The 284,730-nt window shown below is 42.2% G+C and overlaps 19 protein-coding genes, 2 long non-coding RNA genes, 5 other non-coding genes and 2 pseudogenes across 33 annotated transcripts; 16 read left to right on the plus strand and 12 right to left on the minus strand.

Annotated features, from left to right (window-relative positions):
• Window positions 1-13,561: 13,561 nt before the first annotated feature.
• Window positions 13,562-14,349, plus strand: LOC133740372 (monothiol glutaredoxin-S6-like). The gene has a single exon (XM_062168320.1). The coding sequence runs from the start codon at window positions 13,655-13,657 to the stop codon at window positions 13,970-13,972; it is 318 nt and encodes a 105-aa protein (XP_062024304.1). The 5' UTR covers window positions 13,562-13,654; the 3' UTR covers window positions 13,973-14,349.
• Window positions 14,350-85,151: 70,802 nt separating this feature from the next.
• On the plus strand, window positions 85,152-86,446 carry LOC133735913 (uncharacterized). Its single transcript, XR_009859344.1, has 2 exons — window positions 85,152-85,405; window positions 86,169-86,446. It is a non-coding gene; the product is annotated as an uncharacterized LOC133735913 (long non-coding RNA).
• Window positions 86,447-86,696: 250 nt separating this feature from the next.
• Window positions 86,697-90,292, minus strand: LOC133737821 (protein FAR1-RELATED SEQUENCE 5-like). The gene is made up of 7 exons (XM_062165309.1): window positions 90,222-90,292; window positions 89,089-90,178; window positions 88,143-88,975; window positions 87,970-88,044; window positions 87,163-87,312; window positions 86,965-87,067; window positions 86,697-86,858 (listed from the first exon to the last, which is right to left on the minus strand). Exons 1-7 carry the CDS (start codon window positions 90,290-90,292, stop codon window positions 86,697-86,699), a joined length of 2,484 nt encoding a protein of 827 aa, XP_062021293.1.
• A 7,677-nt stretch (window positions 90,293-97,969) lies between these two features.
• Window positions 97,970-98,416, plus strand: LOC133735343 (monothiol glutaredoxin-S6-like). Its single transcript, XM_062162761.1, has one exon. The coding sequence runs from the start codon at window positions 98,032-98,034 to the stop codon at window positions 98,347-98,349; it is 318 nt and encodes a 105-aa protein (XP_062018745.1). The 5' UTR covers window positions 97,970-98,031; the 3' UTR covers window positions 98,350-98,416.
• A 1,152-nt stretch (window positions 98,417-99,568) lies between these two features.
• Window positions 99,569-100,321, plus strand: LOC133741108 (monothiol glutaredoxin-S6-like). Its single transcript, XM_062169049.1, has one exon. It carries the CDS (start codon window positions 99,666-99,668, stop codon window positions 99,987-99,989), a length of 324 nt encoding a protein of 107 aa, XP_062025033.1. The 5' UTR covers window positions 99,569-99,665; the 3' UTR covers window positions 99,990-100,321.
• A 13,640-nt stretch (window positions 100,322-113,961) lies between these two features.
• Window positions 113,962-114,477, plus strand: LOC133741244 (monothiol glutaredoxin-S6-like). Its single transcript, XM_062169176.1, has one exon. The coding sequence runs from the start codon at window positions 114,034-114,036 to the stop codon at window positions 114,349-114,351; it is 318 nt and encodes a 105-aa protein (XP_062025160.1). The 5' UTR covers window positions 113,962-114,033; the 3' UTR covers window positions 114,352-114,477.
• Window positions 114,478-115,355: 878 nt separating this feature from the next.
• On the minus strand, window positions 115,356-116,727 carry LOC133739515 (uncharacterized). 2 transcript variants are annotated; one of them, XM_062167300.1, is made up of 2 exons: window positions 116,567-116,727; window positions 115,356-115,704 (listed from the first exon to the last, which is right to left on the minus strand). In XM_062167300.1, the coding sequence occupies exons 1-2, from the start codon at window positions 116,617-116,619 to the stop codon at window positions 115,512-115,514; spliced, it is 246 nt and encodes an 81-aa protein (XP_062023284.1). In that variant the 5' UTR covers window positions 116,620-116,727; the 3' UTR covers window positions 115,356-115,511. The 2 variants fall into 2 exon arrangements, with proteins under 2 accessions (XP_062023284.1, XP_062023283.1); XM_062167299.1 differs by having other exon boundaries at window positions 115,356-115,745; window positions 116,567-116,702.
• A 47-nt stretch (window positions 116,728-116,774) lies between these two features.
• Window positions 116,775-116,847, minus strand: TRNAR-ACG (transfer RNA arginine (anticodon ACG)). Its single transcript has one exon. It is a non-coding gene; the product is annotated as a tRNA-Arg (tRNA).
• A 613-nt stretch (window positions 116,848-117,460) lies between these two features.
• LOC133738119 (BTB/POZ domain-containing protein At1g03010) lies at window positions 117,461-121,537 on the minus strand. 3 transcript variants are annotated; one of them, XM_062165568.1, is made up of 4 exons: window positions 120,776-121,537; window positions 119,630-119,696; window positions 118,300-119,496; window positions 117,461-118,207 (listed from the first exon to the last, which is right to left on the minus strand). In XM_062165568.1, the coding sequence occupies exons 1-4, from the start codon at window positions 120,865-120,867 to the stop codon at window positions 117,665-117,667; spliced, it is 1,899 nt and encodes a 632-aa protein (XP_062021552.1). In that variant the 5' UTR covers window positions 120,868-121,537; the 3' UTR covers window positions 117,461-117,664. The 3 variants fall into 3 exon arrangements, with proteins under 3 accessions (XP_062021552.1, XP_062021554.1, XP_062021553.1); XM_062165570.1 differs by lacking the exon at window positions 120,776-121,537 and adding an exon at window positions 119,959-120,335; XM_062165569.1 differs by lacking the exon at window positions 120,776-121,537 and adding an exon at window positions 119,786-119,944.
• Window positions 121,538-126,092: 4,555 nt separating this feature from the next.
• TRNAL-AAG (transfer RNA leucine (anticodon AAG)) lies at window positions 126,093-126,173 on the minus strand. Its single transcript has one exon. It is a non-coding gene; the product is annotated as a tRNA-Leu (tRNA).
• Window positions 126,174-126,961: 788 nt separating this feature from the next.
• LOC133738419 (zinc finger CCCH domain-containing protein 32) lies at window positions 126,962-131,285 on the minus strand. The gene is made up of 7 exons (XM_062165956.1): window positions 130,736-131,285; window positions 130,471-130,613; window positions 129,781-129,843; window positions 129,551-129,670; window positions 129,164-129,454; window positions 128,771-129,088; window positions 126,962-127,655 (listed from the first exon to the last, which is right to left on the minus strand). The coding sequence occupies exons 1-7, from the start codon at window positions 130,818-130,820 to the stop codon at window positions 127,281-127,283; spliced, it is 1,395 nt and encodes a 464-aa protein (XP_062021940.1). The 5' UTR covers window positions 130,821-131,285; the 3' UTR covers window positions 126,962-127,280.
• A 6,288-nt stretch (window positions 131,286-137,573) lies between these two features.
• LOC133741402 (uncharacterized) lies at window positions 137,574-140,047 on the plus strand. Of its 2 annotated transcripts, none has more exons than XR_009861881.1 (6): window positions 137,574-138,072; window positions 138,174-138,228; window positions 138,328-138,409; window positions 138,553-138,587; window positions 138,799-138,902; window positions 139,574-140,047. It is a non-coding gene; the product is annotated as an uncharacterized LOC133741402 (long non-coding RNA). The 2 variants fall into 2 exon arrangements; XR_009861882.1 differs by having other exon boundaries at window positions 137,574-138,055.
• A 13,101-nt stretch (window positions 140,048-153,148) lies between these two features.
• On the plus strand, window positions 153,149-157,825 carry LOC133735710 (peptide chain release factor APG3, chloroplastic). 2 transcript variants are annotated; one of them, XM_062163135.1, is made up of 15 exons: window positions 153,149-153,396; window positions 153,528-153,584; window positions 153,710-153,790; window positions 153,882-153,939; window positions 154,016-154,131; window positions 154,285-154,336; window positions 154,593-154,642; window positions 155,063-155,128; window positions 155,206-155,370; window positions 156,067-156,139; window positions 156,256-156,388; window positions 156,549-156,606; window positions 156,858-156,905; window positions 157,240-157,323; window positions 157,461-157,825. In XM_062163135.1, the coding sequence occupies exons 1-15, from the start codon at window positions 153,259-153,261 to the stop codon at window positions 157,530-157,532; spliced, it is 1,251 nt and encodes a 416-aa protein (XP_062019119.1). In that variant the 5' UTR covers window positions 153,149-153,258; the 3' UTR covers window positions 157,533-157,825. The 2 variants fall into 2 exon arrangements, with proteins under 2 accessions (XP_062019119.1, XP_062019120.1); XM_062163136.1 differs by having other exon boundaries at window positions 153,150-153,396; window positions 154,028-154,131.
• Window positions 157,638-159,922, minus strand: LOC133735709 (wall-associated receptor kinase 3-like; annotated as a pseudogene).
• Window positions 159,923-164,116: 4,194 nt separating this feature from the next.
• On the plus strand, window positions 164,117-169,641 carry LOC133735708 (uncharacterized). The gene is made up of 15 exons (XM_062163134.1): window positions 164,117-164,485; window positions 164,590-164,662; window positions 164,761-164,782; window positions 164,886-164,964; window positions 165,082-165,114; window positions 165,616-165,764; window positions 165,931-166,087; window positions 166,470-166,710; window positions 166,877-167,118; window positions 167,507-167,767; window positions 167,875-167,985; window positions 168,309-168,533; window positions 168,624-168,827; window positions 168,922-169,095; window positions 169,198-169,641. The coding sequence occupies exons 1-15, from the start codon at window positions 164,156-164,158 to the stop codon at window positions 169,399-169,401; spliced, it is 2,505 nt and encodes an 834-aa protein (XP_062019118.1). The 5' UTR covers window positions 164,117-164,155; the 3' UTR covers window positions 169,402-169,641.
• Window positions 169,642-169,724: 83 nt separating this feature from the next.
• Window positions 169,725-173,108, plus strand: LOC133737823 (uncharacterized; annotated as a pseudogene).
• A 911-nt stretch (window positions 173,109-174,019) lies between these two features.
• LOC133737824 (uncharacterized) lies at window positions 174,020-176,899 on the plus strand. Its single transcript, XM_062165310.1, has 4 exons — window positions 174,020-175,257; window positions 175,965-176,021; window positions 176,148-176,190; window positions 176,333-176,899. Exons 1-4 carry the CDS (start codon window positions 174,085-174,087, stop codon window positions 176,683-176,685), a joined length of 1,626 nt encoding a protein of 541 aa, XP_062021294.1. The 5' UTR covers window positions 174,020-174,084; the 3' UTR covers window positions 176,686-176,899.
• Window positions 176,900-185,949: 9,050 nt separating this feature from the next.
• On the plus strand, window positions 185,950-188,493 carry LOC133738298 (uncharacterized). The gene is made up of 2 exons (XM_062165809.1): window positions 185,950-187,426; window positions 187,681-188,493. Exon 1 carries the CDS (start codon window positions 186,158-186,160, stop codon window positions 187,319-187,321), a length of 1,164 nt encoding a protein of 387 aa, XP_062021793.1. The 5' UTR covers window positions 185,950-186,157; the 3' UTR covers window positions 187,322-187,426; window positions 187,681-188,493.
• An 811-nt stretch (window positions 188,494-189,304) lies between these two features.
• Window positions 189,305-191,543, plus strand: LOC133736920 (transcription termination factor MTERF15, mitochondrial-like). The gene is made up of 2 exons (XM_062164535.1): window positions 189,305-190,842; window positions 190,966-191,543. Exon 1 carries the CDS (start codon window positions 189,477-189,479, stop codon window positions 190,623-190,625), a length of 1,149 nt encoding a protein of 382 aa, XP_062020519.1. The 5' UTR covers window positions 189,305-189,476; the 3' UTR covers window positions 190,626-190,842; window positions 190,966-191,543.
• A 1,815-nt stretch (window positions 191,544-193,358) lies between these two features.
• On the plus strand, window positions 193,359-193,431 carry TRNAA-AGC (transfer RNA alanine (anticodon AGC)). Its single transcript has one exon. It is a non-coding gene; the product is annotated as a tRNA-Ala (tRNA).
• A 60-nt stretch (window positions 193,432-193,491) lies between these two features.
• On the plus strand, window positions 193,492-200,007 carry LOC133738151 (peroxisomal ATPase PEX6). Of its 3 annotated transcripts, XM_062165600.1 has the most exons (16): window positions 193,493-193,964; window positions 194,200-194,820; window positions 194,904-195,147; window positions 195,395-195,536; window positions 195,865-196,042; window positions 196,252-196,434; window positions 197,055-197,339; window positions 197,531-197,602; window positions 197,714-197,800; window positions 197,900-198,022; window positions 198,143-198,253; window positions 198,338-198,376; window positions 198,499-198,620; window positions 198,730-198,874; window positions 199,284-199,364; window positions 199,503-200,007. In XM_062165600.1, exons 1-16 carry the CDS (start codon window positions 193,689-193,691, stop codon window positions 199,590-199,592), a joined length of 2,799 nt encoding a protein of 932 aa, XP_062021584.1. In that variant the 5' UTR covers window positions 193,493-193,688; the 3' UTR covers window positions 199,593-200,007. The 3 variants fall into 3 exon arrangements, 1 of the variants encoding a protein (XP_062021584.1); XR_009859971.1 differs by lacking the exon at window positions 198,730-198,874 and having other exon boundaries at window positions 193,492-193,964; window positions 199,503-199,651; XR_009859972.1 differs by lacking the exons at window positions 198,730-198,874; window positions 199,284-199,364; window positions 199,503-200,007 and having other exon boundaries at window positions 193,492-193,964; window positions 198,124-198,253; window positions 198,499-198,599.
• A 15,515-nt stretch (window positions 200,008-215,522) lies between these two features.
• On the plus strand, window positions 215,523-225,995 carry LOC133738108 (cysteine-tryptophan domain-containing zinc finger protein 3-like). Its single transcript, XM_062165553.1, has 14 exons — window positions 215,523-216,080; window positions 216,911-216,986; window positions 217,090-217,220; window positions 217,325-217,720; window positions 217,814-219,102; window positions 219,273-219,733; window positions 219,825-221,323; window positions 221,403-221,551; window positions 222,208-222,368; window positions 222,479-222,639; window positions 222,998-223,739; window positions 223,877-224,022; window positions 224,111-224,194; window positions 225,769-225,995. Exons 1-11 carry the CDS (start codon window positions 215,913-215,915, stop codon window positions 223,235-223,237), a joined length of 4,731 nt encoding a protein of 1,576 aa, XP_062021537.1. The 5' UTR covers window positions 215,523-215,912; the 3' UTR covers window positions 223,238-223,739; window positions 223,877-224,022; window positions 224,111-224,194; window positions 225,769-225,995.
• A 6,261-nt stretch (window positions 225,996-232,256) lies between these two features.
• On the minus strand, window positions 232,257-238,457 carry LOC133736473 (cullin-1). The gene is made up of 20 exons (XM_062163975.1): window positions 238,301-238,457; window positions 237,563-237,722; window positions 237,315-237,414; window positions 237,029-237,214; window positions 236,837-236,884; window positions 236,542-236,749; window positions 236,385-236,458; window positions 235,732-235,821; window positions 235,565-235,645; window positions 235,417-235,476; window positions 234,980-235,009; window positions 234,814-234,900; window positions 234,584-234,733; window positions 234,412-234,467; window positions 233,972-234,092; window positions 233,722-233,883; window positions 233,492-233,635; window positions 233,159-233,377; window positions 232,889-233,056; window positions 232,257-232,682 (listed from the first exon to the last, which is right to left on the minus strand). The coding sequence occupies exons 2-20, from the start codon at window positions 237,691-237,693 to the stop codon at window positions 232,581-232,583; spliced, it is 2,217 nt and encodes a 738-aa protein (XP_062019959.1). The 5' UTR covers window positions 237,694-237,722; window positions 238,301-238,457; the 3' UTR covers window positions 232,257-232,580.
• A 7,914-nt stretch (window positions 238,458-246,371) lies between these two features.
• LOC133736312 (homeobox protein LUMINIDEPENDENS) lies at window positions 246,372-254,123 on the minus strand. The gene is made up of 13 exons (XM_062163761.1): window positions 253,783-254,123; window positions 253,615-253,642; window positions 253,329-253,459; window positions 252,642-252,991; window positions 252,464-252,557; window positions 252,290-252,383; window positions 251,866-251,995; window positions 251,737-251,788; window positions 251,610-251,653; window positions 251,427-251,515; window positions 250,628-251,086; window positions 248,291-248,862; window positions 246,372-247,777 (listed from the first exon to the last, which is right to left on the minus strand). Exons 1-13 carry the CDS (start codon window positions 253,942-253,944, stop codon window positions 246,914-246,916), a joined length of 3,069 nt encoding a protein of 1,022 aa, XP_062019745.1. The 5' UTR covers window positions 253,945-254,123; the 3' UTR covers window positions 246,372-246,913.
• A 610-nt stretch (window positions 254,124-254,733) lies between these two features.
• On the plus strand, window positions 254,734-259,031 carry LOC133741033 (metal tolerance protein 2). Its single transcript, XM_062168967.1, has 12 exons — window positions 254,734-255,265; window positions 255,461-255,530; window positions 255,655-255,752; window positions 255,901-256,046; window positions 256,358-256,473; window positions 256,745-256,841; window positions 257,415-257,499; window positions 257,724-257,786; window positions 257,924-258,029; window positions 258,231-258,370; window positions 258,458-258,549; window positions 258,631-259,031. Exons 1-12 carry the CDS (start codon window positions 254,777-254,779, stop codon window positions 258,749-258,751), a joined length of 1,623 nt encoding a protein of 540 aa, XP_062024951.1. The 5' UTR covers window positions 254,734-254,776; the 3' UTR covers window positions 258,752-259,031.
• Window positions 259,032-259,311: 280 nt separating this feature from the next.
• On the minus strand, window positions 259,312-259,387 carry LOC133741563 (small nucleolar RNA Z155). Its single transcript, XR_009862008.1, has one exon. It is a non-coding gene; the product is annotated as a small nucleolar RNA Z155 (small nucleolar RNA).
• Window positions 259,388-259,474: 87 nt separating this feature from the next.
• LOC133741552 (small nucleolar RNA R41) lies at window positions 259,475-259,568 on the minus strand. The gene has a single exon (XR_009861998.1). It is a non-coding gene; the product is annotated as a small nucleolar RNA R41 (small nucleolar RNA).
• Window positions 259,569-260,276: 708 nt separating this feature from the next.
• LOC133740891 (zinc finger protein GAI-ASSOCIATED FACTOR 1-like) lies at window positions 260,277-264,003 on the minus strand. Its single transcript, XM_062168835.1, has 3 exons — window positions 263,478-264,003; window positions 262,500-262,896; window positions 260,277-261,655 (listed from the first exon to the last, which is right to left on the minus strand). The coding sequence occupies exons 1-3, from the start codon at window positions 263,695-263,697 to the stop codon at window positions 260,557-260,559; spliced, it is 1,716 nt and encodes a 571-aa protein (XP_062024819.1). The 5' UTR covers window positions 263,698-264,003; the 3' UTR covers window positions 260,277-260,556.
• Between the last annotated feature and the right edge of the window lie 20,727 nt (window positions 264,004-284,730).

Here is a 284,730-nt window from a genome sequence, read left to right on the forward strand (position 1 = left end):
CCACCCACAATATTCGATCACTTTCATATAGACTGATAGACGTTTTCGATCTCTCTCAAAGTGCTAAGAATACTATTCTAATTTGGTTTACAAGGTAGATATGATTGAACTAGCTCCATCAGGAATAAGGTTCATGAAATCAATCATCATGATCTATTCTAATTTGGTTTACAAGGTAGATATGATTGAACTAGCTCCATCAGGAATAAGGTTCATGAAATCAATCATCATGATCAATTATGTGATTAATCGTATCTGCAGACAAATCAAACTTTGTAGAAATATCTTTTATTTGCATGCATGCTGAGCTTCCTAATTTCAAAACTAGTTACAGATATGCATATTATATATGCTCTTGACATGGATCATGACTAGAAAAATATATTAGAATGTGGAGGACGTACGTTAACGAAGAATTCTTAACCTGTACCATTACCTAAAGAAATATCTCTTAAATCCTTACAAGGATATTTTTTCCTTCAAATTCTTGATTTTTGTTAATTGGCCAATGATGCAATGGTTGGAAGAAAATTTTCTTTTTTCTTTTCCTTACGTACTATATATGAGGGAGTTGAGAGCAAAATATATACAACGGTACGATTGAAAAGAAGACACTAAATGAAAAAAGAAGAAAAAAAAAATCAATAAATTAAGGAAAAGTTTATGTTGCATTAGCGTATTAATACATGAATTCCTTAATAGTGATAGATTAACTTCAAACAAAGGCAGATTAATCAGTTTCGTTCCGTAATGATATGAATTGTTGTCTACCAGGCTATAGAAAGTTAGTCTACTACTGGTCAGACTAATGTATGAATACCAGCTGAATGTAGCTAAGGAAAATTCGTAATTATATGATAAATTTAAGTGTTTAATGATTTAAGTTTGACTATACTACTTAGCTAGCCACTTTAATAATTAAAGAACCACATATTCTAGTTGTATATATTAGCTAGCTAGCTAGTGGCATTTCTTCCCCATTGTTGATAAGGTGTAAGTGGGCTCCTTGGGGTATATCTTCGATTTCCTTTCTTGCACGGGAAATCGCGTGGATTAATTAGGAGAAGGGCATGGGCCTTTACTTATAGACAAATGAAAGCATATTTGATCCTCCAAAATCTCTTCCCTTTCGGTTTGCTTCGACTGAATTAGAGAATCTTTCCCCTTTTGGTCAATTAGACCCATCTTACTTCTCCACTTCAGCAAATTAGAATCTATATTTGATAGAACCCCTAGCTGGCTTAATTGCGTATACGCGTGTCAAGGATTGATTGGCTTCATGCATTTCTACTATTTGAAAAATTCTTGCGTAGGGTCAGCCATACAACGTGGCGGTGCGGCTTATCAATCAAAAATCAGAAAATTTTCTTTCTTTTCTGAAACTATTCCTGCTTTTTAAAAGTGAAATATCTAAAATATCCCCCTGTTAGGGCTCTAATTGGTCAGCCACACTGCCACATGATATGATTGACGTACACAAGAATCTTTCCTACTATTTTTCTCCCCGGTGAATATGCCAATGCATGTCCTTAAAATATTTCTTAATCAGCAATTGTCCCCTCTCGATAACGAATTGGTCTGTGTAAATGTTTTACGTAGGTACATTGACATTTGATAAATGACATTAGATCTAACAGATGACGACTTTTATCTAGGTTCCGATTTATATTCTATTCTCTTCTATATGCAAACGTGTAATTATATTTGGTCATTTTCATGTTACCAGCTACCCCTAACAATTTCAGACCAGTTGAAATGCGAGCCAAGTGTGCCGGCTATTTTCATAGGCCAACAGTTCATTGGTGGAGCTATTTTGGTCGTGACGCTCCAACTCAGAAACCAGCTCAAACCTATGCTCATATAGGCCTGTGTCATTTTTGGCAGTTCTAGAACCAACAGTAGTATACTACTCTAGCTATATATATAGTTAGTAATCATGACCTATATATATATATATATATATATATATATATATATATATATATATATATATATATATATATATATAGGCCTCATCAAAAAGCCCGCGGATCAAGTAGGCCGATGGAGGCCCGCCGGCCTTGAGGGCTAAAAGCCCGGCCCGGCCCGTTAAAAAGCCCGCCTCGGGTGGGTAGTGGGTCGGCCCGGCCCGTAAAATATTATATATATATATATATATATATATATATATATATATATATGTAGATATGTGTGTGTGTTTATAAATATATGTATACACACACACACACACACACACATATATATATATATATATATATATATTATATATATATATATATATATATATATATATCATCCAACGGTCGGTTTTTCCATTTTCTTTGAATTGATAAGGGTTGCTCTTAGGAGTGTATGATATATAAATATAGGTTTATAAGAGTAACTACGTTTGACATAGTTGATCGAATTCGAAACGATAACCAAATTTGCTAGATTTTTTACAATCACCATAAAATATTACAATCTCTCAATCGAGCGGTTGGTTTCTCCAAATTCATCTTCCACTTCATGGTTGTTTTAGAATGGACCTCAACAATTTAAATGCAATGTATAAGTCATACAACTTTAGGAGACAAATTAGTATAGGCCAACGTATTTGTAATTAAAAATTGAAATTTTTATCTTATGTCCACACACATCCATCGATGAATTATTTACAAGCGTGATGTAAAAAAATAAACAAGTTTTGCGTTCATCACGCCATCGGTCAACCAAGAAAACATGCAAGTGACTACAGTTGACCAATCCGATCGAGTTCGAAACTATGGTGAAATTTACTAAAGTTTTAACCACACTCATAATTTATTGTAATAATCACATCCAACGGTCGGTTTTCCCATTTTCTTTGAATTGATAGGGGTTGCTCTTTGGAGCGTGTGATATATAAATATAGGTTTAGAAGAGTAACTAGGTTTGACCTAGTTGATCGAATTCGAAACGAAAACCAAATTGGCTGTATTTTTTACAACCACCATAAAATATTACAATCTCTCAATCGAGCGGTTGATTTCTCCAAATTCATCTTCCACTTCATGGTTGTTTTAGAATGGACCTCAACAATTTAAATGCAATGTACAAGTCATACAACTTTAGGAAGAAAATTGGTATAGGCCAATGTGTTTGTAATTAAAATTAATTTTTTTTATCTTATGTCCATGCACATCCATCGATGAAATATATACAAACGTGATGTGAAAAAATAAGCACGTTTCACGGTTGTCACGCCATCGGTCAACCAAGAAAACATATAAGTGACTACGGTTAACCAATCCGATCGAATTCGAAAATATGGTGAAATTGGCTAAATTTTTTATCACACTCATAATTTATTGTAATAAACTCATCCAACGGTCGGTTTTTTCATTTTCTTTTAATTGATAGGGGTTGCTCTTTGGAGTGTATGATATATAAATATAGGTTTATAAGAGTAACTACGTTTGACCTAGTTGATCGAATTCGAAACGATAACCAAATTTGCTAGATTTTTTACTACCAACATAAAATATTACAATCTCTCAATCGAGCGGTTGGTTTCTCCAAATTCATCTTCCACTTCACGGTTGTTTTAGAATGGACTTCAACAATTTAAATGTAATGTACAAGTCATACAACTTTAGGAGACAAATTAGTATAGGCCAACGTATTTGTAATTAAAAATTGAAATTTTTATCTTATGTCCACACACATCCATCGATGAAATATTTACAAACGTGATGTAAAAAAATAAGCAAGTTTTGCGTTCATCACGCCATCGGTCAACCAAGAAAACATGCAAGTGACTACAGTTGACCAATCCGATCGGGTTTGAAACTATGGTGAAATTGACTAAATTTTTAACCACACTCTTATTTTATTGTAATAATCACATCCAACGGTCAGTTTTCTCATTTTCTTTGAATTGCTATATGTTGCTCTTTGGAGTGTATGATGTATAAATATAGATTTATAAAAAATTAGTGCCTTTAAAAATTTATTTATCAATAAATTAGTATCTATATATAAATAAAGTTTTTTTTTTTGGTACAATATAGAATTATAGATATGTTATCTTTGATTGTATTTGATCATTATCCAATGAATTTCCAAAGCTTGATTAAAAAAAAAAATATTTGTGTCTTTAAATATTTATTTATACATAAAGCCCGCAAGGCCCGGCCCAAAAAAGCCCGCAAGGCCAAGCCCAAGCCCGCTATGAATGGGCCCGGCCCGTTGACGACCCCTATATACATATATCCTATGCAGAGCTTTGAAATTACCGTGTGAAGTTCGAGTTTTGGGTCACTTTTCGGTCGCATATCCACATCTCGACCGTTCAGTTTGTAGGTACTAGTGTATAGATCATCCCTGCAAATTTTCAGCCAAATTGATAATCGTTAAGGTATCTAACTCTCTTAAACCAATGGACGGACTGAATCTGTCAACCTGAACCGTACTAGCTTTAAGGCAGTTAGCAATGCCTTAACGATCATCAATTTGGCTGAAAATTTGCAGGGATGATCTATACAATAGTATCTAAAAACTGAACGGTCGAGATGTGGATATGCGACCGAAAAGTGGCCCAAAACTCGAACTTCACATGGTAATTTCAAAGCGGAGCTCCGCTCTGGATAGGATCTGTATATATATATATATATATATATATATATATATATATATATATATATATATATATATAGAGGGCCCTTCCACTAAGGGATCTTTTTATTTGTTCTTTCTAGGGATAGGGCATTAGACCAACTTTTCGATCACATTTCGTCATCTCAACCGTTCAGTTTTTATATCATAATGTGTAGATCATTTCTTCAAATTTTAAGCCAAATCGGTGATCGTTAAGGTATCAAACTAGATTAAATCAATGGACGAACCAAATCTGTCAAACTTGAACCGTTCATACTTATAATCTTAAATCGCCATTTTGAATGCCTTAACTATAATCAATTTGGCTGAAAATTTGCAGAAATGATCTACAAATTAGGACCTAAAAACTGAACGGTTGAGATGCGAAAATATGATCGAAAAGTTGGTCAAATGCCCTATCCCTAGAAAATATCATAAAAGATATCCCTCACTAGAAGGGCCATGTATATATATATATAAGATTTTTCTTAGGTAAGGATATCCTTACCTAAGCTTATGGAACAGATTTCCAGTTTTTGGTCACTTTTCAATCACATATTCATATCTTAACCGTTCAGTTTTTAGGTCCTAATGTATAGATCATCTCTGCAAAATTTCAGCCAAATTGATGATAGTTAAGGCATCCAAAAACTGCAATTTACACGAACGAACCGAATCTGTCGAACTGGAACCGTTCGTGTATATTGTTGTAAATTGCCGTTTTGAATGCCTTAATGATCATCAATTTGGTTGAAATTTTGCAGAGATGATCTATACATTAGGACCTAAAAACTAAACGGTTAAGATGTGAATATGTAATCGAAAAATGGCCAAAAACTGGAAATCCGTACCTAAGCTTAGGTAAGGATGTCCTTAGCCAAGAAGGATTGTATATATATATACGGAGGCGATCTAGAGCGGACGTCTGCACTGTTGCTAAAGTGCGGAAGGCGACGCTGCAGCAGCGTTCAGGCCACGTCGGCACCACAGGACTTGCTGGACGGAGGCCAGGGGTCGATCTCGTTGCTGGTGGAGTTGCCGGCTATCAGTTTGCAATTGCTGCCAAGAACCTTGAAGTTGCAGATGTGGTCGCTGCCCAGAACCTTCAACCTCGATATCCTTTTACCTCGATCGTTGCCCAAAAGCGGTCTGGGATGCCTCTGGCCTCCGTTAGGCAAGATTCGAGCCGCCGTCGGCGCCTGAATGCGGCTGCAGCGTCGCCGTCCGCACTTTAACTACAGTGCGGATGTCCGCTCTATATATATCATGAAGGGAGTGAATATTTTGTACTCTATAGAGCTATAGCTAGCTTTTCTAATGATCTCGTACAACTAGATCTATACTTAGAAAGGCCGAGTTAGTTGAAATTATTCCCTCTAGGTTGGACGGGATCTTCGTTATGTTTTATGTGATCTCCCTCATACACTATGTTAAACAAATTTAAGCACATAGGATACTTATCTATACCTAGTTCTTCTTCTTCTTCTTCGATCTCCTTCTTTTTCTTGCTTTCAACCAACATTGTTTGACTTATTAGTCATCACATAAACAAAAGTAAAGTGTGAATCCATGACTGTAATGCAATTACCACAAATCCATCTTCTACTATATTTTGTTCTGGTTCTGAAAATTATATACCGATCCGATATTGTTAATTAACATTCCTCTTTGTAATCTTTCCCTCTAGCTGTTGTAAATTAAGCTCTAGACACTTTTATACAGGCCCGGCCCTGAGAAATTCAAGGCCCGGGGCGAAAAATAAAATTGGGCCCTTTATATAAAAAAAAAATTAAAAATATTTTATATTGATAAAAAAAATATGATACAATGGGGGGACATAAAACCAATACCTCAAAAAATAAACATTACATCACTTTATATCAATCAAATCTCATCTAAAATGATTTCGTCAACTTTTATATATTGTAAACAATTGCCCATCAATGCATACTTTGGGGCCCAAAAATCGCACTATTGCTGTTCATTTTCTCATATTCCTAACAGGAATACTTTTTTTTTTTTACCCATCTACTGCTTCAATTTGGGCCCTAGGCCGTCACCCTTCAAAACTTGGGCCCTGGGCTATTGCCCTGCCTGCCCTGGGCCAGGGCCGGGCCTGCTTTTATACTGTCCGTCAACTACATCGGTGAACCCTTTGGGTCCTGATGCTAGGGTTTGTTCCAAGTACTGTTATTGGCCAAAACCCAATTTTAATTTTAGTTAGGTATATGTATAAAAAAGAGACAACAAGTAGAGCCTTTCTTGAAGACTCGAAATTATGAAGTGGATGCCTTGCCAAAAAAAAAAAAAAAAAACATGGTTGGATTGTCCAATTACCTATAAAAGAAGGATTGAGAAGATCTCTTATCACTTCTGAATATAATCTCTTAAGATGCGACTTGTCTTCTCTAGGATCGCCGGCCAGTACTTTTGCACTGCCGTTTCAACTGTAGCATCTGCCATGCATATTTCCTCAAGTCCTCAGCAGAAACTTCTGTTCTACGATTCCCAAAGGACCAGGTTGCAGCTCCACAGCTTATACCTCATGCTCCAGCTGCCTATGCAATAAGAAGCAGAAGCAGAATATATACACAGTCCCAAATCAAATATAAGATGCTTTTAGTAAGAGAGTTCCTGCAGAATTAACGTAGAAAGAAAGATATCAAGTGCACTACTGAACATAATTCTCTGTGCTGCTTAGTTTAACATAGCTAGGCATGTGCTGCTTAGTTTAACAAACTTTAGGTCGAAAATCATGTTAGTCCCTGATCTTTTTTTTTTAATCAAGTGTACCCCTGCACTTCCCAAATTCATCTTTCGTGTCCAATTCCCAGAGCTCCGTCTAAATGTGCCGTTAAATGGTGACGTGACACTGACAACCTGATATTTTTTCGCGTCAAGGCCCACCTAAAAGGCAAAATTCCCAAAATAACCTTTGAGACGGAAAAAAAAAAATTCACAATCTTCTTCTTCCTCTTCTACCAACAATCACAGACAATGATTCTCCAAAAAAAAAAAAAAAACAATCACAGACAATGGAATTGATTCATGAGTCCATCTCCCATCTTGAAAGAACTCCATGAGTTCTTCCCCAGCTGCCAGCAAACCAACCAAAACAACAGGTGACAACATCAGATCACCCATACTCAGGTTCCAAGAACATGGATCTGCGTACCACCGTGCCAAACTCCTCCGTTGTCTAAAACCCAGATTTTGGCGAGCCTCACCAACACGCCTCTATCTGCCCAACACGCCTCGATTTGCAATAACCTAGATCGACAACCAAGTCCCTCGCCGGCAACAAACCACAAAACGCCTGCAACATCACACCAAGAACTGAGGGCCGCCTTGTATCCACCAGAATCCTTTACGCTGTTATGCTCGATTCCAAGGTTTGAAGAATCCACAGCAGAAAAATACAAAAATCAAAACCAAATTCAGATATGCTCGCAGAGTTTGGTGCACACATAACTCTTTGGGTTGTACGTCGACTAGTTTGAAATTATCGGACACCCGTCGCTGTTCTTCTCCTCTAACATTCCAAATAGTTGGGTCCAACAACAGCCCCCGATCACTGAGCTCCAACTCCCTAAATAGATCCGATAAGAAATGCCACCGATCAGATATATGGGCTTTGGGATTGGGAGAATTTGAACCGTTTGATCACCACCGCGACGACCTTGCTGCGTTATCACCGCCGTGACGACCTCACTACATCATCACCTCCGCGACGACCTCGCTGCGTCATCTCCGCCACCTTCCTTGACCTCAAGTTTCGTCTCTTCCACTTCAAAATTCTGTTCAAGCTAGCGCGGCGGAGTTCTTGGGGCGGAGCGCTTATTAATTTTTTTTTTTTTTGAGAATGGAGCGCTTACTATTTCAACACAAGAGTGATGGTGATCGATCTGTGGAAGTGGAGAGAAGGTACAGATAGCTGGAGCACTAGATGAGCGTGCAGAAACGGCGTCGTATTTACGAGTTGGTGAATCAGAGAGGAAAAATGTCCATTTTGCCCTTCTTGTGGGTTGAAATGCTGAAAAGTGGGCCATATTGTCTGTGCCGCGTCAACATTTGACGGCACAATTGGATGGAGTTCGAAGATTTGGACACGGAAGATGAATTTGAGAAGTGCAGGGGTACACTTGATTAAAAAAAAAAGATCAGGGACTAAAATGATTTTTGACCTAAAGTTAGAGGGGGCAAAGTGAAATTAGTCATTTTTTTATATATTTTTTTTCTCACAATGGTATAAGCTTCTTAAACTCAAGCCCTAAGTTTTTGAAAGAAGGTAAAACTTAGGGCTTGAGTTTAAGAAGCTTATACCTTAAACTATGGCACATGTGATAAATCTACAATTAGATGAAAATGTTCCTTGTGAACGTTTATGGGAATTTTAGTTGCAATGAATTAGGTAACTGCAGATTACAAGAACTACCCAATATACAACAGAAAGAAGAAACTTTATCAGAAACTATTCTACTGGATCATCCCCTAGGGATTTGCAGAAACTAATTAAACTCCATCAGAAAGTTCAAAATCAATTAGCTCCATAGCCTTATTTTTCAATTTGAACTAAACAAAAATAACAAAAAACTTTGTCTAAATTGTGCAGAATCTGAACAAATTTGAGCCATGAAAATGAGGTAAATACCGCAGAAATTTGAGTGAAGCTGATTCGACCGGTGACTACATATATGAGTAAACACGTGTGTTGCATGCATGCATTGCAAAGTCCCAATTAAACGATCTTGTGGTATATATTATCACGTGGAACGACAACAAAATATGGATAGGGAGCCACGTGAAGGTGATCAATCTTTTTTGAGATAAAGAGTACATATCAAGGTATGTCCTTGTTTCATAGATAAGAATAGTACAAAATCAACTACTATGTTTGTCACGCGTGAAGATGATCTATTGAGGTGTGCTTAACTGGTAAAGTCGAAAACAACATCTTGATTAAAGCTTGAACTTGATATATACACCTAGCTCAGAGAATTTTCTTTTGCTTTACTCCACTTTGTGATAGATTTGCTGTATTTCACTTTATATAAATGACGTGGATTCTCAATCTGATTGAAATAAAATATTAAGAAGTATAGAAAAAGTTTTATAAAACTTCGGATTATTAGAATTTTTTGGAGACGTGAGAACTGTTAAATAAATTAATTTTTTTTATAGTTTGTTGCAAAGATTTAAATATCGGTTTTTACATATCTATTGGAACTTAAAAAAAAAAAAATCGAAATATCGGTGATATTCTGATTTTTTTTTTTTTTTGAAAGAGTCAATTTATTGGATTTACATATAAATAGATATGAATGTCAACTTCATCTACATCCAAAAAGAGACTCTAGATGGTTCCACCAAGTTTTTGAACTACAATGAGTTACTTTTTGAAACATGGCTCCATCAAGTTTGTTTTCTTTTGTTGAAATTGCTCCATCATGAATTCTCCTCACCCAGATTCGTCTGGAGGGAATTTTTCCTCACCTAGATTCCTCTCCTCACTCAGAAATCCCTCGAAGGGAATACTCCTCACACAGATTCGCTTTGAGGAGATTTCTCCTCATTGATATTCGCCTTGAGGAGATCTCTTCTCACATAGATTTGCATTTAAAAAATTACTTCTCACCTAGATTCGCCTTGAGAGGATTTCTTCTCATTCAGATTCTTTTTTAGCGAAATTCTCTTCAACCAAATCTGCATTCAGAGGTTTCACTTCGAGGTATTTTTCCCAAACAGGTTAATTTGCCTCTTTATTAGGTCATATTCTGACTAGAAACCGTTGTTAAAATTTTACACCCCCACATAACCTCCATAATTCATAATGTATCCATAATTCATAATGTATGAATAACTTAGTTTTATGTTTCTATTTTTTTTAACATCAGATTTTATAGATATTTCTTAATTTCGGGATATACTCCTAAATATCTTATATATCAAGGATATTTGATGATATCGGAGAAATTTCGCAGAAACGGTGGAAGATGAAATTCCCCTTATGGTATATCAGTTCCACCAAAAAATAAGATATCAGAGAAAATATCATAAATATCACAGATATTTTAATCATTGAGTTTACCTTTTTTAAGTATAAACTGATAAACATACTCATGAGGAACTACTACGGCAAACAATATAAGGCTCGTTTATTTTTTATTTTTATTTTTATTTTTTATGCTAGGAACCGTTCGTGCATTGCATGTGTACATATTCTTCTTCTAGAAATTGTTATCCACCATGGCTAAAAGAAACAAATACATTGTTGTCCACAAAACTAAACAGTCCCCACTTAGCTTAGGGCATTTTCTTTCGCTCAACTTCACTTTGTGATAGATTGCTGTATTGCACTTTATATAACATGGATTTTCAATCTGATTTAATCAATATACAAAATAAAAAAAGTTTTGTAATGCTTTGGATTATTAGAACTTCGGAGACGGGAGAACTAGATTAGTTAATTTACTACAGATTATCCATAAATAAAAACTTTTTGAATCAGGAACTACGTCAAAGAACGCAAGGGACGTTTGTGATGCAAGAACCGTTCTTGCATTACATGTGTTTATTATGTATATATTCTTGTTCTAGATGCTAAACGAAACAAACATTGTTGTCCACAAAACTAAACAGTCCCCACTTATCTAGAAAATTAAAGTAAGTTTCAAATTGACATTCTCCACCCCCAGTATTCTCTCTCAAAATCAAAAGAATACTCTTTGGATTTGATTTACATATATAATCGAGCTAGCTAGGTAGATGATGTAAGCCAGCTCGATCAGGAATCAGGATCATGAAATCGATCATTATGATTATGTGGTTAATCGTACCTGCAGAAAAATCAAACTTTTTAGAAACATATATTATCGAAAGGACTTGCACGCGGAGCTTCTAATTTCAAAAGCAAATTGGAAGTTGCGCAACTTTCAGAAAACTGATTTCATATACTGTAAGCACATTGTGCTCTTGAAATCAATCCTAATCAAGCAAAATCAATTCTACATTCGAATACTTATTGATCCTTGTTAATTAAAGAACAAACACCAACAGCAACCACCGCCGCCATCACCATTTTACCACCACAGGATACCAACTTTCAAACCCCTCCAAGTTATCGGCAAGCCAAGGACCTTAATTAGGAACTAATATCAAGGTTGACATCGTCATTGGTTGGTGGTTACTTACCTAGCACTTTGACGAAGAACCACATGTTACTAATTATGGCAAATAACATGTTTTAGATACGGCAGAGAATATTTTAGCTAGCGGCATTTCTTTCCCATTGTTAATAAGGTGGTAGCTAGGTCCTTTTGGGTACCTTCGATTTCCTTTCCTGTACGGAAATCTCATTGGGGAGGGCATGAGGTTAGCCTTTACTTATAGACAAAGCATCGATCCTTCAAAATCTCTTTTACTTGTTTTTCTAAGCACTAGGTTATCGCTTTCCGTTTGCTTCGACTGAATTGGAAACTTTTGATGGGTTTATCTTCCTTCTTCACGTCAGCATATTATTCTATGACAGATGCTCCAATTAAATATTTGCTAGAACCCTAGATAGCTTAATTGGATATATGTCAAAGATTGATTGGCATCATTTCTTCCCCTTGTAAATATGCCGATGAATGCTTTTTAAAATTTTAATTAGCAATTGTCCACTTCGTCATTTTAATTAGCAATTGTCCACCTCAATGACGAACTGATCCATCTAATAATTAGACTCTAATTGCGTTACATACGTATGTAAAGGGACATATACTAGATTATCTAGGTCAAAAGTGCCTCTGTCACATTTTGATTTTGATTTTGATTTATATTATATTCTTCTTTTTTCTGTAAGCAAACGTGTCTTTACACTCGAGTGTTTTTATGTGTAAGCTTTACTCTTTATAAGTTTGGACTCAAAGGATAGAAAAAACGTATATGAATTATTATAAATAGTAGTGTGGATTCATATCACACACACACACACACACACACACACACATATATATTGTCCTTCTCTGCTAAGGAGGTCCTTAGATATTAATATCTAAGGATTTCCTTGATATACCCACTTTTCAATCACATATCCACATCTCGATTGTTTAGTTTTTAGATCTTAATGTATAGATCACTTTTGTAAATTTTCAGCCAAATTGACGGTCGTTATGGTATCGAACTACATTAAATCAATGAACGAAACGAATCTGTCCAACTTGAACCGTTCGTGTTCATAATTGTAAATTGCAGTTTTGAATGCCTTAACGATCATCAATTTGGCTGAAATATTGCAGAGATGATCTATACATTAGGACCTAAAAACTAACGGTTAAGATGTGAATATGTGATCAAAAAGTGGCCAAAAACTGGAAATCCGTACCTAAGCTTAGGTAAGGATGTCCTTAGCCAAGAAGGTATTTAAACCGACCACAAGTTTTTTAGAACGTTATTAGCACACAGACTGATTTTTCTTCTTAATAAGGGTACAGACTAAGACTAAGAAGTGTATTTTCAGTTATTGCATAATCGCAGCAGGTTTGTCTACGCACTTAACCTGGCACATATGAAGTGGAATTCTTTCATGACTCATGAGACACTCCGGTTCCGTGTTGACAGCATCAGTTTGTGATGACCTTTCTTTTCTAGCTAGAAAGATCTTCAAATCTGACCATTGACAGAACTAATTATGTAGATGGATTGACCAAAACAGACCAGAAAAGGAACGCAGATGGATGGATGGATCTAGCTGTGTTAAACCTAGAGTTACCTAGTGAATGGATATGCAAAGAGCTAAGGAGTCCTTATCGACTAATCACGCATAAAAATCTTAAAAGCATAAAATGAGAATCAAATGACTATTTGGTTATCTATCATGTTATTCCTTTGTACGGCCAATCAGTAATAAGAGAAACAATATTGCAATGATCACCACACTAGCTATAAATAGACCCAAGTGAGAGCTCAAAGTTCATCACCTCCACAAAGTCACTTCCATCATATATAGCACCCGCATTTCAAAGTTTCAAACTACTGAAAAAGTTTAGCTTTTGTAATGGATACGATAACAAGCATGGTGACTGGAAAGCCAGTGGTAATCTTCAGCAGGAGCACATGTTGCATGAGCCACTCCATCAGGTCACTGATAACAGGGTACGGGGCGAATCCAACAGTGTATGAGCTTGATCAAATCCCAAATGGGCAAGTAATAGAGAGGGTACTAGTTGAGCAGCTGAAATGCGAGCCAAGTGTGCCAGCTGTTTTCATAGGCCAACAGTTCGTTGGTGGAGCTAATCAGGTCATGACCCTCCAACTCAGAAACCAGCTTGCGCCCAGGCTCCTAGCGGCCAATGCCATTTGGGTTTGGAACTAGTATACTACTCTAGTTATATCTATATTATAGTCATGACCCCAAATAACAGTACGTTTTCGTGTTCCCTCCCTCCCGATCCATTGGGTTTATTGTTATGGAGTGAATATGTTGTACTCTATATAGCTATGGCTGGCAAACTTTTATGATCTTGTACTACTAGTTCTTTATTTAGAAGAGCAGAGCTGGGTGAAGTTTTTCCCTCTTGGTTGGAGTGGGGAGCTTAATTTTCTAGTTCATGTAATCTCCCTATATTACTACGTTAAATAAAGTACATATATATAGTACCTGATCCTTTACCGGATTAGTTTGCCCGTGCAATTCTTCTCATTTGTTGTTGTTCTTGATCTTCTTCCGAAATAAATGGTTCGACTCATTAATCGTCACCTAAACAAATCTATTACTGTAATCAGTTGTAGTTACTCATGCAGTAAGGACGTCGTAGAACGGGACTCATCTATATATATAGGAAGGATCAAAAGAGAATGTCGTTATGAACTTCAAGAGTGAGGATGTTTTTATTTTTAGCATGTATTTTAATAATTTAAACCACTCATTCTATAGTTATCTACACACATATGAATCTTACAAAAAACTAGCCAAATCGGAAAACGTTTAATCATTTGATTAGCACAATGTTCATTTTTATTTTATCTAACGGACTACATTTATTTACACAAATTTGAATGACCAAATGATTATGGATTTGGTTGATTTTTTGTAGATACAATTCTTGCATATGAATCTAAAGGATTAACGGTTGAAATTATTGAATTATGTCATATACTAGTATAAAATAGTAAAAATCCTTCAATTATTAAAGTAAGGAGGTCTTCTCTAGAACGGGTCTTATATATATATATATACAGATCCTATCCAGAGCGGAGCTCCGCTTTGAAAATTTACGTGTGAAGTTCAAGTTTTGGGTCACTTTTCGGTCGCATATCCACATCTCGACCATTCAGTTTTTAGGTACTAGTGTATAGATCGTCTCTGCAAATTTTCAGCCAAAATGATGATCGTTAAGGCATTGATAATTGCCTTAAAGCTAGTACGGTTCAGGTTGACAGATTCAGTCCGTCCATTGGTTTAAGCGAGTTAGATACCTTAACGATCATCAATTTGGCTGAAAATTTGCAGAGAGGATCTATACACTAGTACCTAAAAACTGAACGGTCGAGATGTGGATATGCAACCGAAAAGTGACCCAAAACTCGAACTTCACACGTTAATGTCAAAGCGGAGCTCCGCTCTGGATAGAATCTATATATATATATATATATATATAAAGTGGGTCTAATAAGCAATCCCTTAAAATGACAAATAAAAAGAATCCATAACTAAAAAGGCCTTATGTATATGACCACTTTTCGATCATGTATCCATATTTCAATCGTTTGGTTTTTAGGTTTATGTGAGTAGACCGCCGTTGTAAATTTTCAGCTAAGTTGATAATTATTAAGTCATTTATAACTGTGATTTACAATTATCAACATAAACGGTGTAGATTAGACAGATTCGGTTCGCCATTGATTTAATCTAGTTCGATATCTTAACGATCATCAATTTGGCTGAAAATTTGCAAAAGTGATCTATACATTAGGACTTAAAAACTGAATGGTCAAAATGTAGAATTGGGATCGAAAAGTGGATCCCACAAGGCATTTCTTAAAATGATAAAAATGTTGGTATGCACATACCTCCTAGGCACAAGTATCGGGAGCACAAGACTCGTATCGCCAATATAAGAAGTAAAGCCCCCAGCTGGCGATCCCGATACCCCACGGGGCGATATCGGGATCTCGAGCGTCCCACACCGAAAGAAACGGAGCCAGACTCCCACAAATCTGCTACAATAAGGGCATCTCCAATAACCCAAAGAGGTAACTGTTTACTATCGCTTTCCATTATCACTATCTTATAACGATACTGACTTAGGCATCAGAGCGTTGAAGGCTGGCACACCCGGTCTTCCCTCTGACCTTCGTCTGTTTTGCAGATAAGCGAGACCGATAGCAATAGTAGCAGACCACGACATCCCGTGTTTAGCTGGATCAGACCCCTCTCGAGACAGCTGAAACATTTGGTGCTAGAAGGACTCCCCTCGCTCCTTGCTGGCAGAACAACACGCCGCCAATGGCTACCAGCACTCTCGATACTAGCGGCGGGGACCCACCCCACGAGAAATAGCGATGTGCGACCTCATGGAGACACGTGCACAGGCCGAGGCCGAGCGTGCGGCAGCCATGGCGGCTCGCCAAGAGGTCGAAAATATGACAAACCAGAATCGCATCCTCCGAGAGGCACTCCAGCGGCGAGTTGCCAACAACGAGGCATTGGACAGGGCTCGTCAGCAGGAAACCCCGATACCGACAATAGGTGGTGTCCCGACACCAGGAGCAGTCCTCACCACCGACCCAGGCATGGGCCTCGCTAGCACTTTTGTGCCACCAACCGTAACCTCTGGAAGCCCCACAGGCCCCACGCCAAGCAGCACCAGCACTGGACCACAAGTCATCTACTTGAATTCCCCCCTCCTCCCCAATCAACTCGGCACACCGCCACCACTTCAGCTTGTCCCCGATATAGCGGGAACCTCGGGTGCAAACACCGCCACAGCAGCCAACGTACCTCCACCCGACCCCAATACTCGGTTGTTGCTCCAAATGAGCGAAGCAATCGCCTCCTTACAAGCACGGATTGAGAGCGCCGAAAGTAGGACCGGCTGGCAACCAATCACGGCGAGCTTCCAGGCAAGATGGGACCATTAACTGCCCGAATACAGGCTGAGAAGCGCCCACCGGAGGCCAAGCCCTTCAAGATTGAGAAATATAATGGCACCCGAGACCCGTACCATCACTTGGAAGTTTTTCAATCCCTCTTACATGGAACCCGATACATGGATGCGATGGCATGCCACGCGTTCGAGGAAACCCTGACGGACGAGGCCCTGCGATGGTTTCTTAATCTTCCCCCTAACTCCATCGATAGCTTCCAAGAGCTCGAGGACAAATTTCTCCGCAGATTCATTCTATGCGGCAGCGGCTATCCACGACGCCTGACTTATTCTGGCTCAAGCAGTGGCCAAATGAGCGATTACGAGCTATACAGTGCCGTTCCCTTGACCCAGCCCTAGCGGCATCGGCATTCAAGCAGGCCCTCCAGCCAGGATACTTTCTACTGCAAATCAACACCAATTCCCCTGTGACATATGATGACCTCCTTGATGCCGCTACCGCTTTCGCGCAGGCCGAGTACGACACCTTTGGTCGCGACACTAATACCAACACACACCTAGTCAGCGTCCCTCAAGTCAACAACCCCATCGGGACCACAGATAGTAGGAGCAAAGATTCCACCAGGGACAAACCTATCCAGCATGACAGATCCCAACGAGAGCGCCAAGGCTACAATGACAAAAGGGACAAACAATACGGGAAAAGCCATGAGAAGCCAAAGTATAGTTCCTCCAACAGTCGGTATCGCGATGCGCCATACAACAGTACCCGATAGGCCTGGGCTCGGGTCGGGCCAGGCCCAAAATTTGGTGAGACCGAGACCGAGCCCGAAACAATCGGTCCGGGCCGGTTCGGGCTTTTTCAAAAATGGAAACCGACCCCAAACGGGCCGGTTCGGTCTTCGGGCTTTTCGGGCCCAAATCCAGTTTCCCAGCTTTATGCAAAATACACACAAAATTGGGTGAGAGGCGGGGTTTGAACCCCCGACCTCCTACACGAAAGCCTTGCTCCCAACCACTGGAGCACGAGACGCTCTCAGCATAATTTGTCCAAAGTTTATATTTATTTGATCCTAAGCTGGAGAAATGAAACAAAACAAAACCTAGAAGTGCAGAACCCTCTTTCACTTTCTTCTCTCTCTATTTTTTAGCCGTATTCTTCTTCTTCTTCTTCGTTTTTTTTTTGTCCCCCTTTTTTTCTTCCTCCCTGTACCTACATGTACATTTGCAAGCATAATTAGCTATAATGAGCTACGCTCATTGTACCGCCAGAAGTACCAACTCCCACCAAAGTAAGGTCCTACGGATAGACAGCCAGGCGGGCTACGGCCTGGGCACAGGATCGTCCCCAGATCACTGCCGACGCGCCGCCACGCGCTGCGCCAAGACAGCGTCAGAAGCTACTGAAACTGAGAACTGAAGCATATCAGTCCCACATCGAAAACAAAGAGAAGATCAGAGCTCTCCTCACCTATAAATAGGTCCTCTCTTCTCTCTTCATTATTACGCATTCACTACTCATTTATTGTTGTGCTGCCTGTATGTGTTAACTGACTTAGGCATCGGAGAAGTGAAGACCGCCCAACGCGGTCTCCCTCTGACGCCCTGTCTTTCATTTGGTAGCCAACGAAGATCATCGAGTATACAGAGTAGCGGTCCGCCCACCGGACCTGCGTTAAACGGAGGTTTGGCTACCGCCAGACTTTGAGCATTAACATTGGTGCCGTCTGTGGGAACCCTTGAACAAAAGGTCACCCCATCACAACTACCATGACTAAAGGTAGCGGGGGAAACGCTGAGGAGCAGGCAGACCAATCCGCCATCCCCCAACCCTCCAATCCAGCGGTAGGTGTTAACCGCGCACTATTCAACACCCCGGCCAACCCCGGCGGTGAGGCAAATCCAGGCAGCAGCCGCCCACCAGGCCAGGACCTCGCCGCCATGTACGAGCTGGCACTGGCAGACCTTCACAAGGCAAACAGAGAGCGTGAAGAGGAGCGCAGAGAGAAGACTGAGGCCCAAAAACAGGTGGCTACGCTGATGTCACGTTTTGATGACCTGAAAAGGACGTTGGAAAGAACCGCCAATCCAGCTTAGAGCGAGCATTCACACAGCACCAGGCGTAGTCAGCCCAACACTGGCACATTAGCACCAGGACCAGTCATACAGATGCAGGTTCCGCTGGACCCACCTGAACTATTGGGGATGGGACCACCGCCCATCCCCCAGCTTATGTTAGAGCAGGAGGCGGAGTCAGTGCCGCACACCAACCGCTCGGAAGCTAGGGCAAGAACTGAGGGCAATCCGCCTGCGCCAAGGCGTAGGCAGGCCCAACGGAGTACATATGCCGGATCCGCCGGCGACGCAACAGCCCAAATTCTGGAGAGGATGCAACAGTTGGAATAGAGGTTGGTACGGGCGGAGTCGGGCGCCCCGGCGCCAACTCAAAGTCCACTTTTCACGTCCAGACCAGGACCCTTCACCGCTGCAATTCTGCAAGCTATCAGACCGGCGTACGCAAAAACTCCAAAGATGTCACACTACAGCGGCACGTCCGACCCCTTCGTCCACATGGACACCTTCAAGAAGGTCACCAACAACAAGGGATTTGACGACCCCACCCTGTGCCACTTGTTCAGCGAAACACTGGACGGAGAGGCAATGAATTGGTTCTTCGAGTGTTCGCCGGGATCCATTGACTCATTCCATGCACTATCACATACCTTCCTCTCCCGGTTCATCTTATTGTCCGCCTGACATCATAACACAAGTCAGCTGTTCAGCGTCAAGCAGGGGGAAGACGAATCACTAAAGGCATTCGTCACAAGGTGGCGAGCGGCAGCATCTCAGTGCCGCGATCTAGACAAATCGATGGCATCGGCGACCTTCAAGCAGGGACTCCTCAAGGGACCGTTCCTCTATCACCTCAACTACAACCATCCAAACACGGCCTATGACCATATCATGAGTGAGGCGGTCATTCACGCCCAGGCGGAATTCATTACATATGGAGAAGCCCCACCGCCACCGGCAACGCCAGCAAAGACAACACAACCCACCTCCAGTCAGCATGAGACCGTTAATAAAGCACCCACCGCACCGCCAACTGACAAGAAAAGGGAATGGCAACAGGGCCACTACCAGAACAAGCGGCAGAAGGACCAATGCCACAAGGGCAACCGCCCAACCCAGGAGGATAACCGCAACAAGCAAACGGAGTCTTCTCAGCGGTATGCAGTGTTCACGGTCCTCACGACCTCGTACGAGGAAATATACAATCAGTGCAAGGATCAAATTCCGCCACCACCCCCAGTAAAATACCCAAAGACGGGCAAACCTAGAAACACCGGCAGGTGGTGCAAGTACCATGAAGACAGCGACCACAATACCAACAGCTGCAACGCACTGAAAACGGCCATTGAGACCTTATACCGTGAAGGCAAGATGAAGCAGTTCAAGGTGCGCCAACCGCCACCTGTGATCGCCAACGTAGAGACCTTGGGCCGCATTAACACCATCAACGACGGTGCTCCAATCACGGGCATGTCTCATAGAGCAAGGAAGCGTTATGCACGCGCTAACCACCCAAAGGAAGTCTGCCATATCCGCTACGAGAGATCCGCCAAAATCCCAAAGGCGGGTTGGGAACCTATTACATTCTCAGAGGAGAAGGAGCGCGGGGTGCATCTACCCCATGATGACCCCTTCTTGGTCGACGCCATTCTTGGCAGATTCTCAGTGGGGAGAATATTGGTAGATAGCGGGTCCGCTGTCAACGTCATCTTCAGCGGTTGCTACAGCCACCTCAAGCGGAATAACAAGTTGCTCCAGGACCATGAGCCACTGCTCAGCTTCTCCGGTGACGTCACGCAACCGCTCGGTTCTGACTACATGCGGTTGACTATTGGCGCTAGTCCATGTATGGCGGAGGTACATACAGAATTCATAATCGTTGATTGTCTCAGCTCGTATAATGCCATCCTCGGACGACCGGCGCTCAACAAGCTTAAGTGCATCATCGCCAGATACATGCTTCTCATGAAGTTCCCCACACCTAATGGCACGGGCAGTGTGAGGGGAAGCCAGCAGTTGGCACGCGAATGTTATTCAACGACTATAGCGCGGTCAACACGCCGCCATGATATCCTGACAGTGGGAAACCAGGCACCGCCACCAAATATCTTCGAGGACCCTAGGGATGAGGAGGAGAAGTATGTAAGGAAGGAGCCGGTCAACCCGGACACATCTTTGAAAGTTGTCTGCATCTCAGACGAGCACCCTGAGCGGACAGTCCGCATAGGCGCCCAACTAGACCCAGAAGTGGAGGCAGAACTCACTCAATTCCTACGTCATAACGCCGCCGTCTTTGCATGGTCCTACGCGGACATGCCAGGTATCTCCCCTGAAATTATCACTCATAAACTGACCATCAAACCCTCCTTTTATCCCATCAAGCAGAAGCGGAAGGCCTTCGATGAGGAAAAATACCGGGCAATCGGAGAGGAGGTCGCCAAATTCCAGGACATTGGATTCATCCGCCAAGTCATCTATCCCCAGTGGATCTCAAATTTGGTAATGGTCAAAAAGCCCAGCGGCAAGTGGCGGATGTGTGTCGACTTCAAAAATCTCAACAAGGCATGCCCAAAGGATAGTTTCCCGCTACCTCGTATGGATCAGTTGGTCGATTCAACCGCCGGACATGAGCTCCTCAGCATGATGGACGCTTTCTCCGGATACAATCAGATCAAAATGCACCCCAGCGACCAGGAATGCACCACCTTCACCACCGACAAAGGCCTCTACTGCTACAATGTCATGCCTTTCGGTCTGAAGAACGCCGGTGCAACTTACCAGCGGTTGATGAACGCCATGTTCGCTGAGCATCTGGGAAAAATCATCGAGGTCTACGTGGACGACATGCTAGTTAAGAGCATAAAGGCCAGCTGTTACACCCCATATCTGATATACCCTTGTTATTCAGTTGCATGGAATTCCTTATGGGTACCGTTTGCGGTTATAATTTTAACGTTTAGGGGGTGGCGAAAAATTGACTTTTTATGAGTAACAAATTTGAGAAAATTTCCTTCATGAAAGTTGTAGAGGACGTTAAACCGAGCGCGTGCATATGTGGTACGTAAAAATTGGAGTTCGTATGCAAAAGTTATGAGTGATTTACGAAAATTACTGTTCATGGTAAAATTTTAATATATTTGGAAAGTTACCCGGGTAGGTTTCCAAAACCGGAAACCCACCCCTTTCTCTCTCTCCTCTCCCCCGACTCTTCTCCCTTCCCTTCGGTTTTCTCTTCCTCCCTTCGATTCCACCCTTTCCGGCCACCAACCGGCGTGCAGCCGGCCACCACAGGAGCGCCTCTTTCCTCTCTAGACCCTAGTGACCTGGGATTTTGGAGATTTGGCCGAGAAATTCCAAAATCGAAGCAAGTTCGCTCCGGCTGCAGTTTGGGGTTTCGACGATTTCCGGCCATTCCGGCCACCTCCGGCCACCAAGTTAACGTCGAAGGTTCGGTTTTTGACGAAGATGATTTCCCCTAAAGTATTTCATTCCAATTTACATTGTAGAGGTAGAATTAACGATTTCCATTTTTAGGGTTCTTGAGTTTTCAGAGGGCTTTCCTTCACCAGCTCGATTCGGTCACTTAGAGGTAAAATTGATCAATGTTGTAGTTGAGAAGTTGTTTGGGTCTGTTGAGATGATGTTGTTGCAGGAATTTGGTGGTCATCGGAGAAGGTCGCCGCCGGCGCGTGGTCCCCACGCGCCGCCACTGTAGGTAGCGCGTGGAGGCGCGTATAGCAGGGTTTTAGATGTCGTTTTAATCCCCTATACCAGTTAATGATTGTAGAATGTAATGTGTGAAGTTTGGTTGACATTGGAGGAATTTCGGATTGAGTTTAAATTGTATAATTAACGGTTTACGTGAATTCGAATGCCGGAATTATTTCGAATTCACTCGAGAATTAATTTATCGATGATTGAATATTGACGGAGTATTAAGGATGGATGTTGTAGAGTGTTGAGAAGTCGGTTTTAGGAAGGGGGATTATTTTTGAATTTTCAATTATAAGTATCGTAAAGTTAAAGTTCAGTCCTGTGAATCATACATATTTATGATTGTTATTCGTACAGGACGAGAGGAGTCTCCATACGAGGAGAACCACGAGCGACGTCAGGATTGACCGCATATTGTGAGTGGACCTTTGATTTAATTGATGCATGCAAATTATATTCCGCAAATCTTGAGTTTATCGATTTATCAATTTATTTAACGAGCATTTTATTTTGGTTTGGATTATTGAATGATTTATTGGTTTGAACTTTTGAATTAAGATTCTTTATGCTCGATTTGAGGATTTTGATTTATGCGGATTTGGAAATTTATACTATTTGTTTTATATTTATATTCAGCGATTTGAGATAAAATGGAGATTTCGATGAGGCAAGACTTTATACTTATTTATACCATATTTATATTTGAACCTGGGATGAGCTTGGCGTGCGGGGTCACGTCTTTATTTATTGGATTCCGATTTTGCGAGATAAGTTGGGAAATTATACAGATTTACTGGCTTTGGACGATCTCCTTCCTCACCATACGCGGGTCATGTGAATAGGTCTCCTCCTCACTTACTTTGTGTTTGTGAGTGGCAGTGAGGTAGCTTTCTCCTCCTCACGTGGGTGGTAGTCGAGGTGATATTCTCCTCCTCGTACAATTTATGTGCGAGTGGTAGTTGAGGTTATTAGTTCTCCTCCTCACACAATCTATGTGTGGGTGGCAGTCGAGGGTAGGAAGAGCCTAAGGGGCTCCTTTACCCGTATGGTGATATCTCTTCCCCATATCCTATTATTACTTGACTAGCGGGGCCTAGTCCGATATCTCTTAACCAGCGGGGCTGGTATGTTTTCACGAGATTTTGAGTTTAAAGAAATGTGTTTTATAAACGTGGCATGCATCGAAGTTTTATAAATTTAAATAAGTGGGAAAGTATTTAAGTTTGCTTCATTTAAATCATCTTAATTATTTATTTTTGTCCACTCACACTAACGTGTTTTTTTCAATACTTTCCCCTGGGCCCTTCGGTTTCAAATGCCCAGATTGCAGTACTGTTTCTCGGTGTACGAGGGTGAGCCATAGTGACCGTACCTGCTTCCGCCATCACATTCTGTAGGTTACCTGGTAACCTACTGTATTCCTTGTCTAATTATATTCCTAGAATGCTCTGATTACTAAGGGATATGTGACCCAACTTATATGTATTATATTTGAGGTCTATGGCCTAACTTTGGTGATTGTAGTAACTTGTACCTTTCGGAGATTATGTATGATGTTTTTAACTTTGAGACGGATTTGGAGGAAATTTGGGAGCAGGGTGGCTCCAGGAGTTATGGTTGGATGATTAGAAGTGAATTTTGGTTTTCCGCAGGATTTTGGGTTATCCATTTTTAAGGGAGGTTATGCCGAAATTTTTGGTAAATCTCCTTTAAAGGTGGGTCCCGCAGGGCCACTTCGGATTCCAGGGTGGAATTCGGGGTGGGTCTTGTCACCAGCAGACATGTGACAAACCTCAGGATCATAGTAACCATTCTCTTGGCCTATGGTATGCGCCTCAACCCAGAAAAATGTTTCTTTGCAGTCACCGCTAGCAAATTCCTGGGATACATCGTCAGCGAGCGAGGCATCGAGGCTAACCCAGACAAGGTACAGGCCATCCTTAACCTGGCGGACCCCGAGTATAAGAAGGACGTCCAGTGCCTCCAGGGCAAGTTAACCGCCCTTTCTCGATTCATCTCTCTACTCACTGATAAGTGTGCCCCATTCTTCAAACTCCTCAAAACAACGCACAAGAAGGTCATCGACTGGAATCCAGAATGTCAGGCGGCGTTCCAGGGCCTGAAGGAATACCTGGCGGCAGTCCCTCTCCTTTCTGTCCTTGTGCAAGGAGAAACCCTATTCATATACCTAGCGGTATCCGCATCGGCGGTAAGTTGCGCAATTGTCCGAAGGGAAGGCCAAGATGAGCTCCCAGTATTCTACGCCGGCAGAGGCATGAACGGAGCAGAAACAAGATATCCTCCCTTGGAGCAACTGGCCCTCGCACTTATCGTTGCCGCCAGAAGCCTCCGCCAATACTTCCAGGCTCACACGATCCATGTGTTAACCAATCAGCCGCTGAGGCAAGTGATGCAGAACCCCGAACATTCGGGGCGCCTCAGCAAGTGGGCCATTGAACTCAGCGAGTTCGACATAGAATATAAGCCAAGAACCGCCATGAAGGGCCAGGCAGTGGCGGATTTCATCGCTGAACTCACCAAGCGTCAGCCAGAACACGGTACTGAGCCAGAACCCGGACCAGAAATGGTAACCGTTGAGGAGGCAACTCCCCTACAGTCAGAATGGAACCTGCATGTGGACGGCTCCGCCAGCGCCAAGGCCAGCGACACCGGAGTCATCTTGACAGGACCCGGGGGACTGAACGCGGAGTACGCGTTGAAATTCAACTTCAAAGCTTGAAACAACATGGCGGAGTACGAGGCACTTATCGCCGGTCTGCTCCTCGCCATTGACTCAGGGGCTGACAGCGTCAACATATTCAGCGACTCTCAATTAGTCGTTAACCAGGTCAACGACAGCTTCCAAGCCAAGGACCAGCAGTTAGCGGCATAGTTGGGGTACGTCAAAACGTTGCTAAAAAGTTCAAATTTCACACCATCACACAAATCCCCAGGGAAAAGAACGCCAAGGCTGATTCACTGGCGAGACTGGCAACCGCCCAGCCGCATCAGAGTCCAGCGGACACAAGGGTGGAGTGCCTTGACAAGCCAAGCATCACAAAGACCCTAGCGGAGATCTTCAACATTGAAGTCAACCCCAGCTGGATGGACGAGATCACTGCATACAAGCGCAGCGGCACATTACCAGAGGATAAGGTCAAGGCACGCCAACTTCAGCGGAGAGCAACCCGCTACAATATCCAGAATGGCAAGCTTTACCGCCAGGGGTTCACTCACCCCAACCTCCGCTGTTTAACCCCAGAGGAGGGAAAGGTCGTGCTGGCAGGATTCCACGGTGGGGAGTGCGGAAACCACTCGGGCGCCAGATCCCTGGCCAATCGTGCAATGCGACAGGGCTACTTTTGGCCTACGCTTGGTGATGACGCCCGACAGGTATCAAGATCTTGCCACAAATGCCAGCAGTTTGCTGATCTCCCACATGCACCGGCGGAACCACTTTCAATCATCATCGGTCCATGGGTTCACTCTACATGGGGCCTCGACCTGATGGGGAAATTCCAAACCGCCAAGGGACAGTTCAAGTACATCATCGTTGCCATCGACTACAATAGCAAGTGGATAGAGGCAGAGCCACTGACGGCAATAACTACCACCAAGGTTATTCACTTCCTTTGGAAGAACATTTACTGCCGCTATGGTGTCCCACATACAATCATTACGGACAACGGCACACAATTCAACAACGAGGAACTCATCTCTTTCACCGCCAATCTTGGCACCAAGATGAGTTTTGCATCTGTCGCACACCCCCAAACCAACGGCCAGGTCGAAGCAGCAAACAAGATAATCAAAAAGCTGCTAAAAAAGAAACTCGGCACCGCCAAGGGTTTATGGGCGGAGAAGCTTCCAGAAGTACTATGGGCCATCAGAACAACCCCGGCTTCCGCCACTGGTGAAACTCCTTTTTGTATCATGTTCGGCACTGAGGCTGTCCTGCCTATTGAGGTAACTCAACCTACCACTAGGATCGAAGGCTACCAACCAGCAACCAACAGTGACGGCATCAACCTGGACAAGGACCTCCTAGAGGAAAAACGACACAAGGCCCATTTGCACAACCTGCAAAGCAAGCAGCGGGTATCACATTTCTATAACGCCAGGGTCAAGGCCCGGAACCTCCAACTGGGGGACTGGGTAATGAAGGAAGTCATTCTACCGCCAACAAAACTTCGACCAACTTGGGAAGGTCCATACAAAATAGTAGAAGTCGTTAGCCCTGGCACCTTCTACTTAATGGATGTACATACCTCCAATAATATGGAGTGTTTACTACGTCACCAAGCATAAGTGACACCCACTTTGGGACATCCACAAGACATGGCAAGGCCCAACCGAGACATGCATCGTGTAGCCCTATGTTCAGGCTACGCGGCGGTATCCGGAAGTCACAAATCCGCCACCGGGAAGCCACCTTCCCGCCCTTGCCAAGATGCCTCCACAACATGGCTTTCGACATGTTAAATAGACTAGAATAGTAACTTAACTTGTCCCACATCGAAGATCAAGTAAATGAGAAGCATTCCTTCATCTATAAAAGGAATGCCTCCTCCCACAACTCAAGACATTTTTCATTACATCTCTTGTAATCTTGTTAGGCCGCAAGGCTCGACACACTAGTATAGCTTTCAAGTGGACGTAGTCTCCCGCTCAGGCGGAGGCGAACCACTATACATCTTGTGTCAATCTCTCTCTCTCTTTACTTATCGTTAATTAGATCCCCAACGGATCAAAGCATTAACATTGGCGCCGTCTGTGGGAAGCCAACACAAAGGCTTCGTCACTTACCATGGAGTTAAGTCATCTTAACAAAGCTCAAAAGAGTTCTTTCTTCTCTTCTTTGAGTTATCAAAATTGCTCACTGCCATTCTCTTGTTTCCTTTGAATTATTATATAAACCGCTAGCAAGCATTGCACCCAGCCCCATCCTTGGCGGTAACAAAATTTTTTCAACATAAATTTGTTCCCTGTGCTTGCGAAGATCCAGGTCAACTCCAGTCAACGCCTGCAGGGCTGATCAAGTTCGGTCAACGCCGAACAAGCGTGGGCAACGAATAGTCAACGCCAACAACAAAAGTCACCGCCCAACAAAAAAACCAAAACTTGTGGGCGGCAAAAATTCTCTGGGCACCCAGCCATCTTCTTTGGCCACCCATGGGTTTCTTTGCTGCTCTACTGGTCCTCTCTGATCCGCCGGCCAGGAACTCCGCCACCCATGAGCTCCGCTCCGCCGAGCTCGGAGCCTCCGCTCCGCTGCACACTCGCTGCACTGCTCCGCTGCAGCTTCGAAGCTCCGCCCTACTTCCTCCGCCGGCGAACACCGCCGCTCGCCAAGGCTCCAGAGCCGCCATCTGCCACGCCGGGCACCGCCAAGCTTCCTCCGCTCAGCGATCAACTCCATCAGCGGCAGCATTCTTCCGCCAGAAACACCGCCAGGAGATACCAGCGGCAAAACTTCCGCTATATAGCAGCCCCAGTCGACCGGAGCTCCGCTCCGCTGCCCATAACCAGCGACTGGTCCTCCGCCGGACTCCTCCGCTAAACTCCTCCGCTCCGCCAGTCACATCCAGCGGCCCACTTTCGCTACTCAAGCCAACTTAGCTATCCCCACTGCTGCGCACGTCTCCGCTGCACACCCCGCAACGCATCTCCGCTAAGACAACAATGCCCCCGCCGAACTGTGCACCGCCAAACTAAGGCCACCGGCAAAGCAAGGCTAAACATCAGCACCACCGCCGATCTCAGTAACACCAGCCTCTGCCTGCACAAACCCAGCGGTAACCCACCGCCAACAGCCTACCGCCGATAGGAACCAGCGGAACTAGCCACCTCCGCCGAGCTTCGGACCTCCGTCGAACTCTACGTCCCTGCTGACCTCCAAGTCTGGCCACCCACAGATCCACTGTGGACACCCAATCTCCGCCTAACTGTTCACCGCTGAACAAACTCCTCCGCCAAGCTTCCGTTAGCGGCACCACGGAGCTTCCGTCAAGCGGCACCGCCCAACTACAATCCCAGCCACCGATTCAGCTCCGCTGACCGCTAGCCATGCATCATCCGCTGACCTGCAATTCCTCAACTGCAGTCACCATCAGGGATATGCGCCGAGCCCCAGCGGTAACCAAAGGTTGATGTCCACCCATTCCAAATCTGATTTGGACACCCAGGGAATGAGCGTTTCAGGCTCCTATCTGTGGCCCGCCTGATAGGACACCAGTTCACGACAAAAACCATAATAGACCGCTCCTATCTACGACAAGTATGGCTTCGGGCTTCCTGTGCTGATTTAGTCAAGTATGGTTTAGAGCAGTCTTCAACTATGGCTTCAGGCTCCTACAGCAGTCTAATACGCGAATTCACGAGCTAAGTCTTCTTACTCTTTATTTAAGATATCACGTGGCCATGGCAGGAAAATCAATTTCTATGGAGCATTCAAACCGCAACTACGGGTTGACGGACATTATCAGAGTACTTTCTCCGCCACAATGCAATGGAGCGTCACGCTCGGCCGACTCCAATTCGCTCCAAATCGGCATAAGATAAGTAACAATATCTTATCTCTTACGCTCTTGCAAATTGAGCTACCGCCGATGCCATGACTATACATGTCTCCATGACCCTTAAGCATGCCTACGACATGTTCTTGGCCACTTTACTACTTGTACATGCTTGCTCTGTGTGTTTGTCATTTTTTCATGCAAATACATACTGTACACATCCACGGTCTACGACCAAAACCGCCATGCGGTCAGGCAACGCCTCATAATAGCCATTGATCCGGCAGCAAGGGACTAGTTAACGCAGCCTACGGCAGCCATTGATCAGGCAGTTAACCCCGACGCTTGGGTACCAAAGATTGGGATCGCTTCCCAACACCCTCTGCTCCGTGCAGCTCCCCCTCAACAAACATGGCTGGGGAGTCGGGGACTCTCTAGCGGGGCCTACCAGGGGCCCGCCCCATTGAGCTTCCGCTCACGAGCTTCCCGCTCATGCCTTCCCGGCACCCCATTGAGCTTCCGCTCACGAGCTTCCCGCTCATGCCTTCCCGGCGCCCCATTGAGCTTCCGCTCACGAGCTTCCCGCTCATGCCTTCCCGGCGCCCCATTGAGCTTCCGCTCACGAGCTTCCCGCTCATGCCTTCCCGGCACCCCGTTGAGCTTCCGCTCACGAGCTTCCCGCTCATGCCTTCCCGGCAACCCATTGAGCTTCCGCTCATCCCCCTCGAGCTTCCCGCTCATGCCTTCCCGGCAATCCTCGAGCTTCCCGCTCACGCCTTCCCGGCATTCCCAATCTTCACATTCATGTCTACTCGACACACCACACATTAATGGAACATGGAATTCTTCTACCATTTGTCGCTCCCGACAAATTGAATTCTTTTCGCGTTCCATTAATACAAGCGACAACCAAACAAACGCTTACCTTCGCAGCGCTCATACAACGTGCATTTATCATATGCAATCCATATGCTCGCACGACCATACGCGCTCTCGAGCTTGTACGTCATAATCGATCGTCCTCGACGCCATTCGCATGTATACATCAACATGTATCACACACCTCATACGTTTATATATGCCAACGCATATCCATACAATTCACATTTGTTGCTCCATGCAACGCGCATTCTACGTATGCCTGCTTTTTGTTTTTGTTGTGCAGGTTAACGAGTCCCTTCTTGCTTACGGAGTTCGGGGACTTGTAGGGGCTCCGTACCGCCCGGTTACTTATGCTTGATGACTTCGTGGTTATAACTCCCCAACCAAGAAGCTACTCTTACTTGGGGACTTCGGGGACTTGTACATACCTCCAATAATATGGAGTGTTTACTACGTCACCAAGCATAAGTAACACCCACTTTGGGACATCCACAAGACATGGCAAGGCCCAACCGAGACATGCATCGTGTAGCCCTATGTTCAGGCTACGCGGCGGTATCCGAAAGTCACAAATCCGCCACCGGGAAGCCACCTTCCCGCCCTTGCCAAGATGCCTCCACAACATGGCTTTCTACATGTTAAATAGACTAGAATAGTAACTTAACTTGTCCCACATCGAAGATCAAGTAAATGAGAAGCATTCCTTCATCTATAAAAGGAATGCCTCCTCCCACAACTCAAGACATTTTTCATTACATCTCTTGTAATCTTGTTAGGCCGCAAGGCTCGACACACTAGTATAGCTTTCAAGTGGACGTAGTCTCCCGCTCAGGCGGAGGCGAACCACTATACATCTTGTGTCAATCTCTCTCTCTCTTTACTTATCGTTAATTAGATCCCCAACGGATCAAAGCATTAACAATGGGCAAGGGTGGCGTCACAACCACCCACCCTTGGAATACCGAACACCTTCGGTATTACTATAAATAGTCATGTCACTACCCAGGAGCATCTTGACTTAGCTAAACTTTTGTTCAATATTTAGTTAAGGGAAGCTACCCAACGGGTACATCCCCACTTTAGTCAACACTGATCCGTCAGTTATTAATGAAACGAGGAATTATTCAAACCATTGTTACCAAGTCTGGCACTGAGGGCAACTGGCAACGCCAGTAATCGTCAGCGGACTACGTCCGCTACGTTGTGCACTTGGACCAATCTTAATTCCTTTAATGTTTCATTAATTGCAAAAGAAAATTCTAAGTCAAACCTCTAGCGGTACAAGCATATCATCACCAGCCAAAATTCCAAATTTCATTTCATATATTGAGGGCTGGGACTCCCCACCCAAAAATATTCTTTACATCCACTCAATATTCAGCCTCACCGACTATATATATAAAAAAAAAAAGGGGGAAAGTTCAGCATCTCAAGGGTTGGCTTCTGCATCCTCTGCGGCGGCATGCGGCGGCGGCTGCGCCCGGCTTGTTTGTTCAGACTCTCGGGCAGTAGGACTTGGGGTCTCTATAGTCCCATCCACCCGAGTATGCGCCGCCATAAAGCCGGCACGGGACACATCCGACTGGGTAGGAGGAGTCCGCTGGGCACCATCCACCGGCCGAGCTGTATTTTCTCCGCTGCCTGAGCCAGCGTCAACGACATTCTGCACTGGCGGGGCATTCTTCACCGGCGGAACATTCTGCGCTTGCGGCACGGCGGGCTGGAACGCCTTTGCCCAGTCAATGGCACCCTTTTGGCGCAGCATCTCCACATTGGCTAGGGCGCCCGCCTTCGCCGCGTCATTCATCGCCTTTTTGTATTCCGCCGACTGTTTAAATTTCCCCACAGCGGCGGCCGCGGCACGGCTCCCTTCGTCCCTCAGGCGGGCCACCTCACCCTCTAGTTTCTTCACCTCCCCTTGCCTGGCGGCAGACTCCCGCTGCAGGATATCAATCTTCTTCTCCTTAGCAGCCACCCGTTCCTGCAGCAGGGCCCTGTCTTGCTCCAGCTTGGAGATGTGATCATTTCGCTCCACATCCCGCTGGATGGCGACTTCCAGCTTGCCGCGCGCGTCCGCAGCATCGCAGTCAGCCTTCATCAGGCGCCGCTCCACATCCGCCAGCCTGTCCTTGGCATCCGCAAGTTCCCCCTCGAGTCTCTTGAGCTCCTCCCTGAGCTGCACCTCGATCCGGGGCTGCTTCGACGCCGCCAGGAACATTTCATTCAGCCCAACCGCCAGGTGACCAAAGGCCGAGCTGAAGGACGACTTGTCAATCGCCGTTGGGCGCGAAATCCCCGCTAGGCCGCCAAAGCCCAACCTCTGCAGAGATGGAAGAGAAACTCCCGCTCACTGTCGGTCATGAACTCGGCATATTCGGCGAAGGAGTCCAGATCGCTCACAACCGCCTCTTTCTCAACAACCGCCGGGGCCTTTGGCGGAGCTTGTCGAACCTTCTTTTGCTGGCGGATCCCGATGACCTCCGTCTCATCCTCATCCTCCTCAGCGGAGTCGTTCTGCCGGCGCTTCCGCAGGAGCACCCGTGTGTTTCCAGCGGGCGCCGTGGCCGTCCCCACTGGATGTCCCGCCCTCTGTGAGCCACGCCTGAGGGCAACCACCCTCTCTTTCTGTGGAGCAGGAGCAGCGGACCCCTTCTTCCAGCCCTCCACAGTGGCACCAGCCTGAACAACTGGCAGGCCGTCGGCGCCAAGGTGGGAGTGGTGCGGCATGGGAAACACCACCGGAACCTCGGATGGGCTCAGTGCCAATGTCTCCGGGTTTACGGCCGTCTCTTGGGCCGCCTGCCCTGAGGCGTACATGGCCTCCAAGAAATTGTTAATCTCAGCACGGTCCATGGCCTTCTCGAAAGCGTCGCGGCTAGCTTTGTTCCCTGGCGGAGTCTCTACAACAAAAACAAAATGCGAACGTCAGCCTCGAACAACCTAGCAAAAGGTACTGTCTGGCGGAGGTGTCTTACCAACGGCGCGAGTCAGTTGTTGATCGACCAACAACTCCCAACCGGTCAGCAGGCGGAAGTCCAGCAAATTGCGATTCCGCCAACAGCCTCTGATACGCGCCACGCGACACTCTTTCTCACGAGTCAGGGTATACCGCAAGCCCGCTACAAAACAAGAATAATGGTTAGCATACGGTACAAGGGCTATACGAAATGTAAAACCAGACGTGTTCAGCGGAGACCGCCAGACAACCTCGGATAGGTTGAAACTCCGACTTAATCCTAAACGTCGGCTCCCCCTCGTTGGACTCCGCTTGGTACTCCCAACCAGCCGTGGTAACGCAGAAGGTCCCCCGCCAGTAGGACATCGAATCCCTCAAGTTCTCAATCAGCTTGGGCGCTCCCTGGCGGCGGCTCAAATTCACCTGCCCTCTGCAACCTTGGCGCCTCACGTACACCAGTTCGTAGAAGTGAAGTACCTCCGCCACAGTTGGCCCCTCGCAGCCGGACAGCCGCCACAGTGAGTTCACCGCCAACATCAACCGCCACATGTTGGGGCAGATCTGCCCAAAAGCAAGGCCGAACTCGCACACCAAGATCTGTAGATTGGGCACGAGCAGGAATGTCACCCCTTGACGAAATATTGCCTCGTGCACAGCGGCAAACCCCGCTGGCAGAATGGAAGCCTTCTCATCCACCGTCGGCGGACGCAGTTTCACCACGCCAGGCAACCGGTACACCCGCTTCAACCGATTGACGGCGACGGCATTCATCCTCCTTCCCGCCTCATCAACGGGGGTCCCATCCGGGAGAACCCATGCCGACTCGGTATCCTCACCCGTCACATCTCCCCCTTCAGCGGAACCACTGGCGGCACTGCTACTTGCCAGCCGCTCCTCACGCCTATTCTGCGCAGCGGCAGCCTCCCCCGCCCTGGAACTCTCCGGACGCGAACCACGACCCATGACTACTTCCCAAGGAATGGTTTGTAGCGGCTGAACCTCTAGCGGTTCTGGCAGTGAGGTTCCTGCACGGGCAGACGGATGCAACGAGTCAATAAAAATTCTATCCGCCGCGCTGAACGACACGTCAGACCCGGAGTCCTCACTGCTCGAAATCTGTACGACGTTAGCCATCCCAAACCCTAAAACCCAAATCAGTTAGCTCAAAAATGGATCTAACCTATCCCCACACCAGTTATAGCCAAGAACACCAAGAACAGCTACCCAGAAAAATACCAAAACACGAACACACACTCAACCCAGATTCGACCATCTAGTAAAACCCTATATACCAACTCTCTGTCAAACACCATAACCCACCCCCAAATCACACTCTACACCTTCCCAGAACAGCAAAGAAGACACCAATCCCAGACATAGCAAATAACCCAGAAATCGACAAAACAAATGAAACAGGACAGTGAACCAGAATGCTAACCTCAGCGCTGAACTTTGTGAGGTCGTGGTGCGCGTTGGTCTCCGACGACGGAAGCTTTCGTCTTTCCGAGCACGAGAACTCCACAAAAACACTGCAGCCTCTTTCTTGAATCTCAGACGCGAAGAGCTTGAAGAAGAGTAGGGTTTGAAGTTTTGCCAAACTGACAAAATTTCGCTACGTTCCCCCCCTTTTATGTCCCCTTCAGGGGATTCTGGGCCGTCAAGTAAAAAACGACATCACCTACCGACCGTACACGTGTCCCACGTCTGCAGTAAACTCTCCGGATTAACCGAAGCGACGCCTCGGTTCCGCAATCCATCATTACTCGCATTAATGGCGAGAAGACGGCCGGACTAAAGAGACCAAGCCTCCGGACGCTAACCCTCTCGCAGTTTGCCACGTGTCAGCCACCATCAGACGAAGCGTCTAATGGAAGCAACCACTCGGGGGAACTTCAAACAAGTAACGAAGTCTCCGCTGAGCGAAACTCCGCCAGCGGAACTTCTCACTTTTCAGTGACGAAGTCTCCGTGTACATACTTCCAATAATATGGAGTATTTACTACATCACCAAGCATAAGTAACACCTACTTTGGGACATCCACAAGACATGGCAAGGCCCAACCGAGACATGCATCGTGTAGCCCTATGTTCAGGCTACGCGGCGGTATCCGGAAGTCGTAAATCCGCCACCGGGAAGCCACCTTCCCGCCCTTGCCAAGATGCCTCCATAACATAGCTTTCTGCATGTTAAATAGACTAGAAATATGTGGAAACTTGTCCCACATCGAAGAATAAGTAGAGGAAGGGCATTCCTTCATCTATAAAAGGAATGCCTCCTCCCACAACTCAACACATTCATTACATCTTTTGTAATCTTGGTAGGCCGCAAGGCTCGACACACTAGTATAGCTTTCAAGTGGACGTAGTCTCCCGCTCATGCGGAGGCGAACCACTATACATCTTGTGTCAATCTCTCTCTCTCTCTCTTTATTTATAGCTAATTAGAGATCCCACGGATCACTACCGTTAACATTGGCGCCGTCTGTGGGAAGCCAACACAATGGCTTCGTCACCTACCGTGAGCTAAGTCTGCTTAGCGGAGCTTGAAGAAATTCCTTCCTTCTTTGAGTTTATGTTTGAATTAATGTTTCTTGGCGGCAACTAGAGCAGTGTGCAGAAATTTGCACCTTGCGGGCTGGTCAACACGTGGTCAACGCCCATGGAGTGGTCAAACTTGCAGAAACTGCTCAAAACACCAGCATGTGGGGCGGTCAATGCTTGGTCAACGCCCGACGGGGTTGGTCAACGCCCAACCCATGAAAGTCAACGCTGGCACCACCAAAAAAAAAAAAAAATCTGGGCGGCCAAATTTTCTCTGGACACCCAGAAATCTTCTCTGGGCACCCATCCAGTTTTCAAATTTCCCGCCAGCTTTGATCCGCCAGCTGCAACTTCGCCGCCCGACCCCCAGTCGCTCCGATCAGCTGCAACTTCCATCTCCGCCGGACTTCTCAGCTGGACGAGTCCGCTCCGCCACACTTCACTGCCCAGTCTATTGTTGTGTTTTGGAATTAGGGGAAGCAAAGCTTCAACAAGTAGAAGCTTCCCCTGAAGAGAGGTGCTGTTGGGGGAGAAATAACTCGAGCAGACTCGAGGTGCCAGGTCTCCCTCGAACTCCTCCGCCCGGTGCTCCACCGCTCCGCCGGGGATTCTTCGCTGCACTTCTTCCGCCAAACTGCGGTCGCCCACGCCGGGGACTTCCGCTCACCAGACCCGAGCTCTGCAGCTCCGGTGCTCCGCCGGGAATAGCTCCGCCCAACCTCATCCGCCGAGCTCCAGTTCCCCGCTGAGCTCCGTGGTCTCCGCCAGACAACAACCACCGTTGCGAATCCGCCAGCGTTGGTCGCCGGCACGAGCTCCGCCCCACTGTCGGACCGCTAACGTCACTGCGGCCTCCGCCCACTGCTGCAGTTTCCCAAACCTCCGCCGCCCAACCTTTGCTCCGGACCGCACGCAACCACCGCCAGGCTCCGTCCGCTGAGGAATCACCGCCCACCTTCTCCGCCCACTGCAGGTCGGGGACTGCACTGCTGTTACCTACCTCCGCCGAACTTAGCCAGCGGCTCCTCTCCGCTAGCCATCTCGGACGGCAATGCTCCGCTGCACACCCACTGCCTTTGAGCCGCACAGACCGCCAGGCACCACCGCTGGCCATCTCTGCTAGCCGGCCTCCGCTCCGCTAATATCCATCAGCGGTGGTTTTTCCGCTAAGCTCCATCGGCGGCCATCCACCCACTTTCACATTAACTCTGGTGCCGGCCCTTTCAATCCGAGCAAAGGCCTCCAGCTAATTAATGGCTCTCTTCGATCGCTGGAATCTTCGTCGAAACACCTGCGTGATCAACTTCAATCATCGTTCATCGATCACTCACTTTGCTCGAGCCACAGACCAGCCAAGATAAGTCCACTGATTTACAGCTCATACTTATCTGATATTCTGATCGACTGATCCTTACTCACAAACAGACCACGTGCTTATTTGTGAGAAAGCATGGCTATTTTACTGCCACATATCAGCAGCATGATACACTATTTTCTAGCGATGCACATGTAGCTTGGAAAACCACATATATGCCTCTGTTCTGCACAAACAAACTATTTGTCATGAGTGCAGCGTGATACATAGCACAATACATTTATGTCCCTACACTTGCCATGCAATTACACATGCATTTAATTGTGACCTTGCTCTCATTTATCTCTAAATGAAGTCAACACACTCTTATCTGTGCTGCATGCTTCTTCTGCTCTGCACATAACAATTTATGAGCACATGCTGCACGGTACATAGCATACTTGACGTACACTTAGTCTATGCACTTGGTCTATTCAAACATATGAAATTACAATCATACACATGATATAATTATTCGAGCATCTTTGCATCACTTTTGACCAAATTGGTCCCTCTACCTTAAGATATCTCATAATCACAGTAGCATCACACTTCATTTTTTGGCGTCACCCAAATTCAAATGAAATTCAAGTGTGCGTCTACACATATTTACAAGGTATACACATGTATATATCAACAAATTTCATGGCCAAATAGCAACTCATCTTAGATTGCTTATACACTTTGCTTACAATTTTGTCAAAGTACATATGCAAAATACTAGTATTGATTCTACATACTCATGAACTAATCACCTATTCTGTTCTAAGGAAATTCAAGTTATTTCTATGGAGCATGCAATCTCCACTACGAGTTGACATCCATTATCGGAATACTTTATCCGCCACAAGCAGTGGACCGCCATGCTCGGCCAACTTCGCTGGCCTCCAAATGGGCATAAGATAAGTAACTACATCTTATCTCTTACGCTCCTGCACTTTGAGCTACCGCCGATGCCATGTCTATACATGTTTCCATGACCCTTACGCATGCCTACGGCGTGTTATTAACACCTTTACTACATCGTACATGCTTGCTCTATGTGTTTTGTCATTTTTTCGTGCACATACAAACTTTACGAGTCCACGGTCTACGACCAAAACCGCCAAGCGGTCAGGCAACGCCTCATAATAGCCATTGATCCGGCAGCAAGGGACTAGTTAACACAGCCTACGGCAGCCATTGATCCGGCAGTTAACCCCGACGCTTGGGTACCAAAGATTGTGATCGCTTCCCAACACCCTCTGCTCCGTGCAGCTCCCCCTCAACAAACATGGCTGGGGAGTCGGGGACTCTCTAGCGGGCCTAGCAGGGGCCCACCCATTGAGCTTCCGCTCATCTCCATTGAGCTTCCGCTCATGCCTTCCCGGCACCCCATTGAGCTTCCCGCTCACGCCTTCCCGGCACCCCATTGAGCTTCCCGCTCATGCCTTCCCGGCACCCCATTGAGCTTCCGCTCATCCCCATTGAGCTTCCCGCTCACGCCTTCCCGGCACCCCATTGAGCTTCCCGTTCATGCCTTCCCGGCATCCCATTGAGCTTCCGCTCATCCCCCTTGAGCTTCCCGCTCATGCCTTCCCGGCAATCCTCGAGCTTCCCGCTCACGCCTTCCCGGCATTCCCAATGTTCACATTCATGTCTACTCGACACAACACACGTTAATGGAACATGGAATTCTTCTACCATTTGTCGCTCCCGACAAATTGAATTCTTTTTGCGTTCCATTAATACGAGCGACAACCAAACAAACGCTTACCTTCGCAGCGCTCATACAACTTCCATTTATCATATGCAATCCATATGCTCACACGGCCATACACACTCTCGAGTTTTGTCCGTCATTCTCGATCGTACTCGGCGCCATTCGCGTGTATACATCTACATATATCACGCACCCCATACGTTTATATATGCCAACGCATATCCATACAATTCACATTTGTTGCTCCATGCAACGAGCATTCTACGTATGCCTGCTTTTTGTTTTTGTTGTGCAGGTTAACGAGTCCCTTCTTGCTTACGGAGTTTGGGGACTTGTAGGGGCTCCGTACCGCCCGGTTACTTATGCTAGATGACTTCATGATTTGAACTCCCCAACCAAGAAGCTCCTCTTACTTGGGGACTTCGGGGACTTGTACATACCTCCAATAATATGGAGTATTTACTACATCACCAAGCATAAGTAACACCTACTTTGGGACATCCACAAGACATGGCAAGGCCCAACCGAGACATGCATCGTGTAGCCCTATGTTCAGGCTACACGGCGGTATCCGGAAGTCGCAAATCCGCCACCGGGAAGCCACCTTCCCGCCCTTGCCAAGATGCCTCCATAACATAGCTTTCTGCATGTTAAATAGACTAGAAATATGTGGAAACTTGTCCCACATCGAAGAATAAGTAGAGGAAGGGCATTCCTTCATCTATAAAAGGAATGCCTCCTCCCACAACTCAACACATTCATTACATCTTTTGTAATCTTGGTAGGCCGCAAGGCTCGACACACTAGTATAGCTTTCAAGTGGACGTAGTCTCCCGCTCATGCGGAGGCGAACCACTATACATCTTGTGTCAATCTCTCTCTCTCTCTCTTTATTTATAGCTAACTAGAGATCCCACGGATCACTAACGTTAACACTCCGCTGAGCGAAACTCCGCCAGTGGACCTTCTCATTTTTCAGTGACGAAGTCTCCGCTGAGCGAAACTCCGCCAGCGGAACTTCTCACTTTTCCGTGACGAAGTCTCCGATGAGCGAAACTCCGCCAGCGGAACTTCTCACTTTTCATCTCGTGACGAAGTCTCCGCTGAGCGAAACTCCGCCAGCGGAACTTCTCATTTTTCATCCCTTGACGAAGTCTCCGCTGGGCGGAGCCCCGCCCGTCTCGTCACCATCAGTCTCCAACAGTGGAGCTTCTCCCTTGTCAGCCTGCAAACGGGGCATCTTCCGCTACACCACACACCGCTAGCAGAACCCTCTTTCATCTGGCATGTCGCGTACTTTATTCAGCGCGGTACCGCTCAATTAAATACCTCCAAGCACGTCTCCTGGACGCTGTTTTCCTGCTTCAACCAGCGGGGGGATATCCGCCAGTGGCGGATCCCGAGGCCACGCCTCATTCTGCCAGAACGTCCGCCACGCGGCGTTACGGTCAGATCGTCCCTACGGGACACGGGGACTAGTCAACAGTCTACGACGACCCTGATCAGGTACGTTGACCCCCGTCACTTGGGTACTAAGATTGGGCTCGCTACCCAAACACCCTCTGCTCCGTGCAGCCCCCCCCTCAACAAACAATTTACCGACCTTCCGGAGGTCCATCTTAGCCGGAGAGTGGGGGACTCCCTGGGGGGCCTTGCAGGGGCCCACCCGAAAGGGTATAAAGCGTTTGCTTAATAAATCCATGGTTGACAACGCACTGACTCTAATTATGCTTTTGCAAAGTCTAGTGGAAGAAACGCTTCAAACCGCCGATCAACTCCCCAACCAAGATTGCCCTCCTTGACTGGGGACTTGGGGGACTTGTACCTACATGTACATTTGCAAACATAATTAGCTATAATGAGCTACGCTCATTGTACCGCCAGAAGTACCAACTCCCACCAAAGTAAGGTCCTACAGATAGACAGCCAGGCGGGCTACGGCCTGGGCACAGGATCGTCCCCAGATGACCGCCGACGCGCCGCCACGCGCTGCGTCAAGACAGCGTCAGAAGCTACTGAAACTGAGAACTGAAGCATATCAGTCCCACATCGAAAACAAAGAGAAGATCAGAGCTCTCCTCACCTATAAATAGGTCCTCTCTTCTCTCTTCATTATTACGCATTCACTACTCATTTATTGTTGTGCTGCCTGTATGTGTTAACTGACTTAGGCATCGGAGAAGTGAAGACCGCCCAACGCGGTCTCCCTCTGACGCCCTGTCTTTCATTTGGTAGCCAGCGAAGATCATCGAGTATACAGAGTAGCGGTCCGCCCACCGGACCTGCGTTAAACGGAGGTTTGGCTACCGCCAGACTTTGAGCATTAACACTCCCCAATCCCCATTAATCCATTATGCAGTTCTATCTTACCATATCTTCTTCTTCTTCTTCTTTTTCTTCTTTTTTTTTTTTTTTCCTCTTTTCTTCCTCCCCAATCCCCATTATGCAGTTCTCTATTTACCATATCTTCTTCTTCTTCTTCTTCGGCGACTTCGATCTACTCCGCTCCGAGCTTCAAGCTCAGGAGGCCATCAAGAAAAGAGTTTTTGCAGGTGAAGGAGTTTCTCGGCTTCACTGGTTCCCAAGGTAAGATTACTCAAAGCAACAACTTTCTCTGTGTTCCCATGTCCTATGCTCAAATTTTAATAGTTTGTTTCATATAGGTTCTGGGTTCTTCTGAAATTCTATACATTTGAGTATGGAGAAGGAGGAGGAGGAGCTGGCTTGGGAGGAGAATCTCGAGAGGCTGAGATGGAGGAGAAATCGGTTCGGGTCGGTCTTTCGGTCCCGGAAAATATCAAGCCCGACACCGACCCGATAAATTGTAAATCGGGTCGGGCTTTGCACCAAACCGACATTTTCAAACACAAAACCGAACCGAATCGGGCTTTTTTGCTCGGTTCTGGTCGGGTTCTCAGGTCCAGACGCCCAGCCCTAGTACCCGATATAAGGAAAACCAAAGATTCGAGGCACCCCAATATGAGGTTTACACTACCATCACCACCTCATATGAAGAAATTTGGAACAACCACAAAGACATCATCCCACGCCCACCGTGGTGCAAACCTGGCCAGGCCAAACCGCGAGACAATAGAAAATACTGTACATACCATGAGGAACCCGGCCACCCTACCAACATTTGTTGCGCATTGAAAAACGCCATTGAGCACCTCATTCAGAGCGGCCAGCTCTCGCAGTATCGTACTCCCGCAACAGGAGCTAACGCCATTGAAGTCTACGGACAGATCCTAACGATACATGGCGGCGCCCCAAGGGCACCCGAGACTCATCATGCACAGAAGCGCCAATGTCCTCGGGGCCAGGAGATATTGGGACTCAGCCATGGCTGCCACACCCCACAAGTAGAATGGAACTCGATAGCCTTTAATCGCAGCGAGGACAGGACGCCATAAAGAAGCACCATAATGTCCCCTTCTTGATCACCATGGTCATCGACCACTATTGATGCCATTGGGTCTTGGTCGATAGCGGCGCGGCGGTCAGTGTCATGTTCGGCAGCTGCTACGAAGGCCTCAACCGAGACAAGAAGAAACTGAGTCAAGACCACGAGCCCCTGATCAGCTTTGCAGGAGAAATGACACAACCCTTGGGATCCAACAACCTGTGGATCACACTCGGATGAGGCAACACTATCGCCACTATAACAACACATTTTATAGTTGTCGACTGCCCCTCCTCCTACAACGTCATCCTAGGACGAGACGCCATCTAGGGACTCCAAAGCTTTGTGGCAGGACACATGTATAATGATGAAGATACCCACCCGGGCGGCATCCTCACCATCAGAGGTGATCAGGAGCTAGCGAGACAGTGCAACTCCCTGACTATCGCAAGGGGACATGGCAGGCGAGAGGTTCTTCTAACCATAGACATGCATTCTCCCTCTGACAAGCCCGACGATCCAAGGGAAGATCCTGAGACCCCAGCAGCCCGCGACACACGCAACAAAAGGAAGGAGGATAAACGCAAGCTCCAGCACCCGAGACCAGACGCTTTGGAAGATCTGATATCAGTCTCCATATCCGATACACACCCAGAAAGAAATGTCAAGATCTGGTCCAAAACATATCCACAGTTCCAAGCAAAGTTAATCGCCTTCCTCAAGACCCGACAAGAGGTGTTTGCATGGTCGTATGCCGACATGCCTGGGATATCGCCTGAACTGCTGACCCACAAACTCACCATTTCACCGGATGTTCCCCCAATCAGACATGAAAGAAGGGCCTTCACGAAAGAAAAGTACAAAGCCATCCAGGCCGAAGTCAAGAAACTCCAAGATATCGGGTTTGTCAGGGAAGTCTCCTACCCGACATGGCTCTCCAATGTTGTGATGGTAAAGAAGCCTAACGGCAAATGGCACATGTGTGTCGATTACACCAACTTGAACAAGGCTTGCCCAAAGGACAGTTTTCCCCTGCCACGAATCGATCAGCTAGTTGACTCCACTGCAGGCCATAAGCTCCTTAGCTTCTTTGATGCATTCTTGGGTTACAACTAGATCGCCATGGAACCTTCCAATCAAGAGCATACTTCTTTCACCACCGACAAGGGTCTATACTGTTACAAGGTAATGCCATTTGGTCTAAAGAACGCTGGGACCACATACCAGAGACTGGTCAACACCATGTTCGCAGATCATATCGGGAAAATAATGGAGGTCTACGTTGAAGACATGCTCGTCAAGAGCGTCACCATCGAGGACCAAATCAAGAACCTGGGCATTGTCTTCGACATCATATATATATAAATATGGCATGCGACTTAACCCAGACAAGTGCGTGTTTGGTGTACTTGGTGTACTTGGTGGCAAGTTCCTGGGCTTTGTAATCAGCGAGAGAGGCATCGAAGCAAATCCTGAGAAGGTTCAGGCCATCCTCGACATGGCACTGCCAAAGACGAGGAATGAGGTACAATCCCTTACTGGGAAAGTTGTCGCCCTTGCTCGGTTCATATCGCGCTTAACCGACAAGTGCGCTCCCTTCTTTAAACTCCTTAAAACTCACCACACCGAGAAAATCAATTGGGGACCCGAGCACGACAAAGCTTTTCAAGGCCTCCGAGACTGCCTGGCATCAGTGCCCACTCTTTCCAAACCCATTCCCGGGGAAGTCCTGTATATCTACCTCGCAGTATCGGTTACAGCGATCAGTGCTGCCCTGGTCAGACGCGAGAACACTGATGAGCTATCAGTCTATTACACTGGCAAGAGATTCAATGACGCCGAGTCCAGCTACTCCGATATCGAGAAATTTGCCCTCGCACTCCTCACAGCTGCTCGGCGATTGCAACAATATTTCCAAGCACACACACCATACATGTCTTGACCAACCAGCCTTTGAAGCAAGTCCTCCAGAAACCAGAATCCTTGGGCAGGTTGGTAAAATGGTCCATCGAACTCGGCGAGTTCGACATTCACTATACGCCGCGTACGTCTATCAAAAGGCAGGCTGCTGCAGACTTCATCGCAAAGTTCATACCCCGAGAGGATACCGAGCCCTCAGACTAGACTGTATCGGAACCCAACACCACCCCGGAGTAGTCTTAATTGACCCACAGCCCACAGGGGCACACATACGAATACGCATTACAGTTCAAGTTCAAAGCATCAAATAACGCCGCCGAGTACGAGGCACTCATAGCAGGCATCCAGCTGGCAAAAGAACTTGGAGTCACGAGCCTGGCAATCTTTAGCTGTTAATGTCTAAAAGTTCGGTGGTAGCTGAACCTTTGTTAACGCTGATCCAGTGGGCGGATCGATACTAGTGGTACTCTCAAAGCTTCCGCTACCTGTCAAGTAAAATACACAGCGGCGTCAGAGGGAGACCGCGCTGGGCGGTCTTCAACTCTCTGATGTCTAAGTTAGTCAATGTACTTATGTTGACAAAGTAACAGTAGGTAAGTATTGAATGCGTAATTAATGAGGAGAGATGAGAGAACCTTTTATAGGTGAGGAGGAGGCTGACCTCCTCCTTGTTTTCGATGTGGGACTGATGTGCTTCAGTTCCCAGCTCTGGGAGCTACTGATGCCATTTTGGCACGGCGCGTGGCGGCGCGTCGGCGGTGACCTGGGGGTGATCCGACGCTGAGGTTGTAGCCCGCCTGGCGGTGTATCTGTATGTCACTCCTTTAGTTGGAATTAATACCTTTGGCGGTACAATGAGCGTGGCCCATTATAGCTAATTATGCTTGCCAATGTACATGTATGTACATTAGCGATTCCCAACTTGTCGTCAACCAGGTCGGTGGCGATTTCCAAGCCAATTAGCCACATTTATCTCACTACCAATCCCTCGCCAAGGCTCTACTCCAGCGATGTCTCACCAGCCATACAATCACTTTGATCCCCCGGGCACAGAACAGCAAAGCAGACGCTGTCGCCAGGTTGGCAACATCGCCCCCAAACACCGATATGGGAGACCTCAAGCTGGAAATCCTGGATAAGTCGAGTATCGACAAGGCGTTCTCTGAAATATTCTTCACGGAGAGCGAGCGCCCACCTTCGTGGATGGACCCATTCATTGACTACCTCTTCAAGGGTATCGAGCCACAGGACAAGACTATCGCCACCAGGCTCCGTAGAAGGGCAACACTATACACGGTCCGAGAAGGCAAACTGTACAGGAAAGGAAGGTCCTTCCTCCTGTTGAAGTGTATCTCTCTTGAGGACGGGCAGCGAGTTCTGCTATCGCTGCATAGTGGAGTTTGTGGCAATCACGCGGTCGCGAGAAATCTGGCATTCAAGGCATTGCGTACAAGGTACTATTGGCCCACAATCGAGCAAGACGCAAAGCGTATCACTAGCGCATGCCTCAAGTGCCATAAGTTCGCCAACTCCCCCATCGCACCTTCTGTACCGCTCTCGATCATTATAGCTCCTTGGGCATACTGCCAGTGAGGGCTAGACTTCATTGGCATATTCCCCAGGACAGCTAAAATTCGCCATTGTCGCAGTGGACTACAATACCAAATGGGTCGAGGCCGAGGCCCTGGCCAGGATCACTGTGGCAAAGGTGATCAACTTTCTGTGGAAGAACATCTACTGTCGATTCGGAATCCCTGAAACAATCATCATCGATAACGGTGCCCAGTTCGACAACGACACACTCAGGGACTTCGTTGGCCAGTATGGTACCACGATTGGATACGCCTCCCCCGCGCACCCACAGACAAATGGCCAGGTCGAGGTCGTTAACAAGATAATCAAGCAAAACTTGAAGAAAAGGCTGGACGATGCCAATGGCTTATTGGCAGAGAAATTACCCGAGGTCCTGTGGGCAATCAGAACGACCCCAATAGAGGCTAATGGCGAGTCCCCCTTCTGCATGTCCTTTGGCACTGAGGCAGTGATCCCAGTCGAGCAAGAGGTCCAGAGCGACATAGTTGCATGTTTCGATGCCCTCACAAACTCGGAAGGGTTGAACCTCGACTCTGACCTCTTGGAGGAGCGCCGAGAGCGAGCCCACCTTCTCAACATCAACAACAAGCAACGTATCGCCAGATACTACAATGCAAGGGTCATGCCTCGCCTCTTCTCTGTCGGGGATTGGGTGATGAAGGAGAAAATGTCACCTTCAACGGGGCTGAAAGCCACCTGGGAAGGGCCGTACGAGATCGTTGAGGCCGTCGGACCCGCCACCTTCTATCTGAGAGGTCCTGATGGTATCACTCTCCCACATCCATGGAACGCCCAGCACCTTCGCTACTACCCCAGGTAGAGCGTGTACATACATGTACATTTGCAAGCATAATTAGCTCTAACGGGCTACGCTCATTGTACCGCCGAAGGTACTGATTCCAACCAAAGGAATGACATGGAGACACACCGCCAGGCGGGCTACAGCCCCAACGTCGGACCACCTCCAGATCGCCGCCAACGCGCCGCCACGCGCCGCGCCAAGATGGCATCAGAAGCTTCTGAAACTGGGAACTGAAGCATATCAGTCCCACATCGAAAACAAAGAGAAGATCAACCTCTTCCTCACCTATAAAAGGTCCTCTCCTCTCTCCTCATTAATTACGCATTCAATACTTTACCTACTGTTACTTTGTCAACATAAATACATTGACTAACTTAGGCATCGGAGAGTTGAAGACCGCCCAACGCGGTCTCCCTCTGACGCCCTTTGTATTTTACTTGACAGGTAGCGGAGGCTTTGAGAACACCATAAGTATCGATCCGCCCACCGGATCAGCGTTAACAAAGGTTCAGCTACCGCCGAACTTTTAGACATTAACAGAGCGAGATACCCAGACTTCACAACCCCCACCTCGCTATCGCCACCTCTCCATGCCTGTAAGCACCAACACCATCCCTTCTCTTTAATTCAATGTGTTTTGCAACTGCCTTGGTGCAGTAATGAATGAGATGCTATTAGCAACAATTGCAACACTCAATTTATCATGCTTTATTTATCAATCGCACTGCATAAGCAATGACGATCATCGCCATTGGACTTGAATGGTCACGTTATACCTCCATACTACTCTCGCCATAGGCCATACGCCGGCCGCCACAATAATTACATGCAACAGGCATGGGCACGTTGTATAACAATCCCAACTTATTGCCTACGCGTTCACTAATGTAAATGCTATATCGCTCACGGCCGGTTCTGCTGATACAGCATGATGTTGTCCCTTGCAAACCCTTGTGCTGCCAGTCGCGATCAAATGAATGAATGTGTGAGCCACGGAAAAATTTATCGAGCTTAAGTGAAATAGTTCGATAATTTACTTATCGATTTCGAAAAAAGTTAAAGTACTCGAGAAAATTTTCAGAAAATTTCGTGAAGTGAAATCCTCAATTTAGAAGTTGGATAATGAAGTACACGTCACGACGAGTTCGTGGAAATTTTCAGAGAATTTTCCGGTGACCCGAACTATTTTTAGCGAATTTTCGAAGTTGTGGAATTTTAGAACTTAAAACAAGAAATAGAAAAGAGGTGGAGAAATCCCGGCCATTGATTCCCCACCGCTTGATCCTAGCCGTCCATCCTTAATTGGATCAGTTTATATATCTAAGTGTTGCTCTGTTGGGAGATCCAAAAGGATCGAGAAAGAGAACCAGAGCTCTCTCTCTGACCCGACGAAACCCAGAAACCCACAACAGGATCCGACCGGCGCTACTTCGTCCGGCCACCAATCGACGACGGCCGACCACCATCTTCTTCACCTCTTCGTCGTCTACATCCTCGTGCTCTTGGCTAGTCCATGCACTGAACGGAGAAGAAAACCCGACGACGAGAAGCCCGAACCTTCACCGGCAACCTCTGCAATTTTCGGCGATTCCGGTCATCGTTTGGGCCGTCTGTGGTATGAAAATTCCTCTCCTCGTCATCCTCTACACCCCAGTATACTTAGTTTTTCAATTCGATCAAGTTTTGACAATTTCGTTTCTGGGTTCATCTCGGCTTCGACGCCGGCGACTTCTCTAGCTTTTCTTGGTTCATTCTGGATTCGCTGCTCCTGTTGACGAAGGCTGACCACGATTTGGAACTGGGTTCGGGAACTCGCTGGGTTGTGGGCATCGAATCAGCAGTTTATCATCGACTTTGTCCCGGAGAACCGAGTTTTAGCACCGAGGCAACAGTTTTCAAATCAAAGCTTTCAAAGGTATAATGCAGAACCTCGAATCAAAGTTCTGTTCTCTGAAAATTGTGGGAATTTGAGTGTATGTGAAATTGAAAGCTTTTCGATTATGTGTTGTTGAATCCGCTAGTTACTGGTATCGAAATTTTGGATTTGGATTGTTTGCTATGTTATTTGCATATGCAGAGTGGGTTATTAATGACTTGATTTGAGATGATGTGTGGTTTGGTGATTTGAGATTATCTCTGGTTTTACAAGCTTGTGTTGCCAAGGCTGGTTATTCGAAATGTTGTGGAATAATTGAAAATGGTCAAGTTTGGGTGTCCATAGTAGTTTTCGGTACACCTTATATGGAAATTGGAAAGTATTGGGTGTCCATAGTAAATTCCGTGTAATTACTATGCGACAAGATACGAAATGGAAGTAAAAGACCAAGTGTGGCGTGATTGAGATAAATTGTTGATGAAATTGGAAACATGTTCTATGCTTGTGCTTATGTTAAATGGATAGAAAGTGAAAGAAATTAATATATAAGTGTGTGTATATATATATATATATATATATATATATATATATATATATATATATATATATATATAGATATATATATATATTGGGTGGCCTTAGTAGTCGGGTGCACTCAATATATGTTTGGTTGATACCGTAATTTCAAGTGAATGTTCGATAATTTAAGTTAATTATCGAACCAATATCGAGTGGTCAAACAATGGTCAGAGTTTGTCAATCCTGGTCAAACCAGGAAAGGTCGGTCGAACCTTGGTCAATTCCTGGTCAAACTAGGAAAAGTTGGTTTGGACGATTTATTAATCGTCGAGATTTCATATAATTGTTTAATAGATAATTAACTGTCAAAATGTCGGAACTTAGGACTCCAGTTACCCGAGGAACGGAAGGTTCGCGACTCTCGAAGTACGTGAGAGAAAGCATCGGAATCCAGGTAGGGATTCAGGACTCTCCTCGGTTAGTGATTTTCTTATATATTGTTATCAAATGATGCATGTTAGGTGGTACAGTTTGGTTAAGTTCAAATGTAACGCATACTAACCAAATCGTGAGAAAATGTGTGATGGCTTGAGAGCGAAGGGTGGCTCTGACTTCCTTGGGTTCGATCCCCAAAACCTCCGGAGGGTTAGTTACGCCGGTCGTCCGGGTATTCCGATCGAAATGACGGGCTCGGTACGTGTGCGTAGCTAGGTAGCGGACGCTCTCGCTACGCTTACCTGGTGATGAAGTAAATTGAGGTAAGGTCGTGTAGTGGGTCTATGGGACCGGCCACTGGTAAGATTCAGCGCGCGTATTCAATTTTGTATCATGCATCGATTTTCGAGTTAAAAAGCATTCTTATAAAGTTTGTCGTTCTTTTAAATATTTGGTTTAAATATGTTTCATACTGGAGCACTCCCAATACTGGTCTATTGATTTTCAAACCTAGTCGAGTTAGAGTTCTTGTTGAGCAGCGAGGACGAAAGCTCACCCCTACAACAGTATGGATGCAGGTACTGTGCACTGGTGATGGGACAGTAGCGGATGGAGTTGGGTGTGCGGAACAAGTTCGGTAAATCTTTGTATGGTTTCCAATCTGAATTCTACTTCACGATCTTCGTGTTCAGGACTTGTTGAAATCTAGTCTCGTGTCAAAATGAGTTAAATTCTTTTCATAGGGGTTCGTACCTCATGCTAGCTTTTATCCAAGTTTTGGACGGATGAGATAGGTTTTAACAAATTCAAGTTTTTCACCTCAAAAGTATTTGTAGCTTCCGCTGTGTTTCTACAAAAAGATTTTCAAATAAAATGCCTAGCGATCTTTAGAATGTAAATCGAGCGTTCGGTTTATGTTTTAGAGATTCGCGGCACTGTGACGTGCTTAAGCCGGTGAGGTGCAGTTTGGGGCATTACAGAAAGCCTCCAAATGAATGAATGATACGCAATACTCCGCCATGAATGAATGCATGAATGATACGCGATAAACCGCCATGAATGAATGAATGAATGATACGCGATACTCCGCCATGAACGAATGAATGAATGCATGATACGCGATACTCCGCCATGAATAAATGCATGAATGATACGCGATAAACCACCATGAATTAATGAATGAATGAATGATACGCTATACTCCGCCATGAACGAATGAATGAATGCATGATACGCGATACTCCGCCATGAATAAATGCATGAATGATACGCGATAAACCACCATGAATGAATGAATGAATGAATGATACGCGATACTCCGCCATGAACAAATGAATGTTAACAATACGCGATACACCGACACGAATGTTTTTGAATGCGATACATCTCCACGAACGAATATTCAACGAATAAATGCTAATAGGCTATAAATCGCGCCAAACAAATGTCGATCAATGCATGAATGCTAACGATATGCGATACTTCGCCATGAAGTAAATGAATGAATGATATGTGATACATCGCCACGAATGAATGAATATCAACGCTACGCGACACATCGCGATTCATGAATGCTCATATCAACTACGTACTACCACGATATGCGATACAATGCAACAAAAAGAAAATGCCGACAAGATGCCACGCCAAACGAAAGTGCTCAATGTCAAAGGTTTGCCACTCGCTCTCGCCCCAAGTCCCGATATCATACTACACGGTGCCTTGCCCTAAATGCGGTGCCCACACTCGCACTCCGCCGCCATGAAAGACGATACACAATGAAAAGCAAGTAGAAAAATGAAACGCAATAGAATTATGAAAGGCGATACATTCCCCAGAAAGGACGTTTATTACAAAGGGTTTGCGGCCAATAGCGATACACCAATTGTTACTCCATACAAATACGATACACAACGACAACATGTTACATCTTAATACAAATACGATCTACGCCTTAGCATCTGAATGCGATACACATACACCTATTCTCGTCACCCCTCAGACCAAGTCCGATTCTTTGGAATATGAGGAGCTCCAGAAGATCACTGAATTGGAGGATTGATAGGCTGGCCGAGCTCTGGTGGGAAAGACTGGGGGCAGTTCCACGACACCACTTTCCGCCATATAGCCACTGATCTCCATCATTGTAGCCCGCCGCACCTCCAGCGATCGTAGTCCTTGGGTTTCTGACTTGGACGCAGCCTCAGTTCCCCACGAGTGCAGATTGCTCAGTCCTCCAAAGGGTGATGAAGCTGAGCCCTTGTGAGATTAGGCTATAAATCCCATAACCCAAGATGAGATTAAGCTATAAAGCCCAGAATTCTGGGGAAGCACACTGCCTATAGGAAGAAAAGATTTCAGAAGCAGGAGCACAATGATAAACAAGAAAACGCCATGTTGAAAATATGATCAACCCACCTCCTTCCCTCTGCCTATTTATAGTGGAATGCCACCGCCATTAACCGCTCCCGGATAACCAATCGCCACGCTGTCTTAATGACCTGCATTAATGACAAGGCAACCAATCGACAAAGCAATAAATACGTTCAACGCACGGGGTACTATCGCCCAACAATGTATATTCCCCATAAACTTTTCATGTCCCAATGCAAAACGGCATACCAAAAATCAGACCAATCGGTCAATGTCTCGACAAAATCTAAAGCATTTACAAGTGAAGCCAAACTATCGCTAGGACAAAAAAAGAGCAAAACGAAAATCAGATACTAAGTCTTGCCCTCGGCACTGCGCGCCTACTCCCCTACTCGGTCTCGCTCCCCCGTCTCAATTTGCTCCCCCACATTCTCGCCCTGTAACTCGCCCTTGGCATCCACACGCGCTTCTCCTTGCTAGCTTAGAACACCCTCCATGTCGCGATCGCCATCCTGGTTCGAGACAGGCTCCGTTATAGTAGTTGGCTCATGGATCACAATCCCAACACTTCGCCCGCCACTAGCAGCGCTGGCTTGCGATTGCGCCGCTTTCTTCGCCTGCATATTGCGGATCATTTTCACCTGATCAATCCAGCTAGCGGCGATACCGTCACGAATCGAGTACAGGCCCCATCTCATAAGGCTTTATTCATCTTCGCTTGAAAGGGTGCCTGTTAACGTTTAAAGTTCAGCGGTAGCTAAACCTTTGTTAACGCTGGTCCGATGGGCGGACCGATACTTGTGATGTTCTCAAAGCTTCTGCTACCTGTCAAGTAAAATACAGAGGGTGTCAGAGGGAGACCGCGCTGGGCGGTCTTCAACTCTCCGATGCCTAAGTTAGCCAATGTATTTATGTTGACAAAGTAACAGTAGGTAAGTATTAAATGCGTAATTAATGAGGAGAGAAAAGAGAACCTTTTATAGGTGAAGAAGGAGCTGATCTTCTTCATATTTTCGATGTGGGACTGACATGCTTCAGTCCAGCTTCTGGAGCTTCTGATGCTGTTTTGGCGCGGCGCGTCCGCGGTGATCTGGGGGTAAGCCGGGGCTCAGGCGGTACCCCGCATGGCTGTGTACCCGTAGGTCACTCCTTTGGCGGGAGTTAGTATCGCTGGCGGTAACATGAGCGTGGCTCATTATAGCTAATTATGCTTGCAAATGTCTATGTAAGTATAAGTCCCCCAAGTCCCCAGTCAAGGAGGGCAATCTTGGTTGGGGAGTTGCCTAGCGGTTCGAAGCGTTGCTTCCGCCAGTCTTGGCAAAGCATAATTAGCGTCAGTGCGTTGTCAACCATGGACTTACTGAACGAACGCTTTGTACCCTTTCGGGTGGGCCCCTGCTAGGCCCCCCAGGGAGTCCCCCACTCCCCGGCTAAGATAGGCCTCTGTTTGGCCGGTGTATTGTTTGTTGCAGGGAGCTGTGCTGAGCAGAGGGTGTTGGGTAGCGAACCCCATCTTTGATACCCAAGTGGCGGGGGTCAACATGCCTTATCAGGGCCGTCGAAGACTGATGATGCATCCCCCTACCTGTCCCGGAGGACCATGCTTTGACTGCAACGCCGCGTTGCGGTCGTTGTCACAGTGAGGCGTTGCCTCGGGAATTGCCGTTGGCGGAAGTCCCTCCGCTGATGATGACTGACCTGCAATGTTGCGAGGGCCCACCGTTGGCGGTAGCATGGTGAATGGCGTGGCGATCAGAGGTGACGATCTTGTCTCCAAGGTGCCAAGGGAGAAATACTGCTAGCGGAGTTGCGCTTAGCGGAGGCTATCTCGCTTGCAAGATGAAGGGGGAGAAGTTCCGCTAGCGGAGTTGCGCTTAGTGGAGACTATCTCGCTTGCCAGATGAAGGGGGAGAAGTTCCGCTAGCGGAGTTGCGCTTAGCGGAGACTATCTCGCTTGCCAGAGAAGGGGGAGAAGTCCCGCTAGCGGAGTTGCGCTTAGCGGAGACTATCTCTCTTGCCAGATGAAGGGGGAGAAGTTCCGCTAGCGGAGTTATACTTAGCGGAGACTATCTCGCTTTCCAGATGAAGGGGGAGAAGTTCCGCTAGTGGAGTTGTGCTTAGCGGAGACTATCTCGCTTGCCAGATGAAGGGGGAGAAGTTCCTCTAGCGGAGTTGCGCTTAGCGGAGACTATCTCGCTTGCAAGATGGGGGAGAAGTTCCGCTAGCAGAGTTGCGCTTAGCGAAAACTATCTCACTTGCAAGATAGGGGAGAAGTTCCGCTAGCGGAGTTGCGCTTAGCGGAGACTATCTCGCTTGCACGATGAAGGGGGAGAAGTTCCGTTAGCGGAGTTGCGCTTAGCGAAGACTATCTCGCTTGCAAGATAGGGGAGAAGTTCCGCTAGCGGAGACTATCTCGCTTGCAAGATGAAGGGGGAGAAGTTCCGTTAGCGGAGTTGCGCTTAGCGAAGACTATCTCGCTTGTAAGATAGGGGAGAAGTTCCGCTAGCGGAGACTATCTCGCTTGCAAGATGAAGGGGGAGAAGTTCCGTTAGCGGAGACTCCGTCGATTGGAGTCTTCCTCTTCTTTGGTTACTTTGGGTAGACGCTTCTTGTGACTGCCCGACATGTGGTCAGCATCGATTGGGTTAGCGTGCGTGACAACGTCTCTTCAACACGCCCGTCGCCTCGCCATTAATGCGAGTGTACATACTAGGGAAGTCTCAACTAAGTTTGGCACTATCGGCCGGGCCCCATCGGTACTCCCATGTACTATGCCATGGGCCGGGTTCACGACCCACCATGGCGGGGCTCATTTGGGATGCCACCCCGGGCACCCAGGGCCCTGGGCAAGGCCAGCACAGCCCAACTATTTACACACAGGAGGACTGATGTGGCATCAGAAGAACAACTAGTGTCCCACATCGAAGATGGGGGAGACTTCCTTCACATGCTCGAGTATAAAGGCATTAGCACAACCACCTTTTACGGGTAATAACTCCTTTGTCTACTATTTACTTACTATACACCTATATTAGCTTCTCACTCAGGCATCGGAGAGGTGTAAACCGTCCGGTACGGTTTACCCCTCTAAGCGTGTGTTCTTGGTACAGGATTTAGGAGGTGCATCGGTACCCCAGACGGTATAGCATTTTGTGTGAGGTACCCGGAGAAAGCCACCAGAAACAGCGAGTAATTATTGATTTTGTATAAGTGCGTTTGTGGGACACGTGTACGGTTGTGGTGCGATGTCGTTTTTCAGCGGACGGCCTAGATTAGTTTGATGTTGACATAAAAGGGAGGGAAATCTGGAGGGTTTGACACTTTGTACTTTTTACCAGTATCGTCGTCTTCAAGCTTCTCGCGTTCACAGAAGAAGATTGCGACGATTCCGTGAAGTTATCGGTGTTCGAAGCACGAAGATCTCCGACCGTGAAGATAACGCCCTCGCTCGTATCAAAGCTTTCACCTTTGAGGTTGGTACTATGAATCTCATCCCTGTTTTATTGGATTCCTGCGTTGTTTGCCTCTGTTGGTTTCTGGGATTTTGATTTGGGGTGCTCTGTTCTTCTCTGGCGTGTTCTGGGGATGTAAATCGAGTTTTGGGGGTGGGTTTTGGTGTTTGATAACGAGTTGGGGTTTAGGGATTTGATAGATGGCTGAATCTGGGTTGAGTGTATGGGTGCGTTTTGTTCTTGTTTTGGCATTTTCTAGGAAATTGTTCTTGATGTTCTTGGATGCTACTGACATAGGGATAGTTTAGATCCTGTGTGAACTGACTGGTTGGGTTTTAGGGTTTGGGATGGCTAGCGTCCTAGAGATCTCGAGCAGTGAGGATTCCGGGTCTGACGTGTCGCTCAACATGGCGGATAGGGTGTTTATTGACTCGTTACGTCCGTCTGCCCCTGCAGGAACCTCACTGTCCAAACCGCTAGACATCGTGCCGCTACAGACCATATCTTGGGAAGTTGCCATGGGTCGTGCTGGTCGTCCTGAGAGTTCTAGGGCCAGAGAGGATGCCGCTGCTCGCAAAAGGCGGGAGGAGAGGCTGGCGAGTAATAGCGCCGCTAGCGGCTCCGCTGATGGGGTGGGAGAGGCTGGCGGGGAAGAGGTTTAGTCGGCATGGTTTCTTAGCGATGGTACAACAGTTGACGAGGCGGGGGGATGACCGATGGCGGTGGCTGCCGTCAACCGAGTGAAGCGGGTGTTCCGCCTGCCAGATGTAGTGAAGCTGCGACCGCCGCTTAAGGATGAGAGAGCGTCGTTCCTGCCAGCGGGGCATGCCGCCGTGCATGAGGCGATCTTCGCCCAGGGAGTAACATTCCCGCTGCTGCCAAACCTTCATATCTTGGTTTGCGAGTTTGGTCTCGCCTTTGGGCAAATTTGCCCTAACATGTGGCGGTTGCTACTGGCGCTCAACTCGCTATGGCGTCTGTCCGGTTGCGAGGGTCCAACCGTGACGGAGGTGCTGCACTTCTACGAGTTGGTGTATGTGAAGCGCCAAGGATGCAGTGGTCAGGTGAATCTGAGTCGCCACCAGGGAGCGCCCAAGCTAATCGAGAACCTGAAGGACTCCATGTCACCCTGGCGGGGTACCTTCTGTGTTGCCACCGCCGGATGGGAGTATCAAGCGGGGTTGAATGAGGGGGAGCCGACGTTTAGGATTAAGTCGGAGTTCCAACCTATCCGAGGTTGCCGCTGGCCCCCGCTACTCATGGTTTTTTGTTGTACAATAATTCCTTCCGCTGTAATTGACTTTCGTTTTTTTTTTTTTTGTAGCGGGTCTGCGCTACAACCTAACGCGTGAAGAGGAGTGTCGCGTAGCAAGGATTCGAGGCTATTGCCAGAACCGCAACTTGTTGGATCTTCGCCTACTGACCGGGTGGGAGCTGTTGGTCGATCAACAGTTGACACGAGCCCTCGGTAAGTATCTTCCGCTGAAGTGTGCTTTACTTTACTTTTTTTTTTTTTTTAGGCTAACTCGTGTTTTTTTTTTTTTTTATAGAATCTCCGCCGGGAAACAGCGCGAGGCTTTTGAAAAAGCTATGGACCGCGCCGAGATCAATAACTTCCTGGAGAGCATGTACGCTTCCGAGCTGGCGGCCCAGAAAACCGTCGTGGATCCCGAGATTCCCGTGGTGCTGCCGATGCCGCACCACTCCCACCTTGGTGCCGATGGGTCGCCCATCGTCCAGGCGGGAGCTACCGTGGGTCGTGGGGCTGCCGGCGGGAGTAAGGCGCCTGTTGCAACTGTGCAGCAAAAAGAGAGACAGCCCGCCAACCGTCGTGGGCCGCAGAAGGAGAAGGCGGAGAAAGTCACCGTTGCGGTGCTGGAGCCGCAGCGGGGAGTGAGGCCTGCTACTGCTGGATCCACACGGGTGGTGCTCCAGAGGAAGCGTCGCCAAAATGACTCCGATGAAGAGGAGAGGGACGACGTGGAGACCATCGGGGCCCGCCAGCAGAAGAGGGTAAAACAGGCTCCGCCCAAGAAGTCAGTGGTTGTCGACGGGGAGGTGCAAGCGAGCGACCTGGACTCGTTTGCCGCGTATGCAGAGTTCCTGATCGATCCTGAGCGGGAATTTCTTTACCACCTCTGCGAGCGGCTAGGGTTTGGCGGCCTAGAGGGGATTGTGACCTCAACTGCCGTAGACCAATCGCCTTTCAGCTCAGCCTTTGGACATCTCTCGGTTGGGCTGCACGAGATGTTCCTGGCGGCATCGAAACAGTCCTGGGTTAAGCGGCAGCTCAGGTTAGAGATCATGGGTCTTCAGAGGGAGCTGGGGGAGGCCAAGGACAAGTTGGCGGATGAGGAGCTGCTCCTGACCAAGGCAGATTGTGATGCTGCTGATGCCCGCGGCAAGCTGGCAGTTGCTGTTAAGCGGGACCTGGAGCGGAATGACCGCGTCTCCAAGTTGGAGCAACATATAGCCCTGCTGCGGGATCGAGTGGCGGCCAAGGACAAAAAGGTTGAGATCCTCCAGCGGGAATATGCCGCTAGATCCACTGAGGTGAAGAGGCTGGAGGACGAAGTTGCTCGCCTGGGTTCGAAGGGGGATCGTGCGGCCGCCGCTGCCGTTGAGGAGTTCAAGCAGTCAGCGGAGTACAAGAAAGCGCTGACAGAGGCGGCGAAGGCCGGTGCCATCGCCAACGTGGAACTGCTGAACCAAAAGGGCGCCATCGAATGGGTGAAGGCGTCCCAGCCCGCTGGGCCGTCAGGCCAGAACGCACCGCCTGCGAAGGGTGTGGTTCCCACTCAGGCCGAGGGTGCTCGCTCAGGTAGCGGAGAGAGCGGTGTGCGTCCGACGGATGACTCTCAGCAGACCCCACCTCCCACTTAGTCTGAGGTCTCTCGGGCTGATTTCCTTGCCGGCCACACTCGAGCAGATGACACGATTTTAACGCCATGCCCTACCGCTCGTGGGTCCGATCAGACGAGCCGCTTGGCTGAGCAACAACCACCGGAGGGCGGGGATGTCGCCGTTGCACAGAATCCCTGAAGATCTGTAAGGCCTTATGTAGTGCCGCTAAGGCTTTTTGTACTGTGACGATCCTTGGGCGGGGAGTCTAAACCCCCAATATAATATGATTGGTATTTTGTTTCTGAAATTTTGCCAAGTGTGGATTTGTTTGCTGATTGCATTGTTTGAATATTTTATGAACCGCTAGAGTTTTGACTGCTATTTTGTGGCTCAATGAAACATTAAAGGGATTAAAATTGTTCCAAGTGCACGATGTAGTGGACGTAGTCCGCCGAATATTATTGGCGTTGCCAGTGGATTCTTGTGCTTGGACTTGGTGACAATGGTTTGAATAATTCCTCGTTTCATTGATAGCTGATATGTCAGCGTTTACAAAAAGCGGGGTTGTACCCGTTGGGTAGCTTCCCTTAGCTAAATATTGAGTCAAAAATTTAGCTAAGCCAAGATGCTCTAGGATAGCGGTGTGGCTACTTGTAGTAATACCGAAGGTGCTCAGTATTCCAAGGGTGGGTAGTTGTGACGCCATCCTTGTCCATTAGGTAAAAGGTGCCGGGGCTAACGACTTCTACAATTTTGTATGGACCTTCCCAAGTTAGGCGGAGTGCCGTTGGCGGTGGAATGACCTCCTTCATTACCCAGTCCCCCAGTTGGAGGTTCCGGGCCTTGACCTTGGCGTTGTAGAAACGCGATACCCGCTGTTTGTTTTGCAAATTGTGCAGGTGGGCCTTGTGTCGTTTCTCCTCTAGGAGGTCCCTGTCGAGGTTGATGTCTTCGCCGTTGGTCTCAGGGCAGTAGCCTTCGACTCTAGCGGTAGGTTGAGTTACCTTAATAGGTAGGACGGCTTCATTTTTGAACATCATGCAAAACGGTGTTTCACTAGTGGCGGAGGTTGGGGTAGTCCTGATGGCCCACATAACTTCCTGCAGCTTGTCCGCCCATAAACCCTTGGCGTCGTCGAGCTTCTTTTTTAGCAGCTTCTTGATTATCTTGTTTGCTGCTTCGACTTGGCCGTTGGTTTGGGGGTGAGCGACAGATGCAAATTTCATCTTGGTGCCCAGGTTAGCGGTGAAAGATATGAGTTCCTTATTGTTGAACTGTGTGCCGTTGTCCGTGATGATTGTGTTGGGGACACCATAGCGGCAGTAGATATTCTTCCAGAGGAAATGAGTTACCTTGGCGGTAGTTATTGCCGTTAATGGCTCTGCCTCTACCCACTTGCTGTTGTAGTCGATGGCAACAATGATGTACTTGAACTGGCCTTTGGCGGTTTGAAATTTTCCCATCAAGTCCAGGCCCCAAGTTGAGTGAATCCATGGACCAATGATGATTGACAGTGGTTCCGCCGGAGCATGAGGGAGATCAGCATATTGTTGACATTTGTGGCAAGATCTGAATATCCTCCTGGCATCGTCACCAAGCGTAGGCCAGAAGTAGCCTTGCCGCATTATGCGATTGGCCAAGGATCTGGCGCCCGAGTGGTTTCCACATTCCCCGCCGTGTATCATTGCCAGAACGATCTTTCCCTCCTCTGGGGTTAGACACCGAAGGTTGGGGTGGGTGAACCCCTGGCGGTAAAGCTTGCCATTCTGGATGTTGTAACGGGTTGCTCTCCACTTGAGCTGTCGCGCTTCAACTTTGTCCTCTGGCAGTGTCCCATTGCGCTTGTATTCGATGATTTTGTCCATCCAACTAGGGTTGACCTCAATGTTGAAGATCTCCGCTAGGGTTTTTGTGATGCTTGGCCTGTCGAGACATTCCACCCTTGTGTCCGCTGGACTTTGGTGTGGCTGGGCGGTTGCTAGTCTTGCCAATGAATCAGCTTTGGCGTTCTTTTCCCTGGGGATCTGAGTGATGGTGTGAAATTTGAATTTTTTTAGGAGCGTCTTGACGTACCCCAAGTATGCCGCTAACTGCTAGTCCTTGGCCTGGAAACTGTCATTGACCTAGTTAACGACAAGTTGGGAGTCGCTGAATATGTTGACACTATCAGCCCCTGAGTCGATGGCGAGGAGTAAGCCGGCAATGAGCGCTTCATACTCCGCCATATTGTTTAAGGCTTTGAAATTGAACTTTAACGCGTATTCCACGTTCAGTCCCCCTGGTCCCGTCAAGATAACGTCGGCGCCTCAGGCCTTGGCACAAGCGGAGCCGTCCACGTGTAGGTTCCAGTCCGACTGCTGGGGGACTGGTTCTTCAGCGGTTATCATTTCCGTGCTGGGTTCTGCCCTTATGTTGGGTTCAACCTGACGCTCGGTGAGCTCAGCGATGAAGTCCGCCACCGCTTGGCCCTTCATGGCGGTTCTTGGTTTGTAGTCGATGTCGAACTCGCTGAGCTCGATGGCCCACTTGCTTAAGCGCCCAGAGTGCTCAGGGTTCTGCATTACCTGCCTCAGCGGTTGGTTTGTTAAGACATGAATTGTGTGGGCCTGAAAGTACTGGCGGAGGCGTCTAGCGGCGACGATGAGTGCGAGAGCGAGCCGCTCCAGGGGGGATATCTTGTTTCAGCCCCGTTCATGCCTCTGCTGGCGTAGAATAAGGGGAGCTCATCTTGGTCATCCCGCCGGACAATGGCGCAGCTCACCGCTGACTGTGATACCGCTAGATATATATAGTGTCTCCCCCTGCACAGGAATGGAGAGGAGTGGGACTACTGCCAAGTACTCTTTCAGGCTCTGGAACGCCGCCTCACATTCTGGGTTCCAGTCTATGACCTTCTTGTGGGTTGTCCTCAGGACTTTGAAAAATGGGAGACCAGTGAGTCTGGAAATGAACCGTGAGAGAGCAGTTAACTTGCCCTGGAGGCTCTGAACGTGCTTCTTCCACTCTGGGGCCTTCATGTTGAGAATGGCATGTACCTTGTCAGGGTTGGCCTCTATGCCTCGCTCACTGACTATGTAACCTAGAAATTTGCTGGCGGTGACGCCAAAGAAGCATTTTTCGGGGTTAAGGCACATGCCGTAAGCCAAGAGAATGGCGAATATGATTCTGAGGTTTGCCACGTGTCCGCTGGCCTTTATGCTCTTTACCAGCATGTCGTCCACGTAGACCTCGATGATTTTGCCCAGATGTTCAACGAACATAGCATTCATGAGCTGTTGGTAAGTTGCACCGGCGTTCTTCAAACCGAAAGGCATGACATTGTAGCAGTATAGGCCCTTGTCGGTGGTGAAGGAAGTACACTCCTGGTCGCCAGGGTGCATCTTGATCTGATTGTAGCCGGAGAAGGCGTCCATCATGCTGAGTAGCTCGTGCCCAGCAGTTGCATCGACCAGTTGGTCTATGCGAGGTAGCGGGAAGCTGTCCTTGGGGCATGCCTTGTTAAGGCCCTTGAAGTCGACACACATTCGCCACTTTCCGCTGGGCTTTTTTACCATGACCAAGTTGGAAATCCACTGTGGGTAATTGACTTGGCGGATGAATCCAATGCTCTGGAGCTTGGTCACCTCTTCCCATATTGCACGATACTTCTCTTCGTCAAAGGCCCTTTGCCGCTGCTTGACAGGTTTGATACTTAATTTGTGTGTGATGATCTCAGGGGAGATGCCTGGCATGTCGGCGTAGGACCATGCAAAGACTGCAGCGTTATCACGTATACATTGGGTGAGTTCAGCTGCTACCTCAGGGTCTAGTTGAGCGCCGATGCGGACTGTCCGCTCAGGATGCTCGTTGGAGACATTGATGACCCTTAAGGATGCTTCTAGGTTGACAAGCTCCTTTTTTACATATTTCTTCTCGTCATCCCCGGGGTCCTCAAAGATGTTTGGTGCATGGTCTCCCACTGTTAGGATTTCATGGCGGCGCGCGGATCGTGCCACGGTTATGGAATAGCATTCTCGTGCCAGTTGTTGACTTCCCCTCAGACAGCCTGTTCCGTTGGGCGTAGGGAACTTCATGAGGAGCATGTATCCGGCGATGATGCACTTGAGCTTGTTAAGTGCCGGTCGACCAATGATGGCATTATACGAACTGAAGCAGTCTACAATGATGAACTCTGTATGGATTTCCACCTTACATGGACTAGTGCCGATAACTAGTCGCATGTAATCAGAACCCAATGGCTGTGTGACGTCACCGAAGAAGCTAAGCAATGGCTCATGATCCTATAGTAGTTTTCTATTCCGCTGAAGTTTGTCGTAGCAACCGTTGAAGATGACATTTACGGCGGACCCGCTATCGACAAGGATTCTTCCCACTGACCATTTGTCGAGTATGGCGTCGATCAAGAATGGATTTTCGTGGGGCAGATGTACTCCGCGCTCCTCCTCCTCTGAGAAGGTAATGGGCTCCCAACCAGATTTTGGGAGTTTAGCGGATATTGCACACCTCCTTGGGGTGGTTAGCACGTGCATAGCACTTTTTGGCCCTGTGAGACATGCTGGTGATTGGGGCACCACCGTCGATGGTGTTGATGCGGCCCATGGGCTCAATGTTGGCGATCACGAGTGGTGGCTGGTGCACCTTGAATTGCTCCATCTTACCATCTCGATACAGGGTCTCAATGGCTGTTTTGAGGGCGTTGCAGTTGTTGGTATTGTGTTCGCTGTCCTCATGGTACTTGCACCACTTGCCGGTGTTTCTGGGCATTCCCGTTCTTGGGGGTGGTGGTGGGATCTGATCCTTGCACTGGCCGTATATTTCCTCGTATGAGGCCGTAAGGACTGTAAACATTGCGTACCGCTGTGAGGATTCCGCCTGTTTATTACGGTTATCCCCATGAGATGAGCGGTTACCCCTATTGTAATGTTGGTCTTTCTGGCGCTTGCTTTGGTAGTTGCCCTGTTGCCACTCTCTCTTCTTATTAGTCGGCGGCGCAGTAGGGGTTTTGTTAGCGGTTTCCTGATGGCTGGCGGGGGGTTGAGTGGACTTCACAGGTGTTGGTGGTGGTGGGGGGGGGGTCTCTCCATATGTGATGAATTCTGCCTGTGCATGGATGACAGCCTCGCTCATGACATGGTCGTAAGCGGCATTTGGATGGTTGTAATTGAGGTGATAGAGAAATTGCCCCTTGAGGAGTCCCTGCTTGAAAGCTGCCAGCGCCATTGTCTTATCAAGATCGCGGCATTGGGATGTTGCCGCTCGCCACCTAGTGACAAACGCCTTCAATGTTTCCTCCTCTCCCTGCTTGAGGCTGAACAGCTGAGTTGTACTGTGGTGTCCGGCGGCCAATAGTATGAACCGAGAGAGGAAAGCATTTGATAGGGCATGGAATGAGTCAATGGATCTCGGCGGGCATTCAAAGAACCAACTCATTGCCTCACTATCCAGCGTTTCGCTGAACAAGTGGCAAAGGGTGGCGTCATCGAATCCCTTGTTATTAGTGACTTTTTTGAAGGTGTCCATATGGACGAAGGGGTCAGTCTTGCCGCTGTAATGTGACATCTTTGGTGTCTTCGCATGCGCCGGGGGATGGCATGTAGGATCCTGGCGGTGAATGGTTCTAGCCTGGATGCAAAGAGTGGATTTGGTATTGGTGATGGGGCGCTTGCCTCCGCCCGGATTAGCCTTTGCTCTAGTTGTTGCATCCGCTCCAGTATTAGGGCGGTTGTGTCTCCATCGGGTCCTGCCTGGATGTTCCGCTGAACCAGCTCTTGCCTGGGGGCAAGTACATTACCCTCGGTTCTAGCCCTGAGTGCCGAGCGGTTGGTGTATGGTTCTGACTCCGCCTCCTGCTCCAACATTAGCCGGGGTGGTGGAGGTGGTCCCATTCCTCGCAGCTCTGGTGGGTTCAGCGGTACATGCATCTGAATGATTGGTCTGGGTACCAATCCGCCAGTGTTAGGTTGACTGCGTCTGGTGCTCCGCGATTGCTCGCTTTAAGTTGGGTTGGCGTTTGCCTCCAGCGCCTTCTTCAATTCGTCAAATCTTGACATCAGCGTGGCCACTTGCTTTTGGGCCTCGGCCTTTTCTATGCGCTCCTGCTCGCGCTCTCTATTTTCCTTGTGAAGGTCCGCCAGTGCCAGCTCATACATGGTGGCGAGGTCCTGTACAGGTGGGCGGTTGCCGCTCGGTTGAGCCTCCGCTGTAGTTTGGGTTGGAGGGATTTGGGGAGTAACCTGGGGTTCCGCGCCGGGGTTGACCGGTGTGTTGAATAGTGCACGGTTAACGTTGTCCACGGGATTGGTGGGATAGGGGTTGGCGGACTGATCCGCTTGCTCCTCAGCGTTTCCCCCGCTACATTTAGTCATGGTGGTTGTGGTGGGATGACCTTTTGTTCAAGGGTTCCCACAGACAGCGCCAATGTTAACGTTTAAAGTTCAGCGATAGCTAAACCTTTGTTAACGCTGGTCCGATGGGCGGACCGATACTTGTGATGATCTCAAAGCTTCCGCTACCTGTCAAGTAAAATACAGAGGGCGTCAGAGGGAGACCGCGCTGGGCGGTCTTTAACTCTCCGATGCCTAAGTTAGCCAATGTATTTATGTTGACAAAGTAACAGTAGGTAAGTATTAAATGCGTAATTAATGAGGAGAGAAGAGAGAACCTTTTATAGGTGAAGAAGGAGCTGATCTTCTTCATGTTTTTGATGTGGGACTGACATGCTTCAGTCCAGCTTCTGGAGCTTCTGATGCTGTTTTGGCGCGGCGCTTGGCGGTGCGTCAGCGGTGATCTGGGGGTAAGCCGGGGCTCAGGCGGTAGCCCGCATGGCTGTGTACCCGTAGGTCACTCCTTTGGCGGGAGTTGGTACCGCTGGCGATAGCATGAGCGTGGCTCATTATAGCTAATTATGCTTGCAAATGCCTATGTAAGTATAGTGCCGATCAGAGATAGAGTTCGACTGCTTTGTCTACACCATCTCGCTTAGCCTTCTTAAGCTTATCAAATTGGGTCTCAGTGGCGGCACGCAGTCGAAGGCAGTCCTCAGCAAAGTTACTAGCCCGAGTCTGTTGCTCAACTAACTCCTTCCTCAGTCGCTCCATCTCTACCTCCCTCTCGCCTACCTGGAGTTCAACGACTCGCAAGCGGTCAACCTCTCATTGTAGAGTACTAACCTGTCCCTCCAACTCCAATACACGATCAGGGTAGGGAGCCAAACTCGCCAAGGCCGCATCGCGAAGCTCCAACTTGGCATCGCGCTCCCGGACCTGTCTCTCCAGCTCTCGCAAACGCTCCTCAGCAACGCCAACTCGAGCCCTGACCTCCTCCAAGGCCTTCAAACCAGCCTCAGCCCGCTGCAACTTGCCAGTCAGATCCAGGTTCACCTCCTTCAGCGGAGCAACAACATTCGCGGCTTCCTGACGACGAGACTCCTCCATGGCCAATGCTCGCTCTGACTCCATCCTCCTCGCGATCCCATCATCAATCACCCACCTCACCTCCTCCTGCTCCACCCGGCCACGATCTAATGCACTCTAAAGCTCGGGCACTCTTTCCCTCTCGGCATTCAGCTCATCCTGTAGCCAAGCGATATCCCGATCAAAATGCTCAAGCAACTCGGCGGATGCTTGATAATTCACTTTCACGGCCTACATTGCACACTATCCAATCAAAACGTTCACAAATGACAAAGGGCAATGAAAGCATATAAGTTGGTCGCGATACATACCCTCATCAATCTCTCTTGAGTCTCCCGATACCCCAGGCGAGGATCCTCAACATTCACACGACTGCGATCACGATGACAATTCCGCAAGTCAGTAACCATATGAAGGATGGCACCATCAGTGACTCCAATTTCGCCAAGAGTGCGCGCGAGACCCCCAGCAATCTCATCGCGAGAACCCCGTGAGCCCCCACTTGTCAACCTCGAGCGTGACACACCATCAACTCAAGACCTCTTGCCTCCACAAGTATCAATACTGACACCGACTGAGGGACTCTCGAGACGAAGCAGCGAAGCTGTCCTCTTCCTCGACCCAGCTCCATCAGTACGAGCACAGGTCTCCAACACTCGGGTCCCGACCACCTCGCCGGCCTGGACTTGGGTCTCAGTCTCAGCAACCTAGGTACCCCCAACATCAACCTCCTCAATCCCCTCAACCTCAGGTTGTGCTTCAGTAACATCAACAATTGGAACGGCGTCACCAACAGCTTGGCTAGTCACCTCAGCTTCGCCACTATCAACAGTAATAACATCCCGCGATGCCGGAGCCCCGATATCGCCACAAAAAACAGCGTCCAGCTATTCTAACACGGCATCTTGAACCAGGCGAGCCTGAGCACTGGTATCGCTTTGGCGCCGCTCAGCTTCCTCAAACAACTCCTCGACAGAGATTTCCACTTCAACCACCGGCTCTAATGGCCGGTCCACAACGCCATGCCCCACCCCTCCCGTAGAGACTCGGGGGGACTGCCTTGCACCTTCCTGAACCTCGGGGAGCTGGCGCTCCTCAATGAGTACTTGGGAGAACTAACCAGCCTCGCCCGCCCGCTCCCCAGACTGAGTAGCTTCCTCAACAATTGGCTCTGGGTGGCCCTGGCCCACGTGCCCCTCAACACTCGCCTGCTCCTCGGCTTGTTGGTTGAGATATTCCAACACGGTATAGGGAAACCTCAGGTACATCTCGTCGGGCAGCAACATGTTCACTCGATAATCGATCACACGTACTTTATCAGGAAGATCGACGTCAACTCGTCTTGCCGTCTCCGATTCTCGCAGCAACTCCTTGTTGATAACGTCGGCATCCACCTCCGCATATGGGGCATCACTCTTGCTAGCAGCCTCGCTAGGCATATCCGCTGCAACACAATAACATAATGTTAACAGAACCGTAAACAGAACGAATGGTTAGACATCATAAAAATAAACAGCCCCTCACCCAGACTCCTCCCCAGCTCCCACCTCTCGTATATCGGGAGCCTACACAAGCGATAGAACCCCCTCGCTCCCCGGGGGAACTCACCCAGCACCCTCGTCACACGCTTCTGCTCTAGCGTAGTCAGGGTGGTCTCCTGCCTCACTACCATACAAAGACCTGCTGTTAGCACACCAATGGCAAAATGAAATTCACCAAACACGCAATCACGATACTCATAGATAGGCTGGAAGCGAGTAGGAACCCGATGCATCATGTTCAGGTTCTGCCAGCGGCCCCCAACCAGGCAAGGTCTGCCCCTCCAGCGAGCATAAATATTTGATGGCAGATCCCCAATAATCGCGTGGCCGCGTGCCCTAAAATTAACACACCCGCTATTGCCAACCTTCGTCGAGTATTGCATCTTCAACAAAGAATTAAACTCGCCAATGCTGGGACATAGCAGTCTGCTAAGCTTCGACAGCAGCAATACTCCCATCAATTGCCTCAACACATTTGGTGATAGCTGCCCCAATGATATATTCAGACACGACAGCAGGTACTGCAGCTCTTCCGATATCAGGAACATCAACCCATACTTGAGCTGGTACTCGTAAAAGCATGCCCACCCCACCTCAGGGTGGCTAAAACATTCACCATCCCTCAAAGGACGCAGTAATACATTGCCCGGAATCCCCCAGGTTGTCCTCATTTCGGCGATCTGCTCCTCCGTCATACTCGGATCAAGCTGATCAATGGGCATCTAACCAAGGAGTAACCGCCCCAGTGGCGAGTGAGGAATCTCTAATACCTCGACATTCTCCACCTCAGGTTAATACGAGCGAAAACCAAACAAACACAAGCATTCGCGTAGTCATCGTTCATGAGTTACAAATGCTTGCCTTCACGGCACTCATGCAACTTACACCAAGCATAACCTCGTCAACTCGACCTCGTTTTTCTTGCACTCATCACGCATTTATCATATGCAATTCATATGTTCACACAACCATATGTGTGCTCGAGTTTATACGTCATACTTGATCATACTCGGCGCCATTCACATGTATACATCAACATGTATCATGCACCTCGTACATTCGTATATGCCAACGCATATCAATGCAACTCACATTCGTTGCCCAATACAACAAGCGTTCTACATATGCGAGCTTTTGTCTTTGTTGTGCAGGTTAACAAGTCCCTTCTTGCTTACGGAGTTCGGGGACTTGTAGGGGGCTAGGCGCCTCTCAGAAGTTACTTATGCTTGATGAGATCATGTGTATAACTCCCCAACCAAGAAGCTCCTCTTACTTGGGGACTTCGGGGACTTGTAGATACCTCTACTAGCAAGCTAGTTTGCTATCTCACCAAGCATAAGTAACACCCTCTTAGGGGGACCCACAAGCCATGGTGCGACCCAACCGCGACATGCATCCCATAGCTTGATGTTCAAGCTACGCCACGGCAGTCAGAAGCGGCCAATACCTCGCCGGAAAGCCACCTTCCCGGCCTTGCCAAGTTGCCTCCATAATAGGCCTTTCTACACTAGAATGGTGGGTTTAGCATCCCACATGGAAGAAAATGTAAAATGGAGGGGTTCCCTTACCTATAAAAGGGACCCCTCCTCCCACTTAAACATCCATCCCAGGACATCTCATGTAATCCTCTTGGGCCGCAAGGCCCAACACACATAGTTAAGCTTGCAAGTGGACGTAGTCTCCCGCTAAGGCGGGAGACGAACCACTATACTTTTTGTGTCTTCTCTCTCTCACTCTCACTCTCTCTCTCTCTCTCTAACGTTAATTAGACCCCTCGGTCACTAACATTAACAGTTTCTGTGTGAGAATACGGAACGGGAACTAAGTATGAGGCAAGGTAGAGTGGGAGAGAGAAATGACACAAGCATGTATAGTGGTTCACCTTACCCTTGAGGCAAGGCTACGTCCACTTAGATATTTTACTATGAGTGAGGCCAAGTAGACTTTGTAGTGATACAAGTATGGGGATCATGGATCCATCCTTTTCCAAGAAGGGGAGGACTTTCTCTTATAGCTAAAGGAAGTCTCCATCTAGTTTACATTTCCGATGTGGGACATAATACACCTATTTACTTCTCTTGAAGGCTTTTGTAGAGCATGGGAGGGTGGCCTCCTGGCAAGATACCGGCCGACCTCCACCATGGCGAGGTAGCTCGAGTGTCGGTCTACAGAATGCATATCGTAGGCGGGACCTACCATGTCTTGGGGACCACGTACGAGGTCGTTGCTTATGCTTGGCGGTATGTGATATAGGCGGTATGTACATCAGGCATATCGGAACCCACAGTTTGCTCAACCCTACTCGGAACTCCACGAGACAAACCCTCACCACCTCTTCGGGAACTGCCCACGACACCCCCGCGAGGAACACCCTCACCACGACTGCGAGAAACACCCTTGCCACCTCCATGAGAAGCGTCGACACCACCACGAGAAACTCCTTCACCTCCACGAGAGGAACCCTTTCGCAGATCGCGACTACGATGCTCCCGCGCCATACTGCGAGTGATACAAACAACTAGTCAATCGCCTCCTATCTATTACCTTCCTCGACCCGCCCCGTAAAATTTCAAATCCTAATAACCTAACCCAGAGCCGCAACAGCAAGCCCAGCTCAACCCAAAATTCACCCTCTCCAAAACTTCACCGGACCTAACGAGACCCAGAGCCCACCGGTAAATCTCACTCCCGGAAATTGACCCCCTTAACAAAACCCACGCACACAAATGCCCTCAGACAAACCAAGAAAGGCCAAGAGACAGCGTAACTCTTCACTCCTCCAACCGGAAAACAAAGACAACGACGCTAACAAAAACGAAATTATGACCACCACCCTAAAGTTTCAAGCTTTCTACACGCTAAAGGCTGTAACTTTAATCCGTTCTTATCCCAATCTCCAACAAGAACACAGGAACAGTAACCACCCCCATATCCCTCCTCTGTCCTTATATAGGGACCTCGAGAATACAAGGACCGTTGGACGTGCAAGGACGACGATACCAGATCTCATCACGTGTCCGACATCCCTGAACGTTACAGAAGTCATGCGCCGTCGCCTCGACTCCTTACCACTACGCCATTATTACATGTTCAGGACTCCAGTACACCGGGCTTCACGTACACGAAAAACGAATTACATCACTACACGTGTCACCAGGGCATAGCGTATACGCCAAAAGATGCATGAAACCCTACCACCGATTTGCGATAGCGACACAACGCCAAGTGCGACTACGATCTCCTCACCCCACCCAAGACTCCTCTTAAGTGAGGACTTGGGGGACTGAGGGTAATGGCTGTACGGAAGCCACGTGGCATGAACTCACCTTGAACTTCCAATACTTTTACCAAAGACAAACTCCCCACCCAAGAGAACTCTTGACCGGGGACTTGGGGGACTTGTTGGTATGCACATACCTCCTAGGCACAAGTATCAGAAGCACAAGACTTGTATCGCCAATATAAGAAGTAAAGCCCCCAGCTGGCGATCTCGATACCCCACAGGGCGATATCGGGATCCCGAGCATCCCACACCGAAAGAAACGGAGCCAGACTCCCATAAATCTGCTACAATAAGGGCATCTCCAACAACCCAAAGAGGTAACTGTTTACTATCGCTTTCCATTATCACTATCTTATAAAGATACTGACTTAGGCATCGGAGCGTTGAAGGTCGGCACACCCGGTCTTCCCTCTGACCTTCGTCTGTTTTGCAGATAAGCGAGACCGATAGCAATAGTAGCAGACCACGACATCCCATGTTTAGCTGGATCAGATCCCTCTCGAGACAGCTGGAAAAAAAAAAAAAAAAAAAAAAGGGTGGAAGGGCCCTCTCTCTATATATATCATGAAGGGAGTGAATATTTTGTACTCTAGAGCTATAGCTAGCATTTCTAATGATCTTGTACAACTAGATCTATACTTAGAAAATTCTCAAAAAAAAAAAAATTCTATACTTAGAAAGGCCGAGCTAGGTGAAGTTATTCCATCTAGGTTGGACGGGATCTTTATTATGTTTTAATTTCATGTGATCTCCCTCATATAATATGTTAAACAAATGTGAGCACATAGGGTTCTTATCTATACCTGGTTTTTCTTCTTCTTCAATCTCATTTTTCTTCTTCTTTCAACCTACATTGTTTCACTTATTAGTCATCACATAAACACAAGATAAATCCATGACTGTAATACAATTACCACAAATCCATCTTCATTCTGCTATATTTTGTTCGGGTTCTAAAAATTATATACAGATCCGGAATTTTTAATTAATATTCCTAGATCTTTGTAATCCGTCTCTCTAACTGCTGTAAATTAAGCTCTAGGCACCTTATACTGTCCGTCAACAACATCAATGAACCCTTTGGGTCCTGATGCTAGGGTTTGTTCCAAGTACTGTTATTGGGCCAAAACCCAATTTTAATTTTAGTTAGGTTTATGTATAAAAAAAACAAGGGTTCTTGACCAAAAGCCCCAAAATGAACAAAAATTATCCCACTTACCCCAGCAACAGATTTTTGTTCCCACTTACACATTTTAACAGAAATTGACCATTTTACCCTCAACCCAACTAAAAAATTACAAGCACGCCACAGTGTCCTCTCTCTCTCTCCCCAGCGCGCCCCATCGCAATTCTCTCTCTCTCTCCGATCACTCTCTCACACATCCTCTGCGAGTCTGATGTACTCGCGCCAGTGGAGCGGAGGTTCGAGCAGCCCGGGCTCATCTCCGGCGATGTCGCCAGTGCATCCTACGTCGTGGCTCAATCCTTCCGCGACTGGATTCTCCACCGTCAAGCGGAACCAGAACCTCACCGCCAAAGCCGCCGCGCAGGTCATGGCGTCGCAGACGACGGTTGATGACGACGATCTCTGATTCCGATTCCCTAGCCAGCCGCCTCATGCGCCGTCTTCTCCTCGATTCCTCTTCTCCGCTCGATTCCGTTGTCGACGCCGACTTCAATGCCAACGAAAGCTTCTCCTCGCTCGATTCGATGTTGCAGTGAGCGTTGGGACTTTGATCTGAACAAGCAATGGCTCGAGATAAAGCAGCTCCGGTGAATTGCTCTGGCGATGTGCTCGAGTATGTTGACTTCACTGATCTGTCCAATAACTCATTGGATGGGTTCAGTATTTGATCGGAGTTGCCATTGTGATTTGAAGGTTTTGTTGAATGGGTTTAATTTTACAATGACAAAGAAGTTAGGTTTCCGGTCTGGTCTGCAACTGTGGAAGAAGAGAGAAGAAGAAGATTGGGTGAGCAGCAAATAGAAAGAAGAAGAAGTCGACTCCGACTGCAACAGGAATGGAGAAGAGGACATGGGTGCCCAGAGCTTTTCATTGGGTGACTCAATCAATTTCTCTGTTTTTTTTTTTTGGGTAAAATGGTGCAGAATGCCCGGATAGAAAGAAAAAATGAAGAAGAAAAAAGTTCTATTGGGGCAATAGACATCTGTAAAAGCGTCTATTGGGGGGTAATAGACATCTATTGGGGGGCAATAGACGTTTTGAATTGATGTAATCTCCTCGTTTTTTTTCTTTAATCAAAGTTTTATTTGTGTAGTTTTAGGAAGATTAATTACCATTTCGGTAATCTAAACGTCTATTGGGGGGTAATAGACGTCTACTGGGGGGCAATACATGGCTGATAGTCGTCTATTGGGGGCAATACATGGCTGATAGTCGTCTATTGGGGGCCAATAGACGTCTATTGGGGGGCAATAGACGTCTATTGCCCCTCTATTAGGGGGCAATAGATGTCTATTGGGGGCAAAAAAAACTTTCTGGTGAGATTTTCAGCAAATTCCGGTGGGCGGCAGCCGGTGACCGGAATCCGGCGACCGGTGACCGGATTCCGGCGAAAGTTGACCGGATTCCGGTGGCCGGTGACGGGCTCCGGCGATGTCTCCTATGGTTTCTCTCTCTTCCATTTTCTCTATTTCTCTCTCTAAGTAACAAAGGGGTGAGGGGTAAAATGGTATTAAAAAAAAATTAAAAACAAAAAAAAAATCTTAATGGGGTATTAGGGAAGACTCCCTTAGAGTGTATTGGGTAAGAGAGAATTAAAAAAACTTAATGGAGTAAGTGGGAAAAAAATCCCTAGAAATGGGGTAAATGGACAAAACCCCTTTTGACAACAAGTGGAGCCTTTCTTGAAGACTCAAAATTATGAAATGGATGCCATGACAACATAGTTTGATTGTCCAATTAACTATAAAAGAAGGATATCACTTCTGAATATAATCTCTTAAGATGCAAGTGGTCTTCTCTAGGATCGCCGGCCAGTACTTCTGCACTGCCCTTTCAACTGTAGCATCTGCCATGCATATCTCCTCAAGTCCTCAGCAGAAACTTCTGTTCTACGATTCCCAAAGGACCAGGTCGCAACACCACAGCTTATACCTCATGCTCCAGCTGCCTATGCAATAAGAAGCAGAAGCAGAATATATACACAGTCCCAAATCAAATATAAGATGCTTTTAGTAAGAGAAGTGAATTTACGTAGAAAGAAAGACATCACGTGCACAACTGAACAAAATTCTCTGTGCTGCTTAGTTTTTAGGGACAAGAATTTCATTGGTACAAAAATTTTTAAAAAGCTAGGCATGTGAGAAAGAAGTTTTTGATAGTACTGAGCTCGATCTCATAGATCCTAATCTTCCCCCACAGTATTGAGCCATCAATCCCATCATACTATTTCTCCGATTCATCATGTTCATCTGATCATGATCCAATTATTCCCCAGTTTTGCAGATTTGTAAGCTAGGATTGATCCCAAAATGCCGGTAGAATATATATATATATATATATATATATACAGAAGGGATCGAAAGAGGACGTCCGTGAAATTATAAAACTGCGGACGGACGGCTCTCAGCCGTTGATTGGCTTAAATGAAAAGGAATGGCCCAGATGAGTCTTCTTCCAATAACAATCGCGTCAAATAGCTCTGTGCCTTCAAACCCGACTCACTCTCTGTTAATGTCTAAAAGTTCGGCGGTAGCTGAACCTTTGTTAACGCTGATCCGGTGGGCGGATCGATACTTATGGTGTTCTCAAAGCCTCCGCTACCTGTCAAGTAAAATACAAAGGGCGTCAGAGGGAGACCGCGTTGGGCGGTCTTCAACTCTCCGATGCCTAAGTTAGTCAATGTATTTATGTTGACAAAGTAACAGTAGGTAAAGTATTGAATGCGTAATTAATGAGGAGAGAGGAGAGGACCTTTTATAGGTGAGGAAGAGGTTGATCTTCTCTTTGTTTTCGATGTGGGACTGATATGCTTCAGTTCCCAGTTTCAGAAGCTTCTGATGCCATCTTGGCGCGGCGCGTGGCGGCGCGTTGGCGGCAATCTGGAGGTGGTCCGACGTTGGGGCTGTAGCCCGCCTGGCGGTGTGTCTGCATGTCATTCCTTTGGTTGGAATCAGTACCTTCGGCGGTACAATGAGCGTAGCCCGTTAGAGCTAATTATGCTTGCAAATGTACATGTATGTACAAGTCCCCCAAGTCCCCAGTCAAGGAGGGCAATCTTGGTTGGGGAGTTGTTCGGCGGTTTGAAGCGTTTTCTTCCGCTAGACTTGCAAGACCATAATTAGCGTCAGTGCGTTGTCAACCGTTGGTTTTATCGAGCAAACGCTTTATACCCTTTCGGGTGGGCCCCTGCTAGGCCCCCCAGGGAGTCCCCCACTCCCCAGCTAAGATAGACCTCCGGATGGTCGGAAAATTATTTGTTGAGGGGGAGCTGCACGGAGCAGAGGGTGTTGGGTAGCGAGCCCAAGCTTTAGGACCCAAATGACGGCGGTCAACGTGCCTGATCAGGGCCGTCGTAGACTGTTGACAAGTCCCCGTGTCCCGTAGGGACGGTCTGACGGTAACGCCGCGTGGCGGTCGTTGTCAGAGTGAGGCGTGGCCTCGGGATTCGCCGTTTGGCGGATATCCCCCCGCTAAATGCAGTAAGAAGCGGCGTCCGGTAGGCGTGCCTAGCGGTATTTTGTAGAGCGATAGTGCTGAACAACATACGCAGCTAGCAAGCTGAAAAGGAGGTTCCGCTAGATGTTCATAGCGGAAGATGCCCAGCTTGCAGGATGGCAAGGGAGAAGTTCCGCTGGCGGGGTTTCGCTCAGTGGAGACTCCGTCACTTGGTGGATGACAAGCGAGAAGTTCCGCTGGCGGGGTTTCGCTCAGCGGAGACTTCGTCACTTGGCAGATGACAAGCGAGAAGTTCCGCTGGCGGGGTTTCGCTCAGCGGAGACTTCGTCACTTGGCAGAGGATAAGTGAGAAGTTCCGCTGGCTGGGTTTCGCTCAGCGGAAACTTCGGACGATTGGGGAATTCTGCCCAAATGGTTGCTCCCACCGGACGCTTCGTCTAGTGGTGGTTGACACGTGTTGAACCCGTAGAGGGTTAGCGTGTGCAGGCCTGTCCCCTAAGCGTAGCCGTCTTCTCGCCATTAATGATAGTAATGATGGATTTCGTAACCGAGGCGACGCCTCGGTTAATCCGGAGAGTAAGTGAAAAGTGGTGACACGTGTACGGCTGGTGTGTGATGTCGTATTTTAGCGGACGGCCTAGAACGCGTTGATGTTGACATAAAACGGGGGGAACCTTAGCGAGATTTGACACTTTGTGAAAACTTCAAACCCGAGTCGTCGTCTTCAAGCTCTCTGCGATTTGCGAATAGAGTTCTGCAGGGCGAAAGCTGTGGAGTCACCGGGTCTTGGGAACGAGGTTTCTATTGGTGAGGACAAGCGCTTGCAATCACAGCAAGGGTTTCATCAGTAAGGTTGGTTCTCTGAATCTTATCCCTGTTCCATTGAATTTCTATGTATTTGTTGTTGTCAGTGTTCTGGGTTTTGTGAATTTGGGGTGTTCTGAGTATGTAAAGTGGGTTTTGGGGGATGGGTTTTGGTGTTTTTGACAGTCGGGATTTCTGGGTTTGCTAGATGGTCGAATCTGGGTTCAGTGTTTGTTGGTTATTTGTTCTTGTTTTTGTGATTTCTGGGTAAACTGTGACTCATGTTCTTGTCGATACTGACGTAAGAATAGGCTAGATCTGTGTTTGTGCTAACTGGTGTGGGTTTTAGGGTTTGGGATGGTTAACGTCATAGAGATATCGAGCAGTGAGGATTCCGGGTCTGACGTGTCGTTCAGCGCGGCGGATAGGATATTTATTGACTCGTTGCGTCCGTCTGCCCATACAGGAACCTCACTGCCGGAACCGCTAGAGGTTGAGCCGCTACAGACCATAACTTGGGTAATAGCCATGGGTCGTACGTCACGTCCGGAGAGCTCTAAGGCGGGTGAGGTGGCGGCGGCCAAAGCTAGGCGCGACGAGCGCTTGGCGAGCAACAGTGCCGCCAGCGGATCCGCTGGGGATGAGGAAACAGCGGGGGAAGACGCTGAGTCCGCGTGGTTCCTCCGGGATGGCACCCCCGTCGACGAGGCGGGAGGGCGGATGACTCTCGCCGCTGTTGGTAAGATGAAGCGGACGTTCGGGCTGCCGGGCTCTGTGAAGCTGCGCCCGCCGACTGCGGATGAGAAAGCGTCAATTCTCCCGGTGGGATTTGCGGCCGTTCACGAAGCGATACTCCGCCAAGGAGTGACATTACCGCTGGTGCCGAATCTGCAAATCCTGGTGTGTGAATTCGGCCTTGCGTTCGGTCAGGTTTGTCCCAACATGTGGCGCCTGCTGCTGGCGATGAACTCCTTGTGGCGGTTGTCCGGGTGCGAGGGGCCTACCGTGGCGGAAGTGCTTCACTTCTACGAACTGGTGTACGTGAAGCGCCAGGGTTGCAGAGGGCAAGTGAACCTGAGCCGCCGTCAGGGAGCACCGAAGTTGATAGAAAACCTAAGGGATTCAATGTCCTATTGGCGGGGGACCTTCTGTGTCGCCACGGAGGGATGGGAGTACCAGGCTGGAGCGAACGAAGAAGGGCCGACGTTTAGGATTAAGTCGGAATTCCAACCTATCCGAGGTTGGTGACCAATTTCCGCTGGCGGTAGCCGGCGGGGTTTTTATCTTGAAGGCTTTGTATTCTTACTAATCTAATTGTGTTTGTGCAGCGGGACTGCGGTACAGCCAAACGCGGGAGGAGGAGTGTCGCATTGCTCGTATCAGAGGCTGTTGGCGGAACCGTAACCTGCTGGACTTCAGACTTCTGACTGGCTGGGAGTTGCTAGTCGACCAGAAACTTACTTGCTCCGTTGGTAAGAAATTTCCGTCAGACCGATGTTTCGTTTGTAATAAGTAGTCGAGACTGACTGGCTTATGTTTATTTTCCCAGAAACTCCGCCAGGAAATAAGTCGAGTCGCGACGCTTTCGAAAAAGCAATGGACCGCGCCGAGGTGGACAATTATCTGGAGACCATGTACGCCGAAGGGCTGGCAGCCCAACAGACGCTGGTGAACCCCGAGACACTGGCGCTGAGCCAGTCAGAGGTTCCGGTAGTGCTGCCAATGCCACACCACTCCCATCTTGGTGAGGATGGCCTGCCGGTAGTGCAGGCGGGGGTCCCAGCGGCTGGCGGGAAGAAGGGAGGCGCTGCGGCTGGGCAGCAGAAAGATCGATGCCCGCCAACAGGCGTGGCCCCCAAAAGGAAAAGGCGGTGCCGCCGGCGGATACCGTCATTGCAGCAAGGGAGGAACCGCCGGTGAGGGTGACAAAGACTGCCGCCGGGAACCAGAGGGCGCCAGAGAGAAAACGTCGGCAGGCTGACTCCCCTGACGAGGAAGAGGGGGAGGACGTGGAGGTGATCGGCTCGCGCCAACAGAAGAGGGCCCGAGGAGCTCCGTCGAAGACTGCTGTGGTGGAGGGAGAAGAGCCCGCCGCCAACGAGCTAGACTCGTTTGCCGAGTACGCACCGTTCATGACAGATGGGGAGCGGGAGTTTCTCTTCCACCTATGCGAACGGCTAGGGTTCGGCGGCCTAGCGGGTATCTCACGCCCGACAGCAATTGACCAATCGCCCTTCAACTTGGCGTTTGGGCAAATATCGGCGGGACTGTACGACCTGTTTGCGGCGGCGTCGAAGCAGCCCATGGTCGAGGACGAGTTGCGGGAGGAAATTCAAAGTCTCCAGAGGGAGTTAGCGGAGGATAAGGAGAAGCTGGCAGAGGCGGAGCGGCGTCTGACTAAGGCAGAGAGTGACCTTGCCGATGCCCGCGGTAAGCTCCGCGTGGCCATCGAGCGTGACTTGGAGAGGAATGACCGCGTCTCCAAGTTGGAGCGGGACGTTGCGTTGCTGGAGGAGCGGATTGCCGCCAAGGACAAAAAACTTATTATCGTACAGCGGGAGTCCGCCGCCAGGGTGACGGAGTTGAAGCGGTTAGAAGGTGAGGTTGCTCGTCTGAGAGCTGAAGGGAATACCGCTGTGGCGGCCGCTGTCGAGGCATTCAAGCGGTCTGCGGAGTTTAAGAAGGCGATGACTGAGTCGACGAAGGCCGGGGCCCTGGCAAACATAGATATGCTGAAGCGGAAGGGTGCCATCGACTTCGCCAAAGCGTCGCAGCCTGATGCGCCGCCAACCAGGAGTATGCCGCCGGAGAAAACTGTCGTGGCAGCTCCAGTGGGAGGCGCTCGGTCAGGGAGCGGGGAAAGTGGTGCACATCCGGCGGAAGACTCCCAGCAGACTCCCAACCCCACCCCATCGGAGGTGTCGCGCGCTGGTTTCTTGGCGGCGCACACCCGTGCGGATGGTACCATAGAGACCCCAAGTCCGACAGCGCGAGGGTCCGATCAGACGAGTCGAGCGGTCGTACCGCCGCCCGCCGGAGCAGAAGATGCCGAAGAGCACCCCTGAGGCCAGTTGGACCTCTCTAGATTTTGCAACTTCCCTATTTCCTTTGTAGCCGTTGAGGCATATCATTTTGTAATGTTTTGCTGAATAATATGAAATTCTGAGTTTATGTTTGCCCCATGTGTTTGTACCGTTAGTACTTTGAGTTACATTTTGCTTTTGTCAATCAATGACACATTAAAGGAATTAAAATTGGTCCAAGTGCACCTCGTAGCGGACGAGGTCCGCTGACGATCGCTGGCGTTGCCAGTTGCCCTCAGTGCTAGACTTGGTAACAATGGTTTGAATAATTCCTCGTTTCATTGATAGCTGATTGATCAGCGTACAAAAGTGGGGTAGTACCCGTCGGGTAGCTTTCCTTAGCTAAATATTAAACAAAAATTTAGCTAAGTCAAGATGCTCTTAGGTAGCGGTCTGACTATTTGTAATAATACCGAAGGTGTTCAGTATTCCAAGGGTGGGCCGATTTGACGTCATCCTTGTCCATTAAGTAGAAGGTGCCTGGGCTCACGACTTCCACAATGTTGTATGGGCCTTCCCAAGTTGGGCGGAGCTTTGTCGGAGGTGGAATGACTTCTTTCATTACCCAGTCCCCCAGTTGGAGGTTCCGGGCTTTGACTCTTGCGTTATAGAAACGCGATACCAGCCTTTTGTTTTGCAAGTTGCGCAAATGGGCCATGAGTCTTTTCTCTTCTAGGAGGTCCCTGTCCAGATTGATGTCGTCGCCGTTGGTGTCGGGGCAGTAGCCCTCGACCCTAGCGGTAGGCTGAGTTACTTCAATAGGGAGGACCGCCTCTGCGCCGAACATCATGCAGAAAGGAGTTTCGCCGGTGGCGGTAGTTGGAGTTGTCCGGATGGCCCATAGGACTTCTGGAAGCTTCTCCGCCTATAAACCCTTGGCGCTGTCGAGCTTCTTTTTTAGCAGCTTCTTGATTATCTTGTTTGCTGCTTCGACCTGGCCGTTGGTTTGGGGATGGGCGACAGATGCAAAACTTAGCTTGGTGCCCAAGTTGGCGGTGAACGATATGAGTTCCTTGTTGTTGAACTGTGTACCGTTGTCTGTAATGATTGTGTGCGGGACACCATAGCGGCAGTAGATGTTCTTCCAGAGGAAGCGAATGACCTTGGCGGTAGTAATTGCCGTTAGTGGCTCCGCCTCTATCCATTTACTGTTGTAGTCGATGGCTACAATGATGTACTTGAACTGGCCCTTGGCGGTTTGGAATTTTCCCATCAAATCAAGGCCCCACGTGGAGTGAACCCAAGGGCCGATGATTACTGACAGAGGTTCCGCCGGTGCATGTGGGAGATCTGCGAACTGTTGGCATTTGTGGCAAGACCTCGAAATTTTCCAGGCGTCATCACCCAGTGTGGGCTAGAAGTAGCCTTGTCGCAATGTGCGGTTGGCCAATGATCTGGCACCTGAGTGGTTTCCACACTCTCCGCCGTGGATTTCCACCAGGACGATCTTTCCCTCCTCTGGGGTTAGGCAGCGGAGGTTGGGGTAGGTGAACCCCTGGCGGTACAGCTTGCCATTCTGAATGTTGTAGCGGGTTGCTCTCCGCTTGAGCTGCCTTGCCTGGATCTTATCCTCTAGCAATGTGACGTTGCACTTATATGCAATGATCTCGTCCATCCAGCTGGAGTTGACTTCAATGTTGAAGATCTCCGCCAGGGTCTTTGTGATGCTTGGCCTGTCAAGGTATTCTACCCTTGTGTCCGCTGGACTCTGATGTGGCTGGGCGGTTGCCAGTCTCGCCAGTGAATCAGCCTTGGCGTTCTTTTCCCTGGGGATTTGTGTGATGTTGTGGAATTTGAACTTTTTTAGCAACGTTTTGACGTACCCCAAATATGCCGCTAACTGCTGGTCCTTGGCTTGGAAGCTGTCGTTGACCTGGTTAACGACTAGCTGGGAGTCGCTGAATATGTTGACGCTGTCAGCCCCTGAGTCAATGGCGAGGAGTAGACCGGCGATGAGTGCCTCGTACTCCGCCATGTTGTTCGAAGCTTTGAAGTTGAATTTTAACGCATACTCCGCGTTCAGTCCCCCGGGTCCTGTTAAGATGATTCCGGCGCCGCTGGCCTTGGCGCTGGCGGAGCCGTCCACATGCAAGTTCCAGTCTGACTGTGGGGGAGCTACCTCCTCAACGGTTACCATTTCTGTTCCGGGACTTGTCTCAACACCGGGCTCCGGCCGTCGCTCGGTTAGCTCAGCGATGAAGTCCGCCACTGCCTGGCCCTTCATGGCGGTTCTTGGCCTGTAATCTATGTCGAATTCGCTGAGCTCGATGGCCCACTTGCTGAGGCGCCCCGAGTGCTCAGGGTTCTGCATCACCTGCCGCAGCGGCTGATTGGTTAACACATGGATCGTGTGAGCCTGGAAGTATTGCCGGAGGCGTCTGGCAGCAACGATAAGTGCGAGGGCCAGCTGCTCCAAGGGAGGATATCTTGTTTCTGCTCCGTTCATGCCTCTGCCGGCGTAAAACACTGGAAGCTCATCTTGGCCTTCCCGCCGGACAATGGCGCAACTTACCGCCGACGCCGAAACCGCCAGGTAGATGAATAGTGTTTCTCCTTGCACAGGAACATAAAGGAGAGGGACTGCCGCCAGGTATTCCTTTAAGCCCTGGAACGCCGCCTGGCACTCCGGGTTCCAGTCGATGACCTTCTTGTGCGTTGTTTTGAGGAGTTTGAAGAATGGGGCGCACTTATCAGTGAGTCGAGAGATGAACCGAGAAAGGGCGGTTAACTTGCCCTGGAGGCACTGGACGTGTACCTTATACTCAGGGTCCGCCAGGTCAAGGATGGCCTGGACCTTGTCTGGGTTAGCCTCGATGCCTCGCTCGCTGACGATGTATCCCAGGAATTTGCTAGCGGTGACCGCAAAGAAACACTTCTCTGGGTTGAGGCGCATGCCGTAGGCCAAGAGAATGGTTACTATGACCTTGAGGTTTGCCACATGTCCGCTGGCCTTTACGCTTTTGACTAACATGTCGTCCACGTAGACCTCGATGATTTTTCCCAGATGCTCAGCGAACATAGCGTTCATCAACCGCTGGTAAGTTGCACCGGCGTTCTTCAGATCGAAAGGCATGACATTGTAGCAGTAGAGGCCTTTGTCGGTGGTGAAGGTGGTGCATTCCTGGTCGCTGGGGTGCATCTTGATCTGATTGTATCCGGAGAAAGCGTCCATCATGCTGAGGAGCTCATGTCCGGCAGTTGCATCGACTAGCTGATCGATACGAGGTAGCGGGAAGCTATCCTTTGGGCATGCCTTGTTGAGATTTTTGAAGTCGACACACATCCGCCACTTGCCGCTGGCCTTCTTGACCATTACCAGGTTTGAGATCCACTGGGGATAGATAACTTGGCGGATGAACCCAATGTCCTGGAGTTTTGCGACCTCCTCTCTGATTGCCCGGTATTTTTCCTCATCAAAGGCCCTTCGCTTCTGCTTGATGGGATAAAATGAGGGTTTGATGGTCAGTTTATGAGTGATAATGTCAGGAGAGATACCTGGCATGTCCGCGTATGACCATGCAAAGACGGCGGCGTTATCACGTAGGAACTGAGTGAGCTCTGCCTCCACCTCTGGGTTTAGATGGGCGCCTATGCGGACTGTCCGCTCAGGGTGTTCGTCCGAGAGGCAGACAACCTTTAGTGACGTGTCAGGGTCGACCGGCTCCTTCCTTACATACTTCTCCTCTTCATCCCTAGGATCCTCAAAGATGTTTGGTGGCGGTGCCTCATTACCCACTGTCAGAATTTCATGGCGGCGCGTCGACCGCGCTATAGTTGTTTAGTAACATTCTCGTGCCAGCTGTTGGCTTCCCCTGACACAGCCCGTGCCGTTGGGCGTGGGGAACTTCATAAGGAGCATGTACCCGGCAATGATGCACTTGAGCTTGTTAAGTGCTGGTCGACCGATGATGGCGTTGTACGAACTAAAGCAGTCGACAATAATGAATTCTGTATGTACCTCCGCCATGCAAGGGCTAGTACCAATAACCAGCCGCATGTAATCTGACCCCAGCGGTTGTGTGACGTCACCGGAGAAGCTGAGCAGTTGCTCGTGATCCTAGAGCAGTTTTTTGTTCCGCTTGAGATGGTCGTAGCAACCATTGAAGATGACGTTGACAGCGGATCCGCTATCCACCAAAATTCTCCCCACCGAGAATTTGCCCAGAATGGCATCGACCAAGAATGGGTCGTCATGGGGTAAATGCACTCCGCGCTCTTCCTCCTCCGAAAAGGTAATAGGTTCCCAACCTGATTTCGGGAGTTTGGCGGATCTTTCGTAGCGGATATTGCAGACTTCCTTTGGGTGATTAGCGCGTGCATAGCGCTTCCTTGCCCTGTGAGACATGCTGGTGATTGGGGCACCGCCATCGATGGTGTTGATGCGGCCCAAGGTCTCAACGTTGGCAATTACTGGTGGTGGCTGACGCACCTTGAACTGGTCCATCTTGCCATCACGGTACAAGGTCTCAATGGCCGTTTTGAGAGCATTGCAACTGTTGGTATTGTGGCCGCTGTCCTCGTGGTATTTGCACCACTTGCCGGTGTTCCTGGGCTTGCCTGTTTTTGGGTATTTTGGAGGGGGTGGCGGTGGGATCTGATCCTTGCACTGATTGTAGATGTCTTCATATGAGGCAGTCAGGACCGTGAAAACTGCATACCGCTGCGAGGACTCCGCCTGCTTGTTGCGGTTATCCCCATGGGTTGGGCGGTTTCCCTTATGGTAATGCTGGTCCTTCTGCCGCTTGCTCTGGTGGTGGCCCTGTTGCCACTCCCTTTTCTTGTCAGTTGATGGTGCTGAGGGGGTCTTGCTAGCGGTTTCCTGATGACTGGAAGATGGCTGTGTTGATTTTGGTGTTAGTGGTGGCGGTGGGGTTTCTCCGTATGTGATGAATTCCGCCTGGGCGTGAATGACCGCCTCACTCATGACGTGGTCATACGTCGCATTGGGATGATTGTAGTTGAGGTGATAGAGGAACGGTCCCTTGAGCAGTCCCTTCCTGAAGGCCGCCGACGCCATCGTTTTGTCTAGGTCACGGCACTGAGATGCTGCCGCCCGCCACCTTGTGACGAAGGCCTTCAGTGACTCGTCCTCCCCCTGCTTGACGCTGAACAGCTGACTTGTGTTGTGATGACCAGCGGATAATAAGATGAACCGGGAGAGGAAAGCATGGGATAGTGCATTGAATGAACTGACAGACCCCGGCGGACACTCAAAGAACCAGTTCATTGCCTCGCCATCCAACGTTTCGCTAAACAAGTGGCACAAGGTGGCGTCGTCGAACCCCTTGTTGTTGGTGACCTTCTTGAAGGTGTCCATGTGGACGAAGGGATCAGACATTCCACCGTAATGCGCCATCTTTGGGGTTTTTGCATATGCCGGTCTGACAGCCTGCAGAATGGCAGCGGTGAAGGGCCCGGGTCTGGAAGCGAAGAGCGGATTCTGAGTTGGCGCTGGGACGCTCGACTCCGCCCGGATCAACCTCTGCTCCAGCTGGTGCATCCTTTCCAATATCTGGGCGGTTGCATCGTTGGTGGAATCAGCCTGAACAACCCGCTGGGACAGCCCGCACCTTGGCACAGGCGGAATATTCTCGGTCCTTGCCCTAGCCTCCGAGCGGTTGGTGTGCGGGAGTGATTCCGCTTCTTGTTCTAACATGGGTTGGGGTATGGGCGGTGGTCCCATTCCCAATAACTCGGGTGGGTTCAGCGGCACCTGCATCTGTATGACCGGCCCCGGCCCCAACGTTCCGGTGCCGGGTCGGCTATGCCTGGTGCTATGTGATTGCTCGCTCTGTGTTGGGCGGGTGGTGGCCTCCAGCGTCTTCTTTAATTCCTCGAAACGTGTCATGAGCGTAGCCACCTGCCGCTGGGCTTCAGCCTTTTCCTTGCGTTCCGCCTCACGCACCTTGTTTGCCTTGTGAAGATCCGCCAGTGCTAGCTCGTACATAGTGACGAGATCTTGGACCGGCGGGCGGCTGCTGCTCGGATTTGCCTCACCGCCGGGGTTGGCCGGGGTTGTGAATAGTGCGCGGTTAACGCCTACTGCTGGGTCGGGAGGTTGGGGGACGGCGGGATGGTCTGCCTGCTCTTCAGCGTTTCCCCCGCTACCGTTAGTCATGGTGATTGTGGTGGGATGGCCTTTTGTTCAAGGATTCCCACAGACGGCGCCAATGTTAATGTCTAAAAGTTCGGCGGTAGCTGAACCTTTGTTAACGCTGATCCGGTGGGCGGATCGATACTTATGGTGTTCTCAAAGCCTCCGCTACCTGTCAAGTAAAATACAAAGGGCGTCAGAGGGAGACCGCGTTGGGCGGTCTTCAACTCTCCGATGCCTAAGTTAGTCAATGTATTTATGTTGACAAAGTAACAGTAGGTAAAGTATTGAATGCGTAATTAATGAGGAGAGAGGAGAGGACCTTTTATAGGTGAGGAAGAGGTTGATCTTCTCTTTGTTTTCGATGTGGGACTGATATGCTTCAGTTCCCAGTTTCAGAAGCTTCTGATGCCATCTTGGCGCGGCGCGTGGCGGCGCGTTGGCGGCAATCTGGAGGTGGTCCGACGTTGGGGCTGTAGCCCGCCTGGCGGTGTGTCTGCATGTCATTCCTTTGGTTGGAATCAGTACCTTCGGCGGTACAATGAGCGTAGCCCGTTAGAGCTAATTATGCTTGTAAATGTACATGTATGTACACTCTCTCAACGACAAAACCAAAGTTCTCGTCTCGACTTCTCCGACCAAAATCCAGTTCTCCAACCCAACTTCTAGTCTCCACCATTGACGCTTGAAACTGGCCTCAGATTGCATGATTATCACAACACAAACTTTCTTCTTTTCCTTTCTCGATGCCCGATATCAGTCCCCGCTGAACCTCGTCATCTCCTTCGTCCTCCTCACTGCTGTCGTTTGGGTTCAACGATGACGTGGTCACCGGAGTTCATCACAAGTGAAGACCCCGATCAAGGTCCCCAAGTCGCCGTATAAGGTAAAACTTTGAGTTTTCTGAGTTTGAAAATTTGGGATTTTTCGGATTTTGCATCTGATTTGGTCCTTTTTAGGGTTATGGATTTTGTGGTGTGTTTGATTTTTCAGGTTGGGTATTAGCTTTATTGATTAGCTTATTTTTTCAGGTTTTGGATTTGCAAGATGATTTCAGGTTGGGTATTAGCTTTATTGATTAGCTTGATTGGTTTTGACATTGTTGAGAAATTGTTGCTGTGATTGGTGATTTAGCTTATGAATTTTGTGGTGTAATACCGGTGCCTGAGTGATCAAGTCACATTCTCACAAGACAATTTTCTTCTCTTGCATTTGTTTAGAAATAGAGCTCAACATGGATCGAGGATTGACAGGCTTATGATAATTACCGGTGCCTGACTCAGATACAGTTTTCAGTTTATAGTAGTCGGTCTAGAATTTATATCTGAGAAAGTAAACACTGTATCTTAGATAAGAGTAGAATGATATCAAGGGGTTATGAATGGTGATGTACATAGATTAATGAATGTAAGTTTATGCAATCAATCATCATTCGTTTTAACCCTTCTTTGACTATCGAGTCTTGAAAAGGCAAAGGTAAGGACAGAGGAAAAATTATTCTTTCTTTTTTGTAGATAAGTATTCCTTGATGCTTGGGACAAGAAATTATTTACTAATTACTAGTGGTTACAAACTTACAATTGCTTACTTCTAAATCCTTTTCTCACTTGCGTTCCTCTTTTTTTAATTTTTCTGTTTCCTTTGTTTAGGTTTTGGATGCACCGGCCTTGCAAGACAATTTCTGCTAATGCTGGTGGATTGGTTGCTGCATAATGTATTGGCTTTGGGGTAGGAAAACTGTGTTTATTTGTGGAATCAATGTATAGAAAGTGTGACCTCTTAGCTTTATGAAATCAATGTATAGAAAGTGTGAATGTAATGTGCATTTTCTCATAACACAGAGCTTTGCTCTTGCTATTCTGGAGAAGGTTCATTTTGTTGTACTTTATAGTATTATAGAAGGAATGAAGTCCATGTATGTTGTGTATTGTATCAGCTTCAGAAAGGTTTAGCTTTGCTTTGAGAGCATTTTGTTTATTGGTTGTGGTTGTTGTCTACTTTGGCAACAGACATTTATTGGAAACAAAGTTGTTTACTTTGGCAACAGATTTATTAATTGGAACCATTTTGAATCTAAATTTGCATATAGCTTCAGAATTGAACTTTTGATCCCATAGTTCCTCATTCATTTTCTAGAATCATTACATATCAAGTCATGACAGAAAACAACTAAAACACTAAAACACTCGTGTAACATTTCGAGGATGGGCGCAAAGTCTAGATTGGGTGATCAATGCAATGCAACTTATAGCAGAAGCAGCAGCACGTATTTCTCTATATGATTCAACTTCATCAGGAAATGCCTGGTCAAGTTCTTCCAGTTGATGCTCTCGTAAACTCTGAACAAAACATTACAGCAAGTTGAATCAGGTAACTTGACAAACTGAAGTGGGATATAAAAATGATTAAATGGGTTCAAAACTAAAATGTAAACTCGGCATTTGCCTTGAAGGTATCAGTTTTGCCTTTAGTGATCAGATTTTTGGCATTGCAGCTGTTTATGAGATCCCTTGTAAGTAAATCAGGATTCTTTCCATTGTCGATCAACCTATGCAAACTCGGCATATCTTTTGTGGTCAAAATGGGCCATAAACAAAAAATTTTAGTCGCAGGAAAAATGTAAAATTATAGAAGAAGACTCACTTAATAACCTCCATAGGAATCTGGAAATTGCATTTGTCTGACAAGTTAGCCATATTGTCCAGCTCCATGGCAAGAGCATTTCTGAGAGGTAAATTCCAATGTGAGAAAATCTCCGATAAACAATCATATATACTGGGAAAGATTGGGAATTAGTCTTTGGCTCTCCTCATAAGTACATGATGACATTCTTTGCCTCTGACAAAAAGGTATCATTCTGAGCAACCTCATGATAATCGTTTGTCCCAGATTTGGGACCAGCCAAACTCAAAATAGCCCCCATTCAATATCTGCAAAGTATCAGTAAGCCTATGAAACTCATGCCTTTTTGTCAACCCCTAACTTGGACCAAACAAACAAACAAACAAAAAAACAAGAAAAGAGAAAAAAGAGAAAAAAAAAATATTGGATATCTTTTGACCTCATGATATTTTACTGCAAAAAGATACAAACTTCTTAACAGATGCAAGAAGAAACAGTTGAGAATATGGCTTCCAAAGCTACTTAGAGGCAACACTCCTGTTTTTGACCAACTTGAGCTAAATTATGCTACTTTTTTCATAGTAGTATGCTAATATGCAGATATATAAGTTCCAGAATCTTGAAGACTATGAACAAGACTCTGCCATATAATCTTCAAATGAATTCTATGTCTTCCAAAACATTGATCAACCTATAATCCATATAGAAGCTAAATCAGTAAAGCATTAGCGGTAGTTGACTGATGCAAAATAAGAAAAATCCCAAATCAAATGCAAAATCTGAAAAATCCCAAATCTTCAAACTCAGAAAACTCAAAGCTTACCTTACAGTTCACCTGTTGATGAACAACCATCCTCATCCATACTAGTGGAACTTGACTCCCCATCTTTGTTAATAGCAGGTCTACATAAAGTAAGCAAAAATAAAGTTGGGTATATATCAATCTATAAAATTGTTGACATAAACAATAATCTCAAACATAGTGAACTATAAATTCTTACTTTCCATGAAGTGTTGGACAATTTCTTTTGTCATGTGACTGACCAAATAGTCCACATCCATGACATTGCCTACCTTGACTCTCCTTTACCTTAACTTTCCTCTTCTCTTTTCCTTTTTTCAACCTTCTCCCACACCCTTTGGCCCTCACTTGATTTGGTTCATTAAAAATATGCTGAATAGCATCAATCTTGGTCTCCAAAACTACTGCACTTTGTCCACTTTCATTACCAATCAATGTTTTAAGATTCTCCAAGAAAGCATCCAAGCATTCCATAAAGAGCTGACTAGCTTCATCACTCACCATTGCCTTATCAATTGCATCTGTAGCATGCTGGAATAGTTTAGTCCTCCTTGCAAGTAAAGCTTTGTTATCTTTTACCTCCATTCCATCAGAATCTAACACAAGACTCTGTCTTGCAGCTTTAGTCCATCTCTTCAATATGTACTGAATAGGCAATTTATCAATATCTTGGATTTTAATCAAATATGACAAAACATGCCGACATGGAAGCCCTTCACTCTCAAACTTTCTACAGCTGCATGATGCAAAATCAGAAACTTTTTCGTAAGTCAGTTCACGAGATTTACAAGTATCAATGTTCTTTCGCATAACCTTAAACACGCAATGAGTGACATTTTCTCTTAGAAGTTCTAGTTTATATTTGAAGCACTCTTTCAATTGTTCTTGAACTTCATAAAATAGCTTACGTGTATAAACCTTAGCCATATGATCTTCTATGTCAAGGGACATGACAGTTTTTGGCTTCTCATCAATATTAATATGATCCTCCTCTAACTCATAATGGCGTTGGTGAAGAAGTCCCCTCTTAAACTGAACCATAAATTCCACCAACGAATTCTGATCAGAAACATAATTCTTGAAGAAAGAATGTTTCTCTCCGCTCTTTGACTACTTGACATTCCTGCTGAGAAAACATGATTTACATGTGCTGGTATCCATGACGAACGAATTTCATATATTGACTCCAACCACTTGTTATCACTCAACCCACTCTTCTCAGTAATTTCAATCCATCTTGAGTCAAACTCCTCTCTACTACTTGAATTCCATATGCAGCTATGAAAGTCTTGGTAGTAATCCCGATATTTAATCGCATCTAGCTTCTCAGAAAATTTATTTAGAATGTGCCAACTGCAATATCTATGAAATGTTTGTGGGAGTGCTTCTGAAATGGCTTTAGTCATAGCAGGATCTTGGTCAGTAATAATCATTTTGGGGGCATTTTCTGGTGCATTTCCTGGCATAGCATTTAGAAGTTCCTTGAATAACCAAACAAAAGAATCGGCTGTCTCATCATTTAAGAATGCACAAGCAAAGATGATTGTCTGCCCATGATTATTAACACCAGTGAATGGTGCAAAAATCATTCCATACCGATTTGTGTTGTATGTAGTATCAAAGATAACTACATCTCCATAAAAGCTGTAAGCTCGTCTTGAAATTGAGTCAGCCCAAAAGCACCTTGTTACTCTGTTTTCCTCATCTGACTCTATTGTATAGACAAAAGAAGAATCTTTTTCTTTCTCATTCTGAAAATGCATGTACAATAGATCTCCATCATGCCCTTTCTTCGCTTCACGACAAGTTCTTCCATAATTATACAGATCACGCTGTGTACAACCAATATTCTCAATGCCACCTGCCTGAACACCAAAGAATTCAAACTGTGTATGTTTCTGAACATTTACCAAGCTTAGTTGCTGTGATAGAACTGTGTTAACTTTTAAAACACGACGGTGAGATCTCAACAAATGTACTCTAGGTGGGCTTGTTAATGGGTGGTTATAACCCTCGACAAATACAGAGATTGCATATCTCCCATACTCCTTCTTTCTCACAACTGCAATTCTTGCTTTACAACCCACTTTTGGTAATCCTCTCTTACGTTTTTCTCCTTCAACTTTGGAAGTTCCTTGCTTATAACAGACATACTCCTTCCTCATAAGTTGGGTATTATCTTTGTTGGTTGCACTAGAATGACTTCTGATACTAAACCCTGCTTTTTTTGCATATCTATTGTAGAAAGCAGCAATTCACATCATCTATTGTTTCAAACTCTTGGTGCAATTTAGGCATCAACTCTGCCTTTACTTGAGGAATATAAACATGATCATCCTCTGACTCCATTTAATTGAAACTGAAAAGCACACATACACCCAACTTACTTTTGTCAGTAAGCAATGCCGATGAAAAGAAAAGATAGAAATTCAACCAATGTCAATATGAAAATTACCCATGAATGCTTTTCATTGCTGCCTAAAACTAAAAAAGATACATCAACAATCAATGAAAACACCATAACATCAACAAAAGAAAGAAAGAAGAAACCCAGAAACAGAAAGAAGAAAAGCCCCAAATATGGTAAAACCCTAATTTTGGTAATTGGAAATCAAACAAATCAAAGAAAAGAGACAGCCCATACTCCAGATGTGTTCCTCTGCTTCCAAGTCTTCAACTTTTGGCGCGAAAACTCCAAGGGAGGTCGGGACCATAAGAGAACTACAATTTTCATGAGAAAGAGGAAAAAAAAAAAAAGCTTCAGTTGCAATAATCTGCAACCTGAGAAGAGTTTCAAGCATCAATTGTGAGAAGACATGGATTGGAAGACATGGATTTTGGCTGGAGAACCAAAGAAAACTTTGGTTTTGTTGTTGAGAGAGTGAGTCGGGTTTGAAGGCACAGAGCTATTTGACGAGATTGTTATTGGAAGAAGACTCATCTGGGCCATTCCTTTTCATTTAAGCCAATCAACGGCTGAGAGCCGTCCGTCCGCAGTTTTATAATTTCACGGACGTCCTCTTTCGATCCCTTCTGATATATATATATATATATATATATATATATATATATATATAGAGGCCTGTTCTAGGGCGAACGTCGATGCTTCTGTGCTAGGATTGATCCCAAAATGCCGGTAGAATATATATATATATATATATATATATATATATATATATATATATATATATATATATATATATATATATATATATATATAGGCCTGTTCTAGGGCGGACGTCGATGCTTCTGTAGCAATCAGGCGCCGATGGTGGCGCGAATCTTGCCGGATGGAGGCCAGAGGCATCCCAGACCGGTTCTGGGCAGCAATCGAGGTCGAAGGTTATGGGCAGCGACCTCACCTGAAACTTCAAGATTTTTGGCAGGGACTGCAAACTAGTAGCCGACGAGTCCACCAGCAAGAAGAAAGTCAAGATCGACCCCTGGCCTTCGTCCAGCAAGTCCCGCAGCACCGTCGCCGCCTGAATGGAGCAGAAGCATCGACTTCCGCACTTTTAGGGCTGTGCGGATGTCCGCCTCTGATCTCCTCTCTCTCTCTCTCTCTCTATATATATATATATATATTTTTTTTTTTTTTTATTTTTTTTTTTTTTTCTCACAAAGGTATAAGCTTCATAAACTCAAGCCCTAAATTTTACCTTCTTTCAAACCACGGCACATGTGATAAATCTACAATTAGATGAAAATGTTCCCTGTGAACTTTTGTGCGAAATTTAGCTGCAATGAATTAGGTAACTGCAGATTACAAGAACTACCCAATATACAACAGAAAGAAGAAACTTTATCCAAAACTATTCTACTAGATCACCCCCCAGAGATTTGCATAAACTAATTAAACCCCATCAGAAAGTTCAAAATCAATTAGCTCCATAGCCTTAATTTTCAATTTGAACTAAACAAAAATAACAAAAAACTTTGTCTAAATTGTACAGAATCTGAACAAATATAACCCATGAAAATGAGGTAAATGTCGTAGAAATTTGAGTGAAGCTGATTCGACCAGTGACGGCATATATGAGTAAACACGTGTGTTGCATGCATGCATTTCAAAGTCCCAATTAAACTATGTTGTGGTATATAATATCACTTGGAACGACAACAAAATATGATAGGGAGCCACGTGAAAATGATCTATCGAGGTGTGCTTATTTGGTAAAGTCAAACACAACATCTTGATTATTAAAGCTTGAACTTGATATATACGCCTCGATCAAGGAATTTTCTTTTGCTCTACTCCACTTTGTGATTAACATGAATTATCAATCTGATTGAAACAAAATACAGGAAGTATAGAAAAAGTTTTATAAAACTTCGGATTGATAGAAATTTTTGGAGACGTGAGAACTGTTAAGTAAATTAATTTTTTATAGTTTATCTATAAGTATAAACATATTCATGAGCAAGGTTCGAAAAATCGCTAGGCGCTAGTTGGGCGGTGGCCAAGAAACTAGCACCCAGGCGCCTAGGCGGTTTTCATTTTTTTAATTTATAATTTAATTTTAATGCATATACAAATATATATGTATATATATATATATATATATATATATATATATATATATATATATAAAGACTTAAATGAATATTTAAAGATTTATTATAATTTATAAATAAGAGTAATAAGAATATTATATGAAAAGTATTTTTAATTCTCATTGCCCATGTGCTCATGTCAGAGACGAGCTCCCATTCTCATTTCTTCTTTTCACTTCCGACTTTCATTGTTTACCTCTACAGCTCTGCTTTACCTTTCAATTTGTTCAAGAATCAAAATCCTGACAAATCCAATAGTCTCATTGAGATTAAAAGGTGAAGTATGTTATGGGTTTAAGATTTGCTCTCCTTTTCAATTCGTTCAGTGCATGCCCAGCACCGCCGACAGCCTCGCTCTGCATCTTTCCCAGATCGTCTTCGCCGGCGTTTCACTCGCGGTCATGGCCTTCACCAATGATTTTTCTTTTGTTACTGTCTTTTGGTAATGCTTGTTGCTTTTGGGCATTCGTGATTTTTCAATTTTTGGTTTGGATTTCAAGTCTTTGATTGTGGTTGTGGTGTTGTAATTATGTCAGCAACCTTGTTGCTATTGTTTCAAAGGGATTCATCGATGTGTTTTGTGATCCAAAGCTGTGAAACGACGATGTCTCGACCCAAGATCTGATTTGGAAGGAAGAGATTCTGATGCCGACGCCCAGCAAAACCCAGCAACAGTCCCGCCTAGCCCAAGCGCCTAGTCGCCCGCCTGGGCCGTCTAGGTGGCCGCCCATTCCTTGCCCGCCCAAAAGCTCCGATTTTGCATTAGTCGAGGCGGAGAGCTGCCGTCCAGCGCCAAGGCGGCCGATTTTTAGAACACTGTTCATGAGGAACTACTACGTCAAACAATATAAGGCTCGTTTTTTTATTTTTTATTTTTACTTTTTTATTTTTATGCCAGGAACCGTTCGTGCATTGCATGTGTCTTCTTCCAGAAAGTGTTATCCACCATGGTCAAAAGAAACAAAGACATTGTTGTCCACAAAACTATACAGTCCCCACTTACGTTAGGGCATTTTCTTTCGCTCAACTTCACTTTGAGATAGATTGCTGTATTGTACTTTATATTTTCAATCTGATGAATCAATATACAAAATATAAAAGTTCTGTAATACTTTGGATTATTAGAACTTCGAAGACGGGAGAACTAGATTAGTTAATTTACTATAGATTATCCGTAAATATAAAAATACTGAATCAGGAACTACGTACGTCAAAGAATCTAAGGGACGTATGTGATGCCAGGAACCGTTCTTGCATTTCATGTGTTTATTATGTATATATTCTTGTTCTAGAAGCCAAAACAAACAAACATTATTGTTGTCTACAAAACTAAACAATCCCCACTTATCGAGAAAATTAAAGTAAATTTCAAATTGACATCCCTCCACCCCCAGTATTCTCTCTCAAAATCGTAAGAATACTCTTTGGATTGATTTACATATATAATCAAGCTAGGTAGATGATGTGTGTGTTAAGAATATATATATCCCACATGGAAAAAATGGGACCATGCCTATGGATTTATAAGGGTTTGGGCCACTCCATCCATTGTCAATTGGTTTTGGATGTGAACCCCAAATTATTTTATCATGGTATCAGAGTGGGTTATCCCACGTGTGCTTGTCTCACGGTGACTGGCCACACAGGCTCCACGTCACCCAAAGTTGTCTACGTGTATGGCTTGAATATTTGTCACGTGTGCTTGCCTCACGGTGACTGGCCACACAGGCTCCACGTCACCCAAAGTTGTCTACGTGTATGACTTGAATATTTGTCACACGTGCGGGGCATGTTGAGAATATATATATCCCACATGGAAAAATGAGACATTGCCTATGGATTTATAAGGGTTTGGGTCACTCCATCCATTACCAATTGATTTTGGATGTGAACCCCAAATTACTTTATCAGTGTGCTAGCTCGTACAGAGAAGTTTTAAATACACACCTCTAATTACTTAATACACACTCACTCAATACACCTACCATTTAATTTCTCATTCTAATATTTTACTAAATACACAACCCAAATTACCTAAAATTTCCTTAACCTAACAAACCATGAAATACACTATTATTTAATTAACAACATTAAGGCTACTATTTAATTTGATTAGTATAACCGATCATATTAATTACTTGTCTTAGTTATTGGGAAATCCATAAGGATTCATTATTGTTCACTTTAAATAGATGCTTAGAAAATTTGAGTTCTCATCCACCAAATAGCATATTGATCAAGTATAAAATTTTGAGTCAAACATTCAACCAAAACTGTATCAGTAGTTTCTCCACAATGGTGGAACTACGAAATTGTCATTGGATGGTCAAACAAATTAACAATTACAAAGTTTTATACCTGTGATGTTTTATATTAGATAATAAACTGACTAATCATAACTTTTAGAAAAAAATAAACTAAAAGTGGGAGTAAAGCAATTTGTTTTAAAAACTTTTTTTTTTTTGAAAGGATTTGTTTTAAAAACATTTAATGCCATTGATTTTGAAATTCTAAATTATATGGTTTCTCACCCCATTTAATTACAATTTATTTAAGAAAAATTTAAATTAGATGGTTTCTAACTTTATTCTTGTTTTAAATGAGGATGCATGTATAGAAATTTATTGTGTTTATAATTATAGAATCATATAAGGAATATATATTAAAAAAAAAACCTATTTTGTTAAGGGTTGTTTCTCTCGTCTCTCCCGAAGAACAGCCGTCACTTCTCTTTTCTTCTCTCCGTCCGACGGCGCGTCGCCTTGATGTCGTCGTCGGACGGGTCTCCTTGGTCTTCTGTTGTTCTGCTCCCCCTTCGGGTTGGGTAGTGAGAGTGGGGGCAAATAAGTGCCCTAGATCGGGTCCGATCTGGAGCATCTAGCGGCTTGTGAGACGATGGGTGAGGTCATGCACGCTGGGTTCGAGCGATGGAGGAGGTGGAGGTCGGCCTCGTCTGGTTTCGCAGTGGTCTTCTCCTGGTCGTGAGGTCGCTGCTCCTTCCGATTTGGCTGGAACTTGAAGGACGATGGCTTCTTCTTTCTTTTCTGGACTGGATCGACGTGGTGGATGCAGGTGGCGTTGGTGGTCGACGGCGAGTACTCCGGCGGGCATCCAGGCGGGTTTGGCCGGGTTCATGGTTTGCGGGTGATGTGTTGGGCCTCATCTTGGGTCTCTGTTGTTGGGCTAGGGCAGGGTCTGCTTTGTTGGGCTCTGTTTTTCTTTAGGGTTTTTAATCTAGGTTTTTTTAGATTTAAGCTAGCATTTTTTCTTTTTTCTTTGAGCCTCTGCTTTAAGAATAATATTGGGGAAGGGTCTTGGCTGCGTTCGGATCCTCCCTAGTAGTGTCAAGGTTACTTGAATCATTGGAGCTTAATCCTATGGTTACATTATGTTTTGAGTAGTCTAGGGCTTGCTTTAGGTTATTCATTCATGGCTCTCTTCTGTCGTTGCCCGGAGTCCGGATGAGTCATTTGTAATGTTTCCTACTTTACTATTAATGGACTGACACCCCACGCGTTCAAAAAAAAAATATATAAGGAATATATGATTATTTTTATTTTTATTTTAATATATAGATGTCTATTTTGGTCATTTCATCTATCTATAAAATCTGATTTGAAATATAAAATAATATAGATATGTATTAAGTAGTTTGGGGTGTGTATTTAAAATTTCCCGATCAAAAATGAGGTTCATGAAATCAATCATTATAATTATGTGGTTAATCGTACCCTGCAGACAAATCAAACTTTTTAGAAACATTTATTAACGAAAGGACTTGCACGCGGAGCTTCTAATTTCAAAAGCAAAGTGGAAGTTGCACAACTTTGAGAAAACTGATTTCATATACTGTAAGCACATTGTGCTCTTGAAATCGATCCTAATCAAACAAAATCAATTCTACATTCGAATACTTCTTGATCCTTGTTAATTAGAGAACAAACACCAACAGCAACCGCCATCACCATGTTACCACCACAGAATACCAACTTTCAAACCCCTCCAAGTTATCGGCAAGCCAAGGACCTTAATTAGGAACTAATATCAAAGTAGACATCTTCATTGGCTGGTGGTTACTTACCTAGCGCTTTGATGAAGATGTTGTTACGAATTATGGCAAATCACGTTTTAGATACGGCAGAGAATATTTTAGCTAGTGGCATTTCTTCCCCATTGTTAATAAGGTGGTAGGTCCTTTGGGGTATCTTAGATTTCCTTTCCTGTACGGGAATTATTTTATTTTATTTTTTAATAAATTAAGTAGAAAATTAGACGAGATTAGTCCTTCGGCAATTCCTTAACAGAAAATTACATTAGGGAGGGCATGAGGATTAGCCTTTACTTATAGACAAAGCATCCTTCAAAATCACTTTTACCTGTTTTTCTAAGCGTTAGGTTATCGCTATCGGTTTGCTTCGACCGAATTGGAAGAGAATCTTTTCCCTTTTTGGATAAACCCATCTTCCTTCTCCACATCAGCATATTATTCTATGTCAAATGCTCCAATTAAATATTTGATAGAACCCTAGCTAGCTTAATTGCATATAGTCAAAGATTGATTGGCATCATTTCTACTATTTCTCCCCCTTGTAAATATGCCAATGAATGCTTTTTAAAATTTTAATTAGCAATTGTCCCCCTTAATGACGAATTGATCCGTCTAATAGTTAGACTCTAATTGCGTTACGTACGTATGTAAGTATATTAACAAGGGACATATACTAGATTATCTAGGTCAAGAGTGTTCCGGTCACATTTTGAATTTGATTTATATTATATTCTCTTCTCTCTGTATGCAAACGTTTTATTATATCCGAGTATTTTCATGTGTAAGTTTTACCCCCTATAATTTCGGACTCGAAGGATAGAAAAAAAGTACACGAATATAAATAGCACTGTTTTGGGAAGTTATTAGCAGTGACTGATTTTTCTTCTTCATATGAGTGCAGAGTGCAGACCAAGACTACGAAGCATTTTCTCAATTATTGCATAATCGCAGCAGGCTTCCCTACGCACATATTTCATGACACATGAGACATGAGACACTCCGACGGGGTTCCGTGTTGACAGCATCCATTTGTGATGACCTTTCTTTTTTAGCTAGAAAGATCTTCAAATCTGCCTTCCTCTGAAATCTGCTCGTATGTCATGGAATGAGTTGACATTTGTCTATTCCAAGCTAATGCATACATAATTATGCAGATGGATGGATGGATCTAGCTGTGTTAAACCCAGAGTTACCTAGTGAATGGATATGCAAAGAGCTAAAGAAGTCGGTAAGGACTAATCAAGCATAAAAATCCTAAAAGGATAAAATGAGAATCAAATGACTTTTGGTTATCTATCATGTTATTCCTTGGTACGGCCAGTCAGTAATTATTCTATCTGGTTGAGAAACAATATTGCCATGATCACCACTCTTTAAATAGACCTAAGTGACAGCTCAAAGTTCATCACCTCCACACAGTCACTTCCATCATATATAGCACCCGCATTTCAAAGTTTCAAACTACTGAAAAAGTTTAGCTTTTGTAATGGATACGATAACAAGCATGGTGACTGGAAAGCCAGTGGTGATCTTCAGCAGGAGCACATGTTGCATGAGCCACTCCATCAGGTCACTGATAGCAGGGTACGGGGCGAATCCAACAGTGTATGAGCTTGATCAAATCCCAAATGGGCAAGTAATAGAGAGGGTACTAGTTGAGCAGCTGAAATGCGAGCCAAGTGTGCCAGTTGTTTTCATAGGCCAACAGTTCGTTGGTGGAGCTAATCAGGTCATGACCCTCCAACTCAGAAACCAGCTTGCGCCCAGGCTCCTAGCGGCCAATGCCATTTGGGTTTGGAACTAGTATACTACTCTAGTTATATCTATATTATATATAGTCATGACCCCAAATAACAGTACGTTTTCGTGTTCCCTCCCTCCCGATCCATTGGGTTTATTGTTATGGAGTATTTTAGCTAGTCATGACCCCAAATAACAGTACGGCAGAGAATATTTTAGCTAGTGGCATTTCTTCCCCATTGTTATTAATAAGGTGGTAGGTCCTTTTAGGTATCTTAGATCCTGTAAGGGAATTATTTTATTTTATTTTTTTATAAATTAAATAGAAAATTAGACGAGATTAATTCTTCGGAGATTCCATTAGAGAGGGCATGAGGATTAGCCTTTACTTATAGACAAAGCATCCTTCAAAATCACTTTTACTTGTTTTTCTAAGCATTTAGGTTATCGCTATCGGTTTGCTTCGACCGAATTGGAAGACAATCTTTTCCCTTTTTGGATAAACCCATCTTCCTTCTCCACATCAGCATATTATTCCATGACAAATGCTCCAATTAAATATTTGATAGAACCCTAGCTAGCTTAATTGCATATAGTCAAAGATTGACTGGCATCATTTCTACTATTTCTCCCCCTTGTAAATATGCCAATGAATGCTTTTTAAAATTTTAATTAGCAATTGTTCCCCTTAATGACAAATTGATCTGTCTAATAGTTAGACTCTAATTGCGTTAAGTACGTATGTAAGTATATTAACAAGGGACATATACTAGATTATCTAGGTCAAGAGTGTTCCGGTCACATTTTGAATTTGATTTATATTTATTCTCTTCTCTTCTGTAAGCAAACGTGTTATTATATCCGAGTGTTTTCATGTGTAAGCTTTAACCCCTATAATTTCGGACTCAAAGGATAGGAAAAAAATATACGAATATAAATAGCACTGTTTTTGGGAAGTTATTAGCAGTGACTGATTTTTCTTCTTCAAATGGGTGCAGACCAAGACTAAGAAGCATATTCTCAATAATTGCATAATCCAGATTTATGCAGATGGATGGATAGATCTAGCTGTGTTAAACCCAGAGTTACCTAGTGAATGGATATGCAAAGAGCTAAAGAGTCCTTATCGACTAATCATGCATAAAAATCCTAAAAGGATAAAATGAGAATCAAATGACTTTTGGTTATCTATCATGTTATTCCTTGGTACGGCCAATCAGTAATTATTCTATCTGGTTGAGAAACAATATTGCCATGATCACCACTCTTTAAATAGACCTAAGTGAGAGCTCAAAGTTCGTCACCTCCACAAAGTCACTTCCATCATATATAGCACCCGCATTTCAAAGTTCAAACTACTGAAAAAGTTTAGCTTTTGCAATGGATACGATAACAAGCATGGTGACCGGAAAGCCAGTGGTGATCTTCAGCAAGAGCACATGTTGCATGAGCCACTCCATCATGTCACTGATAGCAGGGTACGGAGCGAATCCAACAGTGTATGAGCTTGATCAAATCCCAAATGGGCAAGTAATAGAGAGAGTACTAGTTGAGCAGCTGAAATGCGAACCAAGTGTGCCAGCTGTTTTCATAGGCCAACAGTTCGTTGGTGGAGCTAATCAGGTCATGACCCTCCAACTCAGAAACCAGCTTGCGCCTAGGCTCCTAGCGGCCAATGCCATTTGGGTCTGGAACCAACAGTAGTATACTACTCTAGTTATATCTATATTATAGTCATGACCCCAAATAACAGTACGTTTTCGTGTTCCCTCCCTCCCGATCCTTTGGGTTTATTATCATCGAGTGAATATGTTGTACTCTATATAGCTATGGCTGGCAAACTTTTATGATCTTGTACTACTAGTTCCTGTACTACTAGTTCTTTATTTAGAAGAACAGAGCTGGGTGAAGTTTTTCCCACTTGGTTGGAGTGGGGAGCTTAATTTTTAAGTTCATCATGTAATTAATCTCCCTATATTACAGTTATTACTACGTTAAATAAAGTACGTAGAGTACTTGATCCTCTACCAGATTAGTTTGCCCAATTCTTCTCATTTGTTCTTCTTCTTCTTCTTCTTCCGAATTAAATGGTTCGACTCATTAATCATCACCTAAACACAAGGGTAAATCTATTACTTTAATCAGTCGTATTTACTCCTTACACATAGGAGAACAAGAGACCTTCATAACTGAAAACTCATGGTAATATACCACAAATCAATTTTGTTGTTCTGGGAACTATGTCCTGATCATGTATACTTGACATTCTCCCAACAACCATGCCCTGTGTGTCATATACATAGAGAGAGAACCTCCTTCTTTTAAGAATTTGAGAATTTTTGTTATTTTACACAAGTATGAGTCACTTAATTCAATGATCTCAACTATTGATCCTTTAGATTCATATGCAAGAATGATGTTTACAAAAAATCAACCAAATCCATAATCATTTGGTTATTCAGAAGTGTGTAAACAAATGTAATCCATCAGATAAAATCAAAACGAACATTGTGTCAATCAAATGGTTAAACCTTTTCCGATTTGGCTAGTTTTTTGTAGGATTCATATGTGTGTAGGTAACTAGAGAATGGGTGGTTGTGATTGTTAAAATACATTCTAAAAATAAAAACATCCTCACTTTTTTTTTTGACATGGGGCTGGTGCAGCTGCCCTCAAGCCTTGATTAATGAAATTGCTGAATACATGGGGGGGACGTAGAGCCTGAACCCCAAATTACAATAAGCATAAATAGTTCCTGAAATAATATCAGGATTCTCCACAAAATCTATGTATTCTAACAAGCACCAATTAGCAAAGAGTGCACGAATGACTACTCCATTTGCTTTGACATAGCGGTGACATACCGAAAAGATAACTCTATCATGAAGAAGCATCATTACAAATAGCGCAGCTTTCCCACTATGTTGCCGCACAGAAATAAATCCGGCGACACTCAATTTCATCCTGCCACTAGGAGGTTGCGTCCATTTGATGATCAAGCAAATAGCTCGCCACCTCGCTAGGCCAGTCAAGGCACAAGTCGAGAATGGAGTCTGCTGAAGGCACCATGCCACCGACCCGCAAGCAATACCCCCGTCGTCCCTCCACCAGTGACAAAGCCGCCGCACCAAGCAAGCATAGGCCGCTCCTCCATCCTCCCATCCTTCCCAAAACGCCAACAAACATTGCCGCCAAGACCATCAGATCCCAAACCCAAACCAAACCCGATCGAAACGCTACAATCCGATCTGGGCCCAACGGATCCCGTCTTCGCCACCACCTCCTGCCGCCTTGGGGAGAACGACACCAGTCCCATCTGCCAAACGCCGCACCCACGCTGCTCATCCCGAGCCAGATCTCCTTGTGAGTTGGATAGCGATTCCACCCTGCAACCTGCACTCCGACTAGGTTCACTCCAGTACCATCGACTACCGGACACACGGTCCACTATGGCCCGTCCGACGACGCCACCACGAGGGCGTGCCGTCGGACCGGGCATATACTTTTGACGAAGGACCAGATGTGCCTCCTAGGGTTTTCTGAGGGAAAAGTCGAGAGATCTATTTGGTTTTCTAACATCCTCACTTTTAAAATTTAAGGAGGTCCTCTCTTGATCCTCCATATATATATATTTATATGAAGATAGAGTGAGTTTAATAAGCAATCCCTAAAAATGGTTAAAAAAAAAAAAAAAAAAAAAAAAAAAAAAAAGAATCTCTCACTAAAAGGGCTTTGTGTATATGACCTACTTTTCGATCACATATCCACATCTCAACCTTTCGGTTTTTAGGACTATATGAGTATATTACCACTGCAAATATTCAGCGAAATTGATAATTATTAAGTCATTTATAACTGTGATTTACAATTATAAACATGAACGGTTGAGGTTGGGCAGATTCGGTTCGTCCATTGATTTAATCTAGTTCGATACCTTAACAATCATCAATTTGGTTGAAAATTTGCAAAAGTGATCTATATATTAGGACCTAAAAATTGAACGGTCGAGATGTAGAATTGCGATCGAAAAGTGGGTCTCACAAGGTATTTCGTAAAATGACCAATAAAATGGGGGTGGAAGGGCCCTCTCTCTCTATATATATATATCATGAAGGGAGTGAATATTTTGTACTCGATCTAGAGCTATAAATAACTTTTCTAATTATTTTTTAGAACTAGAACTATACTTAGAAAGGCCGAGCTAGGTGAAGTTATTCCCTCTAGGTTGGACGGGATCTTTATTATGTTTTAAGTCCATGTGATCTCCCTCATATAGTATGTTAAACAAATGTAAGCACTAAGCACATAGGGTACTTATCTATACCCGAATCTTCTTCGACCTCATTTTTCTTGCTTACAACCTACATTGTTTGACTTATTAGTCATCACATGAACACAAGTGTTAATGTCTAAGATTTAGCGGTGGCCAAATCTTGGTTAATGCTGATTCGATGGGCGGACCGCTACTTGTGGTGTAATCAATACTTCCGCTACCTGTCAAGTAAAATACAAAGGGCATCAAAATGAGACCGCGCTGGGCGGTCTTCTCTTCTCCGATGCCTAAGTTAGTCAATGTATTTATGTTGACAGAATAACGATAGGTAAGTAGTAAATGCGTAATTAATGAGGAGAGAGGAGTGAACCTTTTATAGGTGGGGAAGAGGCTGACCTCTTCCTTGTTTTTGATGTGGGACTGATATGCTTCAGTTCCCAACTTCTGGAGCTTCTGATGCTATCTTGGCGCGGTGCGTGGCGGTGCGTCAGCGGTGATCTGGGGGTGAGCCGGGGCTCAGGCGGTAGCCTGCTTGGCTGTGCTTCTGTAGGTCACACCGTTGGTGGTAGTTGGTACCGTTGGCGGTAGCATGAGCGTGGTTCATTCTAGCTAATTATGCTTGGTAAATGCTCATGTAAGTACAAGTCCCCCAAGTCCCCAGTCAAGGAGGGCAATCTTGGTTGGGGAGTTGCCTAGCGGTTTGAAGCGTTACTTCTGCTAGACTTGCAAAAGCATAATTAGCGTCAGTGCGTTGTCAACCATGAACTTACGGAGCAAACGCTTTATACCCTTTCGGGTGGGCCCCTGCTAGGCCCCCCAGGGAGTCCCCCACTCCCCGGCTAAGATAGACCTCCGTTTGGTAGGTGTATTGTTTATAGAGGGGAGCTGCGCGAAGCAGGGGGTGTTGGGTAGCGAGCCCAATCTTTGGTACCCGAGTGTCGGGGGTCAACGTGCTTGATCAGGGCGGTCGAAGACTGTTGACGGGTCCCCTTGTCCCGGAAGAGCATATCTTGACTGCAACGCCACGTGGCGGTCATTGCCAGAGTGAGGCGTTTTACCTCGGGAATTGCCTCAGGCGGAGTTTCTTCCGCTGATAACATTTCGTAATAAGTACCGTGGGAAACTTCTGAGATAGAAAAGTGCCGCGAATGGCATTATTCTTAGCGGAGATTGTCTCGCTTGCAAGATGAAAGGGAGAAGTACGTTCTGCTAGCGGAGTTGCGCGTATCGGAGACTATCTCACTTGCAAGGTGAAAAGGGATAAGTTCCGCTAGCGGCGTTGCGCTCAGCATAGACTCTCGCTTGCAAGATGAAAAGGGAGAAGTTCCGTTAGCGGTGTTGCGCTTAGCGGAGACTCTCGCTTGCAAGATGAAAATGGAGAAGTTCTGCCAGCAATGTTGCGCTCAGCGGAGACTCTCGCTTGCAAGATGAAAATGAGAAGTTCCACTAGCGGAGTTGCGCTTAGCGGAAACTATCTCACTTGCAAGGTGAAAAAGGAGAAGTTCTGCTAGCGGTGTTGTGCTCAGCGGAGACTCTCGCTTGCAAGATGAAAAGGAGAAGTTTCGCTAGCGGAGTTGCGCTTAGCGGAAACTATCTCACTTGCAAGGTGAAAAGGAGAAGTTCCGCTAGCGATGTTGCGCTCAGCGGAGACTCTCGCTTGCAAGATGAAAAGGTGAAGTTCCGCTAACGGAGTTGCGCTTAGCGGAAACTATCTCACTTCCAAGTGCACGATGTAGCGGACGTGGTCCGCCGAATGTTAATGGCGTTGCCAGTTAACTTATGTGCTGGACTTGGTGACAATGGTTTGAATAATTCCTCGTTTCATTGATAGATGACAGATCAGCGTTTACAAAAAGCGAGGTTGTACCCGTTGGGTAGCTTCCCTTAGCTAAATACTGAACAAAAATTTAGCTAAGTCAAGATGCTCTTGGGTAGCGACATGACCATTTGTAATAGTACCGAAGGTGTTAGGTATTCCAAGGGTGGGTCATTGTGACGCCATCCTTGTCCACTAAGTAGAAGGTTCCGGGGCTAGCGACTTCCACTATTTTGTATGGTCCTTCCCAAGTTGGGCGGAGTGCCGTTGGTGGTGGAATAACTTCCTTCATTACCCAGTCCCCCAGTTGGAAGGTCCGGGCTTTGACTCTAGCGTTGTAGAAACGCGATACCCGTTGCTTGTTTTGCAAGTTGTGCAAATGGTCCTTGTGGCATTTCTCCTCGAGGAGGTCTTTGTCGGGGCTAACGCCCTCGCCGTTGGTCTCGGAGCAGTAGCCCTCAACCCTAGCGGTAGGTTGGATGACCTCAATGGCTAGGACGGCCTCAGTGCCGAACATCATACAGAATGGTGTTTCACCAGTGGCGGAAGTTGGGGTAGTCCTGATGGCCCACAGAACTTCCGGGAGTTTCTCCGCCCATAAACCCTTGGCGTCATCGAGTTTATTTTTTAGCAGTTTCTTGATTATCTTATTTGCTGCTTCGACTTGGCCGTTGGTTTGGGGGTGAGCGACATATGCAAAACTCATCTTGGTGCCCAGGTTAGCGATTAAAGATATGAGTTCCTTGTTGTTAAACTGTGTGCCATTGTCTGTGATGATGGTATGCGGGACGCCGTAGCGGCAGTAGATATTCTTCAAGAGGAAGTGAGTGACATTGGTGGTAGTTATTGTTGTCAGCGGTTCTGCTTCGATCCACTTGCTATTGTAGTCTATGGCGACAATGATGTACTTAAACTGACCCTTGGCGGTTGGGAATTTGTCGAGCAAGTCTAGGCCCCGCATTGTTCGATTGGTCAGAGATCTGGCGCCGGAGTGATTACCGCATTCTCCAGCGTGTATCATTGCAAGAACGACTTTTCCCTCCTCTGGGGTCAGACATCGGAGGTTGGGGTGAGTGAACCCTTGGCGGTAGAGCTTGCCGTTTTGGATGTTATAGCGGGTTGCCCTCCGCTTAAGTTGTCGTGCCTCGACCTTGTCTGTTGGCAGTGTTCCATTGCGCTTGTACTCGATGATTTCATCCATCCAGCTGAGATTGACCTCAATGTTGAAAATCTCCGCTAGGGTTTTTGTGATGCTTGGCTTGTCAAGACATTCCACCCTTGTGTCTGCTAGACTTTGGTTAGGTTGGGCGGTTGCTAGTCTTTCCAGTGAATCAGCCTTGGCGTTCTTTTCCCTGGGGATCTGTGTGATGGTGTGAAATTTGAATTTTTTTAGAAGCGTCTTGACGTACCCCAAGTACGCCGCTAACTGCTGGTCTTTGGCCTGGAAGCTGTCGTTGACCTGGTTAACGACTAGCTGGGAGTCGCTGAAAATGTTGACGCTGTCAGCCCCTGAGTCGATGGCAAGGAGTAAGCCTGCAATGAGCGCTTCATACTCCGCCATGTTGTTGGAGGCAGTGAAATTGAACTTTAACGCGTATTCCACGTTTAGTCCCCCTGGTCCAGTCAAAATGACTCCGGCGCCACAAGCCTTGGCGCAGGCGGAGCCGTCCACATGTAGGTTTTAGTTTGATTGTTGCTGGGGGGCTGGCTCCTCAGCGGTTACCATTTCTATGTTGGCCTCTTCTGCCCTTGGGTTGGGTTCATCTTGTCGCTCGGTGAGCTCAGCGATGAAATCTGCCACCGCTTGGCCTTTCATGGCTGTTCTTGGCTTGTCGTCAATGTCGAACTAGCTGAGCTCGATGGCCCACTTGATGAGGCGGCCGGAGTGTTCATGGTTCTGCATTACCTACCTCAGCGGTTGATTTGTTAGGACATGAATTGTGTGAGCTTGAAAGTACTGGCGGAGGCGTCTAGCTGCGACGATCAGTGCAAGGGCGAGCTGTTCCAGGGGGGTATATCTTGTTTCCGCTCTGTTCATGCCTCTGCCGGCATAGAACACTGGGAGCTCGTCCTGTCCTTCCTGCCGAACAATGACGCAGCTTACCGCGGATGTGGATACTACCAAGTAGATGTAGAGTATCACCCCCTGCACAGGAATGGAGAGAAGGGGGACCGCTGCTAGGTATTCTTTCAAGCTCTGGAATGCCGCCTCGCAATCTGGGGTCCAGTCAATTCCTTTCTTGTGGGTTTTCTTCATGACTTTGAAGAATGGGAGACACCTGTCGGTGAGTCTAGAGATGAATCGAGAGAGAGCGGTTAGTTTGCCTTAGAGGCTCTGGACGTGCACCTTCCACTCCGGTGACTTCATGTTCAGGATAGTTTGCACCTTGTCAGGGTTAGCCTCTATGCCCCGCTCACTGACGATGTAGCCCAAGAATTTGCTAGCGGTGACGCCGAAGAAGCATTTCTCGGGGTTGAGGCGCATACCATAGGCTAAGAGAATGGCGAATATGATGCGGAGGTTCGGCACGTGGCCGCTGGCCTTGATGCTCTTGACCAACATGTCATCAACGTACACCTCTATTATTTTGCCAAGGTGTTCCGCGAACATGGCGTTCATCAGCTGCTGGTATGTTGCCCCAGCATTCTTCAAACCGAAAGGCATGACATTGTAACAGTATAGGCCCTTGTCGGTTGTGAAGGTGGTGTATTCTTGGTCGCCAGAGTGCATCTTGATTTGATTGTATCCTGAGAAGGCGTCCATCATGCTAAGCAACTCATGTCCCGCTGTAGCGTCCACTAGTTGATCGATGCGGGGTAGCGGGAAGCTATCTTTGGGGCATGCCTTGTTGAGAGCTTTGAAGTCTACACACATCCGCCACTTTCCGCTAGGTTTCTTAACCATGACCAGGTTGGAAATCCACTGAGGATAATTGACCTGGCGGATGAACCCAATGCTCTGGAGCTTGGCGACCTCCTCTCCTATTGCACGATACCTCTCCTCATCAAAAGCCCTTCATCGTTGCTTAACCGGATAGAATGATGGTTTAATGCTCAACTTATGTGTTGATTTCAGGGGAGATGCTCGGCATATCAGCGTAGGACCATGCGAAAACGGCGGCGTTGTCTCGTAGAAACTGAGTGAGTTCTGCTGCTATCTCTGGGGCTAGCTGAGCGCCTATGCAGACCTTCCCCTCAGGGTGCTCGTCGGAGATGCCGATAACCCTTAAGGATGTTTCTGGGTTGACAGGCTCCTTTTTCACATATTTGTCCTCGTCATCCCTATGATCTTCAAAAATATTTGTCGACGGTGCATGATTTCCTACCGTTAGGATCTCATGGCGGCGCGTCGACCGGGCCACAGTTGTTGAATAGCACTCTCGTGCCAGTTGTTGACTTCCTTTCACGCGGCCCGTCCCATTGGGTATAAGGAACTTCATTAGGAGCATGTATCCGGCTATGATGCATTTTAATTTGTTGAGCGCCAGTCGACCGATGATGGCATTATATGAACTGAAGCAGTCGACGATGATGAACTCCGTATGTATCTCTGCTGTGCATGGACTAGCGCCGATAACTAGTCGCATGTAGTCAGAACCGAGTGGTTGCGTGACGTCACCGGAGAAGCTGAGCAGTGGCTCGTGATCTTGGAGTAATTTTCTATTCCGCTGGAGCTGATTGTAGCAGCCATTGAAGATGACATTGACAGCGGATCCGCTGTCCACAAGGACCCTTCCCACAGACCATTTATCGAGCATGGCGTCGATCAAGAATGGATCGTCGTATGGTAGATGCACTCCGCACTCCTCCTCCTCCGAGAAGGTGATGGGTTCCCAACCAGACTTTGGGAGTTTAGCGGATCTCTCATAGCGGATGTTGCAAATTTCTTTGGGGTGGTTGGCGCGTGCATAGCGCTTTCTTGCCCTGTGAGACATGTTGGTGATCGGAGCACTGTCGTCGATGGTGTTGATGCGACGCATGGGTTCGATGTTGGCGACCACCAGTGGTAGTTGACGTACCTTGAACTATTCCAATTTACCGTCACGATACAATGTCTCAACTGCCGTTTTGAGAGCGTTGCAGTTGTTGGTGTTGTGACCGTTGTCCTCATGGTATTTACACCACTTGCCAGTGTTTCTTAGTTTTCCCACCCTTGGGTACTTTCTAGGGGTGGCGGTGGGATCTAGTCTTTGCACTGGTCGTATATCTCTTCATACGAGGCTGTGAGGACAGTAAACACTGCGTACCGCTGGGAGGACTCCGTCTGTTTGCTACGATTGTCTCTTTGGGATGAGTGGTTGCCCTTATTGTAATGTTGGTCCTTTTTGCCGCTTACTCAGGTAGTTGCCCTGTTGCCACTCTCTCTTCTTATCAGTTGGTGGTGCAGCAGAGGTTTTGTTAGCGGTCTCCTGATGGCTGGAGGAAGGCTGAGTGGACTTTGCCGGCGTTGGCGGTGATGGTGGTGTTTCTCCATATGTGATGAATTCTGCCTGTGCATGGATGACGGCTTCATTCATGATATGGTCATATGCGGCATTTGGATGATTATAATTGAGATGATAGAGAAAGGTCCCTTTAGGAGTCCTTGCTTGAAGGCTGCCAGCGCCATTGTTTTGTCAAGATCTCGGCACTGAGATGCCGCCGGTAGCCACCTGGTGACAAATGCCTTCAATGTTTCCTCTGCACCCTGTTTGACGTTGAACAGCTGACTTGTATTGTGGTGTCCGGCGGCCAACAGGATGAACCGAGAAAGGAAAGCATTTGATAGTGCGTGGAATGAGTCGATGGACCCTGGCGGGCACTCAAAGAACCAACTCATTGCCTCACTATCCAACGTTTCGCTGAACAAGTGGCAGAGGGTGGCGTCATCAAATCCCTTGTTGTTAGTGACTTTCTTGAAGGTGTCCATATGGACGAAGGGATCAGTCATGCCGCTGTATTGTGGCATTTTTGGTGTTTTTGCGTGTGGTGGCCGGACGGCATGCAGGATCCTGGCGGTGATCGGTCCTGGCCGGGACTCAAAGAGTGGATTAGGATTTGGCGCTGGGGCGCCTGCCTTCGCCCGGATTAACCTTTGCTCTAACTGGTGCATCCTTTCCAAGACTAGGGCGGTTACGTCACCAGCGGGCGCCGCCTGGAGGTTCTGCTGTGCCAGTTCCCGCCTGGGGGCAGGTGGATTACCTTCGGTTCTAGCCCTAGTTGCAGAGCGGTTGGTGTGCGGTTGTGACTCTGCTTCCTGTTCCAACATCAGTCGGGGCAGAGGAGGTGGGCCTATTCCCAATAGTTCTGGTGCGTTCAACGGTACCTGCATCTGTATGACTGGTGTGGGTACCAATCTGCCGGCATTGGGTCGACTACGTCTGGTACTCTACGATTGCTCGCTCTGCGCTGGGTTAGCGTTTGCCTCTAACGCCTTCTTCAGTTCATCGAATTTTGACATAAGAGTGACCACTTGCTTTTGGGCCTCGGCCTTCTCTTTGTGCTCCTACTCGCGCTCTCTGTTTACCTTGTGGAGGTCTGCCAATGCCAGCTTATACATAGCGGCGAGGTCCTGGCCGGGTGGGCGATTGCTGCCTGGTTGAGCCTCCGTTGCGATTTGGGTCAGCGGGACCTGGGGAGTGACCTGGGGTTCCATGCTAGGGTTGACAGGCGTGTTGAATAGTGCACAGTTAATATTAACCGATGGGTTAACGTTAATCGCTGGGTTGGTGGGATGGGGGTTGGCGGATTGGTCGGCCTACTCTTCAGCATTTCCCCTCAATCGCTAGTCATGGTAATTGTTGTGGTGGGATGACCTTTTGTTCAAGGATTCCCACAGACGGCGCCAATGTTAATGTCTAAGATTTAGCGGTGACTAAACCTTGGTTAACGCTGGTCCAATGGGCGGATCGCTACTTGTGATGTAATCAATACTTCCGCTACTTGTCAAGTAAAATACAAAGGGCGTCAAAGGGAGACCGCGCTGGGCAGTCTTCTCTTTTTTTTACTTTGTCAATGGGAACCCAAAGGCTTCCTAGGCCCAAGATAAACTCCTTCGGCGCATGTGAAATGCTCCAACTGTGCATTGCAGCACAGTGTCTGACCACTTTGACAGCTTCGGGGTTCGAATCTAGGTTGGGGAGCATACCCAACTAGGCAATAACCATTAGGCCACTTACAGTGGTTGGGCAGTCTTCTCTTCTCCGATGCCTAAGTTAGTCAATGTATTTATGTTGACAGAATAACAGTAGGTAAGTAGTAAATGCGTAATTAATGAGGAGAGAGGAGAGAGGAGTGAACCTTTTAGAGGCTGACCTCTTCCTTGTTTTCGATGTGGGACTGATATGCTTCAGTTCCCAGCTTCTGGAGCTTCTGATGCTATCTTGGCGCGGTGCTTGGCGGCGTGTCAGCGGTGATCTGGGGGTGAGCCGGGGCTCAGGCGGTAGCCTGCTTGGCTGTGCTTCTGTAGGTCACACCGTTGGTGATAGTTGTTACCGCTGGCGATAGCATGAGCGTGGCTCATTCTAGCTAATTATGCTTGGCAAATGCTCATGTAAGTACAAAAATCAATTAGCTCCATAGCCTTAATTTTCAATTTGAACTAAACAAAAAAACTTTGTCCAAATTGTAGAAAATCCGAACAAATTTGAGCCATGAAAATGAGGTAGATGCCCTAGAAATTTAAGTGAAACTGATTCGACCGGTGACGGCATATATGACCAAACACGTGTGTTGCATGCATGCATTGCAAAGTCCCAATTAAACGATGTTGTGGTATATATTATCACTTGGAACGACAACAAAATATGGATAGAGAGCCACGTGAAGACCACTGAAGATGATCCATCGAGGTGTGCTTATATGGTAAAGTCGAAAACAACATCTTGATTATTAAAGCTTGAACTTGATATATACACCTAGCTCAGGGAATTTTCGTTTGCTCTACTCCACTTTGTGATAGATTTTGTTGTATTTCACTTAATATAATTAACATGGATTTTCAATCTGATTGAAACAAAATACTAAGAAGTATAGAAAAGTTTTATTAAACTTCGGATTATTAGAAATTTTTGGAGACATGAGAACCGTTAAATAAATCAATTTTCTATTGTTTATTTATAAGTATAAACATACTCATGAGGAACTACTACGTCAAACAATATAAGGCTCGTTTTTATTTTTTATTTTTTATTTTACTTCTTTATTTTTATGCCAGGAAACGTTCATGCATTGCATGTGTATATATTCTTCTTCTAGAAAGTGTTATCCACCTTGGCCAAAAGAAACAAAGACACTGTTGTTCACAAAACTTAACAGTCCCCACTTAGCTTAGGGCATTTTCTTTGCTCCACTTCATGATTGATTGCTAGCTTTGAGATTGATTGCTGTATTGCACTTTATATAAGATGGATTTTCAATCTGATTGAATCAATATACAAAATAAAAAAGTTTTGTAATGCTTTGGGTTAATAACTTTGGAGACGGGAGAACTAGATTAGTTAATTTACCATAGATTATCCGTAAATATAAAAATACTGAATCAGGAACTACGTCAAAGAATCTAAGGGACGTTTGTGATGCCAGGAACCGTTCTTGCATTTCATGTGTTTATTATGTTTATATTCTTGTTTTAGAAGCCAAACGAAACAAACATTGTTCTCCACAAAACTAAACAGTCCCCACTTATCTGGAAAATTAAAGTAGATTTCAAATTGACATCCCTCCACCCCCAGTATTCTCTCTCAAAATCTTAAGAATACTCTTTGGATTTGATGTACATGTATAATCGAGCTAGGCAGATGATTTGAGCTAGCTCGATCATGAATCAGGTTCATGAAATCAATCATTATGATTATGTGGTTAATCGTACCTGCAGACAAATCAAACTTTTTAGAAACATATATTATCGAAAGGACTCGCACGCGGAGCTTCTAATTTCAAAAGCAAATTGGAAGTTGCACAACTTTGAAAAAACTGATTTCATATACTATAAGCACATTGTGCTCTTGAAATCGATCCTAATCAAACAAAATCAATTCTACATTCGAATACTTCTTGATCCTTGTTAACTAGAGAACAAACACCAACAGCACCATGTTGCCACCACAAAATACCAACTTTCAAACCCCTCCAAGTTATGACATCGTCATTGGTTGGTGGTTACTTAGCAATTTGATGAAGAACCACTGGCAAATAACGTTTTAGATACGGCAGAGAATATTTTAGCTAGTGGCATTTCTTCCCCATTGTTAATAAGGTGGTAGGTTCTTTGGGGTATCTTCAATTTCCTTTCCTGTACGGAATTTTTTTGTTTTATAAATTAAATAGAGGATTAGTGAGATTAGTTCCTCTGCAATTCCTGTACAGGAAATCACATTAGGGAGGGCAAGAGGATTAGCCTTTACTTATAGACAAAGCATCCTTCAAAATCACTTTTACTTGTTTTTCTAAGCACTAGGTTATCGCTTTCGGTTTGCTTCGACTGAATTGGAAGAGAATCTTTTCCCTTTTTGGATAAACCCATCTTCCTTCTTCACATCAGCATATTATTATTCTATGACAAATGCTCCATGCCAATTAAATATTTGATAGAACCCTAGCTAGCTTTATTGCATATAGTCAAAGATTGATTGGCATCATTTCTACTATTTCTCCCCTTGTAAATATGCCAATGAATGCTGTTTTAAAATTTTAATTAGCAATTGTCCCCCTCAATGACAAATTGATCCATCTAATAATTAGACTCTAATTGCGTTACTTAAGTATGTGTGTATATTAACAAGGGACATATACTAGATTATCTAGGTCAAGAGTGCCTCTGTCGTATTTTAATTTTGATTTATATTATATTCTCTTCTCTTCTCTTCTCTTCTCTTCTGTAAGCAAACGTGTCATTACATCCGAGTGTTTTCATGTATAAGGTTTATGCCTTATAATTTCGGACTCGAAGGATAGAAAAAAAGTATGCTAATATAAATAGCACTGTTTTTGGAACGTTACTAGCAGTGACTGATTTTTCTTCTTCATAAGGGTGCAGACCAAGACTAAGAAAAGTGTATTCTCAGTTATTGCATAATCGCAGCAGGCTTCTCTACGCACTTAACCTTGCTAATATTTCATGACTCATGAGACACTACGACGGGGTTCCGTGTTGACAGCATCCGTTTGTGATGACCTTTCTTTTTCAGCTAGAAAGATCTTCAAATATGCCCTCCTCTGAAATCTGCTCGTGTGTCATGGAATGAGTTAACATGAGTCTATTCCAAGCTAATGCATACATAATACATTGACAGAACTAATTAGGTAGATGGATTGACCAAAACAGACCAGAAAAGAAAAGTTATGCAGATGGATGGATGGATCTAGCTGTGTTAAACCCAGAGTTACCTAGTGAATGGATATGCAAAGAGCTAAAGAGTCCTTATCGACTAATCACGCATAGAAATCCTAAAAGGATAAATTGAGAATCAAATGACGTTTTGGTTATCGATCGATCATGTCCTTGGTACGGCCAATCAGTAATTATTCTATCTGGTTGAGAAACAATATTGCCATGATTACCACACTATAAATAGACCTAAGTGAGAGCTCAAAGTTCTTCACCTCCACAAAGTCACTTCCATCAAATATAGCACCCGCATTTCAGAGCTTCAAACTACTGAAAAAGTTTAGCTTTTGCAATGGATACGATAACAAGCATGGTGACCGGAAAGCCAGTGGTGATATTCAGCAAGAGCACATGTTGCATGAGCCACTCCATCAACTCACTGATAACGGGGTACGGGGCGAATCCAACAGTGTATGAGCTTGATCAAATCCCAAATGGGCAAGTAATAGAGAGGGTGCTAGTTGAGCAGCTGAAATGCGAGCCAAGTGTGCCAGCTGTTTTCATAGGCCAACAGTTCGTTGGTGGAGCTAATCAGGTCATGACCCTCCAACTCAGAAACCAGCTTGCGCCTAGGCTCCTAGAGGCCAATGCCATTTGGGTTTGGAACTAACAGTGGTATACTCTGATTACATCTAATTTACAGTCATGACTCCAAATAACAGTACGTTTTCATGTTCTCTCCCTCCCGATCCTTTGGGTTTATTATTATGAAGGAATGAACGTGTTGTACTCTATATAGCTATGGCTGGCAAAATTTTATGATCTTGTACTACTAGTTCTTTATTTAGAAGAGCAGAGCTGGGTGAAGTTTTTCCCTCTTGGCTGGAGTGGGGAGCTTAATTTTTAAGTTCATGTAATCTCCCTATATTACTACGTTAAACAAAGTAGTACTTGATCCTATACCGGATTTGTTTGCCTAGTTCTTCTCATTTGTTATTCTTCTTCTTCCGAATTAAACGGTTCGATTCATTAATCATCACCTAAGCACAAGTGTAAATTTATTACTGTAATCAGTCACAGTTACTCCTTATACATAGAAGATCACTGTAAACTCATGGAAATATACCACAAATCAATTTTGTTGTTCTGGATTGGGAACTATGTCCTGATCCTGTATACTTAACATTCTCCCGACAATTACCATCTCGTCTAAGATTGTTATCCTAATTACAATCAACAAATTATATACACCATTTTGATACTTTATCACTGCCTAACAAAATATGTCCAAAACATATCATCTTCAGTAAAGTTATCAAAACAAAACTAAATGAAGCATTTGTTTCCTCATATCGTATAATGTAAGAGCAACTCCAACAGATTCCCTATATTTTGATTTTTCTCTACTTTAGGGAAAAATAAGCCACTTTTGCTCCAACAGATTCCCTATAACTATCTCTATTTTAGGGAAAGTGAGGAAAGAGAAAACCAAATTCCCTATATTTACAGCAAACTCTAAAATTTTAAGAAAGAATATGGAGATTTTACAGATTGTTGTAAAATAGGGAATCTGTTGGAGTTGGAGAAGAAAAAGAGGTTAAAGCTTTGACTTTTGCTTCCCTATAATACAGAAATTATAGAGAAACTGTTGGAGTTGCTCTAACAAACGAAATCTGAAGAGAAAATACAAATCCTGCCTATTTATAATAAGTTATAACAGAAAGAGTGGAAAAGAGAATACAAGTAGGAGCCCTTCTTGAAATTTTATGAAATGTATGCTCTGGCAACATTGTTTGATCGTCCAATTACCTACAAAAGGATTAAGATCTTTCACTTCTGTATATACTCTTCTAAGATGCGACTTCTCTTCTCTAGGATTGCATTCTGTTGCCATTTCTGCACTGCCCTTTGAACAGTAGCATTTGCCTTACGTATCTCCTCAGCAGAAAACTTGTGTTCTACAATTCCCAACGGACCAGGTTGCAGCACTGTCACCACAGTTTCCATCTCATGCTCCAGCTGCCTTTGAAGCAGAATATAATCCCAATTCAAATGTAAAATAAACTATAAGATGTTTTAGTAAGAGAATAAATGCAGAAATACACAGGGAGAGCAAGTGCACAACTGAACATCATACTTCATGCTGCTAAATTTTTAGGGACATGAAAATCATTGGTACGAAAACTTAAACATAGGCATCTGAGGCAAGAAGTTTCCGATATCAAAACTGGGGAAAGATCTGCTTATGAGTTCCTAGCCTTCTGTCCCACAGCACTGAGCTCTCATAGTACTTCTTCTCCGGTTGAACACTTTCATCCAAATAATCCCCATTTGCAGGTTTCTAAGCTAGGATTAATCTCTAAAAGCCTCTAAAATTCTATTATTCTTACAAAGTTACTAGCTTTATGAACTGGGGGAGCCTTACAATTACTTGCACTATCTTTCATGACCACAACACACATGTAATAAATCTACAATTAGATGAAAATGTTAACTTTCAAAGGGAGAAGATAAAAGGGGTAAACAGACTAAACAGTTATTACACCACAGGGCAGCAAGAGTTTCAATTCTGATCCAGATCAATATATCTAATGTAACCAACACAATATTGGCATTGGCAAACAAAGAATCTTTTTTTTTTGTTTCCCATTCACATAAAGATCCAAGCTTGCAATGAATTTGCCCACTATATCACAGAAAGAAGAAATTTTAGTACACTAAATAACCCCGATAGCCTGGGATTTACAGGGTTTCAATCAGATGGGTTCATATTCAATTTAGCTTCACAGCCTTTGCAATTTGAACAAAACAAAAGGAAAAGAACTTTGTGTAACAATGGTGCAGAATCTGAATAAAGAAAAACTTGGGTCATTAAAATGAGGTACCTGAAGAGTCTGGAGAAGGGCAACGACCGCAGCCATGGAGAAGATATTGTCATCTCTCTCTCTCTCTCTCTAGAGATACCCGCCGTTTCTGTTAATCGACGGTGGCACGCAGGCAAAATAATACTAACAATACAGCAGCGACGTCGTTTTATTCTTTCCTTCAGGAAAAAGATGAAGAAAAAAAAAAAAAATATATATATATATATAGCGACTCTGCTGGGGATCGAACCCAGAATCTCTGGTTTCGTAGACCAGCGCCTTATCCATTGGGCCACAGAGTCTTGTTGTTAAATACCCTGATAAAAATTAATTTCATACATAACGGTATATTCAGATTTCAGAGACACGTCTATTTCACCGAGTCTCTCTCTCTCTCTCTCTCTCAGAGACTGAGACAGTGCCCTGATCGTTACGCCTTTCATGTGGGTCGGAACTTACCCTACAATTTATTTAGTATTTTATCAAACTAATTAATCATGCTAGAATGAGATGCAAAACCTCATCCTAATGCTACTTCTGCAATTGAGTTCATGAACTAGTGCCTATAGCATCAAACATGATTTGCAAGGGGTATTCTTTTTTTCTTTTTCTTTTTTTGATGTGATGAGTGATAGCAGAGGAGCAACCTCTCTAACACTCATTTTTATTAAGCCAAAAAAAATGTGAATGACAATGGAGGGGGACCTAACCAAAACCTCCAGAATAAACAAGCAAATTAAAACAAACAAGTCAACGAAATCGAAACTGTGGAATACCTAAAACATCACTCTCATAGATTGACAAGAGAAATACTTGCTCTGACAAAGATGTTCCATGATTAGCTAGAGCATCTGCTACCTTATTTCTTTCTCTAAATATGTGTGAAGATTTGAAGTTCATATGTGAGATCCTATATAAGCAATAAAAGAGACTTCAATAAAAGATGGGGGATTTATCACATAAATGCATGTTATACAGCACTAGAATCAAGTACACACTCAAAAAGCTGTGAAAACTGAGATTAGAAGCCATCACACTAGCTTATATTTATACTTATACTACATAGTATACACTCTTGTTGTAGTTGTACATATACTACATATTCACACTCCTAGATAGTCATGAAACTGAATGGCGCCTTCGCTTCTGAAACGGGAATCTGCTCTCCGAATGCGCCTTACCCCCCAAGGTCTTGATACTATTAATCCGGAACAATGCATTGATCTTCCCCAATTTTTTGGTGAAGGATTTGAACAACTTATTTGCAGGGTGTGTCTTAACAAGCTCTTGCTTCATAGAGACATGATCTTTTTCCAAGTCTGTCAGCCTCATTCTCATTCTAGCGACTTCAAGCTTCAGCTCTCGATTCTCTCTCCGAACTGATGCGTAGTTGTCTCTAGGGGAAATAGCTCCACTGCCAGCACCACTGCCTGATCTTTGAGGGAATTGAGTGCCATTAATTGCGCCAAAGAAGAACTGATTGTGGCCACCATTCATTGCATTCCTCAGCCTGATTTGCTCAAAGTATAGGACCTGAACTGCCATCTGTACCGGTAGCCTTTCATTCTGTGCTGCATGACTGCAGGCTTCTTGGGATAGTTTCTGGCAGTCTATGGTTTTGCAAAGCCGGTACCTTTCAGAGTCCTTCATGTTTGGGTGAACCTATAAACAGAAATACAAGCATATATGTTTGAATCATAAAACTATAAAATAAAAATGCATAGACAAATTGAAAATGTTTTTGAGATGCTCACTTTGAGGAAGATATCCACAGCTCTGTACAGTCCATCACTTACTATTCGTGCATGGTCTGGAAGTAGTTCTGCTAGAGCTGTGAACTTTGATGGTGACAAGTTTGAGTCCAATGCAACTTCGGCAAGATAATTGTCCAGTAACTTAGAGACCTTCAAGATTGAACTTTGTTTAGGAGATCCAGGGCTGTCGAAATCATAAACCATTTGACTTTCATCTCTTAACAGATTAGTATCATCTTCATCATCCTCATCCAAGTTCAAAAATATGGAGAAGATTCTCACTATAGTGTCGGCATCATAAATTGTGCTGTGGTTGTTTCCATGTGAGTTTGTAGGAATGAGGATGTCTTCAAGAATTGCCTGATCCAGCTGCAAACCAATCCGCCTCTCCAAATCAGATCTGCATGAAGTGGATGCTGATGCTGCAATTGCAGTTTTCAACAAACTCGAAAGAAATGCCATTGGAACTGGACTCTTCCTTGATTGTGTTGGTAGTAAACTAACAATAGCTTCAACAATGACCCTTTGTTTCTTTTGCAGTTCTAAATCGAAGAGACTTCCTTTGACCAATTGCGCATCCCTTACAACAAGACCTTGAAGAGAGTTATGGGCGTAATTTATCAAAATTTTGCTGATCATATCCTGTTTAAGACCCTTGGTTTTCACTGCAGATAAAACCCTCTGGAAGAAGTCAAGACTAAGCACCGAAAGCGCTTTTCCCCACCAATCCGAGGGCGTTTCAGGTTCCATAGTAGCTACTTTTGAAGGAAAGTTGTGGTCAAGTTTCAGTAAGCCAGAAGTGAGCTGCTCTTTGCACGCATTGTTTGCGATTGCATTGATGAGCCTGCTAACCAGGTTAGTTTCTTCTGCTGCAGGCAAGAGTGCTTCGCAACGATGAAGAACTGCTATTGATTTTGATATGTTTGGGAACACCATATCCTTTAGATAAGCTTCAGTTCTTGTTTCCAGGTTCTTCTCAGCATACTCTTCCGTCATTTCAAGAAAGTGAGCTGTGCAACGGAGCAAGGCAACATTTGCTTGTGTGATCTCAATATTATGGCCATAACAGAACTTTGCAGCTAGCTCAAATGCCTCTGCTCCGCCCGGAACAGATGGAAGAATCACACGCGAAACTTTTGAATCTTTTGCTTCAAGTAACAGTTTCCGAATCTTTCCACTCCGAGAAACTAGAGGGAACTGCAATAAAGTCCACATTACTTTTTTTTTCATTTAATAGACAACGGTGATGATTATTTTGCTACCGTAAACATAAATCTATAGAACTTGTTTGAACAATAAAGTCACTAGTACTGAATTTAATTTTCCTCACCTTGTGAAGGGCAAAGCTTGATGCTGCTATCTCCACAGTAAGATCACTAGAAACATCAGAGATTGGCCTGCAAAAGATGATTTTGTTAAATGGGAGTTGAAGAGAAGGAAAAAAAAAATTAAACACTTCAGACATCATTTAGAATTGCATGCATACATGTTGTTGATGTTTGCAAACATATCAAAAACCTTGCATGAGCTTCTTCTATAATCTTTCATTGAACTATACGTACACAATTAATTGGGTTCAATTTATGTACAGTTAGCACATTAATTAAAACTTATAAATAATGTAATCCTCCTCAATAATTGCAAAAACGAGTGGATTACATTTTGCACAGGCAGTAATGTTAGATATGCCAAGGATAAAATGATAATTTGAGGTTTTTCCGGAACTTGTTCTTCTCCGGAAATGGACCGAATTGATCGATTCACCTGCCTCGAGAGATTTCCGGGTCACTGCTACATGGGTCCACTGGGATGGTTTAGCTAGCTGGGTTTGGCTAAATGCCTTAATTTGTTGCTACTCCCATATATATAAAGCCAGAAGATCTGTCATACTTAGAGAACAATTCTGCAACTTGTCTGTATGTATTTCAGGGCCTACAGATGTTGAAGGCACAAAAATAATTCATCACCAGGAAATTCAACTCATGCGTTTGGCAGTTGGCATTTCACAATGTTGATAGTGAAGTATTGAAAATGGACACGTTTCCACCCGGACCTCCTCGTGCCGTTGTCGTTTTGATTTGAGACTGTCTCCAAGATCCAAGTTCACAGGATTTATATGCCATAATGATGTACCATGAAGTTTTGTTGTCTTCCATAAATTTAAGGGGCCTAAAGATTAGGTCGGTTTGAAATCATGGCCACGAGAGTGTTTCAAAAAACCCAGATTGTCTTTTGAGTTTTGACTACTCAAAACCCAAACAAATTAAAGATGCAAGAATTGATAACACAGAGTTAATGCATAAACCTAAACTCTTCGACAAATGTAGAGGCACCAAGCTAAGGCCTAAATGACTACTCTGCTACGAATGGTGGAGAATAAGTTGAAGTCACCCACCATTCAATGGTGAATTTTGTGACTTGCAAGTAGAAAATTGCAGGTAAAATATGAAGGGCTAGAAGAGAAGGAAGACGTTACCATTCTGTGGCATGCCTTATACTTGAGCTTGGACGAAAAGACCTCTTCCCTGAAATGCTAGGCTTCAATTCACCAACGGTGACAACACCCATTTCCTCAAACACCTGTGTGCAAAATTCAAACTCAAACTTCTGCAATACAAATCCTACTACCAAGTCCCAAAACTTCAATCTTTCAAACTGTCACTAAAAACCCTTCTGTAACCCAAATCCCAAAGTTTCAATCTTTCAATGAAACAAGTACTCCCAACTAAAACCCATCTCAGCTTTCATCAGTTTGACACAAATCATTCTTTTTCTGACGGATTGGTTTTAAGGGCCTGAAGGAAGAGAGTGCTGGAGTGAAGAGAAAGTCACATGAATCCATGCAGCAACAAAGGGGGGTAGTGATGACTTTGTAACCAATGCTTTTAATGAGTGTTTGGTTTTTATAATAATGTGGTAAATCTAAAAGTCAAGAAATTTGTAGCTGCTCTTACACTTTTCGGTGAAAGGTCTTCTTTTTACATGGTTTTTGTTTTGGAGGAATTGCTGGATTTCTGAGGCGTTGCTGTGGCTTTTGGGGGATGTAATCATGGTGAGTGAAAGCTACCCACATAGAGCTTTTGCTTAAATTAAGTCTCCATTATGTGTAAAGCCAAGTAAAGTGGAGGTTTATAGGACGAGTGGGATTACATGTTATAATGAGAACCACAATGCACCCACTTAAACTATATGTTTACCCAGGATAGTTGTACTCTAATGCCAGTCTTTTACATTTCTTAGCATCTTTGGCCATGCTTATGTAGGAAGTGCATTTGCTTGATACCATTTTTATTAGAAACACTACAAAGTACTTCTACATTTCATAAAACTTATCGAACTATATGTGTTCAAGTGTGACATTTCTATTAGGTTAACATATCCAAACGATACAAATTTGGAACGAGTCTCGATCATTTTCTCTGCTTATATATGAAGTGAATATAGATACACTCATTCCACAACTTTTTTGAGCTCACCGGCTTGTCCTGGATAAGTAGGATAGCAACACGCACTAACAGCTAGTAAATTAAGTTTACTGTTTAGGTATACATGGTAAGCATCTTGATATATACCAGATTGTTTCAAATTAGATGCCCATATTTTTGAGTTTATAAGTTGAAATCATGTGCATTTAGAACTAGAATAGTAATATGAGTCTTTCAAACAATTATCAATTGATTTTGAGTTAGATGAACAAACTCATGTTACATTATTTCAGTATTAGATCAAAATACTAGCTATAGTTTTCGAGTGCTCTCAGTGTGACAACTGTTGGATCCATTATGGCCTAAGATTGTGTCGATCAGGTGGTAATGATGATCCCATCAATTCAATTCTCTCTTTTGTGCTGCTGGTAGATCATTAACAGAATTTAAACAAGAAGCAAATCAATGCCACAAAAAAATCACCGGCCAGTTTAATCTGTACTCAGATCAATTCATTCATTCCGTCATATGGCATATGCGCCATTTACATTTTATAAACGTGAACATATTACAGGCTTTGGCGCTTTGCAGCCCTAAAAGAAAATGAATTGGATTCTTTCTTCATAGTTGGCTAGTGGTCCTCCCTGTTCAACATTGCTACAGATCCAGATGTACTGAAAATACTGATTAAAGAGTGACAAAGTGCGAAAATTTTAGTCTATGGAGTCATGGAACTCGAAGCTGGGAGCAGTTAGATTAGTCACCGTACGTAGGTATTGGGTGCACTTATTGATTTCCAGCCAGTTCTGTGCTTTAGTTGGTTTATGATTTTTTAGCCAAATGAATTAAAGCAAGACCCAGAGGATTAATCTTGTTTGCTACATATATGGTAATCTTTACTCTTTGGTGCAGTCTGTGACAGACAACAAGAACATATAGTAAAATCAGGTTTGGACTGATATGGACTGTCTGTTTGTCTATTCAGTCAGAAGATCATGTGCAGCAAAATCTTGATAGAATCTTGCACTTATAAAATAAAACAAAGCCGAGTCCTTGCCTGTTTCATGAAAAGGTTATGAGAGGAAAATTAAATTTTCATAATAAGTAGCATCAGGAAGGCAAAAGCTGTTTGTTCCTCTCTATCTTCATTCTATCATAAACTTTGTTGTTGATCTGTTATGGCCAATCAAAGTGCCATGATATAATATACTTAAGGTTGAGGGTGATAATGAAAGGGCCTCTAGCTTGAAGCATCAATTATACATGGAACTTGCCACCATTTAAAATGGCAAAGTTTAGGGAATGTTAAAGCTGCTTCATCAAATTAATCTTCACCTTTTGGTTTAACGTACAAGTGGACCTAGGCGGTAGGTTATAGTTTGGGAATCTCATTCATCAGATTAATTTCTACAAATTAGAACTTTTCGTTAAGAATAACATTTTATAAAAACTTCAGTCTCTTTATTCATTATCAATTAGTTTTGAATTGGATGCTCTTATACCTTCACATTATCATAGCAAATTATCCATGTGTTAGGCTCAACTAGGCCTGGCAATTCAGCCCATGACCCGTTAACCGCCCGCTAAAAACCCATTTATTTCCGTCCATTAACTTAACGTGTTAATGGGCTACCAACCCGTTAACAACCCGTTAGTTAACGGGCGGAAACGGGCTGCACGACGGAACCCATCAAGCCCAATTAGAAGAAAAAAAAAGGTCTAACCCTCGCAGCCTTGCTTCTCTCGCAGTCGCAGCTCACTCTCCCCTTCTCCACTTTAGCCGCTTGAACCCTCTACCCGTCTCTACGCCGCCACTCTTAGCCGGCGCTGCCAAAGAGTTCGCCGACGAGCTCGGCTTCTTTCACTTCTCGCAACTCTTTCACTGTTGTCTTCCATACTCGAACATGTATGTAGTGCTTAGTGTGTCAGTGGAGCTCTGCCTTTTGTTAATTTGTTTTTGGTGTGATTTGTTCATCTGGGATTTGGTTATACTTTTCTGGGTGCCCATTTGTTTTGGTTTTGGTTCTGGGTCGTGACCTTGTTGTGGGTTTTTCTTGATTCTGGGTTCTATACTCTTAATGGTAGTAAAGCCTTGATTGCTACAAGTTCAAAAATCATCTGTGATAGCTTGTTAGATATTTGATCACTGCAATAGATATTTGAGCATGTGGGATTGTGGTGGTAGTGTTTGATTTGAATTGTTTGGGGCAAATTTGAGGGCTTTTGGTGGATTGGGGTTGTTCAGTTTCCTGCTTTCATACATGCATTTATCAAGTTTTGAAATTCTGTGATTTATTGCTCGAACTGAATATCGTTTTCTGAAATTTATTTACCTTAACCTTATATATATAAGGGTAAAACTATGGTATGTTAACATTTCTCATACCTCAACTATTTTTACCCCTCTAAGGACTCATGTTATCACTTTGAGGACTAATATTACTATTTTCAGGACTCATATGGTAAACTAAGAAAATTTACCACTTTAAGGACTCATGTTACCACTTTGAGGACTAATATTACTATTTTGAGGACTCATGTGGTAACTAAGAAAATTTACCACTTTAAGGACTCATGTTACTACTTTGAGGACTAATATTACTATTTTGAGGACTCATTTTACCACTTTTAAGGCAATTGTATGCATGTCATACGTTAACACATTGTAGAATTTTCCTATATATAAAAAGTTTTAATCTTTTGGGTGTTCAAAGTTTCAATCTTCTCCACTTTAGCCGCCTGAACCCTCTACCCGTCTCCACTTTATTCAGCTTGATTGATTTGATTTTTCAATACTGGTATGTATTGAGCAGGGTTGTTGATATGTATGTAGTACTGCATGGTTATTGACTTATTAAAAAACCATACATTTACTTCACATTTGAGCCTTTCATGATAAATACAAGTTTCATTGCAGCTGAAGTGAATAAATGAACGAATTTTGCTGCACAGTTATTTGCTATATGAAGAGTTGGAGTGTCTAATAGAGTATAGGCATATTGATTCCATAGGGAAAATTGTGCTCAGGTTTCAGAAAAACATGAGAATACAAAGACAATGTGTAAAACAATATCTGCATTTTTATTTCAATTGAGCTTGTGGTTTTTGTTAGGATTACTAGGAGAACTTTTGTATTATCTAGTAATATGTAATTTGTCTATATCTTTTCAGATGTATATTTTGGGCTTATTCATGATTGACAGAGAGAGAGCAAATGTGAAGTAAATGTCTATATCACGATGATTTTATTAAATAATCTCATTTTATTAAATTCATTTTTATGTTAGCGGGTCTTAACGGGTTTCAATGACCAATTTATTGTTAACGGGTTTTAGTGGGTAATTGATTAGAAAAGAATTTTAAAATTTAAAAAAAAAAAAAAAATCTTAACGGTCTTAACGGGTTCCAACGGATAACCCGCGAACCCATCGGGCTCAACCCGTTATAACCCGTTAAGATAACGGGTTATAACGGGTTCCGCCCGCAACCCGCCCGTGACCGCCCAGTTGCCAGGCCTAGGCTCAACGGCGCCGCACGTGCTCTCTCACCAATCAATATAAGTTGTTCATCTATATTTTTAGCTCAAATTAACCGATTTAAGTTCTCCATTGACGTGCTCGGCATAAAAACAATATCAGATTTGAGAGCTAGAATATTTCTGTGAGCCACATCAGATGGGAAGGACAGCAATAGTCAAAAGGGTGTCTTTCTTTTTGATACACATGAGGGTGAAAAAGGACATCGAATGATTAGTGCAGGTGAGGAAAAGAGTGTGCTACTAATTATGCAGAGAGGCAAAAAAATGTGAACCCACTAATTTAAAACTTGAGGAGAATGATGGTAAGTGCAGCAAGCATGGCATTGTGTTCATCCAACGTGTGGGTCGGTGGGGATCATATATCATAATGCTTCTTGGATTATTATAGAACCCATTTGTAATCAAACTTAGAGAGAGATGTAGATTTGCCCTTGAATGATTTGGTATCAAACCCATGTCCTTCAAATTATAGACCAACATTATATAAAGCCATGTGAATCTGATAATCTGGTTAAACCACTAACAATAGTGAACCATTGGCTAATGGAAGGGTATGTTTGAGAGTTCATAATAACTTGATTACTTAGGATTCATGCCGGTCAATGCTTTTCTTCAATTGTCTTTTAGAACAATTTCTTCTTTCAAACGTGCGATAACGACTCTCAGTAACAAATTACTAGAAGAAACAAAGTCTCGAAAGGAGCATTATTTTTTTAACCGGACCAATAATCTCGTTGTTTACCAAAAAGAAAATACTTGACTAATGTCGCCAAAAAGGAAAAGAAAATACTTGACTAATGTCGCCAAAAAGGATAAAAAAAAAAAAGAGATGTTGACAGTGGGATTTGAACCCACGCCCTTTCGGACCAGAACCTTAATCTGGCGCCTTAGACCAACTCGGCCATATCAACGATGATATACCCTTATGGAGAGCAAATAAACTAATAACCTGGGAATGGAAGTGCACTGGGCTCTGTAATCTGGAGTGGGTTTAATTCTCATTATCCATTTTGTCGTTAGCTTCTACTTCATCCACAGCCTTGCCCGGCAAGTAGCTAAAGCTGCAAAACATACATGTTTCTTATTAGCAACTGACCGAGCAAGGAGAAAGCGGATGGCGTAGTGAGAACCAAGCTGAGACACAGGTAGTAATGAACAATTCGTCCAGATTAGGGTTTTGGTGTATGAAAAAACACCAACTGTCTGATATGAGGATTGGGGTAAGGCAATCTTATTCGAAGACAACTCCATTTATATTGTTTTGCAGAACGTTGCCGTCGAGCAAGACTGGCCTTACACCATTCCGAACAACCAGACGTGGAGATGGCTGGCTCGCCTGGATTAGGGCTGGCGGCCGAGGTTTATATAGGCAACAGAGGTGGCAATAAGCTAAGAAACCGGAACCTTTTTTTTATAAATAAAAACGATGGATTTGGTACGCCAACTTTGCAGTTTCAAGGCAGTGACTGAGGATTGAGGATTGACCATGAACCACGCTTTCAGACATGCAGATCCAATGAAGCCCTCATGTTCAACATGTGATTCTTAGCTAACATTTTTTTTTTCTCACGGACATGTCAGATGGAATTTAAAGTTATGAATGGTACTAAACAAGAAAAGCACGAAATATTTCTGTGCAACACCTGAAGATGGTGACACTTTTAATTGCAGAAAACAAAATGATAAGAACACTTGTAAATGTTTCAAAGTCGAAGGAAACATGGCAGGCTTATTTGAATTGCTTGCTCTCTACTATAATTACTTGAAAGAGATAGAAAGTACATATGGGATTTGATATTTGCAGCTTATTTGGAATCATATTGATTGCTGTATATAGATGACACTAGCATCAACAATATCCATCCTAGTGTGGGCTAAACACAATTTGTTGATAGACCATGACTGAAATATGAAACCTTTGCACAATTGACCATTACACATTTACCGACATCTATAAACAGAGTGGCTGGTTGAAACTGCACCCAGGAGACAATGAGGAGTGACTTTCGGGAATTACACTAGCTCGAACGACGAACCTCGCCACCTTGCCTTCTGCTTCTGCTATTGCTTATAGGAACAGAAGTTTGACTTGATAGTTGCACATCAGCTAGTGAAACAGATCCGCTTTGAGAAAAAATCAATCCGACTGAACTACTTGACGGGTTCCCAGAAGAAGGCATTCTAGCTGAAATTAATTCAGGTCGAAGCTCTGAAGATGAGGATGAAGGAGCCAAAGTGCCCAGCAAAGATCCAACTGGGAATGGAGCAACAGGCATATCGAGAGATGAAGCTGATGGGCTATATCTCATGGTCCCCATTGGATGATCGAACTTGCAGGAAGATCCAAACTTGCAATGCCCATTTTGCAAGTAAAATGTACAAGGTTGCACGCCCTGTCAAAACATACCAAAACCACTTTAAATTTTCGTTACTGAATTCTCTGGAAAAAGAAATCTATATAGGAATGAGTAAACTAGATGAAGAAAATAATAGATCTGAAACAAGGTATACAAATGAAAAAAGAACATCATATCATTAACAGGTTAATGAATATAACTGTTCAGCATCACAAGAAGGCATAAGACACCAATAGACATAACAAGAAAAATCACAGACTCTGTGTTACTGAAAAAGGGGCATGGCCTTTGAAGGAGGAGAAGGGGGAATGGTTTTATGAAGATGTGCTGTGCTAGAAGTTTTCAGAGTGGTGTGAATGGAGAGGAAAAGAAAGGTATTTGCGGATGCAAGGTGTGAAGAGATGGACTCTGCAGTTCTTAAAACAAATAGGCAAACCAAATTAAAATATAAAACAAAATATCTGAAAAGAGACACTTCTGCCCAGGAAACATCCTGAAAGGAGAAAAAAAAAAGAACGAGAACTACCAGCCATAATTAGAGAGAAGAAAAATATTGAGAACAATGCAAGTACGAAGCATAACATGTAATTGCAATGGCATACACAGATAGATTAGTTAGACTCGGCTTTTACATTTCTAAAACAAAAAGATGTTTGGACTTTGGAGAAACTACCACTTTGTGATATTCTTTACCCAACCAGAGGCACACTTTGTTTGCAACTTAGAACTTACATTCTGTTTACCATTTGGTCCAATTCCAACAATGACTGAATTACACCCTCACATTAACTACAGATTTCTACAAGAATGAGCATCAACTTCTTTAGCACTCAATGTGGAACAAATTCTTGCTAACCTTTATCACAAGAAGGTTCTGCTAAAGAGACCATATTGAAAGTAATACCTACCCAAAACTGCAGAACAATCTTACATCAAAAACATGTTCAAATTAACTCTTATGGTTGCTCAATTGCATAATTATGATTGTAAATTCTGCATAACCCTGAATGTGATAATAATCAGTCACTTTCCAATAGAAAAACTTATTGTTTAGTCAAGCAAAAACAGTTATTAGGTTCTTCTAAGCTCTGACACAGGAAATGTAAAGGGTTAAAGCTTCAAAAATTTAATACATGTATAACTCAGCATACCGAACGGAGTGGGAGACCAACTGGACTGAGGAGACAATTTGTCCTTGGTGCAATCCGATCTCGAGGATGATGGTACCGACAGGAGGGTCCAAATTTACAGTCTCCAGTTCTCAGGTAATACTGGCATTCAGGTTCTCCAGGCCTCTCTGGGAAGGCTTGTTCATTTGGGCTGCTGCTAGAAGGGCCAACAGATGATGGTACAGATGTATAAGGTCTTGCAAGGGCATGGGTGGGAGAAGATAGCTGTGTCAGTCCATACAAAGAGGTTGCTCCCACTGTGGGTTGAGCTCCAGGAGATAGTACAGGACTTAAAGGTGCCTGCACCAAATAAACAAGTTACACACAAGTAACCACTTTCGACAAAATCTCAACATAGATATGTTTTTATCGTACCGAATAAGGATTCCAGCTCGGAATAGGAACAACTCCCGGAGGAATCAAGACAGGACCATAAGCCCCTTGCACATATGAACCAGGTAATAGTTGAGGCCTGGCCACCCTCAAACCGGTGGATTGCCCCCCAAATTGTTCTGGCATGGGAACAGAAGGAGACTGCACCGATGGATAAAATTGAGGTGCAGAGGCTGGTACTGTTGTTCCAGCAGGTTGCGGGTGGTGGAATTTACAGGTTAAACCAAATTTGCATTGCCCCGTTTTCAAATAGTAGGAGCATTCATTCTCACCCTGTTACATTTAAACAACTTTGAGCCAATTGTACCACAAGTTTATCAAAATCATGCAAATGTCCAGTGTATTTAGTGGAGAGAAGGAAATCCAAACCGGTCGTAGCGGGTAGCCATAAATATTTAGTGGAGCACGGGTCAAGGATCCACCTCCATGTTTCGGATGATGGAACTTGCAGGACGCACCAAATTTACAGGTTCCAGTCTTTAAATAATACTGGACATTAAGCAACAAATGCCATAAGTTGATGTTACTGTCACATTGTGAAGACCAGGGAAGAAATGCCAATTTTTAATCCTTAAATACATCACAAAACATCCGCATACCTGACATACAGGTTCGCCCACTCTTTCTGGGTAGTCCCCTGTAGCTCTCACGGCTGCCACAACCTGAATGCAGCATTAAATAACCAAATTCTCAAATAAGATAATTTCAGCTATTAACGAAATCCAAAAAATGAGTATGCATTATGTGGCACTAAAACAAATTGCTCCCACAGCCCAAAGCACAAATTTTAGGTCTATTTCATTTCATCAAAATACAAATTTAACCCAACTAGTTGTAACATAAACCCCAAAGAAACATAATTCCGAAATTTGCCCCCATCACCATCTCCTCAGGTTTCTCAGCAAACAAACAAGCATTAGTTTCAGACAAAAGGACAACAAGCTAAAGAAATTAAACTAACGAATATCAAAATGGCTAACATTCCAGTCGCAGTAAACAACAAGCTTAAGTACTAGTTTCATATCAAACAGCTCACATTTATGCCCAATATTTTCATCCCACACAAATTTGACCTGTTCTAGATGTAAACAAGAAGTCCAAAAAAACATACAACTCCAAAATCCACCCCTAGTTTCAGCCCCTCAGGTTTCTCGGCAAACAACCTACCATCTAGTTTCGAAACAACAAGCTAAAATACACTCGGAAACACTCAAAACTACTCAACTAATCAAAATGCTCACATTCAGTACTTAAAAGCAGAGACACAATCACAAGAAACTAGGGCTTACCGCAGCCCGATCACGAGGATGGTTGTAGCGGCACCTGACGCCATAACCACAGAAGCCGGTTCTCATGTAGTAGACACAGCTGGGCACACCGGGCCGCTCCGGGTACGATTCGGTGCTGGTAAGGCCGAATTGCCACATTTGCTCTACAAAATTCCACCCCCAAATCACAACCAAAACCCCGCCCCCACATTACCAAACCAAATTTCAAAACCCTAGAAACCCAAACCTCCCGCAAATCAAACCCAAAACGAAACAAAATCGGTACCTTCGAGGCCGGTCTCGCCCGCCGTGGAGCTCCATTCCGGGTTGGACCCGTTTCTCGCGGGGCTCCGACCGTACAGCTGCTCCATGGGCCAAAACGGCGTCGTTTAGTAGAGCCTTCTGTACACTAACTAAAAGGAGGACAAAGGAGAGAAAGGACAGGCTGTACAGGTTCCCACCACCACTACCACACCCCTTCTAGACTTGCCCTAGAAGGATCGCAGAGCTCGATCGAGGGTGAGTGTGTGTCGCCCCCAACAAACCAAAAAGGGCAACAAAAAAAAAAAAAAAAAAAAAAAAAAAAACCAAACACACAAACAATAACAACACAAGTAACGGAGAAACAAAGAAAGAAAGCTCAAAGCTTTCTCTCCATTAAGAAAGAGAGAGAGCGACCGTATCCGTACGGTCTGGTATTTTGGCCTTTTTGGCTTCACACACACACACACACTCTCTCTCTCTCTCTCTCTCTCTCTCTCTGTTTCTGATTTTTGTTTTTTTTTTAAATAAAGCGCATCTGGAAAAAGCTTGGGTAACTTTCGGAACCGACGCTTGGGGTGGTGCTTCCGAAGTTATGGAACAGCCCTCGGGGGTGTGCCCAACATGTTGGATGAAGTACAGGAGCAAAATAGTCATTTGGAGATTGCGGAGTGGGAAGAGGCTTTTTTTCTTTTTTTCTTTTTTTTTTTTAATCGGAGTACGAGTTCTGACTTCTTAAATCTTAACTAAGTAAGATGTCGGCACTGTACGGCGCGCGGTCAGGTATCTAGAAAATTGCGCTAAAATTTAGCTAAAGGTTTAATTATTGAGGGGTTTAGCTTAGCTTAGTAGTTGGTAATCATAGGTTTCCACGAATATATCAAATGTTGTTTATCGACCATCAACTAGTTGGGTTTTGTTTAAGTAAAGCTACTTACCTCGGCAGCTATGCTTTTCCTGTGTGTGTTTTCAGTGTCACGTTTTATATATGGTGACATAAAAAGGTCTGCTACTTGTTTTTTTGGGAGGAGGGGAAATGGATAGGCGAACAACAATTTGGCTTTACTATTGTTAGGTAAGAGATTTTAAGAAACGTGGGCTGTTACTTCCCTTCCAAAATACTTGCTTTACATCTCTTATGTGTATCAATTTCTTTTCGGAAGAAAAGGGAATTACAACAATTCAACAAAAAACTTTTTGGACAACTAGAATTTAAAAAATCAAGTATTATAGTCAGATCACAGCAGCCGGCACTTGCTTGATCCAAACAATAGAAGAGGAAAGATTGTGGCCGAGGGTATCGACTACATGTATATGTTATGATACGCATAATCAAGCTCTTAATTATAAGCAAGCCGAGCTAAATAATCGGTCTAGAGAGAAAACAAACGATAGGTTCACATACATCATTTTGTCAAAAAGAAAAATTTTCGCTTTTTCTTTTCTTTTCTTTTTGCAGATCAATAATATTCTTTTTTAGACCTATCTTACTCATCCTATGATGCAGTGAGATTTCAATTTTTAACTTTCATAGTTTCAATTATTCCAAATAACCAACATGTCACACCTCAATCACCAGCTGTTGGTGCAGAAAAATTCCGTAGAGGAGTTTGACTCACCAATGAATGCGGACTGGAGCGGGAGCTGACCGGGAACGATCGAGAAGCTTCCTTGGAGTGTTGACCTGGAGTTTGGCCGTCGGCTCGAGGAGAAGGGGGGTACCTGCAGAAAACCCTCTGATACCTAAGTCAGTACGTTTCTCAGTAGTGGAGTCAAACAGGTTGGAATTCGATGGTTTACCTGGTCAGTATGCCCCCTATTTATAGATGAGGGAGAGCTTGCACCACAAGTCGTGTTTAATATCGCCATTACTCCGCATTATGGTGTTATTGAATAACGTCTTTACTCCGCGTTAGTTATTGAATAACGCCATTACTCCGCGTTAGTTATTGAATAACGTCATTACTCCGCGTTAGTTATTGAATAACGCCATTACTCCGCGTTATGGCGTTATTGAATAACGCCGTTACTCCGCGTTATGGCGTTATTGAATAACGTCATTACTCCGCGTTATTGAATAATGTCATTACTCTGCGTTATTGAATAACGCCATCATGCCATGTTATCACGTCCGCGCCGCCTTCTTCATTGTGGCACTAATAACGGTAATTGCCACCGCATTCATGACCGCCATTATCCGCGTACTTATGGCAAGGGTCAGTTGGCATAATGATGAGTCCAAAAATCGTCGATTACCCCCACAATGCCCCCAAATTTTCTCTTAGGACACTCGTCCTAAGAGGAAATTTCTAAAATCTGGCCTCGACCCCAACTCGAGCCCAACTCTGAGGTTCCCTTTGTCAACGCCGTATGATCTCTTTCTCCTACCAGCCTCGATGCGGTTATCACCTTGGAATTTACGGATCCTCTAGAGTTCACCTCCTCAGCAATAGCTTTTTCCCTCGTCGAGAGCCTTTTTCCTTGCAAAGAGATTTTTTCTCATCGAGAGCATTGTTCTTCGCTAAGAGCTTTCCGTACCGAGAGCATTTTCGTCGTCGAGAGCTTTTTTCGTTGACGGTGTTTTTTCTTTTATTGCGAGCTTTCCTCGTCAAGAGATCTTCCTCGTTATTGCCCCCATGTTTTTCTTTGCTGCGTACTCAAAAACATAGGAAGAGTAACAGTCCGTCGCCTATATATCAATGTCGTTCTTACCAAGAACCGGCGCTTAAGAAAAGTTCAATAACAATAAAAAAAAACACACATTTACTCAGAGCAACAAGAGTTCGAAATCAAACCGTATATGATGAACTCATGGATTGCCCTCAAGGCAAAGAAGTAGTTTTTGTATGGGACACAAAGTTGCCCCCATTTTCCTTCAAGTCCAATAAACAATATATTATTTATTTTGGCCACCGGCCTCATACATTCCTTTTGGGCCACAGGCCTTACACATACATTTTGGCCTCCGGCCTCATACATTCTGTTTGGCCACCGCCCTCACACATACACTTTGGCCACCGCCCTCATGCATTATTTCGGCCACCAGCCTCATGTATTATTTCAGCCATCGGCCTTGCGCTTACATTCCAGCCACCGGCCTCATGTATTTATTATGAAATGAGATTCAGTTATAACTATCCCCGTTTGTTCGGCGGGCAAGATTTACCATTAAATCACACGAGTTAAGCAAATAATATTTTATTTATTCTGGCCACTGGCCACAAATACATTTCAAATACAAAAGGAAGTGAAAATCAAACAAATAATTATTAAAAGAAAGACTATCAGTCTATGTTACCTGGTTTTTGCCCCCTCGACCCGGATTTCACCCTCGACCCTTATAATAATATTATCCGTGTCTCTTGGCGGGTCGCGTAATAGATTTTCATATAGGGGTGTACCTGGGAAAAGTCCTTCTCGAAAGGCGATTGTTGCGCATTGAGGGTCACAATTGATGTGCATCATCTCTGCCTTGAATCTCTTGAAGAAATACTCGATTTTCTCTCCTACTTTTTGCTTGGTGTTGAATAAGGTCGCCATGTCCTTTTTTTGCTTGCGACTGCAGAAATATTGAGAGATGAAGGTTTGGCTCAATGTTTCGAAATCTGGGATTGATTGGGGCTTGAGGTCTTGGAACCATGTCGATGCGGTCCCTGTGAGGCTTAAAGGGAAAATTTTGCACATCAGTTTCTCGTTGGTTGTCTCGATGGATATCTGCTGTTTGTACCCCTTGATGTGGTCTACCGGATCGGTAGTCCCGTCATACTTTTGGAAAACGGGGGTGATGAACCTGCGAGGTTTCGCCGCATTGAGGATGTCAGTGGTGAATGGAGACGCACCGACGTCTCTAGCGATTTCGGCCACGAGTTCTAGAGGGTCGGCACGCTTCCATGCATCAATCATTTTTTCCATCTTTTCGCGCCACGATTCGTCACATGTTCTCTTGGATTGGCCTAGTCTAGCTCCGCCGCTGGCACCCACATTTGCTATTACGTTGTTGGTTTGGGGATGGTCACCGCCAGTGTCGTCATCTGACGAGTCGCTATCAAGGTGTAGAATTTTTTTGAGTTTTTGCGGTCGGCGGGCCTCGCGGTCCTGTATTTCCTTCCGGAGTTGCTCGAGCTCTTGTCTCAACCTTTGCGTCTCGTCAACCGGAGGCAAGTTCAGAACGCCAATTGGGTCCGGGATGGACCCATTTGAGAGCTGGTAGGGCAAAATTTCGTCACTTCCAGTCCTCAGTGACAAAAATGGGATCCCGTCAGGGCCAGCTCCCGCCATCACTTTTTAGGGAAAAGTGTTTCCCACAGACGGCGCCACTTGTTGGTGCAGAAAAATTCCGTAGAGGAGTTTGACTCACCAATGAATGCGGACTGGAGCGGGAGCTAACGGGGAACGATCGAGAAGCTTCCTTGGAGTGTTGACCTGGAGTTTGGCCGTCGGCTCGAGGAGAAGGGGGGGTACCTGCAGAAAACCCTCTGATGCCTAAGTCAGTACGTTTCTCAGTAGTGGAGTCAAACAGGTTGGAATTCCATGGTTTACCTGGTCAGTATGCCCCCTATTTATAGATGAGGGAGAGCTTGCACCACAAGTCGCGTTTAATATCGCCATTACTCCGCGTTATTGAATAACGCGGAATAATGGCGTTATTGAATAACGCCGTTACTCCGCGTTATGAATAACGCCATTACTCCGCGTTAGTTATTGAATAACGCCATTACTCCGCGTTATGACGTTACTCCGCGTTATGGCGTTATTGAATAACGCTGTTACTCCGCGTTATTGAATAATGTCATTACTCTGCGTTATTGAATAACGCCATCATGCCACGTTATTACGTCCGCGCCGCCTTCTTCATTGTGGCACTAATAACGGTAATTGCCACCGCATTCATGACCGCCATTGTCCGCGTACTTATGGCAAGGGTCAGTTGGCATAATGATGAGTCCAAAAATCGTCGATTACCCCCACAATGTGGTGAGAAGGCTCGAACTCTCGACCTCAGGATCACTCACAAAATTTCTTTAGCTATGAGACCTACGCGCTAGCCAACTGCGCCACCACCCCGTGCCACTTGTTGGTGCAGAAAAATTCCGTAGAGGAGTTTGACTCACCAATGAATGCGGACTGGAGCGGGAGCTGACCGGGAACGATCGAGAAGCTTCCTTGGAGTGTTGACCTGGAGTTTGGCCGTCGGCTCGAGGAGAAGGGGGGGTACATGCAGAAAACCCTCTGATGCCTAAGTCAGTACGTTTCTCAGTAGTGGAGTCAAACAGGTTGGAATTCGATGGTTTACCTGGTCAGTATGCCCCCTATTTATAGATGAGGGAGAGCTTGCACCACAAGTCGCGTTTATTATCGTCATTACTCCGCGTTATTGAATAACGCCATTATTCCGCGTTATGGCGTTATTCAATAACGCATAACGCCGTTACTCTGTGTTATGGCGTTATTGAATAACGTCATTACTCCGCGTTATTGAATAATGCCATTACTCCGCGTTATTGAATAACGCCATTATGCCACGTTATCACGTCCGCGCCGCCTTCTTCATTGTGGTACTAATAACGGTAATTGCCACCGCATTCATGACCGCCATTATCCGCGTACTTATGGCAAGGGTCAGTTGGCATAATGATGAGTCCAAAAATTAATCGTCGATTACCCCCACACCAGCGTCCCTAATAAACTATACATTTAAGGAGACGATGTTCAAACTTTTTTTTTCTTTATAATACTAATCACATTCTCTTTTGTATTTTAATATTTTTTATATGATAAAGTTAGTTCCACTTCCTCTATACCTTTTTTTCCCTTTTTCTTTTCTCAAAAATGAACTATTTCTCCCTCTTCCATCAAAGAAAGGTCCGTTTTTGTCCAGGATATTACTGGATTTTGTAGTTTATCAAAAGTAAGGGGATAAAACAAGTTTGCTGAGAAAGAGCAAAAAGAAAATTTAGAAAAGTAATGTAAGAGAAGAATAGAAGTAATTTGATCATTTAAAAGCTCATTAAACTACAAAAGGGATCATGACTAGTAATTCTATATGTATTAAAGCAGATCGTCTGCTATTCTTAGTTTAGTAACAATGTCGGCTCGAGTCAATGAATGAAAAGACAATTTTGTCATTGTTTTCTTTCTTTATTACATCCATGCCATTAGGTATAAAAACCTGTAATTAGTCGCAGCCCCTTTTTTCCGCTCCCTCCCTCTCAGCTACCTCTACTTTGCACCGCTTGGTTCTTCATCAAATTGGACACAATGATAGAAAAAGCGAGTGAGTGATGTTCTCCTTCTTTGCTCACACTACGCCAATATTTGAATCAGACAACATGCATCAGACAACTGCGCACATTTTATCTGTCGTCTGAAAACTTCAGACGACAGCAAGAATTATTCTATTGTGTATGATTCAATCATACAACAGTTATTGTAAAATAGGTGTGATGTTGTCCGCATTTCTTAAAGAGACAACAGATTTTCATATTGCTGTTGTCCAAATAGCTAGATTCAGACAACATAATAATTGTTGATGTTGTTCCATTGTTATTCAGACAATGGTCGAAATTTGATGTCGTCTGAATAAATCTATTCAGACAACTCTTTTTACATTACTATTGTGCAATTTATTATTAGACAATCACCATGTTGTGATGTTGTCTGATATATTCTATTCAGACAACATCTTTTCTTGTCTGTTGTGTGACATTGTTACATACAATGGTTCTTTAATTTATGTTGTCTCAGTTTTGTGACTTCTGATGCCCTAGTTGACTCCCCACACTTGGCCAAAATTCAATTTTTCGACTCCCTCCATCCACCAAATCTTAAACTTCCCCCGTTTTCAGCAAAGCTACATTTCTCTTCTCATATATATATAGCTCCACATCTCTCTCTCTCCCCTCCCTTACTCTCTTTCCACGAACACCACAGCCACTGCCTCTCTCTCCTCGGCTCACTCTCGCCCCGCGCTTCTTCGATTTCATGAAGGAGGAGAGCGACGATGACAAGAACAAGGCCGAGCTCAGGTTCCACTCCGCTCTTGCTTACGCCCCTCCGCCTTCTTCGATGCAAGAGTATTTCCCAATCTCTGGAGCCCTTTTTCGCTTGTCTAGGGTTAGGATTTTGAAGATTGGAGTAGATTTAGGGGAATCGTTTTGAAACCCCCAATTAATCTTTCAGATCTGGGTCAACATGTTTTGGCCTTTTGGGATATACAGATTTGATTCGGGTTTGGGTTCAATTAAGGAGTTGGCCGGCTTAAGTTCCTCCTTAGTTCGGCACCTGGTTGTGGCTTCACCGGAGGAAGCCCGAATGTTGTCTTTGTCGGATAACAGACTTGCAAAAGGTTCAGAATACCCTCAGGTCCTTTTTCATTTCAAAGATGCAAACTTTATGTTCACAATTGTGACTACATACCTGTATAATTTGATACCATTGATGGGGGTTTTGCTTGATATTGGTAGGTGGAGCTTGGGTCCTATAAAAAATGGTGGCCTTGTTGTTGGGATTGATCTCAAGGTGTCATACTCTTTTACTCTCATTTTAGTTTAATTTTTCAAGCTTCTTTGTCTGGTTTTTAGTACAGTTGATTATATAACCAGGTTTGTGAATGTGCAGAACAAAAGGTGAAGGCTCTAGCTATGCATTGCAAAATCTAGGGTTTCTGAAATTCAATCTGCGAATTTTGACTATTGCTAAGGTAGGAAGTGCTCGATTCTCCAAATATGCAATTCTATTCTATGTTTCAATCAATTCTTACCTCTAGCTTTTGAATTTATGTTTCTCTTATTGGATTCTTGTTTTTTGACCTGCCATTTTGTTACTTGCGTGTCATGGAACAAGGTCACTGTCAGGTCTGACTCCACCTTTTCCAGAAGGTAATTGCTTTTGCTTAACTTATCATTTATTTTTATAGATGTGGTAGTATTAATAGACAACAGTATGTGCATATGGTTTGGTTCTCTAGCTTCTTTGTGTGGAAATAGATTTGGTTTTGGTCATTGTTTATGCCGTAACACTATCTCTGTGACTCTGCTGTTGCGAGGAGGAACTGAGAATCTGATCTTGTGGTGATGGGTTTTGTTGTAGGATTTAGATTGGATGAAGGAGAAGATCGATTACTATCTTGGTTGGTTGTTGCTGTTTGTTTGGTTATTGGTTTTCAACTGGCAGTTTATCAAAGGCTTGGGATGGTATTGATATCCTTTTTCTTTTAGTCACCATTTTCGTTCATCATTCTTGACTTCTAGTCAATAGCTCATACTTTATGTCTTGTGTGTGTTTAAAATTTAAGGTTTGAGATGTATAGTGGTAAGAGAAGTTGGGAATAAGGCTGTTCTTAGAATTTATCTGCATTGCATGGTCCAACAGACATTAGAAGGAAGGTAACATGCTTAAAGATGGCTTTCAGTAATAAAGTTTCTGGAAATCTTATAGGTTCTTATGTTTTTCATTTTTCACAGCAATTAAGGTGTGAAATTATCTAGATAAAAGCTAGAAAGAAAAAGGAAAATCATAGAATTTCATATGCTTAGTTCCATTTTGAAATGTCATTCATGTTTTCATTAATACCTTTGATACTGTGAAGCCTTAATCTAGCCACATTTCACACTGCCATATTGGTTATCTATCCAGATCCGAGTTCAATTCCTTTTTCTTTCTTTCCCCTCTCTCAACGACTAGGTGTCTAGGTTCACTTCTATTTCTAGATATCTAAATATAGTTACCAGAATGTCTCAATTATTGGGTTCACCGGACTTCCTTTTCTTATGAAAACTGAAGCATGCTTTGCTGAATTATTAATTTTCATAAATTTCAAGAGCTATGAGTTGATGGAATTGATACTTAAAGTTTACATTTACAGTGATGTGTCAAGGCCCATATTTCATGTACCTCATCTCAATGGAATTTATGTTTCGGAAAGATGGTTCATAAGGTTGATGGAGGGAAACAAGCAATTTGTCACAAGAGACCCAGAAAAGGCTCGCTTATTTTATCTTCCTCATAGCATGCGCCAATTGGAGTTGAAGCTTTATGTGCCTGGTTTACATCAAATTAAACCACTGGCAATATTCCTCAGAGACTATATGAACATGATTGCTGGAAGTATCCTTTCTGGAATCACACACATGGGACAAATCATTTTGTTGCTAGCCATGACTGAAGGCTGACTGGAAATTACTGGTTACACACATGGAAGGAAAGGTAGAGGAAAAGTGCGGTTATCACTATGTTTTTGGCCTACCTTTGATTCCAGAAGTTGTAATGTTTTTGGTCTTTATGTTTAGTATATATTGTAGACCTTGTTGGAATCAATGGAAACCTTTTGGTATCAATATTGGATGTGTTTGTGGATGTGTTGATTGATAGGTTTTTGTTAGATGCAATATCCAGAATGTATGTCTTATTATCCAATCTCAAACAATGCAATTTCACCAGAAAACCATTGTTTGACAATTGAGCACCAAAAAAATCAAGTGAAAAAATTGTTGTCTGTACAACATAACAACAACATCTTTTAAACTGGTTCTATTGCTCAACATTGTAAAACACAATGTTAAGGGTACATATTCTGTTGTCTCACTTCATTAACCACTACATCACAGTGCCCAAACTACAAATATGCTGTTGTTTGACCAAAAGCAAAACAACATAGAGTACAAATTAAACATTGTCTTTTCTAGTGTTCAGACAACAGCTTTGTTAGTTCTTGCTCTTGTCCAAATTTTCTTCAGACGACAGAATCTCGCTGTTGTCTGATACCTCCATCAGACGGCACTCACTCAGTCAACAGCAAAGAGGGGTATCAGACGACAGTGAAAAACTGTCGTCTGATCATATTATTGGCGTAGTGTCAGCTTGGACAGAGAGAGAGAGAGGGGCCAGTCATCCTTTTTCTCCATTTCTAGACTAATCTTTGAGAAATTGAGTTCATTTCACCAAATCGGAATATCCGATTGAGCTCATTTGATGTTAGAGTAGATGTAAAATGAGTGTATGATATACATCACAATACCACAACTTATCCTCTTTTTGGTGTAGCAAATCTAATATAAAAAGCATAAAGGTGATTGCATTTGTGTTCTTTTCATTGATGCTTTTTAGTCAGAAATTGTAGTCATTTCTCTCTTTGTAACTGATGAAATGATCTGGTGCTGATTAAGGAGAGCCATTAGTAACAATGGCAACAAAACTTATTTCCCCATTCTTAGCCAACTCAAGTTATTGGTGAGTCAATAGTATAGCAATGCTGAATAGACTTATAAGTCATGGCAAAGTAAATTGGAAGTGATTGTATTCAATTGAAAATAAAAGGTAGTAAGTCTCAAGTTAGATGATAGGTGAACATGTTATACATATATTTGGTTTCAAATGCAAGGAAAAAAATAATGGTTGTCCTATGAGTGGCATTGGTTTACCAAATCTAGAGTTTTAAAGGCACAACGTGTAGGATTCAAATATATGCTATGGATTTTCTTTTGGCCTAATAATCTTGCTTTATTACTCATAGGGAATGGATAATGCTGAGCTTTAATTTGATATGGCAGTGAGGGATCAAGTCATTAACAACCAACGCAAAGCACTGAGAAACACGTGGAACTTGCTAGTGATTAGTTACTTAATGTACAATCATGCACCTCTGCAAAGTTATATCTACTTATAGAAAAACTATAGTAGCTATGTAGGTGAAAGTACGAGGATTTGTTGTTAAAAAAGAAACCTATATAGTTGACCTAGAAAGGAGGTGGCTAGCTTTTTCAGTTTATGTGTAAGGTATATGATTAATTAGGCAGTGATAGAACATGCCTCTTCTTTTGATTCAAGTCAACTTGAAAGTGAATGGGTAATATAATAGTGAATGCCTCCGTGGATCAAAAAGATTTTTTAGCTTAGGCAAAAAAGTTTGACCAACTTAATCTTTTATTTGATCATCTATGTAATTAGTTTTATTTTCTCTCCCAGTATTTGGTTGTTGGTACTTTGTAGTTCTTAATATATGGACCAGAACTTTCTGTTTAAGTTTTTTTTTTACTTTGTATGAACTCTCCAAGTTTATTTAGCAAATGATTAAATTCAGTTTACCCCCTGAGGTTTGGAGGTAATTTCATGTTAGTCCATGTCCTTTCAATTTAATCAGTTTACCCCCCAAGCTTGTCAATTCTCCTCAACTGTGTCCATTCCATCCAATTTGGACGTTAAGTCTGATTTTTTAGGGCTAAAATGGTCATTTCAAGAAAAAAAAAAACAAAAAAAAAGGAATTTATATATATATATATATTTTTTTTTTCTTCTGTTTTTTCGTTTTTTTTTTTTCTTCTGTTTTTTCATTTTTTTTTATTTATTTATTTTGTCTTCAACCTATACACCACAAGTTATAATTTTTTTTTGAAGTTGCCCACGGGGCGATAATATCATTCAACTCAAGCCAGAATAGACCGTTACATACCCTGCCGCTGCCATCTATAGACAGACAAGAAGATAGTGGTAGTACCCACAGTGGTACATAGACAATAGACCTACTCATTACACATTGAAATACGTAGATAGCGGGAATCCTCCTTTGGTATTACTCCAGAGGCGCTAGAGGTACATAGAGTGCACCTAAAAAGTGCAATAGTTTCCTAAAAGGAATTATTGTAAAAGACAAAAGCTAAAACATAGAAAAGACCTAGGGCAACAAACCCCAGCCCACAATACGAAGCCCAAGAGCCCCAAAGGGAAGGTTCCAACTCAGAGCCCATCAAGCTTATAACGTCCCGAACTTGAAATTACTGTTTTACTAGTCATTTGGATTGTAAACGACTTTTACTCTTACTTTTATTGTCGTTTTGGTACTTTTAGTGGCCCTAAAGTTGACTTTTTGTTCGGGCCAAAATTTGAGGAAATGTTCTTCATGAAAGTTGTAGGGGACGTTAAACCGAGTCCGTGGACATGTGGTACACTTAAATCGGAGTTGATTTGTGAAAATTATAGCTTAAAATGTGAAATTTACTGTTCATGGTAATAAATATATATATATGGAAAGTTACCACTGTAGGTTTCCATTTTCGGAAACCCACGGTAACTCTCTCTTTCCTCTTTCCCCGACCTCTCTCCCTCTTCTTTCGGTCTCCCTCTGTCTCCGTCGAGATCGGCGCCGTCCGGCCACCAGAAGGCGAGCCCCGGTAAGTGGTCGACGCGGCTTCTCCCCCTCTACACGACTGTGGCCTTGGGTGGTGATGTTTTGGTCGGAAAAGTGAGATCGAAGCCTAAAAGCCCGACGGTCCCATTTGACGAATTCCGGCGATTTCTTCCGATTACGGCCGTATCCGGCCACAAGACCGACGTCGAAGGAGCGGTTTTCGCCAAGGATCATTTTCCCCCTAGCCTTGAGCCACGATTTGCAGCGTGGAGGGAGAATCGAGCAAAACCCGATCCTAGGGTTCTTGAATTTTCTGGGTTTTGCTTCACCGGCCAATTTTGTGCAGTTAAAGGTAAAATTGGATTGTGTTGCAATTGAGAAAATTGTTGGGTCTGTTGAGTAGGTTGTGCTGCCAATTTTTGGTGGTCATCGGAGGTGGTTGCCGGCGGCGCGTGGGGCCCACGCGCTGCCACTGTAGATGGCGCGTGGAGGCGCGTAAGTCAGGTGTTTGGCTTTGGTTTTTAGCCTGTTAAATTCTATAATTGCAGTAGAGCTTGAAATTGTGATTTTGATGAAGATTGGAGAAGTTTGGAATTGTTTCCAAATATTCCGAAGTTTAGGGTTTCGATTAATGAATTACGAGAATCCGACCGTCGGATATCTCTCGGTTCTGACTTGGAACCTTTAAGATAATGAATTGGTATTAGAGGTAAAATTTGGGCTGAATCCGAGAACAATTGAAGAGATGATTTGTGAGGATTTGATTATGAGATTTGTATGAAATTGTCAAATTGTCGCTTACGGAATATAATCGTGTACAGGGCAACGTACCGAGCTCTGGCTCGATGAAGGAACTCGTATACGTGATCGTCGGAATAGTACTGTGAGTGGACTTTTATTTTTAAATATTGATGCATGCATTTATTTTCTTAAATAATGCTCTAGTTTTATTCATATTACATTTTGAGCAAATGAATTAATTTTCGGAATTTGATTTCGATTTATATCGTGGATTTGCTTTCAATAATGAGTTCAAAGGTTGGTTATGATTTATAATGTTATTTGACAAATTATTTATTTCTGAGGTAATTTCCGGAATTAAGTATATTTCTAATCGCCGATTTAAGCTCCTGGAAGATTTTCAAGATGAGTTTCGATGGAGTTGGATTTTTCTCATTTATTTTTCGACTTTCAGTTTTGGCATTGGGAGTGCCTAATTAATGATTTTGGATTTGGTTTGTTTCTTGGAGATATTGAGAGATTTTTGTTGGAAATGGGATTTGCTTTTACTAATTTCCGGTTTTGGTTACGGATTTGAGAATATTTTGGCGTGTGGGACACGCCGTCGATTTATTCCTATTTCTCACTTATCCATTTTGAGATGGAGAGTAATCTTGGCGTGCGGGGTCACGTCGTTGAATACATGGTTTCTATCTCGTGTGAAATGTGGGGAAGCTACATGGATTTACTGGTTTTCGATGATTTTTCCTCACCATACGCGGGTTATGTGATTAGGTCTCCTCCTCACTGACTTTGTGTTGGTGAGTGGCAGTTGAGGTAGCTTGTTCTCCTCCTCACCTACTTTGTGTTGGTGAGTGGCAGTAGAGGTGATTTATTCTCCTCCTCACGTGGGTGGCAGTCGAGGTAATGTTCTCCTCCTCACACAATCTATGTGTGATTGGAAGTCGAGGTTATTAGTTCTCCTCCTCGCACAATCTATGTGTGAGTGGCAGTCAAGGATAGGTAGAGCCTGGGAGGCTCCATTACCCGTATGGTGATATTTCTTCCCCATATCCTATCATTACTTGACTAGCGGGGCCTAGTCAGATTTCCGTTTAACCAGCAGGGCTGGTCTTATTCTGTTGAGTATCGGAGTTTCCATCCTTCCTTTCAGTTGTTTGGGACTAGCGGGGCTAGTCGGTTTTCTTGAGCAGAACTCCTTTTGTTTCGTTTCCTAAATCAGTGCATGCATCGGGAGATTTTTTTTAATAATTAAATGTGGGGAAGTATAAAATCTCTTTTGTTTAAAATTGCTTATTTTTGTCCACTCACACTAACATGTTTTTCAATACTTTTCCCCTGGGCCCTTCGGTTTCAAATGCCCAGTTTGTAGGCGAATTGGTTGAGGTCGGGCGTACACGGAGTTGAGGCATAGTCAACAGCATGGCTTCCGCGGTTGCCTTTGAGTTAGGTTGTCCTTATTTACCTTTCTATTAGAATTGCTCTGATTACCTATGGGATTTATGTTTTTCAAGTTGAGGTTTGTGTTTTGTGAATTGGAGATTGATGTTGAGTTGGGGAGCAGGGTGGCTCCAGAAGTATAAGGATGATTTGATTTAGAAGTGTAAATGCTTTCTACAGGTTTTTGGGTAGCCCATTTTAGGGGAAGTTCTGTCAAATTTTTGGTAGAATTTCTTCTAAGGTGGGCCCCGCAGGGCCACTTCGGATTTCAGGGTGAAATCCGGGGTGGGTCCTGTCAGTTGGTATCAGAGCATTAGGTTGTCAGATTCTGTAGACTCGTTTCTATTCTGTTACCTTATATGCTAGGTGTTGCCCAGTACCTCCCGAGTGATGACCCGACTGCAGCGGTTCCCCATCGTGTACTCTTCGGTGCTGTGGTATTCATCAAGTGTGTAAGGTACATGTCTAGTGGGTATTTCCTTCAAGTACTATGCCTCGTGTACGCCGACCTCATAGGAACTTCACTGTGTATCGGATTGTCTTCATTTCTTATACTTGTCCGGTTGTGGTAGGGTAAGAGCACTCTACCTGGTTGTGTTGTGCCATGAAATGTGATTCGAGGAAATGTTGCGAGTAGCTTTTCCTCGATGTCAACGGATTATTGGAACATGGTTTAGGGTACAAGACCGGAGTTTGATGGTGTGTTTCATTTCTGGAAATGAGCAACTACGGTTTGACCTATCTTTAGAGACTGTAATTGATTCAAAATCATGATTGTTGGTGGAAATAGAATTGGTAATTATGGTGGTTCTGTTTGGAACCAAGTTTAAGCAAACGTGTGTTGTGAGGTGATTGATTGTAGAGCAGTTTATAAAATACTATGGGAAGTTGATGGGAGGTCCCTTGAGAATCTTAGTGCAAGAAACCGATTGTAGGTAAATCTGGACTTGAATTTCTTCAATTGGACAATTTATGTGGGAATTGTGAACGTCTTACCTTTTGGTAGACAGCGGAGGAAAATTGAATAAATATTCTGAGTTGTATAGCTGGATGCCATGTTTTCTAGTGACTGTGGTCACTGAGGATGGTAAATAAGGAGTGGGAAATGATAACGGTAAATGAGAATTGTAAGTAGAATGAGATTTTAAAAATTGTCGGTTTGGGTCGTTGACCTAACCAGGGTGTATGAGCATAGTTTTGCTCTGAATGAAAGAAATTGATTTTAGATACCACAACTTATAGATTGTTTTCCTAAGTCTTGGATGGTAACGAGTAGGGAGATGAACAAGAGTGGGCAATTGAAGTTGATATGTATCTGAAGTTCGAGAAATGGGAAGAATGTTTAAGGTTTTATAATGGAGTTATGACTTTGGTCGGTAAATAATTGGAAGAGTTGGAATCAACTCTTCATTGTGATATTAGGCAAATGGTTGTCCTTGGTTATCCGCTTTTGGGTGAAACAGTCACACATAAGATTGGGGAATAGCGGTAATGACCTTGTTGGGTGTTCATGGAAGTTCAAACGGAATTACTATGTGATATGGAATGTGATTCGAGTTTTGAATCACGGAGCCTTGGAGATTGAATTGTGATAGGCTCTTGGTGGAGGTTTTGCTTGGCGGATGGGTTGTACTATCATATTATGGATGGTAGAATAACTTTAAGGAAATAAGTTTTCAGTCGGCTCTGGAAATATTTTAAGTTAAGGCTTGATCAGGACTCTTGTTAGCTTGGGTGGAAGGTAAGGTAGCCTGTTTTAAGTGACGTACTTCAGCGATGATTATTTGGGGAAATTGGGTCATTATTGTGGTGGGACCACGTTCAGATCCGGATATCGATTGATGTGACACAAGATGTTGGACGGATGTCCTTTGAGTTATATTAAGGATTGTTCGGAAAGAGTTTGTGAATTGTGTTAGCTACCTTGGGGAATTAGTTATTACTTGAATTAAATATATGTAATGGATTCCTTTGGAGGAATTAAACAAGTTTTGCCACCGTGGTGACCCTTAATTAAAAATGTATAGAAAGTTATTGATACGAGTGAAATCTGGTCACCACTTGTCTAACGGTAAGAAGCCTTGAACAATAAGTAGGAGTTGAGTTGGAATAAATTGATTGAACTTCTGTTCTATCAAGGGTTCAACAGATATTTAAGTACTAAATGTTGAGCCACTATGGTTAAGTTAGATTATTGGAATTATTTCTTAGTGAGAAGATTTGGAAAAGTTGTTGGTACAAATTCGGTTAGCACAGGAAAGTCATAGAGATCCTTGTTGGTAAGGACAATCGTTGTTATCAGTTGGCCTTAAGTAATTAAGAAGAGTTGGCTATATTCTAGTACTTACAAGTTCAACGTTGATTGACATAACTGATTTCTGGTGATTCTTGTAACATCAGACAATGAACTACTTCGATATCATATTTTCCTATCTTGGGAAGTAGACTCCGTTTCTGTGGTACACAAAGTGTTAATTATTTAATTAAGTGACTTTGAGTTTTTCTATTTGGGCTCTTATTCGACTTTCTCTTTAGGTTGTTTTGAGCAAAAGAGTTTTTGCAAATTTTTGCTTAGCAGTGGCTAAGACTGTTCGGCAATGCTTGAGGGCATATCTATAATATAAGGATTGTTGAGTCAATGGGGGATGCTGTGAATTTTAATGGGATTGTTGTCATTGGCCATATTATAGCTTGAGGATTGTTCATTTCAAGAATTGAATTTCTTTTATAGTTGGTCAACTCTTGGATCGGATTTGGAGCATTTATAAGTGTTGTTGGATACATTGTAGTCCAGTAATGGAGTTGGTACATACAGGGTTAGGAAAAATTTCCACAATGTTGTATCTGTAATGAAATTGTCATGAGGTGTTATATGTGTGGCTAACAAGGTAGCTATTAAATGAGTTTTCCACGTTGACTTGGAATGTCATCTCAAGGCGTGATCAATGTTCCAGTCAGGTATCAGAGTAGCGCAGCAGAAGTGTAGTGGCCCCATAACCTACTTGGTTAAGAACTTATGGGTCTGTTTCGAGGTTGACCTTTGTATGTTTGACAACTATGGGACCTTTATGGGAGCGACCTTCGATTAGGAATTTAAGCACAAACAAACAAGGAAGGAAGTGCTATCTTGTGGTAGCTAAGGAAGTTAATTGTTTTGGATTTGTCGATTAGCAATGACCATCTTGTGGTTGTTACAATATTGATGGTGAATGGGTTGAATCTTCACTAAGCAACTTTTATGAGAAAGTTATGAATGCTATAATTTTAACAGTGTGGGTTGTGTGCGTTTATCTAAGCTAACCATTGCAATGAATTTTCTTTTACACCGGAATTTAGGTACTTGCAAGTTTATGGTGTTATACGGTTCAACAAGGCAAGTGTTTTGACTTTGGACGTTGGTAATATTGGATTGTAAGCATGTTTTCATTGCTTTTGTAGTGGGGATCATAAGAGTTTCGGTTGGTTTTTTATTAGAGTTGGTAAAAAGGAAAGTTTAATCTAGGGAATGGTTGAAGAGTTTTGAGATTGTGGTATCTTGAATCAGTTGGTGTGTACTCTTCCGCAGTATGAAATTTCGAGGACGAAATTTTTATAAGGAGGGGAGATTATAACGTCCCGAACTTGAAATTACTGTTTTACTAGTCATTTGGATTGTAAACGACTTTTACTCTTACTTTTATTGTCGTTTTGGTACTTTTAGTGGCCCTAAAGTTGACTTTTTGTTCGGGCCAAAATTTGAGGAAATGTTCTTCATGAAAGTTGTAGGGGACGTTAAACCGAGTCCGTGGACATGTGGTACACTTAAATCGGAGTTGATTTGTGAAAATTATAGCTTAAAATGTGAAATTTACTGTTCATGGTAATAAATATATATATATGGAAAGTTACCACTGTAGGTTTCCATTTTCGGAAACCCACGGTAACTCTCTCTTTCCTCTTTCCCCGACCTCTCTCCCTCTTCTTTCGGTCTCCCTCTGTCTCCGTCGAGATCGGCGCCGTCCGGCCACCAGAAGGCGAGCCCCGGTAAGTGGTCGACGCGGCTTCTCCCCCTCTACACGACTGTGGCCTTGGGTGGTGATGTTTTGGTCGGAAAATTGAGATCGAAGCCTAAAAGCCCGACGGTCCCATTTGACGAATTCCGGCGATTTCTTCCGATTACGGCCGTATCCGGCCACAAGACCGACGTCGAAGGAGCGGTTTTCGCCAAGGATCATTTTCCCCCTAGCCTTGAGCCACGATTTGCAGCGTGGAGGGAGAATCGAGCAAAACCCGATCCTAGGGTTCTTGAATTTTCTGGGTTTTGCTTCACCGGCCAATTTTGTGCAGTTAAAGGTAAAATTGGATTGTGTTGCAATTGAGAAAATTGTTGGGTCTGTTGAGTAGGTTGTGCTGCCAATTTTTGGTGGTCATCGGAGGTGGTTGCCGGCGGCGCGTGGGGCCCACGCGCTGCCACTGTAGATGGCGCGTGGAGGCGCGTAAGTCAGGTGTTTGGCTTTGGTTTTTAGCCTGTTAAATTCTATAATTGCAGTAGAGCTTGAAATTGTGATTTTGATGAAGATTGGAGAAGTTTGGAATTGTTTCCAAATATTCCGAAGTTTAGGGTTTCGATTAATGAATTACGAGAATCCGACCGTCGGATATCTCTCGGTTCTGACTTGGAACCTTTAAGATAATGAATTGGTATTAGAGGTAAAATTTGGGCTGAATCCGAGAACAATTGAAGAGATGATTTGTGAGGATTTGATTATGAGATTTGTATGAAATTGTCAAATTGTCGCTTACGGAATATAATCGTGTACAGGGCAACGTACCGAGCTCTGGCTCGATGAAGGAACTCGTATACGTGATCGTCGGAATAGTACTGTGAGTGGACTTTTATTTTTAAATATTGATGCATGCATTTATTTTCTTAAATAATGCTCTAGTTTTATTCATATTACATTTTGAGCAAATGAATTAATTTTCGGAATTTGATTTCGATTTATATCGTGGATTTGCTTTCAATAATGAGTTCAAAGGTTGGTTATGATTTATAATGTTATTTGACAAATTATTTATTTCTGAGGTAATTTCCGGAATTAAGTATATTTCTAATCGCCGATTTAAGCTCCTGGAAGATTTTCAAGATGAGTTTCGATGGAGTTGGATTTTTCTCATTTATTTTTCGACTTTCAGTTTTGGCATTGGGAGTGCCTAATTAATGATTTTGGATTTGGTTTGTTTCTTGGAGATATTGAGAGATTTTTGTTGGAAATGGGATTTGCTTTTACTAATTTCCGGTTTTGGTTACGGATTTGAGAATATTTTGGCGTGTGGGACACGCCGTCGATTTATTCCTATTTCTCACTTATCCATTTTGAGATGGAGAGTAATCTTGGCGTGCGGGGTCACGTCGTTGAATACATGGTTTCTATCTCGTGTGAAATGTGGGGAAGCTACATGGATTTACTGGTTTTCGATGATTTTTCCTCACCATACGCGGGTTATGTGATTAGGTCTCCTCCTCACTGACTTTGTGTTGGTGAGTGGCAGTTGAGGTAGCTTGTTCTCCTCCTCACCTACTTTGTGTTGGTGAGTGGCAGTAGAGGTGATTTATTCTCCTCCTCACGTGGGTGGCAGTCGAGGTAATGTTCTCCTCCTCACACAATCTATGTGTGATTGGAAGTCGAGGTTATTAGTTCTCCTCCTCGCACAATCTATGTGTGAGTGGCAGTCGAGGATAGGTAGAGCCTGGGAGGCTCCATTACCCGTATGGTGATATTTCTTCCCCATATCCTATCATTACTTGACTAGCGGGGCCTAGTCAGATTTCCGTTTAACCAGCAGGGCTGGTCTTATTCTGTTGAGTATCGGAGTTTCCATCCTTCCTTTCAGTTGTTTGGGACTAGCGGGGCTAGTCGGTTTTCTTGAGCAGAACTCCTTTTGTTTCGTTTCCTAAATCAGTGCATGCATCGGGAGATTTTTTTTAATAATTAAATGTGGGGAAGTATAAAATCTCTTTTGTTTAAAATTGCTTATTTTTGTCCACTCACACTAACATGTTTTTCAATACTTTTCCCCTGGGCCCTTCGGTTTCAAATGCCCAGTTTGTAGGCGAATTGGTTGAGGTCGGGCGTACACGGAGTTGAGGCATAGTCAACAGCATGGCTTCCGCGGTTGCCTTTGAGTTAGGTTGTCCTTATTTACCTTTCTATTAGAATTGCTCTGATTACCTATGGGATTTATGTTTTTCAAGTTGAGGTTTGTGTTTTGTGAATTGGAGATTGATGTTGAGTTGGGGAGCAGGGTGGCTCCAGAAGTATAAGGATGATTTGATTTAGAAGTGTAAATGCTTTCTACAGGTTTTTGGGTAGCCCATTTTAGGGGAAGTTCTGTCAAATTTTTGGTAGAATTTCTTCTAAGGTGGGCCCCGCAGGGCCACTTCGGATTTCAGGGTGAAATCCGGGGTGGGTCCTGTCAAAGCTGGCTTGGTCCAGGCCCAACAGCTCCAAAAACGCCATGTTGTACGAACCAAAAATCAGCGCCGCCGTCTGCCCGACCCGAGCTGCCTCGACCAAAGCCTCCACGATCGTCGCCGCAACGATCCCACACCGCTACGACTCCAACCGCCCGCCTCACGCCTCCACAAACTCACGCCTTTGAGACCCGATTCAGAACCATGCCATTAAGACTCGATTCAGAAACACGCCGCCGATCTTGATTAGCATGAGCTCGCCGCCGGAGATGATGCCAGAAAACTCAAAAACCAAAGCCGTCTGGTACCCTCGAGCATAGAGTCCACCCAAGGAGCATCCTCGACTAATTACATATCGAACACCCGTCCGGCAGCAAACCTGAGGCCGTCGGCGAGGCCGGAGCCAGCCTAAACGTCAAACGCCGCCGGACGAGCACGAGCTCTCAATCGGAAAAAAAACCGTTCTTTAGGGTTTTAGTCTAGGGTAACTCAAATCCATACCACAAGTTATAATAGGTTTATAAGAACAAAAAGATATTGTAGGTGGTTGAAAGCCGCTCGCTGATCTACGATATTTTTGATATATCTCCGATAAAGTGAAGAATTTTAGGAGATATCCCCAATAAAGTGAAGAAATATCTGTAAAAAACGATTTTACACTTTATTTATAAATATCTGTAAAAAATGATTTTACACAAATATTTCTTCACGATTTTACACTTTATCTGTAAATATCTGTAAAAAATAATTTTACACAAACATTTCTTCACTTTATTGGGGATATATCCTAAAATTCTTCTCTTTATCGGAGATATATCAGAAATATCGTAGATTAGCGAGAGATTTTCAACCACCTAGAGTATCTAAACTTGTGGTGTATAGGTTGAAGACAAATAAAAAAAAAAGATGGAAAAAAAAAATTAAATGAAAAAAACAAAATAAACAAAAAATTTTTTTTTAAAAAAAAGAAAAAAAAATTCCTTTTTTTTTAAAGTTTTTTTTTTGTCTTGAAATGACCATTTTAGCCCTCAAAAGTCAGACTTAACGGTCCAAATTGGACGGAATAGTAGAAATTGGACACGGCTGATTGAAATTGGAAAGCTTGGGGGGTAAACTGATTAAATTGAAAGGACATGGACTAACATGAAATTACCCCCAAACCTTAGGGGGGGTAAACTGAATTTAATCCTTTAGCAAAAAACCAGCATTCATGTTGGTTCCACACTAGGAGCTAAGCCAAGGCATTTTCTAACTTATCTAGAATTAGACATAGGTAGTAACCGTCTCCAAGTTAAAAGTAATGCAAGTCTTTTTCATCGACATAATGTCACTAAACTGTTTTCAAATCAGTATTTACAGCAGAAAACTTGATTGAACTTTTTTTAATTCAGGCATATAACATACCGGTAGCTTCATACCTAGTATAAATAAGAACAAGAGTGTGAATATCACCTCCCTATATTCATAAGAAGAAGAAAAAAATGATATTCCCACCGAGAAGAATAGAATATTTTTGTCTTTTTCTTTGAAAATGTGGTGTTGGGCTAGGAGATTGGGCCTAGAGGAGAGCAATGTGGTCAAGGATGGTGTGGGATGTGGGCTTCGTGTATTTACAAATCGTCACTTCCAAATCCATTCACAACTGGAATTATTATTCTTAATATCCGAGTACCCAAAACACAGCTCATAACGGAACTTATCCACACTCCACACGCCGTGGCCTTATAAAATCAAATCCTCCTTCATTTCCGTCCCACTCCGGCTTACCGCGCTTTTCTTCCCCAAGGCGGCAATGAGTGGCCTCACCACCACCTCCGCACCGCCGCGATTACTCGCATTCCCAGCACGACGCCGTTTCACCGACAATTCATGGACTTCCATCGCCATCCCCAAACCTCATCTCAGAGCTCCACGAATCATTTGCATGGCGGTCAGTCCATTAAAGCAATTCGTAACTTCCTTATTAAGTTTTTGCTTTAGTTTCCATGGAAATTGTTTGCCGAGAAACGAACTGAGGTTACCTGAGTAATTTTCTTGTGTTAACTGTTGTTGAATTTGCAGGCGCCGTATTTGATTACGAAGCTGGAATCTGCGGAGAAGACATGGAAGGAATTATCGGTATGATTTTCAATTGCTGTGATTGGAATGGTTAGGGTTTAGTAAATATTTCACTACGAGTTTTACTGCTTTGTTATTAGATTTGAGTTTTACTCATAGAGAAGGAAATTGGAAATTTAAATTAGGTCAAGCTGGCTGATCCAGATGTCGTGTCGAATCCCAGTGAGTACCAGAGGCTGGCACAATCCGTGGCGGAGCTCGATGAGGTACCGCAGAGTTTGTCTTAGCAGATTCTTTAATTGAGTTTATTTTGGATTTCGCTGAAGACAGTTTTCTACTGTTGTTTGTGATGGGCAGGTTGTGTCAATCTATAAGGAATATAAGGACTGTGAGAAGCAGTTAGAAGAGAGTAAAGGTTTGCTGCAATTTGAAGTAAAATTTTACTTTCAAACATATTGAAGGTATTTTCTTGCTAAAGTCCTTGTTTATAACCAATGTATCAGCTTTAGCGGATGAAGATGGCAATGATGAAGAAATGGCAGCAATGATATCGTATGAAATTGAGTCTTTGTCCAATCAAATGAAAGAACTCGAGGAGAAGCTTAAGGTATGTTATGGCCTAATTTGATCTAATATTGTTGATTTGGTGAGCCTTCTATTAGGCTATAAGCATTTAAATTGGTGCTCCTCTTTTCAAGTTACACCGTTCTTTTTTCCCCCTGATATTTGGAATTTAATAATGTTACATTTATATTAACAGACAAAACTCCTTCCTACTGATCCTCTTGATGCCAGAAATATAATGCTTGAAGGTAATTTCATGTCTTCCCTCTCGAGTAAATTGTTTTCTTTGATTACTAGTGAACCACATATCATTTTTTACTGAGTAAACTGCTCTCCTGTACTGGGGTGGTCTGAACTAGGACGAGATACGGTAGACAATATGACTGTTTAGGTTCACCATGTTCTTCCTACTAAAGATAGATCAGCTTTATTCATTATTATGCTGGCAATGATGGTACTTGTCCTTTGATTTCATTTCAACTAAAGAGTTCTTCATTGCTACAGTAAGGGCTGGTACTGGTGGCGATGAAGCTGGAATCTGGGCAGGTGATCTTGTAGGTATATGTTTCTTTTGTCCTTTAAAATCTGTAGGAGATCTGCCATTCTTGCATACAACACCAAACTGGTGAAAAAAGAAAGAAAAGAATAGTTGGAAAAAATCTTAGAGATATTTTGCAGAATTTTAGGGACTTGAAATTTGCCCCTCTTAAAAAAAAAGCTATAATAATGGGTTAGGTAACTTAGGTTACAAAGCTTTTAATAAGCTTGTTTCAGTATCTATTATTGATGTGGATAAACTTGTTACAAGACCAAGCTCTCGTTTTTCGCTTTTTGTGTTTTGTTTTCAATGGCATGCATTATAGGCCTAAAAGATTATTCTTGCAGTCCATGAAGTCATTCCTTCAAGTTGTTTGTGAACATACCTTGATGCTTCTGCATTTTTCATTTATTTATTTATTTTATTTCCCTACAAGGTTCGTATGTATGAGAAGTACAGTGAGAGGAACAATTGGAGGTTCAACCCAGTTTCCAGCACAGAGGTATTTTTGCTGACATTGTATAGAGATATATCCTCTTGCTCTTGACATGACTGACAGAGCTTTCTCCTTTCTTTTAGGCTGAAAGAGGAGGATACAAGACCTATGTGATGGAGATCAAAGGAAAGCGCGTATACAGCAAATTAAAATATGAATCTGGTGTTCACCGGGTTCAACGTGTTCCTCATACGGAAACACAGGGTCGTGTGCATACTTCCACTGCAACTGTTGCAATCATGCCTGAGGTAGCTTATGCACAAAATACTCAATTTTACATTGGATCTGGGTTTTGAAAGATTCAATAAAGTGTGCTTAAGTTTGTGTAGCCATTACTAACATAGGTCCACCAATGTTCCAAGTTCTTTATATTGACACTATCTTGAAAAGGTGAGCCTTCATATGGATTCTTCCTGATGAGTAAAACTGTTGCTGTACTATTATCTCTTACTTGCTTTGCCATTCTTCCCCATTTTTGCTGAAGAAAAATTACATTGTGGCATACCAGACAATAGATTACAATGAGTTTCCTCCTAATTGATATGGTTTAAGCATTTGATAGACGAAAATCATAACAATTACAAAATAACGGTTAACAGATTGTTGAGATTCCACTTAATTATCTCCAAATCTTAAATTAGTTTCCCCTCTAATATGGTTGAAAAGTGTCCCTTTATCTGCTACAAAATTTCTTTTGCAGATAACTTTTGTATGGGTGTACTGTTTTGAATGAATTTGACTAGTGCATCTTGCTACTTTTCTCGATTTGATATTCAGAATGGGCTTATAATATTTATACTTAGTTTAAATTCAGCCTTCTGTACTTCATAATTGTTTAAGTCAAGCTTGCTGAGGCAGCGGGAATTTCTGAATCTTGTTATACTCTTTTGTGATCATGCTATTCACTATTAGCTCACTCGTGGTTCTTCTGTGCCATAATGTAGGCAGATGAAGTTGAGGTGGTTATTGACCCAAAAGATATTGAACTAACAACAGCAAGGTCTGGGGGAGCTGGAGGTATAAATATGCAACGATTATATTTATTTCACGAGTGACTTTATTTTGCATACCTCAATTTGGCCCGGGGAAAGGACTCCTTATGTGTTACAACTTTATGCACCGCTGTCATGCAGGGCAGAATGTCAACAAGGTGGAGACAGCTGTTGATCTTGTCCATAAGCCAACTGGCATCCGCATCTTCTGTAGTGAAGAGAGGTCTCAACTTCAGAACAAGCATCGTGCTTTTCAGTTGTTGAGAGCGAAATTGTGAGTGCTGATTTCACCATGTTTTATGTGTCCTCAGATTCTTACTTTGATTGGTAACATGGTGACTGAGATGAAAACAATCAGCCCTTCCACACATATATGTCTTGTTTTCGCCCGCTTTTCTTTGATGCAGCTCTGATGATCAATAACCTTGTTACAGGTATAAAATAAAATTGAGAGAGCAGCAGGAACTGATTAGGAATCAACGGAAATCACAGGTATCTGTTACTCTTTTAGCTTAGAGACTATTTAAGATGCATGTGACTAATACCTTGGTGTGAACATTTGCATCACATATATGCTTTTCTTTGATGAGGGTATGGAATGAGACCTCTAGCCAAAGCCTAGCCCCCTCCTTTCTCCTTCTTTATACACATATAAAACAATATTACTATTACATTATTCAGGTAATGGTTTAGGCACTAGACTTAACTATGATAATGTAATAATGTTGTATTTTAAAATGCAGGTTGGCACTGGTTCCCGTGCAGAAAAGATTCGAACATATAATTTCAAGGTACTAATAACATTGGTAGTTAGATCTATATATTCATGTCATCAATTTCAAGTATACTGGCTTGAAAGTTTTGAAGTGAGGCTTATTGACAATCACAGTGTTGGTAAATAAATGAATTTGTCTGGCTGCTTAAGACAGTATCCAATTCAAAAGGTTCAGCTATTAGATTTAGAGTCCCAATAGGTGTATAAAGTTTTTATTAAGTGTCACAGTCCGGCCGTGCTATTCTGTGACACTTGGCCTAAGCTGTGTGAGACTAGTGTCTGCAAGTCTCTTCATGATAATGATGGTTATGTTTCTGGAAGTTATTAATACTTTTTGTTTATTGAATCAGGACAACAGAGTCACTGACCACCGGTTGAAGATTAACTATGAGCTCACTGGTTTTCTTGGTGGTGATATAGATAATGCAATTCAGGTATCATTTCTACAGTATTTCACTTGTAAGACATGTCCATTTTCTTCATAGTTAATTGCATACTGAAGGAAGGATAGAGGTGCATGGAATTTTAAGTTTGGCTTTACCCTGCAATTGATTTTCCTGCTTTTTTGCAGGCTTGTACTTCCTTGGAGCAAAAGGAACTCCTGGAAGAACTTGCTGAATCTGTAGGAGCTCCAGCTGGGTAATAGTAAACCATCTGAGGCAATATTGTTGTAAGATTCATACTGTCATACCAGAAAATCTGTTATGCTTCTCCATTTCAAATAGGGTGATCAGGTGATGTTTCTATATTTTGTTTTTGTTTTCTTTACTTTTTTTTTTTTTGAAGAATGGCTGAGCTCAGATCCCATTTGGATATGTAATTTTTGAATCCATTATCTGTAAAGATCAAACTCATGAACATGAAGCACCAAAACTGTAGTTCATATTTCAAACCAAGATGATCATAACTCATAAGACAGATGAATATTGACCGAGATTAGTTGGATCAAACTCCTGACTTTATTCTTTGGCTCCCATGGTTTAATTAAGTGGGCTTAGTCCTTCTAGCTCTGTTTGGACTTCCTTCATAGTAGGTCTTTCATCTCCTCGCTCCCTTAAACACGTTACTGCAAGGCTAGCAACTTCCGTTAGTAACTCAATGATTTCTTGGTCGACACCTACTTGATCATCAAGAATTTCGACCAAGCGATCCTCTTTCACTGAAGAAACAAAGTAGAATGCTAGGTTTATTCTACTCCCTGAACTATTCCAAAACAGTGCCTCCTTGGCTGTGAGTAGCTCTGCCAGCACGACTCCATAACCATAGACATCACTCTTTTCTGTTAGTATGCCACTACAGAAGTATTCTGGATCTAAGTAACCGTACGTGCCCTGCACCAGTGTGGTTATTTGAGTTTGACCGATAGGAGTTAGCTTCGAAGCTCCAAAGTCGGAAATCTTTGCCGTGAAGTTGTCATCCAGTAGTACATTGGCTGACTTTACATCTCTATGTATGATAGGGATAGAAGTCTCGGAGTGCAAGTATGCAAGTGCTGCTGCAACTTCCTTCGCAATTTTAAGGCGGATTTGCCATGACAGTCTAATTGAGGACGAGTGAAGATGGCTTGAAAGAGTACCTTTCGTGATGAACTCGTAAACAAGTATGGGGACTTCAGTCTCCAAGCAGCAACCCAATAACTTGACAACATTGGGGTGATTGACTTGGAAAAGAATAATCAACTCGTTAATGAACTGCTCGATTTGGCTCCTGTCACAAACCTTAGACTTCTTAATGGCAACCACTTTCTTACCTCGTAAAAGTCCCTTGTAAACTCTTCCGTTGCCTCCTTTGCCAAGAACCACACCCTCGTTGTAACTATTTGTCGCCTTTTTGAGCTCCTCTGCACTAAAATTTTTTATCATCTCAAGGGCTCTCTCACCAGAGAGCAGTTGTTGCGACAAAATTCCACCATTTTGTTTAAGGAACTTCATTTTGAGTTGGACGAGTTTTCTTTTCTTTGATGCCCAGCAAATCCGAAAACCTACTCCAAGGAGCACCAAGATGCTTATGCAAATACCTGCTCCATCAGTAGTATAATATTAAACAGTTACTAACATTATGACACTAAACTAAAGAGCAGACTATTATACTTACCAAATGCAAGAATAAGTTGTAGATATTGATGCTGCAACCAGTTCCGCTTTTCTTGCCATTTCCTTTGCATCCATCTGGACAAATGCAATAAACACTTAGAGGATTGTTGATGCATTTTGCTGAGCTGACACGGGTTTATGAGCTCGCGCTCACGCTCACACTCGTCAATGTCTGTAAAATAATTTACATGCAATTTTGCGAGTCGAATTAGTACAACTAAGATGACAGATTGAATTGTTATTAACACTCCAAATGCAACAAAAAATACCTTGACAACCATCAAGGATGTAAGGGTTCCCTTGGTAACCTTCGCGGCATTTGCAGAGATAGCCAGGTCCGCTGGTTGAGTTGTGACATTCGCTATTCTTTGCGCGACATGCATAAGTTATGTTACTACTGGGAGTAGACGACGATGACTGAGCCTCTTGACATGTATTGTAATTCCCAACAACCCAATTGAGCACCATAGGGACAGCGTCACGGTTGTGTATGCCTTGTTGAAGATCTAAAGAGGAAAACTCAAAGGTATCTGCTTCTACAACAAAAGCATAAGCACATGTAGGTGGTACCATTGCTAATATTGACCTATTTCTGTTTCGAATTACTTCCTTCCTACTCCCATATGAAATCGCATAATTTGTCAGGCCTTTGATTGTGATAGATTTCTGGCAACATCCACTAAGGTGGTCGCAAGTTCCATTCTTCACCTTCTTGACTCCTGGAAGACACAAAGATGCACAAGAGTCCAGGTACGTCGATCCCAAATCTGCATTGTTGTTGCCCAAATCTCTAGGGGTGCTGGTCACGATTATCGCGCTTGTATTGCAACCAATAGTAGTGAACTTGTTTCGTGTACTTGAGATGTAAAAGTAGTCGGAGGGTGTCACCATGGGAGTTTCTACCCTTCCATCTTCCCCTGTAATCCACCTTTTGAGAGGACTCCCCTGCTCATCAAAGCAGGCTTTCGTCACGGGGCTGGACACACGCAGTTCGTGATCCTCCAGTGATATGTGGAGGATAGCTAAATCATTGTTTCTTCCTCGGAGAAATGCTTTATTTGTAGTGGTATTACAGGAGACGAAAAAGTTGTCGTCAAAGTAACAACCCGGGGATGTGCCGAAAGGAAAAGGGATGCTAAGAGACCCACAAGTGGCTGAGCATCCCTTAGATCGGAGTTTAGGGGATGATGCATCTGCTTTGGCTTGTGATGTGTTTTCATAGATGGTGATATTCATCATGATCATCACCTCTACAAGTACTCGAAGGAGTTGGTGTCCATGCACTGGCGGCGGCACTAATGCAGTTTCTCTATGAACCCTCATACGCATTCCCATGGTTACTAGCTAGAGCTAAGATCGATCTTTATTTTTGATATTGGTAGGTGCTCTGGTCTAGCTAAGAGGTAGTGAATATAGACTGATTCATCGAATGCTCACGCGGTTTCTTTTCAAATCTTGATGTTAGGATGTAAACTCTTCTGGAAAAACGACCAACTTAACATGCACTTAGATGGTGTACATCTTTAATACAGCACTGCATAGGATGTATGCAAGCACATCATTTTTTGGATTTCTTTTACATTAAATTTGTTTTTTTTTTACTTTAGTGGAAATGTCAATTATGTTAACATGTACACAGCTCATCTAGAGTATAAAAACAAATACACCTTTACCAACACAACTTTTGTTGACAAAATTAAACATTCCCACATAGATATTTTAATATGATGCACCTTGTGGACAAAACTTTTGTTGGAAAAAGATTTTTGTTCATACTTGATAGCACCTATACAAACCTAATCCCATAAGAAGTAGGAAAGCCAAAGCATTCTTGCTTCTCAATTAAGTTTCGAAAACCCTATAAAGGTCTAAAGTATAGAAGCAGTCTGATATTCATAATTCACCCCGAAAATAGTAACTTCTTCTCTGCCATGGCTAAAACAGTAATTCCATGCCTTCTTCTCTGCTTTCTAATCGCAACCTTGTTCACATCAACTACTAATGGGTTAAGCACAACCTTCTCCTCCAACCCAACCGGCGCTCAAAACATTCTCCTCATCAAAAGATTTGTTAAACGAGATCAAGAACGCGTACAATACTTTGCTGCGAAGCGAGGTCTGACCCAGATGCAGGAGGAGGCTCTGAAACCACGCCTTCCGGATGTTCGAAAAATGGCCGTCACCGGAAATTCCTTGTTCGTTGGTCCCTGACATGCCGGGATGCAGCAAATACCACAAGCTCTTGAAGAACAAGATTATCTCTTAATTGATACCTTGAGATTTCGTCCTAAGAAGCCCTACTGCCCTAGTTAGCCCGGCCTCTACCGAGATTATTGTTCTTGGGATATTTTATTAAAGATGTTTGGATTGGAGTCGTGGTAGATAGGGTTTTCATTATTTTAATCGCTTTCATTGTTATTATTAATGGAATTCAAAGCAAGCAATATAAACCTAGATTTCTCGGTCGCAAATTGGTATTCTATTCTCCTCTTTACTCCTGTCTCCTGAAGTCATAGTTTCTTTTTTCTTTTCTTTTAGGATTTTCTGAGAGATCTCTCAAAAAAACAAAAAAAAATCTGAGAGGACAATTGATGAAATTACATACAAATGATACAATATATATGTTCTACTTCGATCAATCCCAATAAGACATAACAAGGAAATTTATTACTTAGATGATTTTACCTTCCACACTGGTCATGAGTCATGTCACAAGAACATCACAAACTCGATCATAAAGATGTTAGTTTATCCAGTTATGTATGAGGCAATTGCCTCAGTTGGTAAACCAATTTTTAAAGTTCCTAATAAGCTCTGAACATTCAATGCAGCATCTAAATGATATATAGATAGAATCTAAAATTGTAGTTATCTAAATTCAATACATGGTGTAACACACTCGATTTTGTAAGGTTCAACTACAAACGTTTTGAGTTTTCACTTTCTGGAAAATTCTACAAAATGTTAACGTATGACATGCATACAATTGCCTTAAAAGTGGTAATTTGAGTCCTCAAAATAGTAATATTAGTCCTCAAAGTTGTAACATGAGTCCTTAAAGTGGTAAATTTTCTTAGTTACCACAAGAGTCCTCAAAATAGTAATATTAGTCCTCAAAGTGGTAACATGAGTCCTTAAAGTGGTAAATTTTCTTAGTTTACCATATGAGTCCTCAAAATAGTAATATTAGTCCTCAAAGTGGTAACATGAGTCCTTAAAGTGGTAAAAATAGTTGATGTATGAGAAATGTTAACATACCATAGCTTTACCCTTCACTTTCTAATTGTTTTGAACTTCGAACCACTCTTATAACAAAACTTCATGTTTAGGCCTATAAATTATAACTGATCAATAAAAAGATAATTGAGTACTCGAAAGTAGAAACTCATTCAACATTAGAAACCCTTCTCTAATTTTCAGAAATGGTATGTTCTAAATTTTCACAATTAAACTCACCTTTTTTTTGTTTTTTGTTTTTTTTTTACCATATCTAAAACTCCAAAAGGTGAAAAACTTGGCACATGCAAAAATTGTGGGGAGCCCATCTAATGAGGACTAGTTGAGAACTTTCTAATTAACGGTCAGGGAGACCCACTTTTCGATTACATTACGGCAAATCAACTGTTAGATGTTTATGTATGAATAAGTATATATTTTGAAAGTTTAATTTCTTCCAAATTACTAATCGTTAAGGTACTGAACTATATCAAATTAATGGACGAATCAAATATGTCAAACACGAACCGTTCATATTCATAATTGATAAATCACGATTATAAATGCTTTTAATTTAGTTGGAAAATTGCATAAATGATATACAAGCAATGACCAAAATATCGAGTTTCGAGGAAATTTTGACGGAAATATCGAGGATATATCGATTTCGGTAAATAATCAAGAAAAATGATGGAAATTTGAAGAAAAACATGGAAATTTTAAGTAAATTTTTTAGATATGTTTATTTAATCAATTGTCTATTATATATGAAAAGAAAACCTTAATAAATATTATTATATAGTAATTTGTAATAATTTAAGATGAAACGGTAAATGCTGAATCGCCTACAACTCTGAAAATTTTAGAAATAAACATCTTTTTTTTTTTTTTTTGATGGCCGGAAACCCAATGGGAGGCTAGGCCATTACATATTATATACATTCTTTGTACATATCATACATTACACCTTGAATTGCATGAGTAACTTAGAATCACGTAGAAGACTTATGAGGTACAAAATTCAAAATGTAATTGATTGTTCAATGTTAGTTATTGATTGAACATTTACCTAAGTTTTCAGATTCGTAGGCAAAATGAATATATATTAGAATGTGACTGATGTGAGAAAGGGTGGGAAGAGTCGGAAGGTTCTAGAAATTACCCAAAATTTCGAAAAATATCGTTAATTTCTCAATATTTCCGGAAATTTAGGGAAATTTCTAAAATATCCGTCGAAATATACTTGGATGGTCACGGAAATTACCCAAAATTTCACAAAATATCATCAATTTCTCGATATTTCCGGAAATTTAGGGAAATTTCCAAAATATCCGTCGAAATATACTTGGATGGTCACGGAAATATCGACACCCAAAAAAAAACGAAAATTTCGACGAAATATCGCCGAAACTTTCGATTTTTTAGTCCTTGTATACAAGTAAATATTTAAACATCTATGTCAAAGCAAATAGAGTCACCAGCAGAGCGCTCTTAGTTAGTTGGTGCCTAGTTGAATACGGTTATTTGGTAGAGACTCATGATAGTATTTCAGAATGTTCTCTAGATACTTACTGTAATCAGGGGTTTAGGCTCAATATTCCCCTAATATTGTATTCGATAGTTTCATTAATCAAGACTTGAGGACAACCGCACTTAAAAAAAAAAACATATCTAAACGTCTAAAGGTTAATTTACGGAAAAGTGACCGAAAAGTGGGTCTCACAACAAAATAATAAACTTTTATTGGTCCTCATTAAAAATTCTCCCAAAATTGTGAAATAACAATTTTCGCAAAAGTTTGTAATTTTGTCTCATTAGATAGCAGCCCCTATCCTGAGAACATAGATGTAAGATCAAGGCTGGGCCACCTGTTAGTTAACACAGTTAAGTCCACTCCAACTGTCAAACAAGCCCAGCTTCCACATGGCTCTCTTCACCTCTTCGGGAAGTGGCTACACATGGCACCACCAACTTCCTCCATTCCAATTCCTTCTAAACTTTCACCGACCTCTTCTTCTTCTTCCTCTCCTCACTCTTCTTTGCTTCTCCACAATTCTATGCTCAAAAGGCTTTCTCACCGCTTCATCTCTTCACACCCAACAAAACTATTCTCCTCACCCAGAAAAACACACCCTCTTCCTCACTCTTTGATTTCTCATCGACCCTTTTACGCTTCCAAGGTTTTAGCCATGGCTCACCAACACACTTCGAACCCAACTTCCCACAAGCACACCAATCGCCTCGCTGCCGAGCACAGTCCCTATCTCCTTCAACACGCCCACAACCCGGTACCTCCGATTTTTCAATATGTGTTTTTTATATTTTTTCTGGCATGATTGAGTTGAAAGTTGTTTACTTTGTATTAAAGATGGGATTTTGATTGTCTTACAAGGTTGATTGGTATCCATGGAGTGAAGAGGCTTTCGCCGAAGCTCGAAAGAGAGATGTGCCCATCTTCTTATCAAGTAAATTGTTATAATTCTTGCGTTGAACAACTAGCCATTTTTATGTGATGCATTTGATACATTACTCATTCAAAGTGTGCTGCTTTTTACATGTGAAGTCGGGTACAGCACGTGCCATTGGTGAGGTTTCATATCCAACTTTTTAGTTGATTATACTTGTGTATTGGATATTGAAGTTCTGAATGAACTGGAACTGATTTGTTGGTGTGGAACTGTCATTTAGGTGTCACGTTATGGAGGTCGAGTCTTTTGAGGATGAAGGCATTGCCAAGTTGCTGAATGAGTGGTTTGTTAGTATCAAGGTGTGTCTAATTATGATTCTCTTGCTGATTTTAATGACCTCATTTCCAAATTGGCCAGTCTCATAGTTGGTTTTTTTTTATTCCGTATTGCTTTTTTCTAACATATTATTAACGCAGGTGGATCGGGAGGAAAGACCAGATGTGGATAAGGTGAATGATACATGATGATAAACTTTTGAAGTTACCATCATTATTACCAGAAGTTATTAGTAGGCCTTCCAGAGGTCCTAATATATGATTGGGAATTCACTTTTACTTCTAAAAGTCTTTGAACTTGTAGCTGTTATGCTATGTTTAAGGATATTAAGGATTGTCAATAGCATCTTGTATTTCCAAAAGATTAGGAGGAAATATGAAAGGTGATTTACAGTCATGGGTACGAGGTTTAATTAGTAATGTGCTTTAAAATTCTACATATACTTGCTGGTGATTAACGTTCTGGTTCGACTTCGTTTTAGGTAGAACCATAGAAGCTGTAGTAATATATGAAAATGAAAATGTTAGGCAAATATGTTCCAGCGGATGCAATTTTTTTTTGGCGCAAAAGGGTTCTGGTTGTTTGAAAAGAAATTTCTTTTCAGAAGATAGTAACAATTTTGCATCTGTTATGTGAGCAACATGATGTGCTGAGAACATTTTTCATCCTTCCAGGTATACATGACCTATGTACAGGCTCTGTATGGTGGTGGAGGCTGGCCACTGACGGTGTTCCTTTCACCAGATTTGAAACCTTTGATGGGTGGAACTTACTTTCCCCCAGAGGACAAGTATGGAAGACCAGGATTTAAGACTATACTTGGGTGGGTGAGACATTTGGTCTCTGAACAGTTTAACTTATGACTCCCCCCCCCCTCCCTCTCACTCCCTCTCTTCCCATGGTTATCTTAATTGGCACAAACATCTGGAAGTCGCAGCGCAGTTCAGTGTTGATTGGATTCTAAACATTATCTGAATTTTTTGCTTCAGAAAAGTGAAAGCAGCCTGGGAGACCAAGAGGGATGTGCTTGTCAAGAGTGGAGCCTTTGCAATTGAACAGTTGTCAGAAGCATTGTCAACAAGTGCAGGTTCTAAAAAATTGTCAGATGGGATCCCAAAGAATGCTTTGCGTCTATGTGCGGAGCAAGTAGGTATCCTTACACTGAGAACTTTCTGATTTCTGTTTTTCCATGAGCCATGAGCCATGAGTCATAGTCATACCTATATGAGTCTTTGGTGTTGCAAGTCAAAGATCTGCTGCATACCTTCCTTCCTGTTCTTTCAATTTTAAATAAGGGCATTTTAGGAAATATGAAAGAGGATGTGCACAGGTCACCAATCTTTCATAAGCTTCTAAGAAGAGGAGCTTGTAATGAAATTCTGTGGTGAAGTACATGACTCATATATTATTGCTTCTCTCGCTGTACAAGAAGATGGCTTTAATGCATTTGCATTTATTTGAGGTCGCTAGCTTGATTGAGTGGTTTATCTTTATTTTCCCTGAGCCTCCTGCTTTACTTTTCTTACAGCTTTCTCAAAGTTATGATTCAAAGTTTGGTGGGTTTGGATCTGCCCCAAAGTTTCCTAGACCAGTTGAGATTCAGCTGATGCTTTATTACTCAAAGAAGTCGGAGGAAACTGGAAATTCTGGCAAGGCCAATGAAGTTCTGAAAAAGGTTCTGTTTACCTTGCAATGCATGGCAAAAGGGGGAATTCACGATCACGTCGGAGGTGGCTTCCACCGATATAGCGTGGATGAGTGCTGGCATGGTTAGTTTTTCTTGAGAAATAACTTCCATCAAATTTCTATTTGACAGGCATGATAGCAGAGTGAACTGTTTATTGAATTAAATGCACTTGTCTCATGGTTGCCATGCCCTCTACCCTCTCTTTTATCTGGTTCATATTTGTAACAGATTGTTGTGTTCTGTTGCAGTACCGCACTTTGAGAAGATGTTGTATGATCAGGGCCAACTTGCTAATGTCTACCTAGATGCCTTTTCTATTACCAAAGATGTATTCTATGCATCTATTGCTCGGGATGTTCTTGATTATCTGAGGAGAGACATGATTGGACCAGATGGCGAAATATATTCAGCAGAAGATGCTGATAGTGCTGAATCTGAAGGTGCATCCAGAAAAAAGGAAGGAGCATTCTATGTTTGGTCTAGCAAAGAGGTTTCTCCCTCGACTCTTATCAGTATTCTAATTTTGACTGTGTCTCCACATTACAGTCACTTCTACAATGGTGTGAATTTTATCTCTCACTAGTGAAGAGTAAGGTATTTGGTCAGAAAGAAATAGGCTATGGTCGATGAAGATAGTTGGCGAGAGGAAGAAAAGAGAGATGTTTGCAACTTTTAAGTTGCCCCGAGTCACCAGTTTTATCTTCATTCATTGTTGATCTATATTAATGCCGTGTCTGCAGGAAGAAAATATTGACAAAGAAGTTGGCTATTTAGCTCATACTAGATAATGTGTACACATGAGATATTAGGGAATTTTATATCCTTTGGTTACTCTGTTATTTCTCTCTTTCTATTGTTAACTATCTGATTCTATTTAGGTTGAAGACATACTTGGAGAAGATGCAACTCTTTTTAAGAACCACTACTATATAAAGCCTTCCGGTAACTGTGACCTTTCCAGAATGAGTGATCCTCATAATGAATTCAAGAGTAAGAATGTGCTGATTGAGAGAAAAACTCATTCCGAGGCATCAAAATTTTCCATGCCGGTTGAGAAATACCTCAATATTCTGGGTCAGAGCAGGCGAAAGCTTTTTGAAATAAGATGTAGTCGACCAAGACCACATTTGGATGATAAGGTGTTGTCTCTCAACATGAATAAATGAAATTGTCATAGTATTCACCTCATACAGTTATCCTTTTCTTTACTTGTCAATCACAAATTGATAGATCATGTGCTTGCTAGGTAATTGTAGCATGGAATGGACTGGCCATCTCAGCCTTTGCAAGAGCCTCTAAAATTCTAAAGAATGAACCTAAGGAGATCAAGTTCAACTTTCCTGTTGTTGGTTGTGATGTAAGCTTTTACATCTTTCACTTTATTAATAGGGATATGAGTTGTTAACAGGTGGAACAGAAGGTTTGGTGGTTTTGGAGAATGCTTAAGTGTTGAATTTGTTTAGAACCGTGTTTACTGCAAATTGGACTCTTTTAGTAGTTTCGAGTGTTCACAATCTCTTTTAGTAGAAAACATTTTAATATCTTCCATTTTAGAGATGTAATAACTATCAGTTCACAGGGCTTGGGGACTGATAGGGTAGTCATGAGAATCACATAGTTGGGCTTCTTTTTCTACTACTTTACTGATTGTTTTGGTGTATTACATTCCAAATATGTCAGCCGCGGGAGTACATTGAAGTTGCAGAAAAGGCAGCATCTTTTATCAGGCGACACCTTTACAATGAGCAATCTCATCGACTGCAACGCAGCTTTAGGAACGGCCCATCTAAAGCGCCTGGATTTTTAGATGATTATGCTTTTCTTATTTCAGGGTTATTGGATCTTTATGAATTTGGTGGCCAAACCAGCTGGCTAGTTTGGGCAATTGAACTGCAAGACATGCAGGCAAGAAATATTTATCTGCCATTTTAAAGTTTTGTAGGTGATCATCTTTTTCCCTTGTCTTGATGTGAGTTTACTAGAGAATTTTTTCAGGATGAAATATTTCTTGATAAAGAGGGAGGCGGCTATTTTAATACCCCAGGTGATGACCCTAGTGTTCTCCTTCGTGTGAAGGAAGATCATGATGGGGCAGAGCCCTCTGGAAACTCGGTTTCTGTGATCAACCTTGTGAGATTGGCATCAATACTATCTGGCAACAGGTCTGAGCATTACAGACAGGAAGCTGAACATGTTCTGGTTCGTGATGTAGAACCAAAATTCTGATCTTACAAGTTCACTATCCGGGAATATATCTCTCACTTTTTTTTTTTTTTTTTTTTTCTGGTGGCAGGCGGTTTTTGAGACAAGATTAAACGACATGGCCATGGCAGTACCTTTAATGTGTTGTGCTGCAGACATGCTCACTGTTCCTTCTCGGAAGCAAGTTGTCTTGGTTGGCCAGAAAACTAGAGAGTTTGAAAACATGCTTGCCGCAGCTCATGCATCATATGATACCAACGAAACGGTGAGTTGTGGAAGAACCTTATGCAGAGTCATAATGCTCCTGTTTTATCTGAGTAGCTTGTGATTTCCTATAATGACACTACGTCGTGCAACCAAATGACAGGTTATTCACATAGATCCAACTAATTCGGAAGAGTTGCAATTCTGGGAAGACAAAAACAGCAACATTGCGCTCATGGCAAAGAATCATGTTGCTGCAGACAAAGTGGTTGCTCTCGTTTGCCAAAACTTTACTTGCAGTGCGCCTGTCGCTGACCCTGGATCCCTGGAGGCTCTGCTCTCCAAGAAATCAGTCCCTTCAGCTTGAGTTTAGTTGGAGTAGAGAGTTCTGATGAGGATACTAAACGTGTTTCTTTTTCTTTCGGATAGTGCACTAGTATGTTAATACATAGCCATCTAGGATAGAAGGGTTCTCAATATACCTGTTTCCTTTTCGGATCAGGGCACTTTATACGCTGCGTATAGGTAGTTGTAAAAACAAGATGAAATAATTGTTGGTGTTTAAGGAGTGAATGATATACTAGTATACTACTTTACAGGTTGCAAATGTTTTGAGTCTACTAAGTTCTAAGCTTACTTGCAAACTAAACGGTTTCCACTTTGCGATGTGTACTTTGTAACTGGCAGCAAATGGGTATGCTGCACTTCTTGGGTAGGTTCATGGCAGGAAATTCTCATGATCTCATCGAAGTATCTTCGGACTAATGTATACAAAGGAAACATGCATATTGTTGTCAGGAAGAAGTTTGTCTTGGGCCACTTCCGATGGCAAACCCAAGTTTTGGCCCAAAATTTTAATTAAATAAAAGGTTTTGGATACTGTTTTGTAGAAATCGACACCCAATGGAGGGATTTGCTTCACATTTGGGTAGAAGACTCATCAGCAGCACCGAAATCAGAAGCCGGCCTAGACGATTCTACAGTCTCCTACCTGGTTAACTCATGTGGGCTTTCCCCAGAAGCCGCCATTGTGGCATCCCACAAGGTAAAGCTTCGATCCTTAGTGAAATCAGGCTCCGTTTTAGCCCTTTTGAAACACTATGAATTATCAGATGCCCAGATCTCAAAGGTTGTGCGGATACACCCACATGTTCTGGTTGCAAAAACACTGACCTGCAACCCAATTGTTTTGACGCGAAGCTTGAAAAACTGCATTATACCATGTTATACTTTCCTCAAAAGCGTGGTGCTCTATGATTTCAAGGTCGTCAATATTTGGAAGCGCCACTCATGGATTTTCGGGGCAATTCTATCCAAGAATGTGATACCCAATATTGGGCTTCTCAGAGAATTGGGCGTGCCCCAGTCGTCTATCCTCTGTTGGTAACGTATCATGCTGAGATTGTGATGAGAAAGCCTGAATCGTTCAGTGAACTTGTGGGTGAAGTCGAACAATTGGGATTTGACCCTCAAAAGTCGAGCTTTATGCATGCCATGCACGCATTATATGGGAAGAAGACGACATGGAAGCGAAATGAAGAGGCTTATAGGAGGTGGGGTTGGTCGGATAATGATATTCTTTCTGCCTTCAGGTTGTGTCCACCGTGTATGATCAAGTCAGAGAAGAAAATAATGGAAACAATGGATTTCTTAGTGAACAAGATGTGATGGAAATTAGGAAAACTTGCAAAGTTTCCATATGTTTTTTTTGTACAGCTTGGAGAAGAGAATCATCCCAAGGTGTTCAGTTGTTAGAGTTTTGTTGTTGAAAGGATTGATGAAAGAGGAGGAATTGAGTTTGGCTACTGTGATTTCGAGGTCGGAGCAGTCCTTCTTGGATAGGTTTGTGAACAGATATCTCAGCCAAGTACCTCGATCAATTGTTGGATGTGTACCGTGGAAAAGTGGATATCCAGGATGTGTTGTAATTTCTCATGGGTGATATAGCTGAATTTGAAGGCTGACAATTGGAAAAGAAAAAAACTAGGAGCCTTCAATAGTGGGTTACAAAAGGTGTTTCTGACTTCTGAGCAGCAATTCAATACAGGACACTACATGAAAATTTCTTCCACCATATGGACTGTTTTTCATGAATGCCTGAATGGTTATTGAGAGATTTGACAGGAGCATTGCCATTTTATACTGCTGGTAGTCAAATGTAATTGGTCTGGTTTAGTGGTCTCTGAAAAGCTCGATTGGAAAGTAATTTGTTTGCAGGCTGTGTGCAACATTCTTTTCTGTCATTGCTACTTGATGTCTTTGATCATGTATATAATTTTTTTTTAGAAGGATCATGTATCATGTATATAAGTTTAAACTCTGAAAAGTGAGTGAAAAGGCAATTGAATGCATAGTTGTGAACTACAAAATCCTTACAGAGAGAGAGATAAAAGCAATTCATACGCAATTAGAGAGCCAATGATCATAAGTTATATGCTGAGTTGCTGACGAATCCAATACCCTGTGATATCAAACATGAACAAAGTGATTACTTACTAGTCACGCACAAAAATGATCATAAGCGATTTGTTCAGAATTAGTAAATGTCATTGATCATAATGTTTCAACATTTTAGAACAAAGAAAACAAGCAAAAGTTAATAAAAGATTATTTATGTCTCGGACACATGTAGTTGTTTATTATTTCTCTAAAATTTCATAAGCTTTCACAAAATTGAGAAGTGATTTTCACACTATTGTTTTCTCTATTTGCATTCATCTTTTCTTTTCTAAAGATTGTTATTTGTTTACTATCAATTGACTTTTGAAATTATCTATTCTGTTTTACCTCTAGAATTGTCGAGTCATTAACTTTGTATGTTACTATTTGGAGAATAATTTGCAAATGGTAAAATATGTTAAAAAATGAAGTACCAAAATTACCGCCCAACTGCATAGACTAATTTTTACGAATAGGGTTGCAACTTTGCAAGCATCACACTCCTTTATTTTTCATCAATGACAATGAGCTTTGTGGTATTGAGGATTTTCTCTTTTGTATGTATAGCTCACTCGACTGTATGTCATGTAATTCTTTTGCTGGTATTAAACAGTTAAAACCCTTTCCCCATTACCAGCTTGAAGAAAAACACTAAAAAACCCTTGAACCTCGTTCAAAACAAAAAGCCTCGAACACTATCCCCAGCCTCGATGTAAAGACTATTTTGGGTCTAATTTCTCAGCGATCACAGCCTGTATTGCCCTGTTGCTAACATATTATGCTAATATTGTGATGAAAAAGCCTGAATTCTTCAGTCAACTTGTGGGTGAGGTCAAAGAAATGGGATTTGACCCTCAAAGGTCGAGCTTTGTGCAGGCCATGCATGCATTATCTGGAAAAGAGACGACATGGAAACTCTGTCAAGAGGCTTATAGGAGGTGGGGTTGGTCTGACGAGGATATTCTTGATGCCTTCAGGTCGCATCCGCTGTGTATGATGAAGTCAGGGAAGAAAATAATGGAAACAATGGATTTCTTAGTGAACAAGATGGGGTGGCAGTCACATAAGATTGCAAGGTCTTCCAGGGTTTTGGGTTACAGCTTGGAGAAGAGAATCATCCCAAGGTGTTCCGTTGTTAGAATTTTGTTGTTGAAAGGATTGATGAAAGAGGAAGAGTTGAATATGAATACTATTACTACTCCTTCAGAGAAATACTTCTTGACTAAGTTTGTGAGCAGATATCTCAACCAAGTACCTCAATTGTTGAATGTGTACCAAGGGAAAGTGGATTTTCAGGATGTATGATCTTGGTGACACAGTTCTAGGGTCATAGTGTTGAATCCGGAGGTGCTAGCTACTAGGTTTTTCAATTATTTTCGTAGTACTATTTACTCTTTTGATTGCTAGGCAAAATGATCACTTGTAATAGTCACTGTCTCAGTCTGGATTTGGAACACGAGTTTCTGATTTTCCATGTCATGTTACATCAACTATCATGAACAATGAAGATATTTGATCCGTAGCAATTGAATGTATTCTGCATTATTTCCCTAGATCACTCTTAGTGGTTTTATCACTTTATGGTTGTTACAAATGTAAAAAGCTGGATGCATCATTACTTTATAAGATTATAATTGCTGCATCTCTATGGCTTATTAATCATTAGTTTATAGTAGTATGTGGACGCTGTTGGCTGCTGTACTATGAACATGTGCTTGGAAACTGAAAATGCAAAACATCTTTTTCAGAAACAATTGCAAAATATCTCCATATATGTTTGGTATTTTTGCTCGGAGAGGAGAATCATCCCTTTGGTTGTTATATTTTTTGTTTTGAAAGGGTTGATGAAAGAGGAGAACTTGAGTTTTGAAAGTTTGCTTTTCATGTTCTGTTACATTATTTGATCTGTAGCAAATTGAACGTGTTCTGCGTCTATCATTGTTGTTCATGATAGTTTGATGAAAAGACGGTGTTTGCTGTTGCTGCTGAGTCTGAGTAGAGAAGGCGCTGGAAAACAAGGTGGTCCCGAAGCCGCCGGTGGAAAACAACGACGTGGTGGGAGTTCAGAAGAATGGGGTGGAACTAGGAGTGAAGAAGGACGGGTCGTCGACGGAGTGCCGAAGGCTGCAGCCTGGAGTAGTGCATTAGTACGTTTATATATAGGAGTCTACTTGTTTCCTTTTCTTTTCCGGATCTGAGGCAGAGTCTATACGCTGTGTATAGGTAGTTGATAAAAAAATAAATAAAAAATTGTTGGTATAGAAGGATTGAATGTTCTACCACTTCATAAGTCTTTGAGTCTCTCCTGAGTTCTAAGTTTATTTGCAGAGCAATCGGTTTCCACTTTGCGAAGTTTTGTCACATTGTAACTGGCAGCAAATGGGTATGCTGAATTTCTTGCCTTCTTAGATGGGTTCGTGGCAACTACCTTTATGGCTTTATATAAAGGAAACATGACAATGTGTACTTGTGTAGGAAAGAAGGTCGTCATGGGCCACCTCCAATGGAGGAGCAGAGCCCAAAATTTGGCCCAAAATTTCAATTAAATAGAAGGGTTTGGAAATTGGGGATTGGCCGTCTCCTTGCTCTGAAATTCTGAAAACAGTAGAGTATGGCCCCCCACTCAATTTTCAGCAAGAGCCTCAGATTTTGTCGTATGTTTTACAGAAATGGGCATCCAGTCGGGGGAATGGCTTCGCATTTTGGTCCTCAAAAGCAGTTGTTTTGTACAAGAGTCACCGGCAGGTCCGAAATCCCAGCTGGCCAAGATGATTCTACAGTCTCCTACCTGGTTAACTCGTGTGAGTTGTCCCCAGAATCCGCTACCCTAGTATCCCACGAGGTGAAGCTTCATTCTTTAGAGAAACCAGACTCCGTTTTAGCGCTTTTGAAACACTATGAATTCTCGGAGGCCCAGATTTCAAAGGTTGTGCGGAGACTCCCACATATTCTTTTGGCCGATGTGGAGCAAACCCTTTTGCCAAACCTCGAGTTTTACTGCTCCATAGGAATGTCAAGGCTCCACCTTGCAAGAACACTGAGCTACAACCCATGGCTCATGAGTCTAAGCTTGAAAAACCATATTGTACCTACTTATAGCTTCTTCAAGAGCGTGGTGCTCTCTGATGTCAAAGTGATCCATATTTTGAAGCACAAGTCCTGGATTTTCAGGGAAAATTTATCCAAGAATTTGATACCCAATATTGAGCTTGTGAGAGAATTGGGCATTCCCCATTCCTGTATTGCACTCTTGCTAACTAGTTATACTGATGTAGTGATGAAAAAGCCTGAATTGTTCAGTCAACTTGTGCATCAAGTCACAGAAATGGGATTTGACCCTCAAAATTTGAGCTTTGTGCAGGCCATACACGCATTATATGGGAAAGAGACGACATGGAAACGATGTCAAGAGGTTTATAGGAGGTGGGGTTGGTCTGAGAATCATATACGTTCTGCTTTCAGGGTGTCTCCACTGTGTATGGTTATGTCAGAGAAGAAACTAATGGGAACAATGGATTTCTTAGTGAACAAGATGGGGTGGCAGTCACAAACAATTGCGAAATATCCCCATGTTTTGAGTTACAGCTTGCAGAAGAGATTCATCCCGAGGTTTTCAGTTGTTCGAGTTTTGTTTTTGAAAGGATTGATAGAAGAGGAGAACTTGAGTTTGGCTACTGGGATTTCGAGGTCAGATAAGTACTTCTTGGATAGGTTTGTGAACAGATATCTCAGCCAAGTACCTCAATTGTTGGATGTGTACCGTGGAAAAGTAGATATCCAGGATGTGTTGTAATTTCTGATGGATGATATATCTGAATTTGAAGGCTGACAATTGGAAAAGAAAAAAATTAAGGAGCCTTCAATAGTGAGTTACAAAAGGTGTTTCTGAGAAGCAATTCAATGTGTTCTGTTACATGAAAATCCCTTCTACCATACGGACTGTTTTCAAGAATGGTTATTGAGATATTTGACAGGAGCATTGCCATTTTATACTGCTGGTAGTCAAATGTAATTGGTTTGGTTTAGTGGTCTCTGAAAAGCTCGATTGGAGAGTAATTAGTTTGCAGTGGCATCTCCCGGGCTTGTTGATACTCTCAATCTACTTTTCGAAATTTCAGTAGAGTGGATGATTTATGAGCCTGAAGTTGTAAGCTTGTTTGGAGGCTAGAAAATATTAGACACTACTGCTTACTGTTAGGTGTTTTCTGTTTTGAATTAGCTTTGAATAAGTAAAAGTCCTAGTCTACTAGGAGTTTGTTTTGTTTACCAAGTCTTTAGGGAAATCCCGTGAACTTAGGAGTTGTTAGTCATGGGATAGTTGTTTCCAGTTTTTTCTCCTTAGTTGTTTTGTACGCTCTATTTATACAGAGCTTCTTTCAATCAATGATAACTATTCAGTTCCAATAATCCTTCTCTGTTTCATATCGTTCTCTTATTCTAACACTTACTCAATTTTTTCTTGCCCCATCTTAACTGGTTTTTGCCATTTAGGTTGAGGAAGACGATGAAACTCTTTCAAGAGCTAGCCACTGTTACATGAAGCCCACAGTACAACTGTAGTGTGTGTGATCATCCCCATAAATCCGGGAAAGAAAATGCTTATCATCATTATTTGTTTTCTCAAATTATATTTCACTGATTTTTTTGGTTTACTCCTCATCTTGGTTGCAAGAGATGTTCACCACGGATCATCCATCATGTGATACGGAAACAGCCGGTGAGTTGTGGAAGATTTTATGCGAGGGTTAATAACACTACTTTTGTTGTGCAACCAAATGACAGATGATCCACGTTGATCCACCTAATTTTGAATATCAATTTTTGGATGAGAAAAATAGCAACATTGCCCTAATTGCAAGGAATCACTTTGCTACCACTTCTACCTATTCAAGTCCTCTGCCAACATACCGCAAATTTTTATTTTTGGTCAAATTATACTTGCAAATTGAGGTGGCAGTCAGAAACAATTGCAAAATATCCCAATGTTCTTTATTTCAGCTTGGAGAAGAGAATCATCCCGAGGTGTTTGGTTGCTAAAGTTTTGTTTTTGAAAAGATTAATAAATGAGGAGAAGTTGAGTTTGGCTACTGTTTTATCGAATTTAGAGAAGTACTTCTCGACTATGTTTGTGAGCAGATATCTGAAACCAAGTACTTCAATTGTTGAAAGGGAAAGTGGATTTTCAGGATGTGTGATCTTGGCAACATTTTAACAGTTCTAGGGTGATAATGTTGTATAGGTGCTACTGGGTTTATCAAAATTTATTCAGAGTGCTGTTTACTCTTTTGATTGCTAGGAAAAATTATCACTTCTAATAATCATTGTCTCAATGTGGATTTGGAAAACAAGTTTCTGATTTTTCTTTTTCGTGTCATGTTACATCAACTATCATGAACAATGAAGATATTTGATCCGTAGCTATTGAATGTATTCCGCGTTATTTCCCTATATCACTCTTATTGGTTTTATGGTTGTCACAAATGTAAAAAGCTGGATCAAGAATCAGTACTTTATAGATTATAGTTGCTGCATCTCTATGACTTATTAATCATTAGTTTATAGTAGTACGTGGACGCTGTTGGCGGCTGTACTATGAACATGTGCTTGAAAACTGAAACATATAAAAGATTGTAAAGCATTTAAAAAAAAAAAAAATTTGCCAGATATCCCCATGTTTGGTGTTTTAGCTTGGAGAGGAGAATCATCCCTTTGGCTATTATAAGTTTTCACTTAAAAGGGTTGATGAAAGAGGAGAACTTGAGTTTTGGAAGCTTTGCTTTTTTTTTTTTTTTAACCCACCACTTCATACTCTTGATGGGGCTCGAACACATGATCTTCCAAATGAGAGGTCACTGTCTTACACCCCTAAACAAACATTATTTGATCGGTAGCAAATTGAACGTGTTCTGCGTCATCACAGTTGTTCACAATATATGTCCCTAGTGCATTGCCGAATAGGGGAAAGCTCTCACATTATGTTTCTAGATTACTCATATAGTACCAGTCAAAGATGGCAAAAGCTCGATCAAAAATCAACTTATATATAGTTGCTGCATCTACATGCCAACTGTTATTTAGGCTACCTGTGACTCTTGATCTAAACTGTCAGTTGGAATTCTATAATTCGGCGAGTCACTCTTTTTCTCTAGCGTTTTAGTAAGAGATAAGTTCCACTTTCTTGTTAGGTATTGATAGTTACTAGCGAGGATAGTGGAGACAGGTTTCACCGCTGTTCTTAACTCACGGAGATTGATGAAGAAAACTCGGTGCTTGGAGAGGAGGAATTCCTCGTCTGGAATCAAGGCAAAAGCGTCCTCTTGATAAGAAAGTTGTTAGAAAGGAGAAGAAAGGGAAACTCGGAAAATTGCTGGTGAGAATCTGAAGAAGAACTCGTAGTATACTCGAACATAACGGGAAGAGCATTGTAACGTGTCTTGTATCTTTTTGATGTGCCTAAAGTTGGTTTTGATGGAGTTGGATAACTTAAGGTCCATACATCGGAGACAACCAATTACAAGAGTGTAGGTGTTTTTCGAATCACTTCTGCTATTTTTGGCAAGCTCATTGGCTTCGAAGCTGCGAGAAAAGTGCTCATATGATGTGCGCTCCGAAGCAGCCTGCTTCATCTAGGCTTGCTCTTCAACTAACCTCAACCCCATAGCTAGCAATATAGAGCTGCTTGTGCATTCAAAATATTAATGACCGTTTTCAATAACACTAAAGAAAAACATGTTTAATATCTCTTAAAAGTCATCTCTTACAATTTTAGCTAGGCTTCCTCCAAAGCAAACTGCTTTCGTTTAACTTCATCTTTTTCGACCATTACAGAATGAAGATCAAAGGAAGATCCGTGGCACCACACCAGGGTTGAAATTTTGAACCAGTTTAACGAGGCTGGATATTGAGTATTGACAAATTAATATTTTTGGTAATACATACTCCAAGAGGAAGTTTGATTTCCCCCTCTTAAAAATAAGATCCCACATCCGAGAAATATGTGTGTGTCATATACTTGATATGGTCAGGTTTTAAAAATTAGTTTGCCGAGCTCAGTCACGTGGGCTTGTGACCTATTGTGGGGGGGCATTAAGGTGGAAATTTGGGAGGGTCTCGAGTTAGACAACCTCGGTGGTGGGACTATGCCTAGAAGTGGCCATTTCTAGGCAAAGGCTGTGCGTGTTTCCTGCATCGGGCAATTTCTAGAGGGCATGATACCACGAGTTGCCCATGCCGCTCAATAAAGAGGTATTGTTCTTAGGGCATGAAGAAGTGTGTGTTCTCAGCCTGAGATCTCTGTCACTGCCTTATCAGAGACAGTGGCGGTGTAATACCCCGAAAATCCAAATTAAATTCCATGGATTTTTAGAAATGATTTCACGATAGTAGGAGCGAGTACGAAGCTTGGAGAAGTTGTGGAATTAGTTCGAACGATTTTATTTTCGAAAACGAACGTTTTTTAGGGGGGCCGAGAAAGTTGACTTTTTATACGTACGGAATTTGGGAAAACTTCCTTCATGAAAGTTGTAGAACTTATCGATACGATCGCGTGCATATGTGGAACGCAATATTCGGAGTTCGTATGAATAAGTTATGAATATTTAAAAATTGGGATTTTTCTATAAATAGGTGGAAAATCTGATTTATTTCGGAAGGACGAAAGTTTCTCAAAATTGCATTTTGGTCCCTGAAACTCTCCGTTCTCTCTCCTCCCTACGCAGCCGACCCGACTGACCCGACCCGGACCCATCTCCCTCCTCCGGCGTTCTCCGGCCACGACCCGGCCATCCCTGGCTTCGCCGTGAGCCGTCCAGTCTCCTGGTGCCATCGCCTTGCATCGACGCTGCCCCCAGACGTGGATCGAAGCCCCCTAGAGCCTAGCATTCGACCCGACCGGATCTTGGCCGTGCCGGCGTTGCACGGGCCGATCCTCCCCATTTTCGTGATCTCCTCCTCCCCCTGATCATCCCCATATAAGCCTTGCATGACGATTTTGGGTGTAGAGCGCTTGATCAAGGTTTGACTTTTTCGACGGCTCTGATTCAATCTGGAATCAGATCAGACGCTCCGGATTAATCCAACTTCAAAGCTTGATCTAGGACGATCTAGGCCAAACCAGACTTAGCTCCAGGTATGGAAGTCGATCACCCTTTCATTTTGAACCAGTTTGTAGTTGGTCACTTTGCCATCGGAGGTGGTTGACCTGCGTTGACCTCCGCGTTGACCGCCCACTGACCACCGCTTGTGGCGGCGTATCAGACCATATTTCGAGTTTTCATTATCTAGGCGATGATCTATGCATCCATACGAGCGTTTTGATATATAACTTGGTCATGTTAGAAAAAGTTGATAAATAGTGGATTTACGTTTTTACGTTACTATTTACGGTTTTTACGTTTTATCTTCGGTTTACGATCTGCGAAGATCAGACCATCGGTTTTACTTCAAATTTTAATATGTTGATCGTATGACTGTCCCGGTGACTTTGTGAGGTCACGGGCGAAGATCCGACCGTTGGATCTTCGTATAATTGAGAAATAGTGATTCGGAAGGCGATTCGTGAGAATCCGACCGTCGGATTTTCATATAATTTTGTGGAGATGTTAGTAAGGGCGATTCAGGAAGATCTGACCGTTGGATCTTCGTGATAATTTTGGAGGATGATCCTAAAGGCGATCCGTGAGGATCCGACCGTTGGATCATCATTAAATTCAGATCCAACCGTTGGATCATCGTTTAATTTGAATCTGACCGTTGGATCGTCGTTTAATTACATTTATGAGTTGTTGGCTAAGTTAAGATCATTATTGGATTAGGTTATCGACGGATTGATTTGGCGGACAATTCGGGAAAATTGTTGTTTTAGCTGTTAAGAAGACGCAGCTGGATTAGAGGTGAGTAAACCTCACGTGGTTCATATTACGAACTGAATAAATTTAATTACTTTATTTTTGTCATAATTGTGTGAAAATATTTATGGAATAAATATTTGTTTTAAATCATATGGACTTGATCAACTACGGTCCATAGGTAAGTAAAATGATTTTATTATACAAATGAATTTCACGGTTTTTATGCTTGAACTATAGTTGGTATTAGTGGTCATCCCTGAGCGGATGATTACGTATATATATATTTACGTGGAATATATATATTGGTTGACGTGTGATTGGTGTGATGAAATGATTGAGAATGGATTTGGATATTATTCAAGATATTAATCTCACATTTAATTGTTGAATAATGAAATGTTGATAATGTGATGTGAAAGTTATTTTATATGCCCAATGGTGAATATGTGGAAATTATTTTAAGAAATAAAGATTTGTCTTGAAATAATATGTCTCTTTATGTGGGTGTACATATACATATATACGATCTATAAATCATAAAGATTGTATTTTGGTGATTTTGATTATGTCTGAGAAGTACAATTGTGAAGTCGGGTGTTATCTACTACCCCGTGCTTAAGTGAATTACTGGTAAATGTGTTTTGGTGTTATGTGGAAGTTAGCCTTGGGCCCTAGTCCCTACAGATAGTGCACTATTATACTCTTAGGAAGGTTGCTTACTTTGAGTATACATACTTGGGTATAGTACGTTGGACCCTAGTATGCTGCGGCTTTCCCGTACTTTGGGTATAGTACGTTGGACCCTAGTACGTGGATTTGTGATTTGTTACCAGTCAACCTGGCTTACTCGTGCATTGGGTATAGTACGTTGGACCCTAGCACTTGTATTTATGATTTGTTACCAGTTAATCCGAAAATTCACTAAAAAGAAAAGTGTACTTATATTATTTTGATCAAATATCTATTTGTGATATATTGTTAATATGTGAAGGTGTTAGTGGAAAGAGAATCAAGCATGCTTTGCTTTAATGTTATTTCACATATTAATGTTGCAATATTTGTTGGTGGTGATCAGTCAAATGCTGAGTTTTAAAAGAAGTATCGAGAATAAATATGCTTATATATGTTTCTGTGATTTTTGGAATTACATTGTGAGTGCGTCGATTGTTTACTTGAGTTATAATAAATATAATTGAATAAATCAACAGTTCTTTCTTGTTTACTCATACGGGCTGTCAAAAGCTCACCGGGTTTTGTGTTGTTGCAACTCCCGGTACACTATTCAAATTGTGTAGCGGGTAGTCTTACAGGTCAGGAGAATCAGGGCAGTGATCGTGCGGTTTAGAATATTAGTATTACATTTATAGCATTTGTTTTGTGAGGAGAATTGTGCTCTCTTGAGCTTTATAATTTGTTTTGGTGAGAGTGTACTGTAATAAGTAGCTTGAGGATTTGGTTTATGTAATTATCGAGAGGTGTAATGTGCAGTTGATTTTGAGAAAAAAATTCTGAGATTATAAACAGGGTATTTGAGGTTCATGCTTCGAATATGAATTACTTAAATTCAGAATTCGGGGTGTGACAGGCGGCATGCCAACCGTGCTCGAACTCCCAACCTCCATTTTTTTGTCACAGGTAATTGAAGTATGTATCACTTTTTTGTCACACCTAAAAATTGAAATATATGCATCGGTGGATTATATCAGAAACTTTTCTTAAGCAATCTAAGACAGAAAGAATAGCATTATCTGACCAACCCCACCTCTTATCCAAGGCAGAAACAACATCTTTCTAAGGTCAAATCTCAATTGTACGACTTCACGCACAAGCTTTTTTTCGGTAATGAAATATTTCTTATTAAGGGCAAAGCCCACAATAGGAGCCCATCACAAACAGCCGAGACCCCAAAAACAAACAAAGACATAAAGATCGAAATCCAACTAAGTCTAACTAGGACATAGAAACAAAGCAATCCAATAGAGTAGACTAGGGGTCGTCAATGGGCAGGGCAGGGCCAAAACATATTTTTTTTATTTTTCGGGCCGGGCAGGGCTGGGCTTCTCTTAAAAATCAAGGCCCAGGGCCTTACGGGCTTTTTAGGGCCTGGCCGGGCCGGGCTTTTTTGGATGGGCAGGGCCGAGCCCATTATATTTATATGTCATATTATTTTGATAAAAAAAAATACAAAAAGCTATGAAAAAATTATGATATGTTAATGATTGACCAAAATAAAATACAAAATTAAAAAAACATATGACCTAATGCAATAATTAGTTCAATATAACTACATAAAAAGATATTAATACAAGAATTGAATGGGCTTTCGGGTGGGCTTATAAGGACGGGCCGGGCGGGCTTTAATGGGCATATAACGGGCCGGGCCGCGGGCCGGGTCTGGACTTTGAACCCTCCGCCCTAGCCCTGCCTCGTGCCCAATGGGCAGGGCCGATATGGGCTTTGCCGCGGGCCGGGCCGGGCGGGCGGGCGCCCATAGGCTTTTAGGCCCGCGGGCCAAATGATGACCCCTAGAGTAGACCAATCAAACCCGCGGTCAAAGCTCCGCCATGGGAGGACAGGGCAGACCATCGTTTCTTAGTACAAGAGTAAGGATGGTGGTGGCTGATTAACCCACCGCAAAGGACCCACTGTCCTGACGGCAAACGAGGCTGCTGAATGAGCGGCCTGATTCACTTTACAAGGAACCCAGTCCCAACTACAGACCTACAGTCTTCAAAACCTATGCAACGCCTTCTAATCTGCTTGATAATTGGGTAAGTTCTCCAGCTACTACAAGAACTTGAAGCTTTCAAATCGGAAATGATTTCCTTTGAGTTTGATTCGAACTTCACTTTTTTCAGATTCATAGACAAGGCCAGATTTACTCTAGAGAGAACCGCTTCAGCTTCTGCAATTACCACACAAGTTGATTGAACATTCTTGGATAGATTTCCTCTGAAATCCATGAGCGGCGCTTCCAAATATCGACGACCTTGAAATCAGAGAGCACCACGCTTTTGAGGAAGTTATGACAGGGTATAATGCAGCTTATCAAGCTTCGCGTCAAAATAACTGGGTTGTAGCTCACTGTTCTCGCAAGGTCGAGCTTTGACATTCCTATGGAGCACAAAAACTCAAGCTTTGGCAGGGTTTTCTTCCCATCGGCTAAGACAAGTCGTGGGTATCTACGAATAACAATTGAGAACTTGAGATCTGGGTTTCTGAGAATTCATACTCTCTCAAAAGGGCTAATACAGAGTTTGGTTTCACTAAAGATTGAAGCATTACCTTGTGGGATGCTTTACTGGTGGCTTCTAGGGAAAACCCACATGAGTTAATTAACCAGGTAAGAGACTGTAAATCATCCAAGCTGCTAGTTAGTCTTTTTGTACAAAACCACTGATATTGAAAACCAAAATGTGAGGCAACTACTACAAATCCTTGGACTGGAAACTGATTTCTGCACAAAGGACTAGAAAACATTGGGTATGCGGATCTGAGGCTCTTGCTGAAAATGTAGCAGAGTGCCATACACAACTGATTAGAGAGGATGGACGATTGGAAATGGCCATTTTTGGTTTTCCCCAATTCAACCGCACTATGGTATTTGGTTCTCCGAATTGAACTTGATCCACTAGCCCTTTTTGCTTTCCAGTACTAAACTTGATGTTAAAGCTGTATTGCTTTCATTGGTGGGGTGTTGCTAAATGTGAAATGTCACAGATCTCTTTGCAAAAATTACTTGTTTGTTTACTATCAATTGACTATTGAAATTACCTATTCTGTTTTACCTCTTCACTTGTCAAGTCATTAATTTTTTTAACTTTTGTATATTACTATAAGAAGAATGATTTGTAAATAGTAAAATATGTTATAAATTGAAGTACTAAAATCACCGCCCAACTGCATAGGCTAACTTTTACGAATAGAGTTGCAACTTTGGAAGCATCACAACCCTTTGTTTTTCATTAAGGGTTTTTATCATATGGGGGTCTGGACTTTTACGGACTGGACATAATGGTACATGGACTTTTGGAACAGGTTTCTTAACTAATGTCTCAGCCTTGCATTTACTTTTTGGATTATCACGATAAATGATTACTTCTGATTTGGCATGTCATGTTACATTAAAATTACCATGCTCTCTGTTGACAGAGTCTTCAATATTTTCAAGCACTAAGTGGATTTTCTCGCAAAAAATATCAACGAATGTGATACCAATTACGCTTTTGACAGAATTGGTCATGCCCGTATTGTTTCCTTGATACCATATTGTTCGAAACTTTTGATGAGTAAGCCTGAATTGTTCAGTCAACTTGTGGATGAGGTCAAACAAATGGAAATTGACACTCAAAAATCGATCTTCGTCAAGGCCATACATGCATTATCTGGGCAGAAATGTGGAAGCGAAATCAAGAGGCTTATAGGTGGTGGGTTGGTTTGAGAATGATATTCTTTCTGCCTTCCAGACATGGCCTCTATGTACGACCAAGTCAGAGAAGAAAATTATGGAAACGATGGATTTCTTACTGAACAAGATGGGGTGGCAGTCGGCGAAAATTTCAAAGTATCCCCACATTTTTGTTACATCTTGGAGAAGAAAATCATACCAAGGTATTACGTTCTTAAAGTTCTGTTCCTGAAAGGATTTGTAGAACAGGAGAAGAAGAGAAGCTCTATCGAAACCATGAAAAGTTCATTGGTTTTGTGGTCAAGACTGTGAAAAGCTCAATTGAAACTCATTAGTTTATAGTTGCTGCGTCTCTATGGCCCCTTATTAATCACACTCCCAATATTGATTTATTTAAATATTTCATTTTGAATGCATAATCATGAATAATGGAGCCGGAAGTTGAAATCTCTTCTTTGTTAGATAAATTTTACTGTCATTGGTAGCTACATTCATTCTGTTTCTTCTCCCTGGTTGTTTCCAATTAAGTTGAAGAGGATGCAACTCTTTGTAAGAAACTGGTATACAAGGGAAGAGTGGAGGAACTCTCGAGTATCTAAGAAACAAGAAGTTCTATGTCATCAATTACTCATTGGTTTTATGTTCTGCCAAAGATGGGATAAGCTAGATAAAAAAATCAATTTTTCATTGTTCTTCCTTCAATGTCAGTTCTCACGTAGGAGATTACTTTTTGGCCTTATGGTCTGCCAAAGCTAGGGTTCTTCCTTGTTCTTCTATTTTTCATTTTAATCGGGTTCTTTTCAATTTGTAATTTTCATTTCATTTTATGTCTTCTTTATAAAAGAAAATGTTAAATCTAATCTTCTTCTTTTTTTAAATTAATTTGATTTCACGAATGAGTGTGACATCTTTTTGTATGTTGACATCATTCACAAACTTAAACTGAGCCATTGAATACTAATGACTCCCAAGATTCAGACAATTTCTCTATATGTCGTATTTAACAAAAGCAAGCTTCCACAACAGTGAGAAGTGACTTTCACAGAAATATTTTCTCTAATTGCTTTCACGTTTTTTTTTTTAAAGATGACTTTTCAAATTTCTCTCTCTGTTTTAACTTGAGAATTGTTCAACATAAAGCTTTTATTAAGGAAATGTGAGTGGTTTTGGCAGTCTTTCCTTTGAAGTGGATAAACCCTCCCCCTAATCTGATTATTTGGGGTCTAATGTCTCGGTGATCACATGATTTGTGGCAACAAGTGGACTGTTTCGACATTTCCCATTACCAATAACAGCTTTCAGTTGTCAGTTTAGAAATGGGAAAGCCAAAACGACAACGGATCAATTCCAACTCCAACTCCTCCGGGTGGCAAATCCCTAGTGAGGTGAAATTGGGGAAAAATCGAAATTGATCAGTCTAGTAATAAATGGCACCCGACTACATTTTCAGCAAGACCCTCCGATCCGCATTTTCCCGTTTGTTTTGCAGATATCGGCTCCCGGTGGAAGCTCTTCAAAGTCGGTGGTTTTGTACAAAAAGACTGACCAGCACCAGCAGCAGCTCCGATGATTTTACAGTCTCCTACCTGGTTAACTCATGTGGGCTTTCCCCAGAAGCCGCCATTGTAGCATCCCACAAGGTAAAGCTTCAATCTTTAGTAAAACCAGACTCTGTGTTAGCCCTTTTGAGGGAGTATGAATTCTCGGGCACCCAGATTTCAACTCTTGTGCGGAGACACCCTAGAATTCTGTTGGCCGATGCCAAGAAAACTCTTGCGCCGAAGCTTGAGTTCTTCTGCTCCGTAGGAATGTCAAGGCTCGACCTTGCAAAAACTGTGACCCACAGCCAATCGATCTTGGACCGAAGCTTAGAAAACCATATTGTGCCCTCTTTTAATTTGCTCAAGGATGTGGTGCACTCTGATGTCAAGGTCCTCGGTATTTTGAAGTGCAACCCATGGATTTTCAGGCAAAAGCTATCCAAGACTATGATGCCCAATATTGAGCTTCTGAGAGCATTAGGCATGCCCCAGTCGTCTATCGCTAGGTTGATAACATATTATGTTCAGATTGTGATGAAAGAGCCTGAATCGTTCAGTCAACTTGTGGGTGAAGTCGAACAATTGGGATTCGACCTTAGAAAGACGTTCTTTGTGCAAGCCATGCTCGCATTATCTGGGAAGAACAAGACGACATGGAAGCGAAATGAAGAGGCTTATAGGAGGTGGGGTTGGTCGGATAATGATATTCTTTCTGCCTTCAGGTTGTATCCACTGTGCATGACCAAGTCTGAGAAGAAACTAATGGGAACAATGGATTTCTTAGTGAACAAGATGGGATGGCATTCCCAGAAGATTGCAAAATGTCCCCATGTTTTGTGTTTCAGTTTTGAGAAGAGAATCATCCCAAGGTTTTCGGTTGTTAAAGTTTTGATGTTGAAAGGACTGGTAGAAGGGGAAAAGTTGAGTTTGTCTACTATTGTTGCGATTCCAGAAAACTACTTCTTGAATAAGTTTGTGACCACTAATCTGCGCCTAGTACCTGAATTGTTAAATGTGTACCACGGCAAAGTGGATGTGCAGGATGTTTGATCTTGGTGACACTATTACATAGCTCTAGGCTTGTAGTGTTGAATCGGGAGGCATTGCTAGAAGAAATGGAAGCAGCCTTCTATCTAAGTCGGGATTTTGGAACAGGTTTCTCAACTAATCTCTCAGCCTGGCATTTACTTTTTGGCTTATTACTGGAAATGATTACTTCTGATTTGGCATGTCATGTTACATTAAAATTACCATTCTCTCTGTTGACAAAGTCATCAATATTTTCAAGCACTTGTGGATTATCTCGCAAAAAATATCAACGAATGTGATACCAATTACGCTTTTGACAGAATTGGTCATGCCCGTATTGTTTCCTTGATACCATATTGTTCTAATCTTGTGATGAGTAGGCCTGAATTGTTCAGTCAACTTTTGTGGAAGAGGTCAAACAAATGGGAATTGACACTCAAAAATCGATCTTCGTCAAGGCCATACATGCAGTATCTGGGAAGAAACGTGGAAGCGAAATCAAGAGGCTTATAGGTAGTGGGGTTGGTTTGAGAATGATATTCTTTCTGCCTTCCAGATATGGCCGCTGTGTATGACTAAGTCAGAGGAGAAAATAATGGAAACGATGGATTTCTTACTAAACAAGATAGGGTGGCAGTTGGCGAAAATTGCAAAGTATCCCCAGATTTTTTGTTACATCTTGGAGAAGAGAATCATACCAAGGTGTTCGGTTCTTAAAGCTTTGTTTCTAAAAGAATTTGTAGAACAGGAGAAGAAGGGAAGCTTGATCAAAACTGTGAAAAGCTCATTGGTTTTGTGGTCAATACTGTGAAAAGCTCAATCGTTTTGAGTATTGACTAGAAAGGGATTTCCATATCGTCTCTGCCTTACATTCACTTCGTTCATTACAGAAAAATGATTACTTCTAATCATTGTCTCGGTCTTGACTTAAAAAAGAGGTTTCTAATATTTCATGTTTTTGTTACATTATTTGATCAGCAGCATGCAATTGAATATGTCCTGTGTCATCATTGCTTCCCCCAGTGTCCCTAGATTACACATTGGTTTTCACAGGAATAACACTGGGAAGTACTGATGGTGAGCATCCGATGAAGAAGTTATATAGTCTTGACGTTGTGTAGCTCAAAACATAGTTGGAAGAGCATTGTACTGTGTCTTGTATCTTTTTGATTTGCTATGAATTTACTTACTTACTGGTAAAATGCAGCATTTTTTTTTGTCGTTGCTACTTGATGTCTATCATATGGTCAGTTAAAACTGTGAAAATGCTTTTACAGAGTGTAAAAGCAAATGAATGCATAGCTGTGAACTACAATATCATTACAAAGCTAGAGTGAATCCTAAAATAAATGATGTTTGATTATATGTGTGATCAACGCAGTTCATAACTTCATATGCCATTAGAAAGCAAAAGGATCATAAGCTTTGTGCTTCAAAGGAATCCAATACCCCCGGGTATTAAACATAATAAAATGAGAAGGTATTAGAACAATTGAACAAGCACATCAATGATTATGTCCAAAATTAGCAAAACGTCAATGATCATAGAGTTTTACCACAACATGTTGGAATCGGAAAATAAAAAAAGTTGATTTTAGATGATTTATGTTTCAGACACATGAATTTATTTATTATTTCTCTGTATGTCGTGTTTAACTAAAGCGAACTTTCACAAAAGTATCAGACCAAAAAAAAAAAAAAAACTTTTACAAAAGTGAGAGAGTGATTTTCATACTAATATATTCATGTTTTTTTTTTTTCCCTCTAAATATTGTTGTTTGTTTATTATATGTTGAGTTTTCAAATTTTCCTGTCAGTAATATTAAGGCAAGGTGACTGGTTTTGGCAGTCCCTCCATGTACTCTAATTTTATCTACCTTTAGATTAAACCCTTTCCTTATTATCAGATTAAAGACTGAAACCCTATCCGTCTTTATGTAAAGACTATTGGGGGTCTAATACTCTAATGTCACGGTGATCACATTGTGTGGCAACCAGCGGACTGTTTCGACATTTCCCATTACCAATAACAGCTTTCAGTTGTCAGTTTAGAAATAGGAAAGCCAAAACGACAACGGATCAATTCCAACTCCTCCGGGTGGCAAATCCCTAGTGAGGTGAAATTGGGGAAAAATCGAAATTGGTCTCCTCCATCCTCTAATCAGTGTAGTAATCTATGGCACTCAACTACATTTTCCGCAAGACCCTCCCCTCCGCATTTTCCCGTTTGTTTTGTAGATCTCGGTTCCCGGTCGAAGCACTTCAAAATCAGTGGTTCTGTACAACAAGACTCACCGGCTCCGATGATTTTACAGTCTCCTACCTGGTTAACTCATGTGGGCTTTCCCCAGAAGCCGCCATTAAAGCATCCCACAAGGTAAAGCTTCAATCTTTAGTAAAACCAGACTCTGTGTTAGCCCTTTTGAGGGAGTATGAATTTTCAGACTCCCAGATCTCAACTGTTGTTCGTAGATACCCACGACTTGTCTTAGCCGATGGGAAGAAAACCCTTTTGCCAAAGCTTGAGTTTTTGTGCTCCGTAGGAATGTCAAGGCTCGACCTTGCAAAAACACTGAGCTACAACCCAATTCTTTTTACGCGAAGCTTGAAAAACTGCATTACACCATGTTATACCTTCCTCAGAAGCGTGGTGCTCTCTGATTTCAAGGTCGTCAATATTTGGAAGCGCCACTCATGGATTTTCGGGGCAATTCTATCCAAGAATGTGATACCCAATATTGGGCTTCTCAGAGAATTGGGCGTGCCCCAGTCGTCTATCACTATGTTGGTAACGTATCATGCTGAGATTGTGATGAGAAAGCCTGAATCGTTCAGTGAACTTGTGGGTGAAGTCGAACAATTGGGATTTGACCCTCAAAAATCGAGCTTTGTGCATGCCATGCACGCATTACATGGGAAGAAGACAACATGGAGGCGAAATGAAGAGGCATATAGGAGGTGGGGTTGGTCGGATAATGATATTCTTTCTGCCTTTAGGTTGTGTCCACTGTGTATGATCAAGTCGGAGAAGAAAATAATGGAAACAATGGATTTCTTAGTGAACAAGATGGGATGGAAATTAGAAAAACTTGCAAAGTTTCCATATGTTTTTTTGTACAGCTTGGAGAAGAGAATCATTCCAAGGTGTTCAGTTGTTAGAGTTTTGTTGTTGAAAGGATTGATGAAAGAGGACAAGTTGAGTTTGGGTACTATTATTACTCCTTCAGAGAAGTACTTCTTGAATATGTTTGTGACCAGATATCTCGACAAAGTACCCCAATTGTCGAATGTGTACCAAGGAAAAGCGAATATATGCATCCTGTAGTTGGTGAGATTAGTTTGTAACACAGTTTTAGGCTGTATAGTGTTGAATCAGGAAGGGGCTTGCGAAATAGAAGGAGCCTTCTCAGTATTGGCTATAAAGAATAATGTCCCTAGATTACTCATTGGTTTTATGTTCTCTCCAAGATGTGAAAAGCTCAGTGAAAGGTCTTCAGTTTATAGTTGCTGCATCTCTATGCCAACTATGGGCACGCTGCAAGGTATGTCTGTTCTCTGTTAGTAAAGAGAGGATCCTTGTTAAGCTGATAGCTGTGGATTCTGAACCAGCTGTGATAAGATTCTGCTACATGAAATTTCTAACAACCGTATGTAAATCATGTTAGGCACGCCGATTGAGTTGGGGATCAGGAGATAATCACTGATCGCTGACCCAGTAATGAAAAGCACCTGTTTTCTTTGTCCCATTTGAACACTAGTATGTGCAGTCCGAAAAGTTCAAGCAGAATTCGGATCCACTCATTGGCTGCTGTGACTGTTGGTCTAAATTGTCATTCTGTAATCTGTAGTTTAGTGATTCGCTCAATTTCTTTAGTGTTCTAGTAAAGGTCAACTTTCTTGTAGCTATTGATAACTTGTAGTGATGATAGTGGCGACATTCTTTCACCACTGTTCTTGACTCGGAAATTGATGAACAAACTCAGTGACTCGGAGAGGAGGATTCGTGGTCCAGATCAAGGCAACTTGTCCTCCTGATAAGAACTTGATAGAAAGGAGAAGGGAAGCTCAGAAATAACGCCTGGAAGTACTTACTGTTGGTACTTGGTGAGCATCTGAAGAAGAACTCTTGGTCTTGTGTAACTCAAACTGTCAAACATGATGGGAAGAGCATTCTTCTGTGTCTTGTATCTTTTAGATATATGTATGAAATTACTTTCTTGGACTGCAGCATTCTTTTCTGTAATTGCTACTTAGATGCCTTTCATATGATCATTATGAAAGTGCTTGTTAAGAGTCTAAATATTGAATGCAAAGTTGTGAAGTATCATTACAGAGCTAGAGTGAATGCTAAAATAATTTGTGTTTGATAATATGTGAGATCACGCAGTTCATATATGCAATTAGAAAACCAAAGATCATAAGCTATATGCTTCAAAGGATTTCTTTGCCGCTGGGGTATAAAACACTAAAAACTAGCAAAACGCCGATGATGGTAAAGCTTCATTACAACATGTTAGAATCAGAAAGTTGGTACGAGATTATTTGTATTGAGCACAATGAAGTTATTATTTCTTCAAATTTGTAAACTTGTACAAAATTGAGAAGTGATTTTCTCATTATTGTTCTCTCTAAAGACCAACAACTACTATAAACAAGGGTCTGTTTTGAATATATAGCTCACTCTACTGTCATGTAATTCTTTTATTATTTCCTTACATACTTTTCCTATTTATCAGCTTCAAAACCTTAAACCCTTTCCCTCTATTTCGTGTCTAATGTCTCAGTGATCACATTGTGGCAATAAGGGTGGTGAAATTGGGAAAACTCAAAATTGGGCTTTCTCCATCCTCTAAATCAGTCTAATGTATGGAATTCCACTACATTTTCAGCAAGAGCCTCAGAATGGCATCCCCAATATTCTCTCGCTTGTTTTGCAGATCAGTCCAAGGATTTGATTCGCATTTTGGTCTTGAATATCAATCGTACTATGAATTCTCATAGAAGATGCAACTCTTTGTAGGGCATTAATGGCACAAAAAGGTGGAGGTCGGGGTCGAGCGAGGCCTGGTGGCATGCGAACCCAGCCCATACCGATAGACCTCAGGAGGACACATACGTGAGGCACGATCTCGCTTTCTCTGATAAGGAAACGAGTATTGCCTCAGTGGGTCAGGCAGAGGCAAAGACCTCCTTATGCACATGCTCCTCCAGAAATCGCCTGATACAGCGCATACCACCAAGGTTGTCTAACTCGAGGTCTCCCAAATTTCCACGGTTTCCACCTTAATGCCCCCAACTTGGGTCACAAGCTCACGTTGCTGAGCTCGGCAAACTGAATCTTGAAGTTTTACTATATTACGTATTTAATCTGAGAATAATTTTTGGATGTGGGATTCTTTTTCAAAGGAGAAACTTATAAAATCATACTTTGTCTAGACAAAGTGTAAATAGAGAATATCTTATCCTTTTCAACCATGGTGTACGTGGTCTTCCCTTTCTCTTTCTTTCTTGAGCTATAGGGTTGTTCTATAGGGTCGAGAAGATGAGAGAGTTAGCAGATTCTGTTGGGGTTAGTTGAAGAGCTGCTCGATCGTGCAACCTGGTTTATTGACAGTCTCCAGCATGCATGGATATTGGGTTGTCTGTCTTCCAACTCAACACCGTACCCTTCCAAATAACTTGGCTCGTTCATCCAACACTAAATGGTTGGGTTGGTAGTCACAAAAATTCCACGTCTTCAAGTGGTACCCTCTTTCCTATGAAAGGAAGTTGATGAAAATAAACTCTTGCAATCGTAAAATAACATTTTTTATAGTACTCTAAAGTTTCAATACTCTGAAACACTATAAAACATTCGGCTTAAAATATTCAATCACTTTAGTTATGTGCGATGCTTCTAATTTTTTTTTTTCCACAGGATTGTGAATCAATGTTCTAAAACCCACCTTATCCCATGTAGCTAGCTAGAGAATTTGTTTTTTTTTTTCCTTCTTTTTTAGGTGGGCATTCTTTTAGTACTCTAAGTTATATAAATTTACAAAAGCATTATTGTCAACTTGGGGATGTAGCTCAGATGGTAGAGCGCTCGCTTAGCATGCGAGAGGTACGGGGATCGATACCCCGCATCTCCATTCTTTTCTTTTTTTTCTTTTTCTTCAACGTCCTGTTTTTTTCTGTTCCAACTCTTTTTTCGATGTGGGAAGTCTCTCAAGTAACCAACTCCGAAGCATCATCGACTTGCTTCATCGAAATGCGCTCTCACATTTCTCACTCTCATCCAAACCCACCTCTCTCTCTTCTCTGCCTTCATATAAATACTATTATGTAACAACTCAATTTGAACTTCTTACATAGAAAGAGAGAGAGAGAGAGAGCTGAGTAGTTTCCAATGGTGGGGAGGAGGAAGCCACTGGTACTCACTTCCACCAAAACTCTCATCAAATCCGTACTGACTTCGCCGCCGGGAGAACTCACTTCCGACGACGATCACCGACTCTCCGCCGTCGCCGCTGATGACGTGTCTACTAGTTTGCAGCTGCTGCCGCCGGGAATTCTCCGGTTCTCCATCGGTCGGAGCCCCAAATTGGCTTCTCTCGACGACTCTGCTCTCGTCGGCCTCTCCACTTCTCTCCTCAAACGCCTCTGCCTCACCTCCGGCTCCCTGGTATTAAAGATTCATATACTCTTTCTCTTTGCTTAACTTTCTTTCATTGGTTTTGATTGCTCAGAAAATTACCGAAAGTCTAAGAATTTACTCTGGAATTCATATTACACAGCTAAAGTTATCGAATTTCAACTGAAATTTCTTTATAAACACTTCAATTTTAGCATTAATATTATGCTCTGGAGCTAGTAATTGATTTTTTTTTTCTTGGTTTGCTTTGATTTGAATACACAAGGTGATTGTGAAGAATATGGAGACAAAAATAGAAAGAATTGCTCATGCCATTGTTGTGGATCCTCCGGACCGCTCCGAGAACACTGGACTATCTGCTGCCCAATCTTCCCAGGCAATGCTTATTCTGCCTTGTTGCACTTTCCCTGAAAATGGCCACATGTTGTTAGACCGGGAAGTTGCCTATATATCACCTCTGTTGGCATTTAACATTGACTTGCATACATTGTGCTTGAAATCGCTTGTCCATAGAGGGGAAGCGGCGTTGGCATCTTATTTCGGGGATAGAGTGGACGAAGAGGTGAGTGGGAAAGGCGTCGGGGCTTCTGTGATTGGAATACAACCTCAGTCGGAGTTGCCAAGATATGCTTCGCACTTGAGGGCTTCCTTTGTGAGGATACCAGAATGTGGTAGTCTTGACTCTCTTAGAGGAAATTCGGCTGTTGAACATGAAGATCGTCAAGAAATGATAGATTTGGCACTACATAGCTACTTTGAAGTTGATAGGTATCTAGCAAGAGGTGATGTTTTCAGTATTTGTATAAAATGGAATTGCAAGTCAACGATTTGCGTTCCTTGCAACCAAAGTTTGGAAAATGGGGTTGATAACACTATCTATTTCAAGGTAAATTCTGAGTACTTTTCATTGGTTGCATTTCTACTCAACTGATGTTATAATGACAATCACCAGGTAATTTGTCTTCTTAGGTTGTGGCTATGGAACCTTTGGACGAACCAATTCTCCGAGTTAACCGTTCTCAAACTGCCCTTGTGCTTGGAGGAAGTGTCTCTTCTGCTGTGCCCCCTGATTTATTGATTTCTGGACAAAAAGGTTTCACACCCTTGCAAGGGGACACAGTGAAAATATTGGCCTCCATACTTACACCTCTTCTGTGCCCCTCAGCACTATCTTCAAAATTCAGAGTTTCTGTTCTGTTGTATGGATTGGCAGGTATATTTGGGCTTTTCTTTTGTCATTAGCATTTGATGGTTGCAATTTTTTTTTATAAGTTGGCAAGGTCTCTACTCTCTAACAAGATCCCTTGGAAGTAAACATTCGATATGTAATATTGTTTTTTAAACCTATTGCCAGTTATGGAAAAGAACAATTACCGAGAACAGGATGAGTTGGCTAAGTTATATGTTTCATGCGCACATGAGTTTAGAGTCATTGAGTAGTAGTTTGTTGCTTCATGCAGGATGTGGGAAGAGAACAGTTGTTAGATACATTGCTCGTCGATTGGGCCTGCATGTAGTTGAATATAGCTGTCATAATCTGACGATGTCATCTGAAAAAAAGATGTCTGTTGCACTAGCCCAAACCTTGAATGCAGCTCAAAGGTAAAGCAGTACATTTTTCAGAGTATGATACATGATAAAGGTCCCAAATTTTCTCTGTTACGTTGCTGCATTGTTATGATATATGTTTGATAAGACAGCTGCAGTTATTGTCTCCTACTGTTTCAATAATTACCTATACATCTTATCTTCCAAGTTATATGAGAAAACAGTCCATGCTACTCTATCCTTATTTTTTCATTCAACCATTATATCATTTGATGGGAGAAATATATCTGCTATATCGTTCAATCTATCAATTTTGTTGCACCTAAGTTTCCTACTTTTTATTGTTGTCCCACATCGTTCTTATGCATTGTTCTTCTGTCAGATACTCGCCAACTATACTTCTTCTCCGCCATTTTGATGTTTTCCGGAATTTGCACGAAGGTTCACCAAATGATCAAGTTGGCATCACTTCTGAAGTTGCATCACTTATAAGGGAATTCACTGAGCCAATCTCTGATTATGGAGACATTGATTCTGAACAAAAACAAAATGGTCATGTTGTAAGTACATGGTTTTAGTGCCATATTTCATGTTTTGGGTTATTTTTATGTATGATTAATTAATTTTGATTCTCAGAAATGATCATTAGTTGATGTAAGTTTTAATCCTCACTTCTTTTTCGTGTGTGTGACTTCTCTTCTTTTGTTGATTGCTATGTTGTTTTTTGTTTTTGAATCTGAACAACCTAATTATGCTACACCACATGCAGGATTCTGGGAAGATAGGTAGGCATCAAGTGCTGTTCATTGCAGCTGCTGACAGTTCAGAAGGTCTACCGCCAACTATTAGACGTTGCTTTAGCCATGAAATAAGTATGGGTCCTTTGACTGAAGAACAAAGGGTTAGAATGGTCTCACAGTCTTTGCAGAAGGCTTCTGAATTCCTTTCTAATGTATGTGTACAATTTTCTTTGTTTCTCTATACCTTTTATGTGTGTTTTCTAATATAAATTAACTATGATGCATAAGTTTTATTAATTTACTATTAATTTCAAAAGCCTACGCTGCTAGGTTGTGGGCCAAAAATAGTTTTTTTATCTAACACCTGTTCACATCTGAGCCTCTCTCCAGCACTAGAGCCCAATTAATAGGGTGTAATTATTGTAGTTTTCAGTCAAGATCTCCCTTGATGATACCGTGATTCCGTTACTTTAATACTTTTTTCCCCTGACTTTAGATGGTTGGATATGACCAAAACAATTGTTATATCCACCAGTCCCCCCAGCTAATTTGATGGTTTGCCACATTCCTATTACATGGTAAGAATTTATCATGGTCACACCAAGCATTGACATTGCTTAAATATGTCTTCGGGTAGCCCTTTTATATGTAATGCCTAAGGCAGTGTTGTCAATTGCTAAAGCTCTCCGTCTGTCACTTTCAAATTTTAAGCTTAATGTGAATCTTGAAGTCCATAAACAAGTTCTATACGCGTCTGTATTCTATATGGTATTAGTTGTAGTTTCTTTTGATCATCTCGGGACTCTGAAGGATCAGATTTGTTCTTTTGCAGACTAATTCGGAGGATCTTATAAAGGATATAGTTGCGCAGACATCTGGTTTCATGCCTAGAGATATCTGTGCATTGGTTGCTGATGCTGGTGCAAACTTGATTCCCAAAGGCAATGCTCAGATTGATACAGTGAAGTCTGAAGAATCAGATGCTTCTCTCACAAATAATGTTGAATCAGACAGTAAGTCCTCTGAAGTTGCATCTCCGATTCTGGGGAAAGAAAGCTTGACAAAAGCATTGGAAAGATCAAAGAAAAGGAATGCATCAGCCCTCGGTACTCCAAAGGTAATTGGGCGACGAGACTAATTTGGTGGAATGATATATTGTTCTTTCCTAAGCTGTCTGTATAGGTTGATGTCCAAGTGTGTCCTCTTTTGTGGGGCAAAAGAATGAGTTTTGTATTGCAACACGCATGGAAGTAGTAGTCTTATAAAACATCCAATGTATCAATGCAATTTAAGTCATATTTTCTGTAGGTTCCTGATGTGAAATGGGAAGATGTTGGTGGTCTTGAGGATGTGAAGAAATCAATCCTGGATACTGTTCAGGTAGGTTTCGTTTGTATCTATACTTTTTACCTGTTGTCCATTAGCAAGATTCCAGCAATTTGGAAGTTGGAAGGCTTTGTCAACTCAATTCTTCTTCGTTGTTTTTTCTAGTTACCTCTTCTGCACAAGGACTTGTTTTCATCTGGCTTACGAAAGCGTTCTGGTGTTCTTCTGTATGGTCCTCCTGGAACAGGGAAAGTAAGTTACAGTTATTCTTTTAAGGACTTCTTATTTGCCCTCTCATTTTCCCCAAGGGATTTGTTAAACCATATTTGTTTTTCTTACTTCAAACCTCAGACTCTACTGGCAAAAGCTGTTGCAACTGAGTGCTCCCTGAATTTTCTCAGTGTAAAAGGACCTGAACTAATTAATATGTACATAGGAGAGTCAGAAAAGAATATCAGAGACATTTTCCAGAAGGTAAAATATTCCAGCTTGATCAGTAGCCCTTTGGAAGAAGTTTATATTATTTTTTATCTACTTAAATTTCAGAACATCTGTTTCAGCTCACACTAGAGCAGTATTGCACATGCTTTGCAGGCCAGATCAGCACGCCCATGTGTTATATTTTTTGATGAACTTGATTCTCTTGCTCCAGCCCGAGGTGCATCTGGGGATTCTGGGGGTGTTATGGACAGAGTGGTTTCTCAGGTGAAGCATCCTTTTTTATGACTGGGAGAATTTGCATTAATTCCTTCGATAATTTCTGACTGTGATGACTTTCTGTTCTGCTAGATGCTTGCAGAGATTGATGGCCTAAATGATTCGAGTCAGGTGTTTTGCTCTGTCTTTTTTGCTTGAATTTTTATTTTTATTTTTATCAATATCCACCGGATATTTTCTTATCCCCTAACTAAGACAGAAAAACCTTGTGTTTTTTCTTTGGTTTAATTTAGGACTTGTTTATAATTGGAGCAAGTAACAGACCAGATCTAATTGACCCAGCACTTCTACGACCTGGCCGATTTGATAAGTTGCTTTACGTTGGAGTTGTCTCTGATCCATCTTACAGAGAACGGTTGGTTTTCTCACCCTCTCCATTTCATAATGTTGTAATACATAAGTACTTCATTGAATAATTTTGTCATCAGTATGATGATTTTTTATTTTTTATTTTTTTTAAATAGGGTTCTCAAAGCTCTTACCCGAAAGTTTAAGTTACATCAAGATGTTTCACTTTATGCAATAGCGAAGAAATGTCCCCTAACCTTCACTGGTGCAGACATGTATGCCTTGTGTGCAGATGCTTGGTTTAGGGCAGCTAAGCGTAAGGTGAGTCTAGTCAACACCCGAGCTTATGCTTGGTTTTGATAGAACTGAAAGTATTGGTGTAAGTTGTCCAATATGTTCAGGGTGTAGAGGGGCACAGTTGATAAAGGATGTGGATTGATTTTGAGGTCTTCAAAAATAGTTGAGAAATAGGAAATGCATTGGTGAGTGGAGCTTAACTGATTAGTAAAGCAAAGAGAATGACTTAGTTCTGTTAATATTGGAGTATCTAGTAGACAATCAACTATACGGTAATGGAGCAACCCATGATGTTACAAATTGAGGTGCAACACTAAGAATACTAGTTGCAGAAGTTGCAGTCTCAACAATATCCTGGATTTTATAAAGACACATGATTCATAAGTTATAGGGATAAAGGGATGTCCTGACGTGATTTTTGGCATTCGTGTAGGTTTTGAGTTCAGGCTCAGAATCTTCTTCCATGGACGACCAACCTGACTCTGTTGTTGTCGAGTATGATGATTTTTTCAAGGTACGACAGTTGCTTTCTTCACTGTGTTTGAGACTCTGAGTTAATCATGAGTACTAATGAGCTTTTACAAGTCAAAGAATTGCTCTAGATCCAATTCCTGGGTTCATCATCTGACTGCTTTTGTCCCGAACATCTTAGGTCTTAAGGGAGCTATCTCCCTCGCTCTCTACGGCCGAGCTTAGGAAGTATGAGTTGCTGCGAGATCAGTTTGAAGGATCTTCCAAGTAGTTCCTCCTCAATACAAGAAAGTCAAATTCTTTTCAAAAAAAAAAAAAGTAGAAGTAAAATTATGGATCACTTCTTCTACTGTAGTCGACTGTGAATGAAAGCTTTTTTTATAGTAGAATGTAACCATTAAGAGAATAAGAGATGGGAATAATCATAAAAAATGAGAAAGGAAAATCAAAGAATGATAGAAGATTAGAAGAAGATAGAGACTTGGTCTTCCCATACTTGTACCATTATTCGTTGAAAGATGCAGGGGTCACTCTTAGAATCAAAATCTTTATTTTTATTCTATTTGGACTTGGAGCTACAATCTCATTGAATTTCCATTTCTGAGATGTACATGGAACATGTTGGCTGTTGTACTTATTTTAAAATTATTGTTACAATTTGATTCCTATCAACGGTCATTCAGAGACTGTGACTGTTTCTTTTTATTTATCAAGATTGACCTCCCATCAACGTGTTCTTGGAGAGACATACCTTGACTGGATCGAATGCTTGGCGGGTAAACTATGATGAAAACTACTTAACAAGTGGTCGTTTTTTTTTTTTTTTTTTTCACCATTGGATCTGCTCCGTTTTTTCACCAAGAGATCGCTTGCTGTTTTACATTCATGGGACAGTAAAAGGGCACATTTTTTACATCATTATAGCGTTTTGTACACCTTAAAAAAGTAAAATTTGAAATGAAAAAGGAGTTAATTGACAAGTGTTAAATCTTACTTAGCAATAATGTAATCGACTATCTTTAGATGTAAGCTCAATTATAGAAATAATTAATTTTAAGTTGAATTGTTTTATTTTCAACTATTGAATTTACATCAATCGTGATTGAGCATAGTTTTTTTATCGTCAGTTCCTAACGAAGTTAACACCACTTTCTCAGTTAAATACTAATATGCCAAGATAATACAGCACAAATCTAAGCATATTATTTGCAGAGAGCAAATCCTCTGTCCCTAATTTTCCTGTCTCCATCCCTGTGACCCATTCAATTTATGACACCTGTCCATTTTAATTCATAGGACTTAACTCCGTCAAGTCTTATGTTAGGGACACAGGGATGGAGACAGGAAAATTAGGGACGGAGGATTTGCAGCCGTATATTCCACTTCCACAATGCTAGTAGGTCCCCCATTATTATTGATTAATTACCAAAAACGAGGCATGACAGCACTTAATCCAAATTTATTTCCAACTAAACCCACGAATAAAACAGGAATTAGAATATATTCTAAGCAAAAAAAAAAAAACAGGAATTAGAATAATTATTGTCACCCATGCTCACAATTTGGATGTTTATGGGTTCACATTAACAAACCCATTAAGTTCCAATAAGATCATTGTCTTTAATCTTTTGGAGCTCTTTTATGTTATATTGTTTGGATGGATGAAACAAGTCCACATAATATTGGATGTCTTAAATTCTCTAGGTACTGCTGGACGTACTGAAACAGCACACGCTGCTTATCATGATGGGCACATCACGTCCCTCGTGTATCTCATGATTCACATTCTTCTTACTACTTTTTTTCTGTTCTGGGAGTGGATCTTTTTAGTGAAGTGATCTGAGGATTATCAGATATTTGTCCGAGCATCTCACTATTTATGGGTAAAGTTCAAAGTATATAATCGTTAGTTTTGTTCATTTCATATACCCTAGATGTTTTTAAGATTCGATGTCTTTTAACTTAATCGGTGAAGCGGAACTCATACGTGACAAAACCGTCATATCAAAGACTTTCTCTTAATTTCAAACAACTGTTAATGTCTCATAAAGCTAATTAATTAGCGGCTTAGCTAGCTAATAGATTTTATGGAATAGAATTGGAAGAAATTTTTTAAAGAAAAAATTAAAGTATTTAACGGAGTGTGGAGGATTGGAGTATTTGGACGGTTCATATAAGGACTCTCTGTTACTTTGTCTTTAATATTTATATATTCTTTTGAAAATATTATCTTACTGGATAAGCCCAATATATGAAAAAGTAATCCACAAGATGTGGAAGAAGGATGCGGTCATTTTCAATGTCTTTCCTTTTTTGTACTCTTTGACAACTAAATGTTTTTCATTACAAAAAGCAAACCAAGCATCGTATCAAGTTCATTAAGTTGTTGGTTAGTTCAATACGAGCATTTATCTTTACATTATCTGTTAGCAACTCCAACATGTTCCCCATATTTTGATTTTTCTCTATTTTAGGGAAAAATGAGCCTCTTTTGCTCAAACATATTCTCTATAACTATCCCCATTTTAGGGATAGTGAGGAAAGAGAAAACCAAACTCTCTAAATTTACAGCTGTTTGGACCCAAAATGAGCATTTTGGCTAATTCTATGCCAACAAAGATACTTGGGGGGCAAGATTACTCCTCCTACGAGCCAAATTGCTTCCAATTCTTCGACGCGAAGTATCTTTGTTCTTTTCCTACAAGCTCTCACATGAGGGATTTTTACCCTACAAATTTTGATACATCGGAGCTTGGAGTGAAGCATAGATGGCCTCCCCCGTGGTCTTCTAGAAGTTAGCCAAACAAGGTGCTGCTAGCGCTCCTTTCTTTGTTTTTTAATTTCCTGTCAATTTTCAGTTTTTTACTTTTATTTTCGTCATTTATCAAAAAAAAAAATACAAAAAGAGTTTCAAATTTGTGTGTCGCGGAGGATGCAAAAGTTGTGTTCTTGCCTAAACAGTGGCTTGAACTTTCTGATATACTTAGAGGGGGCATTGGTTTTGGCCTGGGCACATATACAAGAGGCATTTAATATGCCTAATATGGAATCAGTCAAGTAATTTCAGTCAAGCCAATAAAAGTGGCTTTTGGAGCAACAACATTATAAGAGCAGTGCTGATTCAAGACCTCTTCAGTAGACCTTTGACTTCGAGGTTTGGGAGGCAATGTTTGGACCCAAAATGAGCATTTTGGCCTGACAAGGCGTGTCTTGGAGAAATTGAGCCAAAGTCAGTGGCTCAAGCTATATATTGTCGACAAGTTCGAAATATATTATTTAGAGGCTAAATAAAGCCTACTATGGAAGATTATGCGAGCTGCAAGAAAAGGAAATGATGGAAACATGGAAATGAAAAGTCAACTTTAGCACATTTTCCTACTTCGGCTAGGAGAAACCGAGCTAAACAAGGAAGGAGGGGTGGAAGACTGACCAAATGAACTCGAAATGATCTGAAACTCTGCAGATCCATTCTAGACAGCCCAATAATCATTTCTTATGAAGAGTGCCAGAGCTAGTTTTGAGTGGAAGGCCTTCAAACAATCAGTCCAATTTTATGCATAAGCAAAACTGGAAAACTGGACCTGTAAGAGGTCCAGCAGTATTTCCGGCCAAACCACATGGAAGAAAGCTCTGAAAATTTTCCAAAATGATCTACACTAATTGTGGATCATTTGATATGAAGAAGTCGAAGGCCCATTTTGAGTTCTTGGTGGAGATATAGCTGCAGAAAAATTGGAGCAGTAAGTGCTTAAACCTAACATTCCATTAGTGTTTAAGCGCTCAAACCTAACATTCCATTAGTGTTTAAGTGCTCAAACCTAACCCATCATGATTTGTTTAAGGCCAAATAGTGTTGCTTGGTAGCCTATATATAAAGGCTACAACAATTAACAATAGATCAACAACCAACACAATTCATCAAAACATCTCTAAGATGATCTAAGTTCTCTCTAGAGCAACCTCTCTAAGAGCAACTCCTCTCATTCTCTTTCTCTTACCGGTGATCACACTCCTAGTCCTAGTCTTCTCAGAAGCCGACTTTCAAGTGCCACCAAACCCTCTGTCAACGTGCTTCAGTCCTAGTCTCCTCGGGAGCCGACGGTAGTGCCGCGACCACAACGGTTACAGAACCAGCCAAGCAAGGGTAACGCCCTCGTACAGACAACAACACAATTCAACAAACATCTCTAAGATGATCTAAGTTCTCTCTAGAGCAACCTCTCTAAGAGCAACTCCTCTCATTCTCTTTCTCTTACCGGTGATCACACTCCTAGTCCTAGTCTTCTCAGAAGCCGACTTTCAGTGCCACCAAACCCTCTGTCAACGTACTTCGGTCCTAGTCCCCTCGGGAGCCGATTGTAGTACCACGACCACAACGGTTACGGAACCAGCCAAGCTAAAGTCACGCTTTAGCAAGTTCTCTCTACTTCCCAGTGGTTCTCGCTCTGCTCGATCTACAACATCGAGTATCGATTGTGATTTTCAAGAAGCTTAGCAAAAGTCATCACCACGAGGCATAAAGAATCCCACGACGAGGTTGGTGCTCTCCTTGTCTACAATCGCTTGATAGAAGTCAGGTCAAGGGACACCCCCGACGACCGCACCCGAACGGTGCTGGCACGCCCGCGCAGAAAAGAGACTGTTGACCAGCTGCAACAAAATTGGAGCCAAACAACAGCAATCTCTAAAATTTTAAGGAAGAATTATGGAGATTTTAGAGATTGCTGTAAAATAGAGAATCTGTTGGAGTTGGAGAAGAAAAAGAGGCTAAAGTTTTGACTTTTGCTTCCCTATAATTTTTGTATTAGAGCAACTCCAACAACTTCCCTATAATTTCTGTATAATAGGGAAGCAAAAGTTAAAACTTTAGCATCTTTTTCTTCTCCAACTCCAACAGATTCCCTATTCTACAGCAATCTCTAAAATCTCCATATTATTCCTTAAAATTTTAGAGATTGCTGAAAATATAGGGAATTTGGTTTTCTCTTTCCTCACTTTCTCTAAAATAGGGAAAGTTATAGGGAATTTGTTGGAGCAAAAGAGACTATTTTTTCCCTAAAGTGGAGAAAAATCAAAATATGAGGAAGCTGTTAGAGTTGCTCTTAGGGCAACTCTAACAGCTTCCCTATAATTTTTGTATTATAGGGAAGCGAAAGTCAAAGCTTTAACCTCTTTTTCTTCTCCAACTCCAACAGATTCTCTATTTTACAACAATCTCTAAAATATCCATATTCTTTCTTAAAATTTTAGAGTTTGCTGTAAATATAGGAAATTTAGTTTTCTCTTTCCTCACTTTCCCTAAAATAGGGATAGTTATAGGGAATCTGTTGGAGCAAAAGAGACTTATTTTTCCCTAAAGTAGAGAAAAATCAAAATATAGGGAATCTGTTGGAGTTGCTCTTATAGAGAAGCAAAAGTCAAAGCTTTAAGTAATTTTTTTTTTTAATAAAATAAGGAATTAGGCGATATTAGTTCCTCAGATGCAGACAATGTAGGGAACAAGTCTCACCCTCAATCCCAAAGGAGAAGGGTCTGCCACACTCTGGGAACCCACCCCCCATCCCCCTATTTTTTCTTCTCCAACTCCGACAGATTCCCTATTTTACAGCAATCTCTAAAATATCCATAATTGTTCCTTAAAATTTTAGAGATTGCTGTAAATTTAGGGAATTTTATTTTCTCTTTCCTCACTATCCGTATTCCTCACTATTCCTAAAATAGAGATAATTATAGGGAATTTGTTAGAGCAATAAAGACTTATTTTTCCCTAAACTAGAGACAAATCAAAATATAGGGCTGGGATTTGGAACCGTAAAACCGAAGGAACCGCACTGAACCGCACCGAAAGTCTCGGTTCGGTTCGGTTCTACGACATAAAAATACACATATTTTTCGGTTCGGTTCCTAGAGACATATTCTCGGTTCGGTTCCGGTCCTTGTTTTTAAAACATCATTGGAACCGATATACAGGTGTCAGTGTATAAGTGGACAATAGTGGTGAGCTTATTTCTGTAAAATAGACCATTTCTCATGTGATCAGGCCCTTCCAAATGCGATCAGAGCCTTCCATCTTATCTCATAATCTCCTAACCGTTCGATCAAAACCCTAAAATGTTATCTGACTTATCTCTTCGACATTTCGAGTTTTCGACTCTTCCCTCAAACTCTCACTCTCTCACTCTCTCTCTTCCCTCAAACCAAAATCCGATCGGCGCGTCTCCAGACTCCAGCCTCCTCGTAGAGGACAGGGACGAGCGACTTCCACTGACGCTGTGCTGCTGCTGCTGCTGTTGTTGCTGCTGAGCCTTCTTCATTTTCGAAGCCGAGTGGGTCTCCTTGTCCTCCTTGGGCTTGGGCTTCCGGCCCCGGGTCTCCTTCTTCTTCGCCGGAGGTTGCTGCTGCTGCTGCGACGGAGTTTCCATGGTGGAGATCTAATTCCTCGTCTCGATTGCAAATCCTCATCTTCGATGCGAACACAGCTGAGTGTAGTTCAGCGAACACAGTTGCAACCAACAACCCGTCTCCGCCAGTCCACCTCTCCGGTCTCCGAGCTCCGCCTTCAGGCTCCAGGTATCTCACTATCTCTCTCTCCCTCTGATAATGGGTTCGATTTTGAATGGGTATAGTTGAAATGGGTTCGATTTGACGATTTCCATTTCAGTTTTGATCTTGATGTTGAATGGGTTAAAGTTATGAACTAATGATGCTGATTGGGTAGTTAGAAATGGGTTTCATAACTTGATTTCCATTTAATCTTGTGGGAAATGGGTTCGATTTTGAATGGGTATAGTTGAAATGGGTTCGATTTGACGATTTCCATTTCAGTTTTGATCTTGATGTTGATTTTAATTAAGGTAATGAACTAATGATGCTGATTGGGTAGTTAGAAATGGGTTTCATAACTTGATTTCCATTTAATCTTGTGGGAAATGGGTTCGATTTTGAATGGGTATAGTTGAAATGGGTTCGATTTGACGATTTCCATTTGATAGTTTGATGTGGAAGCTGATCCATTTAGTGTTTTTGTTTCCATTTGCTTCCCCCTGTACTTTTGTCAGACCGATGGAAGTGTTCCAAATACCCTTGTGATTGCAAACTGTGAAGTTCTCAAACCTAGGGTTGCAGCTGCAGAGCACATATCACATGTAATATCATTATGATAATCATTTGTTGACTGATGCCTTTTTGGTTATTTACCTAAACTTATACCCTGTGAATTTTACTCATTTGTTGACTGCCAATTTTGTTTGATCTTTGCAGTTCAATGAAGAAGCACGCTCTCCTTTTGTAAAGAAGTATAAAACTATAATACATCCTGGAGAGGTATGCAATACATCAAAAGTAACTTTGTTTATAGTCTTTTCTTGTTGATAAGTTTGCAGGAGATTGCTTGCACTAAAAAATTGTACTTATTTTACTTTTCTCTTTATGCAATTGCTGATAACCTTAAAATTTGAAATTTTAGACCAATTTTGTAATATTAGTAATGGAAAATATGGAGAGAGTCTTAATGTTTTACCTGATCTATAGCTAATTCTGTCACCTGATCGATTAATCTGCAGTTTGAAGACAATTTGAAGACAATTTGTCTGAGTCACATTGAAGACAATTTGAAGGTACCTTTTGACTTAATAAGACTTTGTCTGTTTCAATTCGAGGGGCAGACCGCAACGGCGCAACTTCATTGGTTCTGCCATTTTTTTTTAACTGTTAACATAGTTCATACTTTTAACAGCCCTTTGAATTTTTCTTACAGATCGCTTCTTGCTTACTGCCTTGGGAGTTGGAGATCTAATTCCATGTCGGAAGCATCTGCTAGCTCCTCTGACCCATCCGCTTCCAATTATGAACCAGCCGCTTCCAATGAAATTGTGGTTGCAAACAACCCTGAAACATCTCAACAAGCAGCCAACAACACTGTTCCAACTTCCAGTAAACAAACAAAAGCTTCTAGTGCTCGGTGCTCTGCTGCTAAGAGAAAAAGAGGAGAGAAGAAGAAAGGCAAGCAGAGGTCGGATGTCTGGGATCACTTCACGAAGGAGGATCATCCTTTAATTGAGACTGTTGATGGAGTAGAGAAAGTGGTTGGCCATACTAAGAGGGCTCAATGTAAGTACTGTACTACTCATTTAGCATGCAATTCATATGAAAATGGTACATCATCTCTTAGGAAACACATTGAGATAGTGTGTAAGAAATACCCTGGTAGAGTTAATGTAGAATCCGGCCAACAAGTTTTGACTAGTGATGGAAGAAGAGGTCAGAGTAGTTTGGTTAGTGTGAATTGGTCACAAGATAATTGTGTGGAAGCTGCAACTCATATAATAGTTGTCGATGAGCTACCATTTAGTTTCATTGAAAAACCGGGGTTTAATTATTTTTGCAGTGTTGCTGTACCCTTGTTTAAAGTCCCAGGTAGGAAAGCCATAGTCAAAACCTTTCTAGGCATGTATGATGCCAAGAAGGAGGAGTTGAGGAGGGAATTGAATTCACATTGTGTTTGTTTGACAACAGACACTTGGACTTCTTGTCAAAATATAAACTACATGGTGATTACTGCCCATTTTATTGATCGGGGATGGCAGATGCACAAAAGAGTGCTTGCTTTTTGTGTGGTTCCAAACCACCAAGGTGTAACCATAGGAAAAATCTTAGAGAAGTGTTTGATTGATTGGTCAATAGAGAAGGTTTTAACAATTTCTGTTGACAATGCCTCTGCCAACAAGCATGCCATTGATTATGTTAGGAAGAAAATGTGCAATTGGGACATAAAACCGATCTGTGGAGGTAAGTTTATGCATGTGAGATGTTTGGCTCACATTGTAAACCTAATTGTGAAGAGTGGACTGAATATGATGGAGAGGTCAGTGTCTAGCATAAGGAATGCTGTGAGATATGTTAGAAGTTCGGGTGCTAGGTTAGATGAATTTAAAAGCTGTGTAGAGCAGGAGAAAGTTGAATGCAATAAGATTTGCATCTTAGATGTTCCAACAAGGTGGAATTCCACCTTTCTTATGTTGGACACAGCTTTGGAATTGAAAAAAGCATTTGACAGATTGAAGGATGAGGAGGATTCAAGGTACAAAAGCTACTTTGATGAAGATGAGGAAGTTGAAGATGATGATGAAACTGAAAATCAGAGTAAGAAGAAAGTGGTTGTAAAAAGGGTAGGGCCACCAAGTGATGCAGATTGGGACAATGCAGCAGTTTTTGTGAAGTTCTTGAAAGTCTTCTACGATGTGACCCTTAATGTTAGTGCTTCACTTACCCCCACTGCACACAAGGCATTCCATGATATTGTTACTATTGAAGCAGAGCTTGAAGATCTCAGTTCTATTGGGGTAGGGCCTGATTCAAGTGAATCAGACAAAGTCTTGTACAACATGGCAGTTAAGATGAAGGCCAAGTATTCCAAGTATTTTGGGAACTTAGATGACATGAACCAACTCTTCCTAGTTGCTTTAGTCTTAGATCCTAGGTATAAATTGAGAAACATTAGTTGGTTGTGTGAAACAATGTTGAATTTGTGTGATTGGGAGATCAAGAAGAAATGTGATGAAGTAAAGCAGCTTCTGGTAGACTTGTGTGACTTGTATGGGCAGTCTAATGGTTCACATGGTGGACCATCCAAGGTTAAGGGTAAATGTCCAACTATTTGTGACACAGCTACTAGTAAGAGTACTAGAAGTAGAGCAAGGATTCTTAGTGGGAAGAGGGCTGTTATGCAAGAAGACTGGAATAGGCAGCTTGAACAGAATAAAGATGTTGTGGTGGGACATGAAGTTGATAGATATTTGCTAGACCCTATAGAAAAACCTGCTGAAAATGATGATTGGAAGATTTTGGATTGGTGGAAGCTTAATGGAGGTAAATATCCCAACTTGCAATCATTGGCTAGAGATATATTAGCCATACAAGTGTCTACAGTTGCAAGTGAGTCAAGTTTCAGCACTGGAAAAAGGGTAATAGATCCATACAGAAGCTCTTTAAACCCAAAAACAGTTGAAAAACTGATATGTCTTCAAAATTGGTTGAAGGCTGATGCCATTATGGGGTTGGAGTACATTCCAACTATAGAGGAAATGGAGTCGTATGAACAGATTGAAGCTGGTATGTGTTTTTGATGTTTTTAGTTTACTATTTTTGAATATGGTACAAGAAACTAGTTTTAAAATCTATGTGATTTACTGTTTTGAGTTTTGACATTGTGCAGACCATGAAAAAAAGGCTAGAGAGAATGATAAGAAGGGCAAGAACACTATTGTTGCTGTATCTGCATCTGCATCTGCACCAAGTGGCAGAGCAACCAAGAGTTCTGAGGCTTCGGCTTCAGCCCCTACAACCAAGAAGAAAAAGCAGAAAAAATGATTCAATTCACTCAATGATTCAATTTATTGTTTATTTTTATTTGCTGCATGTGAGACTTTGAGTTTGCAGTTTAATTGCTGGGAATGTGTATTATTGAATTTATTGCAGTTATGCAGTTTGCAGACTTGAGTTTGTAGTTGTATTGCTGGAAAGTGCTTGAGTGTTTGTGTTTGACAGTTTGAGAGTTTTGATTGTTTGACATTTTGGAAAGTGCTTGAGTGCTTGAGTGTTTGTGTTTGATAGTTTAATGCTTTCATCACTTTCATGCTTTGACAGTTTGGGAGTTTGCAGGAAATTGATAATTTGCTATGTTGATGTTGATTGTTGAATATGTAGATTGTAGATATTGTTTTGAGTTTGAATGAGTGAATAGATTGTGATATATTGAATCATTTGAATGTATGTATGGAAATCAGGAAAACTGGAAACTGGAAACTAGAAACGGCTGAAAAGCAGTGTTTCTATGTGGAAAAACCGAGGAACCGATTTTGGAACCGAGAAACCGAAAATGGAACCGAACTGAGATTGGAACCGAAAAACCGAGGAACCGACCCGAGCATGGTCGGTTCGGTTCTAGATCGGTTCTTGCTCCAAAAAACAGAAAACCCGAACCGATAATCAGATGTCGGTTCCGATTTCGGTTCCGGCGAATTTTTGCATTTTCAGAACCGAATCCAGCCCTATCAAAATATAAGGAAGTTGCTATAAGATTTTAAGTTTGAATCTCTCTATTTTAAGTTTTGTCCGAAATTTGTCAATGACGGCCGCATTAAAACTAAATGCATTTAACTAAAGGGTTTTTGTCCATTTACCCCATTTCTAGAGATTTTTTTCCCACTTACCCCATTAAGTTTTTTTATTTCCCTCTTACCCAAAACACTCTAAGGAGGTTTTCCCTAATACCCCATTAAGATTTTATTTTCATTTTTATTTTTTTAATACCATTTTACCCTCACCTTTGTTACTTAGAGAGAGAGAGAGAGAGAGAGAGAGAGAATGGAAGAGAGAGAAACCATAGGGGACTTCGCCGGATTCCGGTCACCGGCCGCCACCCACCGGACTTTTCTGAAAACCTCACCGAAAATGTTTATTGCCCCCAATAGACATCTATTGCCCCCCAATAGAAGGGCAATAGACCTCTATTGCTCCCCAATAGACGTTTATTGCCCCATAATAGACGTCTATTACCCCCAAATAGACGTCTATCAGCCATGTATTGGCCCCTAATAGGACTTTCAGTCGCTAGAATAGGAACTAATCTCCCTAAATTTTGACAAATAAAACTTTAATTACAAAAAAAAAAGAGAAGATTACATCAATTCAAAGCGTCGATTGCCCTTCAATAGACGTCTATTGCCCCCTAATAGACATTCAAATTATTAATTTTTTTTTTCATTTCCTTCTGCCCCATTACTTAAAAAAAAAAAAAAAAAAAAAGATTTGGGCACCCACGTCAAGAGCTGCGTTCCTCGCTGGTGGTCCGACCGGAGCTTCAACCGGAGAGGTAGCTTCGTGCGGAGCTTCTTCATCGCCTTCAGGTAGCTTCGACCGGAGCTCCACCACATTCGGTCCACTCACATTCACCACCTGATGGTCCCGGGTCGACCCGGCCGGCAAAAACGCCTTCTGACATCCAATCAGTTAGGGCCACTGGCAACAACGAATCCTTCTCAAGCCGGATCTCGAACTTTGTCCGCTCCTCGCCGCCGAAGAAAGGTTGAAAACCTATTAACTCGGCCAACTTGACGGTCCGGAGTCTCGAAATCCGGTGAGAAGTTGAGGTCGACCAGTTTTGGGAGACGGCGGTTGTCGGTGCCATCAGGGCGACGAGTGGCCTCCTGGACCTTTGACATTATCGTCGACGAAGAGTGGAGCGACGAGGAGAGAGAGAAAGCCAGCTTCAGCTCCGGCTCCGGCGTCTGTAGAGAGAGAGAGAGAGAGAGTCAGGTCCGCGCATAGTAGTGATAGTGGCAGTGATTGTAATTATTTAATTGAGTTGAGGGTAAAATAGTTATTTGATGTGAAATTGTGTACGTGTGAACAAAAATCTGTTGCTGGGATAAATTATCATTTTTGCTCATTTTGAAGCTTTGGGTCAAGGACCCTTAATTAAATGCATGCTCCATTTACATTAATTGAACATATAATCTTGCTCAACAACCTTCATGGCAATGCACCATGAATCTCATTTACTGCTTTTATCCATCTTGGGTAATAAAGAGAAATTAGTCAGATTCAGGCCCCTTGCTTGTACAGTAAAAAAGAGAAGAAATTAACCAAGAAATTGACTGCACACCAAGCGCGTTGAGACATTGTTTGGCTAAAAGCCTAAAAACACAACATAGAAAATTCAAGACACACATAACCACACAAAGGGAAAAGGATGCCACGTACAGTTTTGTCTTAAAATTAAATAGGCACGTGGGTCAACCTCTGACTTTTGTACACGACTCCCTCTTTGTTTCTGTTTCTGCCCAAACAGTGGGCTATTTACCCTCACGATGGGTAAATGTTTTGAGGAGGATCTCTCCTTCCTTTTTTTTTTCTTTTCTTTTTTTATCGCTTCAGAAATTATTTTCACTAAGTGAACACAAAAGATTCTTTTGTTCTCAAATCTCTATTACAGATCAAAGAAACGATGTTATAGAAATAATCTTCTGTAAATAATCTCTTATAACTTATAAGAAGTAGAAAAAAAAAAATTAATAATCGAAGTCTTTCAGATAAATTAAGAGATATAAAAGTTGAAAGAGCATTCAACAAAGTAATTTCAATTGTTAAATTTGATTTCCATAGTTCGATTCGCTGATTTCACAATTTTGGGAAGAATCATTGGTGAGTTGAACCCTAATCAGTTTCATTTTTCTTCCAGATTTTGTTTTGTTGTCTTCTAAATGAGTAAATATATCGTGGAGAAAATGAAATACGTGTTTTGGGTATAATAAAGAACATGCTGGATTCGCTAACTGACAAGTGGAGTAACAGAAGACTTTGCCCCCCCACGCGCTTTCCAGGAGTCCTGAACCACACTTCCACTTGTATATATGACAAAACTGCCGCAAATATAGTAGGACAGCAAAGTACCCCCATTTTATTCCTCCAAAAAATATTAATTCCGAAAAATAATAATAATAGTAATTAACTTTAACCGAACCTCTTCATTGTAATGATTCATTCAAAAAATGGGATTTGTTAATAGTTTTTTTTTTTTTTTAGAAAACAAAATTGCATTTACTAAGCATTTGAGATATTTACATCGGATATAAGTATTTCGGATAGCCAATGAGGTTCATCCTCTACCAAAACCTGAAATGCAAGAAACAAAAGCGCTTTTAAAATACCAATTGCTTCAAATTATAATTTATTATGTTTAGTTGAATTGAAAAAAGAATGAACTAGCTACAACTTGCGAAATGATCACTATTTTAATAAAAATATTTTTTAAGAGCAAGCATAACTTGATCAAGTAAACTATTTAATTTGAAAGATAAACTTGTAACTCTCCAAAGTTACATGTGCTTTGTGATATTATATTCAATTTGTAGTAGTACTTATGGTATTTGTAATTTTTTTTCTAATTCATTGCATGATTGCATTCATATTTGGTTGTAGTAAAATTTATGTTTATTTTGTGCTTTTATCTATTTAGTGTGGGATATATTTGACCATGGTATATTCTTCTAGCAGAACCGTTTTAGATAAAGTAGTTTCTTATCCTATTGTAGAGTTCATCATTTATTATAAATGACGTCAAAAGAAGGTGTGCATTCAAACTAAATCCTTATGTGTGGATATTTTATTACCAATAGTAATACTAGGTCTCGCACATACAAGGTAATAAACGTTAACTTAATTATTTATTGACGATCTTATATTCATAGTTGTTTTATTGACAAACACTTCATTAACGTTGTACTAAAAAAGTAATAAAACATGCCAAAACTTTAACGTGCAAATCGAAAAACTAGAATCAGCGTAAAGAAGACAAAAGGGTTTAAACTACGATAAATGACACATTATTTATTGATGAGTATCTAAAGTTTGAAATTCCAAATAAAGCATAATTCAATCTATCCGTTTCTAAATGAATAACTCAATCAAATTAGACTTTGCGCTCAGCTAGGGTTTTGAGAGAGTCTCTCCTTTGGGTACTTTCTCTTGTATCTTCCCGGTTGATTTCTCAATGGTGGCCATAGCAGGCTTAGGCCTGTTCATCTTGTGTGTGTATGGTGCGATCAGTGTTGGCGATGGTCTGCGTTATTCAGTCTCGAATGAAGGCATAGCTGATCTGGTGGTTGTGGGTGAAGGGAGTGTTTTTGGGGCTCCGTATGAGATAAGTGGCTTGGGGTGGTGGCTTCCGGATCCGATTTTGGCGGGTCAGAGGCTTGTATGCACGATCGGCCAAGGCGATTGGAGGACTGGTGGTGCGACTAGAGTACTCGGCGGTGCCGGGGACGAGTCACGTCTGCAATCAGAGGATTTCTGGCTGGATTTTTCTCTTGCTGCTGTTGGTGGTGTTGAGAACGGGTTTAGCTTCTTTTACTGGGCTCGAGTTCAGGGTGTTAAAGATGGTTATGACGTTGCTCGTGGTGGTGGTGATGCGTATTGCGGCGGTGGTTGGAAGCTGGTGATGGATGAGGATCGAGGGTGACCTATCTCCATATGGGGCTGGACTTCTTCGATGGCGGCGGGATTTGCTGCCTTCAGGGATCTGCAAGCTTCTGGGTGCAGTGGGGCGCCCCTAGTAATCATGGGGGTGTCCTTTGTAATTGCCATATGGGCTAGAGCTTGGTGGGCTGGTGTTTACTGGTGGGTCTGCTGGGCTTGCCTAACTTTGGAGGGGATGGAAGGTGACTTGTCATCTTCCATTCCTAGTATTTAGTTTCTTTTTTCTGGTCGCAAAAACCAAATGCTGTGAGGGATCATTTTAATTTACTGCTTCGGAGTTTCTTGGTTTTTGTTTGAAATAATGATGCGTGGACTTCCTAAAAGGTGGGTGTACTGGGGGTATATTGGGTGTACTCTGAGGAACGATTCTTTCTGTCGACCCCATATGGCTGTTTCGTTTTTGTACTGCTTGCTGAATCTATATAATGAGCTGACCTCTTTTGACCAAAAAAAAAAAAGTTTGAAATTCCAATCATGCCAATAATATAAATTAGATTCAATGTTAGATGAGGTTTTAAATCTCAATCGCGGTTTACAAACGAAGAAAAAAAAAACGTATCACAGTACACATGGATCACTTTGTTTTTGTTTTTTGACTTTGTCAGGAGGAACCCAAAGCTTCCTAGGCCCGCCCAAGATAAAACCCTTCGGCGCATGTGAAATGCTCAAACTGTGCGTTGCAGCACAGTGTCTGACCACTTTGATAGCTTCGGGGTTCGAATCTAGGTTGGGGAGCACACCCAACTAAGTAAGAACCACTAGGCCACTTGCAGTAGTTATGGATCACTTTGTTATTGTGACACTAAGAAAAAACACTCTAATCATGTATGTATATCATATATAATTTCTTAATTTTAGTGTCTCTGACTTAAAGAGAGTGCAAAGCGCGTGACCGCACGCGTCGCACGGCATCTGATGCAGCCAATTTCTTCCTCCTTCCGGACAATCCATTTCTACAAAGAAAGCAAAGAAGGAAGGGGCAAAAATAGAAATACAATAAAATACGTGAGCATAACCGAAAACGGTGAATCCCACCTCTACAGTCTCATCTCTGGTAAAGATCCCTGCTCCTTCCTCCTAGTCTCATTTGGACACCTAAATTATAAATAACTAATATTTTAATATTTTGCTTGAACAGAAAGGAAAATAAATAAAAATAAAATAAAAAATAAAAAATAAACAAGCTGCTGTAAACACCAAAAACCAGAGAGAGAGAGAGAGAGAGAAAGAGAAAGAGAAGGAGAGACTCCTGCTCAATCAATTTCAAAGCAACACACAAATTTCTCTCAAAAATTTTGTCCAAAAATAAAAAATAAAAACCCCGCGTAATTGTTCGCGGTTTTCACAAAACTATTCACTTCGATTTTGATTTTTTGTTTTGTGATTTTGGGAGCAATTGAGGTGGTGGTTCTGAATTGAGCCGGGGGGAGATTGATTCGGCGGCGGCGGCGTGATCGGAATCTGAATTTGACTGATCCGGGGAATTTCCGGTGTAATGGATCGGAGGGAGCTTTGGGTTTTTAATTGAGAGACAAGTAGGTAGGTTGGGTTGTGGATGATTTCTGTGGGGAGTAGGGATGCGAGGAAGGGGCTAGGGTTAGGGTTAGGGTTCGGAGCTGGGAGAGAGATGGACGATTCCGAGCTTGAAGAAGGCGAGGCGTGTTCTTCTCAAATCAATGAATACGATCCCAATATCGACCCCGACGTTGCTCTCGCCTACATCGTAAGCTTTATATAACTCTCTCTCTCTCTCTCTATATATATATAGATATAGATATATATAATCGTTTACAGAATTTATGTGAATATTGATGTAGTCTTTGTTAGCTGCATATTATTACTACGAGTATGAATTTTGGTTTTGAAGTTCTGGGGTTGACTTGTAATTGCTGGTCTTAGATCCAAGCTGAGGCCTTTGATTGAATTCTGGATTCTAAATTTTTTGTAATTTGAAAACTTACTGAACTGTGTGATTGGATTTTTGATTCGGGGAGTAGAAGATGTAGTTTAGGACTTTGTTACTCACGCTTTGGTTAATGTAAGGTAATTGCGGTGTTTCGCTTGAGAATCGTCTACTTTGCAATGCGAGGAAGTATTCGTCTTTGACTTGTTATTGGGAGGGTATGAAACTGTTACTGGAGGTGGTTTATGGAAATGTTTACGCACAAGTGACTGGTTATGGTAAAAGTTTATGGCGGCATAGTAATGTGACTCGAGTATTATGGGTTTGTAGCGCCTCTTATGTAGTTATGAGTTATGTGGGATTGCACAATTCGAATGTTGAAATTATCTATGATACGACCGAAAGTGCTCTGCATTAAACTTTCTGAATTTGAAATTGAGAATGGTGGTAGGTTCCGTTCCTGATGTGTTATTGTTTTAGGGTATTAATAGTAGATAGCTGAACTATGTATTATCTCAAATCCTTAAAGATGCCTAAATCTCATCAGAACTGTTATGGAAGTACTACAGATTGTTCTGGCCGTTGTTATCACTTCCTGTCTTTTTAATGAGCTTTGTAATTAACTACATGTTTGCTCTGCTTGGCATTAGGATGATAAAATTCAGGATGTTTTGGGACACTTTCAGAAAGATTTTGAAGGTGGGGTGGTGTCTGCAGAGAATCTAGGTAAGTCAAGAAAATGGAATTGTATGTTCTATTATGTTTAAACGATGCATTAATTGGAGTTTATTCTCTGTAATAATGAACTGTCATATTTTCACTGTAACAGGGGCAAAGTTTGGTGGGTATGGCTCATTTTTACCTAGCTATCAGCGGTCTCCAGTGTGGTCTCATCCGAGGACTCCAGCAAAAAGTCAGAATTATGGCTTACCCAAATCTCCCAACAGTTTAAAACTCGAGGTATCAACTTAATGAGGATGGTAGTTCCTATTTGTTATTTCCATTCCTTATATATTTCTGAATATTTTGTTTACTTGAGGGCATTTGTTTGTTTTACCACACAGGGTGGCCATCGTAACAATTCTAGTTGTTATGCTGTATCTCAGTCTGTTGGACTTGGAACTGCTTCTGCCAGTTCCATTTCACTCGTTGCACCAAAGGCACCATCAGCAAACATTCCAGTCAAACAAGATGTGAGTGTTTCATATAATCAAGCTGACCAGTATCCTCCTGAACAGGAATCCGCAACAAAGAGACCTATTAAATTATCGGACCAGAAAACTCTCAAGGTACGGCTTAGGGTGGGCTCGGATAACTTGTCGACACGAAAAAATGATATCTACAGTGGGCTTGGCCTTGACGGTACACCATCTTCCTCACTAGATGATTCTTCAGATAGTGAAGGAATATCTCATGGACCTCAAGATGCCCCATTTGAATCTCCCACTAGTATTCTCCAGGTGAATCATCTCCCTGCAATTTTTAGTTGTTCATCTTATTTGAACATAATGTGCATTAACTGAAATATTTTTTTGGATGACGGTCTGGAGCAGATTATGACATCCTGTCCGGTGTATGAGGGTATGCTTTTGTCACCTCTTCCGGAGGATCTAATTTATTTAACTGAAAAGGATAAGGTTGCAAAAGAAGTTAGATCTCTTCCAAGGGATGGTTTGGAAAGATCTGGGTTCCTAGTGAATGGAGCAAATACCAGGGAAGGTGGTGGGAAAGTGTCTGGGGCAAGGAAAACTAAATCAGTTGAAAGAAATGATTTTTCAGCAGAATCAAAGAGCGGGATCAATAAGGATGGAATTGGGCTTCTGGCAAACAAGGACCAAGATGTTGATACATTTGCTTGTGAGGAGCTTGTTTCTAAAACCTTGAAGCTCCCACTTCTATCCAATTCATACTCTTCTGTCAATGATGTGAAAAAGAGTAAAGAAGCAGATAAGAATGCTGGAAGGGATAAAGGCTTCCCTTGTCAACCAGAAGATGAGCCTATGGAGCCAACATTCAATCAAGAGCAAAACTGGGTTGAAAAGCGAAAAGCCAGTTTGGCTGGAAAGGTTCAGGGAGACAGAAAAGTAAGTTCTAACAATAATGTTTCGGTACATTTAAAGAAAGATGGCCATCACAAAGGAGAGAAAGGTAATGAATCAGTAAAAGCTGACTCAAATGTATCTAAAGGGAGGAAATCTTTAAGTACTGAAGTTGTGGACCACTCAAAGCAAAGGGTCAGTCAGAAGGGTATAGCCCATGAGGTAGATGATATGAGATTACTTTCTGGGAAGGAGCAGCCCTTACTTGGCGAAAAATGGAAATCAAAAGAAATTCCAAGGACCCTGGTTACAGACTTTCCAAAAGAAAGCTCCAGGGTTGGTTCTGCTTCAGTGCCCAAAGTGAAGAGTGCTCATGTGAACAAGCTTACATCCAATAGTGAGTCAGAAAACTTCAGAAAGGATCTTGATAAAAGCAGGGATACATATAGAGATTTCTTTGGGGATGAAGAAGAAGAGAACCAAACTGATTCATTGCAATTGCCTTCTGAAGATAAGCTTAAGGAGCCTGATGCTGTTGCAAAAAGCACATCTGCAGTTAACATTTCATCAAGAGAGAAACCAAATGGCAAGACAGTTGATTCACATCCGGTAACAGCTTCAAATATAGCTCAACGCCCTGGAAACGGACCCATTTCTGATGTAGCTCCTGCAACAGGGGCTCCTGCATTAATGGAAGACTATTGGGTGCAGTGTGACAAGTGTCTAAAATGGCGGCTTCTTCCGCACGGTACAACCCCCGACAACTTACCAGAAAAGTGGCTATGTAGCATGCTTAATTGGCTGTAAGTTCCTTTCTAGGCATTCGCTACCTATCATATGTTCATTCTATTACATGGTATATCAATCATACCCCTAGAGTGGTACATTGATGTATGTTAGTTATAAAATTCGGTGGCTAGTAGTTTCAATCTTTCTTTCTTTATGTGAAGCTGATCTCTTGATTCAAATGCAGGCCTGGGATGAACCGGTGTAGTGTAACAGAGGAGGAAACAACAGACAAGACAAAAGCTCTAATTGCACAGTACCAAGTTCCTGCCCTTGGCAGTCAAAATAATCTTCCCAATAATCCTGGTGGCTTTATGGAAGGCGTTGCACAAGCTGATTTTCGTCACCCTGATCAAAACCCCCAAAATTTTGGTTTGCATGCCATGCCTGGCAGCGGGAAGAAAAAAAATGGATTGAAAGAATTGTCAAAGGCAAGTGATAAAGATGGTTCTATTCTGCTGCCAAACTCTATGAAGAAGAACATACAGGCATCACTGAAGAGTAAAAGCTTGAATGATGTTAACCAATCTTCACCTCTGAATGAGCCTAATTTTCAGCAGCTGAGCAATTCCAGTGACTTGGCAGTGGAGAAACGGAAGCACAAGTACAAAGAGAAGCAAAAAGTTTTAGCTTCCTCTTATGATGGAGGTATTTTATTTGATGCATGGATTTGTTTGTGCTTTTAAAATTCCCTTGATCTGCTTAATCTTAGATACTCTTTGATAAACATGCAAAACAGGTCCTATCAACAATTTAAAGATTAAGAGCAGAAGGGACTTTGATCCAGATACTTCTAGACCACCCAAGAAAATCAAGAGCAATGGTAGGCGTATGACTGATGAAGAATGGGCATCAGATCACCACGGACCAGATGGCGAGATTGGTCCTAGCTCAAGTAGTGGTTTTCTGACTACTGAAGCAGGAAAAGATCGAATTAAGGATAGGATAGAGGCTGCTACTCTTACCAAGGTAAAAGATGAAGTTTGTAGAGACAATGGATCCGTAGACATGGGTAATGTTTCTAGAGATAGAACAAAAAAGAGAAAATTGAAGGAATATCCTGAAATTCATATGGGTTCCCTTCCAGATCGTTCCATTGCAGTGAAGGAGGAGTTTAGTGAGAATGACTGTAGGAAGGAAAAGAAGGCGAGGGTATCTAAATCTGAGGGAAAAGAGTCCAGTGCAAGCAAAGGCAGTGGTAGAACAGACAAGAAGAGCAGCCATTCAAAGAAGCAACAACGTGGAAAAGATATAAGCAGCAGACTAACTCAACGGAGTCAGAATGGTATGGAATCTTTGAAAAAAGATTTGGGATCTGTTCAGGTTTCTGTGGCTGCCACTTCAAGCTCTTCTAAAGTTTCTGGTTCTCAAAAGACCAAATCCAGCTTTCAAGAAATTAAAGGTTCACCTGTAGAATCTGTTTCATCATCACCTATGAGAATCTTAAATCCTGATAAGCATGAATTAGTACTCGGGGTAAAGGACGAGTCACAAGACACTGGTCGTTTTGCATTACGTAGCCCGCGGAGATGCTCAGATGATGAAGATGACTGCAGGATTGATCGATCTGGGACAGCAAGGAAGGAAAAAATTTCCTCCGGGGCTTATCGTAGGTCTGAGAAGGTGAACAAATTGCAGGAGAAGGTGAACAAATATGGTGAAACTGAGAACAAATATGTCAGTAAGAAAGATTTGCCGGGAAAGTCTTTGAATGAGGGTAGTAAAAGGGAGAGCCAGTCTAATTTTGGGGGTCGTGATGGCCCAGATGTTAGACTAGATGCTATTTACCCAAAAGACACGATTTCTACTCCAAAGAAGCAGCCAGATTCTGATAGTGAAAGGTCTTCAAAGAGGATCCCTTCTGAAAGAACTGATCGAGTGGATACAGGCTCAACAAGGGGGAAGTCACTACCCTTGCCACCCTCTGGAGGAGCTCAAAATGAGATGATGACTCGTTGTCCCCGACCAGTTTCTGGCTCTCACAAAGGTAATGGAGCAGATATATTACAAGTAGATGGCTCTGAAGGTAATGATGTGGTCAAGGTGCAAGTACAGACCAGAAGGGCTGATACTCAGAATGGAACTCAGCATACTAGTTCAAGACATCGTGCACAGAATGGGCACAGGGGCAGGGATCTTGATGCCCCTAGTCCAGCTAGAAGGGATTCTTCCACCCCGGCTTATATCACTATTCTAAAAGAAGCTAAAGATATGAAACACCTTGCTGATCGTCTCAAGGTTTTAACCTATCATATTATCATGACTTGATGTTGCTGCTTCTTTCTGCCATAATTATGTTTAATGTTGATCTTTGCAGAACTCTCAGTCAAATGATAGTACGGGGCTTTACTTCCAGGCAGTCCTCAAATTTCTTCACGCTGCATCTCTCTTGGAATCTCCCAACATTGACAGTGCCAAGCAAAATGAGTCCATGCAAATTTATAGAAGCACTGCGGCACTATGCCAGTAAGTCAAAATTGAGCTGTATTAACACTCCTAGACATGCACCGGTTTATGTGAGACCGTCATTTTTTATCTCCTTTCAGTTGTTTTTCTTTTCCTAACATTCCTGAATTGAGTCATGCTGTACTGATTCATATCCTCAAATTAATATTCCCTTCAACCTTGCATGTGATGAGACCCTGCTACCATTCATGGAATGCTGGTGTGGTGTTGGATCCCAAATCAAAGTGGGAGGGGCCTTTTCAAAATCTTTAGGAATAATTTTAGCCTGTATTTTGTGTTTCTCTTGTGTAGTTGTGAGGGCCATTTGGTTTGGGGAGGGGAGGGAAGATGACAGAGTGTACTGGGCAAGGCTTGGTGCTTTAGACTTGGGGAGTACGTAATTCAATTGAAAAAAGAAAAACTTGGGAGTATTTTAGTGACTTTCATGCTTGGTGAAGCTGACTCATCTTTCTTTGCATGCGGTGTATGCTTTTATACCATACTATATAAATCTATCTGCCTTCTGCCATCTTTTTCAGTGGGGATAGGCTCATAGTAGATATTCATATTGTTTGTTTAAATGCATTTTTGGTGGATGTTAATTCGATTTTGATTCTGGAGCTTCTGTCACTTTTTCCCCCTCTGCTTTTCCTTTCTAACTTAAAATATATCTATAGGTTTTGTGCTCATGAATATGAAAAATCCAAAGACATGGCTTCTGCTGCTTTAGCCTTCAAATGCTTGGAGGTGGCTTATCTGAAGGTGATATACTCATCGCATTCCAATGCAGGCAGAGATCGACATGAGTTACAAACAGCTTTACAGATGGGTCCTCCTGGTAAATTAATGTTTAATTTTTGCTACTTTGGTGTTACAGAAGCGCAAGGCTCTCAATAACCGTTTTTTCTAATCACTTCTTATTTGCCATTTTCATTGATTTTCTATCAGGTGAATCTCCATCTTCCTCTGCCTCTGATGTTGATAACTTGAACAATCCCTCAGCAGTAGACAAGGTTGCCTTACCCAAGGGTGTTAGCTCACCCCAAGTTGCTGGAAACCATGTAATTGCTGCTCGAAATCGTCCCAATTTTGTGCGCATGCTGAAATTTGTGAGTATTCACTGCTTCTATTTTGTAACACGCCTCCAAACTAAAAGAAAAACCTTGCCCTCTCTCTGTGGAACTTTTAATTTGTTCTTCCTTATATTTGGGACCCGAGCACTGCTTCTATTTTGTAACACGCCTCCAAACCAAAAGAAAAACCTTGCCCCCCCTCTCTCTGAAACTTTTAATTTGTCATTCCTTATATTTGGGGCCCAACCACTGCTTCTATTTTGTGACACGCCTCCAAACCAAAAAAAAGAAAAAGAAATCTTCCTCAGTCTTTCTCTCTTACACAGATTCGCTAGCAATGCTTTTATGGGATGATGACTGAATAAACTATGTTTTCAAAATTGATGAATTGCAGACACAAGATGTACATAATGCAATGGACGCATCAAAGAAATCACGTGTTGCTTTTGCAGCTGCTGATACAAAAATGGGAGAAGCTAAGTATTCTGAATGCATCTCTTCCATTAAAAGGGCTCTTGACTTTAACTTCCAAGATGTAGAGGGATTACTACGTTTGGTACGGCTTGCAATGGAAGCCATTTTCAATATCCGTCAGAAGAGTCCAGACGGTGGTGGGGATGATGCTAATCTATGAAGATGTCTATTGGTTAATCCTTGGGTCTCATGCGGTGAAGGGGTGTCCTGGATATTTCTGCTGAACAGCTTGGAACTTCTACTGGGGGATCTGGTTGTCACCAAAGTTGTTTCTGTTCATATATGCTGAGGATCTGTTATTCAATTTATTCTATGTGATCCTAGATCTGTTTTCCATCACCAGATGGGTCCCAAGCAGATCATTAGATCTCAATAGCCAATAGTCATTTCGAGGATTTTGAGCCATCACTAAGTAAGGCTTTTCTGAAGGGATTCAGAGCAGCATTCAAAAGGTGGATATGAAGAATGTGAAGGAAGATATAATAGTTGTATATAACGATGAGAACCATAGGTTCTAAATCATTGGGGCTTTCTTTTCCTCAGACAGTACTTATCTTGACAATCTGTTATCTGCATTGCAACTCTGCCAGTATATGCACGAAATGTCTGATCATTGCCATACTGGCACTGTGTAAAGATAGCTGAAAAAATGGAAGTTGCAGGTATGCTGTCTTTCTATTAGATTTTCTTTATTTTTCCCCTCATCATTTTCCTTCTGTTTCCTCTAACTTCCCCCCACCACCCCCAAAAAAAAATAAAAAAATCCTGTGTTTGATTTTGGTACATGTTACATGTACAGGTTGCTTCTTCACTTTGTTGTAATTGGGACAATTAACCTTGCTGCCGTAATAGAGACTGAATCAGAAAACTGTATATATGAGACAAATTATCATCAGTGCTATCCATGTAGCCCAGTGCTGGGGTTCTGCTTTTCTTACCTCAAAGGTTTGTGTAGCTGTAGCAGTGAAAATTTGCTTCATTGTTTTTACTGTCCATCCATCTCTAACTTTCTTTTCATACTTTCTCTTGCCAGTGGCAACTATTGTATATAAAAGACCATCTGTGTGAAGAGAAGGAAAGGTGGATATTTTATAGGTCCTTCCTTCAGATCTCACAGGTAGAGTTTTAACGATTTTCAGTGTTTAATTCATTGACTTTTGAACTTGGTGAAAATGTTGCATTCAACTGATCTTCTATTGAAATTGTAATGGTGTCTTCTTTGAGAATTCCTGTGATATAAAATGAGTTTTTCTATTGGAACCTCCAAATTTACTCACTTGACCTCTATGCTTTTTACACCTCCTATTAAATTTTCAAATACTAAATTTACTCATTAAACCTCACTAAAGTTCCTCAAATAACCTCACTCATATAATTTACAAACAAACTAAAATTTTTATAATAAAAAACTTTAGTCATTTCAATGATTTAATTACTCTATAAATCTTAATTACATCTTCATTCCTTAATCAGATCTCTTATCCAATAAAAAAAAAAATCAAACACAAAGTATTGAGTTTTAAAAATTAATAAAAATAAAATAACATGAAATATTATGTGATTTTTTTTATTTACTTTTTCTTTTTTAGCTGTGAAAAAAAATATAGATTAATCATTTTTTCTTAATGTTTCTCTATTTTCTGTATCTCATGATTAATTATTTAAATATTTATTTATTTATTTTTATTTGCTAGCTCTGTTTTTTTTTTCTTCTTCTTTCTGCAAATATAATGGATAGATTTAGATTTAGGTCATAATACAATTTATTTTGTTCTCCCTGACCAATATGCGTTCAATATGCATATCATACATTTTTATCTTAATCATAGTTTTATTTCTTATTAAATATATATGAATGCTTTAATGAGTATGTAGTGAAATTGGAAAATGAAAATAGATAGGGAAAATAATAAAGAATGCAATCTAATATTATTAAATTGGAAAGTCTAGAGAAAATAAATATAACAATTTTTTTGGTATAATTATTGTCCTTAATAGTCATTTTATAGTAGGTTATATATGTCATTTAATAATTCATAATAGAGTGAGGTCAAGTGAGCAGATTTGGAGGTCCCAATAGAAACTCTCTATAAAATTGAGAGATACATGTTCTGCCATATACTTCTTCTTTCCCCAAGAGATAATAGTTTATCTTTTTTAATAATGGGCTTTTTGTTAATTTCTGTTCATCCCAAGGGAAAAGCCATAGATGGGGGAACTTGAATGTTGAAGGAAAAGCACAAATATCAAGCATGATGCAACTTTAAAATTAAATATTTAGGATAAATATTGTTTGAGTCCAATTACTAATGGTCAATGACAGTGCTTTGTAAGGAGTAAAACAAACATGCACAAGGCAGATGAACATACTAGAGTAATCTTTGTAAATGCACAAGGTAATTGAACTTGAGGAGCAAATAGTATACTTTATTCACAAGGTTTCTTCTTAATCTTGTGTAGAAAGTAAGCAGCCCATGATGGAATTTCTGTACTATACGATTTGTTATGTCTGCCAAATTGTATCCCGAGTATTGCCTTCTAACTAATCTCTAGTCATTCACAAGAAAATGTTATCATTTTGCCTGTTAATATCACGTAGTTATCTTTAAGCTATGAAAGTGCTCGACATGTTTTAATTAGGATTTAGCAGTTTGATTGGTAGTTTACTAACTGAGCATGCTCTGCTTGCAGGTTGAGCGACTGGGGCACTTACAGCTATAGGTAGTACTGAATTTAATGTGATATTCTTGTTTGGATTTTTCTCTGATGTTGGTGTATAGTATAATTTACCCATAGCAATAACATTTATTTAGGTTTAGATAATAAAGTTTAATTATTTGAATTAGCCATTGGATGTATCAATAAAATTCATCTCCAGTGATTAACGGAGCATATCAATAAAGTTACCTCTTCACTTCCATCCTCGACTTATTGGGACTATTACTATTGTTTAGCCAGTTCCTGAAATCTTGGAAATGTCTTTTGATGAGAATTATGTTATATGTATAAAAATAAAAACTTGAAATAAATAGCAGGGGATGCGCCATTTAGACCATCTCCAACGGAGTGGTCATTTGTCAGGTGGACAATAGAACGGTAATAAATGACTGATAACATCCTTTCCAACCCACAAGTCAAATCCACGTGGATAACAATTCTGAAATTTTCTGTCAAATTTGACAGACCAAACTCAACCGGTCTTTTCTGTTTTTATCATTATTTCTCTTTTTGTTCCTAGCCCCCCTCCCCCTCCCCCCCCCCCCCCCCCCCCCCCACCCAAAACAGAGGTTCTCTCTTTATTTTTCTGGTGCTGCATCTTCTCAGGCAATCGATGGTGATCGATCTCCATCAATTGAACTGGAATATTAATGCCCCAGCAAATGGAATGATTTATCATATCCCATCTCCAAACCCAGAACTCAAGTCTAGAAAAACTGAGCTAAAAACCTCCCACCCAATTGAGATCAAGCACAATGAACTAAACCCAAGTCTCAATTCCCACAAAACGAAATCCCTCATATATGTGGAATAGTCATAGCATGTGTTGATTTGGCTTTTGCCTCTAGATGAACAGAATAGATGACTATGAGTCTACGATGAGTGAAGAACTTGAAGATCTCCAATTCCAACTCCAGCCCCCAAATCTGAATTACTGAACAATAAATAAGCAGGCAGTCCATAAAGTTTAAAGATTTCGCAACAGATCCACAATTCCAACAACACCCTCTTCCTAATTTCTTGTTTTTCCAAGAACAACAAGAAAAACAGAGAAGAACAAGATTGAAGACAACTGAACCACGAACAAGAAGAGAGAAAAGAAGAGAAGTAGAAAGAGAAGAGCTGTTTTTATTTTATTTTTTTTATTATAAAATATTCTGAAAAATATTAAAATAATTTTTAAATTTAACATATCCACTGGAGTGGAAATTTTTCAAAAATAACAATTCACACATCAGCCTTCAAATTTGAATTTGACACAAGCATTTTGCATACTCCATTGGAGATGCTCTTAGAGGTTTCAAATTTGTATTTAGAGGGGGTTTGGTATTTAGTGGTGTATCATATTTTTCTCCCCAGTACTCGATACTCGTCGACAATACTTTTCTTCTACTCCACGGCCACGTGAATTTCTGAGCTTTCATCTTTCCTTCTTTGGCCTATTGTCTTGTTTTCAAGCAGATAACAGATGATGTTCAACATAAACGGACACCTATAGAGTAACTAAATTTTTCTTCTACCCGGCTGCGAGAGCCGCTTTCAATTACGGAGTTCCGGGCAAAATCCTCTGTAGACGACTTAAATGCGCGATGTGATATTATTATTAAGTGTTAGAGTGGCTGTCATGATTCACAGAGATTGAGCCCTGCATCTCCTCGATTCATTCCTCCCCCTCCCCCCTCCCCCCTTCCATTATTTTGTTTTTCTTCCTTCAGCCTGGTGAGGCTAAGCTCCCACGCTTGGTGTTTAAAAGGCATTGCGCTCCTATACGTCGTGTTTGCTTGACTTTGTACCGTTGCACACACTTTGTGTTTGGTTGAACTTGCCCACACTTGGTGTTTGCTTGATCTTGCGGATACTTGATTATTGCTTCGCATAACTTGGTGTTTAGTTGAACTTGCCCACATTTGGTGTTCGCTTGATCTAGCAGACTCTTGGTGTTCGCTTCCAATAACTTGGGTATTTGCTTGAACTTGCCCACGCTTGGTGTTTGCTTGGTTTTGCCCACACTTGGTATTTGCTTGACCTCAGGTTTCCGAAGCCAAGAAATTGACATTTGCTACAGATTTGCCAAAAAAAGTCGCTACATTTTATCTAAGCGAGGCTAACAATGCCTCGCCCCATGCAAGTAATGATGCACACGCCCTGACCCATGCAAGTGAGGCTAAAGATGCCCATGATCATGCTAGTGTCCACATTAGTAGAAGCGAGGCTAAAGTGCCGTTATATAAGTGACAAGCGAGGTTCACGCTCACGCTCATGCCTAAGATGATGTCATATAACAAGGAACATCAATACATTAGATGCAATATAGAATTTTCTATCGTATAACATAGCCATTTTTGTGCATTCCAACATGGATTTCTTTTATAGTAGAAATTAACCCGATTAAATAATATTTTTGCTGGTCCGACTTGGAGACAACGTGCTAAAGTAATCATTTGCTAAAATTATAAGATAATACATTTTAAAAAAAAATCATATAGACCCCATATAATAACATTAATTAATAATTTATGAATATATAGTGTTTGTGATTCGACCATGTGGCCTTCATAAAGAATGACTCAGTCATTGTTTGTTTCCTCTCAAAATTGATGTTACCTTGGATCTCATCTCTGACTTTTCTTAACTTTGAATAATCTATACATAACACATTGAACAATCTAGTGCATTGAACAAAATACAACAACAATTAAAAAAAAAAAGAATACTTTGAAACATTAATAAGTTATTAATTAATCGATGATTTAATATTCGCTAAATTAATAGGATTTCCTTTGTTCAAAGACTATTAATTTTTTGGTTCCGTTGCCTTTCTTCTGAAGTTCCAGAGATTCGCGCAATAACATTACCATGGAGATGTTTTTTGTTCTGCTCCCTAGTTGACATACTTGTAATTCTTCCACTACCACATGCGAGGAAAGCTTACTTGAGTTTCAGCATTTAGCATTTTGTGTTTCATAGTTGGACTAGACTACAGCTGTGGACTTGTAGAGTTGCTTCAATATCTCCGCAGGTTGTTTTAATTTTTACTGTTGTTCCAAAATTAAATGAGTCGAGGTTTTTCGATGGAGCAGTCATTGAAATTTGAAAGTCATCGTTATCGCTCAATATGTGCCGAGGGTTAATCTGCTCCTTGTTGAGGAAAGTAGCAAGTACTTCTCACATCCTCGCTGAAACTGCATGGGCTAACCTCTTCCTCTTTTTGCTTGCCAGTCATGTATAAGTCAAAAAAAAAAAAAAAATGTATAAGTTAATTTAATAACAGTCTGTAATCAATCTGCATCATCTGCACTGCCGCTTTTAAACTTGGTAGAGGCCCCTAAACAAGTACGTATGTCGGTATGTGTGTGAAATCTATTTTGCTGCTATATATTGTTTCAATTTCAGGACTGGTCCAACTTTCATCTGATCATATTGGAAATGTGTGCAGGTTAGTCCAATCATCTGAGGATCAATTCTGCGTCATATTTCCAAACTGTACTTGTGTGATCAACATATTATTAGACTGTCGATGAACAGCCAGTCTTTTGTTGCGAAACAGACATATTTACAGTTCAAAACTTCAAAATTGTCCGAAATGAGTATCTCATTCTTGAAGACCAACAGGACATGACAAATTAAAAACCTCTTTTCTAGTCCAAACTGAGACGATGGTTATCTACTCTTAAGAAGATCATAGAGAAGCATGTTTTCTACTCCAAACATCAAATGGTGGTGCCTTCGGATTCAGCACTATCAGCCTACAACTGTGTTGCAACTTCAGCTAGGGCAATATAGCAAGATCACATATCCTCACTACTAGTTATCAATAAGTTTAAATTTTCTCTATTACTAGAACACTAATGGACTAAAGTAAATGAGTGAATCACTAAACTACAGATTTCAGACGGACAATCTAGACCAACGGTCACAGCAGACAATGAGTGGATCCGAATTCTGGTTGAACTTTCCAGACTGCACATATTAATGTTCAAATGGGACAAAGAAAACAGGTGCTTAATTTTCATTATTGTGTCAGCGATAATCTCCTGATCCACAACTCAATCGGTGTGTCTAACATGATTTACTTTTCATGTTGCAGAATCTTATACCAGCTGGTTCAGAATCCACAGCTATCAACCGAACATGGATCCTCTCTTTACTAATACAGAAGAGACATACATGTACCTAGCAGCATGCCAACATAGAGATGCAGCAACAATAAACCGAAGGCTTTTCATCCAGCTTTTCACATCTTTGAGAGAGAGGGAGAGACCATAATACCAATGAGCATACAGCATAGTTAGTAAAATACAGGATGCATATACTACGTGAGAAATACGTACGTGTATTATTCAGAAATTTCATCAAATGGTTTGTTTAAAAAATTCAGCAACATATTTTTAATTAATTAATTTTAATTTTAAATATTAAATTTATATTCTTTTTTTTCAACAAAATGTGTAAAATACGAAGAAAAAAAAAAACGTAAAAGTCATGTAGAGTACGTGTATAATATTTTTGGCTTCAAAAATAAGGAAAATTTAACGAGTTCCTTTCAAAAATATGAAGTACGAAGTATTTAAAAAAAAAAAAAAAAAACGCAAGTATGTGTTTTATTTGGGTATATAATATAGTAATAATCTAAGGACATTATTGGGGGCAGCAATGGTGAACAGAGAACCCAATCAATTCAATTGCTACCAATCAATAATCTAACAGGACATGACAAATTAGAAACCTTTTTTCTAAGTCCAGACTGGGAACATGGTTAGAATTTAGAAGTAATCATCGTTTCTAGTAATGAACAAAGTGATGTAAGGCAGAGACGATAATTGAGAAACGTTTTTATAGTGAATACTGAGAAGGCTGATTCAACACTAGCAAGCCTAGAACTGTGTTACCAACTAATCTCATTCTCACCAACTACAGGGAAAGCGGATATACTTACAAGGCATCCTTCAATTTCTTCAACTACAGACTCAGGATTCAACAGCCTAGAACTGTGTCACCAAGATCATACATCCTGAAAATCCACTTTCCCTTGGTACACATTCAACAACTGAGGTACTTGGTTGAGATATCTGCTCACAAACACAGTCAAGAAGTACTTCTCTGGAGTAGCAATAAGAGTATTCATACTCAAACGTCCTCTTTCATCAATCCTTTCAAGATCAAAACTCTTACAACCGACCACCTTGGGATGATTCTCTTCTCCAAGCTGTAACACAAAACATTGGGATAGTTTGCAATCTACTGGGAATGCACCCCATCTTGTTCACTAAGAAATCCATTGTTCCCATTATTTTCTTCTCCAACATAACTCACAATGGACACAACGCCTCTTGACATCGTTTCCGTGTCGTCTCTTTTCCAGATAATGCATGCATGGCCTCCACAAAGCTCATTTTCTGAGGGTCAAATCCCATTTATTTGACCTCACCCACAAGTTGACTGAACAATTCAGGCTTTCTCATCACAATACCAGTATAATATCTTACCAAATGGGCAATACAAGACTGGGGCACGCTCAATTCCCTCACAAGCTCAATATTGTGTATCACTTTCTTGGATAGGTTTTCCTGGAAAATCCATGACTTGTGCTTCAAGATATTCAGAACCTTGACACCAAAGAGCTCAATTCCCTCACAAGCTCAATATTGTGTATCACTTTCTTGGATAGGTTTTCCTGGAAAATCCATGACTTGTGCTTCAAGATATTCAGAACCTTGACACCAAAGAGCACCACGCTCTTTGACGAAGTTATAATTGGGTATGATCATGTTTTTCAAGCTTCGCGCCAGGAGCGACGGGTCGTAGCTCACAGTGTTTGCAAGGTCGAGCCGCAAAATTCCTATGGAGCAGAAAAACTCAAGCTTTGCAAACTTTGCTCCACATCGGCCAAAAAAATTGGGGGGTATTTCCGCACAAGAGTTGAGATCTAGGTTTCTGAGAATCCGTAGTCTCTCAAAAGGGCTAAAACGGAGTCTGGTTTTACTAAAGATTGAAGCTTTACCTTGTGGGATGCCAGGTAAGAGACTGTAAAATCATTGGAGCTTCTTGTACAAACCACTGATTTTGAAGACGAAAATGAGAATCAGAAACTCCTTGGAGAGAGCCAATTTCTGGAAAACAAACGAGACAACATTGGGGATGCCAATCTGAAATTGGAGTTGGGTACCATAAATTATAGACCGATTACAGGATGAAGATCAAGGAATAGACAGATTAAAAAGGATCGATATTTTTCCCACACTTGGGGATTTCCTTGATTCCGGAACGTGATAACTCAAAATTTGCACCTCTCCTGTCTTTGCATTCTTCTATTATTCCCATGTCTTTGCATTCTTCTGTGGGGAAAGTCCCTTTGAGTAGTCTAGTGCATCTGTCCACAAAAATGGATCCGACGGAGCAATGTAAAGCATCAAATAGAGAGCAAAGCCACTCTTTGGTGTTTATCACCACAAAGCCCCATCTATAGAAGCAGAAGCAGACAATATTATCATCAATGCAGCACATACAATACATCAGAACATTGGTTTTTATATTCTTACGAACCACAAAAATAGTACTCTACTGCAGTACATAAGCTCTTCTGAAATAATTGCGCATTAAACTCTCTGGAACGATGGTTAGGGTGAATTGCACAAAACTGGCTTTAATAGCGCATTGCACAAAAATAATCCACTCCTTTCAAAATCCTAGAATTTTAAAAGAGTTGCATATCATATACAGCAGAACCCCAAGTTCCTGTACTTCCAGCATATCCCAAGTAACATCCCCATCTTCCAGCATTCGAATCATGCAAGATACTTGAACATGTTCGGGTTTTCCTTGTCCCGCTCAAGGTAGTCACGAGTGATGAGATCTTCGATGCGCTTCTTGATTGCTTTGATATCAGGCTGCATAATTCAAATTCACACATAACAATGTCAATTTCATGAACATGTTACACAAATATAATTTAAATTACGAATTGCAATTTTCTTTTGGCCAAGCTTACCTTGATCTATAACAAGTACATAAGTTCACTTCTTATACAAAAAAAAAAAAAAAAAGGTGCAAATAGCAAATAAATGCATTCAATGACAGTGAACTGGACAAATACCTTAAACATCCGTCCCAACTGCTCAACACACTCCATCACCAACTGTTGATGACCCAGGACTTTTCTGCTCTTCATGATCCGAACAATTGCAGCATCAATAGCATATCGCCGGTCTTTGTCCACATCTTCAATTACTTTCTTCCTTTCATCCACTGGTGGAAGGGGAATCTATGATACAAAAAGTGCAAGTTTTGACTCGTCTACTCTTAACACAAAAGTGAAATGAAAACAGTATAGCAATATCAGACCAACAGTATAGCAATATCAGACCTTAATTCTTCTCAGTCTGTCTGTGAACTTAGAGTTGAACTCAAAGTTGTCATTTGGCGAGATAGTCTTTGTGGCAGGCTCCTTTAGTAAAATCTTGTACTTGGCACATGACAGGGAATGAAGCAATCTAACCAAATCATCATGGGTAAGGTTTAGCTGGGTCAATATTTCTGAATAGCTCAATCTTTCTGCAGTATTAAAGAGCAGCAGGAGAGCAGCCTGTACCGAATGAACACAACAGAATTTAGAGTCCTCCTTGCTATAAATCGTATTGGAATAGTCAAATGGTTTCAACACCAAAAGGGAATAAAGCAATAGACAATGTGATGTTACCTGATAGGTTGATACAACCAATTCAATTGTTTTTGGCTCAAACTTGCCATTGATGTTGCAGGTTCCCAAAGAGTAAATCCATGTAAGCTTCCTGTGCTTTGTTTTTGTTTCATAGAATGCCTTAAAGACTTCTACACACCTCACCTAAAATGTGAACAAATTATACTTCAGGTGATAAGTACATTCTTCAAGCAGAAAGTTGGGCATCAGAATATAAAGCAAAATCTTACCATCTCTTCGGGAAGGTTAAGATCGAAAGATTTATAACTTGGCCAGTAACCAGTTGTAAGAACTGTGACTGTCAAATCCATACCAGGACTAACATTTTCATTGTTCTTAAGATACTCTTCAAAGTTGACCTGATTGTCCCGAGCCACTGTCAAATCCGTAACCTGAAAGTAAAATACAGTGCCAACGTAATCAATATTAACACTACAATAGCATAGAGAAAGACGCCAAGGAATAAACAGGTCAACTGACCATTCCTTCCATCTTTGAGGTGAACTGTCCACCACACTGCTGCTTCAGTTTTGTTAGAATACTTTTTTCATGGTCCTCGTTAGCACTCCGATCAAAGAGTAGCCGACGGGCAAGCTTTTTCCTGACAGGATGAATGAAAGATATTGGCTACTAGTCAATAATATATATATATATATATATATATATGTATATGTATGAAGTGTTATAGCAGTCGGGTATAAAAAGCATTTCAATGTGTGTGTATAAAAAGCCGGACATAGTAGTCTCTTTCTGTGGGTATATAGAAATACACCCACATATCTGCATTAAAATTCACAATCAAAAGCCGAGAAAGCCGCAGTACGGAGGTCTAATGACCAAATATATCACCGACTTCTGACAACAGTTGCAACTTTTGAAACATGAAACATATATACTCCAAGCTCAAAACAGAGGTTTACCTGTAGAATTCTGCAAAAAGATCTTTATCACTGATATAAGCAAGCAGCTTAACAACCTGAAAAGAATTGAAATGATAATCTTAATGTTAATCGACAAAATAAATGAACCCAACAAGAAAACATTATCACAAAAAAGTTGAATCCTTAATAGGAAAAAACGTTAACAGAATACCTTCTCAAGTGTTTCTTCTATAGCCTCATCACTCAACTTCTCACTTCCACCCTTCTTGAGTATATTGTCGCAGAATCCAGCCAGTAACTCAGCACTTGAACTCCCAGAAACCGCTTTATTGCAAAACACCTCAAATGCCTCTTTTAAAGCCTATTAAACACCCAAATAAACAAGAAAATCACACAAGTGTAAAGATAAAATGTAAATGACCAGTATGTCATAACACTAACCTTGTGAAACAGTGAGTGATTTATAAAGCAATCATTGACATATGCCATATACTTGTCGTGCAATTCAATTATTTTCCTGACTAGGACCTGAAGTCACAAAGATAAGTCAACACCTCCAATCACAATCAATTCAGGAAGTTATAAAAACACATTATAAATAATTTACCTGCTCCTGAGCACCAGATCCACTAGATCCCTGCAAAAGCATTGTTCATAACACTTAGCACTCATATAATGAAAAGCAAGAGAACAATTACGAGCTATTTGAGGCGAATTTTCTGGTTCGTGTGGTACCACTCCCAAAACAGACACACATGGGCCTGAAGATCAACACCCATGCGAGGGGTTGACCAACAAATAATCAAACATAATTACTGGAAAAATAATAATAACAAACTTTATGGTCCAAAGCCAGGAAACAGAGAACGGAATATACAACTGTCCCAGATAGTTAATAGCCAAGATACACAGACAAAACCTACATTCATCAGCTAGGGATACAGAAACTGACAGTGAACACAGATATGCATGGAGAGAAGTAAGCACAACCGTATAACACCAAGACAATTTATACTCTATTTAGGGTACACAAAGATGTTGAACCTGGTTACTTGTAGCATCTTCAGCCGCTTGGACCAAAGCAGTACCTTCAGCAGTAACATGCTGTAAACCCTCAAAAGTATTAGTACCAACGTAATGAGCAAGCAACTAATAAGGTCAGATGTAGAACATGAGCAAAAAACCAACTTACCTGTTTAAATACAGCAGCAACAGGGTCCAAGCCTTTAGTTATTTTATGGTAAAGCCTATATATCCTAGAAAGATCCTCCACCTTGAAATAAACAATTGCACATGGTATTAGAAATGCTTTAAAATGACTGAACAACAAGATCAAAAAATGCAATGGTAACAATATACCTTGTCATCTCTAAGCAAAGCACGACATCCAGAATGCTCCTTCTCAAGCAGTTGAGTTGCATAAACCACCAACAACTCAGTTTGCACTTTCTACAGGTCAAGCAATGCAACAATAAATAACATGAACTTCACAGTAGAGAGTATCACTATATAAGAGAACACATCAATCGAAACGTAAGACAACACTTTCACACCAACTCTTTAACTTGCTTTCACCTTACATACATAAATCATGTAACACAACATTTCTAAACAGGTACTTTATGTATTATATGTTCCTAACCATTATGCGCCATACACATCCCATGTAGAAAGATAGTTTCTTATTTATTAGTTAAGTACTTCATTGTAGATTCCTAATGCATCAGTAATAAATCATCTCTAAATGATTATTATTTTGGGACTTTGAAATTTCTGCCTGTGACATCTATATAATACGACCCCAATGAATGATGGTTTTAACTTTTACTCATTCTTCTGACAAACATTATTCATGAGCTTGCTTTGGGAGGAGGCGTAGTTGACTTCCATAATTCAATGTACTTCTGTAAAAGTTGTTAAATGGCAATACATACTAGCCCTAAATTATGAAGCAATTTACATACACTCATTTATAAACAAGCTATCGAATATATATTTATGTATTAACTGACCTCCACCAGCTTCTGCTCACTGCTTGAATGCAGGTAATGAGAAACTCTGTCCCTCTCCCTTCTCAAACATTCCTCTGCCTGTACAGTTCACAAGAGGTGTTAGACAACAAACTGGTCTAAGAACCCCACCTCACCAAAAAGCATCTAAATGGTAAACTTGCCTTCAACATATAATCTGGACAAGAATCCTCCAAAATCCAATTTGATGCTTTCCGAGAATAGTAGTCACCAGTATCATTTAGCATGTTTGCTTCGAAGTCCTGTTCATAAGCATCCATTTGTCCCATGCCAATTTCAACAAATATGTCTATCACATTCTTCAATAGTGCTCTGTCAATCTGCTCTCCTTCACGTTCTTTATCAATCTGGTAGAAAAGCTTCGGTCATACAACATTCATTGAATGACAAGATCTAGATATTTCTAAGTACATGAACAGGAGTAATGAACTTACGAGACCAATCACAGCAACTCTGGCATTAGCATTTACCTCCCGGTAAACCTGAGATCACAAATTTAGTACCTCAGTAATTATTGAAGCAACGCGCACAGTGACAATGTATAACAGGATATAAGATTTTTGCATACAGTCAGCAGAATATGGTATTGTCCCTTAATAAGGGGTAATAAGAGAGACATAACTAACCAGATCACGAAAGCAGGAAAGCCCAACTTCATTTAATGCAGGAAGCGATCTACGTGCAATGAAGTAACGATCAAGATAATGAAAGAAGCGTGACAGCCACCTGACCATAATCTTATGATTTGCCCATCTTTGGACAAGTTCCCGCAGCATAAACTCATCATGCTTCTCTCTTAGAGAAGGCATCACCTAATAGATGACCAACCAAATTTTAATATATATTTTCATGTAAGTTCAGAAAATAAAAGGCATGTCACTTATATAATAATAAAGGAGCCTAAGTTCTCACCGTTGAGGTAATATATTCCTCAAATGCCTCCTTATATTTGTCATAAAGCTGTTGAGAATAATCATATGGGGGCTTTTGAGTACACATGTTATAGATAGTTCTGTACTTATAGTTAGGGAAAGTTCATCTCACAGCATGATAAAAATTACTCCCGAACAACCCGTAATGGGGAAAATAAAAGAAGCAAGACAGACAAATACAGCGATAGTATCTACAGCAACAAATGCAAATTATGCGGTAAAGGATACGTGTAAAGCATCATGTATTCTTCTGAGTTAAACTGAGCCTCTGGCAATCCCTCTAGAATCCTCTTCAGCTTGGTGATCCCCTTCTGCATATAGTCCCATCCTTGATCCAACTCGATAATCTTGCGTTCCATTGCTGCTAATGAATATGTTTGACTTCCAACTGTTTTAGCATAAGAAAAGAAAAGAAAAAAAAAATCATCAGTACCCAAGGCATAACAATCAAGAATTCCATAACCACTAATTACTGACAAAAAGTGACGCCAGAAAATGGAATTTTGGTGTACAAAAAATGAACCTAATGAAACCAAAACCACCTGAAGATATATAGGTTATTTCTATGTTCAAAAAGTGACTGGCGAATTGGAATCAAATAAACATGGTCAATAAAACGGGGGAAAACCCTAGATATATGACACAACAACAAGCACCATCAAAATTCATTCAGCACAGAAATGCGCACAAAGATTCAACAAGAGAAATTCAATGCGAAAAGTGAAAAGCGATAAAAACCTAAAGAAACCGATCCCTGAGGAAACAAAGTATATCACACAGCCAAGAACCCTAGGCAAAACCAGAAGCGTAGAATTCCAGGTCAAACAAACAAAAATGTAACCTCAGGCAGAAACAAGAATAGGCAAAACGACGAAGAAAACCAAACCGTGAAATCCAGCTACCAAAACAAAGAGGGATGCGTATCACAATCAGACGCAGAAGAGTTTGAAAGGAGGTGGAGTTTACCTTGGGGGATAGATTAGGAGGAAAACCTAATCGTAACAGTGCGGTAGAGAGAGAAGAGGGCTCTGGAGAAAATCCCCAAATACTACGAACCCTGGAAATCGCGGAGACAAAAAAAATGGAGGACGAGACTGAAACGGAGTCGGGTATTTCTTTTTTTTATATAGAGGAAGCGGAGCCAACAAAAATAAAATGGTAAATAAATTAATTAAAAAAATAAAGTATCACCGTCCCATTTTTTTGAGAATAGAAATTTTACTAAGTTCCACTCGTGGGATTCTTTTTTTAATCGGAGGTTGGAGTTAGCGAGTTTGTAATACATTCACTCATGTAATACTCGGATTAAGATCTATGAGGGTATCTCATTAAATTCAAATTAATTCTCCATCGCCCGTTAAGAGGACTTTGAATTGTTAACGAAGCATATCCAATCAGTTAATCGAATAAATGTCTACGAGGTAATTTTTTACCATCCATTAAAGAGATTATGAAAATAATTAGTAATATCGTGTTCGATTTTCTCTTATTTTTCCGGGATCATTAAAAACATTTTTGGGTAAAAACAATAATTTTTTTTTTTTTTAAAAAAAGTATTTACTGTGATTTTTAACTTTCTTATTTCATTAGTATTTTAATGATTATAATTGAGTACTCTTATAATTAGACTGCTATGAATAGAGTAGGTGAGTTTGACCAGTTGACCAAAATTATAAGGTTAGTTGGTGACTTGGAGTGGAGGTAGTGATTGGGTTGATTTTATCTGCCCATATTTAGTGCTTAGCCAGCTTTTATCTTTTGTTAAAGTAAACTAGTCTGCAATCACATGCTCTGCATGTGTACGAAAAAAATTTCGTTGTAAAAAAAAAAAATAGAAAAGTCGGTAGTTAGTGCAGAAAAAATTGATTTATGTTCAAATAAATCCAGAATATGTGTCTGGCCCAAACTCTAGGTTACTTGACTATTCTCGGAGATATTCATAGATATCCGATTAATTGTACGATTATCTTTCCTTGTACAACTCTGATTCTATGTCTTGTAATCCTCTATATAAAGAGGCCCCTATTATCAATGAAAGCACGACTCAATTCTCTCCAAATTTCGGTTTTCCTTAAACAATTTAGTGATAGTTATTGCAGAGAGAAAATAGTGGAAGAGAACACAACCCCCACTTGAATCATTTCTTTTTAATTTTTGTTAATGTCTAAAAGTTCAGCGGTAGCTGAACCTTTGTTAACGCTGATCCGGTGGGCGGATCAATACTTGTGACGTTCTCAAAGCTTCCGCTACCTGTCAAGTAAAATACAGAGGGCGTCAGAGGGAGACCGCGCTGGGCGGTCTTCGACTCTCCGATGCCTAAGTTAGTCAATGTATTTATGTTGACAAAGTAACAGTAGGTAAGTATTAAATGCGTAATTAATGAGGAAGGAGGAGATAACCTTTTATAGGTGAGGAAGATGTTAATCTTCTCTTTGTTTTCGATGTGGGACTGATGTGCTTCAGTCCCCAGCTCTGGGAGCTACTGATGCTATCTTGGCACGGCGCGTGGCGGCACGTCGGCGGTGATCTGGGGGTGATCCGAGGCTTAGGCTGTTGCCCGCCTGGCTGTGTATCTGCATGTTATTCCTTTGGCGGGAATTAGTATCTCTGGCGGTACAATGAGCGTAGCCCATTATAGCTAATTATGTTTGTAAATGTACATGTATGTACAAGTCCCCCAAGTCCCCAGCTCAAGGAGGGCAATCTTGGTTGGGGAGTTGTTAAGCGGTTTGAAGCGTTATCTTCCGCTAGACTTGCAACAGCATAATTAGCGTCAGTGCGTTGTCAACCATGGATTTACTTAGCAAACGCTTTATACCCTTTCGGGTGGGCCCCTGCTAGGCCCCCCAGGGAGTCCCCCACTCCCCGGCGAAGATAGACCTCCGGACGGTCAGTAAATTATTTGTTGAGGGGGAGCTGCACGGAGCAGAGGGTGTTGGGTAGCGAGCCCAATCTTTAGTACTCAAATGACGGGGGTCAACGTGCCTGATCAGGGCCGTCGTAGACTGTTGACAAGTCCCCGTGTCCCGTAGGGACGGTCTGACGGTAACGCCGCGGTAGCGGTCGTTGTCAGAGTGAAGCGTGGCCTCGGGATTCGCCGCTGGCGGATATCCCCCCCCCCCCCCCGCTGACTGTAGCAGGAAACAGCGTCCAGTAGACGTGTATGGCGGTATTTTGTTGAGCGATACTGTGCTGAACAAAGTATGCAGCTGGCAAGCTGGAAAAGGGGGTTCCGCTAGAGGTGTGTAGGGGAAGCCGCCCCGCTTGCAAGATGACAAGGAAGAGGTTCCGCTGGCGGATTTTCGCTCAGCGGAGACTGTCACCTAGAAGGTGGCCAGGGAGAAGTTTCGCTGGCGGGGTTTCACTCAGCGGAGACTTCGACTCTTGGAAGATCACAAGGGAGAAGTTCTGCTGGCGGGGCTTCGCTCAGCGGAGACTTCGACTCTTGGAAGATGACAAGGGAGAAGTTCCGCTGGCGGGGTTTCGCTCAGCGGAGACTTCGCCGCTTGGAGGATGACAAGGGAGAAGTTCCGCTGGCGGGGTTTCGCTCAGCGGAGACTTTGCCGCTTGGTGAATTCTTCCCAAGTGGTTACTTCCATTAGACGCTTCGTCTGATGCTGGTCGACACGTGTCCAACCCCTAGAGGGTTAGCGTCTGTAGGTTTGTCTCCTAAGCCTGGCCGTCTTCTCGCCATAAATGCTAGTAATTATGGATTTTGTAACCGAGGCGACGCCTCGGTTAATCCGGAGAGTAAGTGGAGACGTGGGACACGTGTACGACTGGTGCGCGATGTCGTTTTTGAGTGGACGGCTTAGAATGCGCTGATGTTGACATAAAGGGGGGGGGGGACTCAGCGAGATTTGACACTTTGCTAAAAGCTTCAAACCCACACTCGTCGTCTTCACGCTCTGTTCGTCCGAGACTGAAGAAAGAGGCTGCCGGAGTATGGAGATATCGTTCCCGGAGAAACGACGATCTCACCCACCTAAGATTACTGCGCACCATCATACCGTAGGTTTCACCACTGAGGTTGGTACTTAGATTCCTTTTTCCCTGTTTCATTGGATCTGCTACTTTCTGGGTTTTGTTGTTTCTGGTTTTTGGGATGCTTTTTGCTCTTATTTGGTATGCTTTGAGGGTGTGAAGTGCGATTGGGGGGTGGGTTATGGTGTTTGGCAGAGGGTTGGTGTTTAGGGTTTTGCTAGATGGTCGAATCTGGGTTGCGTGTGTTTGTTCTTGTTTTGGCTTTTTCTGGGTAAAACTGTTCTTGGTGTTCTTGGCTATAACTGATATGGGCCTAGGCTAGATCTTTGTTTGAGCTAACTGATTTGGGTTTTAGGGTTTGGGATGGCTAGCGTCGTAGAGATTTCAAGCAGTGAGGATTCCGGGTCTGACGTGTCGTTCGGCGTGGCGGATAGAATATCTATTGACTCGTTGCGTCCGTCTGCCCATGCAGGAACCTCACTACCAGAACCGCTAGAGGTCGTGCCGCTACAGGCGTGATGAGCGGTTGGCAAGTAACAGTGCCGCCAGCGGCTCCGCTGGTGGGGGAGAGATGGCGGGGGAGGATGCCGAGTCAGCGTGGGTCCTCCAGGATGGCACCCATGTTGACGAGGCAGGAGGGCGGATGAATGTTGCCGCCGTTAATCGGGTGAAGCGAATGTTCCGGCTGCTGGGTTCGGTGAAGCTGCGCCTGCCGACGGTGGATGAGAAGGCGTCGATTCTCCCGGAGGGGTTTGCCGCCGTGCATGAGGCGATATTCCGCCAAGGAGTGACACTCCCGCTGGTGCCAAATCTTCAGATCTTGGTGTGCGAATTTGGCCTTGCCTTTGGGCAAATTTGCCCCAATATGTGGCGGTTAATGCTGGCGCTGAACTCACTATGGCGGTTGTCCGGTTGTGAGGGACCTACTGTGGCGGAGGTGCTTCACTTCTACGAGCTGGTGTATGTGAAGCGCCAGGGTTGCAGAGGGCAGGTGAATTTGAGCCGCCGCCAAGAAGCGCCCAAGCTGATTGAGAACCTAAGGGATTCCATGTCCTATTGGCGGGGGACCTTCTGCGTTGCTACGGATGGGTGGGAGTACCAAGCTGGGTCCAACGAGGGAGAGCCGACGTTTAGAATTAAGTCGGAGTTTCAACACATCCGAGGTTGTCTACCGGACTCCGCTGAACATAGCTGGCGGTATCTCCAACACGTAGACCTATAATTTTACTAACGATTATTGTGTTTGTACAGCGGGATTGCGGTATAACCTGACGCGTGAAGAAGAGTGTCGCGTGGCACGTATAAGAGGCTGCTGGTGGAATCGCAATTTGCTGGACTTCCGTCTTCTTACCGGTTGGGAGTTGCTGGCCGATCAACGACTAACTCGCGCCGTTGGTAAGAAATATCTGCCACATTGTTCCTTCGATCAGAGTATCTCAGGCTAACTGGTATATAATAATTTTTTTTTTTTTTTAGAAACTCCGCCAGGTAACAAAGCGAGCCGCGACGCTTTCGACAAGGCCATGGACCGCGCCGAGATCGAAAACTTCCTGGAGTCCATGTACGCCGAAGGGCTGGCGGCCCAACAGACTGTTGTGAACCCCGAGACGCTGGCGCTGAGCCCGTCCGAGGTTCCGGTGGTGCTACCCATGCCGCACCACTCCCATCTTGGTGATGACGGCCTGCCGGTCGTTCAGGCGGGGGCCCAAGTGGCTGGCGGGAAGAAGGGATCCGCTACCGCCGCGCCGCAGAAGGAGCGGGTGCCTGCCAACAGGCGCTGCCCTCAAAAGGAGAGAGTGGTGCAGCCGGCGGAGACTGTCGCCACTGCCAGGGAGGATCAGCCAGCGAAGGGATCGAAGCCCACTGCCGGGAACATAGGGGTGCTCCAGAGAAAGCGCCGGCAGATTGACTCCCCCGTCGAGGAGGAGGAGGACGATGTGGAGACCATCGGGGCCTGCCAGCAGAAGAAGGCTCGGCAAGCTCCGCCCAAGGCTCCCCTGGTGGAGAAAGAGACGCCCGCGAGTGACCTGGACTCGTTCGCCGCTTATGCCGAATTCATGACTGATGGTGAAAGGGATTTTCTCTACCATCTCTGTGAGCGGCTGGGATTTGGCGGCCTAGCGGGGATTTCGCGGCCAACGGCTATTGACCAGTCGCCCTATAGCTCGGCCTTTGGTCAATTGTCAGCTGGGCTGCATGAGATGTTCCTGGCGGAGTCGAAGCAGCCCCGGGTTGAGCGGGAGCTCAGGGAGGAGGTCCAAAGTCTTCAGAGGGAGCTGGCGGAGGCGAGGGACAGGCTGGCGGAGGTGGAACGGCGCCTGTCGAAGGCGGACTGTGACGCCGCGGACGCCCGTGGTAAGCTGGCGGTGGCCATCAAGCGGGACCTGGAGAGGAATGAACGCGTCTCCAAGTTGGAGCAAGATAAGGCCCTGCTGCAGGAGCGGGTAGCCGCTAAGGATAAGAAGATCGATATTCTGCAGCGGGAGTCCGCAGCTAGACTGGCCGAGGTGAAGAGGCTGGAAGGTGAGGTCGCCCGCCTGAAAGCTGAGGGGAGCAGTGCTGCAGCCGCCGCTGTTGAGGCGTTCAAACAGTCGGCGGAGTATAACAAGGCCATGACTGAGGCGATGAAGGCTGGGGCCCTAGCAAATGTGGAGATGCTGAAGTAGAAGGGCGCCATTGACTTTATGAAGGCGGCACAGTGGCAGCCAAGAATGCCCCGCCGGCGAAGGGTGTGGTTCCTGTCCCAGCGGAAGGCGCTCGCTCGGGAAGTGGGGAGAGCAGCGCACGCCCAGCGGACTCCTCCTCCTACCCAGTCGGAGGTGTCCCGTGCTGGTTTCCTGGCGGCTCATACTCGGGCGGACGGTACCATAAAGACTCCCAGTCCCACCGCCCGAGGGTCTGACCAAACAAGCCGCGCGCACCCGCCGCCGCACGCTGAAGGTGAAGAAGCTGAGGCCAACCCCTGAGATGTTGGAACTTCCCTCCTATTTTGTAGCCACTGAGGCATAACAAATTTTTGTAATGAACATTTTATATGGAATGAAGTTTTAAATTTTGGTGTTTGTCATGATGTGTCTGTACCGCTAGGGTTTGACTTAGGATTTTCTTTTGCCAATCAATGAAACATTAAAGGGATTAAGATTGGTCCAAGTGCACCGCGTAGCGGACGTGGTCCGCTGACGATTGCTGGTGTTGCCAGTTGCCCTCGGTGCTATACTTGGGAACAATGGTTTGAATAATTCCTCGTTTCATTGATAGCTGATTGATCAGCGTGTACAAAAGTGCGGTAGTACCCGTTGGGTAGCTTCCCTTAGCTAAATATCGAAGGTGTAGTAATACCGTTCGGTAGTACCCACGGTGGGCGGATCAATACTTGTGACGTTCTCAAAGCTTTCGCTACCTGTCAAGTAAAATACAGAGGGCGTCAGAGGGAGACCGCGCTGGGCGGTCTTCGACTCTCCGATGCCTAAGTTAGTCAATGTATTTATGTTGACAAAATAACAGTATGTAAGTATTAAATGCGTAATTAATGAGGAAGGAGGAGAGAACCTTTTATAGGTGAGGAAGAGGTTGATCTTCTCTTTGTTTTCGATGTGGGACTGATGTGCTTCAGTCCCCAGCTCTGGGAGCTACTGATGCTATCTTGGCACAGCGCGTGGCGGCGCGTCGGCGGTGATCTGGGGGTGATCCGAGGCTCAGGCTGTTGCCCGCCTGGCTGTGTATCTGCATGTTATTCTTTTGGCGGGAATTAGTACCTCTGGCGGTACAATGAGCGTAGCCCATTATAGCTTGTAAATATACATGTATGTACAATTTTCTTAATAAAAATCTATTTTATAATTGTCCTATTTATCTTTGTAATTTAATTTATTCTCAAAGTTTTTTAATATTTTAGGGTTAAATCTGTCAAAATTTTCAATTTTGGCTAACAAAGCCTCTTCTCTTAATAATAGTATAGATTACTAAGAAATTAGGATGATCCGGATGGATAATTTGCAAGTGTAATTTAGGTAAGGTTAATTACACACTAGCCATTGATACAGAGGTAAAAGACATTTATATTCAACAAGGTGTTAGTTAGGTGTTAGTTAATATCACAAAATCATGTTTCATTCGCCAATCAAAAAATACAAAAAATTTTAAATAGCCTCATTTTTTTTGGGTCAAGTAATAATTCATTAATTAAGCCCAAATGCTAGAAATTTTAGAAGATCACCTCAGTGAGTGGTTCTAATAAGGACCATTAAAATGAAGACTTTTTCGTAAGACCCACTTTTCAATTAACTTTCGACAAATCAACCATTAGATTCTTGGATGTTCATGTGTAAATCATTTATGCAATTTTTCAACTAAATCAAAAATCCTTAAAGCATCTATAATCATGATTTATCATTTATGAACATGAATGGTTCAAGTTTGACAAATTTGGTTCATTCATTGATTTGATTTAGTTCAGTACCTTAACGATTAGCAATTTAAAAAAAAAAAAATCAGAAGTGATCTACTCATACATACATAAATATTTAGGATTTGCTGTAATGTAATGGAAAAGTGAGTCCCAAATCCCAATCGTTGATTAGAAAATACTCATTTTAGTGATCCTCATTAGAAGTTCTTTCAATCACATCATTCAATAACTAAAATGGGAGAAGTGAAATTCACACTCCTAATTTTACAATCCACACTCCATATTTTTTTTTATTATCTCAAGTTTTATATTTTTTTAGTGTCAATTGTAAAAGTGTGATGTTAAGATACTAAAAAAAGAAACATTGAACGTGAGTTGTAAGATTGAGAGTGTGAATATCACTCTCCAATGTTTAAAAGTACCGGACAAAATGTCGCACTCAATTATAAAATAGTTTCCTATGAAGATCAACTTTAATCACATTAACTTGAGAAATGTTTGTCTACATCTTAGTGAAGATGCACGGTATGTCATGAAATATTGAAATGTTTGTACAACAATATCATAATGATATCGAGACACAAGGTACATTCGTAGTTCCATAGCTTTGATCATAGAACACTAGACTACTTAACGACAATAAAGTTCAAAGCTCAAATCTGGTCGCAAACTGGCTTACCTTTTCTTAAAAGAAAAAAACAGAAAAAAACAATCCGTTTGTCTTATCAAATTAAATGGCCCCAATAGCCTAAAGGGTCGTTCAAGCTAACTGAGTAATTGACATTGAATCTGGGATTAGTGCTCTTGGCAGCACACCATTTTTTTACGTTCCTATTGTACTGTGGACCATTTTCCGGAAGGGAAGCAAAGGGCCGGAAAAGTGGTCAAAGCAACCCCAATTCAACTTTCATAGTCCATAGGTTTGGCCCAAAGTGGAGGAATAAACAAGTTGCCAAAATTTTAGCTGTTTAGTTATGAATATTTCGATCCAAGTTCGGTCAGAATCAGTCTTTCCTTTTTGTTTCACAGGCGCTCACAGTCAATAATGGTTTTTACAAGCTCTACTGGTTTCAATGCTCCGCTGATCTCAAATCTCAGAGACTCAGTGCCCCTACCAATCCATGCTCCATTATTAACAAACATCCACCCTCAGGTGTCTCACTCCCAATGTTAATCAACTCAGTGAGTCAGTGTCTGCCGCGGTCCAGCCACCTGTGTCCCTGCCTACTATAATCTCGGTATCCAGGAGTCTGAGTATTCCTTTGCCTCGACCTGTCAGTAGGCCTGTACGCGTTTCTTCCATGCATATTATAATCGGCATTTCTAGCCGGACTATCCTCTGGAGGACTCCACGATTCAAAACCTCCTCCATTGTTCGCATATTCGTTTCCTTCATAAGGAGGACCCGACCTCAACTGAGGTTGCTGCTGCAAAGGTCCTCCATATGATGGTGCATTGTAGTACTGATTTTGGTTCTCTAAATAATGATAGTTACCCTGCCTACCAGCTCTCCATGAATCAGACAGAGGGACTGGTTTCCCAGTTGGTGGTTTAGAGAAATAAGGCGACTCAGAGTAATGGGGAGACTCAGAATAATGGGGAGAATCGGAGTAATGGGTTTGTTGTTGCAGTGGTTGCGGCGAGCGTCTTTGTTGGTGTGTCAGATTGGACAAGAAGGGCGGTGGGAGCGAGTTGGGTTGCCTTTCCGCTGCAACATTATATGAGTTATACGACGGGCCTGGTTTGCCATTACTTGTGCTTTCACCCCAAACAGAAGGAACAGCCATGTTCGAATAGTTATGCTGCAAGTGTGATGGTACGGTTGTAGTATGGGGAAATTGATGGACGTGCTCTGGTGAGTATGCAGGTACTGCTTGTTGGGCAGCCGATAATCGCTGCGGTAGAGGACTAGTAAGAGCAGATGGAAGCTGTGAAAGCACCAAGTTGCTGTTGGCCGCCATTGCTGGTGAACTGTAACCAGGGCTCACTCTGTTCTGCATCGAGTTTTGTTGGGAAAATGCATTTCTAGTAGCTTCTGGTCTCCATCCACTCTGTGAATTCAATAAACAGGAGAAAAAGAACAATCAGCTCAAGTATGGATAATTGAGTCAAAAATAGTTGACGGGCCAAAGAAAAAAAAAACATTATAAATAATTTCAACAATTTTATCAATCATAATTTTCCTATTTTGACATGCAGACGCATGTCCATGAACCAATCCACAGAGGTCTACCAATCACCATTCACAACAGCGGAGCTCCACTACCTATAAAGAACAATGGGATGCACCAGAAGACTAAGACCTTCCCCTAACTCACAATTTGCCACTTGTTTCATTGATGGCCACACCTATAGTTGGGATTACTTTTTAGCAATATCTCATGGAATTCCGCCAAAATTATCATTTTGATTTTCGATGTGCTTTGCCGTCAGGATTCTAGGGCAGAAAAGACTAGGAGAGGAGGAGAAGAAGGAGACTGTACTGTACATACTGCTAGTGAAAAACTGGAATGTAATGTATACAAGTTCTGGCTAAAATTGCATAATGAGCCCGAGTAACGCACCGTTCCAGGGTTGCTTGAAGGTGTTGGGGATGGAAGAGAAACTTCAACCTTCTCCTCCATTTTACTAGCTAACCCATTTAAATTACCAGCGAAACCAGCCCCACCAGCCTTAATCATATCCAGCAATTTTACTGTATCCTCACTGGACAAGTTACCAGCCTGCCCAGAAGTCAAGGCAAACACCAATTCTGGATTTTTTAGCAGCACAGCGAGCAGCTCTAGATCTGGTTCATCTGTGCTGCTTGCCATATTAGTTAGCGGCACCATAGAAACAACACTGTTTACTCCTTGAGAAGGAACAACCAACGTTTCTGCTGCATTATTTACTTCTCGACTATGGGAAGGTTGTGTTTCAGTACAGTCAGTGTCAGGCGGCTGTTCTGTTGGTATTACTGGAGTCAATGAGTCATCATAGACCATTTCAATGTCCCAAGGTTCCTTCGGGTTAGGTGGTATCTCCTTGAATGTCTTGTAGATAGTTTCTTGCTCGCGGTGGTTTCTGTTTTTCTGGACTTCCATTTCTTTGCCATTCTCACCACCTCCAACCCTCCATCCTGGATTAAGTTTTATTTCTGCAGAAAGGAAATGAAAGGGCATAAAGAAAAGATTCATCATGTTTCTTAAAACCTCACAAAGCTGTCAACTAACCAAAGAGGACAACCACCAAATGAAATCACGAGTAGAAGAGAAAAAACATGATGAAGACAGATAACTTTTGGGCTAAGAATCTTGAGGTTGATCATTTTAGTATTTAACAAGATAGGGGGAGAAGAGAGAAGATTAAAATGGAAATCAAATATTAATAACAATAGATGACATCATCATTATATCTGTGAGCTTTTTCCATCCTGTAAGAGATGAACGTCCAAAATCCAATTACTGTGAATGCTTAAATGGAGATGATTGGGCCAGATTATTGGTTATATGGGAAACTGCCCAACAGTTGCTTCCCTTCTAAAATTTAAGAGACCTAATAGTCTTTATGAAGATATAGCTTAAATTCAAGCATGCTACCACAGTTTCATGGCGACCTCGCACAGTCAAGCCATATAAGTATTCTGAATTAACAAGCTCGCCGAGCAACTGGTTTATATTCAGGGTCAGGCCAAACATCAGTAAAAACCCCTCATTCATAATTTCATGCTAATAAATCAAGACTTATGATAATACAATTAATTTAGCCTGCTTCGTATAGTTTTCAGCCCCAAATTAGTAGCAGCAACACACAGATTGGATCTCACATAACCCATGATAATCATCCAGGATTTGCTTCCATACATGCAAAGGATCCATATCAGAGAAAAGATTATCCAAATCCTATCAGAACCAACCGTCTTTCTGGCCAATGTTGTTCAATCTTATCTGATTCAAATCGTGTTCAAAATTCATAAGATGAAAGCAATCTGGGGAATTGAAACACCACATGAACATCTATACAGAAATTTACAGTATAGTGTGTGAAACAAAACCTCAAAATATGACATCACATTATTTCAAAAAATGTGATGGAACAGAAGCGAATATGTGAAATTAAGTAACTTACTTCAAAAAATTAAAATGATTAGAAAACAAAACTGAATATCCCATTTTTATCTGGCATACAACACCCACTCAACTCAGGCACCATTAACACCCAGCAACTGTCAAATGGGGAAAATGTCATCCTCCAACCCTCTTGCTCTATGCTTAAATAATACATATGCCTGGACTGCCACATTCTGTACAGCGATACAAAATCCAACCATACTGAGTCCGAGTTTTATTGAATTTTAAGAGCCATAATCAACTGCTCTAAGATTGAGTTTTCAACTCATTTTGTATCTTGTGTAGACATTCTGGTAAGAAATCGACACCAAATATGATTTTAAGATTAAATCCACTATGGAAGTGTCCTTTGCGGCCCAATTATTAATTTTTCATGATTCAAAAGAAGTCACCCATATATTTCGTATTTATAGCAGTAGAAATCCCAAACAGTAGCTGTGCCGGCACAAAATTTAAAGAAGAATATAACCTCTATCAATTCACACTAGACAGTAGACCATTTTTATCAAATCAATTAAACAGAACTGAATTAAGACTCCAGTTTTCCATGGAAAAATACAGTTCGGGGTTAGTCCATCCTATTCATCTAAGTCAGCAAACATAGTTAAAAAGAGACTCAAACAAATAATTCTCCCTCTACGAAATTATTGGAAAGGCTAAAGCTCCTCTCTCAACTAATCTCCAATCATTGAGAAAAATCTCCATTTTTTTTCCTTTGCCTACTGCTTTTGCACTGATATCATGAGCAAAGGATCCAAAGAACCAACAAAGATCTACTAAAAGCATATGTACCTGGTGGTGTCTTCCACGGCACCTGGACTCTCCTGCACTTCTCCCAGATGTGCTCCTTCATATCCGTTTTCAGCTTTGGAGCAATAGTCTGGAAACTCCCAATAGGCTGTAAACTTATATCAGGAGTTTCCCTCTCTTTCAAAGGAAGTGTCACAGGTTTCTTGGATTCCTCAATACTAGACCGAACTGGAACATTAGGTACTACAGGTAAAATGCTGGCCTGAGCGATTGGAGGTTTGTTCACGCCTTCAGCCTTCACTTCTTTATTTTCATTAGAGGAAGCAGACTTTCCATACTTGCTCTGCATATATTGTGCTCGCAATTTTGCTTTTTGGATATCATCAACAGACATTGGGCGAGCCTGACTGACAGGTGTTGTTTTTGCAACCTGTGAACTTCTCCCCGCTGTTTTTTGGCCGGGCTGTTCCACCAATTGAACTTTTCTGCGTCCTCTAAATTCTGTTACTAGTTAAGGAAATGAATTTTGAATGTATTAAAGTTAAAAAAAACCTTATATGAATCATTTATAACAGTTCTCTTTTTAGGGCAGCCATATTTGGGAACATGGTAAAACACTAGAAGTATAAGGGACTAAATACTGTAACAAGGCAAGAAGGGGGAGCTATTTGAACTTTACTATCTTTCCTAAGCTTATTTTGGGACCAAGATGGGAAGTGAAACTTGTTATTGCTAGAAGTCTTCTTTCTTAACTAATGAATATTAGTTTTGATTTGCAAAAGTAAATTGTATTAACGCATCACTTGGGAAAGAAATATGACAAAATCAATATGGAGGATACGGGATGAAGATACACCTAGGATGTGTTTCTTATTAGAATCATCTGATGATGCTGTCAATAGCTTCATTGGTTCTGAAGACTCCGATTTCCTGAAAAGTAAAACAAAAAATACTTAGGAATCGCAAAACATAGAAATGTTACTATCCTCGTGAAATGTATGTCAGAAAATAGAAACTTTTGTACCTTAATTTATCTGCACTTTCAAACGGCAATGCAAGGATGTCTTCCTGTATAACAAAGAGGACCAATCAGAAAATGGTGAGGAATTTGAACCAACTTGAACTATTTATTTATTCTATGAAGAACTTACGTTAACATCACCATTTGAATTCCATGGATCATCGCCTATAGCTTCATCAATACTGCAGAAAATTATAAGAGATCATTAGAAATCGATTAAACAAATGTTTACTCCCAGGGGAGGAAAAGAGATCCTTGCCTTCGCTTCAGCAATGCTAATTCTTGTGAATCATTAGATGTTTTCATGCCATTTGGTTTCTTCAAAGCTTGACTTCTTGCTAAAGACTTGCTCCATCTTGATAACAAAACCCTTGCCCTGTTTGATATTTCTGATGTTCAAATTAGATAAATGAGATTCAAAATTTTCATGATGTATAAAAAGAACAGCTGAATCACATAAAAAATTGCATATTATTCAAATATACTATATAGTCGACCTGGAACAAATTTCAGATCCAAGATCTTTAAAACCTCATTGTGTACAGAAAAAGACAGCTAAACCACATATGGAATTGCTTATGTATTAAAACTTAGAGACACAGAAATGGAAATCATTGTGCACATGCAGAAGCCTCTTTTTTAGCTCTATTAAACCTTGAATAAGTATCAAAAGAAAAGCCCACCTGATGTCCTGTAAAACCGCAGTCTATTAACACTTTGCAGTATGGCTGACATATGAACAGGAAGAGCTTTGGATAGAGGCAAATGGCAAAGAACCTGTGCATCAGTTAATTATTACTTCTTATGCAACAATAACACGGGATAAATGACAGAATGAATTCCAGATCAACAAATACCTTTAAGATGACAAGCAGAACACTCGTTTGTTCTTCATCAGCTGCTTGTGTCAACCATGTTACTAAAATCATCACGCCACCTTTAGATAAAAACCTGCATGTATACAAGTGGATGTCTGGATCATGAAAAGAGACAACAGAGACATAGTATTAAACCTATAAGGTGGTTTGCATGTACCAGCATAATACTGAAGAATTTTGTATCCGCAATATCAACTCTAACACTTTCACTTGCCCAGAAAATGTTTCTTCTTTCCGCATCAAGTTGAAAATATTTTCAACAAAATGTTTATCAACGTCATCTAGTCCAGAAAGAGTATCATCTTGTGTTGAGCAAGATGGTGCATCCTCAACATTGGACGGATCAATAGTGTTTAAAGGAAGGGGATTAATTGGTATCAATGGATCAGAGCTTGTCGGCACCACCTCCAGCAATTCTTTCTGTTCAGTGGATCTGATGGCCTTCTCCCTTGACAACTGAACTATTTTTCTAACTCTGGATCGTTGACTATTAAAAAAATCACGAACCTATGAATCAATTGGAACACAAGTCAGAAACAATCAAAAGCAAATATGTTGATCCAGATACATGAAGACATCATGACTAAAAGAATAAAAGATATATGAAAACATGATGTTGTAAATCATAAACCTCTCACTCTCTAGTCTCCACCATTAAAAAGTACAACACTGGTGGAAAATGTCATCTTGGGCATAGTTAAACAACCCTAAAACTGCCATTAATACATGCGTAATGGCACATCTTATTATCAATTTGATCCTCACTGGCATCCATGGGAGATGCCAAGAATGTATCACGAAATAACCTAGGGTAGCCCTAAAAATCAACTACATGAACAACAACCTGTGAGACAGAAACCCCGAACAGCGCACTGATCTCCCGAGATTCCTTCTTCGTAATCGCATCTTTAATAGAAAAAACGGATTGCATATACTTGATAGCCTTTGGATTTAACAAATCTCTAGGTCTTTTTCCTGCAAACACCCAACAGCATAAAAATTGGGCAACAGACAAATCACAGCAGGACCAAAAATAGATACCTAGCAGCTTATGCACTAAAGCTAAATGAGCAAATCCAAAAACAAATCAACTATTAAGCACAATTAGCAATCCCAATTCCAGGACTTACCAATATTAATAGAAAGAGCACCAGCTGCCTGCACAAGCCAAACAAACACAGCATTATAACTATCTTTCTCTGAAAATAAAGAAGAAAGAGCTAATTCAGTTTTGCTCTAAATTTTCTCAGCAAAAAAAAAAAAAAAACGCAGAAAAGAATCGAAATTCGAAAACGCACCATCTCTTGGGAGAGAGGATTGGCGCCGGTGAGCTTGCATTGGGTGACGACGATTTTCTGGAGCTCATCGATCTGGCGGTGGAAGAGCTCCCTCTGCGAGTCGACGAACTTGTGGAAGGACTCGACGGAATTCCCAATCTTTAGCTCAGAGAGATCCTCCATTGCCGACGACCTCGAAGGTTGAATTTGGGAATTGGAATGTAGGGCATGAAGACTTCGAAAGCAGGTGGATTTTAATTACTGGCCCTGGAGATAGAGTTAGGGTTAAGCTTTGACGAAACAAGAGAGAGAGAGAGAGGGAGAGAGAGAGAGGAACAGGGTAGAAGCAGAGTAGAAGAGTAAAACCCATATATGTCCACATCGCACGAGCGCTAATTGGCGCTTGTATTTTGCGGATCCGGGTTCGTGGGTTCTGGGTTCTGGGTTTGGTTCTACCGATCCGGTTTTGGTTTTTGTTTTTTTCCTAATTTTTGGTTTTAAGAGAGTACTTGCTTCTATTCGTACCTTTACACCTAAACTCTATTGGTGGGAGATAACTCTTGGGTATCAATTTTTGCTTCGAAGTTTAAAGATTCTCTGTACTTCAATTAAGATAACAATTGCATAAAGAGTGAAATTGGACCATATGGACCTCCTGGTTTTGAGGTGTATAATGTCGAAAGTGAAAAGATTTCAAATGGCGTTTACTAAAGTTAAATGGGATTGAAAATGAATTAGAGAGAGAAAGAATGAGAGAGATAGGGAGATATGAATCAAAACTGAAATTATAACAACTCAAAACTGTGCTTTTGCTTTCAGCCGTCAGATTCACTTGTTCCTCACCCCAATTTTTAAAAACTGTCCCTGAAGTGAGCAAAGTTCGAGTTTCTAATGTCAACGTTAGTATCGGTATTGATTAAAAGATTTTGGGCTGGTCTAGATAAACAGGTCATAAGAGTGAGCACATGCCCCACCCATTAAGCCCAAAAGTAAACTCAAAAGGCTAATTCCATTGATGCTGCACCACAGGCACACTGGGTTCCAGACTTGTAGCTCAAGCTCCCTTTTCTCAGAACCAGAAAAACCCCAAATCAAATACACAACGCATTTTGGTTCTGATCAAGAATTCATCCTGAACGATCTCCTTCAAGCTTCAACTATGGGATTCAGATTTCAGAATCTCAATTCCATACGCACAAGGCTGGCTGCTCTATACATACCCAAGCATTCTCACCCACACCCCACAATAATCTCCCAAACCCTCAATTCCCATCTCCAAGACCATTCTTTGATTCTCCATCAAAACCCGATTTACTCAATTCCCAGAAGATGGCATTTGGGCCATTCCCACGGCCCTGAGGAGGATTATGGCAAAGAGGGCGAGAAGATCTTCCGGCTGGGATTGGCTGCTGATATTGGTCTCGCTTCCGGAAAAGCTTTGACTGGTTACTTATCTGGAAGCACCGCCATAATTGCCGACGCCGCCCATTCAGTCTCCGACGTGGTAAATTCTTATTTTTTACAGTTGGAATTTTGTTTTTCTTGGTTAAATTGTAAGTCTTTGAATTGTGCTAATTCATCTGATTGTGTTAAAACAAAAATTTGCCTAATTATATTTAGGAGCTTAATTAATGTGTGAGAGTCTTTTCTTGGTTTGTTCATTTCTATGCTGATTAGAATCCATGGTACTGTAATGCAGGTTCTTAGCAGCATTGCGCTATTGTCGTTTAAAGTTGCAAAGGCTCCGAGAGACAAAGAACACCCATATGGTCACTCTTGATTTGTACCTACACGCTACTCAATTGATCTTCGATTATGCATTATACGGTTTTTTATTGTCATTTTCGTTTGTGTTTGTTACAATTGTCTCCTTGTTTCACTTTGCTTTTCCAGGACATGGTAAATTTGAGACGCTAGGAGCACTTGGAATCTCTTGTATGCTGTTGGGAACTGCTGGTGGCATTGCTTGGCATGCTTTGGATATTTTGATGGTAAATAACCGCTATATATCTCCATGTCCTCAAAGAACAGTATTGATATCCGTTACAGTTTAACAGATTGTTGTCAGCTGGTCTTTTGGTACTAAATCAGTTATTCGTTCTGTATTAGTCCTTAGAAACCGTTATCTTCCTTGTGCAGGGATTGTACTCAGCAAATCCAGAAGTAGTTAGTCAGTCATTGACACATCATAACCAGCACCATAGCGGACATCACCATGGAGTTGACATGGAGCACCCAACCCTAGCTTTGGGCATGATGGTTCTCTCGATTGGTGTCAAAGAAGGGTACCAAACTTATAAATACTGATGTTAGCTCCTGTTACATGTCATTAAAAAGCAGAAAGAATATATTAGGTTTCCTAATTATTCCTTGTGCCTCCATGTGTTTCTTATTTGTTGGTGTATCTCTTGCTTTCTCCAGTCAATGGTTTTTCATATGCACTATGATTAAGCAAACTTATCAGAGCTATGTAGAGAGAGTTATTAAATCGTTGGTGCTTCGTACTTATGATTAACCAGCTCAATCTCTATGCTCATTTTTGAATTTGCTTCCTGCTCTCCTTCTCCCCCAATGCGTATTCCTTTTTTACTTCCAGGCTATACTGGATCACAAAACGGGCAGGAGAGAAACAAGGTAGTGGACTGATGAAAGCAAATGCATGGCATCATCGTGCAGATGCCATTTCGTCAGTAGTTGCTCTCGTCGGAGTTGGTGAGGCACTTTTTTTTTCTTTTTCTTTCCTACGTACCATTTCTATTTCTAGTTGTTTTGAAATATGGATTTAATATTTGGTAGAAGATTTGTAAATAAATCACATTAATCTGCATATACTATATGCAGAAGAATGTTAACATTTATATTTTCTGTCTATTTATTTCTTATTTATTTTTATTTTCTGTGTTATGCGTTTTTATTTTTCATACACCACCTAATATAATCTTGTGACCCTCAACTGAGCTCGGTTCATTCATTTTGATTTTAGGAGGTTCAATCCTAGGAGTGAAGTTTCTAGATCCCCTTGCTGGACTTCTTGTCTCGGGCATGATCCTAAAGGCTGGTATCGAAACAGGGTACCAGAGGTCTGATTTTTGTCCCCAGTTTATCTCCACCATATATCACACTTTTTAGACTTCCAAAATCCATATGGTTGCTTAAAATGTTGCAAGTGTTGGTTCCTACAAATATGGATGTGGTAACAAAGATACTTTTAAAGATCTCTGAAGTCCAAATCCATACATTTTTATCTTTGTTGATTGTTGCCCAGAGGACTAGAGGTTCTGTTGTACTCAAAGGGTGAGGCGCTGAGGCCTATTAAGCCTATGCAGCCTCCTTACCCGAGTAATCATACTATTAGTAATCGTCTTTTGCAAAGCCATTTTGATGGTTTAGATTGGACTTGGTAATCTCTGAGCTTATAGCTATATAGTGATTCAACAAAATCAATTGGCTAGTGTGAATAAATAGAGAACCACCAATACCCATTTTATAGCTCTGTACTTATGATCTGTCTCTGATACTTATATATGTCGAAAGATGGTTTTAGTATGAACAAAATAATGAACCAAAAGAAATCTAAGATGGATCTATATGATTTTTGGTTTGTTAACCTGTGTCTCCATATCTGATGTGTGCTGTGTGTTTCTGCGATCTAGTGTCTTGGAGTTGGTGGATGCTGCAATCCCCGCAAAAGAGTTGGATCCTATTAAACAAACAATTCTACAAGTCGAGGGTATGAAGGTAAGTAGCAGATTCCTCTAAATTTGCTAAATCGTATAATGTTTGTAGAAATTTATTGCTCTGCTCATCTGATCTTTGAAACTCCCCTTGTTAGTATGCTTCAGGAATAAGCTTTCTAGCATGTGTGTGTGTGTGTGTGTGTCATATGTAAAATTACAGGCTAGCAATTGGTTTAGAAGTGCTTTGAGTTTAAAACTATCTTTCAACTGTCCAACTGTATACAGGGTTGCCATCGCTTGAGAGGAAGGAGAGCTGGTTCATCTCTTTATCTTGATGTACATATTGAGGTTGCTTCTTCTGTGCTACACTTTTTCATGCTTTATGTAGCTTTAAGTTGCCCTCAAAGTGGTCTATGTGAGGTTGACAAATTTTGTACACCATTTTTCTTGTCTAACGCAAGTTAGTTGATACTTTTCGCTGGCAGGTTGATCCTTTTTGTAGTGTTAGCGCAGCACATGACATTGGAGAAAAGGTTCGTCATCATATTCACAAAACTCATCCTGAAGTGTCTGAGGTTTTTATACACATAGGTAAGAAACACGATTTAACTAGCCTGCTTTTGAAATTGGTCATGCAATCTGCAATTCTTTTGATCCAGTCTTTCCCTATAACATTTTTCACCTGCCTCTCTCATGATTCATTTATGATGGATAAAAATGATGGTTTTACTTTTTAACTTTTTACTCTCATATATCATCTAATTCCCATAATTTGCTCTGACGTCTCTGTAGATCCTGCACTTCCAGTAATTTCCCCTGGTGTAGATGAGCCAAAGGAATCTCCGGGAAGTGCACACCAGAGTTCTCCTGCTGCAGAGGATAAAGACATTGATGCGGCTGTTTCCAGTATCATCTCATCTAGATATGCCCAGGTATTTATCCTCTTTCTTGTTGGAACACCAAATTATCCTGTAGAGCACATTCTAACTAGTCAAAATGTCATTTCCCATATGTTTCAGAAAATGGTTGTAGAGCGCGTAACGCACCACTTGTTGCAAGGGAAGATGTTTCTCCAAATCCAGGTTTCGATGCCCCCAGACATCTTGATTCGGTAAATCCCGTAAACCAAACATGGTGATTTCATGCTGTCTGGACTAATTTCAGGTTCTTAAAGCAATGTTTCTCATTCCAGAGATGCAATAGAGGTGGCAAAAGAAGCTGAAGAAGAGATTTCAAAGGCAGCAACTAATATTATTCATGTGAGCGTTCAGCTACGTCTGGGAAGTCCAATTCCACAACTCAACCATGACTAAGAAAACATAGAAGCTAGGCAGGCAGGCATCTGTGACATATTACTCAATAAAATCTTAGTTTCTGGGTCTAAAGATTCAGACCAGCATCAGATTTCAACAGATAATTGGATACAGTCATTTGTACATGATCATTTGAGTTGCTGTAATATTTCAATGCTATAAAGTGTCATCCTCATTAGTTAAGACATGAAGGTTGTCTGTAATTCAATTTTGTAGTATTGTTAATCTGAAAACTTCTTTTCCCCAATTTCAAATGGGCAACAATGAGAGATTTGTTCAAGCACTGTATTATCGGCGATGGAAAGGTCTAATTCAGATCTTTCTACTGTTTCTTACACGGAATAGAGCAAATATCTTTTTTGTATCACAATAATAGTAATAATGCTGTATCAGTGAGCTACCATTAATCAGAAATAGTTTTTGAAAAAAAAAAATACGGAAAATATTCCGAAAAACTGAAAAACAAAGTGAGCATCATCACTTCATCAATTTCACCAAAAAGAAAAGAATGAAAAAAAAAAAAAGAGAGAGAGAGAGTGAGAATCAGATAAACTGAGAATCATTGATCAGATAATTGTAGTCTGAGTTTTTTAATCGACATGATGGAATTCCGAGTACTATATCATCACGTCAATGATTCTCAAACAGCTTGAGATTTGAGAAGAAAAACCAAAAAAAAAAAATGAAGAGAAGAATTCGAAGAACAAGATGAAAGAAACAAGAGTGAGGGCTCAGAAGGATCCATTGGTAGTTTTGTAATCATGAGGGAATACCTCCCCTCATAAAATAGGTAGTTCATCAACATCACAGCCTCAAACCCTTTTTTTTTTTCTTTTTCTTTGCAGAAACCGAAAAACACTTCTAATTCTAATTCACAAAACAAAAATTAACAGAGACAGTGTAGGAAAGAAGCAGAGAAACTGGGGAGGGGGCAAAACAGACAGAGTGTGAGAGAGACGAAGAACGCAGAGGCAGATACGGGTTGGAGGCTCTGAGCTCCCAAATATATAGAAGCCATCTGAATTAGGGTTTTGCGTTTTATGGTCGGCGACTCGTCTCCAGCCCACTGCGGCCCATTTAATTGAAAATGGGTTTCAAGGCTTTATCACAAAAGGTCCAACACAAAATCTGTTGGATGAGTGACGAAACACGAAGTTTATTGCAGTTGCTGTGATGTTGATGAACTTGGATTAGAAGTTTAAAGTACTCGTGCATTGCTAAATTTTTTTAAAGCCAATAAATGTAACACAGTAACGGCGTTTTGGTCTTTTTATGAATTATTTTTGAATGTTTAATCAGTTCGCTTTAGCGTAAAAGACATTTTGTGCAACCATACTAAATATGAAAGTGTATTTCGTTTATGTAATGGTTATGTGCAGACGTTGAGAGTACGTTAGGCAAAAAATTATCTAAATCTTATCCCCTGCAACATAGTAAACACTATTTTCAGCTTCTCAAGAATATATAGAGTTCTTGTTTATGAAAAGGATAAATTACATGTTTTTGGTGTTTTGAGTGAATAAAATGATATTGATCCTACTTTCCTAGAGTTGAAAATGTGATTGGGGTCATACATAATGGGGACTGGGTGTCTCGACCCACGTTTGACTTACCTTAATTCCCAAGGCCCCTTCACAACAATACAAATAATGAAGGCCCACTCTCAAAGACTCGAACCCTCACCCTGTCAGCAATTAAAGCCGAAGAAGACGCAAAACAAAACCTAGCTAGTTCTTCAAGTAAATGATAACTCATAAGCAAGTCGCAGTAATACAGTACTAGTACTCCGTAGCCGATCAAGAAGCTCACATTCCAAACGGGTTGCTTTCCACCGGCGAGTCGCCATGCGAGCGCTGCTGTTGCTGGTGGAAGGGGTTCATCATTGGCATTCTCGGCTGGCTCATCGCTTCCAAGTCCAACCTCTGCTGATGTTGCTCATGCAAATTCTGCGGCTGAGGCCTCGCTCCTCCTCCTCCGCCGAGCCCCAAGAGATCAAGCGTAGTCATATCCCCTCCTTCGCCGCCGCTCCCTCCGAACCTCTGCTGCTCCAAGTTCCTCAGCAACGCCTGGTTCTGCTCGTGACTGCCTCCACTCCCCATGTTAAACACCACCTGACTGAACATCCCCATGTGGTCACTCATCGCCGCCGAGCTGGCAGCTGAAGTGGCGTTTGCGTCACCGAAGAGCTGGTTGGTGAAGCCGTGCATCCCAACCATCTGGTGGTGATCTGGCAGCTGTTGTTGGACTTGCTGGAAGTGAGGGTGGTGATCGTACGGCGGTCGAGTGACGTTGCTGATTGAGTTGGTGGAGAGAAGGTGGTGGTTCTCCGGGCCCGCCATGCTGGTGACGAAGCTCTTCTGCATCATGGGGGAGTTTATAGTAGTGTTGCTGGCGGTGGCGCCCATTTGAGCTGCCTTCTGGAGCAAAGCAGTGGCTGACATTTGAGCCGAACCTGTTATATTAGGGCTTCCACCGCACCCGTTTTTGCTGTCTTGAAGGTAGTTGAACCCGGCGGAGGAGCTGTTGTTGGAGCTGAGCTGGAGGTTGGAGGAGGTGGAGGAGTTGACACTTCTAGGGCAGCCGAAAAGCGAGCCGGAGCTGCTGGAAAACATTCCTCCTCCGGCTGGGAGATTGGTGTTCATGATGGACTTGAACGGCATTGGGACAAGATCCTCCGGGAGGGATTTCATAGGGTTTTTCGGGTCGTAGTTGTTGTATTCGGAGATTGCTCCAGCTCCGATTCCCATTGAGGTGTTGGTGTTCACCGGCATGGAGGAGATGAGGTGATCAGGCATTTGGTTATGGGTCCCCATGTTGTTGTTCATTATGAGTCCGTGGTTTACTTTGTTGTTTTCTTCTGCCAATGCGTCACAGAAGGCTCTGTGGGTGATAAAGCTATCTCTCCTGCACAATGTTCCAAGATATTCGAGGTTTAGACTTTAGATGTGTAAGAAACAAGGGTTGTGATTTGATAACAATTCACAAATGTATTAATTACTATTATATATATATATATATATATATATATATATATATATATATATATATATATATATATATATATATATCAGACCCATTCTAGAGAGGACCTCTTTTTGGTTAATAATATTGGTGTTATGTGATGATGGGAAGAAAGAGATTTGGGACCTAAAACTAAAAGGGTTTCCAAAAAGAGGTCAATATGTATATTTCAGTTTGTCGGCCATTTCATCAAATATATATATATATATATATCAATATATGTTCAAGTTTGGAGGGTTCAATCACAATAGTGACGCATCACTGTACCTAATGACAGTTTGCAATAGTCCTATTGATCTACTTGTTTGTTTAATCTTATTTTAGTTGACAACTACATTTTAAACGTTAATTAATGTAGGTTTATCGGCAACTTAAACTCTAACATTATGCGATGGCTAAATTGAAACATTTAATTAAGCTATTAAAAGTGGGCTAATCACAAACAACGAGATCAAACAATAACGCTATGTAAATTAACTGAGCTGCCATTTATTTGAACACGGATCATATATTCTTTAGTTAAGTGAGAATTGATGATCCGAAAAATATATATGAGCTTTGATGATCCCAAGCAATTATATATATACCTTTCCAGATACCTTTCATGCACATGCAGATGCAATATATGTCAAATGCAGCCCCTAAACCATATTGTATATATGCCTTAATTATTTGGTTGGTTAGGAAGTTAATTAACATAATTAATCAACTATGAATTAATTAGTACCTGGAAAAGATGGTTCCACAATCACATTTGTATTCCCTAGTGCCGCAAGTCTTCTGATGAGCCTTCCAGTCTGACTGCACTGCATATTTCTTGGAGCACTTGTCACATTTCCACTTTTTCTCACCGTGTTTTCGGCTAAAGTGCTTTTTAATGCCAGTAAGATCTCCTAAAGCACGAGCCGGGTTGTGGTGGACGCAGGTTGGCTCAGGGCATATGTAAACCCTTTTCCTAACCTCAGTGCTGGTTCTTTGCCTCAGCTTCCATGGAAGGTTATGGCCTCGCCTGTGAAGCTGAAGGTTCTGGTCTCTCTGAAACCCTTTGTTGCAGATCTCACACACAAATCGGTTCGTCGCCATTAGAGTCGTTGGTGATAGAGCAATAACTTCTGCACTCGGATCTGTGATCATGTAAAGTTACATAGTTAATTAATTAGCAAATATAACGTTGTTTAATTCAACTAAAAAAATGTATAGACTATAGAATGAGGAATATCAAAACATCATGTCATGTGTAGACACAGTAAGTTGCTGGGTAGCTCATGACAGAACAGTACTTCTCCCCAAGATCTTGTAAAATATCTGAAAGCAATAATTGTGTACTCACAGGGCAACAGTTCTTCAAAAAGTTTTGATCTTTAATAAAGATTACAACTCAAGTTTGAAAAACCTTTTCTTCTGCGCTGAATCAAATCCACCTTGACACATATATGTAAGTTTGTTAAGAAAATCTCTATTTTTCTTATGTATGACCACGAGTTATGCACGAATGGTTCCATTCGCCGATCGAACAAGGAGTTTTAGCATGTAAAGATATCGCAGCTCTAGTAGTAGATCGAGATTACTTATCTACCTATATATCTAAGGTTACTATTGGAATCTCTACTCTCAGTACTCTGCCTCCTTGGTAGTTAAGCAAACAGAAAATTAAGAAACTCATACTATAATTTCATGGGTGTTGGGGAAGAGATTGAATAATTGCCTGGAGTTCCGGGAAGGTTTCTCTTCTTCTTGGTTGGCTGCTGCTGTTGCTGTTGGGTAGTGACAGAGCCATTGCTGTTACTCCTCCCCCCGCCGGAACCTCCACCGGAGTTGGAGCCATGCAAGTGATTTTGCAGCTGCTTTTCTTGATGAACTTCTTCCCCGGCTGTGTTCCCAGAGGAGAAGCTACCTTCTTCAATATCACCTGTAATATTTGACATTTTGAACTTTAAGAAACAATTATCTAGCCCAGCTTGTCCCTTTCCCGCACTACACTCTTAGTTTCGATCTGTTGCTTTCTATTTCCTTTGTTGTCGGTGCTTAGCTAGAAGGAGGGTTTAGCTTAGCTTAGCTTGTTGTTGGTGAACTGAAAAATCAGGATTTTGCTTTTGGGAATAGATCGAGGAAGACAAAACCAGAGAAATCTGCTTCATTTCCGGTGCACAGTGGTCATGATAAGCAATAGATTCACTGTTGTGAGCAATCAGACTTGGCTTTGGAACCAGGTCTTCTTTGGCCTTATACAATTATATATAGTGCCTTCACAACAACACATCATTGCAAAAACCCCTAATCAAGTTAATTACCAAATGCCCTTGACTTGTTGGGTAATACAAAATTGATATATAGCCTTATAGTATTCCATTGTTTTCCTCATTCATTTTCTTAATCTTTTCTTGGTGAAATGTGACTAATGGAGATTCTTCATTGTTAGTCTACTATATTTCAATTCCTTCTCTTCTCTAATCAAATGAAAAACCCTAATTCAAACATTTTATTATTTTCAAATACTCACTCTAGCTTCTAGGAAATTTGTTTTCTTAAGCATGTAAACCATAGATAAATTATCTGGCACATTGGCATCGATGCTCTTAATCTCCATCCTATTAAGGAAAAGATTAGAGTCAAAGAAACAAAATCAACCTAGGACCTCAATATATATATAAACCCTAAAAATTAGAGCAAAGAAAATAGTGGCATGGCTAGAAAATAGTTATATTGACCAAAAGAGGTGGGTTTTGGGGAATTAAATATGAATATTCCTTGTATTCAGTGAATTTAACTTGGAGGACCATAAATTAATTTCTTGACTAAAGTCTAACCAATGTCCTCATCAAACTTACCTATAGCCATTCGCTGTAGCTTTTAGCTTCTATTTAAAGTATGGTTTAGACAGTAAGAAATATATAACTATTGAAGATAGGGTTAATTTCTTAGTTTCAAAGAATCACTGCATTTTAAGAAGCAACTGCAAGCTTTTCAAGACTATTTCAACGTAATTTGATTTCTTTGTCTATCATGCTTTCATAACTAACAATTTACTGACCAGATATCTTTGTATTTTACCATGATTCCCACCCTAGTTGGAAATTACTTACTTTAATTCAAACCTACGCAATACTCTCCCGGTTCACACACATAGTTATATTACTTTGAGAGCTGCCGAAACCATTTGTCCTATTACTTCAAAATGATCGAAGAGAACCAAAAACGTCAATTACTGGCTTCTTATTTTAAATTTTGGCAGATTAATTAATCACATAATTGTATGTCGATGTTGCTGCTTTGTTTTCTAGGTCGATTTCAATGTGAATGAATAACGACACTCGCTAGAATCAACAATCTTGAAGAAAAGCACTAGGCAAAGCTTAATATCCATTCACATTTCCAGCCAAGTGAAATCTGCCTCTAGCTAGCAAGCTTAGCTAGTTATTGCGGTACCATTAGTAGTTACACGTACGCACGTAGTGTAGACATCTGACTTATTAACGTTCATGACCTCTCAGTCTCAGCAATCTTGATGTGATAAATTTGTATATATGCTCTATTGAAGTTTTACAACTGTTTGTGTATGAGCATGATGGTGTCCTTTTGGGCAAGAGAATGATAGTATGATACATATGTCGCCCCCAAGAGCGTTACTAAAGATAGCCAGCTACCTAGGGTAAATGACAAACTAGCTAATTTGGTACGTAGTTAATTTGCTAGGGTTTCGACTTTGATACATGTGATTTCGGTAGCGCCCGGCAAGAATGCATTTGTAGTTTCCTTGGCTAATAAAAGTTTCATCAACAAGTGATCAAATGGCTACAAAACCTAAATTGTCATCGAATTGCAATATCATCAAATCATAAGTACAATTTTGCCCGATATAGAAACTATATGAACCAAAGATGATGCATAGATGAATCTAGGGCACCGTTACGTTACGTTGAAATAAGAAAACTGAGTTTAGATTAAATTTAATAGATGATCTCAGATCATTTGGTTAACAAATTTAGTGAGTGTAATAGTGTCTTGCATTATTAAATTTTAATTCTCCTACACAAATAGGTCGATCATATGATCAAATTGGGAAACAGAAAATAGCCCACAATGTATGGAAGAACAATCTGTATGTTTGACTCATAATTAGTTCAGAACTGATGGCTAGCTTTGGTGTTTTTCTTTTTTTCTTTTCTTCAGTCTTGACTTTTTATACCATGCACATAAAATAGATGGACTGATAGATCTAATCCTTCAGATTTTACAAGCTTCATGAGAAAAAACAAACAGCTGGGCAATAAAATGGAAAACAACAAGGAGACAGAAGTTAGAATATCAAACATGGCAACCTTCTAATACATAGTCAATAATTTGAAAAACTTTGGATTCTTGATTCCCTTTCCTGATCACAAATTATTATCAATCACATATATTTCAAATCACAACAATTAAAAAGATTGCTTAGTAATCATCGATAAGGGTCGATGCAATTGATGAACCTAACATCAACCCAACAATGTGAAGACAACAGCAATATCCAAACACCCTACCTCTTCTTCCATGTTTTCCTTGATTATATATATTAAGATGAAACCCAATTTAAGACGACCGAAGCAGCATTAGGATGCTAAGTAGGTTATCATAATAGTAATTAACTAAGTCAGTCTCAGTAGCTAATTGACATGAGCAAAGCAACCCCATGGATAAAACCAACACAAAAGACGGTCAAGGCATAACTCATGAATTAAAAATATGTTTAGTGATAATAATGTTCGAATAAACAAAAGGGGCATATCGGAATATGTTAATTGTTTGTTTGATATGGACATGGTTTCTGATGCAGAAGATTAAGAAGTGGGAAAGAAAAATTAAGGAGGGGAATATTTTAGAATTGTAGTCAACCATCAAAGCTTGAACTTCGTCAATCTGATTAGGATGAGCAATTGCATTGCAGATAACTTTAAACAGGACGATATCAATCAAATCTGATCTTAATGGGCTGTTGTTGGATGAGGCCCATGAGAAACCCATTAGAAAGTGGGTAGGCCGAGCCCACTGAAGTACCATAGTGTTAAAAGCGAATGAGAAATCCAAATTGGGTTGCAGAGTAGCCGAATTGCTTCCTAAATTTTCTGATTTCTACAATTTTAACCCTCCATTGCATTCTCAAAAAAAAAAAAAAAACCCTCCATTGCCAATAAATTAATAAATTATTTATTTATCGATATAATAATAATTCTGCTAAAATAATAATTTTTATAATTCAAATAATATTAATTTATTGAGATTTTACTGTAATTTTAACACTCAACTTTGATCATGATATTTTTTTGAAATCCGCTAATTGTTTCGGTTTTGTTGGATTATATTAGCTTTTCTGTTCGGCAGCTTACATACGGCAGGAGAGTCCAATTTCTTTTCTAAGATGTGCTATTTTGTTTACGCCACAATTAAGTGCTTGGCCGAATTTTGGGTTTTTGAATTTTGGTTTGTCTGGAATATGGGCTCTCAACATAGGTAAAGAATGTTGTGTTTGGGACTTAGGTGGAAATGTGGCCCTTGCTAGCAATTTCTGGCCAGCGTCATAATTAAGGAGATTGTGTCATCAGGAGGTCAAGGTTTGGTGTCAAATATAGAATAAGTTGTGTTTTTACGCTGAATTTAAAAGATTTATAGAGCACCACAATTGAGTGCATTGGCGAAGAAAATCTCATTTAGATTTTGATTTTGTGTCAAAATAGCTTAGTAAGGTAGGCTTACTGACTAAGTGAGCTTCATTGTAACAGTTGATGGTACTGGTCTTTCCTAACTACTCGACTCATTATGAGCAAAGTTATAATAATTTCGTGTCGTTCTGACATTTCAACGAAATATATTTTTACTATAAAAAAAATTGTTCCATTAGATGGGTTCACTTTATTTTGGTTTGTACTTTTTTTTAGGATTTTTGTCAAATGCTCTTTTTTATTATTAGTGTTACTTCACTACTATAGATGTAGTTGTCATATGATGTGTTTCATAAGTATCGATACTATGATAAACTTCTTTGTCGGTGATCTACTGTTTTATATATACACCCCCAATTACTTAATGCACACCTCCTATATTTTTTTGTCATCAAACTTCCATCTATACCCCTCCTCATTAATAATTAAATAAAAATAAAAACAAAGAAAATTCTACAAAAATAAAATAAGAATTATATGCTTTATATATCAAATAATTAATTAATTAATTAAATCTTTTCTTATTAAATTTTCTCTTCATAGTCCACATGAAGAATTAGCAAGCAACCAAATTGGTTGAAAAACCATCAAAAATATCTTGGATACATGAATTCATCATCATCAATCACTTCGCGCGTTTGCAAAACAACAACCATTACTCATTCTTTACCGATTATTATATAGATCATGAAGATATATATTGAAATATATTGGATCTTTTAAAACTCTTACAGGCATCAAGTTTTTCAACTTGAAGAACAACAAAGGTAAGAAAGTCAAGTTATTCATTCTTCTAGCGATATATATACCAACCTCATTGATGTAAAAAAGAAGAAAAGTTTATTAAAAAAAAAAAGTAATTAGTGATTACCATATTGATATGTCCCTGAATTAATTAGCAATTAATTCCACAATTAATCAAAAAATTATAGAAGAATGTATTAAATAAAAATTTATGATACGTAGCCGATCTAATTTTTTTTATTTTTTTATAGTTTTTCTCATTTATTTATTTAATAAAGAGGGGCATCGATGGAAGTTTGATGAAAAAATGAGACAAAAAAATATAAGGGATGTGCATTGAGTAATTGAGGGGTGTTGTAGAGAAACTGAAATTGAGAGAAATTTGCTGTGTATTCTCATTGATAATAGGGGGCCTCTTTATATAGAGGATTACAATGCATAGAATCTCAATCATACAAGGAAAGTAATCGTACATTGAATAGGAATCTAGATCCTTCTAATTTAACCCTATTACCACTAGGTCAAGTAACCTAGAGTTTGGGTCAAACACAAATTAGGGTTTACTTGAACACTCACCCTTGTGTTGCCCAAATGCGGTGCTTCTCTCGTTGCCTCGTTAAAAACCTTGCCGAGTAACAAAAACTCAGTGGGACAAAAATAACCTCGGTCGAAGGGGAAAAAGAGCACAACACACCCTTCACGTTTCGAGACGAACATGTAGACATCTCCCCCTGATGTCTGCGCCTCCCCCTGATGACTACGATCATGGGAGTTCAGATAATTTCCGCAAGCCAATTCTTGCCACATGTTTCTCGAACGTGGATTTGGGCAATGACTTAGTAAATAAGTCTGCCACATTATCCTCAGATCGAACCTGGTTCACTTTGATCTTGAGGAGCTTCTGTTGTTGCTGATTGTAGAAGAATTTAGGCGATATGTGCTTGGTATTGTCACCTTTGATGTAGCCTTGCTTCATTTGTTCAATGCAAGCAGCATTATCCTCATAAATGCTTGTTGGCTCATCTGTGGTAGACTTCAAACCACAATTGCTTCGAACATGCGTAACTATGGACCGAAGCCATATACATTCACGAACTGCTTCGTGAAGAGCAATAATCTCTGCATGATTCAAAGAGGTAGCGACTAAGGTCTGCTTTGTAGACCTCCAAGATATCGCGGTCTTTCCCATGGTGAAAACATAACCAGTTTGGGAGCGACCTTTGTGTGGGTCAGAGAGGTACCCAGCATCAGCAAAACCTTCCAAAACACTTATATCGTTTTGGGATGGGGAGAGGGAACGCAATCCACCATGTGTGGCGTCCCTGGCACTTGATGGGTCCGAATCCATCTTCTCTCTGTAGGGATAGAACAAGCCCATATCGATCGTACCACTTAGGTATCGAAAGATATCTTTAACACCAGTTCAATGGCGACGTGTTGGCGCAGAGCTATATCTAGCTAGCAAGTTCACAGCGAATGAGATATCCGGTCTTGTGCATTGTGCTAAGTACAATAATGCGCCTATTGCACTTAGGTAGGGCACTTCTGCCTCTAGCACTTCTTCATCGTCATCTTTTGGACGAAATTGATCCTTCCTTGGATCAAGACTACGGACGACCATTGGGGTGCTTGAAGGCTTAATCTTGTCAGTGTTGAAACGCCTAAGCATCTTTTGGGTATAAGCTGATTGATGAATCAGGATACCATCTCTACGGTGCTCAAGTTCTAAACCGAGACAAAACCGTGTTTTCCCAAGATCTTTCATCTCAAACTCGGATTTCAAGTGTTCAGCGGTTTCCTTTAACTCTTTAAGGGTGCCAATTATGTTCATGTCATCAACATAAACCGCTACTATTGCAAATTCGGAACTTGTACTTTTTATGAACACACACATGGGCATAGTTCATTGTTGACATATCCATTTCCAATCAAGTAGTCACTTAGACGGTTATACCACATCCGTCCGGATTGTTTCAATCCATATAGTGAGCGTTTCAATCTAATCGCAAACGCGCTCCGTGGTTTAGAGCCACTTGATTTGGGTAACTGAATTCCTTCTGGAATCTTCATGTATATCTCTGTATCTAGATCCCCATATAGATACGCAGTAACCACATCCATAAGCTGCATGTTCAGTTTTTCGGAAACTACCAAACTGACAAGGTAGCGGAACGTTATGACGTCCATTACGGGAGAATAGGTCTCCTCGTAGTCGATTCCAGGGCGTTGTGAGAAACCTTGCGCCACAAGGCGAGATTTGTACCTTACAATCTCGTTTTTCTCATTACGCTTTCTAACGAATACCCATTTGTGACCAACTGGTTTGGTGTTGGGCGGTATTGGCACAACTAGTCCGAATACCTTTGTTTTCGCTAGAGAATCAAGTTCTGCCTGGATCACATCTTTCCACTTTGGCCAATCAGCTCTACGTTGGCATTCATCAACGGAGCGTGGTTCGATGTCATCGGTCTCAATAATCTCACGCGCCACTGAGTACGCGAATACATCATCAATGATGATGGAGTTTCTTTCCCACGTCTCATGTACACTAGTGTAATTAACAGAGATCTCTACATTCTCAAGGATAGGTTCTGACATTGAGGCATCCCCCAATGATGTCTCTTGGACATAACCATAATCCGGAACATTCTTATGGGACAGATTTTGAGTATCGATGATCAAAGGATTTGTTTGTGCCTCATTCGCTCTCTTTCTAGGGCGAGTATCCTTCGAACCAATCGGTATGCCGCGCTTTCTTGCGGGACCTGCGGCCATAGATGCCACATCATTGCCATGTTGGGCAATGACGCCATCTCCTGGTGTCACAGGAGAGGCGTGATGTCCAGTATTTGGGACATCAATCCTTGCAGGCACGTTTGCAGCAGGTATGTGTGATCTCGTCACTTTGGCAACATCAGAAAATGCATCCGGCAGAGTGTCTGCTACGTTCTGGAGCTCGATTATTCTTCGCACTTCAAGTTCGGACTGTGCGGTACGGGGATCGAGATGAGACATAGTGGGAACAGACCACGACAATTCCTGTCGTTCCTGTTGAACATCTGTGTTCTTATCTCCCCCTAACGATGGGAAGACTGTCTCATCAAAGTGACAATCCGCAAATCTAGCGGTAAAGAGATCGCCTGTCAAGGGTTCAAGGTAGCGGACGATCGTTGGAGATTCATATCCAACATAAATGCCCATTCGTCGTTGTGGACCCATCTTAGTACGCTGTGGTGGCGTAATAGGCACATAAATGGCACACCCAAAAATGCGTAAGTGCGAGATATCAGGCTCGTACCCAGTCACTAGCTGTAACGCAGAGTAAGATTGGGTAGGGCTGGCAAATCCAACCGATCCAAACCAGCCAACCGAGTCCGTCCCGAACCAAGGAATTCGGTTACCAGACACTTCGGTTACCGACATTGTGGTACGGTACAACCGTACCGAGATACTGTACTTGGTACGGTATCGGTATTGAATATGAATAAAATACGGTATACCGTACCGTATATTTAATATAATATTTAATTATTTTAAATATTTATTATATAATCAATCATAGCCGTTGATTTTTTTATGTTTTATTCCATATTAACTAACAACCGTTAGATTAAACTTTCCAAACCCTAATCCCATATACCTCAATCCCTCTCTCAGTCTCTGCCTCTCTCCAGTCTGGAGATCTAGACTCACCTCGTCTCTCACTCTCTCTCTCTCTCGAACCCGATCGAAAATGGACCTGAGCCTCTGCCTCTCAAACTCTTGTTCCAAAGTCCAAACTCCTAATCCGATCCCTAATCCCTCAGTGGCTCAGTCCATCTCTCGACCACTCCCTCAGTCTCTCTCCCTCTCTCTCGAACTCGAGCAAGGTTCTGACTTCTGAGCCTCAGTTCGAAGAATCGAATCCCTCGACCCATTCGATTTCATTTCACATCAAAGTAGGGATGGCAATGGGGAGGGTAGGGTAAGGGGATTAAATTACCATCCCCATACCCGACTTCATTCTCCATCCCCTTACCCTCCCCAATCCCCGTAATAAATTACTGGGGATTCCCCGTCCCCGTCCCCACTAGGGATTAGGTCCCCGTACCAGCCCCAATCCCCGTTAACAATATTACTAATTTATTATATAAAAATTTATACAAATAATTATGGATTGTAAAATATGAAGTTAAAATCAAACATCAAAATAAAATAAATTTCTTATTTCAATCAAGGAAAATTAACATGTTGATAAAGATCTTTTATTAAAAGAATCTTCCTTTTTTTGAACATATTTATTAACAAAATTTAAATATTGACAAAAAGATGAAGTTTACATAAATATTTATTTATAAACAATATCAAAAATATATATAATAAATTATATATATATATATATATATATATATATATATATATATATATATATATATATTTCAAATAATTCTTATTGGGTGGGTATGGGGATGGGGATCAAAATATCATCCCCGCCCCGTACCCGATTTCAAAATTCGAATACTGGGGATCCCCATCCCCGTTACCCGATTTCCCCCGAATTTCTCCCCGTTAGGGTCGAATACCCTATGGGTACCCTACCCGATGGGGATTTTTGCCATCCCCACATCAAAGCGATTCGATTCACATCAGTCGATCAATTGTTGCAGTACTGCTGGTGAGTACGAGCTCGGAGCTTCAATTGTTTTGGATTGTTGAGTTGAGGTTCGAGACTTCGATCTACCTAATTTTAGCAATTCGATCTTGGATATGTTATGTATTATCTTGAGATTTACCAATTTGTTATGGGTTTTGAACTTTTAATGGTTTTTCTTTTGTGCTTGGAGGAGCAGGAGCACCGAGTAGGCGAGGACTAAGTTTGATGTTTGAGTTTGACAGTTTGAGGGAGAAGAAGGCAAAGTTAATGGTTTGAAGGACTAAGCTTGTGGCTCTCGATGGTGGAACTCTGAATTGTAAGCAAGACTGTATTCAATTGAAGGTATAATTCGATATATGCATAATTCTCTGTTTGAATATGGACTATGTGTTGTTAACTGAATTGTGTTGTTGTTAACTGAATTATATGTTTCATTAAGGCCATATTCCATATTCAACACATAGTTCTCTGTTTGAATATGTTTGAATATTCCATATTCCATATGTGTTGTTAACTGAATTCGATATATGCATAATTCTCTGTTTGAATATGGACTATGTGTTGATACAAGACTGTATACAAAACAACGGTAAATATGGACTATGTGTTGTTCTCTTTGTAAGAGCTTTTATCTGAGTAAGAGAGTAAGAGAGTAAGAGTTGCAAAGCATTTTAAATGGAATAGTGGAATACAGATGAATTAGAAAATGGCAACCCAAGACTCATTTACAATTTTACATGCACCACAGCATTTACAATTTAATTCTGATCCGAGTTTCCCTACTTTATATGTTGCTTTTCTTATTTGGTCTAACATGCTCTCATTATAATTTTCAGGTGTTCCAATCTCAAGTTCTCAACAATTCAAGCAATCTTACAATCAAGGCTTAGAAGTTAGAACTGGAGGAACGTAGGAGCACTGCAGTTGGTCGGTTTGGACCAACAGGTCAGTTTCAAAGTGATATATATTTGTAAAGTTAGATGATGAAAATGTTATATATTATATATATGTTTGATGTTTGTATTAATATCACAATGTTTGATGTTTGTTTCTTTTTTCTGCAACTATTAAAATGTTTGATGTTTGTTTGTTTTGTTTGATTCTTTTTTCTGCAGCTATAAATATTATAATGTTTGATGTTTGTTTCTTTTTTCTGCAACTATTAATATCACAATGTTTGATGTTTGTATTAATATTATAATGTTTGATGTTTGTTTCTTTTTTCTGCAACTATTAAAATGTTTGATGTTTGTTTGATTCTTTTTTCTGCAGCTATAAATATTATAATGTTTGATGTTTGTTTCTTTTTTCTGCAACTATTAATATCACAATGTTTGATGTTTGTATGCTATGTTTGTTTCTTTTTCTGCAGCTATTATAAATTTATAATGTTTGTTTGTATGTTCCACTTGTTTCTTTTTTCTGCAGCTATGGGTACTCAAAGTGGTAATTTGAGTCAGACTAGTAGCTCAAGCCCTTCGATTAGTTCTGGCATACATGTGACGGGTACTGCAGCTTTGGATCATTCCCCTTTAGGACAACCACCTTTAGGACAAACACCACCACCTTTAGGACAAACACTCCCACCTTTAGGACAAGGATCAGGTTCAGCTGCTGAATCTGATCCTAGCAACTCCCAATCCCATGGAGCAGCTACTGCTGGGCAGAAAAGAAAAGAGCCTGCAAACAAAAGCCCTCTTTGGGCACATTTTACTAGATGTAAACACCCGAACTCAGACATAATAGATACTTGTTGGTGTACTTGAAATTTTTGCAATGAGAGAGTGTTATGTGATACTAAAAAGAATGGGACAAGCTCGATGTGGGCACATACTAGGAAATGTGCTACTCATCCATTACATGCAGAACCTGATCCTAAGCAGGCTAAGTTGAATAGAGATAATGTGAGTGGAGGAGCCTCATACCATAAGTATAACAAAAAGAGGTGTGATGATAGGTGCATTGATATGATTATCAAGGATGAGCTCCATTTTAGGCACGTAGAGAAGGAGAGATTCAAAGCTTTCTGCAAAGAGTTAGAACCTCAATGGCCTGGAATGGACAGAAAGCAGGCTGCCAAGGGTGTGCTAGATAAGTACAATTTTGAGAAGGCTGTTCTGTTGAGTCAATTGAAGGCAAATGAAACTCGGATCTCAATTACCACCGACACCTGGACATCGATCCAGAATATAAACTACCTGGTACTAACAGCCCACTTCATGGATAGTGACTGGAAATTGCACAAAAGGATCATCAACTTTTGTACAATTACTAGTCACAAAGGAAAGGAGATTGGAAGGGTAGTAGAGCAGTGTTTGAGGCAATGGGAGATCACCAAAGTGTTTACAATCACAGTAGACAATGCTAGTGCTAATGACTTAGCTGTGGCATACATGAAGAGAAGGTTGACCAGTTACAAGACTTTGATGTTTGAGGGACAGTTTTTACATTTAAGATGTGCATGCCACATTATAAATTTGATAGTTAAGGATGGTCTGAAGGAGTTACAAGATGGGATTGCTGCTATATGGAACTGTGCCAAGTATGTTAGGAGTTCATCAAGTCGTCTTGACAAGTTCAGGGAGTTTGCTGTTTTGGAACAGTGCAGGGAAAATGCCAATGTTCCATTAGATGTAATCACAAGATGGAACAGCACATACCTCATGCTTGAAGCTGCACTTAAGTATGAAGCTGTGTTCGGCAGAATGGGTGAAGAAGACTGCAATTTTAAAGCTTATTTCGACGAAACGGACAGAAATGGCAAACCCAAGGTTGGACCACCATCTAGTGAGGATTGGAGGAATGCAGAAGCATTTTGTTTGTTTTTGAAGAAGTTTTATGAAGCTACTGTGAAGCTGAGCGCTTGGAAGAAGATCACTGCAAATATATTATTTGTTGAAATGGTTACATTGCAAACTGAGATTGACAAGGCTATCATTGCAGAAGACCCTATTTTGAAGAGGGTTTCCACTTCAATGAAGGCCAAGTTCAACAAATATTGGGGAAGCTTCGAATCGGTGAACAAGATAATCATGATAGCTAATGTTCTTGACCCAAGATACAAGCTACAGTGGGCTAAAGTAGCAATGCAAAAAGTCAATGCAAGCTACGAGACAATTCATTCAATACAAGGGGACTTAAAGAAAATATTGCTGAAGATGTATGATGAATACAAAGCCAATGAAGGCAGCAACGAAGCTGAACCGTACATGGGAGAAGATCTAGGATTCGAAGGGGATGACTTGGAGAATCTTGATGAAGTCAGCAAGCAAATAGCAAGGGAGAGGATGGCAGAGCAGTCACAATGCATACGAAATGAGGTTGATCAGTATTTATCGGATAGGTATGTTAGCCTCCTTGCAAAGAATTTTGAAATTCATAAGTGGTGGAAGGCCAATGAGTCAACCTATCCAATCCTATCAAAGTTAGCAAAGGATGTTTTTGCTGTTCCTTGCTCAACGGTGCCTTCGGAGAATGCATTTAGTTTGGGATCAAGAGTGGTGGATCCTTTTAGAGCTTCATTGACACCAAAAATGGTGGAAGCCCTTGTTTGTAGTTCGGATTGGTTAAAATCTGATCCCCCAAACTTCTACAAAGATCCCACTGAAAATGACCTTGAAATGTATCACTCTTTGGAGGAACTTGAGAGGGGTAAGCTACTCATATTGTTTATTTCTTATTTTATGAATCATGATATTGTTTTTAACCTTGTCTTTGTTATTTTGCAGAAAATGCTTTTAATCAAGGAATGGAGTCAACATTGACCAATCTCAGCTCTACACAAGCTGATGCATAGCAGCAGCAGCAGTCAACGTTAGAAATTGCAGAACTGCCTAAATTCTTTTTCTTTTCAACTAAAATTGATTTGCAGAAACTTTGAGTCTTTTCAACTAAAATTGTCCGCTTTGTTATTGTATGATTCATTCATTTGGGACTGTGTGTGAACTGTAAGTGAAGTAAGTGATGATTTGATGAACTGTAAGTGATGATATGAATTATGAAGTGATGAACTGATGATGAGATGAACTGTAAGTGATGAACTGAAGTTGATGTGAAAGAGTGAGAGACTGAGAGACTGAGAGTTATAAGTTTTTTGATTGTTTTACACTTTTACATTTGCGTATGGTCTGGGCTTTAAATTCATATAAGTTATTTGATTGTTTTTCATTTGCTTTCAGTTTTTCAGTTGTTGACAGGTTAGGGATTTAAAATTTTCATTTGGGCCGTAGCTGAAAGCTGGCCCAATCTTAAACTCGGTTGGAGGCCCAACCAACCGATACCGAGAAGTCAGTATACCGACTTTTGTGGCCGGTAATAGTACTTCATTTTGTGTACCAATAAGTTCTGGTACGGTAAGTGGTTTTGGACTTGAAGGTCCGGTACCGTACCGAACCCAGCCCTAAGATTGGGTGGCAGTGGGTCGTAGACGAATTAGCGTCGCTGCATGCAATATTGCATATCCCCAAGCAGAAACAGGGAGATTGGTGCGCATAACCAATGTCCGGGCTATCATCTGTAGTCGTTTGATAGCGGCTTCTGCGAGACCATTTTGGGTATGAACATGGGGAACTGGATGCTCTACATCAATCCCCAGTGACATGCAATAGTCGTCGAATGTTTTCGATGTAAACTCCCCAGCATTATCAAGTCGAATTGACTTAATAGGATGGTCAGGGTAGTGAGCCCGTAGACGAATAATCTGGGCGAGGAGTTTAGCATAAGCAGCATTTCGAGTGGACAATAGCGCGACATGTGACCAGCGTGTCGACGCATCAACCAATACCATAAAGTATTTAAAAGGTCCGCATAATGGTTGAATTGGTCCACAGATATCCCCTTGGATTCTCTGTAAGAACGGAATGAGTATTTTGGGATCATTTGCGTAGGACGGTCTCGGTCCTAATTTCCCGAAGGAACAGGCTTTGCAGAAAGAGCGAGGGGCCTTAGAAGCAACCAAGGAGGATTTTGGTTGGGCCTGAGCGACTGTAGGGCTATTAGAAGCAAAATGTGTGACTACATCTCCCATCATGGCATTCTAGCCATGGGAATTTCTGTTTATGGCGTCATGGCCATTGGGAGGAACAACCATGGCGTCATGCTCATGGTTGGCGCCATTGATGGCGTCATCACATGGGACTTGGGCGGCCCTATGGCGCCCCAAGACGGCTGCAGCGCCAGATGCTGCAATTGTTGCGGTCTTGCTAAGTCCTGGAATCAATTTTCGATTCTTGCTTCTTCTCACTCTGAAGAATGGGTGTCCATGTGAAATCTTTAGTATACGGAGCATCATATCACGACCAGGATGTCCTAGTCGGTCATCCCAAAGCCAATATGTGTCTGAATCCAAGAGATCTTCTCTTATGACATTATTGGATTCAATAGGTCGAATTGTAGTGACATAAAGTCCACTAGATTGACACATAAGCTTCTCTAAGATGCGCTTTCTTCCGCAATCATTAGAGGTAATGCAAAGGAATTCTATTCCGTTCTCACTATGCGTTTCCGCATGGAATCCGTTGGCTCTAATATCTTTAAAGCTCAATAAGGTTCGATTTGCCATAGGAGCGTAGAGAGCTTCAGTGACTTTAATCAAGGTGCCATTAGGCAAAAGGAATTGGGCCATTCCATGTCCTTGAACTAAACCTGATGGCCCAGCCATCGTAGTCACAGATGAATATGTAGGCAACATCTCCAAGAATAATTGTCTATGTTGTAGAATGGTGTGCGTAGTCGCACTATCCGCAAGACATTGTAGTTCATCCATTCCTAAAAGAAAAGCTCGTAATGAAAAAGGAGTCATAAAGAAAAGAACTCAACTTTTATTAATAAGCCAAACAGAATTACATCATCGTTTCTTTAACCAAAGAAAATCTAATCCAATAAAGTAGTTAATGCAAAACAATGGTAGTCGTCTAACTCCTTTCGGTAATTCCAATGTAAATGTGACCAGGTGAGTAGAGAGATGTCGGTGGAGCGAGGCTCACTTAAGTACCACTTATCTCAAAACCTTCCTAGACATCACACTCACATTGAGTACGCCTACTTTGAAGAAAGACTAATAGCATTGGCATCTACTACAAAAATAATATAGCAATTGCCTACGTCTCTTGGAAAATAAAAAGACTTAATCAAAATCGCCAGTTTCTGGGTCTTGATCCTTGTAGTCTTCCACCCTTAGATCGAGATCTCCATCTTGATCTTCTTGTTCCATGTAATTTGCCTCCCTTGCTTCACGATACATCTTGTATGTGTTTGCAATGTTCTGGGATGCAGTACACTTCTTTGCCCAATGTCCACTTGATCCACATCTAAGACAAGCATCATTATGGTCAGGTTCCCTTGATCGAGGCGCTCTGGGAGCATTTTGTGGACGGTTATTACCTTTGGTGGCGTTACCACCATAACCGGAGGCTTGGCCTATCTCTCTCTTCACACGTTTACCTCCACGGTTCCGTGCACGCCTATCTTGGCGATTTCCTTCCTCTTTAGGGCGAGAATATGGACCAGAACGTCCAGAATTATCCCTACTCTTAGGGTTTCGCTCCTTGCGTCCTCCCTTGGAGGCGCGACTATAATTAGACTCCGGATTTGACTTGGTTCCCACAGGTCTGGAGTTATAGTTCTTCACAAGTATGTTGTCGTGCTTTTCAGCTACGTTCAAGGCACCAATGAGCTCATGAAATCTTGTGATACGTCTAGCATTGACATCAATCCGATAGTTTTTGGCTATCATCAATGCAGAGACGGGGAAGGTGGAGAGAGTCTTCTCGATCAACATCGTATCAGTGATGTTCTGTCCACAGAATTCCATCATAGACTTGATACGAAGTGCTTCCGAATTGTAGTCAAGTACAGACTTGAAATCACAGAAGCGGAGGCTATGCCATCTCACTTCTAAGTCTGGAAGCAGGGAATCACGGACGTTGCCAAAACGCTGCTCGAGTTCTACCCATAGTCTTCTTGGGTCTTCCTCATTGAGGTACTCATTTTGGAGCGCATCATTCATGTGCCTTGTCATGAGAATGATGGCTTTAGCTTCATTCGCCTCTCTCGTAGCTCTATTTGCTTCAAAAGCAGCAGCTTGTTGAGGAGTACGCACGTCCTGACTTGGCTCTTGGATCGTACTCAGGATCCCATCAGCCTTAAGTTGCTGGCGCACATCACGGACCCACTTGTGGTATCCTGCGCCTGTTGTCTCTAGTGGAGCGAAGCTCAACTTGTTCAGGTTACTCATCCTGAAAAACAACAAGAAAATAGGGTTAGTTTCGGAGCGAAGAAGGCTACCACGAAAAACTATAAAATTTCTGAGCGTAGTCACTTCCAAGAAATTAGGGATTTTCTAAGCGTAGTCGCTTCCAAGAAAATCCGATTCCAAGAGGGGTTTTGGATTAGATCGAAACGACGATGTATGTGGTCGATCGTTTTCTTTTCAACAAACTCTAAGTTTGGAGGACTCTACAAGCTCCAAGTTTGGAGTGAGCACGAACCCCCACAGTTCGGCTATTGGTCTCCCCTATGAAGAAGAAAGGGGGGTAGAAGAAGGGATGTTGGAAGTCCCCGAGAAAAAGAAGAAGAAATTGAAAAACTTCAAAAACGGGAACTTTTAGAAAAGTTTACCTTGAAAAGATGCCGGAATTCTTGACCGGAAAAGATGTTGGTTGGGCTGTGCAGTGATACTGCAGGGTCGCTGCGAGGATGTCGCGAGGACTCTACGAAGATGCCGCGAGGACTGTTGCGGGGCCACTGCGGGGATGCGACTGCTGCGGGGATGTCGCGAGGTCGCGGGGACAGTTACAGGGCCGCTGCGGGGATGCGACTGCTGCGGGGATGTCGCGAGGCCGCGAGGACACTTACGGGGATGCTGTGGAGATGCCGCGAGGCCGCTGGTGAGTCGCGGTCGCGAGGGCAGGCTTGCGCGCGCGAAGGTAGAAGGCAAGCAGGGCTTGTGGGCGCTACAGGGGCAGCGAGGCTAACCTGGTAGGATTAGCGTGGAGTTGCGACGCTGGGGCTGCGGGGGCAGTAGTAGCGCAGGCAAGGCAAATCTGGTGGAGCTCGATCAATTTCTGGGGTTTTGGTTTCTAAAGCTAGGGTTAGGGCTCGTGCTGATAACGTGTTGTAGAGAAACTGAAATTGAGAGAAATTTGCTATGTATTCTCATTGATAATAGGGGGCCTCTTTATATAGAGGATTACAATGCATAGAATCTCAATCATACAAGGAAAGTAATCGTACATTGAATAGGAATCTAGATCCTTCTAATTTAACCCTATTACCACTAGGTCAAGTAACCTAGGGTTTGGGTCAAACACAAATTAGGGTTTACTTGAACAAGGAGGTATATTTAAAATTTCTCATTTATTTATTTATTTATTTTAAAGATAGTCAGATAGATACTCATTACACTTTCAAGTAAGAAAGGAAAATAATTACATAGGAAAACTTATGACATCTTTTATGTACCTAACTAGAGTTAGAATAGAAGAAGATTAATCCTGAAACGGTAAAACCTTTTGAATTCACACCAACCCTCCCTCCCCCTTGGAGTTTTTTTATTTTTTATTTTTTAAACCGTAGGTTAACTCCACCATTGTGTCATCTTTTATGTACCTACTAGAATTAGAATAGAAGAAGATTAATCCTAAAACGGTAAAACTTTTGAATTCATACCAACCCTCACTCCCCCTTGAGTTTTATTTATTTATTTTTAAACCGTAGGTTAACTCCACCATTGAGCATGAAGTGTTTTAGGCTCCTAGTCCAGTTAATTGGTTGAGAAGTTCGGCTAATACCAATTGGCTAGCTAGCTTGTTAGACTTCTATAACAAAATCGTCTTTGTTCAAGCCTTTAAATGAAGTAGAGTGCCATTTCAGCATATTCAACATATTTTGATAGTAAAATCTATTTTGATCAAGTGTAGTGTATGTTGATAGTAAAATCTATTTTGATCAAGTGTAGTGATACACCCAATATCATACATTAGTGTTTCCTTTTTTTTTCTTTTTCTTTTTTGTGTAAAAAAGTTCAGGTAAGAGGGAGGCTTCTCTACACTACCAGAGTCAGGTCAAACCTACGACCTTCACCCAACAGGACTTACGAAACTGGTCAGTGTCTCAGCCCAGCCCATTGGTATGGAATTATGCAGGACATTTTCTAGATTACCCACCAACAAAGGATAGTCGGCAGCGGGATTCAAACATTAGTGTTTACTTTGCAAGAGAAAAATCTTGAGTTTGACTCGCGGACTAGTTGTTGTACATTCTTAGTTTTAGTATGTAAGTTTATTAAATAAAGTGAGCGACAATGTACTAATTAATGAGTAATAATAATTTTTTCTAAATTACTTAACCACTAATTTTAGTCTTTCAGAGGCAAGTATAGGCAACTATTGTATTGCCATTTCATCATTTCAGTTTATATATTGTTCTAGTTGCCATGGAGTTTAACAACTTAACAATAAATAACATGTAATTATTTCATCAATTTAGGAAGCATAAATTATTCTAACGGTTTTAGAAGCATGCATTATTCAAACTACTTTTCCTGTATTTATTAGCGCGCAGTGCTATCCTCAAACGCTGCACTGAAATTATCCTTCCAGAGCTCGTTAGGACTTCGATGAGGACTTATTCTGTCAAGTCTCACCCTCTTCTCTTCCTCTTTGTACTGCTGAATTCATTTTCCAGAGCTTCCCAGGCTTTTTTCGTCAGCGGACGGCTCCTTGTGCTTTTCCTCTGGCTGTTAGCAACAGGCTGCTGCTCTTCTACACTAGCCCCAACTTCATAAACCTCCACCTCCTCCACCTTCTGCTGTCCTGTTTCAGGCACAATTGATGACTTGTTTGCATATGAATCATCCATACTATTCATTGTGTCCGCGGTGAAGGGTTCTTCTCTTCCCACATGTGGGGGAATATTCAAGTCGATGAATATTCGAGCTTGAGCAGTTCCTAGGGCCACCTTTTTCAACATAAATTGAGGATGATGAGTATTGTGGATGCACTTGAAATTCCGGCCCCTCCCTTTGACATGGCAAGTTTGATTGGCTTTGGAACTCATCAACATCAGAGATATTTTCAGTTCTGCATCTTGACTCTTCATGACTGCGAGCAGGATCGGTAATGTTATGGTTCATTCCAGTATCCACAGAAACACTGCCATCTTCTTCGGTGGCACTAAGAAGATTAGAGGGAGGAGTTAAACTGGCAGGTTGAACAGGTAAACTCTTCAGTTCTGTCACCTTGTTTTGTTCTGTTCCATGAAGAGTACTAGTATCCACTGTCGTAAACGTAATTCCATTTCTACTGCTACTTTCTCTGCTTGGATCGAGGAACCGGCGTACTTCCTTCTTTGGCAAGTTAGGATCAGCAGCTTCTTCATTACCGAGCGCAAGGACACTTGGGTCCGATGCAATAGTCTTCAACATATTTTTGACCGAGACATGATAATGAGTACCTTTCACAAGTCTCCATGAAAACTTGTTGGTACAAGAAATATCAAAGATGTATTCAGACTGCGTCTCATGCGACGACTCTTTAGTTGCTGGGATTGCCATCCTCTTGTTAATAGGCGGGGCCAAACAGCTTCCCAGAAAAAAGCTTTCCATCGAGCATTCATTCGAGCTTTCCTTAACCGCTTGAAGCTTGTTAGAAACTTAAGAATTTCTGCAGGTGAAACAGAGGAGCAATCTTTGCCAGACGATATTGCCTCAAAAGCAGTGCTTGTAAGGTTTTCCTTCCCTACTTTTCCAATACCAACTGCTTCAATAAGCAAGAGAAGACCAACAGAATCCTTCAACTTGAATATGTAGTCTTCAAAGGAAATCTTTTCCTTTATAAAATTTCTAGAAATCTGCACAACAGATCGAAATTTATTAAGATCGAGCAGGGTAGTCACTAAATCAACAGGAGTATGCATCTCTTCGAAACAATATGCATGATGTGAGTGAAATGCCTGCTAAATAAAAACTATACAAAACAACCTAGTTAGATATCTTCGTTAATAATTCGTCTTCCTTCCCTTGGTAAGTAGATTATAGTACAAGTGCAGAACAATAACATCGGAAAACTAATTACCTCCATCAACACATCTTGGCATCGCTTCGACACACATGGCAACAACCGGGACAACAATTCCTTCAGCCTACAATATGTAAATAGTTTTTCCCCAAATATACAGCGTTTACCTCTCCACTTTCCCCACTCTGACCATCTTCTATATTCATCAGAAGCATAGAACTCTCCATAGTAGAGAGCTTGAATTTCCTTCATGTTCTTATTTCCAACAAATCTCGTCACCAGGCTAAGATTTTTCCCAAATATATATAGTCCAAGGAGAAATGTATACTTCAACACTGCAAGGTGGAAATATGTCTTCTGCTTCTTCAATACTTAATATAGTCCCTTCACGCAGGGGTGGAATCATTGCTTGATAGTCATTACCAATTCGAGGAGTGAAATCATCACCTTGCTCTGCAGAACTATCCTCCGCAGTCCCCATGAGATCACCTAAGAAGAGAAGAAACTAAACTTAGACATCAGGATGACGCCATTAACTTGAACTCTTATTTGCCTATCTGTTACATGAATTTACTAATGCAAAAAAAAAAAAAAAAAAATTGAAGAAAATCTAGCTATCATAGATCAGCATCCTTCACTCAAGAACTAAAGTAGTATCAAAAACATTCATTCATCAAATTGAAACTTCCATAACTGTAAAAAAAAATTCCAATATAGTTAATCAAGAATTTAATTAAGATTAACTTTCAGTCAACCACCAGATCAGCATACATATGTAGACATATATGAATAGTTGTGAAAACTAGCAATAACATGTTGCCCTCTCATTGACAGCAAAATAATCATACTCTTATATGTGCTCCACAACTA

Source organism: Rosa rugosa, chromosome 3 (assembly GCF_958449725.1).
Source record: "Rosa rugosa chromosome 3, drRosRugo1.1, whole genome shotgun sequence".
Taxonomy (NCBI): Eukaryota; Viridiplantae; Streptophyta; class Magnoliopsida; order Rosales; family Rosaceae; genus Rosa; species Rosa rugosa.

Bases quoted from the DNA above. Each gene is read 5' to 3' on its own strand.
- LOC133735343 (XM_062162761.1), top strand. From the start codon at position 98,032: ATGGATACGATAACAAGCATGGTGACTGGAAAGCCAGTGGTGATCTTC.
- LOC133741033 (XM_062168967.1), top strand. From the start codon at position 254,777: ATGCTGCACCACAGGCACACTGGGTTCCAGACTTGTAGCTCAAGCTCC. The intron at 255,753-255,900 runs GTAAATAACCGC...TTCCTTGTGCAG, and splicing joins ATGCTTTGGATATTTTGATG to GGATTGTACTCAGCAAATCC. The intron at 257,787-257,923 runs GTTGCTTCTTCT...TTTCGCTGGCAG, and splicing joins ATCTTGATGTACATATTGAG to GTTGATCCTTTTTGTAGTGT.
- LOC133738298 (XM_062165809.1), top strand. From the start codon at position 186,158: ATGGCACCCGACTACATTTTCAGCAAGACCCTCCGATCCGCATTTTCC.
- LOC133738151 (XM_062165600.1), top strand. From the start codon at position 193,689: ATGGTGGGGAGGAGGAAGCCACTGGTACTCACTTCCACCAAAACTCTC. The intron at 198,377-198,498 runs GTGTTTTGCTCT...GGTTTAATTTAG, and splicing joins GCCTAAATGATTCGAGTCAG to GACTTGTTTATAATTGGAGC. The intron at 198,621-198,729 runs GTTGGTTTTCTC...TTTTTTAAATAG, and splicing joins GATCCATCTTACAGAGAACG to GGTTCTCAAAGCTCTTACCC.
- LOC133738419 (XM_062165956.1), bottom strand. From the start codon at position 130,820: ATGGAGCAGCTGTACGGTCGGAGCCCCGCGAGAAACGGGTCCAACCCG. The intron at 129,455-129,550 runs GTTTGGATTTCC...TAAATGTAACAG, and splicing joins ATGGCTACCCGCTACGACCG to GGTGAGAATGAATGCTCCTA. The intron at 129,089-129,163 runs GTACGATAAAAA...TATTTGGTGCAG, and splicing joins CGAGCTGGAATCCTTATTCG to GCACCTTTAAGTCCTGTACT.
- LOC133738119 (XM_062165568.1), bottom strand. From the start codon at position 120,867: ATGGGTGTTGTCACCGTTGGTGAATTGAAGCCTAGCATTTCAGGGAAG. The intron at 119,697-120,775 runs GTAACGTCTTCC...CATCTTTTGCAG, and splicing joins ATAAGGCATGCCACAGAATG to GCCAATCTCTGATGTTTCTA. The intron at 119,497-119,629 runs GTGAGGAAAATT...ACTTTATTGCAG, and splicing joins CAAGCTTTGCCCTTCACAAG to TTCCCTCTAGTTTCTCGGAG.
- LOC133740891 (XM_062168835.1), bottom strand. From the start codon at position 263,697: ATGTCAAATATTACAGGTGATATTGAAGAAGGTAGCTTCTCCTCTGGG. The intron at 262,897-263,477 runs GCAATTATTCAA...ACATGATCACAG, and splicing joins AAACCTTCCCGGAACTCCAG to ATCCGAGTGCAGAAGTTATT. The intron at 261,656-262,499 runs GTACTAATTAAT...AACATTGTGCAG, and splicing joins TGTGGAACCATCTTTTCCAG to GAGAGATAGCTTTATCACCC.
- LOC133736920 (XM_062164535.1), top strand. From the start codon at position 189,477: ATGGCACTCAACTACATTTTCCGCAAGACCCTCCCCTCCGCATTTTCC.
- LOC133735708 (XM_062163134.1), top strand. From the start codon at position 164,156: ATGGCACCACCAACTTCCTCCATTCCAATTCCTTCTAAACTTTCACCG. The intron at 167,986-168,308 runs GTAAGCTTTTAC...CAAATATGTCAG, and splicing joins TTCCTGTTGTTGGTTGTGAT to CCGCGGGAGTACATTGAAGT. The intron at 168,828-168,921 runs GTTCGTGATGTA...TTCTGGTGGCAG, and splicing joins AGGAAGCTGAACATGTTCTG to GCGGTTTTTGAGACAAGATT.
- LOC133737821 (XM_062165309.1), bottom strand. From the start codon at position 90,292: ATGGAGTCAGAGGATGATCATGTTTATATTCCTCAAGTAAAGGCAGAG. The intron at 90,179-90,221 runs GTTTGAAACAAT...TTTCTACAATAG, and splicing joins ATGCCTAAATTGCACCAAGA to ATATGCAAAAAAAGCAGGGT. The intron at 88,045-88,142 runs GTAAGAATTTAT...TACTTTATGTAG, and splicing joins TGTCCAACACTTCATGGAAA to ACCTGCTATTAACAAAGATG.
- LOC133737824 (XM_062165310.1), top strand. From the start codon at position 174,085: ATGGCCCCCCACTCAATTTTCAGCAAGAGCCTCAGATTTTGTCGTATG. The intron at 175,258-175,964 runs GTGTTGTAATTT...TTTGCCATTTAG, and splicing joins GAAAAGTAGATATCCAGGAT to GTTGAGGAAGACGATGAAAC. The intron at 176,191-176,332 runs GTGAGTTGTGGA...CCTAATTGCAAG, and splicing joins ATGTGATACGGAAACAGCCG to GAATCACTTTGCTACCACTT.
- LOC133736312 (XM_062163761.1), bottom strand. From the start codon at position 253,944: ATGGAGGATCTCTCTGAGCTAAAGATTGGGAATTCCGTCGAGTCCTTC. The intron at 253,460-253,614 runs GTAAGTCCTGGA...GGGTGTTTGCAG, and splicing joins TGCTCTTTCTATTAATATTG to GAAAAAGACCTAGAGATTTG. The intron at 251,654-251,736 runs GTAAGTTCTTCA...TTTGTTATACAG, and splicing joins ATTCAAATGGTGATGTTAAC to GAAGACATCCTTGCATTGCC.
- LOC133739515 (XM_062167299.1), bottom strand. From the start codon at position 116,602: ATGGCTGCGGTCGTTGCCCTTCTCCAGACTCTTCAG. The intron at 115,746-116,566 runs GTACCTCATTTT...AACATCTTATAG, and splicing joins CCCTTCTCCAGACTCTTCAG to TTTATTTTACATTTGAATTG.
- LOC133740372 (XM_062168320.1), top strand. From the start codon at position 13,655: ATGGATACGATAACAAGCATGGTGACTGGAAAGCCAGTGGTAATCTTC.
- LOC133736473 (XM_062163975.1), bottom strand. From the start codon at position 237,693: ATGGAACGCAAGATTATCGAGTTGGATCAAGGATGGGACTATATGCAG. The intron at 235,822-236,384 runs GTCAGTTAATAC...CTTGACCTGTAG, and splicing joins GTGAGCAGAAGCTGGTGGAG to AAAGTGCAAACTGAGTTGTT. The intron at 235,010-235,416 runs GTTCAACATCTT...ATGCTTTTGCAG, and splicing joins AAGATGCTACAAGTAACCAG to GGATCTAGTGGATCTGGTGC.
- LOC133738108 (XM_062165553.1), top strand. From the start codon at position 215,913: ATGATTTCTGTGGGGAGTAGGGATGCGAGGAAGGGGCTAGGGTTAGGG. The intron at 219,103-219,272 runs GTAAGTTCCTTT...ATTCAAATGCAG, and splicing joins TGTAGCATGCTTAATTGGCT to GCCTGGGATGAACCGGTGTA. The intron at 221,552-222,207 runs GTAAGTCAAAAT...ATATATCTATAG, and splicing joins AGCACTGCGGCACTATGCCA to GTTTTGTGCTCATGAATATG.
- LOC133741244 (XM_062169176.1), top strand. From the start codon at position 114,034: ATGGATACGATAACAAGCATGGTGACCGGAAAGCCAGTGGTGATATTC.
- LOC133741108 (XM_062169049.1), top strand. From the start codon at position 99,666: ATGGATACGATAACAAGCATGGTGACCGGAAAGCCAGTGGTGATCTTC.
- LOC133735710 (XM_062163135.1), top strand. From the start codon at position 153,259: ATGAGTGGCCTCACCACCACCTCCGCACCGCCGCGATTACTCGCATTC. The intron at 153,791-153,881 runs GTACCGCAGAGT...TGTGATGGGCAG, and splicing joins CCGTGGCGGAGCTCGATGAG to GTTGTGTCAATCTATAAGGA. The intron at 156,140-156,255 runs GTATAAATATGC...GCTGTCATGCAG, and splicing joins AAGGTCTGGGGGAGCTGGAG to GGCAGAATGTCAACAAGGTG.